A 265,653-nucleotide genomic window follows, 5' to 3' on the forward strand; every position below is an offset into this window, starting at 1 on the left:
TGAAATATATTAGAACAGCGACTGCTCAAGAGGTGGGAGGGGGAGAGAAAGTGCCATGACAGGGTAAAAGAAGCCACAGTTTTAATTTTTATCCCCATTCACCGCTTTGTAGCCTGAAGCCAACCAGGTCTGACAGAGAACGCTGAATGGGGGGAAATAGCCACCTGGGGCTGAGTGAGGCTCAAGGCATCTTTCGTGCAATCCTTGAAATGTGGCTGTACATGGCACCTTACTGACAAGAAACAGAATTGTCAGGTGGTGAGTGAGGAAGCCAGTATGGGCGGAGAGAGGGAGACCGATGTCTAAGCAGGCAGGAACTTTGACTGCTGCTTTCACACACACACACACACACACACACACAGCCAGGCTTGCTCTAAGCAGCTTCTGTGCGGCCAGCCCATGAGGTGCCGATGGGAAGAGGAACTTACATCTGCAGTGAACCGGGGTGAGTTGCCGCATAGATGCAGATAATAGATATATACAGTGCTTTTTTCTGGGGGGGACGACGCAGGGGTATGCATACTCCGAAACATTTTGTGAATCTTTGTACTTTTGTCCATTTACTGTATTTATTTTTCCTGGTTTGAACTATAAAACGGTGATTTTGAGTCGAAATGAGAGTACCCCTAAACATTTTCTAAAAGAAAAAATAGCACTGGATATATAACTGAAAAGGAAGGGGAAGGAGGAGCTCGTATTTGCTTGGCACCTGAGGATAAATCAGGGACATAAGCCTCCTTACTGGGCAAAAGTATAGTGGCTTGCGACCCCTCATCTTTTTAAAGCAGAAAGAAGCCAAATTGTTCCCTCTGATTCCATAGTAAGATCTATGGTTTTAAAGTAGAGAGTCCTATTTGGTTCACAGAGCTTACTCTTAGGTCATTGGGTATGGGTTTAGAGCCCTTCTTGAACATAGTGCAGGTAAGGTCCCAGCTGGGCATGGGCAGTGCCCACAGAAATGCTACAGCTCCTGGTGTATCAAAACTTTTGCTAAAGAGAAAAGTTGAGGAGCGGAGAAGGAGTCAGAGGAATGTACATAAGCAGTGGAGATGCCTTGCCAAAGAATCAAACAGGTGAACAAGGCATGGAAATGCTCTACTTCACGCCTTGTGTGGAAGCAGCTCTCTTAAGGGAGAACTTGTAGGAGGGAATAGAGGCCCTTTCCAAAAGCTTTCCAAATGCTTTTTTATTTAATTTAATTTTTTAATTAAGCTTGACCTGAGCCAGTACAATAAACTAATTGCACCAAGTGGATAAGCCAGGTTAAATGGTGTTGCAGTGGATTCATGTTTCAAAAATCTCTAAATGGTGTGTGTATATTTCCCCCCCCCAAAAAAAAAAATAATAAAAAAAATAGATGAAATGCAGAGACTACAAATAATGCATTGCTTTTAAAATAAAAAGTTTTGTAAACTATCAGGACACTGATGTGACAGGAGAATGATTTGGGGGGAGATGGGGGTGTTGAGCCCACTAATTTTGTCTTAAATAAATCTAAGTGGTGCAGGCATGGGGCAGAGAGGAGCTCATTATTATAGTATGATCGCTATCCAAAAAGTGCCCACCTAGTCTTCATACAGCTGGGTAACAACTGCAAAATTAATAATAAATCAGTGGAAAAGTCCCTGACAATGATGGGGAAGCTGTTCTAGGCAGGTGCTTCATGGCAAAGGACACAGTTGAAAGAGAAAGGGGCCAAGGAGAGATGAGTTTGCTGTGCAAAGCGTGGCTGCAGCAAGAAGCAGGAGATGAGAGATGATCAGCAGGACAAAGTGATTTCAAAGTGAAGACTAGAACATTAAAGCTGCTATATAAATCAGGGTATCACTCGCGTGTGTTTGTGTGTAAGACGTAGTCAAAGATTGGGGAATGTGGAAAATTACCAAGCAGATTCCGTTTTAAGAAATGTGTAGTACTGAAAAGGAATGCCTCAAATTCACTGATCCCTTTACAAAGGATTTAAGCATTTGAAAACCCCACAGCTGAATGCACATCTTCTTTGTTCTCAACTCTTCCCCTCTTTATCACAAATGTAACAATTTTAAAAATCATTTGTATGCCCACTTTCTTGTTTAATTCTCCTCTTGATGAAGTTAGTATAACTGGCACTTGCAAACAATTGTTGTTGCTCCCACAATTTTTCCTTCCGTAGCAATCCCATTTGTGAAAAGTACTTTCTTTATTTTTAGGTTTCTATATTGTTTAGAGGGTGTGGAGAGAGAGGGAAAGAGGTTACAGTCTGTGCGTAGATATATTTGAAGATCAGAGGAGCTTTATAAAGCTGCTGCCTTATATTGCCCCACAACTGGTTTCTCACTTTCCCATCCTCACTCCCCTCTAATTTTTACATTAGGAAAGGACCAGGGCCCAGTGGGACAACATCTGCCTTGCATGCAGAAAGTCCAAGGTTCAAGGTTTTGGGGTCTCCAAGTAGGGCTTGGAAAAACGCTTTCCTGAAACCCTGGACAGCAGCTTCCAGTTGATGTAGGCCAGGCATAGGCAAACTCAGCCCTCCAGATGTTCTGGGACTACAACTCCCATCATCCCTAGCTAACAGGATCAGTGGTCAGGGATGATGGGAACTGCAGTCTCAAAACACCTGGAGGGCCGAGTTTGCCTATGACTGATGTAAGCAGTACTGAACGAAATAGAGCCATAGTCTGACACGCTATAAGGCAGCTTCCTATGTTCTCATGGCATTGGTGGACTTGGAGACAGTATGGTACCCAGTAGGCTTCTGGGTATATGGTTTCAGGCAAAGGGACATATGATTCTAAAGACAGAATTCCATGAATTGGTCCCCACTGGAAGAATTCCAAAGAGGATCATTTGATATTTTCCGACTTAAACCTGTGAGGTATTTTCCCCTGCTTCCCTCAACAAACTGCCTACATTAAAAACAATTCTTGTAAAAAGGAATCACACTTCTTTCTTGTAAATGGCCTGGACTGCTCACTCATCCATTTCTGAGTGCTTGACAGAAAAAGAAACCAAAAAGAAAAGCAATTCATCTGGTTTGCTTTGTTACCTGACGTATCAACCTGAACAAGCCAGATAGCCATACACCATCTCCCAAAGAGACTGTGGGAACAAGATTTAATGAATAAATTTATATTCCTGCCTGATGGTGAAAGAAAAGGCTCAAAAAGAAGGTCCAAATTTCCTACAAACAACAATTTTCTACAGTGACTGTGGAGCTGGAAGCAGTCTGTAGTAATCCCACTAAGGCGATCATTTTATGCTGTTGTAGACTGCAGTGTAGTAATAGTGGTAGGACCAGTGATATTTGGTGTGGAGACAGAAAGGAGAACACAAGACCATCCTTATCATCATTTGGGAAATGCTGGAGGATGTGGAAATATAAAATATAGTACATTATTGAAGTACTGCTATTACAGAATACTTTTCTTGGCAAAATATCCTCCATTTCAGTGCTATTTTTCTAGAAAAACAGTTGCTGGAACTCACCACAAACGCCTCCCCTGTTCTCTTAGAATGACAATGGCACCCACTTGAGAGATGCCGGAACTGAGTTCTGGTGAGTTCCTGCTGGGGAAAAAAGCCCTGCCCTATTTGGTTGCTCCTGCCTCCCTTCCCCCCCAAAGCAGCTGTACTCAGTGACGGTATTGTCACCCACATGAGATGGCTTAGAAATTCAAAGGTGACATAATTAAACCATTTTTGTTCTTGGCACACAAGCTATTTTCCTTTCTCTCTAGCTGGGTCTTGTAATTCTGAAACGTTAACAGAAATCTGTTAAACCTGTTTGAGCAGATGTGGGGAGGGAGGGACTGATATTGTACACACAGAGACACACAAAGTGAGCGGTGTTGACTCTCTTGTCATACCAATTTAAAATCTCTGGAGAAACTATCATGTGCCCAGAATGCCAGCATAACTGAACACAACCAGTGGTGTATGGTTACATAAAAAAGAACACACTGCAGTGTAGCCAGAAGTGCCGTTTAAAGATTTTTCCAGTCACAGAAGGGATGTTTCGGACTTACAAATTAGCACTGTGTGAGAAAAGGGGAGAATCCAGAAAAGTAGGTTCTTGTTTCCCCCCTCACATTTGCACAAGTTCCAGAGTAAGGCTTCTGATAAGCCAATTCTTAATATATTCTTTTCTAAATGGTCACTTTATACTTATATTTTCCTTTTTCACAATTTTTATATTGTAACACAAAATAGTATGGGGAACCGTTGGTTCTCCAGATGTTGCCAAACTACCACTATCATCCCTGGTCATTGGCCATACTGGCTGGGGCTGATGCGAACTGTAGCCCAACAACTTCTGGAGGGCCAAATGTTCCCACCCCTATGTTAAATAGCTCATTGTCTGAAAACATTAATGGTACACATTTAGCTTTAGTACCATGTGGGTTGACTGAATTTTCCTTCTTGTTGATTCAGGTCAATTATACATTCACACTTTCACTGACAAAAAGAGATCTGTGCAAATGATGATTATAATAAATAAGAAAATCCAGTTCTTTACCGTTATTATCATTATTATTTATTAATTTTTTGAACTGCCTTTTAAATGTGACTCATTTACAAACGTACCATAAAAACAGCTATGAATCATTAAAAAAAGATAGATTTAGAAACAAAATGAACACCTAAAGGCAGAGACATTTTCATCCAGCTATAAAGGTTTTTTGAAACAAAAATGTATTCATTTTTTCCAGAAGGTATAGATAATGAACACCTGTTCTAGTTCAACATTACTAGTTAAGCTGTTACATTCTTATTGCCAATTATATTACCTATGGCACAAAGCATATGAAAGCAGAAGTAATTTTTGCAGACAAAAACAACTTTTGAGGAACTTTTCCATTTGTGCAGATTTCTGCTGACGATACTCCCCAATTAAGTATACATATGATTCCAATTGGATTCATTTGCACTTGCAATTCCTCTGAAAGATTCAAAGATCAATTCATGTATATTGTACCTTTTCTCGTAATGTGCAATCTAAGTTATTTCAGCACAGCAAACAAAACAGAATGGGATTGCTGCTCTTTGACAACCCTTCACAGTCCTAACCTGTCTCCACTATTCTTGCTCTTCCACCTCATAAGCCTGCAGAGCCTAATTTTGCCCCTTGGCAAGCAAGGGATGGCAACCATTGAAATGGTTCCACCATACTTGAATATAGACCACAAGTCAGCAAACTACAGCAACTGCATCCAATGCAGCACTGATACTTCCTTGGTGTATGGCTTAGGGGAAAGGTTTCTCACCAAACTAACAGACAACAAATTAGGAGGATCCAGTTGTGTGTGTAAGCACACTGAAGTCAGAAAGTAATTACTTTTATTTGCTTTTCAGAACAGTGGCTGTAGCTGGTCTACTGTACAAAATGAATCAGTAAATATCATTAGACAATAACCCCATTAAACCCAGTGGGGTTTATCACATAGGATTAGGGGGTTATCTGTGGTACCCATGGTGAAAATAGAAGCAAGACAGTCTGTATCTGAAATATACTCAGAGTCCTGTAGTGATTTCATACTCTTTATTGTAGCTTGTAAAACAGTGATTGAATTGCCCCCCAAACCTCAGGCTTTTATATACATTATTTACACAATGAGTCCCGTCTGATTGGCTGATTCTCCTTCCCTCCTGGACCCTGATTGGTCTTTTCCTGCAGGCCAATCAGTTGTTGCATTCTAGGATCCTACCAGCCTAACAGGCTGATTAACTTCTTCCTGGAGCCTGATTGGTCTTCTCCTGCAAGCCAATCAGTTGTTGCATTTTAGGATCCTACTTGCCTATTGTTCTAGGATCCAAGGTTAGTACATAACAATATCCTGGATTAGTTAATCCAAAACATCTTCATCTCTGGGTCTGCCCGCCACCAGCAATGTGGTTCTTGATAGAAGGAAGGTTGCCCACCGCCCTGACGCAGGCACCTTCTTTTTAGAGAGGACCTGGCAACTCTAACGCTATGAGCAGCACATTTGGGGGGGGGGAAATCAGCACTAGGATGTTTATCTGAATTGATGCAACCCAAAGGCTGCTATGACCTTTGGAATGATTCTGTTTCTCTGTTTTTGTTTAAGCACTTGTGCTTCCAGAAAAGACAGAGAAGCAGCAGCATTTGCTCATGAACCAGAAAAGAAACCCAAGAAATATTGCTAATGAAAGGCAAAATAAAAAATAAAAAAATTACAAAGAGCTGGGGAACCCCTAAAATTAGGCCCTGCTCCTAGAATGAGCTTCATGTTTTATTGTAACGGTCTGTTATTTCTTGTAAAATCCAGATGCTCAACGTTGCACTGAAAAGTCCCAGGAGCTTGGGATGTGGTGGTGGAGAAGCTCTGCCTTCCTGTTCTGAGAAGTAGAAAAGATCCCTCAACCCCATTACCTTTGATGAGTAGCTAAAGGGGTTATTCCCCCCCCCACACAGAGATTTATTTGTTTGTTTTAAAACAGGGCAAGCAAACCCCAGCAAAAACCCATGCATCAAGATGTTCTTCACAGCACATGTTCTCTTAAAGGTTTGGCTTTTAGTACACATGGGAATAGGTAAGTATTTATAATCCCAAACAAATGCAGTGGCTTCACTATTTGGGGTTGGGGGGGATCCTTGGCCCAAACACCCTCAGTAGGATTCCTAAACCTGGAAGTGTTCTGTTCTGTGCATGGCAGGCGCAAATATGAGAATCTTCTCATGAAGATGCTCCTACCAAGTAAGACGATTGGCTCCCTATGGCCCAGTACAGTCTACTCTGACCTACTGCAAGTCCCAAAGGCTTTGGGCAGAGGTCTCTCTCATCACCTGCTATCTAACGTGCTTTTAAGTTGGAGGTTTCAGAGGTTAAGCCTAGATCCTCATGAATGCAAATAACATGGCCTGCTATCGTCGTGATGCATAGTACCATCCCCAGTTGGGAGTGATGAGCATAACAACATAAGGAGTGCCTGCTAGATCAGGCCAGTGGCCCAGTTAGTCCACCATCTTGTTTTCCCAGTGGTCAACTAGACACCTATGGAAAACCCGCAAGCGAGTCCTGAGCCTTCTCGCCCCCTGCAGTTTCCAGACACTGGTATTCAAATGCATACTGTCCCCAACCAACCTTTTATCAGGCTGCCACTAAATCCCAGTCGCAGCACCCTTTGGGGACTACTCTCTTTGCCACAGTGAGTTTCCATCTGTTAAGAAACCTTGCTCATTTGGGGGGATTGCATGTTCTGGGGGAAACTCCTCCTTTTATTTGAACTGTTCTATCAGAAAGCATCACATTTTCCTTTCCTTTTCTCAATCTAGGAGTACATTTTGGGAGCTCAGTTGCTTGCAACAGTAAACAGTTGAGTAGCATTGCTATTGCTATTGCGCTCTCTCTCTCTCTCTCTCTCTCTCTCTCTCTCTCTCTCTCCCTCTCCCTCTCTCTAACAAATATTCTGTTTATGTATTAGGCTAAAAACATTGTTAAGAACCACCCATCAGAGTTCCTAATTGTATAGCACTCTGCAGAGCCGATACATAGATTTACCTACTAGGAACTGCATATTGACTGTGGGGCCTATTGCTGCAGCAATTGTAATTGCAGATAAAAGGACAGGCTGAATTATCTCTAAAGAACCTGCATTGATATTGACACAGGAACTACTTAAGCCTTAAGGGATATGATTATTTCATTTTCCATAATTGTTTCCAGCTATTTTCAGTTGTGTGCGAGAGTGCAGGAATCTGCCCTATGGCCATATATACTTTACAGTTTATTGAGAAGTCCTGCTACAATAAGATGGCTCATTTGTTGCTTTTGATTGCAAGTAGGGGCTCATCCAAACTTCTGTATGTCCCACAGCTAGGGTTGCCATATTTTGAAGAAGAAAAAAAGAGGACACATTTGCCAGAAACTGGGGCAGGGGGGAGGGGATGCGGGAACAGGGCCACGCCATGGTGGGGTGCGCATGGGAATGACATTGGTGGGCACCAGAGAGTGACACAGGAAAATTCGGTGCAAAAGGAAACTCCCCGGACATTTTGGCAAATTCAAAAGATCTACCCAAACAGAAATTTAACTCTGAAAAGGAGGACTTGTCCTGGAAAAGGAGGATGTATGGCAACCCTACACAACTTTCCCACAGGAAAACCCACTCTTTACTGCTGAACCGAAGCAAATGTCAATCAGGTTTTCCATGCATTGACATTTGCTCCGATTCAGTGCTAAAGAGCAAATTTTCCTGGGTGAAGGGGCAATGCAAACAGAAAACTGCTCAGACTCCCTACCTAGAAAGCACAGGGCAAGCCGAAAAATTAATGGACAAGCCCAAAATTAATTCATTAGGATCAAATCACTGGAAAATATAACTGTTCAAGCAAAAATGAGCACCAACTGTATTATTTCTGTATATACACTGAAAGAATTCACTTGCTCCCTACGTTGTAATTATATAATATCAGGCCTGCCAGGCACATACCGTATTTTTCCATCTATAAGACACCCCCATGTATAAGGACCCCCCCTATTTTTGGGGACTCAATTTTAAGAAAAGGAGGGGAGAAAGCACGGAACAAAGTTAAGTGTGGGCGATGGGGATCCCCTGTGATGGGGATGAAATCGATCCCACCATTCTGCAGCTGATCAGTCATTTGAGAGAGGGAGTTTTCTTCCCAATCACAGCATGGTGGACTGGCAGGTTTAAACCTTAATTCTAAAGTTTAGCAGTATATGGTGACAAAAATATCCTTTCATTTGGGGGGGGGGTAACAGCCGTCAGCATCAGGATGGTTGCTCCAGACACCCTGATTTAGAACACATTTCTCTTACCATATAAAGGCAATATGTGAAGCTATTTTCCATTGCGGTATCCAAAGTTGGTTAAGTTTCCAATAAATTATTGCAGCACATGTCATGTTTGTTTTCTGCATTATAGGGGAGGCATGAATGCTAGTGACCCAGTCGTGTCAAATGGATCAACTGTGATTCTGTCCTGCTGGCTAAACAACAGTGGGTCATCTAGCAATTTGCAGAACAAACATACAATAACTATTTTACACAACCACTCAGCAGTAAGCAGCAGCTCTGGCTTTTTGGTCAGTGCTCACATTTCACAGCACACATTTGGGAGGCAGACATTCAAATGCCAACGGAGTTCTCGGCAGGAAAGGAAAGGAGTGATCGTATGTGGAGTTTACGTCGATGTTGGAAGTAAGGAAGTGTTTTGCTGGTGTTCACAGACAATATGTGTGTGTGCAAACAAAAAATATACAACACGGCAGCAGGGATGGCAAAATCAAGAGGCTCTGGTGCCTTTCACTCAATAACTTTCATTTATTGAGGAATGGAATGTTGTGTCATAGAAACATGAGGTATTATTCTTTCCATATACTTTTTTTTTTAACTGTGTGGGGCTTTTCACAGAGACATCCCTGGACTGCGCCCAGCAGCACAATCCAGCTAGAAGTCAAGCATTTATAAATCCCATTCTCAATCAAAGAGATTTAAGCTAGTGATTTACTTTCCCATTGAAATCAATGGGACATAGCTTGGGGTAGTCATTCCATATTTTCAGACCTGTGTAAAGGGGGAGGGATCTTATTTTTTGAGCTATTTTATTCTTTAGTGATATTATATTGTGCACCAAACTCTTAGCATAAAAAGGGCATCAGACTCAGGGCATTCCTTGTCCCCCACTTTCTTTTTCTTTTTGCAATAGATTTACTGTTGTGAAGCATGACTTTCCTCAAGGCATTTTTGTTGTTGTTGCAGGGAGAGAGTGTTTTACAAGCACTTTTGCACCAGGCAAAATCTGATCATCGCTAGATATCCATCCCCCCACACCCCTCTATGCCTCTATAACCAGTCATTCATTGATGGACTCTGAATTATGCTTTAGAACTTAGAGTCAGCAGCACAATCCTATTTTGCACTTAAGTAATGAAATAAGCAAATATAAACTCTTTGCATACATGTAATCTACAGGCCTATTTAATTAAGAATAAATGGATAAATACAAGTCCTAGATGCCAAAGGAAGGATTCATATTAACAAATATTAAGCCACTTATGTTGTCTCCTTTTAAGTTCCTCCAGCCCAGCCCAAAAATATACTCTGCATTCAGCATGGAAAGGATGGAAGTACTATTTGCACTTGGGATAAAGGACACTATACCTACCTTGATACTAACTATACATTACAGTAAGTCTGTCTCAGTTTTTACTGTATTCCTGTTCACTTGCACCTGCCTGTTGTCTGAGTTCTTGCTACCTTGACCTCCTAAAGCCCCACCACCAGCAGCATATTGCACTTGTGCTGGAAACATGTCTCCTTGTGAAACCATCTTGGTTAGTCCTTCACAAATGGACTTGCATGTATTGTTTTGTACTGTTTCCTTCTAGGATTTTCTTGCTACTTTCTGAACTACTTTGTGGGTTGCTAATTGTGTCATCTGCTATGGCCCCAACTCCTGGACCTAAGCAGCTCTGGGTTCAGATCATGTAATATGCTTAACAGAAGTGTCAATTGACTGTATATAATATGGTACTGAGCAGTATTCCATTAACTGTCGCACAATGTTTTATGGGTGTGAAATTATTCTAATCTCAGCAACAAAGCAACATTCTTTGAGGGTAGAAAAGGGATGACCTATTCATCCAGGTTTATCTTTCTATTGCAGGCTAACAAATGGAACCACCAATGAAGCAACAATATGGAAAGATGAAAGGAATCAAAATAGCTCATATGGCTCAGTAGAGCTCAGAGTGAAGTTGAATTTTCAGTCCACCTATACAGTTGTCATCAATGCCACCAATGGACTGGGAATGGTTTCTTCCCAACCAATTCAATTCACATTAACTGACATAGGTAAATGTCAGGAATTTGCCTCAATTAAATTCATATTATTTGGCTGGCACTCCAAAGGCTTTCTAGAGAGTATTTGTTTGGGTGCAATTTCCTTTCACCCACCAAAAAGCCAATAAAACAAAAGAAACCTGTGCCAAAATTCACTTGGTCAGTGGCAGAGGTTCCAACTTGAATAAAATATTGGGGGCAGGGCAGATAAGCTCCACCCACATAATCAATTACAAGACACACCACAGACACACTATTTGAATGACAATGCCCATCAACTTTGGGGTGGCCTGGCCCCCTCAAATATTTTAGGGAGGGCACGAAGAGACCTTGCCCCCAAGGAGTTGGCTCCAACGGTCAGTGGTGATTGTTTGCTTTCTTGTCTAAACGGCAGGCTCCCACTCTATCACAGTATATCAGAAATAGGGGGGTTGTGTGCAGCTTCTGTGGTATAGGACACAATTGTTCAGAAATGAAAGTAAATGCTGTATACAGAGAATGACGTGTTAAACTCGGGCTACGGTTGAGTAGTTAACTTGTGAGAACAGCAGTACTATTAATCAGCACTGACTCACACACGAAACACTGAATCGCCTTTTAATTTTTTAAAAAAAGCCTTGATCGCAGAGTTCCCATATGAGTGAGTCATGTAAAGAGGGAAGACTTCACATAGTGGCCATATTGCTTAGCGTGTTTTTGAAAAAGCACATGGTGGCAAAGTCCTTTGCAATGGAACCTGCCTGCTTCCATTAAAATCTGGCGCCCATAAAGAGAAAAAGAGGTGCTGTTTATCTTTTAGATTTGTTAGCCACCTGTACTCCTAATTGTCCCAAGTAGAGAGATAGAATAATAGGTTATCTAGAACAGTGATATATATAGCAGTGGGAATAAAGAACAGTTGAAGGTGAAAATGCAGAGGGGCTAATGCATGCCAGCACATATCGGCATTTTACCAGTCAGTCATTTGTATTTGACTGGGGCATCTGTTATTTCTTTCTGTGAGGGTGTGGGGGGAAGGAGCTGGACTCTGTCCTCTTCTTTAAATGAACATGGTCAAGGCTCCCCATGTAATACAGCTCACCAGGCTGCTCCTAGCGCAGCAACAGGAATGGACTCATAAAATAGCATACGTTGCTGGACACAATATGTTTTCACGAGCAGTTCCCAATCCAGCAGAGGGGTCCGCAGCTCATTCCTCAAAAAATAAGAATCACTAGTATAAGCTTTCTGTGTATGACCACTGGCAATTTCAAGCGTAATAACTTCTGTGTTTTCATTTATTTCATTTCCTTCAAATGTATTTTTGGTCAACATAAATCAGTGAAGCCACGTGCACCTGTGAACCTCTCAGTGGCATTTGATGGTTTTGATGCAAGAAATTGCAGCATTTCGTGGCAAGATCAACAAGAGGCACAACACTTTAGATTAAGATACCAACCAATGAACAGCAATTCTTGGACCACGGTAATGTCTTCTAAATGTATTATTGTATTACTAATGTGGCAAAACAGCTTGGTTGTTTACAAATTATTTACAGTAAGGTAAATTCCTCTTTCCATACCCAAGCTAAGCAACCCATACTGAAGGAATTAAGAGCAAGTTATACAGAATTAAGTTTTGGATATTTATCTCAGGATTACTAGACTTGGAATATTTCCCTGGACAACCTGCTCATAGATGATCCTGTGTATACATACTTGTTTGAACACTGCAAGGATTAAAAAGAAGCAGCATAGAAAAATATGATTGGTGTGTACACAAAACACACACTTCGAATTCTGCAGTCATCCTAGTTTCAGATCAGGAACATGCAATTTTGCATAGACTCACAACCCAGTTACCAACTTAGCTCATACTTCTAAATGGATTTCTACTGATAGAAGCAAGGAACCTAGACGTTCCTGGGCGCTAGGCTCCTCTATATATTTATTCGCCATTTTATAGGCCTACAGATAATATGTAAATCTTGCACTCATAGAGTTCATCATAGTAAAAGCAGTACTGCATTTAGAGAAGGCCTTTGGGCTGATGTCCAGGGCCCCTGTCAGCAGAAGGAAGAGGAGATCCCCTAAACACAGAAGGGCTGTCCTAAAACACTCTTAAGGAAATGAAGTCTATTACCATCTAAAGCAGGGGTGGCTAACCTTGTTTGGACTCCAACTTCCATCAGCCCAAGCTAGCATGACCAACAGCCAGGGGCCATGGAAGCTATGTGTCTGAAGTGCCACATTCTAACCACCCCAATGCAAATAGATGCCCCCACCGGGATCATAAGGTCTAAAATTACCGTACTTAAATGTACCACCACCAAGCATAAGGTAAAAAATCATGTGATTCTCCAGGTGACAGTGAAAGAAATGACCTCACAACCTGCTGTTCTATTCAACTTTAATAGGTTAATGAGGTGCTAATGGCGCCAACACTGTTAATTACTCCTCAGTTAATTACACCTCTGAAGAGACAGGATGAGAGCTTGTGGTAAAGGAAATGCACCATTGGTTCCATTCAGCAACTAATAGTATACAGTACTATGATCCTGTATTGACCTAGCAAAGTGTTTCCCAAATTTAGGGTCTCCAGCTGTTTTTGGACTACAACTCCCATCATCCCTAGCTAGCAGGACCAGCGGTCAGGGATGATGGAAATTGTAGCCCACAGACAGCTAGAGACCCACGTCTGGGAAACACTGGTCCAGCATTTGGTTTAGAAAACAGTTTTGATGCTCACTGTATTTTCCTTTTCATTCAAGCTTGAAAATATAAACAGCAGAAGATATTATCTACATGACCTGAAGCCAGATACAGCATATGAATTTCAGGTTTCCTGCAGGTTCCTGCCCAACAAAGGATTATGGAGTGACTGGAGTATGTTGTTTCAAACAGAAGCAGGTGATACAATTTTGAAATGCCTAGCATTTATTTTTGTACCTATGTAGAAATCAGCTACGGATAACACATTCATGCTTGCAGCCAAATTATCATCTCATAGGAATTCGGTGAGGAATAGAAATAATATTCATATGGCCTGGAGACCCAAGCAACAAAACAAGACATAAGAAAGAAATATTTTTCTCTGCTCAGTGAAACAGATACACAAGACTAGGTCAGAAGAATCAAGGGTCTATAGTGAAAAGCTCTCAAGCAGTCATCACAAATCAGCAACAAGGTATACATGCAGAATACCCACTAACACAGCAAGGATGCAGAAGCAATGTTGTGTGGCCTGCACAACAGAACTTCCCCGCCTTGTCCTCTCCCTGCAGGCTCCAATGTCTGCCCTGGAGGGTCCTCCAAGCCTCTAGAGCAGATTTTGAGGGTATACGGGAGGCTGCAGGAGGGAAGTAAGAGGAGAAGGTTCCACTGCAGGAGTAACTCTGATGCATGAGCACAACAGCCTTTGGCCAGTCTGAAAGGTATTCAGATTCTAACATGCAAGACCTCCTTCAAACTTATAAAAAACATCATCCACTTTCCTTCAAACTGGACCATGGCACAGAACAATGCCACAAAGTTTTCATTTCCTCTGTGACTTAGAAAACTTTCAGCAACAATTTGTAGCTATGGCAATTTGTAGCTTATGGTCTTTGATGTCTTTGTGGGTTTCTGTCAAGCACAGAAAGACGTTACTATAAATTGTAACCCTTGCATCACTGACCACTAGTGACATAATCAGTTCCTGTCACTGACAGATGCAGCAAGAGGTGTGAACGTCTCCCTCTCACCCCTTTGTGGCAACTGACATTTTATAGTAGTACCTGCAAACCTTTTAAAAGGGCTTGGAGTAAATGGAGGATAAGGGTATCAATAGCTACTAGCCATGATAACTATTGCTGCCTTTGGAATCAGAGACAGCATGCATTTGTGTGACAATTCAACAGTGAGAGAGGGCTGTTGCTCTCATCTCAGTTTAGAGGCTTTCCAGAAAGATCTGGTTGGTTTCTGTGGTAAACAATGACATAGGTCAGCATGGATAGGTCAGCATGGAGAACTAGTGAAAAAATTGCTCTGGTTGTAGAGGAAGTAATAGCACAGTTACCCAAGAAAACAGAGTAAAGATGGCTAAATAAGGGAAGGAAGCAACAACACATGGTGATTATGCCATTCAGACAAATCGCCTTTCCACTATTCCCCCCACCCCGCTTGCTCCAACAGTGACCCAACCACCATGACATCTTTTGGATGAAAAGCTCCAATCCCATTTAGCTAGGTCATGGTTATGTGAAGTGCAGGGGGGCTTTTATAGTTGCTTGCCAGGCAACTACATCAACCTACCTCATTCTTCAGTGGGGACCCGCCACTATATAAAACAACTATTCCTTCCCATTTGTTTTCTATGTGCTGTCCAATACTTTGCAAAAACCACACCCAAATCAACTATGCAATGTGTGCTCTTCTTTCTCCTTTCATCCAGTGCCACTTCAGCCAATTGATGTCTGGTATTTAATGGAAGATGTGTCTTCTGAAATGCAGAATATTACCCTTTTTTGGAAGGTAAGAATATCTACTCACCTACGCCATTTTGAGGGTGTGGGAAATCTGTGGCTGCCCAAGTTTTGCTGGGACTACAACTGCCAAGCTGGCTGGGGTTGATGGGAGTTGGGTAATCAACCCCATTACTGCATTAGAAAAGCAACTCCTCTTCAAAGAGAAAAAGTACATAGCAGAGTTCCCAATTTCTTTGGATCAGCTGACATTCCATAGAATAGTGAGCTGCCAAAGGGTGGTGTAATAGTTGGCCTGTTAGAACTTGGCTGGGGAGACCTGGGATTGCATCCCTGATCAGCCATATGGCATGACTGCAATCCTATGAATAGCTTGCCACATTGAATTCAATGGTGCTTTTGGTGACCTAGGTGTAACTTTGGTGCTGGAGGAGACTCTTGAGAGTCCCATGGACTGCAAGAAGATCAAACGTATCCATTCTTAAGGAAATCAGCCCTGAGTGCTCACTGGAAGGACAGATCGTGAAGCTGAGGCTCCAATACTTTGGCCACCTCATGAGAAGAGAAGACTCCCTGGAAAAGACCCTGATGTTGGGAAAGATTGAGGGCACAAGAAGAAGGGGAAGACAGAGGGCAAGATGGTTGGACAGCGTTCTTGAAGCTACAAACATGAGTCTGACCAAACTGCGGGAGGCAGTGGAAGACAGGAGTGCCTGGCGTGCTCTAGTCCATGGGGTCACGAAGAGTCGGTCACGACTAAACGACTAAACAACAACAACAGCAAGGTGTAACTTGTAAAACACATCAGGTTGAATTCAAGGAAGTTGTAGCCAGAAGAGACCCATTAAAATTGATGGGCCTAAGTTAGTCATTTCCATTAATTTCAACAGGTCAACTTTGAGTTTGACTAACATGGCATACAACCCAAAAAAAACTCTTTTCCTAGTGGAAATGCAACCTTTGGTTTTTCATTGCAAATGCACAGAAGAAAGAAGTACACAGAAGTACAAAATGCAGAGAAGTACAAAGAAGTGCTACCATTTAAACTACTAACATGTGGTAAGAGAATGAGGAAAATAATCAAGGGCTAGGGACTGATTTCCTTTGATGAGGTTCCAACTCTAGGTGCCTCCAGATGAGGAGTGTTTAATTACACAAAGTTTACATGTTGGTTAGGCTAGGTCTGATCTCCATGAAGCATTCATTCTGATTTCTTTAGAAAGTGTTACACATCATCTTGTTGATAATTCATTCATCCCACATTTTCAATGCATTTCCCTGTCACTTTCCAAACTGCAAAAAGTATTTTCGCATATGTGGTTTTGCACTAGGGTAACAGAGCACCTGAATCCACTTTAAATGCTCAAACTGGAAAGTTCTGGAATGTGCTTAAATCCCCACCTCAAAATACAGGCACCCTTCCTCTAAGCCAATCTCTCCACAAAGCAAACTTAGAAACCATGCACATGCCAGACCAATGAAGGTACATCAGTTGCTCTGGCAGATAACACCATTCCTGCCCTGAGAAAAGGCCACGAGCAAAAGTTTCTCTCCCCACATACCCACTTCCTGTTCCACTGCCTTCCCCTCATTCCCCTCTGCTACTCAATTCTTGGTACAGCTTTGCTCAAACAAGCAGTTTCTTACCTTTTTTTGTTATTCACACTGAAAGCAGATTCTCATTCATACTGGCTGCTTCTTAGAAGAGAGGAAAGCCATGCTGCAGTTTCACCTGTGCTTTCTTCAGCTTGTGGTATTCTTGGTTCCACCCATTTGTCACCTTTGCCTCTGTTTGAGAGTTAGGAATCCTTAATGAGGCACACCCTACAATACTTCAATGAAATGCACTAGTAGACTATGTCATCTTTCCCTCACATTCCCTCTGAGAAGTTCAATAATACTAGCATCAAAACACACACACACAAACACAGTTTCCCCAAATAATCCTGGAATTCTAAGTAGTTTAACAATCAATCCCTCTTCCCATGGAACTCTGGGAATTGTCACTCTCTGAGGGGAGTTGGGGTCTCCTAACATCTCTCAGTACCCTTCACAAACACCAGTTCCTTGGGTTCTTTAGGGGAAGTCATGATGGTTTAAAGTGGCCTGAAACTGCTTTAAATGTGAAGGGACAAGGAGCCTCAATATAAGGGGAGTTAATAAGGAGAGTTTGTGTTTCATGTGCTCGAGTCTGCTCTTAAATGAAAGTAGCCTGTGCCAAGCTAGTGAAGTATGCTCTTGACTAATGTTTTTTTGTCAAGAGCACTTTGAGAGGGTTTTTTTTTGGGGGGGGGATATACTTGTTACAATTGGACCAGCCATGGGCCCACTTCACCTTCCATGCAATGCATTGTGGGAGGTGAAACTTCTTACACACACACACACACACACACACACACACACAGCCACTTCCCTCAAGCCAGCTTCTCATCAAATTGTAGTACAAGTAATATAAACAATGAAGGGAGTCTGAGGGAAGAAGAGATCTTTCCTTTTGCTGCGGCAGCCAAATTAATTCTCTCTCAGCTCCAACTCCCCATCTGTCAAATTGGAACAACATCAGAGGGCTTTTGTGAGGGCAGTCTGAAAGAAACCTGCGTCTTAAAATGCTGCACCGATACTGAGGGACAGCAGCTTGCTACAATATGGGAAGCCAAGTACAACATCCGCACTCACCCAAAAATACTAACAAGGATTATTTGAACAAGCCTCCTTCTCTCAGCCTGGCTTCCCTTGGAAGTTTCTTAGACTTGACACTTGTGTGTTAGAAAATGCAGTAGAAATTCCTTTTAAAATATAACAAACGGTAATCTCTCAGGAGCTTGTCATTTCTGCCCCACCTTTTCTTAAGGCGGCTTACATGACTCCCCTCCGCTCCCATTTTATCCTCACAATCCCCCTGCAAGGAAGGACAGTTATGCTTGGAAGGGGTATATGTGGCTGACCCAAGTTCATCCAGAGAGCTTGATGGCTGGGGGAGTGGGGAAGGAGAGGGAATTTGAACCCGAGTCTCTAATGGCCAACTGAATGAATGCTGGCTTCAAACTGCTGCTAAAACTTGTTTCGTGTGTGGGCGTTGGTGAAACATGCAAAGAAAAACATATGCTATTTTATTTTATTTTTTTAATAGATGAGTGTATTAGAAGTGAGAAGGAAAAGTCTTGAGTACAGAGTGACGTTTTCAGCCCTAAACCAGATGCGTCAAAGAGACACGGGAACAAATTCTACAGTGCAGACCATATTCTCACAAATCATTCCTAAAACAGACTATAACATTACAATTTGTTCTCACAACTCACGGGGAATATCCCAACCCATTTATATCACTACTAAACTAGGAATTACAGGTAAGACCCTTTCCTCCGATTCATTTGATTTCAATATGATTCTGTCTATTACAAAGCTGCACTGGAATGTTTTATACATGGCAAACCATCATTTTATTAGTTTTTTTGACTCCAGACTCCAGTTGTAAGTAATAGGTCAGCATTGTCCTGAGGGAGGCACACACACAACTTTGTTTAGTTTTGTGTTTAGTATTCGATCACAGGTACCCCTCCCATAATTTCCTAGTGGAAAGAGAAAACCCTTAACTGGCAAGGACCGTGGCATTAACTATGGTAACTATTATGTTCCTGTGTAGTGCCTACCACTTTTAAGTGCTTTATAAATAATGTATTATTGTTGTTACTGTATTTGTTATCAATGGTACACAATTACTTAGAATTACACTTGGGTCCAGGCTAAGCAAGTTCTGATTTAGTCCCACTTGAAATCAATGGGGCAAGTTAGCCATGATCAACAGACCTAAAGCATGATTTATTATAGTCTAGATTTAATCCATATTGCTTAGTTCCAGTTCTTATTCCATCTCAAGTTACTTTTACTCTTGGATAATTTTGATTTCTGATGTTGTACTCCTGTGTTCAGCTAAGGATTTAATATTTTTCCTGGTCTCTCTCTCCCTCCCCCCCAAAAAAAAACTTTTCAAAAGATCTGCCACCCCCAAACCATCTTTCTACTGTATCACTGGGGAACGGAAGAATCTCTGTTGCATGGGAAGCCCCTACTGCATCTTTCCCTTTTATCAATGGATATGTTCTACAGTGGGCAGAGCTCCATCACAGCAGTAACTTGAGAACTCCCATAACCTGGCTCAAAATCCCCGTCTCCAATCTCACAGCAACAACAGGTAAGTTGCACAGGAGAGCAGTGGGCATCCCTGTGGGCTTTATTAGGGGGAAGGCTGGCTCTGTGCACCTGGCAAAGGATGGACAATTACAGGTTTTTTGGATAGCACTCCACCCCCACACACATTAGGCTGCAGCTTTGCACTGCACAATAGTTCGTTCTGCCTTCCAATTTTTCCAGATGGCATGAGATTATCTCTTTTGAGCTGCAGCTCTCATCATAGTCACTGGAGGCAAAAGAGGAATTTGTGTCCTGTCAGTCTCAATGAGCTGAGCTCATCTAATAAAAGCAAGCTGCTCAACACCTTATTACTACCAAACTCAATGCTAGCTTTCGGTTCCCTCCATGTCCTTTTTATTATTATTGCATATTCAGGATGATTTGTGCTAATGATGCTCTCAAGGTGGGCATACATGATCCCACATTCAATACTGTTTGCAACTGGAAAAGTTTTGGGGTTTGGAAAAGCTTCCTTTCCAGTCAGTGCATAGCCCATTGCTTCCAGCTGAAAGGCCGTAACTTTTTATATCACAAAAGTTGTGGTTTATTTTTCTTTCGCTTTTGAAGTTCTGTAGCCCCTCCAGACAGCAATAATGTGATAGCATTGGGGAAGCCTCACAGGACTGGCAAAACAGAACAAATCCACCACCTTTATTGTTATTTTTCTTTGTTCCCTGTTTATTCAGGTCATTCCATTTGACTCACAGGAATAGCAGCTTTGTAAATGCAGTGCTCTAAAAACCATGCTTTATACCTATGTCCGATCTATGACTAAATATCAGGTGTTGTCCAGCCCATGCTTTCTCAAACTAGGCTTGGACTCGGTCTCACAATAGACAGATTTGCATCAAATGCCATTATTGTCCTTTCTAGAGAGCCTAAAGCCTAACACCTGTTATCAAATCAGTGTGTTTGCCCTCTACCAGAACAGAGCAGGAAGAGCCGCGTCCACAACAGAAGATGTATCAGCAAAAGGTAAGGGCAAAGGCACTCCAGACCTAAACATACCTTTGAGACCCAACATAGTCAATTCAGATTTCTCAAGATGATTTCATGTTTTGCAGCCCCATTAAAAGGACCTCAAATTAACACAACAGTAAAAGAAAGAAGCATTTTGCTCTCCTGGCAGGAAATTCCGGACAATCATCGATTGGGCTGCATTGTTCACTTCAAGTTATACTTGCAAAAGCAATTTGTCATGGTGCCCCCTAAAGTCTACGGTAGGCATCTGTTAAAAATTAGGGCTTGGATCCCTCTACTGGAGGAGGCAAATCTGTGGCCATATGGATGCTGTTGAAACTTCCAACTCCCATTGGCTCCAGCCATCATGGTCAAAGGTGATAGGTGTGGGGGCCTTGCAACATCTGGAGCTGTCCCTCTATGGAAAAAATGGGAGCAAAGTTTCTCGACAGAGGGGAGGGGTGCTCCCGCCCCACAACATGACAACAGATGCACAAATCACTTCGATACACTGTTGTCATTCTTTTGTTCCAGCTTTGATTTTGTTAATTAATGCCGGGCATTTTACTGTGAAATCACTGTGAAAGCAAATTTTGGCCAAATTGATATTGGGAGACACCCAGTGATGGTGCCTGCTTGTGTAAGGGGATTTCCAGTTTCTTTTCCCTTGATGCACCCTCAAAACACGCTCTGGAGAAGATCCCAATCCTCTGGAGCAGATTTCAGGGATGTGCAAGGAGGAGCTGCAGAGGGGACGGGAGGAAGGACAATCTCTGCTGCTGCACAAGCAGGAGCCACACTGGGTTTCACTTCAGAAACAAATTAACTGCTGAGCCCCTAGGCTGAAATGGTTGGCAGCAGATGGTGAAGCTAAGAAGTTGTAGACTATTGCAAATGCTTGGTGAAAAATGGGTGTGGATGGGAGAAAGTACTTGTGACTTGATACTAGCCGATACTCATATTTCCCTCATTCTCTTCCTTTTCAACCCTCTCCCCACTCCCAACAGATATACCTAGCACAGCCCCCCAGCCGTTCTCTGTAAGAAGTGTAGAGCCTGGTGCTGCCTATGTTTTATGGATGACAGCTTCCACAAAAGCTGGAGAGAGCCCTGAAGGAAACAAACAAGAGGTTTACATAAAAGGTCATTATTGGGGGGTGGGGATTAAAGGTTTTGGCTCCATAGTAGTACACTGAAGGCACTTCCAACTTTGCACACCACAGGATGAGCTACTGTAACTGAAGACAGGTTTGGGGAAGAGTTTGGTCACCGGTGTGGGTGGATGTATCAGCTTGGCTCAGACGTACTTCTGCACCTCAAGCATCATTAGGAATGCAAAAGCTGGCCTATACTGAATCAAGCCATTTGTCTAGCTCAGTATTGTCTGTAATGACAATGGCTCTCCAGGGTTTCAGGCAGGGGTCTCTCCCAGCCTTACCTGAAGACTGAATCTTCTGCATGCAAATAATTTGTTCTGCCACAAAGTTGTGACATTTCCTCAACATAGTGAACAGCATCATACATCTGAAATAATACTACTTCTGCATAAGAATTGCAAGAATTGCTGAATGCATCAGAGAAGCGCACCCCAGATTTTTAGCAATAGGTTAGAGAATGTTTTAAAGCTCCCTTCCCATTAGAAGAAGTTGGCATAATTATGATAAAGAAGTCTTTCTAAAGTAACAGATATCTTGCACTTACAGATGCACCCAGCTGGGGTTCTGCTCTAACAATCTGCATTATTGTGGGTCTTTCCATCTGTCTCTGCTTTGTGCCATCCATTAGGCAAATGTAAGTTAATGCTTTCTTTCTAAACATTTAACAGCATGCAAATGGTATACTGAAGAACAGTAGTATAATGATAAAAAATGCACACAGAAAATGGTGTTCAGGTTACAGTCAGGCCCTACGCTCATTAAACCCAAACTCCAAATCTCCTGATAGCTTCTCAGTAGGTTTTATACTGAAGACTCCAAAGAGAAGAAAAAACGTTGTAATTTTCACAAGTTATCAATAAATCTGATTTTGACAATTTCAGTACTTCAGTGCATCTCTGAGGAATACTCTGGAAATTTATGCTACAGGAGAGAGTTAATGAGCCAATAGTGGCTCATAGGCAGCTTATGTCAGGAGAATCAAAAGAGGATACACAGCTTCATGATGTGATCCTCCCCCAGCCAAGAGTACTAGGAGGTAGAAGGTCCAACCGAAGGGGCTCCATGGATACAGCAGTTTCTTGGAACAAGAAGAAACAGCACAGAGAATGGCTTGAGTGTGAAGGAAAGTAAGAGAAAAGGAGAAATAAAAGTGAGCGGCCACAATGTGGTTGAGGAAGCAGAATTAGTGACAGGGGTGGTGTATGTGGCAGATATAGGTAATAGGGACATTTTGGTGTAAGGTTCTTAGGTTTAGGATCATCAGTAGTCCCTAAGATAAAGGACCTTAGCTGAATGCCAACCATAATTACCACAATTTTTAACTTGATGATTATCATAAAACAAAGACATAGAGGCCGAGCCATTTAACTTCATTTGGCCCTGCAGAGACCCCATCAACATAAGGAAAAGAGTCATGTATAAAATCCCAGCATATTGTGCTAGAAATGTGTCTCCTTGCATAACTATCTGGATTAGTATTTCACAAATAGATTGGCAAGTACTGTATTGTTTTGTACTGGTTCCTTCTAGGCTTTCCTCACTGCTTTCTGTTCTGCTTTGTGGGTGGCAAGGGAAAGCTGTTCCAGATCCAGCCAACTCTTCATGTACTAAAGAGTTCACATCTGTAGAGGTAAGCTTGCCTGTCACTGGTATCACCTGTAGGAATCTCTTTGCTGATGAGCTAGTTTCTGCAAAGAGCCAAATAGCTGTCTTAAATAGCTGGCCAGCAGAGAAACAACTGCAGAAGATGCAAATAATTTTGCTACTGCCATTTGCCAGCAGGGAAAAAGAAAGGAAATTTGGTTCCTGGTAACTTTCTCTCACACAAATTTCATAGCCTGCTAAATGCTGTAGCAAGTCCCCAGCCACTGTGCACAATCACTGGCTTTTATGGAAAAGCAGTTTGCTTTTAGGGAAAGGTAGAAAATACTTGTGCATTAACTGAAATTTCTCCCCTATCTCCTCAAAAAGGGTGAACACAGCTTCTATTCTACACAGTTCCTAAAGAACCAGAACAGCGTTGAAGAGCCTGAAACTCTACCAATAGAGGAGGTCCTCATGAAGAGGCAACAGATGCCATCTGTGGATGTGTCCCTCTTCAAACCCACAGAGGAAGGAGGAGGGAGCCACAACTGGCCAACTGCTGTCAGCTTCCAGGAAGAGGATCCAATTGTGAAAAACTTGGACTATGACCCTTTGATCACCAGCAGGACAGATGATGCCAGCCAGCACCAGCTGCTGCCTTTGTACAGAAAGGTTGGACCCGAAGAACCAAGTCAAGGCCAGGAATTTTCAGTGTACCTTGCCAGTCCACATGGCAATGTAACAGTGGACTACTTACCGACTATTTCACCTGCCATTATGGACACTGGTGAAGACAACGGCGAATCTGAACTAAACCCATTATTTATTTTCCAAAGAACCTCTTTTCTACCACAGACATCCCCCTTTGGTGGAAAGCTTACTCTAGATGCTATACAAATGGACTGTGATTCTTTCACAGAGTAAGGCTGCATTCATGTAACATCTTATCCTGGGATTCTTTAAACTTAATGGGAGTAGACATGATAGGATATAGCACAACAGGCCTTCCTTAATCCCCTCACCACCTTCATGTGAAACCTAGCATGAGGAAGTTCATGAGGACAAAGTCCCTTATTTAGGTTCCAGCATAAATATGAGGTAGTAATTGCTGCACTAGCTCAGTCACACAAGAAATGAAAGTTAAAAAGTTGCCACATCTAGAATACAGTGAGAATGTATATCAAAAGTGGTTTAAGAGAACTGTGGGTTGTAGCCAAGTTAGCCCATTTAGGCAAGGAATTCTGCCTATGCAGCCAGACTTCTCCCTGTGTGCCCCCATCTGCTCCAAAGGGTTGAAGGAACCCCTAGAACAGATGTGGGGACATGTGGAGAGGAAATCCTGTTGTGCAGGTCAAAGTCCTTGTTCTAACAGGATGTCTTCATTGGATACAATCCTGAATGTGTATGAAGCTCCCAGTTAAAAAACCAAACAGGCTGCAGTGCAGAGGAGTGTGAGGGAGGTGTGTGATCCCAGTGGGACTTTCTGGCTGTTGGCTCTTCTCAAGTAGAAGCCCCCGTCTCTTCTACTCCACTGCATAGCAAGCATCCATTGTCCACAGCTCACGAACAATGTGGATGTGAGGCATTGCCCTTGCCTCTCAAGCCTAGAGGTAATTATTTTGAGACTGGAAAACCTGAAGTCCAGCACAGGCATTCAGGTCCACCATCTTACAGACACAGTTCATTGTCTGAGGATGTATCTAAATCAACATCATGATATTGTGTAATAATTTCCCTACACAGTCTAGATTATTGGGTTTAGATGCAGGAAAATTAAGGCCCCAATTCCTAAAAGAGTTGTGGTAAGAATAACACACTACCAGGATAGGATACTAAAGTGACAAAAGATACAAATATTAACAGATATCCACTGAATATCCTCAGAAAAGCATCACTTTATAGCCAATTATTATGGTAGTAGCATACCACCATAATATTTGCCTCTCATCTTCTACAGGTTATTGGGACTGCCATCATCTCTTCCTCATCTCACACATGACAAGGTAGCTCTAGACACTAAAGTGTAGTGATTATTTGCAGTTTCCATTGTAGCAATAATAAAAATCTATCCAAAACAATGTCTTCTGTGTAATAACCCCCCCCCCCAACAGTAGCAGCACTAACAAATAAACAGGGAGAATGAATCAACACTGCCAGAAATAAATTAATGAACCAATGCAGATTCAGAGTTCATTGCATTAATTAAAAAGTTAAGAGCTAAAAACATGGTTTAATTTTCAAATTCTATGCATGTATTTTCAAGTGATTCTCCATACATTTTCAATGTAGAAAACCTGAAACACAACCCCATACTTTCCAATAGACACCAGCATTGCCTAGCTTAGATCTTCCACAGTAAAATGTGTTTACTAAAACAATCTTACCTTTACAGCATGCTCTCTCAATTTTCCGCCTTCTTTAACATTTGCTATTCCTAATTTGCAATTTCTAAATGCTTGTATGAAATGCCATATGGCTAAGATCTCAATGGAACAACTCAGTCTCTGTGACAGTGGAGCAGAAACCTTTGTTTTTCGTGCAGACATGAAATGAGTTCTGCAGCTATTTAATCATAGGCACCTGGCAACTTTTGCACAACTTCAGCTGACTCCTGTTGACAGAGTATCACTGCTACTAATTCCTTGAAAGAAAATTCCAATTAATGGGTGTCCTCAGGTAAGGCAGGTGAGGCTCTTATAGTAGTAATGAGTAGTAACTTAAGGCAGGTTTGACCTGTTATGGCTGCAAAATTCTGAGATTTCTACTTTGCCTTGTTATAAAAATTGTCATTTTGACAAAGCAGCCATTCCAGGTCGCCTGCAATGCCTAAACAATACATTTTATTAAAAGAACAAGCACAAGGTCTGGCTTGAAGCTCCAAACCTGAAAACTTGTTCCACCAGAGGTCAGTTTATTGTGATATTGATGCCTACTCCCAAGACATACCTTGGTCATTGTTTCTCTAGAGCAGGGCTAGCCAACCTCTCCGGAGGTTTCAGATGAAAACTCACCATCCCCGACCCATTGGCCACACTGCTTTGGGCTGATGGGAGTTTTAAACCACATTACTTAAGGATAACAGTAATTTCATCACCACTTAGCTTGCCTCTTGTTCTTTCTAGGGTAGGAGATTAAAGCCAAACTGTGGTTTTCTTTGAGCCTTTAAATCCCTTGAAGTGAGCTCATGGGTTGCTCTCCCGGAATAACTGATCGTAAGAGCAGGTCCTTAAAAAAAGAACTTACCTCAGTTGAAGGATTTACACTTTTTGTTACACTTTGTTCCATTATCACTCCGTTTCCAATTCACATCTTTCCCAGTTGTCCAGATGTATCAAAAACTGCATGAACACACACACGCACAGAGAGACCCAGAGGTTTGCAGGAATAGGGGGGGAAATAACTAGAAAAATCCTGAGGGGGAACCCCAGAAGCAGCCCAATGAGGACTTAAGAGGGCATGGAGTCCTGTGTGTGTGAAAACAGGTTGGAGGGGGAAAGGCATGGAGTGACTGGAAAATGAAAGCTGAGGAAGAGACCTATCTCACAATGTAGACAGAATCATCTCATTGTCTGGATAGTCCTGCTTAACAATGAGAAGCTATTTTTAAATGTTCGCAAGGACAAAGTGAGAGCTATTCACTTAAATCGGTGGAGAAATAGAACATTTTAAGGTAGCTGGGATTGGATATGTGTGCTAACCTCACCCAAAAGCACCGAGGGGTGTGTGTGTTCAAAGCTGCCTAGTGAGAACAGTGCATGTTCGTGGGGAAAGGGAACTATGGACTATATAATGGAGTGACTGGAACCTTGAACAAAAGCACTTCATACTGCAACATTTTGTTACAGGGCTGCCAGTCCTTGCATAACCAAACTGACCACCAATACACAAGGGATGGGTGTAAACAGACTTGGGGGAACCTAGAATTTGGAAACACTACAAAAGGTCTTTAAGGGGGGGGAAACCCCAAGGGAGTAGAATGCAGCAGCTGGAATCCTGAACAGCAGCACCTCATGTTGCAATGTCTTGTTAGAGGCTCCACGGGTCTCTGCTAGTGCAAGATGACCAGGTTAAAATGGTAGTTCGACGACAAGCTCCTACACTGGGGGACCTTCCAGCACAACAGACGTGGTATTAGGGGAACCCGCAGAAGGAGGAATCTGCAAAAATCACACATGGCTCCAGTGGGGAGTTACAACTAGAGTGGAGCCCTTCCGTTCATGGAACTGGGCAGACTGGATCCAACATTCTGGATTTTGTACCACACAATTCCAAGACAGCAAAGATATATTGCAACAGGACACAAACATTTACATCAACAATGTCTTAACCCCTCCATACTTTGCAGTTAACAGGTGCATCAGAAGTACCATAACAATAGAAGACTGTTCTTTCTATGGCACTTAAGATGAATTACAACTCTGCCTTTACACGCGCACCTTGCAAGCTCTTCTCCAGCACCACGTACTACAGTACTTCTGAGCATTGGACACAGAGAACCTTGCTGCTATTGATTTACGCAAAGCGTAAATGCACCTAAAATGCAATTGTGTTATCCCAAAGTGATGGGTCTCACCACTTTCCCAAAGAAATTTGTATTGATCCAAGGTTGTATAGACCAAATCTAACAACTGCCATTTCCCAGGTGTTGGGAGCATTCCACCATGCAGTGCCACACTTGACAGAAGCTTGTGTCTGAAAGCAGCTTAGATTTGCAATGTTTTAACGCTGATATAACGTAAGAGGCATCAAATGCCTATTTTTGACATGCAGCATCAATCTCATCCGTATAATGGGAACGGTAGCTTTCTTTGTGGTCAATATCTCCTTACAGAAGGGTTTTGGAGCTGTCACTGACTTGTATGATGATTTATACACTTTTGAAAAAGGAAAAGCCTGAAGATTCACGTTCCAGTGGAAGCTTTCTGTTGATAATACCATGTAAATAATTCACTCTCTGGCTGGGAACCTACTGTTAAGAGCACAATGAATCAACCCCTTTTCATTACCCCTTGTGTCTCACTAAATCTAGCTCAGATTATACCTCTTTTTCAGAGGAAGCAATCCCCGCTTCTTTAGAAGTTCACAAGATGGTTCTGTCGAGGGAGACTACCAACTCCATCTGAGATCCTACCTGCCTACAGCACTGTCTTGCCAGAGTGGTGCATGCTTTGGTTATTTCCCACTTGGACTACTGCAATACGCTCAGCATGGGGCCACCTTTGAAATGATTTGGAAACTACAATTAATCCTGAATGTGGCTGCCAGGCTGGTGACTGGGAGCAGCCACCAGGACTGTAGAACACTGGTCCTTGTTGTTTTAAAAAAACTCCAATTCTCTCACCTTTGTACAAGATTACCTCAAGTAGCATGAAACATGAGAGGAAAGAAGAGCTGGAACATATACTTTCAGATAGTGCTTTTCCAAAGAACTGGCTACATATTATGAGGATTCCAACAAGAGCTGTATTTCAGCTTTCTTCATCACTTTTATACCCACAAAGTCCAATATGCTATGATCGTATCCATTCTTGAAGAGATAATCGCTACAGCCCCTAAAGTATTCAGAAAAGACATTTTATATACAGAAACCCAAACAATCCACTGCATGTGTGCTTAAAAAGAAAGCCAGTGTGAAGAAATAAATGAATTAAAATGGTAACGAGACACTTTTTTGGTGCCTACGACCCAGGTCCCAGGAGCCACATGGCTCCTACCTTTTCTATCCCAGTTTTGAACACTGCTTCAAAGCCTACAACATTGAAGTCAAGTCATTGTGACCGGCAACCAAAATGACTGTATGGCATATGAGAAATGTAGTCTGTGTATTTCCCAAATGGGAATTGTTTTCTGATGGCTAATCGTAGCAAGTTGAGGGATCCTAACTTCCAAAGTATTAGGTTCATAGCAAGGAATGTTGAAATGTGAATACATGAATAAAAATATGTGGATACAAGCAACCCAAAATCTCTACTGCAATGTATGCAAAACTGCGAACAGAATTTGATCTACGCATCCTATTTTTTGTAGAAATACATGTTCATTGATTTCCAAACAAAATACTTTATGGTGCTCTGCAGTCTTTATTCTTCTAAAAATATTTATTTGCTCATAATTGTCTCCCCTCCCATTATTTTAATATGCTAGAGCTTACTGTACAGCTTGTCTACTTTACTGTGCGCACAAGTGAAAACTATTTCAAAACCTCAGAAGCTTCACTGTATGCATTTTCATAGCAGAGGCAGGCAGATTTCAGACTTCTGTTTGTTTTTTACTAGAATTCTGGGTTCTGTCAATTAAGAGCCAAACTGGTGGCTCAGGGGGCAGAGCCAGTGACAATATGCTGCATCCTTCAAAGTGTACACTTGCGGGACCACACCTACTGGAATCAATTCACATCTGGAGCTACTGATGGAGCAATGATTCCAATTAAAAATATACCAGGGGAGCTGCACAACTTGGTCAAAGACAGGTGAGGAAAATAAAAATGAGTGAGAAGTCAAAACCAAAATGAACCAACCCAACTAAAGCTGCATGCAATTCAAAGTACTTACACAAAGCCCCATTCAACTCAGTAGGAAAATTGCTTATGAACAGATATGCATAGGCTCAGCCTGCAAATTCCAGAAAATGCAGAGTATTTCTGCACACAGCTATTCATTTAAGTCTCGGCCACCCCTATCAGCCTAGAACATAAAACACTGTCCAAGTTCAGAAAATTTTAACGACAAGCTGAAATATAGTTCATACAACCAAATGTAATAATATATAGCAATGCACAATTTACCAAGAGAGAGAGGTCGTCACTGGTTAGTGTTTAATGCATAAGTGATTTAAGGCTTTAAAAACAAACAAGTTTGTTTTTTTCTCAACCAGGACTTGAGTTCTAAAATATGGAACTAGGAAAAAAAAATACCTCTAAGCATCTGCAAAGTACTCTTTCCCTCTGCTTGCCAAGCAACCAGAGTCTGTTCCCACACATTTAAGAATCAAACATGTGGTGGCTGCAATACTATTATACTAGCTCCACTTCTGATTTTCAACCAAGGCACTTATTAAATTATGAGTCAGCTCGCTTTTAAAAAAAATTGACCTTTAACTGTTATTTGTACCATCCCAACTTTAGTTTTTTAACCCAACAAACGAGTTTTGCCTATTTAACAGCTCTCTAGAAGGCAGCAAGAGCTAACAGACTTTATTTCTAAACGGTTCTCATTCACCCCTTCTGCATTGTTTCTGAGATGTAAACAGAGCTCAAAAGTTATCCAGTATTCTTTAACTTGTTTTTGTTTACGCCTTCCCTTATGCATTGTCAAGTCTCAAGACATGCCCCCCCCCCCAGCTTACAACAAATTACAAAACTGAGCCAAGGCCAAGTGTTTACAGATGCAATTACGAAATAAAAGCCTCAACTGGTGGAAGCAGTGACAAACGCAATGAACCTGAAATCACAGGCAAGAATAATGCTTATTGTAAGAGTGAAGACAACCAATGGATCCCTTTTAGAGTTGCTGCCCCTCCCCCCAATCTACATAGCCCTTAGTGGCTTTTCTAAAGCTTCAACTGGACTGCGTAAAGAGGAAGTGCAGGACCCTGGGTAATCAACAGTTCTCTTCAGTGCACCGCAAACCTTGTGAATTAGGATAGATGTTCTGCCCATGTCTGCTGAAAAGCACCAATAAACCGTCACCATACAGTGATCTGTGCATTTTCCAAGATCACACAAACCTGCAAAAAGGCAGCTGCCTTACTACAATTTATTTTCTTATTTCAGTTCACACCCCAACTAGTATTCAGCTGAAGGTGAATGCATATCTATACTCCGAGCACTCAAGACAGCGAGAAGCATCAGTCCTGCTTTTATTAAGTCAACAGGTATGGTATGCAAATGAATCTCATCGGGCAAGATGTAATCAACCATTAGATGTAGTACCCATCCAACAGAAAGACGATGTATATTCACAACAGACATAGTTTTGATCCTTAGGGTTACCTTAGAAGGTCTTGTGCTCTTTTTCTTTTTCCCTTTTACTAATTTGGTTAACTTCTCTGCCTGTCAGTTGACACAAGATGAACTTTCATGCTCAAACATTAAAATAAGTCAATTAATTCATATTCAACTGACCCATATTTTTTAAGAGAGGCATCATCTCTAAATGCAGTGGTGCAACAGCAGGATAAGCAAGCAGGAGAAAATGAGGTCAAATTTGTTAATAGCTAATACTAGAATTAGAATATACAGGTAGGTATTTTGCCAAACCTGCTGCTGATGGATCCACAAGGGCACCATCCTGTGGGAAAAAGATTTAGGGGCTTGTAGGCCGGAAATCAAGTAAGAAGCCTGACATTAGAGGCATTCATAATGCCTACCTTCCATTACGTTTTTATAAAAGAGCATGAAAATAAACCTGTATTTAACACGCACCAATATTAAAGAGAAAAAAATTCACAGCTTGACACAAATTAAGAACACAGCTATTAAAAGAACAGCAAATGGGTCGTCTTTAAAAAGCCTTCCTATGCCTGTTCTATATTACATATATGCTATAAGATGAAGAAAGCATGTGTCAAGTATCAAATTGGCATGGCATGGGATGTGTGGCTTTCAGGAATAACATGTATAAAAGGGCTATGGTTTGGGGTGGGAAAAGTCATTATTAGCCTGGAAAGGGGAAAGGGGGGGATATAAAGAACAGCAAAAAAACTATTCAGTAAGCATGTCTTTGGGGACCAGAATACTTACACAGTGGTTATATGAAAATGCTCTTTAAGGATACAGACAACATCCACTATTTTCCAACATATTCTGAACTATGAGATGAGGAGGGGCAGGGAACAAAGAACTACTGAAAACGTATGTACCTGTTGACGCAAGAAATTTGACTACCTCCAAAATGGGATATTTCCATGCTAAGCACCAAGAAAACTTTGAAAGAATGCTTAGCATTTTTAACAACCACCCTCCTAGGGGCAAAATCGATTTCATACAGTTAAAAATGTGATTATTTCTTCTTCTTCCTGGCTGCAAGGATGATTTTGAGTGTACCAGAAGTCCGATAAAATACAGTAACCGTTGCTTATGTAAACAAATGTTCATTAAAAAATCATTCAGATAATGCAAGCCAACTGAACACTGCAATCGTTGCGTTTATATTCAGCTGTCCAATACTGTTGCCCATCCTGTAGCTTTAAAAAAAATAGGGCATCACCATTAAGCTTTCTACCTAAGAAACCCATGAATGCTACACACACTACTCAAAGTGTTGAAACCTTAAATAGATGGGTTATTTCCTGCTCTAGCCTCCTAACAAAAGTTGCAGACAAAAAGCCTAAGTAGTCCTTTTTATTATTTGCTGTTCAAGTCCTTTTGGGTTTTGAAAGTGGTAACATTCCTGTTCACAGGGATTAAGTTAAACTATTAAGAAAATTCTACAGTGGAAGGAGAACTTCTTACAATCGCCCTCTGAAAAATAAAACATTCACTTGTCAGCTAGCAGAGACCAGGAGCTGAAACAGTAGGAGCAAAAATCCACATTTCAATTAGGTGGAGAGGTTTTGGTTTCTGTCCCACGGAGACCACAGTCGTCCCACTTTGATGCTCTTTGTTCTCCAACTTACACAAGTCAAGTAATCCTCCTCCCAAGTAGCACACAGTGCCCTTTGGTTTCTTCTTTAGGCCCAGGGTTGCATCTAATGAAAGTGTTTGAATGCATCCAGCATAGGTGCATTTTTTTGTGTAGATATACTGCACTGCCAGACAAATATCAAATGTAGTTTAAACGAACTGTATTAGAAATAGATGCCGCTCCCCAACCTCCCATGTTTTGAAAAAAAAAGTTGCTCCAGTCTACAAAGTATTTTTGGTAGCAACAATATTAACAAGTTTAAACAAAGTTTACCAAACAAACAACTAGTTTTGTTGAAGAAAAAAAGGGAGTAAGATAAAAGAGGTGTATATGAGAGGTGTAACACCGAGTTTTTTTAAATGGCTTAGACCAATTATCCAAACAGAGCTGCTGGATTCATAAGAAGGTATTTGAGTAAAAACCAATGTGCTTTGACTATTTTTCAAGTATCTGATATCAATTTTGTATAAAGACTTTGAATACACAAACTACCAAAGATAGAAGAAAATTGACTTTTCCAAGTTTGAATTTAAGTATTAAAAACTTAAAATACTTCAGAAGTTAGTATTCCACACAGTACTAACAATTTTCCAAATTATTTTTGTACATATCCCAGCTGACTGTGGACTGAAAACAATCTGCTAAGCAGTATTAAAAGAGTGTGCAAGAGTTAAATTGTTTGTAGTTCGGGGAAAAACATCTAAAAACCTAACTTAAAAAAATAAAAACAAATGAAGTGAAAGCTTTAACTGGTACACACTGTTCACACCTATATTTCAAGTTTGGAAACGCATATTTTCAAGCAGCAATACAAAAAAGTATCCATGAAGAATGCATAATTTCTGAAAAAAATTATGAAAACATCCCTGCTACCATTACATTTCTAAATACAAAACTGACTACCATATTGTTGCTTCTGTGTAGCAAGAGAAGTTCATTTTCAAAACAGGTAAAATTCAGTCTTCAGGTGTGAATGGTATGAATGAGAGTCCCCTTTTTAATTTCTTAAGTTGTTTTTAGGATCCTTAAGCATGCAAGCCTTGTAGAGGAGGGCCCAACAAGGGGCAGGGTTGGCTTAGGGCATCCAGTTTAGGACAGAGCTGGGAAAGCTTCTGGGTCATCAACATCAGGAGCAGAAGCACTTGACTGAAAGAAAAACAGAATGTACGTTATCTGGAGAGTCCACATAACCATTTTTGTTTGCGGCATTCTGTAAGGTAACCAAACGTTCACATTGAATTAATACACTGAATCAGGGCCTGGCTGTAATGATGAACTGGATGAGGGTCAACAAACTGAAGCTTAATTTAGACAAGGCTCAGTCACTGCTAGTGGGTGGTTGTCTTGTCTGGCTGAGTGGTGTGCAGCCTGCTCTAGATATCCGGTGCCATCACAGGTGGCCTTGGTGGCGAGGAGTACTTTCCATCAGTTTAGGTTGGTGGCCCAACTATGACCCTATCTGGCCTGGAATAACCCAGCTACAATAATCTATGCTCTGTTAACCTCAATATTTGTTCGCTCTACATGGGGCTGCCTTTGAACACTGGAAATTACTGCTAGTGCAGAATGTAGCTACCCAATTGCTGATAGGCTCATGGCAAACTGATCATATAACACTGAACTTGGCACAACTGTACTGGCTGCCTCTAAGTTTCCAGGCCCCATTCAAAGTGCTAGTTTTGACCTACAAATCCTTATATGGCGCAGAACCTTGAAATATTTTGGAACCCCCCTCCCAATATAAACCTACCAGGCCCTGATCTTCTTGGTGCCTTCTCTGAGCTTACTTCAGATACTTTGTAGACAATTATGTGCACTCATACACAAGTCCAGTACAAGAAAATCTTGAACTGGGATTTTTAATTCTATTCTGTTGTTATGTTTAGTAGTATGGAACCATACGTAGTCCAGACTTGAAGTGTGTGCTCTAGTTATTATGTACATTTGTATCACACCTCTCTTCCATCACGGAACTCAACGTACTGTAAATAGGATTTCCAGTCAGTCTCCTGCCAGGCACTGACCAGACCCAGACTTGCTTAGCTTCAAGCAAGGTGGTTGCATCATTTACCTTCAGACCATGCCTGTACACACTGCACACACACAACTTTTCAGTTGTAGAAGGAGAAAGAGGCATGAGCGCAGGTGATTTGGTGTTAAATGGAAAATCCATCACTGGCAAGAATATTTACACCTGTGTTCATGATACCATTGAATCTATGCTTCTCTCTCAGCACAAACACTGATCTGATAGTAAGGATGCCAAGTCCTGTTTATGTGGGAGCTGTATACTTTTATTCTACACATGTATCTTTTGTCTTCAGCTCAGTAACATCTTAACATAAACCCCAAATGAAGTTGGAGAAATTGGCAATATGATACAGCTCACTTGCTTTGACGACGACTTTCAAGCTTTGATCGGCTTCACATTATAACGCTGCAACACTCCATTTATAAAATCCATTTCTGGAGATAGTGTGCAGAAAAATGGATTCTTAGAACCCATGTAACTATAGTAAATTATAGTAAATTATGAAGTCTTGCCTACTTCCACATAAGGGCAGAGTTTCATCCGGATGTTACTTCTAAGTCAACCTACATATGTAAATGCTGTTATGCTGTATGCTGATGGTAAACAGGTATCTTCATTTTAGATGACATTAAGAAACCCTAATAGCCTAGATTCCAAGAACAATTCCCAGAATGGAGGGAAACTGTTACTGTGGGTTTTGTGATCTGTCTAAATTTTAAAAACAATACCTTAATAACATCATGGTTACAGTTACAGTGTTTCTATTTTATACCCAATACAACCTCAAACAGCCCTGACATGCAAGCATTACAGAAACGAAGACATGTCAAAGCCCGGGGGAAAGTCCAGGAGGATTAAAAAATGGTTGTCATCTATAAATGCTATGGGCAAGCAAATAAAAATGTGTAAGCAGGTTGTCATTTTTAACCAAACAACAAACACAAATTAAGAGTATCAAAATGCAAGCAAAGAACACTTTAACCAGAAATTCTGATAAGTGTTACATATGATTTAATTCATCCTTAACACTGACTTTCACCAATGAAAAATGTCAGACCAGGATTAAGGCTACAATTGTATACACATCCTGAGAGATTTATAAACAAGTCACCAACCTGGCTGGGTGTGTGGATCACATCAAACTCCTTAACCAACTAGAAGGAAACACAGTCAAGACACAAGTATTAGTGTGGATCTGCACATTCATAATGAGCAAAATCACAAAACAGAAATGCTGGATTCTCAATTAGTTCTACTGGAAAAGCCTTTCAAAAAGAGAAATTCAGCAACTGAATTCATAGTGAAAATAGACTACTCTCTCTCTTTTTAAGCACATTAAAGCCAATAAAGAAAAATATTCCTGCTTATGATCGAGAATTCACTGGAGTATCAATTGCTGTTTGCAAGCTGTGGTACCCAGAACATTTGGGAACTTCGTGTTTTGCATGAGAAATAGGCATAATTAAGTTGCATCCAAAGTGTGCAAAGACAACACATGCAATATACATGGTAACATCATGAGCATGTCTACATTTTGTCAAGAAAACAATATCTTAAATCCAAATTTGTATGAGGGCGTTTCTGCTCAGTCTAGAGGGTGTTTCAGTTCCTTCCTTCTGGCTATAGCCCTTAGTATTTCACAAAGATTAAAAATTCCATGAAATAGTTTTCAGTCATGCACATGTGGGGAAAAGCTTAAGTAACACCCAAAGTACTTGCAGAAGTGTCTACTGTTCAGACAAGTGATTTGGATTCAAGCCTATGTCAACTTTCAAATTCATGGTGGCAAACTAATGTATTCTGCACACGCACACATGGATTAAAGCCACCAATATTAAAATATGTACCACCTCTTAAACTAACTTTTTGCTCCACTACAAAGGACTATTAATTAGGGCACAGGTGTAAAGGGAAAGACTAGGAGGATAGATCTATGCATAATATTATGGTAACTTGCTTGGCAGCAGCTTAGTCACTGAAACCTGCTCATGTTGTTTTTAAGTACCATCAATAGGTATACAAAAAACCTGTTCCATTTAAATACAAAGAATTGTTACCTTGTCAGTTCTGCTTCCACGATTGGCTCTTCCCCCGCGTCCACGTCCTCCTCTTCCACCTCTGCCACCACGCCCAGGACGACCAAGATCTCCAAAATTGATTTCCAGCTGAGATGTGATATCATTTGCTGGCTTGCGGAAGTGATGATCCATTGCAGAGTCTTCAGCATGAGACTAAGATGAAAATAAGAAATTCAGGACCACCACTGAAAAGGTATTTTCACTAAATACCAGATACAACCCAGAATGCAACACGGGGTGTGGGGGAGGGGGAATTACAGCACTCAAACATCACTTGCATGAAATGCTGGTCAAAAACTGCCACAAATGGCAGTTTTGACTACAGGAAGGACAGCCAAGAGCAAAAGCAGATTGTAGCACATGTACACCTGCTTTCATTTATTGTTTGCTTATTTAGCTGAATGCTGGAACTATATCAATATACAGTAAATATTTGCCAAATTCCAGGTATTGGTACTTATTCATCTCTATTTTAGCCTTCAGTATCTAATAAGAGATATGATTGTATCCAAAACATGCAGAAAAAATTGCAGAGGTGGGATGGTGGAATCCAATAGAAGCCGCCCTATTAGGTAAATCATACCCAAGCCTGCCTCACCCTCTGCAAACCACCTTGAATTTCAGAAGTGATGCAGAGAAAATTGCTCAGAAACCTCAAAATCAAAAAATTGCCTGCCACTTAATTAAAATTTCCTATTCAACGAATCTTTATTAACTGGAAAGGCTTCCACAAGCTAGAACAGGCTTCTGGGTGCCAACCATCAGGTTACAGGCAGTATGTGCTTTTTAAAGTCACTGTCTCCTGGAGCGCCCCATATCCTGCAAACATCTATGTTTAGCCTCAACCAGACCTACACTGAGCTTGCTGCTCTCAGCTTCTGCTTATCAGTTAGGCTTGTGTTACTGAAGTGTCCTCCTATGGCAGAGGTGGAGAATGCTTGGATCTTTTAATTTAATCCCTAAAATAAGATTGCATATACCTGCTAGTGTATTACTGCATCCAAACTGCGAGGCAATGAACTTTAGTATACAGATCACAGAACAGAGATCAACTGAGAGACAAAACTTACTTGACTGGACAGTAAAAGCAGTGAACACTTTCTCCTTTATGTTGGCTCCTCACTTACAACACAGCCAACAGTTACATGATGTCTCAGGCATGGAACCTGCTTCCCATGGCCATGACTGGGGAAGGTGTAATAAAAAGGTGCTGCCCTAGACCTACAGAACCAAAGTGAGGCATAGGCTGGCCTCTTGCCACTGTGGAGAGCATCAAGCGCCACTGGCAGGCTGCACCACCTGATTCCCAGGAAGAACTTCATGGCAGGAGGCAGACCAACCTGGCCCCATTCATCAGGCGGCCAAAGAGCAGCTGCTCCAAAGACCTTTCCTCTTCATTCCTTGCTCCTTTCATAAGACAGCTATTACATTAGGAACCGGTCCACAGGTTCCCTGTCCTACCTTTTATTTTATTTGTTGGCATTTACAGACTGCTCTTCACCATGCAGGAAATATTCATATATTCACTCACTCACACAACTTAGAAAAATGTAATGCTTGAGCTTTATAACTGTTTAAGAACAACATCAACACAACCACATATAAAGTGTTCGTACCTCATTGGATTCCATCTGACTCCCTTGCACCTCTGTCACCCCCTTTGTCTGATGCAAATTGTATGTCGATACAAAAGGAGAGAAAAAAGTAAATGAGAATTTGCATATTAAAATAACATGCTCTATGGTTCAAGGTAGGTGAACCCAATAGGATACAAGTGACTAAACAAGTGGACAGAGCAAAAGCAACATTTCCCCTTCCTCTCCTCCTGTACCCCGCCAATATGTTCCAGGGGTCCCCCAACCCTCCGGAGCATATTTTAGGGGCACATAGAAGCCTGTTATTAATTTCTGGCTTGCACGTTACCTTAAGGGTTATGAGCTTTTTTTGTTTTTTGCAACATCAACACCAATTAAGTGTTGAGAAATCATTAGTGGGGGGGGGGGGCTGAACAATGGATCACATTAGAATACAATGGCGTGAATAACTCAATCTGGCAAATGGGTCTGATGTTATCTCCTCTGTGGAACAAGTTTGAAAGGAGGGTGGGGCCAATCACCTGACTCAATTGCCAGAATGATGTCGGCTGACCTTTTCTGACCAGTTTGTGTAATCAAACTGCACAGCAGATGCAGCTAACAAAGCACCTTTCAAAGTGCTCCACAATACCAGACAATCAGCTGATCTGCAGTACCTACAAGCCAGATTTTTACCAGCCTCACACCTGACATCATATATGACACAAAGTGTAGGGCAAGTGGGTGTCGCTTGGCCAAATATGGAGGACTGGCAGGCTTAATCAGGTCCCTACATTGGAGGTTTCCTACCCATGGAATAAAGTAGTAATCTTTAGTTGGTCTTAAGGGAGCTGCACAACTGTAAAACACATTTAAAGGCTGCAATTCCAAGCAAACTTAACCAGGAGTAAGCCTCAACACAGTGGGGATTACTTCCAAGTAAATATGCAATGGATTTTTCAGTTAGGTGTCCATTATTTCCCATATTTATGTGCCTTAGCAAATATTCCAAAATCAGAAAGAATTGGTAGTAAAAATAAGTGTAAACTCCAAGCCATTGGAATGAAAATTCCAAGTCATTTTGCAAGTATCACCTCATCTGCACAAGCATAAAATTAATCACATTGAAATTTCTGACAGGAAGCTACTACAGTTGAATACATTTCACCAGGTACTGAGAGTTGGACAAGCAGAACCCCACTCACAACAGGACTTCGAGCCTAGGTCAACTAAAAGCGCCTTTTCCCTTGACACTGCTAGCTCTCTGTGGACTTATAAAATGGTGGAACACTGCATGCCTGAATTACTCATCAGAAGTGGTACCATAATAGAATGAAGTATCCCACTCATGAATTCTGCATTTTTGAGTGTACCCTAGGATTCAGGCTTCAATAAACTGTGGACACAAGCCATATTCTAGTGGTAAACCTCCCATTGAATTCAGCAGAGCAGGAATGCATATTTTCATCTAGACCCTGAAGGCCCACACACCAAGAACTGAAAGCTTTACTAAGCTTGACCTATGTTGGAGATTTTACCAGATAGTAGCTGTGTCTCCATGGTTTTCTCTCCAACAGCAAAGGCTAGAAATGTTTGTTTCAAAGTGATTAAAACAGGACTGGTTTCTGCACACGGTAAAGGCAAAACATCTGCTATAGAGAATGTAACTATTGATAGGATACCTTAAACTACTTACTCTTAAAGGTGTGAGTAAAATGAAAACATCAGATAGCACAGTTAGTAGAGTATGAGACTCTTAATCTCAGGGTTGCGAGTTCGAGTCCTATGTTGGGCAAGATTCCTGCACTGTGAGGCGTTGGACTGGATAACCTTTGTGGTTCCTTCCAACTCTACAATTCAGTGATTCCATGAAGACAAGATAATCCAGAAAAACCCACCTCCTCACTCTTTGACTTATGAAGAACAAAACCTTTTTTCCATTGTCCATCAGCACCTTCATTTGGTTTACGGATGTTGAATTCAACTTTTGCACGATCTTTATTTTGAATAGCTTTCCATTCATCCAGAGTCATTTCCTTAGGACCTTCTTCCTTGACTTCTTCTACTTCATTCTCTCTGAAATAAGTTTACAATGGTGGAAACTCATTTCATAGTCTTTGTCACACTCAGAATGGTGAAGTCTCAATATTGGAATGCTGGAAGCAACCAGGAAGGCCACACTTCTAGAATTTATTGTTCACACAAAAAGCTGTACTTTAATGGATGTTATTTTCAATTCAGACAAAATACTGTGCTATTGGAAATCACTTAACCACATAAACTCTGGCTTCATGACAAGTTGCTTTAATCCAAGTGTGCAACACATTGTTGACAACTAATAGCTGGCAGCTAAAGATAGTCCCCTTATATGTATTTTAGCAGACCACAGAGATAGGACAGTTCTGCTTAATACCTCCTTGCCAGCCCTTCTTCAGCAATTACAAAGCAATTGTTTCTCCCAACAGATACAATACCTTAACAGTTTTCAATGGTTTGCCTCCCACCCCCTCCAGTCATGTCATGACAGCTTGCCATATGGAGAAAGACAAGTTAAAGCACAGACTGTATGTCTTACGTACATCAGTGCTAAGGCATTCCCCCAAAGCAAGATTTTGCACAACAGCTTCAAATGCTGATTCTCCCAGAGGCATTATGACTTAACTGCTATATCAGTATACCAATTTCATTGCCATATCTATTTTGGGAGGGGGGGAAAGGAAAATGGCTTCAAAACTTCACCAGCAACAACAATGAGCAGCTTGCTATGTGCAAAACAAAATGGAAACCTGTCCAATAGTAGTTACATCAACGATCAGCTGTGAACCTCCTGACTTAAAAAATGAATCAAGTTGTTTCATTCAAGACCTCTGGTAAGGGCTCACAATTATGATGCTATGGCCTGTCGGCTACGCAAATAAAGTCTATTGGTATTTGTGGCTCACAATTAAAGTTAGAATGTTAAATGAAATCCCAGCTTATACTTAGTAACCAAGAATAAAAGACTGATTTTCCAAAGTAAGTATTGCCTGAAAGCTCCCAAAGTGCATGCATGGGCCAAGTTCACATGTAGGACATCCAAATAATGGCATTGCATGATTGTGCTGAGTTATCTACAGCACAACAGCCACTTAACCAAGGCATATACGCTTCCTATGCTGCTGAAAGAGCTTTTCCACTCTAAAAGTTCAAGTCAGTAAGTATAGTTATCTGCATCAATGCCCATCAGTCTATGATAGTCCTGCACCTAAGTACCACCTCCACTCCCCATTTTTCATCCAATTTTACGATTTTACACAGCACTTCTGTGACGTGTCAAAACGAAGTGGCAAATGCATGACAAGCCACTATGCAAGAAAGAATGTTTAGCCAGGTTATTCAGCATCATTGTGCAAGTACAAAGGCTCAAATAGGAAGGCTGAAATCCAATACTTTGTGGATTGCATGCACAACAGGGCTCCCTCGCCCTTTCATCATGCAGTTCACCAACCTGCTCTGGAAGGTCCTTTGCTGTCATTCATGGACACCATCGGATTCCATCCTACAACCTTATTTACACACACAATCCTGTAGGTTTTGAAGTAGCTACTTTTTAGCTAGTACCAACGTTGGATTTCACAGTTTTATCACTGACAATTCAAGACCAGAGCTTCCCAACTAGACTCACCATTTCACAAGTTTAGATTTATGAGGATTTTAAGCTAAAATTCCACTTAAGCATCTCAACCTGAGTTTGCCAATCATGTAACAAAGGAAACTTAAATAAGTAAACAGATTTTCCTGTTTTTAAAAGAAAAACTTTCTACAAAAAACAACCAACCACCTCCTTTCGACATGAAGGGAGCCTAGCAACCTCATAAATGATCAAACAAGGATTCTGGAAATGTAATACTTACTTATTCTCTGAGTCGGCAGGTGGATGCTCCTCCCCCTCTGGTGTTTCCTCTGTCACATTTGATTGATCCAAATCACTGGAATTAAAGATAGTTTAAAAATATCTGAGGCTTCATACGAGCACTGCCTACCCACCTGATATTCAATGACCTCAAAATTATACCAAAGCTTACAGTGGAACTTCAAAGAATATTCACTCCCCAATATAAACACTAACCCACCATCAAACCCCAAGTCTGCTTTACTAGCTGTATTGCTGACAAAAGCATGGGTGATTTTTCTATGCCAACACAACAGAGGCAAATTTGGGATCTAGAATTATAATTCCAAATTTAGAAAAATGCTTGCTATTTGCTATACTGCTGCATTATGATGCTCCTTCAGGAAAGCACACAGGCAGGATGCATATATATATACACTGATAAAGGGAAATGATCCTGCACTAAGCCAGAAAAATGGGTGAGGCATATGTTAAGGATATCCAACATTAATCATACTCACAAGACCACCTACTGAAATCAATGGACTGGCATTCCTTAACTCCATTTATTTTAAAGGGCCTATGCAGACTATGACTATTAGGTATCACCAATAATGTTTGAATCAATATGTTTCTCGTAAATCTGTTCTTCTTGGGGAACAGTAAAGAGCTACTCAGGACAATGAAATGGGAAATCCTGCTCCTTTTCACTACCTCTCCTGAATTTTTTCATTCATTATGTGATCTTGCAATCTTAAAATACCCATGGTCTTTTCTTATAATTTAGTTTATTCTGAACAAGTATTTCAAAACAAAATACTAACGTTAGTTCATCTTTGACAGTTCCCCAGTTGTGCGATCCACTTCCACCACGCTTGTCCTCATGCTTTAGACCACTGAAATGTGAATGTGAAAGAGAACTAACAAAACTGAGTTAACATAATAGTGTTGGAATACAGATTTTCAAAAGCAAATTTTCAAAGTATTATTCTGATATGAATGCACTTTAAAAAAGAACGAGTTGAAGACTTACGATCTGTCGCTTCCACTATGCCTATCAAATTCACGTTTGCCTCGGGAGTCAAAACCATCTCCTCTGCCCATTCCACGTCCTCTGCCACCACGGCCCCCTCTTCCACCTGGTCCACCACGGCCACGCATTGGACGATCAATAATGGGTCTATTGTAAAATAAAGCGAAATTAGGAATGACACTAGAAACTCTACTTCTACCTTGGCAGTGCTAGTAATCATCTTTCTTAATATTATATCAATTTCTAAAATTATGCTGCAACTATTTAAGAGCTATTAATGTTATTTGTATCTTTTTCCATTTCAGTATTCACATACTGCCCAACAACAAACGTTCTCTGGTCAATGTAACAGTAATAATTATAACCATAGATAAAATACAGCATGAAAACATGAACCAGTACAAAGCAATGAAATAAAATAAGAAGCAGAGAATATTTTAAGTACAGCTGATTTTAAATGCCTAGGAAAGTAACATTTTTACCTGACACTGAAAAGACCATAAAGTAGGTGTCAGGGAAGTCTCTCTGGTGAAAGCATCACATAGCTGTGGTATCAACAATAAAAAGGTCCTCTCTCAAGAAGCCACCCACCCCATCTCACTTGGCAGGGTACACAGAAGGCTTGAGAAGATTTTGTTTTCTTTATTTAATAAATTGTATACTAATTTTCAAGTGAAGTCCTCTAAGACTTGACTTCTATATAAAGCCAGATGATCTTAGGCTTCATGTAGGGGTGTGTGTATGAAAAGGCAATTCTTCAGGTACCCTGGCCCCAAGTCATTTATGGCTTTTATGCTTTATACAGACATTCTGAATTGGCCCCAGAAACAAAATGGTAATCAGTGTAGATGGCAAAGCACAAGTGCAGTATGATTATATCCATCAGTTCTTGTCAGTAATCTTAGTCCTATTCTGGACCAGTTGTAGTTTCCATATTGTTTTCAAAGGCAGCCATACATATACAATATTGCAGTAATCCATGAGAGACTACCCAAGTGTTAATAAGAGTGGCTAAGCTATAGGCTGAAATACAGTGTTAGAAATTCACGAGGCACAGGTACCATGCCGAGGTCTCTCAATGCTAGGTTGGCAATTGACACCTCTTTCTTAAGCAGGTAAACAGAAGAGCTTAGTTACTGCGTTTATTTCCCACCTTTTCTCCAAGCAATACATGGTTCATGCCACTCCTCAGTTAATCCCTACAACCACCCTGTGAGGTAGGTTAAGAGGCTGTGACTGGCCCAAGGTCACAGTGTGAGCTTCATGAATGAGGGGGATTTGAACCCTGATCTCCCAGGTCCTAGTCAGACACTCTAAACACTATATCACACTGGCTTCCTAGAGGACTTCTGCTATGGGGCAGCTAAAAAAAAATTAAGAAGGTAAATAAATTCAGGGAAAGCATAGAGGAGCTGAAATATTTTCCATTAAGCTTAATTTGTTTTCTTCTGGGTTGTTTCATTTGCTGTTTTAATGTGTTGCAAATTGCTTGGATTTCTTTTCTTTAAAAGATAAAGTAGTATAGAAAGGATGGTGATAACAGTAATAATAATGTTCATTGTTTGAAAAAAAAAATCATGGTGTTTAGACATCCCATTGTGGCGACCATAACCTAGGTTTAAGGTGCCATTTGACAATTAGCTTACATATCTGAGTTTCTAACAATGCTGATAAAATGCATTTTGAGCAACCAAGGCTGTCTGTTCCTCCAGTGACAGTAGATGATCCAGGAGAACGCTTATACCAAAACTTTGATCCTTTAGGGGGAACACAATATCCTAAAACAGGTTCATATTAAAATACAAAAGCATGCCACATTAAGACAAATATACCACACTACCCAATTAAAACCCATTAACAGACTAATCAGAGAACATCTTGCTATAACCAGAGGACATCCTGCATACAATTTTCTCTGCCAATCAATCTTAAAATGTTCAGTTCTTACTTATCAACAGAAAATTCTCCTCCTTCACCCTTTTCTTCAGCAGGTTTGTCAAACCTGCGTTCACGAGGAGGCCGTCTCTCTTGCCTCCTCTCAATAGGCTTGCCTTCTCCCTGAGGCTGCTGTTGATCAGGCCTTCTGCCAATTCGCCTTATCCCTAAAATAGAAAGCAATCCGCATCAGTAAGTTATTTAGCTACTTCCACAAAGCAACTGTTATTCTTGAACACACAGCAGAGGAATCCTGTAGAAGACACTAGTTGTTCTAAGGCTTGGAGGTAGCATCATAAAACTACTCCACACAACAAATAAAAGATATCCAAATTATAGCCAAGTAACACCTCTGGAAGTTTTCATTTCAAAATAACCATGTTATTTGAAATTTACACAGCAAAAAAATGTGGCAATGTGCCTTTAAAGGTGTGAATGAAGGTTGTGCCATGTAAGGGGCATGGTGGGAATACAACACCAATATAGCCAGTTGTGAGGGATGCTGAGACTTGTATTCCAACATCATCCAGAAGTCAGCTCACTGGCTACCCCTGTCCAAGCTAATCTAAATAGATATGAGATATTGGGTGAGTTTATTCCTTCCTTGGAGCAGTCAGGAGTTCTAACATTTCAGACAGATTGTTTTGTACACTGAAGCACAGCTGGAAACTAGGAAGTGTGTATAATTTTGCTTTGATAGTTTGATATCATACACAACATGATATAGACTATAATAAAGCAGAGAATTGTGTGTACCTTGTGGGAAGTAATTTTCCTATATAGAAGATTTATCAAGTTCGAAGAATTACAACACACAACTATCCTGGAAAGACGAGTGCACATCATGCACTGAAATCTGGTAAGACACCCCCCATCCCCGCCTTCAAGAAATTAGAAGTTATAATTCATTTGGAGAAACTTGAAAAAGACTACTGAAACTGATGTTTTACCAATGACCTGTAATATTTAGATATTTTTGTATGCAATTAAAACTCAATTAGTATGATTTGTGTCTGTATTTGTTATGCAGACTATTGTTATGAGACCCTCATGGGGTGTATTTTAATCATAGTATTATAGCCTCATAGTATTTTACTATCATAGTATTTTATGCTTTTGAACATAAAAATGACTGCTTACCATGGAGAATGACATCTGGTCAAACTAATTTTTCAGCTTTTTAATACTACTTCAACCTGTACTCTGGAAAAGTCAAATCTAAGCCCCTAGAAGCATACACTGCCAAACCCCTTCTTTTTGTTTTAAGGAAACCAATAAGAACATTTTCTTATTTTTAAGCTCCTCTGGTGGCGAAATTGACTAGGGGTGAAGCTGTTTCCAATCTGATCTATCAATGATACCACTCCACAGCCTTATACAAGAGTAAGGAAAGCAGCCATAGTTAGGGAAGGAGAGAACCATCACTCTCCTCATTATGTATGAAAATGTACTGAGTTTCTGTGCTCCTGTGCTCAACTTGCACGTAATGCTCAACCATGGTTCATGAAGATAGCTTAAATTACTCAGAGATTATTTCAAACCTGGATTCCTGGTTTCAATACATCTTTTAAAGCAACATTAAGTTATGCCATAGTCTTCCTCCCAGCGATGAGAGAGGGAGCTTGTGAGTCCAACACTCTTTTCAGGCTCGTTCACATAGCACTAAAATATGGCCTAACATTACAGGTGACTGCAATGAACTTTGCTGCACTCCAGACGGTTCCTGTGTACTACAGTTAAGAAATGTAGGCTACTACCAAAAGGTAGCTAGAAGAGCAGTATTGTTTATGAAAGCCAATGGTCAAATTTAATACTTCTTTTAAGCAGAGGAGAAATAAAATCTGCTCTCCCTGAACAGGTCCACTCAAGAGGTTGTCACTGGTGACTGGATCTTTTAATATCTATGTCATGATCAAGTCCACTATTGAGGCTTCCTGCTGTGGCTTCAGATTACAGGAAAGGGAATTCTGAACTACCACTGTTATTATACTCCTTCCACATGTTTAGGAATCATGGGGAAAATCCTCTTTGTCTATTCTCCCTGCTCCCTTTCAAACTCCCAAGCAGGTCAAACGTGCTCTCTTCCTAACCCCTGAACTCTGAAAAGATCCCCAGGCAGCTCATCCAATCCATGTTCTTCCAAAGTCACTGCATGCTAGAATGTGCTCATGTTGCCCTGACAACTGTTCTCTTCTATGCCACTCTGTAGCAGCTTGTCCTGGCTTGTCTATGCAGGCCTAGAACTGAGCTTCTCCTCTACAGAGTCTACTTTAAAATGTGATGGAGACATAAGCAAGAGTTTTGTCATGACAGTCACACTGGGCTTTGCAGTTGATCTTTGCTTCCAAGTACCCCCAATGAGCAGGGTGAGAAAGCTTTTATTTGTGAGAAGGGGCAGGAATGTTAGCTATCCTGAAATTAAGGCTGAAATGGTAAATTCATGGAATTCAAAGTACTATAATTTAGACATGCACTTAAAGCTGTATTTGAATAATTGAATTTTTAAATAAAAAAATAGATGTAGTACCAATTATTCAGATGAAATGCTTTCCTAAAGCAGTATATAGCTGCAGATTACAGTGTAAGTCTGTGGCACTTTTGCTGCTGTTACATACTTTGTAAAATGCCTTAGTGTGCGGGATATAAAGCTGGAGAAAACAACAGTAGCAAGACTAGTTAAAACTAGTTTAAGGCAGTTAAAAGGAGCTCTTGTGCCACTGAAGCAGCAGATTTTAAGCTGTGTTTACGGTTGAAATGCTTGTTTGCTGGTTATCCAATACTCTCCCCTCCAGTATAACATACACTGAATTACACACAACTGTCACTTAATAATTTGAATAATTTGGGACAAACTTGTGCGCATATCAACAGATCCTTGATCTCAAGATTGGTCAATGACTGAAATAAACAACTATCTGACTTTTAAAAGACATCTGAAGGCAGCCCTGTACTGGGAAATTTTAACGTCTGATGTTTTACCATTTTTTACATGTGCCGTAAGCCGCCCAGAGTGGCTGGGGAAACCCAGCCAGATGGGCGGGGTATAAATAATACAATTATTTTTAGGCCAAAATATCACATTTAAAGCAAACTTTAAAAATTGTCTTAAAGCACAGGATGAGAGTACAGCAGCAAGAGCATGTCAGCAGGATTACTTGCACTACCTAATAGTTGTCCATAGTTGTCTCATATGAGATAAACTCTTCTTCTGTCAATGCCAGTTTTGCAGAATGGCTTCAAAATTTCTGAAAAATTACAATCTGTATACAACCCTTATGTTTCACCATTCTTCAAAGGAAGTTTACTGGACGTTTTTTTAAAAATTAAGTTTCCCCCTTCAAGTGACAGTATAACAAGCGATCCATAAATTACCATTGTCACTGGCCCCAATAGTCCTCTTGTTCAAAATGAGACACAAACACATTCTTTTGTGTTAAGGAAGGAGAAATTCTCATGTTATGCCAAGCAGAGACCCCTTGCTAACAGTGGAAATCTATGCTGGACTAGATGGGCAATAGGCCTGATCCAGCAGGCTATTGTTATGTTCTTAATATTGATTTTATGTTTGTTATCAACTGCACTAATATTTTTTTTCCATTTTCAGCATTTGTACTTAGCCTCCCATTTATGGAGACTTTTTAATTGTTTTTAAAATCAGGGCTGTTTTATCCTGTTTCAATTAAAGCTTTTGCAATTTTTTGGTTATTTCATTTATTACAGATTGTCTTTTACATGGGTTGTAAGCCAACCAGGCAATATGTGCACTTAATAAATACAGGGTTTTTTAAAAAGCAGCAGCAGCAACAACAACAACCCCCTCCCATTATATTGTATCAATGCCCAAGGTAAAATGAGTTATCAGCATGAACAGATTGTTCATCTCTTTGGAAGTTTGATACTCATATGTGAAGAGGAGTGATAATATGCAGATGGGTTCCCCCCCAAAAAACACATCTTTAATTGCTAGAACAAAAAAAATAGCATGAAAATGGGAGGACGTGGCATGGCTTAGGAAAAAGAACACTGTAAAAACCTAATGGCATAGATTGTTGATAGCACACACCATAACTCTCTCAAGAGGGTAAGCAGGACTGGCCCTGGAAAGGAAATTTGCCACAAGACTTCCTGAGAACTCCACAAAGACATTTGTGAAGGGATCATTACAGAAATATGTGCCCATTAATATATGAAACTCACTTAAAACAATGGGCCTGAAACGGATTTAAGTGCCTTAAAATTTGAAATATTTTATTTCTTGCAATGAGCAGAGCACACATACCCCAGCCAGGTTGGAAATGGACAATGTTGTAAGAACTACAGTGGTACCTCAGGTTAAGAACTTAATTCGTTCTGGAGGTCCGTTCTTAACCTGAGGAACCACTTTAGCTAATGGGGACTCCCGCTGCCGCCGCCCAATTTCTGTTCTCATCCTGAAGCAAAGTTCTTAAGCCAAGGTACTATTTCTGGGCTAGCGGAGTCTGTAACCTGAAGCCTCTGTAACCCAAGGTACCACTGTAATGTCAAAAAAAAACACCACAAAAAACCTGTCCATATCTCGCAAAAAAACAAGTCACCCGAGTTTCCTTAACTAAAGCTAAACATTCCACACTCAAAGTTCATGTAAAAATGTGTTCAAGCATGACTGACTCAAAGGGCTGAATCCAGAGTGCTTGGGAATTGAACTCTACACACACGATGCTCCTCTGCTAAAGGAGGGAAAAGGCAACATTCGTCCTTATTACTTTATTTTCCAAACTTTCATAAAAATGTATCAAAGTAGTATACAACTTATAAAAATAAAATTAGCAAAAAGCATTCACAAAAATGTCACTAGGACATCAATAAATACTAATTGCTTAAAAACAGAAAATTAAGATAGCAGAGTTTATCTAAACAAGGGGTCAGCAAACTTACCACACCTCCAGCGCCAATCGCGCAGCAGGCGGAGGAGCGCATGCCCATACGTGTGTGTACACCCTACTTCCGGGTCGGAGGAGCACCAGAAATAGCTTGTGCGCATGAGCATGGGCCTCCTCCAACCCGGATGTGCACTGGAAATAATGCTTGCGCACAAGCTATTTCCACTGCTCCTCCGACCTGGAAGTGGGCAGCTGCGCAGCGCAGGTAAGAGCGGGCGGCGGCGGCGGGCTGGATAAATGAGTCCCTGGGGCCTTATCCGGCTCGCGGGCCTTAGTTTGGTGACCCCTGATCTAAACAATAGTTTTCAAAAGACATCTGAAAGAAGGGAGGGATGTTTCCTGCTGAACCTCTACTGTAGAGGTTCCCTCTGTAGCTCCCTGAAAAGCTGCTCCAGAAGACTGCAAGATCCTCTGGAACCATGAGGGAGGCTGTGGGAAGGGGTGTTTGGAGGCTCCAGTGGATCTCAGTCCCTTTTGTGAATGAAAGAGGTTCTTCCATTCAACGCACGGGAATATGCATCTAGTTACTTCCTACAAGCACTGGTGCTGTATTGACATTTAAGTTTTCAGATTCTGCCATGCTATTTTATATGTGCCTCTGACGGTCACACAAGACACTGTATCCGTATTAACACAGGGTGTAAACTTAAATATTCCAAATCTTGATTTTTAATGTGTTAATTACAAAGTCATCTCCCTTCCTGAGGAACAGCCTTACTTACCATTTGAAGCTACTTGTATACAAAAAGCCTTTACTTATAAGCACAAAAATCTAAAAGCCACAATAATTTTGAATTTCAAAATTTTACACTTTACTTTCAGAAGTGTGCAGTTTCAGAACTGCTTTAGAAGTGTTTCAAATTATTATTAAATATATATTATTTTCTTGCATTTACATCCTCTGCCTTTCTTCCACTGTGAAGCCCAAGGCATCATACACGTGCTTCCCCACAGTCAGTCATCCAGGTAGCTAATGTGCCCTCAGACCATTATCACCACCCTAAACATAAATTATTTATTGGTTAATCCACTGAACACAGCTAAGTTTTTTCTTAATTCATTGAGCCAATAAGCCGTAAGGCCATGAATATAATTGAGCCAACAAGCAGTTTAAAAAGATGCATATGACACAAGGACTAGCAGTTACTGATTACAGCTCAAATGCTTATTTCATAGCATGTAAATAATAAATGAAGTGCCTTATTTATCAGGTTCTCAAATACTTTGGACAGTAGTTATGACATTAGTACACTGTCAATTAACAGATGTCAGAAGTCTACACTATTCAAAAATCTTAGCACATTTGCTGTTGGGATACAGCAGCGTTCCCGTGATCAAGAGAATGCTTAAGTACTAAAACAATTTTTGAAAGAAGAACACACTTCATGCTTTTTGCAAATTATTTGTAAGCATAAAGCAGTGAATTAATCACACTAAGTAGCTATTCATTTGTAGCAAGTAATCTGGAAAATGCACACTAGCAGTCCAGTCTTAAGAAAAATGTTACTGCATTAAGTCCAATACACAAAAGGGTTTTTTAAAGTGTTTACTTCATCTGTAACCAACTCTTAATTGTTCACTTTACAATGTTGTATATGTCACAACTCAATTACAACTTGACAGTTAATTTTTATCATCAAGTTACAGGCCCATGGTTCTCCCTCCTAATGTAAGTACATGGGAAAACAGTGCAACACATGGTTCTTTTTGTCTTATTCAGGTTCAGAGAAATAAACCCAATTATCACCATGAAGCTGGGTACCATTTACCAAATGTTTTGAAAATTTACAAACATTTACAGCCCAAACCTTTATGTGCCTACTCAGAAATAAGTCCCACTGAATTCAGTAGGACTTATTCTGCGATAACTGTAATCTTAATCACATTAAACATGTGGGTTCTTTAATTAGTGCAGAGTGACAGAAAAATATCAATACTTTCTTAGGTTCCAACTTTAAAACAAAAAATTGGTGTGTTCTGCATACTATGCAAGTTACAAATGGGTGAGAGGTTCACACAGCAGCGCACAGTTCTTAAAATTTCATCTCAGAACATGTACACATCAGAAAAGCAGTGGAAACACTGAACTAAAGAGCAAAACTGAACTCCATGGCAAATCCTAGTCGCTCTCAATTGGAAATAACACCTACTGAAGTGAAGCTTACGTCCTAATAAGCATACCTAGCATTGGGCGGCATGCCTGCAATTAAAACTTAAGACCTATATTCAAAAAGTGCCTTTCTCACGTTAGCCTGCAAGGCCCAACTTAAAGCACATCAAGGGCTCACTCCATTTTGTCTCTTCCCTCAGCCCCTAGTAGGCGGCAGCAGCAGATAGCTGGAGCCAAGCAACACGCGGGCCACGCACGTGGCCAGGTGCAAATGGGCTAAACTTCATTAGCAGCGGCAATCCAGGACGCTGCTGCCTGCGCGCTTGCAGCTTGGCAAACCTGAGCCCCTCTCCTCGCAAAAAGCACTCTCCGCTCGCAGGCTTTTTCGCCCTCAAAGAAGAGCCACCATTACAAACATTGGCGGCCCGCCTTAACTTGCCCCCCCCTTCCCGGGCAAGGCCTAAGTATCCTGACACACACCTGTCCCGCAACCCTCACCTTCCTTGCTTCACTCCCTCTGAAGAAGTGCAGGGGCCCAGCGAGCCGCCTGTCTCTGTCCCACCCCCTCCTATGAGGCGCGCGTTCACACGGCGCCTGGTCGACACGAGGTGGTCGACCCTTGCCTGCACGCAAGGCAACGCGAGCACAGCACCCCAGGCCGCCCTAATAAAGCATGGAGGAAAGGGATCGGGTCCTTTCTAGGAAATCTATCTAGGAAGGGACGGGGGGGGAATCCTACTCCAGCACCACGTGCTGCGTCAAAGGCGGGCCGGGGGCTCTTACTGCGGGCCGGACTCGCTGGGTGACGGGGGGGGGAGGCTGCCTCCGCCCGCGCAAGGGAGACGCTGCCCTGGTTTCTGGGGAGGGAGGCCCTGGCTTCCCTCCTAAAAGGAGGCACCCCTCCCACCACTTACCTTCCTTCCTGAGGGGCGCGGAGCCAGGCTGCCCGCCGCCGCCGCCATCCTCTCTTCGGTCGCCGGCACCGCCAGGCCCAGAGGAGGAGGAGGCGAAGGGCGGCAGAGGGTTTTTGCGCTCCTTCTGCGACTCCCTGCGCAGCTGCTTCGCCGCGCTGCCGCTCCCGCCGCCGGAGCCGGGCTGGCCCGACCCGCCGCTTGAGGAGGAGTTGGCCTGGGCCGCCTGCCCGCCGCCACCGCCGCGGCCGCCCTGATGGCCCCCTCCGCCGCCTCCCCCTCCGCCGCCGCTCTCTTTCTTGCGGCTCTCGGCCGCCTGGATCACCTCGAAGGGGTCGGATTCGTCGTCCAAGAGCTGGTCAAAGCGGTTGGTGACGACGCAACCGAAGCCTTCCTGCAGGTGTCCGGGCATGATGGGCCCCTCTCGGTGGGATCCTCCTCCGATGCTGCCCAGGCCCCTGGCCCACCCCCTCCGCGCTCGCTTGCTGCCCACACAAGATGGCCGGCCCCCTAAGAAACTCGCTTCTCTTCCGGCGAGAGCGACATCCGGGAAACAGGCGGCAGGAGGCCGCGGGCGCCCGCAAAGGGTCTCGGGAAGCGGAGGCCTGGCCCTCCGACTGCTGGAGTAATCGGCACGCCTCGAGGAGCGGGACCACAATTCCCGGCAGGCACCGCGGCAACGAGAGACAAGGAGGCAGAGGCGAACATCCCAATGCCTTCCCGCCTCCCCCAGCCTCAGACTATCCTCTTGGGAGGGGAGCGGGAAAGAGAGCGGCAGGCAGTTCCCCCTTTCTTAGAAGGAAGCGACAGTGTTTTTAAACAAAAAGCAAAATGTGGGGTGCTCTTCTCTACAAATCAGGCTGAAAACCTGAAAGGTCAATAAGGCTCTTTCTGGCTAACTCAAAAGACTAGTGAGGGGGGGATTATTTTTTGATAGCTTCGGCTATTTTGTTTTTGTGGATATATGTAACACCGATATAGATATAGACGGTATAGATAGCGTCCGCTGTAATGTGCATGCAGTACAGTAAATGTTTGTGCAAGTGAAGAAGGCAGTGTGCAGATTGCCAGTTTCACTTGCTAGTTTCTGTGCAGAATTCGATCAAGGCTGCAATCCTATAAAACCTTACTTCCAAATACGCATTAATAGGATTGCAACTACAAATGGCAGCTTTCAGGTTCCTGGAAAGAAAGAAAATCAAGCTACGAACTAAAAAAATGGTAAAATTGTGGTCTCTTCTGTATTCAACATGATGCTTGTCACAGGATCTGAAATCAGTATTAAACTGTTCTAGAATTAACAACCATGCTTTGATTCCACGTTTACACATAATCAGGTCACCCATAAGCATGAAAGAAAAAGGCGGACAAGGTTAGCCTCAATATCCCATTGGGCAAACAAATTATTTGTTTCTTTAGAGCATTTGTATCCACCCTCATCAGCCCCAAAAGCTGCCAGAGGGGCTTAATCACTGTGTCTCTTAAACAATGCTGCCCTTCTATTAGAGATCATGCACATCTAAGTATTTGTGGAAGCAACAAATTGACCATGGCAAAAGAAGGTTGCTGCATCATGACAGATTCATCTAGATATATAATGAACTAGTTATTAAAGTTTTGTTCCACATGATCTTCCCACATTAGGAAAGGAGGAATGGGAAGCCACATGTACGTGTTAAAAAAGGTAAAGATAAAGAACCCCTGACAGTTAAGTCCAGTCGCGAACAAGTCTGGAGTTGCGGTGCTTATCTTGCTTTACTGGCCAAGGGAGCCGTTTGTTCGCAGTTTTTCCAGGTCACGTGGCCAGCATGACTAAGCTGCTTCTGGCGAACCAGAGCAGTGCACGGAAACGCCGTTTGCCTTCCCCGCCACAGTGGTATCTATTTATCTACTTGCACTTTGACGAGCTTTCGAACTGCTAGGTTGGCAGGTGCTGGGACCAAGCAACGGGAGCTCACCCCATCACGGGGATTTGAACCGCCGACCTTCTGATCAGCAAGTCCATTTTAGCAGGAGGCAAAGAGTACAGGGAAGGTGCCTGCCTGATGCCCACAGGCAGGGAGTCCCAAAGTTTTAGGCAAATCTTCTTCCTCAGTAGCCCCCCCCCCCCTCACTAAAGTTCAAGAGAGCTTTAGGCTGTAGACAGGAGCAGGGTAACAAGAAACACTCACTTCTTTATTTCTTTATTAAATTTGTATACTGCTCTACATTCATAAATCTCAGGGCGGTTCGCAACATAAAATTACAATACAAGAAACAAAATACATAATAAAAATGAGATTCTAAGTTGATGCTCTCGTGCAAAAACACTCAGCTGTAGATAAAAAAAATTATTAGTCACTCTTCTTCAAAAAAATAAATTTTAAGAGCAGTTTCACACAATTTTTTGGTGTTCACTTTCAAAAAATATAATGAAGGCAGGCAGGTGCATAATTACAGGTATGGCAGTCAGAGAAGTGTGGTTGCTATTATGGGATTAATCATGCACCCTAAATGTAAGCAAAGGCTAAACAATAGGCGTGTTTGTAGCTATGCAACATAACGTTTTCTCCATTCATACCTAAAGCAGAGCTTGGTCAGAGAGGGTAATCTGACAGGAAACTCTTGCAAAATCCTTCTTTCCAGTTCATAGGAATAATTCAGATCAAGTTTTCTCAATTTTTTAGCCTTGTCTGACAAGCTGTAAAGAGCAGAGCTAGAGATGTTGGTTCCAATTGTTTATGTGTATAATTAGATATTATAACGTACATGTTTTTTAAAAGGAATTCCAGAGACATATGCAAAGCCAGTTGCACATTTGTAAGTTTTGCAGGTATATCTTCAGCTCACAAGCAGGGGGAGAACTAATAATCGAATAAAATGCCACTCCCTTGTTTTGTATAACGGTATCTGTCGCTTTCTTTGTAAAACGCACACAAGCACACAATCCAGACGCAATGGACACACATTTTCCAGTCTTGTGACCTAAACCAATGTGATCTGAAATTTAGAAAGCAACTAATGGAACAAAGCAAGACTTTATTCTTAAATCTAATTCTCTCCAAGCTAGAAAGGAAAGAGGAAAAGAAATAAAGAATGCTTAGTTTTGGTTACCCATCACTGGCCTTTGGCTTAAACTGCAGCAGTCAAGGAAAGCAACCATATTAGCATCACTTATATTTAAGATTTCATTTTGTAACTTTTCCCACTTTAGCCACCTAAACTGTGCCCTGGTACTTGTTTGCCTCTGGGGCATATTTCTGAATAGACATTTATTGGATAGGACTCTTAAGCACTGTAATAAATTTATCTAGAAAGTTCTGCATTTTCAGTCCATTTCTTTGAGCCCTGAGGTATTGTTGAGTGGCTGAGTCCAATAGCAATCCATACACACCAAGTATTTTGGCTTACTCTGCATAATGGTATTCACTCTTCAGAGCCAAAGTCCATCAACGGAAAGATGGAACATTCTGAAGCCTGCAATTCACATTCAGGGCTGACTTAAATTGGTGCGGTGAGCAAGCAAGATGAATGGCTCCATGTAGAACTCTGAAAATGTAAAGTCGTCATGCAACTGCTATGCGGTATCATTGCATGTCAAGTTGTAAGCTGGGCACATGGTAAAGCAAGCATATGACTGCTTGCTTAATACTACAATCCAAGATCTGTGTAAGAGCCAACCCAACCCACACTCTTAATTTACTAATCAGCTCTACAAATGATTCCTGAATTACAGCCATCAGGCCAAAGTAAATAAAATGTTTAAAGGCAAGATGTCTGGATAGTGTGGGAGGAATTAAGAGAACAGGAAAGGAGGAAGAGGCAGGAAATAGTGGGAATTCAACGTATTGGAGTTGTTGCTCAGAAAGTTAACTGAAAACATGGTACAGTTCTCCATAGTCTTTCCCAGCCTAGTGTCCTCCTGGTTTTTTAGACTACAACTCTCAGTCCCAGCTAGCACAGCTGAGGTTGATGGGAATTGTAGTCCAAATCAACCAGAGGGCACCAGCTTGCAGAAGCTTGCCATAGACTGTACTTGCATTTATCTCCATCTTTGAATTATGTGCATGGATTACTTGTATGGGGGGAGGGGGCGCCAACAGCAGTAAAACCTACTTTATTGAAAGTTCTCCTTGCATGTGAAAAGGCAATGCATCATTGAGTAAGGTAAAGGTAAAGGGACCCCTGACCATTAGGTCCAGTCATTATCGACTCTGGGGTTGCGGCACTCATCTTGCTTTATTGGCCAAGGGAGCAGCGTACAGCTTCCGGGTCATGTGGCCAGCATGACTAAGCCGCTTCTGGCGAACCAGAGCAGTGCACGGAAACGCCGTTTACCTTCCCACTGGAGCGGTACCTATTTATCTACTTGCACTTTGATGTGCTTTCAAACTGCTAGGTTGGCAGGAGCAGGGACTGAGCAACAGGAGTTCACCCCGTTGCTGGGATTCAAACCACCGATCTTCTGATTGGCAAGTCCTAGGCTCTGTGGTTTAAACCACAGCGCCACCCGCGTCCTGCATCATTGAGTAGTCTTGCCTAAATGCTTGAATTAGCCACAGGCTAAAGAGTAGGGTTGTGGTTTTTTTAAAAAAGACGTTTCATTGCATGCATTCATGGAACCGCTTTCAACACTGAGATAGGATATTCATTGCCTATGGCACACATCCTCATCTCCCTGTAATCCTTGGTCAAATTTGGTTTTACAACTCTTTCCTGCCACTTTAAACTCCTCGAATCTTGTTTGATCAAAGGCAACAGCAGGGCAAAAGAAATTAGTACCCATGTGATAGAAAGCAAGGCTTCCAAAATACCACCCTCTAAGTACTGTATACCTGGTGGAGATCATCCCTCATGATCCCAGTTTTTTCTTCTCCACAAGCCTTCCTTCATTCTCTCTAGCTGGTTACTCAAGAACCTCCTTTGAACAGCTGTCACTGTCTGTCCATCTGGAGCAACTCACTGCATACTACATATGTCAAGTCATGGATTGCGTCACTCCAATCACCTTTTTTTTTAAATTGTTGTCCATCAAAGGAAACAATTTAGGAAAGCGCATGGAAAATTGAGCCAAGTTTCCTCAAGACTCCATTGCTAACAATTATCTATCTTGAGGGCAATTGCATTGCTTTCTTTGAACTCTCTTGTATATTTTCACTATGAAGTGTTAACTTGTATCTGAATAACATGTCATTATTATTTCTGTGTTAACATCGTCCTTTAGTGTTAAAAAAGTAATAATCGCCATCCAGGATTCCAGAATGTCACAAAACATACAAATAAAACATAAAATCAAATACATAGAACATACAGCAAAAGTACAAAGCAGATTGAAAAGCCTAGGACTAAAGGGAAGACATATGCAGATGTTGCTCTGATGCAATAAAGCTGAGTCAGAATCTGGTCATTTTTTATATATATATCATAAAAAGTAGATTACATTTGCCGTTTATTCCTTGTTACTTTCCAGGCATTCTCAGAATTCTGAAGCTTTTGCTACCTGTAACATTTGTTTTTGAACAGTGTTCACTAGGGTGGGTGGGTTTGAAAACCAGCGCCTCATTCTTCAAATTAGCTGTGCACCCAGAAGCATTAACAAACTTAAACAAGTCATTTTCATACAAGCTGGAGATTGACGATTTCTACGAATTCAATCAATTTCTGAAGCACTGAGCTTCTGCAGAAGAAGCTTATTCTATTAGTCACTATTTAGCCCTGGAGTAAAGCCAGCACTTCCAGCAGCTACAGAAACAAGAAGCTGGAGCTATTTATGGCTACAGAATGAAAGCAGCATAACTTGGCTCACACAGACGTCCATAACCTACCTAAGGAACTGACCCTGCACTCCTTTACCAAAAGTGGAGCCCAGTGCTTTGTGACACACTGTGCTGCCTGTGCTATTTTCAAGCAGGGAGCCAACAGCTGTTGTCAGACTCCTTATTAAAGCAGCACCAAGCAGGCAGCAGCCAATGCAACAAATTGATCCTGGAGACCCAGGGCCTCTCTAGGCAGGAGTTTTATTGCACGTGAATTTGGCAACATATTCTTGGCACAATAGTAGTGAATTTGTTATTTTATTTTACTTATTTACTTCATTATTGTAGTAAAACCTCAGAACAGTCTACAAAAAGACCGAAAAAACCTGCATCATCCATTTAAAAAGCTAAAAACTATTTTAAACCTTTGGATTTTTTTTTAAAGGGGGGGAAATAAGCTAAGAACCAAATTAAAATACCTGTCGACATTTGATATGTCTGAATAGGTTTGCCTAAACAAAAATGATTTTAGCAGGAGGCAAAAAGAGTACAGGGAAGGTGCCTGCCTGATGCCCACAGGCAGGGAGTCCCAAAGTTCAGATGCTACCACACTGAAGGATCAACTTCTTACCAATGTGGTATGAGTATTATGTGGCAACTGGAAAAAATGGCAGTTCTGCCGACCAAATCAGTCAAGTCGTCATATATGAGGTAAAGCAATCCAGCAAGTACACTAGTTCCAAGCTGTTAAGGGCTTTCATCTACTAATAGTAGCTATGGGAGGAAATCAGAATCCCTGTGACTCGTGTGTGGGGTAAATAACAAAAGAATCAGCTGGGTGCCTGGATTCAAAATGCAGGGCTAAATTCACTCTCCAGTAGGAGACAGTCCTAAGTAGCAGAGTTTAAACTCACAAAAGTCAAGCATCAGTAAAGTGGTAGGAATATAAGTTGTTAGATGCTTTAATCCTGTTTAGTCCACTTGCAAACGGTGCTCCTCTCTTTCTATCTCTCTTGCAGTGAACAGACCACACACTGTTAAGTAAGTTTAAAAAGCTGTACTTACAAAACGTTCCAAGGGTCAGATTCATGCATTTAGCCAAGCAGCAGCAAGGAGATCACAGTCAGAATATTCTTGGGTAGAAAATTCAAAAGCATACTAGCTAGTGCAAGTAGATAAATCGGTACCACTGTGGCAGAAAGGTAAACGACATTCCCGTGCACTCTGGCTTCTGTCTTGGTGTTCCATTGTGCCAGATGTGGTTTAGCCATGCTGGCCACATGACCTGGAAAACTATCTGTGGCTTCCTCCGCCTGAAGCAAGATGAGAGCCACACCCCATAGTCGCCTTTGACTGGACTTAACTGTCCAGGGGTCCTTTATCTTTTACCTTTATAACTTCAAACATGTGCTCTAATCTTGGGGCTTGCTTAGGCATGTCTTCCTTGGTCAACACAGAGAAGGAACAGAAAGAGTACTTCTGCAAGTACTAGGTAAAACCCCTACAAAGCAAACTGTAGCACCACTTTCAGCAAAATTCAATGGTCAGTGCCATTTCTTCCACTTTCAACATACACTTCTCTTCCTCTTAGCATTACCAAGCAAAGGCTTTGCTGAATCCTATTCAGCTTCTATAAGCATATATACCGTATTTTTCGCTCTATAACACGCACCCGACCATAACACGCACGTAGTTTTTAGAGGAGGAAAATCCGTAGGCATGCCACCCGTAGGCATTTCCTCCATAACACGCACAGACATTTTCCCTTACTTTCTAGGAGGAAAAAAGTGAGTGTTATGGTGCAAAAAATACGGTATGTTATACAAAGTCACAACAATGCATCAGGTCTCTAGCAATGCAATCTCATGTATGTCTAACTCAGAGGTAAGACCTACTGAGTCCAGTAGGGCTTCTTCCTGGTAAGTGGGTATAAAATGACAGTTTAATTGACTTTACTCCTTTCTCTTAAAAGAACCCGTAGAGCAGGTCATGTTACTTACTCCTCTATTAGAGGGACAAGCAAAACAACTTAAGTAAATGAAAGATATGAGCAGACAGAGACACTCCCCATTACCTTTCCAGCTGTGTCTGAAACATCATCACCTGCTTCTTCCATCAAGTGCTTTAGCAGAACTCCCTCATACATTCTCATGGTTTAAAGTGGGCATGCTCAGTTACACTGAAAATTTTACCGCTGCAGGAAGTTCAGCTGAGAATCCTAATCCTAAACAGACTGACAGCTGGATCAAAATCTCACCAAATTAAACAGGATTTTGGGTTTCTAGTGTGGTTAGGACTAAGGATGCACAGATTGTTCCGTTTCATTTTCTCATTTTTTCCAATCAGAAGTTCAGTTCCCTACATTTCCACATATCAGCAATTTGCTGCAATTTTTTCCTGATATACACACGCTCCTTTTTTAAAGCGATTTCCCCTAATATAATGCATTTTTGTGTGTTTATTTTCACTAACACAATTTCTCCAGCTATATGCCTTTTTTGCACACGTTTATTGGTTGGAGAATTGCGCTGTGAAATTCACATGACTCTGAATTTTGAAAGGTAGCTGTGTTTTGGCTCCAGTTTTACACAGTGTGAATTAGGTAGGTTCGCCTTTAAATGTGAACTGAATCAAACTTATCCCCCATCTCAATTTAAATTCCACTTATTTCAATGTATATTATTGCACACCATCCCAGTCTCCAAGTAGCAGAAGATCCCAGGGGTTCCAGGGGTTTACTCAGGGTTCATGTTTCCTTTGGAATGAGGGACAGCAGAGACTGTTATGTCTTTAGGATATATGGTTTATTTACACACACACATATATCTACAACCTGAGCCTACAATGGAGCGGTTCACAGATTAACACCCCAAGAGGGTCTCGCTTCTTCCATATCCACAGTCTTTGATTCCAGCAAAAATCAGGCATTGCTCTGTTTCCTGTCTGCCCAGCCTATCTACCCACTCATTTGTTATCTGGCACAGAGGCACTTCCTTTGTTGCCTTAATGGCCTATACTTAGAGGACCATTACCTCACCAGGAAGCTAGCCTGGCTATTCTAGGAGTTGAATCTGTGTTGGATCCAGGAATTAGAAGTGGCCTCAGGCACACAGCCTACCCCCCCCCCCCCCGCTCCAAACTTTTAACCATATGTTTAGCCTGCTTTTAGGATATGGTTGCAATTTTTTCCTAGAAGGATTCTGTGCTCTGAGTACCACTGTGACAGGCAGAAATCCATCAGATGAAGCTTTTCATATCACTTCATCTGCAAATCAAGAAACGCCTACGAGCTTTTCTATTTTAATGTAATGGCTGGGGCTCCTCATTTGCTGCTTGGCAGCAAACATAATGTATAAAATGTCCCTGGACAACTAAAAAAAATAAAAATAAGCAATAATCACTGTTTTGCTGTAACTTAATCAATGAACACTATTTGTATGCTTTTTTAATTTATAGCTGCTTCATAGCTGTCAACTTTTCCATTTTCTTGCGAGGAATCCCATTCGGAATAAGGGAATTTCCCTTAAAAAAAAGGAAAATGTTGACAGCTATGAGCTGCTTCTACATGGTGCCAGTATGAAGCATATATTAAAAAATGGGCCATTTTCTTCAGCAAAACATCATAGACTTTGATAGACTGTGCAGCATCATTATTTTACTGAATGATGCCAATGTAGACATTTTATTCATGTCCTTCTGCTAAAGTATCATTTGACACTAGCTCAGAGTTCTCCAGCAAACTGTAACAACAGTTCATGCTACTTTGCCTCCTTTCTCAAAGAATGTGTGCTTAAAAAAAGGGAATGATCTAGTTACTTTTCATTGACATTCTTCCTTTTTTCCCTGCTCTGCCCATTCTTGCAAAAGTGCTAATTTATACAAATGTAACTAGGTGCAACCTGCATATTTATTGGGGACATCCCCTTGTTACACTCTTGAAATGTTGCAATCTTGAAACGGATTAACCTTTTGCCCTTGTATATAAGCATAAGACATGCTTCTGTTTGCTGTCTCTCTTTTTATAATATACATGGTTTTTTCCTTTCAGATAACTTAAGCTATAAATTATATCTGGCTTATTACCTTAGAGTTTTTCAGTTAGAATGTTAAGGGAACACTAGATCTTTCTAGCAAGCTGCTTCAGAACTTATTGAAAACACATCACTACGTAAACTGATTTAATATTTAGTTTCCAATAATCTTGGGAGTAGAATTTTAAAAAGAGAATAATGATTTTCAGTATTTTGGGGTGGGATTTAATTACATGCATACATATTATTTATAAACATTATTATTATTATTATTATTATTATTATTATTATTATTATTATTATTATTTATTATTATTCACAGTGCTGCCTTCTCTGTGGAACGCCCTCCCTTCAGATTCAAGGAGGTAAATAACACTACAACTTTTAGTAGACATCTGAAGGCAACCCTGGAACGCGAGATTTTATTATGTTTTTCTATGTGTTGGAAGCAGCCCAGAGTGGCAGGGTATAAATAATAAAATGATTATTATTTTATTATTATTTTATTATTATTATACCAGCAAATTCAGGTTGTGCTGTTGCTCAACAAACCCTCCCCCACCACAAAAAAGAGGGGAACCCTCCAATGTTACTGCATTATTGCTGTCTGAACTCTTGTGCTGTAGCAGAATAAAAGTGGAATATTTGTGATGTCAACAGTTACAGGATTTTAGCAGGGAAATATTGTAAACAAAGCGGTCTCATATTATTTGGAGGTGCAAATGGTGTTGAAAGCACAATTGTGGGGGTAATGGGGTTGGTTTTGTTTCGATTATGTATGTTGTGTTTTTATATTTTTATTTTATCTTGTGAACCGCTTTGAGACCTGTGGGTATAGGGCGGCATACAAATTTAATTTATTATTATTATTATTAATAATAATAATAATAATAATAATAATAATAATAATAATAATGCTTAGCTGCCCCAATAGCATATGAGCACAAATTATTATAAATGCTCAGTGTCATCAAAGTTGTATGGAGGCGTTTATTGTCTAACATTGCTGCAAGTAAATTGGGATGGATGCTCAACAAACAGGTCACCTGGAAGCAACCTTACAGATTCTCGGCACTCTTCAAAATGATTCCCTGGGGGCCATGAAGGTGATGGCTATGATCCAGCAAAGTGCCTTACATATGTGCAAATAATTATTTGCAGGCATTGGGGTTTATCTGGTGCTTTCTTCTTTTGCAGCTCTCCCTTCTTAAACCACAATCTACCTTTTAAGCTTAGACTTGCAGAAAAGCAATATTCTAATAAGCCTTGTCACATGCCATTGGATTGCAGCCAGCATCTCTGATTATGTCTAGTTCTGCAGAACCTGCAAACTTTATCAGCCATTTGCCGATTATTTGTCAGGTTTGTGAGCAAAAGTAAAAAATAAAAGGGCATTATGGGCTTACAGCCTTCTTTCATAATTCAAAATACCCTCTAAGCATTTTCTAGTTAAAATTGAACTTTGACAAAGTTCTCCAGATAGAATATGTATGGGGAAAGGTGGTGTTGCTGCTTATAGCAAGAGACGTCACAGCTACTAGCCAATAGGCGATGGTAACCCTCTAAAGATTTGACTCTCTATGCACTTTATGTGGGGCTGCCCTTGGGTCTGGTCTGGAAGCTCCAGCTGGCGCAAAGTTATACAGCCAGGTTGCTGATGGGAGCTTCAGGTCGATAACATGTGACACCATTGTTATAATAGCTGCATTAGTTGACCATCTACTACTGAGCCAGGTTCAAAATTAGTTTAGGAACCCCTGGACAGTTTGGGTCCAGAGTACCTAAGGGACTGCCTAAAACGCTTCCTCACTCTCAGTCACTGAGATTATTTGTAGCAGTGCAATTGGTTGTCTCCTGTGTTGGCAAGGCTTGCTTGACACCAACACGAAGTAGAGCTTTTAGTGTCACTGGCCCAGACCTGTGGAGCACCTTGCCAACAAGAGATCCAGTGGGTCTGAAGCCTCTTACTGCAGAGACAGCTCATTTCCATCGTGCCATCCCTAGCACATTGCTGAGAGGTGTTCTTGTGAAAATTGCTCCTCCACACTATGAGCAGCTACACATGGAGAGCTCAGCTGGTTAGAGCATGGTGCTGATAACACCGAGGTCGCAGGTTCAGTCCCTGTATGGGACAGCTGCAAATTCCTGCATGGCAGGGAGTTGGACTAGATAATCCTCAACTCTACAGTTCTGACTGACTCACCATGCTGAGGCCACCATGCAGCTATTGGTGGGAACTGGGCCTAAGAAGCCATTGCTCTTGGCCCTTGAAGTTACCACAGACAGCACATCTCCTGTACGTTCTTTGGAGTGCCTCCGTGCTGCTGCAGCTACACTTTGGGGTCACACCCATTCTTCCCGAACCTGTCTCTCTCACCACACCCAAGTATTTAATTGCCCAAAGCTGGCTTTTTTCTGCTGAGCACTACTCACACTGCTCCCCTCCCTTCAACTCAGATACTCTCCACAAGGGCATGCCACAACTAATAAGCTTCACTGTTATCCTCATATGCAGTTTAACTGTGACTCACTTTAGAGTGGGCAGCACAGCTTTCCTTCTAAGCCTCCACACAATGTATTCATGCTAATATTCTGGCTGCGGCATTTGTTTTCTTATTGTCAAAGGCACAGGCGTTTAACAGAGAGGAGAGGACACTGTTGGGTTTTCAAATGTGCTGTGTGGAAACTGAAAGCAGCAGTCAAGGCAAGGAAGGCTCTGTTGTATACCCCCAATGTTGAAATCCTATGTTTACGCAGAAGTAAGCACCACTCCCAAATATGTGTGTATATAATTGCACCCTAAATGCTGTTGCTTCCAATGCCTTTGCCAGGAACAATAGTGTTTGTTTTACTTTAGTTTGAGTTATATACCACCCTATTTTAGAGACTAACAGTGCAAACCATGTATAGTCAACAATAAGTCCTATTGGGGCTTACTCCCAGGTAAGTAGGGTTAGGATTACAAAATGAGGGATTGGGGGTTTGGTGACCCAAATCGTTGCATTCTTGTGCTATACCATCGCTTGTCCATACCGGAGTTTACTGTGTGTTGGCAGCAATTTGAGTTCCCGTTTAATTTGGACAGCCCACATGATGTTACGCTCCAACGACACCTGTCTTGATGCAGACCAATACATCTACTCTCCTGGAAAAATTATTTCCTTCTGAGTTTAGTGTGCTGCATACACACACACACCTATAGCAAGAGCAATTTTAATGGACATAAAGCAGCATTTATTTATTATTATACCTCCCCATTCTCCAAGGAGCTCAAGGTGGCATCCGTTCTTCTCCCTCTCCCCATTTTGTCCTCACAACAACCCTGGGCGGTAGGTTACCCTGAGAGACAGTGACTGGCCCAAAGTTACCCGGTGAGCTTCAGGGCTGAGTGGGGATTGAACTCTGGTCTCCCAGGTCCTAGTCCGACACTTTAACCACTACACCACACTGGCTCTTTCCAAGTGGAACTAGGGTGGTCAGATACAAAAGAGGCCATAGCTGCTGCACTTTGAATTCCCTCTTCTAAACCATGACTGAAGATGAAGGAACCCTGGCCTCTTTTGTATCTGTCCATTCAGTGAGAATCTTGAAACCGAAATTGAACTATAAACAATGATGTTACATTCTGAGTCTGGTTAAAGAAGAATGTCCCGTGGTATCAAAACTAGCTAAATCATTGCAGCATGAACTTTTGCAGATAATAGCCTGTATTACCACATGGGGACAGTGCAGCTGATATTTCTTTAAAGTATAGGAAGATTTCAACCATTACTGCACTACCTGAATTACAACCCATTTGGATTTGTGAGAGAGATCAAATTACCCCGCTTTCTAAAACCAAGGAAACAAAATAATCTCAGCAAGGTTTAGGGGAAATCCAGATTTAAATGGAGAGTGGGGAGTCGTTTGCCACGTGGCTAACTGAGCCCCCAAATTATACAAAACTAGAGAACTTTTGCCTGAAAAGAAAACGATTCCATACATGATTAGACACAAATGATGCTGTTGAGTCACAGGCAAGACTTGCTGTGTTTGGCTGAACAGCAAATTACATGCTTTCCTTCCCAACTAAAAACACCTGTCCAACTAGATCACCAGGTTACTTCTGCAGGAAAAAAACAAACAAACCAAAAAATGATTCTCTTGGAGCTATCCTTGTGGCACCACGGCAATGTACTATAAGAGAAACTGGTGGCCACATCCTGTGCTTTGCCATCTGCATTGTACATGATTTAAGAGAAAACTCTCCATTTGATCTCTTGGTCACACCCAAATCCTATTTTGGAGGGCGGACTTTCTTTCTCCAATTTCGCTCCACAATGCCCCACACATGCTAAGGGGCAGCAGACCAACTGAAGATCAGTTGCTGGAGAGGAATAGCAGGAAAGGGCTATTGTCTTAAGACAGGGAGCATCTTAATTTTCCAGAGATTTGTGTAGTAGCTGGATGTGGGGTGTGTGTGTGTAAAAAGGAGATCAGGATCCCATACATGCACCATCACAAAAAGGATAAGGCACAGACCTGCATGCAATTGCATAAGCTTATTTATATGCACGGATACAAATTTAGAAATACAGTCATACCTCGGAAGTCAAACGGAATCTGTCCCAGAAGGCTGTTCAACTTCCAAAATGTTCGGAAACGAAGGCACAGCTTCCAATTGGCTGCAAGAAGCTCCTGCAGCCAATTGGAAGTCGCATCGGACGTTCAGGTCCCAAATAACATTCACAAACCAGAATACTCACGTCTGGGTTTGCGGCGTTCAGGAGCCAAAATGTTTGACTCACAAGGCATTTGGGATCCAAGGTACAACTGCAATTGCTATCATTTGCATAGAAATACATCTCGCCCTATTGGGGAAGACAGTGACCTGTGTGCTTGCTCTGTCTACTGTCCAAATACTGGCTGCTGACAGGTGGGTTCCAGACCCCATTTCCCCTTCTGAGAGTCCTTTTCTTTAATCTGAGCTTGGGACTGGATAGCCCTTCTGGTAGAGGACACCTTCAAAGAAAGGCGTTTCCTCTGACAGCCCTTCAAAAAGTGGATTATTATTCTCTGTGAAGTATGAAACATGACCACCCTAAAGGAGATGGAGGTAAGGGTGTGCGGGCGCAGGAAAGAGACAAAGTACCTAGCAGGGTCCTTGCCTTCAGGCCCTCCAAGCAGCCTCCTTCTGTGAAACATCTGGCCAACCATTGTGGGAAGCTAAACGCTGGATGAGGGGGGCTTTAGGACTGATCCCAGCAGGCCTCTTCGTAGGACTTCCAATTCTAGAACGTAAAGCAGTACAATGGAGTATGCAATAGAGTATATAAGTACATAAGTGATACAATTAATACATGTAAAAATTATTAATGAGACTATATTGTACTGTATTTTATTGGTTAATTTATCTCTTTCTTTCCTTTCAAATTATCCACATTCCTTTCCTTTGACATTATTTTTTTCCACTGAAAACTTTTGAGATATGCTTCTCGTCTTTATTATTTGCTTTCGGGGAAAAGAACAAAACAATGCAACGCTCATGAAAAGAGGCAGTGACTCTCATAAGGCAGGCTATTGAAACAGGGGGATTCAAACACTTGATTATACCTACAGAAGAATGGTGCTGCCATTTGGCCCCCTAGGGACTTTTGCATTTAGAGTAAAAATGTTGAATGCTCTGCACAGCAGACCCCTTTTCGGCTTTGCGAAGCAAGCGCTTAATATCTCTGAGTCATGGAACACTTAAAAAGGTATGAAGCAATTAGCCAAGCATTATGTTAAAAAGAAAATCAAGTCAAACCAGTAATATTTTTGCATGGTTGCCAGGTTTTCCTTTTTCTTTATTAGCAGAGCTGGCAGTTGCCCATCTGCAGGACAGCAGCCAAATGATCTGACAAGATGGAAGGCAAAACCAGCCATGGCAGCAGAACATCATGTATGCAAAACAGAGGTTGCCACCAAATCCCTGTAAAGTGTGTGCATGTGAGTGAGTGAGTGAGTGAGTGAGAGATTCAAAGTGGAACATGGGTAGATAGGCTGATAAAATACAGCAGAAAGCCTTAAGCTCACTCTGTACGTGAACCCTAGAATATACAGCACAGAGGGGCCCCCTCCGGAGGGTTTTTTCCTCCAGGCTGCAGCAGGGAAGGAGGAGAGGGTAACTTTTCTTCCTGCAACATGTGGTGGGATTCTAGTAATTATCACATATGCACACCCACTGGATGCAAATGGAATAATAATAATACCACCAGCACAACTGCAGGCACCTTTAAACTCAATTTCCCAAGGTGCCAAGGCAAGGAAACTCAGCAAAGGAGCAACAGGGTGGGAAGCAGAGAGACTGCCATTTTTATTTTATTTTTGGGGGTAGTTGTTGCGCATACAATGATAGCGTGTTAGTGGCAGATTTATATGTGTGGACTTGACTGTCCACACATTGTTTCCTTCATTGGTTGTTCTACAGTCCCTCCAAAATCTTGCAAAGCAAACAACTCCTCCAAGGCTGCGCCTGATGTCTGTCACTGGACCGAGACATTGCACATGCATCTGACATCTCCACCCTGGAGCAGCCCCCGCCCTGCCAGGCAGTATCAGCCCTGCGTGCTGCAGATAAGGCTGAAAGAGCATGGTGGGTGGATCTTATCATTTCTATAACCTTCATGACGTGCCAAGCATTTCACAGACTTTACTGTGTCGCACTCGCAACAAGCCTGTGTGACTGTTACTACCATTTTGAAAAAGGAGAGAGGGAGAGCAGTTTGGCCAAGGCCAGGCAGCAAAATGCTAGCTTTGAACCCGGATCCATGTCCACAAAACTCAATCTGCCAGCCCAGGCTCAGCTCTCAGGCAAGGTCCAGCAACCTTTTAGCCTGGGTATGTCTCTCTCAGTTCTCAGGCCAGCTCTCACCCCTTATATGGCCTGTGACCCACTGTAATCATGTGACCATTTCTGCCCTGCCCCTTTTCTTTAAAGGGCTATGTGCAACACAATAAGCACAGGGGTCCCTTAGAACTTCAGAGGAGACAGCCAAATTACCTCAGAATCTCTCTTATTCTGAGTAAAACATTCCCATTTCTGTTCAAAGCTTAAATTTTTCTAAGCCCTTGGCTTCACAAGTTAATTTTAGCATGTTCAGAATCCCCCACGTGTTAAGCATCCATCCCATCTCATTGTTAAATTTCCAATACATCAGCTGTTTAAAGAGCTACTTTCAACTGCTGCCTGTAATGTCTCATTGAAGTTACGAATGCATTTTTTAAATTTGCTTCTGTTATTTGCTTGATTGTGCTTCAGACTCCATCCCAGAATGTGTGTGTGTGTGTTCTTTCCATCTTCTAATTTTTATACTTTTGCAGATCTAAGATGCTCTCTTTTCTCTTCAAGATTGCCAGATGTATTTATAATAGTGGTTACTTCAGAGGATAGCAGAACTATTCACATTTTTCTAAAAAAAGAGGCGCGTTCACCATGAACACCTCCCTCATTCTCTTATACAGTAATGGCAATGGCGCCCACCTGACAGGTGCTGGAACTGGGTTCCGGTGAGTTCCGGATGAAAAAAGCCTGGCACATGACCAAGTTTGACATCATTCTCATCAGCTTGGGATGGTGAGGAGGAGGAAATAAGTAGGCATGTAGATTAGAGGCTTTATGGTGCAGTGAAAAGTAGGACACATTGTGCCAGACAATGGAATGGCTCCTTTGAAATTTGACCAGAACACTGCATTCTACTGATTTCATGGTGGCTCAAGACCTTGGCAGTTGAGAATGCAAATTTATTTATCAAGACTTGGTGGGTAGCCACTGGCTAGTAAAGGCTGAAAATATGGTGCTCTGGCTAAGTCATTCTGTTATCTGGGGCATGATAACAGGGGACTAGAAAAGAAGATGGAACTTAAAAGTAATCAACTGTAGACATGTTTACAGAATTAACCACTATTATAAATATACGGACCCATTAAAAAGTTGAGTAGCAGCTACTTCCCTCCCAAATATCCCACCTGAAACAAATCCATATAGAATTTATGGTGGGCGTACCTGAAAGTAATTAGGCACTGGGCTCAGATTGTACAATATATAAAGTATAAACTCTGCATACATCACATGTATAATAGAGTAAATGTGACTACTTTGATTGCAGTTACAGTCTTACAAGGAGAACAAATCCCAATAATACAAAGGGACCCTGCTGGTCTTTTATCAACAGCAGCAAAATTTCAATTACATGATTGCTGGAAATGCAGCCGGACACCTTCCATGGAGGAATGGTTTGATGAAGTATTGAAAATACTTGATACAAGAGAATTCTTGAAAAGTGTTTCCCCTTCCTAACACATATGGACAAGAAGAAGAAAAAAATCAGAGATGTTAAGTCCCATCCTTATTCTGTAACACGAGCACCAAAGTTTCAGAATGATTTGGGGGACAGACTGAGAGACTGGTGTTCTGATATGGAGTTTGGATTTTGATATCGCGCTTTATCACTACCCGAAGGAGTCTCAAAGCGGCTAACATTCTCCTTTCCCTTCCTCCCCCACAACAAACACTCTGTGAGGTGAGTGGGGCTGAGAGACTTCAGAGAAGTGTGACTAGCCCAAGGTCACCCAGCAGCTGCATGTGGAGGAGCAGAGACAAATCTACCACTCTTAACCACTACACCACACTGGCCCAGGTGGTGAGAGAATTTGACCAGAACATTGCATTCTACTGAATGCTGAACCCTGAGAGTTAATTCTTCCAAGATGGCTCATGTCATACTAATACATAAATAATTATATAAGATAAACACGAGAACTTGGGGGAAACGCTGCTAGAGCAGACCAGTGTCCCATCTAGTCGAGCACCCTGTTCTCACAAATCAGATGCCTATGGGAAGCCTGAAAGCAGGACATGAGCACAACAGCACTCTCCCCTCTTTTGTCATAAAACATGCAGTGCCAGCCCAAGGTATTTTGCTGCCTGAAGCGGAATCTACCGTAAGCAGTCCCCCAGAACCAACACTTCACAAAGTTTCCCTGCACTATTCAGATTTCAATTCCTCCTGCCTTCATCTACAGCTATTCCAGTGTGCCTCCTCCCACCATTACCACCTGAAGCAGGTCGTTTCCTCTTGCCAATGTGGCAAGGCTGCCTTCATTAAAGTGAAATTTCCCTCAGGTTTCGACTTTCTTTCTTCTGGAACTTTCTCTTTGCCGTGAAAATACAAAGCGTCACTCTAGCGACTTGAGGCTTTCCTGTCAACAACACCTGCGATGATTCAACTTCTTCCACCCATTTCACCTCCTCTTGGGAATTTCACACCAATAAGCTTTAACTGTTAGAATTTTTCTGCAAATCATGCAGTGAAATATGAAATCTACATTGATTTGGGTGGTGCTGGTGGGGGGTGGATCTCTACACGTTAGAGGTTCATTGATAAGACTGATGATATTAGGAATCTAACTATTGCAGGTGTAATTTTTCTTTGCTTTATAGCAGGGATGGGGATCCTTTGCCCCCCCCCCGATGTTCTGGACCTGCAACTCCTACCAGTCTCACCCAACATGGCATGTGGTCAAGGATGATAGGCATTGTAGTCTAGTACCTCAGGTTGTCCACCCCTGCTTTAAAGAATTTAAAGAAGGCTGAGAATGATTTAATGTAGAACTATTTCTCGTTGGGTTGATAAACAGCTTTTGTCGGGATGTTTTTAATGTCTGATGTTTTGTTATGTTTTTATATATATTTCGTTCTGTGTATATGCTGTAAGCTGCCCAGAGTGGTTAGGGAAACCCAGCCACATGGGTGGGGTATAATTAGACGAAGAAGAAGAAGAAGAAGAAGAAGAAGAAGAAGAAGAAGAAGAAGAAGAAGAAGGATGGTGAGAGTTAGTTTTATAATTAAAGAAGGTTACAAACTAGGAGGGCCAAAAGCCCTGCATCTATGAGCTTCCTGGCTGAAACAGCATCTCTTAACCTGAAATAGTTTCGGAGACTATTTCTGATGAGAGATATGCAAAAAGTGTCATTATTTAATTTAAACACTAGGCGGCACTGGGCTTATTTGTAGCTAGATGGAGGCCCACAGTTCTTATGGCTGTTCTGTTTTTGTCTAGAAATTCTGACTAGTGTGCTCTCTAAGACTATTATTATTATTATTATTATTATTATTATTATTATTATTATCATCATCATCATCACCACCACCACCACCGTTATAGCATTAATTTCCTCCCTTTGTTTCTAAGGCGCTCAGTGTAGTATACATGGTTCTCCTCTTCATTTTTTATCCTCACAACCAGGGGGGAGGGAGGCGACTGCACCCCCATCAAGTAAATCAATAAAAAAACTTAACTAACTGAGGTTCGTCCGTCCCCCGTAAAGCCTGCCCCCCTAACATAAATCCTGGCTGTACCAGACAGACAACCACCATGTGATGTAAGCTAGGCTGAGTGAGAGACTGTGACTGGCCCAAGGTCACCCAGCGACCTTCATGGCTGAGTGGGGATTTGAACCCTGTGGTCTCCCAGGTTCCAGTCCAATACTCTAACCACTACACCAGGGTGCATCTGCTTCAACCTCTGAGTGCTGCAAAGCACATTGGAAAGGGGGGGGGGTTCAAAGGGAAGGCTGAGATGAGCCTGTCACCTTCAGATGCCTGCTCCTCCCAACACACACATCATGGTATAAAGTATCAATGTGACAAAATAGGCATCTGGAATCACATATATCATACAGGTTAAAAGGTGTATGATAAGTTGCGTCTCCTTTTGGAGTGGCTGGTGGCACTGTTTTTCTCCATCTCTTCGTTCAGTTTAATTAGTTGTACCTTACAGTGCAATCCTAAATGGGGCTGGACTGGGTGCAAAGAGGTAGATCTTCTGTCATTCCTAAAGCCCTGGACTAGCGGGAGCCAGAGTAGGTGATATTGGGAGATCTACCTTGATTTTTAACTCCAAGCAGGTTTCTTTTGCATCTCCCCAGCTGATTCCACTAGGGGATGAATCAATAATTTACACCCACTCTAGGTTGGTGTGGATTGATTCTGGGACCTCTTCAGGTCATAATTCAGCAGATTCCAGTCAACCTCACCTGCCCCTGCAGAATGCACATTTCAGAGCCCCACAATATCGCTTGTGGTTGATCTAGGCTGGCCCTATTTCCCATGGTGTCTGAGTGCTCTGTGAGAGGAGCAGCCTCCCTGTCAACAAGACAGGGCTGCTGTTCCTAACTCTGTCCATCCAGCAGATCATTTTAATATTGCTCAACGTTTGGAACTGGATTTCTCCTATTGATGTTGCAAATCCCTTCCCTAGAATGAAGTGTCCATTAGGGACAAATCTTAAGTAACTAGGTAGGGGTGTGTGTGGGTGTGCGCAGTAATTAGCATAATGTTTCAACAGATCAATCTGGAAAGACAAAAACTAGGGTTGGAATTAATGTTCAAGACAATAATTATTAGTCTGCGAATGAAAAAAATAGCCACAAGATGGCACTAGAGATGTAGGGGAAGCACTGCAAATGTTTTGCTTTAATAATATGATGGCCCGTTTTAGCTTTTCATTTGTTTGTAACATTTTATTTTGCAGGATTTTCATGTGTGCAAAATAGGTGCACAAACAGTTTAAGTACCTAAGGTTGCCACTCTTGAAAAAAATGGAGCTGTACCACAGAGTGTTTATCTTTATGCTTTGAAAAATCACATACAGTACCGGTACTTATTGCTCTTAGGTTTGAGTTTCTGTTTTTTTACCTTTTAGTGTTGGTTGTGTTATTTGTCCTGTGATATGCTTTTCAGAAATTGGTTGCACTTGAATTCTATTATCTAGAAGTGAAGTGTGTACAGGCAACAGCAGAGAGAGCAGAACCGTGCAGCGATTAAATTTCCAATAGTGCCGGGCACTAATCCTTGGTGTTAGAACACAAGTGTTGCAACTACACAAGAATGTCTTCCTGTCGTTTGGGAAAACGTTGAAGCTGTTTGTAAATCCACAACTGGTTTTCTATCCTGTAGGAATGAAGCCCTTAAAAAACACACTGGGCCTTTTTTTTTTTAAATCAATATGCTCCCACCCCACCCCAATAATTTAGCTATCTTGTTGGCTTGTCTGAATGCCTTGCAAGTTTCTTTAGGCTGCAGTCCTATGAGTGAGCTCTGTTGACTTACTTCTGAGTAGACATGTATACTGAGATTGTGCTGTTTGTCCCACAGGCACCAACCCTGCGCCAGCCTCAGCCTCAGCCCTTGCCCTTTGCACACTTGACTGACTTTTACCCAGCTGCAGAGTGCTTAGCACTTAGTAAGCTCAACTGTCTGACCAGCCAAGGGATAAAATACAAACATGTTTGCTCTGAAAACAAGAATATGCACATCCATACCCTTACAGATTTTTTGGACAGATGACTTGTGCCATCTGCTCATCCACACCTTTATTTAAATCAGTACAAGGGTCTGTCTTTCCTATATTCCCATCCACCTTCAGGGATCACTTTATTTTTGAAATCCCTTCCACAATCTGTGACATCTTTGCAAATCACACCTTCCTTGCAGAGGTGCCAACTTTTCAGCTGACCCCTGTAGCCCTCCCTTCAACAAATATTTTTATCAACAGCAGTTAGCAGGTGATGATGTTTACTTCCACACCAGGGCAAGAGACAGGAGAAGGACAGGCCTCTTCCTTCTTGATGCCATTACCTGATCTGCTGTGATGTCACAGCAATGTCAGAGGTCCTCTGGTCCCCATTGCCTTGACTGCTCTCTTCTCGTGTGCTGCTTCCACTTCAGCTCTACGAAGGCATTGCTTTTCTGCAATAATCTGAAAACCAAATCAAAACCATTGTTCCATATGACTCAACACAGAAAGAGTAGAAGTTCTATTGCTTGATTTTATATTGCTCTAATGTTTCCATATGAATTGTTGCATGATTAGTTTGATTTCATGGCCCATCTGCACTGTATATTTATAGCAGCATCATACCCCTTTAAGCATGGCTTCCTGGGAGCTGTGGTTTGTTAAGGGTGCTGAGAGTTTCCTTCAAAGAGCAACAGTTCTCAAGAGTTCCCTGGAAAGAGGGACTGACTGCTAAATAACTCACCAGTACTATATCTCTGTGGGGGGAAATGGAGGTTACCTAACATCTCTCCACTTCCAAAAGCTCAATAACAGATTTATACTTTGGGAATATGTTCCATGTAGGTGGGGACTTTTAATTTCTGGCTTTCTCTTGTTCTACCACTGCCTTTTTAAACTGTAAAATGGTGCTGCTTGGATGCTAGCCAATTAAGATAAGCTTTGCTGGGTTGCCATCATTATGGTTCAATTAAATAAATCTTAGTCAGTACATCACCAAATTGATTGATTAAATTCCCACTAATTGTGCATCTGCAGAAAAATCAATAATCCTCATTTAAAATGCGACGGTCCCCCCCCCTTGACAAAAAAGGGCTTTTACAGGCTTCCCCAAAGTGAGGGATCTAGGAATAAGGTGCGATTACTACCACCCCAATTGTTTCATTATAGCAACCTATGTTCACACAATAATAAGCCTAAGTGATAGACTACAGTCCAGCCCGGGCTGTAATATACAATAAATCATGAGCAAACCACATGGAAGAGGTATGTCTTTAGGGCCTTCCAAAAGGCTTGAAGCATGGGAAACCACCACTGATCCAGCGCAGGAAGTCCCAAGGCTATGAGGCCACCACAGAAAAGGCCCTCTCCCTTTTTCCACCAGGAGACCTATCTTCATCATCAGAGCGAAGGAAGCCTGGATCCTTGATGGGCCCAGCATGCTATTTCCACGCCTCTGTGGCTCTGATAGCAAGGTAGTTGAGTTCATGCCTGAGGATCCTTTCACCTTGCTCAAACCTGCTTGTCCCCACATGGAGTGGCTTTACCCTGCTGGACCACAGCCTAAACTCCCGTGTTGCCTACTGGGCCAGGGGTCGAGGCCATGAAGAGCTGGGAATTCGTTTGGCTGGCTTAGGGAGGGGAAGCCACATATAACCGGGGTGGAGGAATGTTTCATTTGACTGAGAGAATTTTAGTACAGTATATTGATTGCAGCCCTATAACTATTTATTGATCACACTTGAGCCTATTCTTGCTTTAGAAATTTGAACGGCTTCCTAGCAGATCTCCCACCCATTAGCTGGATCCAGTCCAGACCTCCTTAGCTTCACCACACTACTATAGGATTGGTGTTCCCAGACCAGGCACTTGGCTCAAACCCCGGCAAAACATCTGCTGCCATAGGTAATCTGACCCCAAAGATCAGACATTTTTGACGCTGTATTAAGTAGCAGTGATAAGAGGAAGGCAGCAGCTAAGGCCGGGGAGGGGGGCCTGAGCAGTGCTGGTGCCATCTACTAGAATTCCCAACTTTAGAGCTCTTGTGCTTTTCAGAGCAGGCAAAAATTCAACAGGTGTAGCAGGCTTTCACAGTAGGCAGAGGAAGCAACAAGGGCAACATTTCTGGCTGTTGTGAAGCTGCAAACCTTGAGTATATGGGTTTCATTTAACTAGTGCTCCTTGCCAGAGCTCATGAAAGCAAATCCTCTGGCCAAGGAGATTAGCTATGGCAAGCAGTCCTGGCTTAAGTTAAGCCCTGGACATGAGTTGGGGGCAGAAAGGTGAATATGGCTTCTAGCAATCTCCCCCCACTCAAATGAGCAGCTGCAAGGTCTCTCTATCTTTCTCTGTCTCTCCCCCACACAGAGAGACACAGAAAAAGGAAAGTGTGTCTTATCTCCAAAGTAGAAGCCATGCTTGTGTTTTATTGTGGGTGTATTCTTCAACTCTTCTTGACACAACAACAGTGCATTAGTGGCAAATTTATTCTGCTTTATCACTTGTTATGCGACGCTTCCCCAATCCTACCACATTTTGCTGTCTGGAGGAGTTGCAGCACAATAAATGTAGGACGACAAAGAGAAAAACAAAAGCCCCTCAGCCTCAGAACATTGTGGCAAGAAAAGTTATGGAACTTCTGAAGGAAGTTGCAGGGTCTGCACTGATTGGAAATGAAGTCGTATGATCACCCCAAAACGTCGGCAGGCACAAACAATATTGAAAGAAGATCATAAGCACAAATAATCATAATTTTAAAAAGGATGCTTGGAGGACTCCTGTTCTGTTTCTGGGTAGAGGCCAGTTCAGGTGAAATTCTGTCTTAAAACAGTTAGGTTACTTGCATACGATGCATATAATCCTGGGAACCGTATTATGTTGAGAGTGTTGGTTGTGGTAGCTCTATGAGAGGCAAACTCTAGCTCCTGGGGGGTCTCTGGAGAAAGTCATGTGCTTTAATTGTATGACGTGGGTGTGATCTTAAAGGCACAGCATCTGCTTCCAGCCCTTCAGCAACATCCTAGCACACCTCATGGGGCGATGGAAGGGGAATCAGCCCTAGGAGGTCTCACTTGAGCCAGAGATCCCAGTCCTCGACTAGGGTGGGCAGGTGAAAAAGAGGACAGGGCAGCGCAAAAGAGGGAATTGCACCTGGTGAAATTCCCTCTTCTACACAACTACCAAAGGTGCAGGGAGCCCAGCTCTCTTTTTCACTCGGCTACCTTACCCAGGACATAGGTTTAGAGGGATGGGGGTTCACGGCAGCATAGTGGGGGTCCTGAGCAAGTGATTTTCCATTTCAGTTCCCATCTGTGAAATGAGAGCAACGATTTTTACCTAATGTAGGAGGCTATTAGGAGGAGGGAAAACACAAGCAGGATAATAAAGCACTTTGCAAAAATCAACGCTTCAATCCTATGCACACCAACCCGGGAGGAAGTCTTGTTGAGCTCAGCAGGAACTTGCACCTGAGCAAACATACTTTGGGCCTTGCTGCACTTTACAGTATCTCTCTAGGTTTCCCTGCCGTTTCTCTTCTGAAAACTTTAAAGCTTCATCCAGACGTCAGGAAGTTGCTTTGGCAGGAGTGAGCAACACACTCTTTGTCCTGCACGACTCAACGGTGTCCTCATTCCACACAGGCAAAAAAAAATGCTCTGGCCTCCCTTTCCCATCCCAGCAGGCCTTTTGAGCAGCAGTTTCCCATGTTGTTTTGTTTGCCTTGATAATCTAGCTGGACGTGGGGGCTGACACAGACAAACAGCACCCAGCCCTTTTCAAAACACGCTGGTAGGTGGCTGCAGTTCACGAGAAACATTTTGTGTCAAGATCACCACAGGGGAAAAATATCAAATGGCAGAGGACAAGGATATTCTTGCAAAACTGTGTTACTTTTTCCCAAGGCTTCAGCAGCTAAAAAGGGTGGACCAGCAAGCAGCATGAGAGGAATGCCTTGTCTCCAATGGGTGCCACTTGTGGGATGTGGAAGGATATTGTTCAATGGGCCAAGAGCTCTACTTGAAACACTGTACCAGATGACCTTTCAGGAGCATGAATAAACATTCTGCTTAAAAAAGAAGGAGAAAAACTTTGCAAGCTACAACTTGGAATTAAATCATATAATCCAGGCTCCACTCCAGATTGTGGATAGTGGAGAACAAAATATCACTGCAAGCAGCAGTGCCATTTTTAGTTCCTTTCTCTTTAACGGCGGACACTTTGGGTGCCACAGGAATTAAGGAAGTGGCAATAACTAACTGCCTGTTATAGTTTAACTTTCTTTCCTTTTTTTGCCTGCCTGATCAGGACAACCAAAATACCCAGCCGTTTTTTGTCCTTGAAAAACGTACCAGGAAGTGCAGGTTTGCTTCAGCTTTGTACAGTCACTCCCTTCCAGGAAAAGCAGAGACTCTGCTTCTGCCAAGTCAGTCTTGCTCTTGCCTCATTAAGTTCCTGAGCAACCTTTTCCGAGTATCTGCTGTGGTTTCTCCCCTCTCTCTTTCTGCAGAGGCCAATTATAAGCAAAGGCTTTAATGGCAATAGGAGGTTGCAGAGCAGTGCAGATCGCAGAGGCCAAAATACTGCAAGCACTTATGTAAGCTTTGTTCTGTCGAAAGCTGTCAGTTTATGCTCCTCACCAACCTTCCATAAGGAGCAAATTAGATATGGCAGGGGTCAGCAACCTTTTTCAGCCAGGGGCAGGTCCCTCAGACCACGTGGTGGGCCAGACTATATTTTTTTGAGGGGGGATGAATGAATTCCTATGCCCCACAAAGAACCCAGAGATGCATTTTAAATAAAAGGACTCATTCTACTCATGTAAAAACATGCTGATTCCCGGACTGTTTGCAGGCCAGATTGAGAAGGCAAATGGGCCGGATCCGGCCACCGGGCATACCCCTGAGATATGGCATTTACCTTGCATCTATGCAAAGATGCACTTGGGTTGCAATCCTAACTCTGCCTGCTCAGAATTCAACTGCTACTGAATTCAGTGGGACTTATTCCCAGGTAAGCGGAGTTAGAATTGCAGCCTTAATGCCGCTTATGCAATGGCCCTGTGTGCGCGCGCTGTTGTCCAACATTTTGTCAGTAAAATTATTCGCATCCACCCTGGTAGCTCTTGTCTTATATTCTGCTGCATTAAAGGTGCAGATTTAGGACGGCCATGTGAATGAAGACGACACCCATCTGCTGAAATCCCTTCTGGATAACTATTAAAGGTGCAGAAGCTTTGTCCTGTTTTCCATCTAGCTCCCTCCCCCTCCAATTTTGGGGGTCCCAGCACTGGTGGGAGGAGACAGCTCTCCCTATGTTTCAGCACTGGGCCAAACCTCTCCCAGATCGAAGGATTCATCCTTCTGAGAATTTTACAGAATGACAAATTCCACCCAGTTCAATTTTTCATGTCTTTGATGCACTCTAATGAGAACAACCGGAGAGAGGGAGTTCAGTCAGCCCAAAGCATTTCACTGCCTGAACTGAAGGACAAGACGTCTCTCCCACTCCCAATTCATGTGCAGAATCCAGCCATCCTGGCAGGTGAATCTCATTTCAAAACTTATTTCAGCATCTTATTTCAACATCCACAGATATTGCAGCCATGTGCAGACCAAAACAAGATTAACACATTCTTTTGCCTTGCTCTTTCAATAGACACGACACCGTTCATCACCACTCAGCTATGTATGTAACTTGCTGGGCCAGACGCACTCTCAGCCTGACCTATTTCACAGGGTTCTTGTGTGGATAAAATGGGGGAACACAGGGAAATGCCTTTCACCAAGTCAGACCAGTGCTCAATACCGTCAGACGGGCAGTGGCTGGTTCGAGGCAGGAGTCCTCCCCAGCCGTATTGGGAGTGAGGATTGATTTTGAGACCTTTTTGCGCGCAAAGTAGCTGCTCTGTCCCTGAACTATGGCCCTTTGGAACCTTGCCTTGAGTTTCTAGGGGGATATAAGTAAGATACTTGCAATGCTAAGTGACTAGTAAGGGGAAGTATCCAGTGACCGAGGGGTCGAGTTGTAGGGTCTGAGTTGCCTTGCACAAAAATGCTGCTTTAGTTGCCGCAGCACAAGCCTTTGTTTACACCACAGCCACTGAAGCAACACTATACAACTGGCCTGTTGAGATGCCACTCAGTTAAGGGAGGACAGAGCAAACTGTGCAGGCCTAAACAGGTCAAACCCTTTGGATTCCCAGCCTTGCAGGGCCCCTCCCAGCCCCTCATATGCCGTGACCTTTTCCAGCCCTTGCTCTGCAGGTTCTTGCATGCATGCTGACCACAGGGCTTAGTCGCCAAGCTCAGTGCGGTGGTCCTCCCTCATAAGCAGCGCAGAGGGTAAACAAACAAGCGGCAGAAATTATACTGCGGAGCGCCCTGGACTGGTTGCTCCCCAGCACTCTGCACGGAGCAGAGCTTTGCAAGCGACGGCAGTTGACGGCGTAAACAAGCCTCCCCAGTGGACTGCCTTGACCCAGACTTTGAGGAAAGCAGCTGGCCAACTGCCCGTGCTCTCATGTTCAGCCACATGGCTCAGGAGCAGCCAAACAGGCGGAGAGGGTTGCATTTTCCCAGCTGTGTGATCCACTCGCTACGCTTGGCCAAGAATCCGCATGCAAGCCCAGTGAGGAGAAGAAAGAAAGCAGCAGCTCCAGCTCCATTGTGCTCCCCCTGCAATAGAAACCAAGACTCTGCAGGTTGCCAGATGTCTCTTTATTTTAATAGGCATTTGTAATGCTTGAGAGCTGGTTTCTCTTCCAGAATATTACAGCAATTATTGCTGCAAGATCTTTCTGGTTCAGTCAGTCTGCCAGTCTGCAGAGAGAAGGATAATATCAGTCTGGGGGCTTGGGTCTAGCCTGTTGGCCTCAGTTGCTCACCCCAACCCCCCTGTCATAAACCTTAGCGCCTATCTGGGTATCCTTTATATTGCACATGTATGATTATTTATGCTCATGATGGCTATAGGAAACCCCACTTTCAACACCATTTGAGCCTGCTAAAGTTTCAAGATAGACATACTGCTTCATTTCCATCAGCACCTGTTGCGTAGCTGCTTGCTGAAATTCTAGGGCCTCTGAAGACATATTTTTTTATTCCTGATTATATGTGCTCATGATGGTATCAGGCCAGTCAAATGCAATCCCAGTTTCAATGCTGTTTGCATCTGAAACTGTTTTGGAGTAATCACATGGCTTCCGTTCCAGTCAGTGCATATCCCGTAACTTGTCGCCGAAATTCTGTAACTTTTTGTTACCACACATGTTTTGGTTTTGTGTTTTGTTTTGTTTTTAAACTTTTTGGCTTGCTTTTCATAGAACGGTAGTATTGTAGAGTTGGAAGGGACCCAGAGGATCATCTAATCCGACCCCATGCATTGCAGGAATCTCAACATGCGGTTCCCCATCCAACTGGAAACCATACTGGACCCTGCTCAGCTTTGCAAGCTATGCTAGTTACTGCTGTGCCACTAGGAGGACATAGCGCTATAGTTCAAGACTGCACCTCCAGACAGCAACAATGCAGTAACATCGTGGAAGCATCGCAGAACAAATTATGAAGAGAAATGATGTGTGGACAGTCCAGTATAAACCCACTGCTGATGCACTATTATTGCATCAACTACATTGTGCAAAATGCACCTGCCAAAAAACAACATTCTGGAGTGGCCCGTTATGCACACCCCTTAATTACCCCCTTGGCTTTCTACTTCTCACCCTGTGCACAGCCAATTATGTTCTAAGAGGGTCCAACTCATTCTCGCCCTGACAGCTCCCCATTGCTCAATATGCCCTTTGAGTAAAGGCAGCATTCCCCCTCTAGCAAGACTTCCTTCCTGGGCAGTGAAGCTCCTGGCAGCAGCTCCCGTGCATTGCCAAGCAAACAAAATGTCCTTGGGGCATTTTATTCAAGCTATGCCATGACGATGCTTATTCCTTGGAAATCCAGTGAGGTCATAGCCGCTGGAAATGTCCAGCAACAACTTGGTTACGGATTATTTATTTACCATCAAGCTGTAGTTATTGATTTCAGGATTTTGCATGAGCCAGGGTTACTGTGAGCAATGTGAGAATGGAGGGGAAAGTGTAATAAATTCCTATGTTTTCCTGACTTCTGTTTCTTGTGAACCGCAGGGCTACTGGGCAGGGATTGGGCTGCTAACATGCCTAGGACACTGCAGGAAAGATACAAATGCTAATAGCCAGTAGTGTGGTAACTGGACAGTGTAGTGTACTGGTTAGAGTGTTGGGTTAGGACCCGGGAGATCAGGGTTTGAATCCTCACTAAGCCTTGAAGCTCACTTACTGAGTGACTTTGGGCCAGCCCCTGCTATCCTACCTCACAGGGTGGTTGTGATGGTAAAATGGGGAGAGTGAGAGTTGTGTACACCAGTTTGAGCTTTTTGGAGGAAAAGATAGGTTATATAATTGCATGGCATAGTGTAACTTTACTTTTTTATTATTAAAATCAATAAAATAACCACCCTGGGTTGCTTTGTGAGGCTGAGATGTAAAAATAAATAAAAACAACTGTGCTGTTGAAAATATTTTGTATTGGTTGAATTCGGAAAAAAATAATATTGCAACCTAGACGCTAAAAAAAATAGAACAAGCCCCAACATTGGAGGACGGGGTGGGCTGTATTTAATTTCCTCTCTGGGACCCTGCAGAAAATATCCATTCTTTCCTCTTTTGTATGGACATGTTTATATAGGAGTGGAGCACAAGGCTTTTACGCTGCTGTGACGTGTCTAAAAGAGGGAAACTGTGCGGTTGGGGCAAAGCTGTAGAGTCAACAACAGGAAGGATGCAGTACGGTGACTGCAACACGGGATATAGTCGAGAACTCATGGCGTGGAAGAAACTGGGCTGGCAGCAATTGCATCAGTAAGGAGGGTTTTTTTTGCAGGTAGGTGGGGAGGAATAACCCATGAAACAGGAAGAGAAACAGACAGAACTCATTGTCCCCAGTAAAGAAAATAAATAACAGCTCCCTTGTACTCTGTAGGTATCTAATGCGTCAAGACTTCAAGAGTGAGCTTTCAGAGACGCATCTTGCTTCAAAACCAAGTTGCACCTTTGCATCTTGTATGTTTAATATCACTTTTCTGTTAGTCAAATAGTTCATTTCTAATTGCTTGCTCGATTCATTAGGCAAGCCAGGACATAACCTAAGAAAGGGGTCGCCCAAATAGCACGGAAACTTCACATACATTTCCTCAGACATGATTTTCTTCTGGCAGTTTCTCTCTACCCCAACCCCCCACAAGCGTCATTTCTCACAGACCAAAAGAGGGTTTCCAGGCCTCATGAAGAAGGGAGCTGTTGCTGCTGCTTCCACTAGTGCACACTGCTCTCAGGGAAAACCCACACTAGTTGAAAAATTTCCTTCCTGCAAAATGACAGGCCTGCAGTTTACTGACTGTGGAAATCTAAGATCAATGAAGGAAAGAAGATAGCAAGTTCCTGTTGGCCAGAATGGATAGTGTCATCAACAGCCCAACTGGGACATCCCATTTCTTTTTAGCTCTCCCACACTGACCGCCCATTTCTCTGGTAAACTGTCTAAGAATACCAAGGTTGCAGATTTTTGGGGGGTGGTTTTTTTTTCTTAAAAAATGTTGAGAGGTACTCTCATTTTCCTACTCATATTGAAATACTGCCCCTCAATGAGGCCAAACTTAGAGTCACAAAATGCTCAGGGGTATGCGGACCCCTGTGTCCCCCCAGAAAAAAAGCACTGGTTGCAGGTTTGATCCCCGTTTGGGACAGCTGCATATTCCTGCATTGCAGGAAGTTGGACTAGATGAGCCTCAGGATTCCTTCCGACTCTACAATACTATGGTTCTATGATTCTAAGAAATGGAGCCTTCCCATTAACATCTGCATAGCAGCATACAGGTGTGTGTGTGTGTGTGTGTGTGTGTGTGTGTGTGTGTGTGTGTGTGAATGAACTCTTGTTCACCTCTGTACAGTACAAGACACTTCTGAAGACTCTCATGCCAGTGTTTGATCTACAAATCTAAAATATGCTTCATGCTTTTTATAGGTATCTAGGAATGCAACAATTGCTTGTTCAAATGCTTCTGGAAACAGAACAGGCGTGAAGTCTGAATGAATTTGGCTCACAATGAAAATAGGAAAAAGAAACACTGGTTTGCAGTCATCACTGTTACTAAACTGGTTTCCATTATCGGCTCCTCTGCCAACGTGACTGTTATGTACAGTCATACCTCAGGATGAATACGCTTCGGGTTAAGCATTTTCGGGTTGCGCTCTGTGGCGACCCAGAAGTAACGGAGTGCGTTACTTCCAGGTTTCCCCACACGCGCATGTGCAGACTGTTAAAATGACGTCATGCACATGCACAGAAGTGCCGAAATGTGACCCATGCACACGCACACGTGCAGACACGGGTTACGTTTGCTTCGGGATGCGAACGGGCTCCGGAACAGATCCCGTTCGCATCCCGAGGTACCACTGTACTAAGCTTGGATCCTAGAACAATAGGCAAGTAGGATCCTAGAATGCATCAACTGATTGGCCTGCAGGAAAAGACCAATCAGGCTCCAGGAGGGAAGCAGAATCAGCCAATCAGCCAGGACTCATTGTGTAAATAATGTATATAAAAGCCTGAGGTTTGGGGGGCAATTGATTCACTTTTTTACAAGCTGCAATAAAGAGCATGAAATCACTACAGGACTCCGAGTGTATTTCAGTGACATTCCCTCTTGGAGTAGATAGTGGTTTGGGGGCACAGTTTAATGGGGGCATGAAGCAAGGCTTAAAGATTCAAGCCATAGTTTCCTCACCCCTGAATTAGCCTGATTCACAAAAGCCCTGAAGAATATAATATGATGGACCAGATCCTCTTGGCCATGGTGATTAAGGTTTGGCCAGCTTGACGTTCTAGTTTCTATTTTTAACTCTTATGTTGAGCAGTCCACAAAAGTGGGAGATGGCTGGGTTGTATCTGTGTATGCTGTGTTGTGTCTTGCTAGTTAGCATGAGAAGGGTCTAAGTCCACAGAGCTGTATTGCTGATAGGCAGCTAGTCAAACCACAGAAATACAACTGGTAGAGAGGGCTCTGTGCGATGTCATTTTCCCTCCTCTCCTAGGATGGAAGGAGCGTATAATACTTCCTGTTCCCCTCTCTCTTCCTTTGACCAGCATTGGATACAGACATGCCTCCGCCTGCTCCAGTTTTAGGCCCATGCCTGAAGCTGGTTATACTGTAAATATAAATATTTTGCCTGCGTAGTTTTTACTGCTGCCATTGTTGTGAGCCAATGCATACAGTAATTATAATGTAAGTAAATCTTATTTTTAAACTTACTTTACAAGCTCTTGCCTGATTCTTTGTTAAGCGGGGTAAGAAGGGGGGGGAAACCAGCTTACTTCATTAGCTGGACTTGCTCAAAGCAAGGCTTTACAGCCTAATTCCTTTTAATTCTGCTGCCAACAAGGATGGAATTTTGAAACTGTTCAACCCACACACGTGGGAGCCTGGAGGGATAAGTTGCAATTAATATATCCTCTCCTACCCATTGAAACCCATGCCATAATTGACACATTGCTAGTGAATAAGTATGTTGACATGCTTTTGTTTTTAGGAGGCCACAGTGGAGCTAGAGGTCTAGTGCTCTTCTCATACATTGAATGTCTAGGATGGTATGAACTGATCCAGTTTAGTAAGAACATACTACTAACTATGGTCTACCTAAAAGCTTCCCAAGTTCCTGACTGAGTGCCTTTAGCACACACCAAGATGACGCAACCCGGAAGGAAAGGTATCCTCTTGCTCAGGATCATTGCATCTTTCTGCTGCCTGTAAATAAGCCTGCAATTCCACCAATCTGCAGTGCCAAAAGTGCAAGGGCCACTAGGAACGAGCCAGGTCGCTTTGGTGACACGGAGCAACGACACGGATGAGAATGCGTTTGCCCACATGCTGAATTGACGTGTGTCTGTTTTATTTCTAAAATATAGCAACTGTTTCACCATGACTTCAGTGTACACAGCAAGAAACAACAACCCACCAACCCTAAATGGCAGATAGTCATAAAGATGCTAAAATCAATCAATCAATCAATCAATCATAATACAGCAGAATGGCATATCATAATTCACAGTCAGAGCCCTTTCACTACTACAAATCAACCACAGTTAGGCATCATACCTGAGATTTGCTGAAGGGGCAACTTCCAAGCTTGGTTGCTCACTCTAATTTTTGGAAATGAAGCACAGGATGTGAACACCAGACGACTTTTCTTCCCCATCCTTGAAACTCAAAGCAGATGCCTTTAGCCTATGGGAATAGAGGTTATATTACGCAGGGCTGCTATGCACTCCGCAATTCTGCAGGAGTGCAGAAGAAGTGTTTTTGTTTTTTCTTCTTTTCTATCCTGCCTTTCGTCCAAAGAGTTTAGGAAAGTGTACATGGTTCCCCACAACTTTATATTCACAATAACCCTGCAGGGTAGGTCAGGCTGAGAGATAGTGATTTGTTGAAGGTCACCCAGTGAGGTTTATGGCTTTATGGAATTTGAAAGCTGGATCTGCTTGGTTTCTGATTTGACACTCGCCTTCTGCGCCACACTGCAGGCTGATAAACCTCAACTTGCATTTAAAACTGAAACAAAACCCTAGCCCTGATGGCTGTGAAGATAAGGTATGCTTGGAAGTGTGTAAACAGAGGTGGCTGAACAAGATTCCCAGGAGCTGGGGCAGGGCTTCAGTGCCATGAACAGCTCCTTGTCTGTTCTGCAACTAGAAAAACCAGAATAAGTTATGCACAACAGTCAAAATTTTAGAAAAAGTTCTGAAAAATAAGATAAACAATGCAAATTCTGAACTTGCATAATTTATACGGATAAGAGAATCCTCATGTTCTTGGTGCAACATTTGGATTGCCCATTAATAGAATTCTACAAGTTTTTGGACAGGGGAACTATCCTTGGAATTGCTGATGGCTTCACCTTTCTTGAGTTAGAAGTAAGAGGAACATCAGAAAGCATGAGATTTATTATCACAGCATATTTGTTTTACGCAAACCACACACAATTTGCATAAATTTCAAGAGCATTTTGAGGCTCTCCCATCGAGCGGATGCAAACAACTTCCCAAAATAGCTTGGAAAACCAGTTTAGTTTTCTTTCTTTCTCTTTCTTTCTTTCATTTCTATACCGCCTTTCATCCAAGGATCCCAGGGCAGTTTACATTATAAAAGCACAAAAATACATAATATAGTAACAAACAAACAATACTGTTCCCTCCCGAGCAATAGTTGGGGTTTTTTTTAGAAGCCCAGTTTATAAATGACAAGGAACTTTGCTCAATTTATTCTTGACATGGTTACTGTTCAAACAGCTTCCCTTACACAATTTACTATTTCCCCCTCCACCCCGCCCACAGAGCTCAAACAGATGGCTCTTGCTTTGACACGCAAGAAGCTTTTTCACTTTTAATGCACCTCTTCTGTTAGTCTACCTAGCTTAATGAAGCATGTGTGATTCTTACGGTTATACAAAGGGTGGCATAAGCCATCTAAGGACTCAGGTTTTGTACCTGTGCATGCCCCCTCTTTTTCACTTCCCACAAAAATCTGTAATTGCTAATCACTCTCTTAAAATTTCTTTCTGAAAATACATATACCTCTTCTCATATATATAAAATGTAACACCTCTGCCTGACCTCAGTTTTGTAAATACATGGGGGTTTTCCTCCCCCCATCAGGACTGCAAAGCCGTCAGTAAATTATCCAGACAAAATTACCTCAGCAAGCACTCCGCTTGCGGGGGAATTGGTGTTTGCCCATACTTGAAACCACTAAGTCAAGTTGCTGGTCAATTGCTACTCTTCATTCAGCAAGTGCAGCTCTCATGGCTGTTTTGCTCTGGAGATGGCAGTTGTGCTAGTATAATTAGCGATAATGCCCATAATATAACAGGGGACGTCAACAGTTCCATTTCTGCCTCCTGCAGCATTTTGAAATCCATTCCTGTCAACAGTCTCGATTTGACTGGGACACCCTGGAATGACAGAAGCTACCCTGGCTTCGACTTGGATGTCCCATTTTCAGTGCTGAGCTCTTGCATGAGTCAGCTGGCTCCCATGTGAGTTCGGCACTAAAAGATGTGTCTTTCGCACTAAAGAAGGCACCCGAGCTGGAACCCCTGGAGGGGGAGCTGCTGCTGGTGCAGGCCAGGCCCAGAGGCTACGCTGCCTCCTCCTGACACCACCCCTGCTGAAGGAGGAGAAAAAAGCCAATGAAAATGAGGATGATGATGGGGACGGGGAAGAGGAAGAGGAAGAGGAGGAGGTGTGGTGCTTGCTGAGGGAGCTGCTTCCAGTAATGGAGGAAGGGGCTGGGGTAGGGCAGCCTCAGCTGGCTCACACAGGAGCGTGGTAGCGAAAGATGCAAGTCCCGATTTTGATTGGCAGAATGCTGGAGGATACAGAAATCCCCACCAGTTTTGATCTTCTCCTCTGCTTTTTATTTCTCCTTGTCAAATTTATTCCCTAGAGGCCTTGAATGTATTCTCTCCAATGCATGCTTCCTACAATTAAAACTGAAGCACTCACAGGTCTCCCACACACTTCCATTATGTGAACGCTGCATGATACAACAGGCACAAACAGCTTCACAAGTAACCAGGGTTCTTTTTATTTAATTTATGCAACTTCCCTCTTATAGCAGCTCCACCATTTCCAGGCTCAGTTCAAAAGGCTGCTTACCTTCAAAGATCCAAACTGCTTGGACCCACAATACTTCTGTTGGTGGCAAGGGGAAAAATAGGTATAAAAATGAGAATTCCTGGATGCCAAGATCTTAGTTTGGGGCAAGTAATCTTTGGTGAGAGAATCACAACATAAGCAACAAAGTAAAGCATGGAAATATAGGTAGTTAGTCCTTTAAAATATGCCATTGTGAGTTCCAAAACTTCCCTCTTCCCTTAGCATAAAAAAAATATCACACATTTGGTAAGTTTAAAATGGTTTACTTACGAACTCCCCAAAGGTCAGATTTATGTGCTTTTCCATACAGCATTCATAAAAAGTTGCACAGGCAGTAAAACATGGCCTAGTTACAGTGGTGAAAGTTCCTAAATTATTGATATAGGAACACCTCAATGGCTTGTGAAAGCCATGCGGCTAAGCTGGAGCAACCTGTTTAGCCTCTTCACCCACTGAGCTTCTAAGGGAGACTGGAGGGGAACAGTGGCTTGATTACCTAGTCCCTCCCAAGGTGAGCTAAGCCTGGCAGGACAGCTTATTCAATTGTCTTAAGTCCTTCATGCACTAATTAGACTTAAGCGGGTTAGTTATGAGGTTGCTTATCCTGCAATTGAAAGGGCTATGTCCTCTCCATATTATTGCCTGCTCATTTAGTCTCCGAAATCCTTCTCAGTGTCCCACTGCCACTTTCAGAGGTGCCCATTTTGCACAGTTGAATGTGCAGAAAGGTGTCCTCTGTTGTGGTACCCAGGATGTGAAGCTCCCTGCTGCAGATGATCAATCATGTCCCTCCCTGTTTATGTTTTGATGACAGCTAAAGACGCCTCTGTTCTGACAAGTCTTTCAGCCAGGTGAGTCTTCTTTGAATTTATAGTTCTTGCTTTCCCAATTTTCTTTGCTGCTCCCTTTGTGTGGGTTAAGTTTTGAGTGGAATTTTGATATTTGTGGCCTTGGGCACTGCAATTTGAAATAGAAAGGCAGGATAGGAACATATGAATGAGCAAGTTGCAGAAAGCAGCATTGCTCCCGCGGGAAAGAATCTTGGGTTGGAACATCCGAAAGTCAAGGTTAGGTTGCCTCTTTATGCCTTCATTGCATTAGCACATGTCCATGATTGGTCCCTCCATGGATATAACCTGCACAGTTGGCAACCCACTACCATCCCAGCATGACCCAGCTCCACTCTGCACTGTGAATACCTGCACTGTAAACTCTAGGCCAAACAAAACATTGCACCCAAATGCATGTCTATTTTTTTAATAGGAAAAGCAGCTTTCGGAGGGGGGAATTTAGAGTGCAAAAGCAGTGTAGGGCCTTTAACCCTTTCCTTGCCCACCACAACTTCTCTCCAGCCTCTTCCATCCCCCACCGTTGATAGGATTCCACACTTTTGCAGATATGTTTTTAGAACCCCATTGGAGGAGAACAGCTTGGGGGGGGGATGGATTTCAGAATAAAAGCAGCTGACTAAGGTAATATTAACCTCAGCAACCCACACCCACCAACAGGCTACTTCCCCGCTTCAAATCACTCCCTTTGCCAAGCAGCTGTTGGGAGTTTCGCTGTACACATTTCTGTATAAAGTGTCGTTTGGCCCGGAATCTGAATAACTGGATGAAACCTCCCCTCAATTATATTACATTACATAAGGCATGCTCCAATTTCCTCCAGTTGTATTGTTATTTATAGGTGTTGCACTGCATGACAAGGAACTAAGACGGGTCTGCAGAAACTGAGTAGTTAAGGCTGCTTTGATTGTCAACTCTTCTTCTTTTTTGTCAGAAGCTTCGATTGAGCCATTTTGGTGGCTTATCTGGTTAGGAGAATCTGGAACTTCTGACTCCCATGTAGACTCTGTTCTTTGGGTAAATGAAAGACTTCAGCTTATCCAGTCATGCAAACACATACCACCCATATTCTTCACTCCTCCACATACTCTCAGTTGGACCATTAAGGAAGTCATTCTCTGCGGTTTGCCAGGAAAGTGTCAATGGCTTTTGCTTTGGCATGGGCATCATTAAGGGAAATGAGAGAACAAGCACTACCATCCTGATGGTTTGGATCACATGTGATTTCACATAAGGTGTTTTTTTAAAAAAACCTAACCACTACAAATGCAACCGCACTGCTTTTGAGGCAATTTAATATTGAATATATCTGAGATCAGGGCTCTTGAAATTTGCCCTGCTCTGCTGAAATTCATCTCTCTTTTGGATTCTAAAATCTGAAATAGTAATTTGGATCTCATTTAAACTATTCTATGTTGGTTGGTGTGGGGTAGCAGAACTTGGTATACCAGAACAAGCCACACCACAAGAGATACCTGTGATAAAGAAGAGTTCACTCATTGCTTACTCGGACCAGAGTTGTTGCACCCGGACTTAGCTCCTACACTTCCTGTAAGCTGTTTTTACGTGTGGCAAAAGAATCAGGGGAGGACATTCTGACATGGCCCCCTTCACGAGCCCAAAACACAGAAATTTGTGACTTATGGGTTGCCATCTCTAAGTACAAGGACATGGAGTGGCTTTCTGAGACTTTGGGTGGCTTTCAGAACCACAGGATGGGCAAGTAGAAGCTGCTAGAGTGTGGCCACTAATGTTTGCCAAAAGAGAGGTGTGTGTGGAAAAGAAGCTCATGACTGCACCGCCACATGATGAATGCAGCACATATCCAAGCAAAAATCTTACCTGCAAAGCCAACTTGGAGAGACTCCACCAACCGATAAACCAGAAACACCCTTTGTGAAGGATATCCTGAGAAGCAAACCTCAACACCCAAGGCAAACATGTTGCTTCATGATGCCAAGGAATCCAAAGAACGTAAGTGACCTTTGGTTCAGGTCAAGGATCCATCTAGTCTTCACTAGTGGCCAGAAAGATAACCTCTGGAAAATCTATAGAGAATGTAAGCCTAAGGTTGCTGGTATTCAGAGAGAGACTGCCTAGGGACAGGGAGCATTTAGAAATTAGATCTATCCCCCAGAAACCAGCAGCCAAGGCTGAGCATACTATATTTTGCTGCCTGAAGGAAAGGAATAGATGGCAACTTCTCCGCAACCTGGAAACTAACCAGATTGGCAGCTGAACATTACCTCACCAATGGCAATGGGGCAGAGTCCTCCACAGCACATGAGGGCAGCAGGCCAGCCTTAAGGCATGCAGAGTGACTGCTACAGTGGCACAGTCTAAGAGTTAATGCATATGTGATTTTCTGCACCCTTTCCAGCTCCTACCATACCTCATTTGCGATTGGCTGATTGGTATTGTGCGCCATATTTATGGAGCCAAATGAGCTCCATAAAAAGGGAGTTCCAGCCAGGAGCCTGGCAAATTATGAAAGTAAAGATTAAAGCACAAAGGTCCATATGGGGAAGAAACACCCTTTGCAGTTTCTTGGCAGGTGATCTGAAGTACTTTTAGTGACAGCTGCCAGATGGAAACTGATGTGCGAGTATGAATTCATGCTGGACATAAGCTTGTTGGAAAGCTCTTGGACTCCTCTTCTGGGCAGGCTAAGGGGGGAAGTTTCGTTTTTGGGCAGGATCTCCTCGTTGTTGTTTAGTCGTTTAGTCGTGTCTGACTCTTCGTGACCCCATGGACCACAGCACGCCAGGCACTCCTGTCTTCCACTACCTCCCGCAGTTTGGTCAGACTCATGTTTGTAGCTTCGAGAACACTGTCCAACTATCTCGTCCTCTGTCATCCCCTTCTCCTTGTGTCCTCCATCTTTCCCAGCATCAGGGTCTTTTCCAGGGAGTCTTCTCTTCTCATGAGGTGGCCAAAGTATTGGAGCCTCAGCTTCACGATCTGTCCTTCCAGTGAGCACTCAGGGCTGATTTCCTTAAGAATGGATACGTTTGATCTTCTTGCAGTCCATGGGACTCTCAAGAGTCTCCTCCAGCACCATAATTCAAAAGCATCAATTCTTCGGCGATCAGCCTTCTTTATGGTCCAGCTCTCACTTCCATACATCACTACTGGGAAAACCATGGCTTTAACTACACAGACCTTTGTTGGTAAGGTGATGTCTCTGCTTTTAATGATCCTGTCTAGGTTTGCCATTGCCTTTCTCCCAAGAACAGGTGTCTTTTAATTTCGTGACTGCTGTCACCACCTGCAGTGATCATGGAGCCCAAGAAAGTAAAATCTCTCACTGCCTCAATTTCTTCCCCTTCTATTTGCCAGGAGGTGATGGGGCCAGTGGCCATGATCTTCGTTTTTTTGATGTTGAGCTTCAGACCATATTTTGCATTCTCCTCTTTCACCCTCATTAAAAGGTTCTTTAATTCCTCCTCACTTTCTGCCATCAAGGTTCTGTCATCTGCATATCTGAGGTTGTTGATATTTCTGAGGATTTCCTCAGGTTTACCCAAATAAACATTTATGGCCGTGGAGCGCCTCCTTGTTATATAAGATAAAACTTCGCATTAGCCAATGGCCATAGCAACAGTAAAACATTACAGTATACAGTGGTACCTCAGATTAAGTACTTAATTTGTTCCGGAGGTCTGTTCTTAACCTGAAACTGTTCTTAACCTGAAGCACCACTTTAGCTAATGGGGCCTCCTGCTGCCGCTGCGCCACTGGAGCACGATTTCTGTTCTCATGCTAAAGCAAAGTTCTTTACCCAAGGTACTATTTCTGGGTTGGCGGAGTCTGTAACCTGAAGCGTATGTAACCTGAAGCGTATGTAACCCGAGGTACCACTGTATGCAGAAAAGGAAATTTGATATAAGAGCACAATTTAAAGTCCTGAATCAGCCATCAGTTAGTGGCCCTTATTCTGATTGCCCCTGCTATGAACCTAGCAACCTTTGCTGTTATCTGCTCATTTTGATCTGATAGAAGAAAGGACATTGTGGCAGCGGTTGAGCGCCCTGGGATGGTTAGTATGAGTGGAGCACCTCATTAAGTATTTAAAACACCACCCATACCAGCTACTTATTCATTCCCTTTTTCCTTGCTTCAGATGCACAACCTACCTCTGAGAGTCTGCCTCCCTAGTCGCTTCCTTCCTCAGCCCAGCTCCAATACACCGGTACTTGGCTGGCACAAAGTGTTATGGGAGAAGGCCTGAGGGGGCATAAGCTGCCGACAGAGGAGACTTCTGTCTGCCACACCTCCCCTTTTGCTGTTAAATTCAGACCCATCACTGCTTGCTTTCTGTATCTGGGTACACACTTGCTTTTACTCTGCATCCAGAGTGTTCCCACCACAATCAGTCTCCATGGGTGTAGCCAGTAGGCAGGAGGGCAGCTGCCCCCCCCCTCCAATCAAGTAAATAAATAAAATTGCTTAACTAAAAGTAGAAATAATCAGAATATTCCAAATTGAAATGCTCCCTGCGGTCACTTGGATGACAATGTGGTGCATTCTAGCAACGCAACTGGCAACCTGACGGGAGCAATAGAGAGAGCTAGACAGAGTGTGAAGACAGGTGGGTGTCCTCCCCCCCCCCAACATAAATCCTAGCTACACCTATGTCAGTCACTATCATCAGCCTGGATAGCTCGCTTAGTTAGAGCATGGTGCTGATAACACCAAGGTTGCACCTTTGATCCACGTATGGGACAGCTGTGTATTCCTGTATTGCTGGGGGGTTGGACCAGATAATCCTCAGGGTCCCTTCCAACTCTACAATTCTATCCTGTTGTTTCTGATGAAAATACTGCTTTTTTACAAATTTACCCTCCGAAACCAGCTTCAGTCTGTATTGAGGAAAAGAACAACCTTGTCTGCATTTCAAGCCGGTCATGTGTAGCACACAGCTGATGAAACCGAGCCAGATCTGTGTTTACACACCCAGGTTTAATTTGGCCCTAAGGGTGAGGTTTTAATGTACATTGGGCTGGCTGACCTAGCCTGCCTTTCTCCCACAGCACTTTCCAGAGTCTATTTCTGGCTCACACCTACAACCGTTTTTGATATGCTGGCACAGTGCCTCTCAGCATGCGCAGAGTTCCTTTTCCTAAAGGTGAAATACGAGGGTTGTGTTTTTTTTAAGGGCCAAAGGGTGCCGTGGTGCTGCAGAGTGTGAATAAAATGCTCCCTTGCCTGTCTGGAGGGTAAACAGGCGTGTTTGGGGATCTGGAGTCCTGGATCAGCTTGCTTGCCTACGCAAGAGAAGCACAGTGTACTGACTGAGAACAAACGACCTGAAATGTGGCATCAGGCAGTCAAGCGACTCTTCGGAAAAAGTTTAGGCACTACTCTGGGTGGATGGGATACAGTCATACCTCAGAAGTCAAATGGAAGTCCATTCGATTTCCAAAACATTTGGAAACCAAGGTGCGGCTTCCAATGGGCTGCAGGAAACTCCTGCAGCCCATCGGTAGCCATGGAAGCCCCATCAGACATTCGGGTTGCAAAGAATGTTTGCAAACCATAACACTCACTTCTGGGTTTGCGGCATTCAGGAGCCAAAACATTTGAGTCACAAGGCGTTCGATTTCCGAGGTACTTACACACACACACACACACACACACACACACACACACACCCAATCCACCCTGATACATGGTCCAACAGTCTATGCAGGTCCACTCAGAGCACAAAATTTTCACAACATAATTGCAGCGGGTTGGAGTAGATGACCCTCAGGGTCCCTTCCAACTCTAGGATTAATATCATTTATTTATTTACTTCATTCATTCATTCATTCATTCATTCATGTAAACAATTTATGTACCGCCGAATTGCAATAGTACCCACACATACCCTCCAACACTTTGAAGCCAAAATCTGGGATGCCATCTTCCCAGACAACATCTCCCCCCCCCCCCGTGAGAGCATAGCAGCCATGATCTCACATGATTTTGCCTTGTGGTCCACCCCAAAAAAAACACTTTGGGAGAGCATGGTGCCCCAAAATGTGCATTTTGGGTCACCGTGCGAGATTGTGCAGGAGACATATGCAGGATTGCAGCAACCAAAATGGCTGCAAAGTGCTCATGATAACCGTCCCCCTCCCCCGAAATTTCCCAGTTTTTCCATGATGCTTGTGGGATATGCCCAAGTGGTTTACAAAGAAATAGTACAAAAAAAAATAAAAACCGGGGGGGAGATATTAAATTGCCTGCTGGAATAAAACTCTTCAGTAGGTTCTGGAAGTTAAGTAGAGAAGGAGGCCTGTCTGACCTGAATTGGAAGGGAGTTCCTAAAAACTGGGCCCATAATACTAAAAAGGATGGCTTCTGGTGCATCTGAACCATGGAGGACCACTAACAGTGACTCCCCCAAAGACAAGTGTGGGGATGCACACATTTGAGATGGGCAAACAGGTGCTGTAGTCTTGTGTGGAGCCTTGCTTCCAAAGAATCCTCCTCTTTTGCTCCTGGCTATTGGCAAAAGCACCATCAAAGGAAACATCTCTTGATATCCTGGTGGAAGAGGTGGAAGGGGAGGGCAGAAAGAGCTTGTAATTGTGGCCCCAAAGTTTAAGACAGAATTGCCCATGCCAAGGAGAACACAAAGGTTCATTTCAGCTCCTTTGTATTGCTACTCCAGCTCTATCGAGTGTGGGAGTGTCTTGAAGCTGATTCCCACATCAAGGCTGCAATCTCAGCAACCTCGGAGGCCCTTGTTTTGGAAAATGCTTTTCTCCTTTTGGAAGAGGGCCCCAGTAGAAAGGCAAACTCTGTGACTGTCAGAGGTCTCTTTTGCACTTCAGCCAAGTGAGAAGAGAAGGGAGTTACCCTCCAGCTGAAAATACTCCCAGGAAAATAAACATTTTTCCAAGCTCTGCAGCGTATTTTCTCATGCCCTGGTGTCAGGGGCTGTTCTCACCTAGAACGAGCGAGAGGGAAGACATTTGTTTGGTGGCTAGCTTTAAAGAAGATTTAGCACAATAAGTGATTACAGATGGTCTAGTTCTGACTGCTTGCCCGCTGGATAAACCTGATGCTGCGCAAGAGACAATCGTTGCTGGGATTTAGCAGAGATCCAACAAATTAAGCAAGCTTAATTCAGGCTATCTTCAAACAATGCCTCCACCTGTTTTACTGCTGCCTTACCATCTGCTGCTCCCTTTCTACCTGCTGCAAGAGCAGCTTTCCCAGGCATCAGGCTTGACGATGTGTCACATCACATCTTGTCACAAAATACGGCGGCGGCGTAGTCTGAGCTAACCTAGCGAGATCAAAAGTTGAAGTGTGGCCCTCAGTTTGCAGATCTGTGTTTTGCCCTGGGATAAGCGGCTGCCTTATAATCACTGATTCGCCCAGGATTACAGGAAATAAAGTTATCACGATCTACTAGTAACAAAACGGACATTGTGGTTTTAAGGGAGCTTATCAGTGCATAAGAACTACATTATAAAGATATTCTGGTTAAGAGCGTGGTGCTGATAATGCCAAGGTTGCAGGTTCAATCCCTGTATGGGACAGCTGCATATCCCTGCATTGCAGAGGATTGGACCAAATGATCCTCAGGGTCCCTTCCAACTCTACAAGTCTATGATTCCATAAATCTGATTTATGTTAGACTACACTGAATGTTCCAGATCCAAAACTGCAGCAGAAGGAGGGTGGAATGATGGCATTCACCCGGCCTCCCCAAAACCAAGGTGCTGCTGCTTATTGGGAAGGAAAGGGGGGCAAAGGGGCAGGGAGGTTGGTGGCAGCACACTGGCAGCAGCCCTGGACTGGCACCATGCCAACCTTTGCCCTCTCTTTCCCATTAAGCAGTGGCGACTCAGCTATCAGGAGGTCAGGTTAAGTGCCATTGCCCCACTATGCCACCCACTTCTGGCCTAAAGACATTCCTCTAGCAAAATATGCCTTTGTGGTGTAATGGTTAGCGTGTCGGACTAGGACCTGGGAGACCAGGGTTCGAATCCCCACTCAGTCGTGAAGCTCGCTGGGTGACTTTGTGCCAGTCACTGTCTCTCAGCCTAACGTGCCTCTCAGGGTTATTGTGAGGATGAAATGGAGAGGAAAAGAACCATGCACACCGCCTTGAGCTCCTTGGAAGATAAAGGCAGCATATAAATGTAATAAATAATGATCAAACGAAGTGGGATAGCATTAGGCAGGGATGGGAACCTGTGGCCCTCCAAACGTTTCTGGATCCCAACTCCCATCAACCCCAGTCGACATGGACTGATATAATGTGGATAGTATTTTTGTTGGGATTATTGTTTCTCGAGTTTTTGCAGTTGTGATATTATGGCGGTGGATTCGGGGAGCCCTGAAACAGGAAATCAATAGTCTCGCTAGCATCACTCTGGCCAGTGATGGCAAACTTGCCAGGATGGGCAGTGATCAGGGATGATGGGAGCTGTAGTCCTTCGGAGTTCCCTACCCTTGTTCCAAGTCCGCAGAAATATTCATAGAATTAAAAATATTCAAAACAGAGAGGAATGCTAGAACTGATTAGAATGTCTTGATGGTACAGCTTGTTCAACAGCAGAACAGGCTGCCTTATCAGAAGGGGGTAGACTCTCCTTTGCTAGAGGTTTTATGATGAGGTAATTGGTTTCCTACACTGGCAGCGAATTGGACTAAACGACCTTTGACTTTAAGTACCCATAACCTTCATGTAAAGTTCTGGCACAGGATGAACTGCTTTCTTCTGACCAGCAGCCCAGTGATACTAAGAAGACAGCTGAATTTGGTAACCAGTAATTTCAGGAGTTCCGATATCTGCACATCTCACTGACGCAGAAACCAGACGTGCTGCTTTATCTCCGCCGCTTGAGAAAACCCCTTCCACTTCCCCATCATACTTCCTGTCCAAATGCCCCAAATGCGGTCAAAAGATCTCACTCTAGATTTTGCCATTGGGACTTTGAAGAAAATTTGCGGGTAGTGTATCCTCCCTCTTAATAATTATTCCTTTATTCTTATTTATTCCATAATCTTTTTTTTAATGCTTTCTTGTTCTTTGCCTTGTAATGTTTGCATGAAAGGTTGTATAGAAATAGCTTGAATAAAGAATGGCAAGAGTCTTTTTCTTTAAATTTTCATTCCAGTCAAACAGAACAATCACTCTCCCCTTGGTTTGTCTACTCCAAACACCCACCCCTGCAACTCTCAGCATTTCATGGCTCTTTAGAATGATCAGTCCTCACAGAGCTGGTTTGGAGATACTCCTCCAGAGTGGTTTTTTAAATGGACTTCTGCAAACTTCCACTCCCCCTTGCCTTCAGCAGATGGCCTCATATTTTCAACTCCTTTGAAATCTCTTTTTTTTTTTTAAAGTTGACAAATATTTCAATGACTAAAAGTATTTGAGCACAGCTGAAGCATAGCAGAAGACGCAAAACCGACTGACCCAGTACTCTTATCAACCCAGTTTTGTACCTCTGTAATCTGCATTCTAGCTATAGAAGGAAGTTGGTTTCCCTCCTATAACTCCTCTGTGCTAATGTTCTTTGTCGTGGCCAAGGGAAGGAAATGCTGACTCATGGAGGTGAGCATATCAAGAACTTTGCATCTCCTCTAACATGTAGCTAAGGAATGTCAATGTCACTGGACAACCAGGGCTAAATCTGCAAGTAAAGGAGGGTTGCCCATAAATTGCATCATTCGTTTGAGTTTCGATTAGTTATCAAGTTCCCACAGAAAAGGGTTTGTTGCAGTGTTGCACAGGTCAGTGGGTGGTATAAAACAAATCATTTAAAGAAAAATAGGTAGTAAACCTAATCATTCTTCCCTTCCCAGTGCCAGCCCTACCATTAGACAACGTGAGACAAGGGCAGATGCTGGACAGCAGCAGCAGATGCTGGCTGTCCCTCCTAAAAGCCCTAACTATTCCCGTCTGAATATACTAAATGACATGCTCTGCTTCCCCTACTCTGCAAACTAGACTCCTGCCTCAGGTGCACTGGGGGATGCAATCCCATCATCATTGCATTGCAGGGGATTGGACTAGACAAGACACCCCCCCGCCTCAGCCTCAGCTGATGTGAAAAGCAGAGCAATACATTTGGTACCACCTTGGCTGCAGGAGTTGGTGGAAGGAGGTATACAAGGCACCGTCCAACTGTCTTAGAGACTCCACCCCAGATTTGTGTAGCCTTTTCTTCTCCCAAAGATATCCCACAAGGCTTAGGGTCAGAGTTTTCTTTCTCCTAGATAGGCTACTTTCCCAGGTTGACAAACCTCATCTGCCCCTCACTTCCCTCTACAGCATGTGCGGAAACCACCTAACTCACTGAGGGTTTGAGACATATCAGCTACCCTCATGTGGTTTAGCTGGCCAGTAAAAGCCATTTCCCAGCCGCTGTTACATACTGACAGCTTCTAGGAGACGAGTGCAGGGTGGGGACCAAAGATGGACAAACTACCCCAGAAGGAACATGACATGTTCCCCACGAGAAGTACTACCCCTCTCCTAACACCCCATACACCCCAAAGTTGAAAGTAGAACTTATATAAAAATAATTCCCTTTGTACACAAACCCTTGGATATCTAAAAACCTGTCTTACATGTAGTTTTCCCCCTCGCCCCCCAGTAAAGGTATTGAACAAAATGCACCCCTTTGTATTGTTTGCTAACAATCTTATGTGCTTCTCTCGGGCAGAAAATAGGATACCCATTTATATACCTAATCCTTTTTTCCAGGACCCGGCTTCTCAAAGCAACCCTTGTGACATTAATAGCTTGAGGGCTCAACTCTTCCTGTTTCGACAGAGGTACAAAGTTTCTCACCATATCTTCTGCCTCAGCTCTTACGTCAATAATTTACTGGAAAAAAGAAGGGAGTGAGAAAATCAAGATGTTGACTGCATTTTCAAAAGGAAGGCAGTGCGGCAGGCTATGTGGCCCATTCCCTAATGCTGAGATGTGGGCGCTTGTCTACGCATGCCAAGTTGGGGAAATTCAACAAAAGAGGTATGGCTGGCCCAAGGCATTTTGTTATCTGAGACGAAACAACAAATAGTGCCCCCGCCAACCATGTCAAGGTGGATAGTTAAGAACATAAGAAGAATTGGCTGAATCAGGCCTGTTCACCTGCGCTCTGCTCACTTGCAATTCCGAGCAGCTTGTATTCAAAGTCATACTGCCTGTGATAGTGCTGGTGGAACATATTGGTCAACAGCCGTTGATATCTAAAGCAGCCATATAACATATTTTCCAAGTGCCCTGGAAAAAACAGACCATCCTGTTTTTTCTTGCAAGATCTCGACAGCCATTTTGGGTGCCATGATCTTGCTGAAAAACGTTTTTGGGTGCCGTGTAAGATCTTGCACCCCACAAACGTGTGTTTTTTGGGGGCAAGGGTGAGGCACGGGAAGTGCGTCCCGGAAGACACGCATCCCAGTTTTGCATTGGAAGGTATGAAGCCAAGGCTGGCCCAGTTATCTTGTCACTTGAAGCAGAAGTTCCCATAAATGTCTCTCATGGAGAGCAAAAATAATAAGTTAAATACCTAAGAATGTGCAGCCCTTTCGTGACACCACCTTACTCCCTAAACCTGCTCCTGAAAAGAGGGCTGTCTCCTCACCTGCTTGTTTCTTCCTGGAATGGCAAGGAATATGCACCTTTGCAAATGTTCTTCCTGGCCCCAGTGAGTTATTGGGGCACCCTTTGTGAATGCAGAGTCCGCACTTGTAAAGACAAACCCAAGGATTATTTGTATGTATGAAGCTCACTAGCACACTTTTCAAAACCTTGCTCCGTTTGGCTGCAGATCTTCTTTACAAATGGAAAGGAGCCAAGATAGAGCCCTTCTGCACCAGAAGGTCTGCTCCCTCTTAGCAGATCCCATTTGTGGGGAGCAGCTGCACCCGGACGTACAAAGCAGTGGGCTAGAAACCTCCTGGCTACAGGATGTGGATAAAGGCTCCAGCTTGCCATTTGCAAGCAGATCCACTTGCAGAGAGCATTGTTTGATGGGCTGGAGAAGATGGTTTCATAGTGTTGTTGTTCATTCTACCAATACTACTGTCCTTCATTCTACCAATAGGAATAGCCCAGAAGCCTGCACCCTAATTTGGGACACTACTGGATTGAGTAGTGTTCCACAACAACTTTTTGTGGGTCACATCGTGCAGGATGCCGGTTAAGACAAATTGAATCGTGACCCTCTATATAAGCATGCACTGAAAAGTTGGTTAAAATATCTCTCACTACCACAAAGATAAAAACACAAAAACGGCAGATATATCGCTTCCAAACTCCAGCAGAGCTAGGCTGCAGAACTGAAACCAGTTTTTAAAAAGCATGCAGAAATGTCTCCATTATTCCCCTCTTCCAATTTATTCCACCTCCCTTCCTCTACTTGCAAAGAAAATTCACACACACCATGTAACCATACTTCCTTATTACTCCTTAAAAATCTGCATTGCAATCACCTTTCCTCTGTGCTCTGTCTCTCATCCATTAAGCCTTGTAATGCTAATGCACATTTAACAGTACACAGTATACACAGTACAATCCTACACATTTCTACTTCAACACAAATCTCACTGAGTTCTATGGGACTTGCTCCCAAGTCAGGCTATAGGATCACAGCCTAAATCAGCTATATCCACCTGCTTCCTTCTTCTATGGTTCTCAAAATCTGTCCTTTGCTCTAAACGCACACGTGCCCTATTTTTATTTTATTTTATTTTTTATTTATTTTGTTCCCTCTCTCCATTCATCTTGGGGTAATTAGAAGAGGCAGAACTTTATCCTGCAAATGCAGTTATGGGTCTGGAAAACAGAAATGAGATGCCAGATGGAGGGCAGAAAGGAAGCAGACGGCTTTGGTTAGAAGGGATTTCCTAACATGGAATGCATCAGTGAATCGTGGGAACCTTCCAACAGCAGGTGAAAGCATAGCAGCACCATTAAAAAAAAAAAGGTTTTCTCATTCCAGTCAATGATGTGGTAAAAACGGATGTTTCACATTTGTGTTCCAAATCAAAGCTGAACACACTTACTAAGGCATATGCCTTGCTGAACTGCATAGGGTTGACTTCTGAGTAAACATGCACAGAATTGCATTGTCTGGTTGCAATCCTGTGCACTTACTTGGGAGAAAGCCTTATTCAATAATTACTTCTCAATAGGCATATATTGAATTGGGCCACACACACACACACACAGAGAGAGAGAGAGAGGATTGAGTGTCTACCAGTTTGAAACCAACCAAGATAGCATTGTAGTTTCTCCATACTTACATAGGGGTGGGAAACCTTTTTTAAAGAATTCCTCCCACCCCTTTTATTTTCACTGCTTAGTGGCTCCTCACCTTCCTCAAGCTAGCCAAAGGGCCCTCTGGTAGTTTTCAGCTGTTTTCTCTCAACTGGTTCTTGTGCAAACACTCCAAAACATCTTCTGTGTTTCCTTCATTAACACTTCCCAGTGTACTAATGAAAGGCTGGATAAGAAATTATATATATATATATATATATGTTTTCGTAGATTTTCACGGGTACAGGAATGCAGGTTTTGGTGTCCTCGGGTGTCTTCCCGTGTAAAAGTTGGGGTGTCTAGGCGACGTTTCGACGAGGTCTCACTCGTCATCTTCAGGCTGGTGCTTTCGGCTTCTTGTTACTGGAACAGAGCGGGATCTCAGTGTTTGAGTTCCTATAAATACTGTAGAGGGGTGTGGTGTATTGCCTCAAAAGTTCTGGGCAGAGGGGAAGTTCCCAGGCTAGTGTTCTTTTCTTCTTTTGTTCCTTAATTACTTGAGGGATATCTTGAGTGATTTCTTGAGTGATATTCTGAGTACCACTTAGGTGGGTCATTAGGTGTGGATTAGTTGCTAAAGCCTTCGTGTCTTGACCTCTTGAATTTGTGAAGAGTTTTTCTGGGAAGATGGCTGTACTGCACTTAGTTGTGCTCTGGCTTGGCTTCGTGTATAGGGGCGAGCTGTGGTTTTGTGCCCTGTGCTAGCCAGATCTGTGTAGGGATTGCAGGGGGGTGCAGCATCCGGAGGTGCCACTATGGTTTGGTTACTGGATGGTGTGTGTAATTTATCTGTGGAGAGGGTCTGGGTTTGGGTCTGGTGTGGTTGATTGGTGGTGGCGTTCTGTGTGCCTCTGGATCTGGTGTCGGTTTTTGTGGGGAGGGCTAATTTCCAGATGTCTGGCAGGCGGGACGTGTCGTCACGCTTGTTCATGTTGTGAGTGGTACTCAGAATATCACTCAAGAAATCACTCAAGATATCCCTCAAGTAATTAAGGAACAAAAGAAGAAAAGAACACTAGCCTGGGAACTTCCCCTCTGCCCAGAACTTTTGAGGCAATACACCACACCCCTCTACAGTATTTATAGGAACTCAAACACTGAGATCCCGCTCTGTTCCAGTAACAAGAAGCCGAAAGCACCAGCCTGAAGATGACGAGTGAGACCTCGTCGAAACGTCGCCTAGACACCCCAACTTTTACACGGGAAGACACCCGAGGACACCAAAACCATATATATATATATATATATATATATATATGCTTTCGTAGATTTTCACGGGTACAGGAATGCAGGTTTTGGTGTCTTCGACCTCGTCGAAACGTCGCCTAGACACCCCAACTCTTACACGGGAAGACACCCGAAGACACCAAAACCTGCATATATATATATATATATATATGAGAATGATTAGGCTGCATATATAGAATAATATATCATTTGTGTGGGTTTTTAATCTCTATAGTGTGAAAGTGTGAGCTTATGTATCTGCGGTGCTGATTTTTAATATAGGACCCCAGGCAGAAATTAATATTTGGGAAGTGGGTACTGTGGCCTTGAAGAGGAAATAAAAAACTAGTATGGAATAGAAAGCAACCAGATTGGGGGGCGGGGGCGAAAAGAAAAGATAAAGAGTTTTGAGACTGGCTCCTGGATCTTCTGACTAGAGGCATATTAAAGTCATTACATCCTTTATGTTTATATGCTTTCATTTGGAAGTTATATTTTCTTACTTGGTTGCATTTGCAAAGGAGGAAGGAGCACATGCAGCATTGAGCCTGCCTTGCTCCCCTGTCACCAGTCTTGGAGATTTGCAGAAAGACACACTATAGTGATCAGGGCAGTGCACACTGCACATGCTCAGGGGCACCTTTTTATCACTTCATGAATGCCGAAGCTTAGCCCTGACATTCAGAACCGGATCCAAGAAATAAAACTTGGCACAAACAACACTCTATGTGGCTCCCCCCGCTCCCCAGTAACTACTGTATAGTCCAACTGCTCCAACCGGACATGACATTTCAGCACATTTAGGTTGTTCTTGCTATGAATAGTCTTGCTCTCTGTCAGGCCTCCTAATGACCACTTTAATACAGTGGTGTGGTTGCCACTTAAAAGGGAATTGCGTAAATTTAATAAAACAATTGGAGTGAACCAGGTAGTTGTGACTTGTGACACTCTTTTAAAAAAAATGGGGGGGGGATTCAATTGGTGTGGCTGAAACTGTCACAACCACGTGAGGAGCTAATTCACACAAACAATGTTCTACATGGAACCATCTCCTCGGATACAGCTCCTTTTTGAAATGAACTGGGCCTAACAGCCGCCTCAGACCTCAAGGCCTCCATGAGGGATTTACCAACAAGAACAAAAGTCACGTTAGCTTGTTCTCAACATGGAAGTTGTAATGTTTGAAATGTGTTTTACTCTTGGTTTCACCTAGTCACATGGAAATGCTCTGTGCCTGCGTTAGGCACCTCATGGAATGGGTGCCTTCAAAAAACAATCACCTGTGACCTCCATGTGAGGTGATTAGATTCTGGCCAACAACAGTAATATCATTAGGAAGAAAATAGGAAGCAGAGAACTCCTCCCCTTTATAGGCCTTTCAATTGGAGAGGAGGGCTCTTCAATGCTTCACTTGATTGTCAATCAGACCAGAAGCTTCCTCATTGGCCTGAATGCGAAAGGGATGGGACAGGAGAATTCTTTTACACCAAGCCAACTTGCATATTTTGCCCGGAAATGACAGGTTTAAAAATGTCATTAATGTGCAAAATTATCAGTTGAAACCACGTGCATTTATGCATACAGATCCACACCAACCCCAGTGAACAGTTAACAGTGTGAAGTGTGAAGAATGTAAATTAGGGAAGGGAAAGAAGAATGACTATTTTGTCTTGTTTGGTTCTTATTCTCCACTTCTCCTGCACTGAATGATTGAATAAAACGTATTTTTCACATAGTTTGTGTAAAAACAAACAAAAACAACAACAATTGCTTGGCATTACTAGAGAACTGTTGGGTTTTCGTTCTGCTTCAGAGTGCTTGCTGGGGAGAATAAGGGAGCATGCTTTTGCCTTATCAGTCTTTTGAAGATATGCTGACAGATCTTCAATAGCTGCTCTCATCCCGCCCACCCACCCCCCGACCCCACTGTACAGAACTATAATATTCTGTTTAGTGGTTAGAGCATTGGACTAGTACCTGGGAGGCCAGAGTTCAAAATCCCGCTCAGTCATGAAACTTGTTGGGTGACCTTGCACCGGTCACAGTCTGTCAGCCAGACCTACCCCACAGGGTGGCTGTGAGGGTAGAATGTGGAGGGAGAGAACCTTGAGCTCCTTGCAGGAAATATGGGGTAGAAATGCAACAAATAAAGAAAAATGTTATTTGTACAATCAGGATTGGTTCATGCATGCATGTATTTAACTTAAGGTGTTCACAAACCTTTCCATGTAGCGAAATTGGGGGGGGGGCATCTAGGGGCTGCACTGGTGCTTCACTGCTGGGTTGTCCCTCCGCTGCCTACACATTCAAACAGTGTGGGAAAAGGCTCTCCCTAGATACTGGTGTGTGCAGGTAAAACTCCTCCACCCAGAGTTGGACTCTGGCCCAATCTGGCCCCTCGCTGCTTGCAGCTCCACCCACATATACCAGTATCCAGGGGAGAGCCCTTTTACACACATTGCTAACAGCAAAGGTGTGGGGAGGTGGGGCAAGAGGAATTCTGCCAAGTGGGGCTGGCCGACAGGGCCCTGCAACCTCTCTCACTGACTGAAGTGGTGCATGTTGTTCATGCTCCCTTTTATCAGGCAGCTGAAAAAGCTAAAGGGATAGACTGAACTGCATTGGGTTGTCCCCAACATAGGGGTTATCCACACTCACCTTTTCTCTGGTCTTTTCAGGCATCATGGGAGCCAACTCCTAGGGGCTGCGGTCCAATTAAAATATCTGAGGGGGTGCCCTCCCAAAGTTGATGGGCATTGACATTTAAATGGTGTGTATGTGCCACATTTTGTGATTATGCAGGATGGGGTTGAACTCCCTGCCCCCCCCCCATATTTTATTCAAGTTGGCACCCTTGTCAGGCATGGTCCATCGGAGCAAGAAAGCTTGGGGAGGTTGGGGTGGGGAAGTGCAGACATCATCCTGGAAACAGCAGTACAAAAGTTAAGTGTGGAGAAGCCCTCAGAGCAGACCTACGGCTACCAATGCCCTTTAGTCTCTGGAAGGTGTGGTTGAAATGCTTTATCTTTGATGGCTCACTCTTCACACATGCAATACCTCACTTGAGGCAGCTGTCATCGAGTGATAGTGCAAAGGCCTCAGCTGACCCAGACAAAGCTGAGGCAGGAGGAGGCCGCCCTGCCTCTTCCAAAGCTTGGTTACCTCAATGTCACTTGCCTCACACACACTTGGAAAACTGCAGCATAAGCACAATTCTCCATCGGCTAAAGTGGTTTGCTTCCCTGACATTCACCTCTACAGTAGGTAGGCGCACTGGAGTGTAAGTGGGTGTCTGGGTAACCCTGGGCGATTTGCTCAGCTCCCAACACCCCGGAGCTGGGAGAGGCGGGAGCGGGAGCCCAACACCACCTGAGGGCAAGTTCCCCATCCCGGATCTTGAGCAAGCAGCCAGCTCCTCCCCATTTAAATCAAGCTGCATCTTAAGACCCAAAGGTCACACAGATCACAGCCCGCTTAAGAAGCAAGAGCCCGAAACTCAAATCCCCGCAACCTGTCTAATTAAACGCGCTCATAAAATTCTGCCGTGCGTGCCATCCTAACAACCCACAGTGTCCTGAGGAGCTGGAAAACAGCAGCGGCAAGCGGGGGAACAGGACTCATCCCGAGGTGGCGATTCCCATATCTACACGAGCACCAGGCGCCGATCGAGTTAAAACAGCCGCTGCTGCGAGCCCGCTCCCTCCTGACTTTTGCAACTTTGCTTACTAACAACTATTTATTGTCAGGGGTGATCTGCAGAGCATTAAGCCCACAAACAGAAGCTCGCGCGCAATCCCCCCTCCCCTTTCTCAAAACAAAGAGAGATAGGCAGCGAGGGGAGGGGGGGCGGAATATGCAACCAGCAAAGAAAAAACAGCTGAGGCGGGAGAGCAACCAGGCACCCGCAGCAAACTCCGCCCCCCAAAACTTCTCCCTCTGCCAATCAGCGCCGGGCGAGGGCAGGGAAAGTTACTGACCCAGCTTTCCCAGCCTGGATCTCTCTCTCTCTTTTACCCCCCCCCCAGGGTGGCCCCAAGTCGAACGCCCCGGCTCATTTGCATGCCCCAATAGGGTGGCCGTATGCAAACGAGCCGGGAGACGGTTGGCTGGGGGTTGGCAGGATAACTCCGGCCCGGGGAGCCCTTTGTCCCTCAGAGTGGCAGCGCCGTGTGGGGAGAGGGAGGAGCGGGGAAGTGCGCGAAGGGATCGGCCTGAGCAGCGGGGCTGCAAGTGCCCGGGTGGGCGAGGAAGGCGAAGGGCAGGAGCGAAGCAGCGCCGCCGCCCCCCTGAGGATTTGACTTACTGGAGGGACACTTACCGCGGATTCCCCTGAGGGCAGCCGGAGGAGCCGAGAAGCAAGGCAGAGGGCGCAGGGCGAGGAGGAGGATTGAAGGCTGCCTCTCCCGTTCCCCCCGTTGGATTGGTTTCTTTGCAGGGATCTGCAGCTGCAATATGACTCTGGAGGAGCTCGCTGGGGAGCACCAGACTTTCGGAAGGTACGCGATGGCAGCAGCTGCAGCTCGGCTTTGCGATGCGTGGCGGTGTGGAGGTTGGAGGGACGGGAGTTTGCCTGCTGCAGATTTCGCGAAGCTCTCCGGATCCAGGCAGCACAGGGTCGCCCAGCTCGCCGCCGCGACCGCAGTCGCCTCACAACTGGGACCGGTGGCGGGGAGGGAGAAAAAAATGCTTTGGTGCAAAAAAATAAAATTGCCTGGAGGGGATCTGCGGAAGAAAGTAGATCCGCGCGTAAGGAAGAAAACCGGGAGTCGATTGCAGAGTGTGCGTGTGTCAGAGAGAGAGAGAGAGGCGTGGCGGGTTGTAGCTTTTCCCCTTCTTTTCTTTTTCCTGACAGGATAAGCAAGCGCACCTTTAACTCCAAATAACCTGCGCTTGGAAGCGATTTTCCTGTGGGAGAACTTGGCTCCCGCTTATTTCTGAACAGATCCCATTCAGGAGAGTTTCCAGCTCAGCTTCCCCTCAGTTTTGCAGGGCATGAGGGCGCCAGGAGGGAATGTGGGCTGGGGGGGGGCGCTACTTAAGGCAAGGTGATCCTTCCCCCCCCCCAACTTTTGGATTTGTTTGGTGTGTTTTATTTAAATAAAAACGCTAATTAGAGCTTCTCGCTGCTTCCCCACCCCCCTCTTATTTTTTCTTCGGATGCCATCAGCATGGAGAAGGTAGGGGATGCCCTGGAGGAAGTCCTGAGCAAAGCCCTGACTCAGAGAAGCATCACCATCGGAGTGTATGAGGCTGCCAAGCTGCTCAACGTGTAAGTGAGAAACTGGCTTTCTGGTGCCCTTTTGTATAGATGAGTAACAAGAAACAGGTCCTCCCACCTCTCTTCGGGCAGCTGTGCCTGAGGACTTTTCTGAGGAAACACTAGGTCAGTCAAGAGGCAAACTTGCACTGTGCAGATAGGAAAACCTCCAGGCAGCTGTGTGGACATTGAATGCTTGATCACCCATCATGCATAACTGCACCCACTTAGGCACAGTTTTTCTTCTGTGGGGCAGATTTCAGAAAAAAAACCCTCTCCCTTTTACCCACAATGCCAGAGTTCCAAGCACCCAGTTGACAGTTGACACAATGGGAACTGCTGAACAGCGGTTTTGAAAATGTGCCCGTCCCCTTTAGTTTGGTGCTGAAATGTAATCGGGTCCCTCTCCCCCTTTGTGTGTGTGTGGGGGGGAGAGAAAGTGCAACAAAAACCCTCCCCCTTGCTCCACAGGCCTTAGTTGTAGATACATAGCCTTTGAAAATTCAGTTCTAAAAATCCAGGGTGTGAAAGGTCAACCACATCGGGTAACAGTCAGTGAATTTTGACTCGAAATAGATATAATAATCATGTTCATTGATTTCAGTGGTGAGTGAAATTTATCTGAATATAGTCCATACAAAATGACATAATAGGACTGCCCGTCTCTCCCCCCCCCCCCGTGTATAGTATATACAGTCGCATTACCATGTGTTCATATGCCCTGTGACTTTGGTTCCTGTTTTGTCTCCCTTATGTCGTTGAAAAATGCATCATTGTTTGTTGGGGCTGTGACTAACTTAGCTGGCATTGTTTTATCCCTCCAGGGATCCAGATAATGTGGTGCTTTGTCTGCTGGCAGCCGATGAGGAAGACAACCAGGATGTTGCGCTACAAATTCACTTCACCCTGATCCAAGCTTTCTGTTGCGAGAATGACATTAACATACTCCGAGTGAGCAACCCAAGCCGGCTTGCGGAGCTGCTGCTCTTGGGAGCGAGTGGAGGAGGCGAGCAGCCTGCAGACCTGCACTGTGTGCTTGTGACAGTAAGTGCTGTTTCATTAACATGTTGGGCATAGAGGGCAGCCAGCATGACCTCACTGTTGCTTCAGAGTCTCCTTCTGGACTGTACAGCATTTCTTTGAAAGAAGCTGAATTGCAAATTGTAAAAATCTGTCTAAATACTCTAATCTCACTCTGGCTTAAAACAAAAACTGTAGTGGTTTCTTGAGTGTCCTTGCACTGGTGCACCTCTGCCTCTGTGGTTTGAAGGAAAGATCAGCATGACCTCCTTCACTAACCTTTTCCCCTGCACAAATCATACCACGCTTCCTACTTTGCTCATAGGGATTTTCGAGGCAAAGACATGTTCAAGCATGTTTCATCCTGCTGTCAGCAGGAGAAAACAACCCCATGAGTCACTTTCTACAGTAACTCCCTGTCTATATTTGTCTTTCCTTATTACTAATTGGCTCAGAGGTCATTATTAGATAACTCAGTTGAACTGTGATGAAAATACTCCGTCACTGTTACTCAAGTCACCCAATTGAATGGGAATTGTGGACTTGTTAACCATAGCACATGAACATTGGTTTGTTTTTGAAAAATGATGTTTCTTTTACTGGTTTTAAAGAAAATAATTAATTCCAAAATACCCTGTTGAATGTGCTACAAACTCAAAATTTACACAGATCATTTATATTCAGTCTCTTTTACTGTTAGCAGTATCATTTACTTTTATTTCATGCTGACAATGATCCTTTTCCCTTTTCTCCCCCTTTCAGAATCCACATGCCTCTCAATGGAAGGATCCAGCCTTAAGTCAGCTGATTTGCTTTTGCCGGGAAAGCCGCTACATGGACCAGTGGGTTCCAGTGATTAACCTTCCCGAACGATGACAGCATATGGATGAAGCTGAATTGAACAGAAAAATTGCACTGAAGTTTCAAAATACTTTAGTAGCTTGCTCAGGAAGCAATTTCCCAGCCTGACACAAGGATTACAGTAACTGATGTCAAGTTGAGGTTGAACTACATGTTGTGAGAAACGGAGAGACATTTGACTTTGCTGTTGGAAGATGATGGACCCGAAGCAGAGCTATGTTGGGGGAGCAATAGGAAGTCCTTGTGGAGGAAGTCTGAGTTCTGCAAGAAGGTTGCAAAAACAGTGTGCCGATTTCCTTTCAGAACACACCAAATGTGCTTTGTTGGAGTTGTAGAAGAGCAACTTTTAGTTTCTGTTTTTAAATACCTTTCACTTGTAAGAGCTAAAAGGGTTAATTATTCTTAAATCTTTTGTTCCAACATGCTTGATTTCTTAAGTTTTTATTCTAAGAAATATTAACTTATTTTATGATACCGATGAAAGATTTATTTAAGCTTGGGATTTTCAAGAGCAATCCTGCTTGCACCCCTTGTATTAAAAATGTTTGAACTGCTATATTTTAATAAATTGTTTGAAACTGGACTGTGTTCGCTGAAATAAAATTTTCAAAGCTATGGCAAATCAGTGTTTTTGCTTTTGTAAGAGAGCAGAAGGAGTTGGTTTTGGCAAAGCAGTTCTTGGAAAGCTGATAACTGCAAATGCCAGGATCATGCTGATCTAGGACCATGCCTCTAGGACATTGCACACAGAGCGCAGGGTGTACAAAACTTGGCTGGAAAGGTCCTAGATGTTCATTATCATGAACTGGATGGCCACTCCTGCACAAAAGATGAACAATTCACAAACAAAATGAAGGAATTTGTGTGGACATTGGGGGAAGAAGTTGTTGCTACCTGCCTCCCAGGAAGTAGCTAAATGGTCCCTCTTGACACTCTTCAACTGTATACAGTCAGAGCAAATGGATTATTTTAAGGAAATGTATTTTCCCAGATAACAAATCTTTACACAGCGTATCTGGAAAAAATAAAAATGTGGCATCACTGGAATGCTGGGAAAACATACGTTGTGTGCAATAAAGGCACATTTCTGATAAAAGGACCTAAGCATCTATGAAGGGCCAATTATTATTTAAGATCTGCAAGTTGAATAAGCAACAAATCAAATTGCAAATGTTCTCTGAAAGTCTCCTAGGATGGATGATATTTGAAAGAGAAATGCCACTTGATAAATGTCTTAAAAGGATTACCGTAGCTAGCTGAATCAGGAAAGATATTTTCAAAATTGAGTGGAATCTAGGGAATGGCATGCACCAAACTCAGTAAGCTACATCACATAACTTTTTCATAGAGATCAGGCCAGTTGAAAACCATCCCAATAGCTACATACATTATGATTTCATTTTTACAGGTTGTTAGGAAAGACCCATTGAGCTGCTTGTATTATGCACAAGAGATATGTTTTGAAGAGGACACTGCCTAAGTATATACACATGAGAAGCAAATGAAAGGCAAACACTTTGCAGAAGCTTTTGAAAGTAAAGGGAAATATTCTGGAACAAGGCAAAAAGATCAACAACACTAGGGTTGTAAACAAAGAGGTCAGGGCATATTGTGAAGGTCAGTGAGCAGGAAATCAAATTTACAATTTTCTGGGTATGAGCACTCACCGGGGACTTTAAAGGCTAAACCATCACATTTATAAAAGCAGCAGGTGCTCTTTGTATTCAATACAAGACCAGATACAGCCCAATGCATTTTCATATATGAGGTAGAAACTCTCTTAATGGCATCCCATAATCCAGTATCTGCTGCAGACTACTTACATCCTGAGTAAAGGTACAGCTGCCCCATAGCAGATGCCTTATGCTGCTCTCATAAATTGCAGTATATACTCCAGAGAACACGTCCGGATCTTAGCTTTTTCCTAGGCTGTGGCAACTACATTTAAAGGGCAACTTGTAATCCTGCAGATGTTGGGACTTCCATTTCTCATCAGTCTCAGCCAACGCGGCTGTGGGTCAGTATGATGGGAGTGGCAGCCTAGTAACCGTTGCTCTTGTTATTTAATACTCACAATTTTTTTTTTGCACCCCAGTGGCTCAAAGTGACTTACACAATAAAAATAGAAATAACAAAGACATTAAAATAAGGTATAAATGAACAAAAATGAAAACACGCATCCAAAAATATATTTAAAAGAACGTGAGCTACCCGCCCCACTTAAAAGATGGGCACCCTCCCCAAAAACCAAAAGCCCGGGTAAAGAAGGTTTTGCCTTGTGCCCAAGGCCAGATATGGATGGTGCCAGGTGTGCTTTCCTGGGAAGAGCGTTCCACAAGCAAGGGGCCACCACTTAAAAGGCCTGCTCCCATGTCGCCACTCTCAGCACTTGCCTTGGATAGAGTACACAACAGTGTGTCTGGGTTGGTTCATGTGGATAGAGGCAGTCCTTGAGGTATTGGGAGTCCTGGCCTGCGGAAGGCGTCATAGGTCAAAACCAGGACTTTGGAGTGAGCCTGGAAACTAATTAGCATCCAGTGCAATTTGAGGCAGGAGACAGTCTTGCCCCAGTCAGCAATCTGGTTGCTCAGTTCTGCATCAGCTGCAGTTTCCAAGCTGTTTTCGAAGGCGGCCCCTTGGACAATGCATTGCAGTAATACAACTTAGAGCAGACAACTGAAACTAGGCTATTTCTGTCCCATCTGGAGGGCACACAGGTTCCCCACCCTTTGCAAATGGGACATGCGGAAGCAGCCTAATTGTGCAAATCTTTCCTCAGGCAACGTGTTTCATAAAGGAGTATCTCACATGAGTGTCCCATACAATGATACAATAGAGCTGGTTATCATACCACTCTTGCACAGGTTCCGATGCTGCACCGAACAAGGAAGTTATGCTGCACAAAGGCCAGACTTAGGTGCAAGGCATGTTGTTGTGAACCTGGTCAATACTCAAGGCCCAGAAAGCATTAGTGATATGTCAAAAATAATGTTATTGGGAGCTAGAAAAGAGGGATAAAAAAAGCACACATCACTCATCAGCTTACCCTAAGATATTGAGCCTTGAAGGAAAGAAGCAGCAAAAGCACAAACTGCAGCACAAAGAACAACAAAAAATTAGCAATTAAAGAAAGCATGCAATTATTTGAAACATGACACTGTCCCTTGAAACCTTGAATTGCTGCTTTGCATGCAGTTTTAAGTATCAGTTTGACACTGAAATATATACAATTAAAGCATACTGGGCTTCCAAAAATATTTTTCCACTGTATTTTAATCGTGAAAATTTAGAGGCAGAAATGCTGCTCATTAAAATAATTATGTGAAACTTTATTTATTTATTCTTTAAAGCTGGTAGTAAGCAAGAGAGCCATCATTCAAGGATTGCTGGTATGGAATGCTGCATGCCTGAATGAAAGGAATGGAATGGAGACTGCTCAGCAGCATATGCCAGATGGATGGAACCAGATGGCCGAGAATCCTGCACGCAGTTAAAGAACTATGACTAACTGCTGATGAAACTGCAGCTAAAGTATGTGTGTAGCTGCAAAAACTTGAAAACTAGTTTGCTAAGTCATCACTTGAAACTGCCGAAACAAAAACCTGAAAGGTATCAACCCCATCTTATCCTCTGTGCACACACAACTGGAGCTCTGTACACATTAGGAATGCTGCAGGTGGAAGAATGCCCTTGGATCTTTCTGCAGGCGTGTCTAATTGTGCCACACAGTGTCACTTGAAACATGTTAAAGCAGCATGCACAAAACATACGCGAGTGGTATATGGCATGCATTCTCTGGATGAAATTTACAAATATGCCTTAACCAGGGAGGCAAAAAAAAAAAAAAGGAAAAAAAGATAGGAAGGGTAAATGAACACCTTGCTTTTTCAGAAGACTGCAGCTCCGTCATTCATCCCAACTCTCCCCATGCACAGTGATGAGCAAGCAGATTATTCAGTCAGAGAAAATTGCCTCCTACTGCACTGAGAGCAGGGAAAAGGGTGTGCTAGCTTAACAAGCCTTTTTTACACAACAGGCTGCAGCAGGAGCCTTCACACAGAAATATATGCAATGTAAGAAGGGACCTCTATAGGCTGCAGACTGCCAAAATCCAGGTGAGCTCCCTTCGTGCACTGGTGAAAGCAATGGAATGTCCACAACTTTTGCTAGCCGATGGCATGTATTCCACTCCACCGATTACCACGACTCATTGTTTCTTGCTGGACCAGAGGCAGGCACACCGAGCAGAACAGCAACCACAGGCAAACTCTCTAGGTTGAATGAGAAACTACTGAATGCCCATACCAGCCTGCTCAACAAGTAGCACTTCAATGTTGACCCCAGGAGGCTATCGACAGGAGTAAGAAGTGGATCTGGGGCAAGTGGGATGGCACCTGTGTGTGGTCATGGGCATTTAACCAGACATCAGAAAACGGATTTGTTGCAGTTTCTACCTGCTGGTCATTATTAACCCTGAAGGATTTTGTTTCCCCACAAACTAGGTGGACAACCAACACACACAGATGGAAGGAAATTCCACATCCACAGTTTCATGCAGCCTGAGCGTGAAGCTTTCAGCAGCAGCAACCGCCAGTGGGGAAGCAAATGCTCCCTTGCGTGGGGGTGGTGTTTATCTTCTCAGGGCTCAGTGACTTTCTAGAGAGCTTGACAGGCAGCAGTGTGCCAGGTACATTGGGACCCAGCACAAGAAGACAGTGAATGGGAAAGATGAACCTGTTGCTCCTCTGGCAAGCGGCTTTCTCAGGCACAGACGCCCTGCAGAAACAGCAAGGTGGCAATCCCATTCCCCATGTGGTGCTGCCAGCACTCACTCCATCACTGATGCTGTTCAATAAAAACTGTCTGCATCAGTTGCACTTCTGTTCTTTGGATGGCGAGCATCCCCCCTCTCCTCCCACTTGTTAGTCACCATGTCTTCATGTTGAGCACACAGAACTGGAGGAGGCGCACTGAGTTTACTGCCACCAGGTGTAAATCTGACGGTATGTATGTTACCTAAGGCAGTCCCATTGGAACATTCAGAAAGAATGACTATGTGGAGGCCCAAGCAACTCAAAAGTCTCCCTGAATCAAGCAGTCCTGCTGCAAAACATGGAAGTGAAATCCAGGTACCGGCATGTACTGATGAATGCATGGGACATAATCACAAAATCTATTAACACGAGAGAGTGAGTTAAGTTAATGGGATGAAGATGGCTGGAGCAAAATGAGCCACCTTGAAGAATAGGTCAGTTACCTGAGTGAGGACACAATAACCTCATACAGGCAACTGCTCCTTCCTGTGCATGACACTCATTTTGCTCTAGGCCTTTTTATGTCACTCAGCCATTTTTCCCTCTTGTTCACAGCACTTTCAGGAACACAGATTGCAAATGTGGCTCTTTCTTCTGGGAGTCTGCATAAAGGGGCTGAACTTGGAAGGATGTACTCTGAGGAACAGAAACCAGCTTCCCTTTAGCCAGAAGGGACTCATTTGAGATTTGAATCTCATTGATTCAAAGCAAACAACAGGTCAAATTTGTAGAAGTCCAGTGGAACACAGGATTCTGAACTCACAACTCCACTGGCCTTATTTGGCCTTCATGAACAACACAGAAAGCCACACTCCCCAGCCCTCTCAACTGATAAAGTTGCAGCACAATGCCACAACACGGTGTTGATCAGCAGTCTTAGAAAATGATGCTACCTTCACAGGCAGGTCACCAGCATAACTGAAGTCAACTGAACTACAATGAAAAGCAGAGAACCATATGAAAAGAAGTGATGTTTAATTAAAGTGTTTCATATCCATGGTACTATATTAATTGTGAACAAGTATCTTAATTACAGGGTTGTTTGTTTTTTTTAACCCCTCTAATAATGGCAACCGGAAGCCATCTTTTAAGAAAAGATCAGGTTGTATGCAGATGCACAAGGTATGCAATCTTATTAGAGAACGATTGCTTGTGAAAGGCAAAAAAACAAAACAAATTAGCTCTATTAAAATAATTTCACAAATCCTTTTCCATCCCCCACCCCAAAGGCAAATCATGGTATTATTCTTGTCAATCTAGGATTACAAAGATAATACAAGCAATATTTTGTGAAAGCAATTCAAAGAAAAACCAGAGAAGTGTGCCTGTAAGAAGTAAGCAGATTACAATTTTTTAAAATAAAAAAGACCAAAAAAGAAAACAAAGCGTTTACTGGAGTAATATTTTACTTCTGAGGCATTTCTAATCAAAGCATGAAGACGCAGTGTAGTGGTACAGTTGTTGAAAACTCTTGTTTAAGTATCATAGTCTTTAATTTCAAAACCTCACAGTGGTCTAGCAGTAATTATTTTGGTTGGTTCAGTTTTCCCTGTTGAATTCTAGTAGGTGCAATTATCTAAGCACCATTGTGGTCTATGGGAGCCTCATACAAGCCCCACAGAAATAAATGGAAAATGAGAAGTGGGATTGCATATGACGGCAGTATTTTCTACGCTTTGCATTATGATTATAACCATCACCGCAAAGTTTGCTTTACACACAAAAAAGGCAATGTATGCATGTTTTGACTCTTCAATATGCCATTATTGGAAGGCTGGAAAAATGTGACAATGCATTTAGCAGTTATCTAAAATCTGATAGAAGTGTCCCGAAGCAGCTAGCTGTATTTTGGTGTTGTGTTTACAGCTGTTCTGTGACTAAAAACTATGAATGGTCCAAAACTTAAAAAGAAACCAATACTGGGGTGAAAATTTTCAAACCATGTGTTTTAAAGAGAACGTCAAAAGGCATTTCTGAATGCAAAGTTGGCACAATTTTTACTTAATTAAAATTGTGTTCCCACACCTTACAACATGACATTTTTAATACTCTCCTTCAGTTAGTAAAATACATTATGTATAGTACAGTTCTAAAGCACTGCTGGTGAAAATATTGGTTTGGATCCAAAGCACCGTGAGCAGAAGTAAAATAGCTACTAGCTCTGTGCTGTAAGAGCTGGCAGGTCACAGAGTGTTCAAACAGATAAGTTCTAGAACAGTTCTCATGCAATCACTAGTCCAAACAGAACCATCAGCTTTAGGTATGCCCTGCAATCCTATGTACTTACTCAAAAGTAAGTCCTATTATGATTCAGTGGTGCTTACTCCACAGTAAGTGTGTCTAGGATTGCAGCCTCACGGCACAATCCTATACCTGTCTACTCAGAAGAAAGTCTCAATGAGTTCAGTGGGGCTTATTTTCAGGTAAGCAGGTACAGGATTGAAGCCATAATTTCACTTTTCTTGCGCAACTCTTTAGCATGAGGTATAAAACAGTGCCCATCTAGGAGCACAAAACACCTTCTGTCATGTGCGAAAGAGCACCTTTGGATCCAAGCTATTTTGTCCTGGTGCTGCAACACATGAGCATGCCAAATACGTGAAAAGGGTTTTAAAATACTCTTAGATTATGATAGCATTGGTATCGAGGAAAAAACAATAAACCCAGAAAATGGGTCTGGCATCTAGGGGTACGCACCTCTAGGCATACATAAGGAAAACTAGGGCGTGGGAGTGGAGATGAGAGATTAGAAAATAGGAAAGGCATTGGACAGTGGCAATGCAGCCTCCGTAGACTTCTTTTCCATTTTTCCTGCAAATCTTACTCTATCCAGCCTGAGAATTTTCTGACAGAGAGAATGGTTGTCCAGCTGGAACCAGGCCAGCTGCCTAGGTCAGCAAGTGCCGGCGCTGGCTTTGACAACAGGTATGCAATACTGACGCAGCATTTAAGCTTTACATATTTGGGAACTGAATAATTTGAAGATATTTTAAACGGGTTCTATCGGCACTGTGCCACGTTTAATTCTTTGATTTTAAGGTTTAAGGACATGGCTTATCTCAAGCAAAATGGAGTGTAAATGGAAGGCAGGGAGCAATGCACGGAACATAAATTTCTCGCCTGCAACAATGGAATGTGTCCAAATTTATTGTCCAATAAAGCATACACAGCAGCAGTTGCTGGTGACAGTGTAGTTGTGTATGCAGTACTGGGGGGGGGGAACACTTTGTGGAATTAGAACACCTAAACTTAATATGCAAGCAATTAAAAATGATTGCAAATGATGACATAGCATCTTCATTTTAATATGAAAGTACCAAACTGATTAATGCATCAAAAATTATCTTTTTGTTTTTTCTATTTTAACAATAACAACAACCCTCCATTAATTTAATGAGTTAAAAACTGCAACAGCTTGGCTTCTGGAGTAAGGAGAATAACATTCCTAGGATTAATTCCATTTTTTAGGGAGCTAGCATCATTTTAAGACATTGAGACAGGATTTTTTTTCAGCTTTTGGTCCAGGATAAGACACAAACACTCTGAGGGAACAGTTACATAACAATTGTGTCCATGCACTTCTCCACATTTAGACCACAACCCTATATGCACTTATCTGTAGCAAGGTCCACAGGAGTTACCGTATTTTTCGCTCTATAGGACACACTTTTTCCCCTCCAAAAATTAAGGGGAAATGTGTGTGCGTCCTATAGAGCGAATGCAGGCTGCGCGGCTAAGCCCAAAGCCAGAACAGGGAGACGGAGCGCTGCGCAGCGCTGTTCTAGCTTGGGCTTAGCTGCGCAAAGCCTCCGCAGGGCGGCGGGGTGCCTTCACCCCGCTGCTCTGCGGAGGCTTCAAAGGATGCGCTCCGGGGGCTTCAGGCAGCTATCCACAAGCCTTCGGAGCGCAGCAGGAGTTCCCGCTGTGCTCCGATGGCTTGTGGATAGCCGCCTGAAGCCTGGAGAGCGAGAGGGGTCGGTGCACACCGATCCCTCTTGCTCTCCAGGCTTCACTTCGCTGGAGAGGTGCTGCAGAGTTTTCCCTCTCTGCGCAGCGCCCCTTCAGCGAAGCAGCAGGAGAAATAGAAGGGGCTCCGTTTCTCCTACTGCTTCGCTGAAGGGGCACTGAGCAGAGAGGGGGAGAATTCCCCCCCCCGTTCTCCCCCTCCTATGGTCCGGTGCGTCCTATGGTCTGGTGCGTCCTATAGAGTGAAAAATACGGTATGTCTGAATAGACATGGATTTGCCACTAGAGTCTTACTTGGAATAAATGCCAGACAGACACAATACTCAGATTACATGGTAGTGGAGACACAGCTTCTGTGCCTGCCACGTCTCAGCACAGCCATACAAATCAGTATGTTTTAAAAATTGGTAAAGACCACAACTTATGGCTTCCCCCACTGATTTGTGGGTGGTGAACTAGTTCTATGAATGGGTATTAAGATGGCAAGACACCGCATCCTCATTTGACACACTTTTTAAAGATCTTCGTATGTAGTAAAGTCATGACCCAGACCCATGCTTGTACTGGCATGACTGATTCAATGCGAACAAGCCTACAGAAAATGCGAGACTGCCCGTGTAATAATATGGATGTGTGAATCAGCCTTTAGAAAGACAGATCTGGGTATCTCACAAATCAAAAGCTGCCCTATATTTTGAAATAAACCATCAGAGAAAGGAATGCTGCTATTTCAAAATGTGTAACCGGGAGTATTTGTTTCGTAGGACCTGTTATCCTGGTTCTTGATGAAGTAGCCATTAACTACGTTTCGGGTAGCAAGTGAAATGGCTGCAATGGGTAGCACAAATACAGATTATTTGCAGTCAAATTAATTAATATTATCAACAAACATACCTTCCTTTTGAGAGGGCAGACTGAAGTATATGGCAAGCAAAATCAGTGTGAAAGTTTATAGAGCAGTACTAAAAGAAAGAAAGGCCAAATCTGCCTTTAGACAGAAATCTGCAAGACCTTGCTCCTGCAATTTCAAGTTAATATATTGCAGAGCATTATGGAGTGGAATAGGCACCTTGCTTTACTGGCTCTGCAGCCAGCTTCTCAGGATCCAGTCACAGTGAAGTCAGGTCTTTTGGGGTCCAGCGAACCAGCTATTACTCCTGTTAGTTTAAAGTGAGAATTCTAGTTCTTTGCAACTAGGGAGGTTTTTCTTTAGTTTGGCTAAAGATGGAAACCTTTGGGCCTTGCTGTAAAAACAACGTTGAGTGGCTTTGCTTTCTGTGCTACTTGAGAACTGCTAAGGTTGTATCTAGCCATGCATCTCAAGTCTCCTTGCACATGGAACAACCCTGAACCCCAAATGTTTAACACATTCTGCAAATATACAGCTATGGCAGACCACAAAGTTAAAAACATGAAAGGACTGGCAGCGCACAGAATACTGATACATACCTGGGTTTAGAAGTTGATATTGATTCATTCCACTCAGTATTCCATCAACACACGAAGGCTACACAAACATTTTAATACCATTTACATTCATCAGAGATTTAGTACTGTGCATTGCTGCAACCTTTCAAGCATTTCCTCAGAACAACCACCAGTGTTTTCCATAGGCCTTGTGCAGAAGCAATAGCACCACGGATTGCACCCAGAGTCTCCCACTCCTCTGTAGATATTATTTGGCATTTGATAGACGTGAATTTAGCAATGAGAGAGAGAAAATAGCCTGGATGCTTACCGAAAAATTAACACAACAGGGAAGTGCATAGGAAAGTTAGGCGGCAGATTCCCCCTTAAAGCACAACGAAAAAGGAGAAACTTATCTAGACTCCATTTTCAGAATCCATGTATGACAGTCTAAATTTCAGAGGAAATGCGAGAAGGCAGAAGAACCAAAGGCTATAAATGTCACCTTTCAAAATCATTTTGAGAACAAGAATTTATACTAAGTACAAGTCTACAAGTCCTTAAGACATTGTGAAAAAGCTTAAGACATACTTGATGATAAAAGGCATGAACTGCAGGAGTTATTGATAAATGGAGCAATAAACTTTGAAGGGCGTACTTAAAGAATGCACTTGGTAATGCGTGTATATATCTAAACAAACATACGCACGGACCATAGATACAGACACCAATTACATATACAAGGCTATACGCTGGTATAAAATCAAAATGTTAAAAGTAAGCTTGATTAGGACTCTACGCTGGTCTGCCTCACTAGTCAGAAAATGAAGCTCAGGCAACTTTGGTCTTGATTGTTCAACCTCACACCTGGAATTGTGAACACTCATTGCACTTTTAAGTAAAACCCAACCCAACCCAACCCTCTCTTTATAACCCCCAAAGCCAACATAATCCAATTCCCAACTATGCTCTTAGAACCATTCCACTGACAAGAAGTAACTTTATAAACCTTGCATCCCCATTTAGAATGCGATAAAGAAAAGAGACCTTTTTAGAAAACTTAAAAGTTCATTTTAACACAAAATGTAAATGAGTTGCTGTTTTATGCGGTTGATACCAGGTAACCTTCGGGTTACTTCTCTAAGGATCTGCTCGGTTGCAGGGGAGGGTCTTGAAGGCATTTTGCTGCTTAGCCTATAGGATAGTGCAGGTCTTTTTATCCTTGAAGGGGTTTTCCGAAGCAGGTATTCCCATTAGTAAAGGATCCTTCCTGGCATGCTCCTCACAGTAGCACATTAGATCTGCTGATGCCTTCGACACCTGAGGAATGTGTGAGAAGGGGCACAGTAAATATGGAGCAGGTTGCCAACAACAGCCAACAAGCAAAATCTTACGAGATTTTGAAGTGATATTTTTACGTTTTGTGTGGGGAAAAAATCCCGAGGCAGAAAAAAGTTCATGTTGATTGAGCCTTACATGGATTTAGAATAATACTGCATGCCTTTGTAAAATAATTAAAAGCAGCAGAAACCAGCAAATAAAAAAATATGTGAAAGAATGAATCGATGGTCAGATGTTTTGTATATTCCCCACTGTATTGCTGGAAATTATGTGCACTGACTGGGCGATAAACAAAATCTCTTCCTCGTGTTCTTAATTGGTGTACATTTCTTCTCAGTATGTACATCAATTTTCACACAGTGGCATTCTTTTTTAAGTACAATTCTCCACTAAATTCACACTGATGGCACACATACTGTACATATGTGAACACAATCCCAATATATATGAAGAGAAAGATATCGCTTCTCTCTGGGACTGCCTAGACTAAAGGAACGTGTTCTTAACAGTAGATGGTGATGCGATGATCCTGGTCCGACTGCACTGGCTACTAATTAAGTTTCCGGACCCACTTCAAAGTGCTGGTTTTGATCTGTAAAGCCTTAAACGGCTCAGGACTGCAATACCTCAAGGATCGCCTCTTTCCATATGAACCTACCTGGACCCTGAGATCATCTTCTGAGGCCCTCTTTTGTGTGCCCCCTCCTCAAGAGGTTCAGAGGGTGGCAAGACGAGAATGGGCCTTCTCTGCAGTGGCTCCCTGTCTGTGGAATGCTCTCCCCAGGGAAGTTCACCTAGCACCTTTATTATACACCTTTAGGGGCCAAGCAAAAACGTTCCTTTTTAACTTGGCCTTTGGTTGATCTTATTGACATCCAACACCCTTTTAGAAATGTGTTTTTTGTGGGTGGGTGGGTGGGGCTATGGGGTTGTTGTTTTGATTTTTATTAGGTTTTTTGTGGTTTTATATCTTGATTTTATTCTGTGAACCGCCCTGAGACCCCCGGGTATAGGGCAATATATAAATTCAATTATTGTTGTTGATGATGATGATGATGATGATGATGATAATAATGTGCTCTGGAAAAGCGGGGGAAAGGATTTTTTGCTTTATAAGGCAGATTTAAATAAACTAATAATAATAAGTTCTTCTTACCTTTATTCTTTCTATAGAAGCTTCTATTCTCAACTGCTGAACAGTTCTTCTGGCCTGAGCTATGTTGTTTGTTGTGCCGGATGTTTTGCTAGACATTTTCACTGAGCTCTTTCAAGCACTGTAAAGAAAAGCCAACTGGTTATTTTTCTACATATCAACAATGGTTTCTGATTAACACTGGCGATGGTTGTTTAGAAAATCCATCTGTTCAAATGGTCTTTGATCTGTGGTTGCTACTAAGCTGGAAAGAAATAATGAGTTCAGAGTACAGTAATAAAGCAGCAAAAACTATTGGGAATGTTGGGTTTATAGACATAAATTTTCAGTTTAACAGCTATTCCAGTTCATAACCACAGACATTTTCATTTTCAAATGTGTTACAGAGGGAAACTACCAAGGGAATTTGACTTCTGTTTAAGATCTACTTGTTCCACTACCTTAAAAAATAAGAAGGGACAATATGTCATCATTATCATCAATAGCAATAGTTCTACAACATGAATGTACAAAGCGTTTTATTCTTCAGTTGCTCCCCTGTGAAATTAGGGTTGGGATCCCCATGATTTCATCTGCCCACATCTGCTTGTGCCAATATCAATTAAGAGGAATAGAACAATTTCATCTTTAAAAAAATAGTTTACAGTCATACCTTGGTTGCTGAATGCCTTGGAACTCATACGTTTTGGCTCCTGAATGATCGAAAACCAGAAGTGAATGTTCCGGTTTTCAAACGATTTTTGGAAGCTGAACGTCCAGCGTGGCTTCTGCGGCTTCCGATGGAAGCTACCAGTGGTGTAGCGTGGGGGGTGCAGGGGGGCCGGCCGCACCGGGCGCAACATCTGGGGGTTAGGGTTAGGGGGCGCAAATCCATGGGTTAGGGGGCGCAAATTCCTTGCCTTGCCCCGGGTGCTGACAACCCACGCTACGCCACTGGAAGCTACACTTCGGTTTTGGAAGTCGAACGGACTTTTGGAACGGATTCCATTCAACTTCCAAGGTATGACTTTATATCCTATCTTTTCTCCAAGGAGCTCAAAGTGGAATACACACTTCTCCCCTTCTCCAGTTTCTCTGTCACAACAACCCTGTGAGGCAGGTTAAGCTGAGAGACTGTGACTGGCCCAAGGTCACCCAGTGAGCGTTAAGGCTGAGTGGGGATCTGAACCCAGGTCTCCAAAGTCGTAGTCCAGCACTCCCCCCCCCCCACCTCTCATCAGGGAGCAGGGGATGTGCTATGTGGAGTGAGTTCCTGCATCTCTACTTGCTCTCCAAACAAATGGTAGCATTAAAGTCCCAGGTACATTTCTATATACAGTGGTACCTCGGGTTACAGACGCTTCAGGTTACAGATGCTTCAGCTTACAGAATCCGCTAACCTGGAAGTAGTACCTCAGGTTAAGAACTTTACTTCAGGATGAGAACAGAAATTGTGCGCTGGCAGCGCGGCGGCAGCAGGAGGCCCCATTAGCTAAAGTGGTGCCTCAGGTTAAGAACAGTTTCAGGTTAAGAATGGACCTCCAGAACAAATTAAGTTCTTAACCTGAGGTACCACTGTACGCTGAATTCCTCACCTTTTCCTCCCCTTCACAATCCAAAGCAGAAATATTACTTCCTTTCCTTTTTAAGGTTTGGGGTGAATGTGGCAGATCACGCTAACAGCACTTTATTATCTTAATCATTTGCTCAAATGCACAACTTTGTTTCTACTTATCTTTTCAATATTCAAGTTCTAATAGACCCACTTCCCCCCATTTAAATCTGTGTTCCTTCAGAAAATGACGGTGCTAAAATTGATTCAAAGTAATGCTCATCAGTGTTTATTCCAGGGATGGGAAAGATGTGTGGCCCTCTAGATGTTGGACTCTTTAACTTTTGTCAACCCCAGACAGGGTGGCCAATGGTCATGGGAGTTGTATTTCCAACATCACCTGGCGGTTCCACCACTAATTACTATCCCTAGGTTATTCTCTGGTCCCATGCTGCAAAGGACCTTTTCAGAACTCAAATATTTCAAAGGCATTTTTCAAAATACCATGTAATTTCTTCTAAATTCTAAGCTCTAAATACAGCTACAGAAGGTGTCTCTGTGTTGGAAATCTGCAGTGATGTGAGAATATAAGTGATTCAAAAGCAGAAGAAAGATACTATGGTGCTTTTTTTTTAAAAAAAATCAAATCCCTTTTCTTTAGCCAATCCAAACAGTATTGTTCCTCACTTTTGGACTTGACTGCATAGCCGAGAACAAGAGTTCAAAGCAGCAACTGAGTCACAGGGTTTTAACAATCCTACGACTGGCTGCCTTCCAATGAATCGTCAAGACTTTGATCATCGTGTTTAGCCAAAGCCTGACCACAGTAGCACATGACAGCCTCTGCAATGGCATATGAGTGGCTAAAATGCAATTCCTGAACAGATTTCAAGGTTATATCTGAAATGGTGCCAAATACTAAAATGTTTACTGATAGTTACGTGCGTAGATGCTCTGTTACAGCCAAACTCTATGAAGTAATAAACAAGATTCTTGCATCTTGTGTAAGCAAACAGAAAAAACACAGAAAAACAATAACAATACCAAGTCTGGCTCTGACTGGCAAAGACAAAAAATCTCAACTCCTAAAACCAAACTGCAGCACAAAGACATTATCAGTCTGAGCTCAGGCTGGTACTTTCACCCTTTTGCAGTTTGCAGTAAGGTGTAAATCACTCAAGGCTTTGAAAATATTTTTTCATCACTATATTCCCAATAGTGCATTCTGTTACAGCTCCCCCCCCCCCAGTAATACTAACACTTTGTATGTTGTAAACCTACTGAATTACAGAGCTGTCTTCAAAAGCCATAGCCTTATTGAGATGTCCAACTCAGTCAAGGGGGAGATTCTTAATGGGCATCCAAGATTAGTAATGGATTGGATGTGGGCTAACAAACTGAAGTTTTGTCTAAGCGGCAGAAGATCAGCTAATCCAGCAATAAGATTTTGGCCCTCTAAAAACCATGTTGACTTTTAATTAGGCAGTAAACGGGTGGCGCTGTGGGTTAAACCACAGAGCCTAGGGCTTGCCGATAGGAAGGTCGGTGGTTCGAATCCCCGCAACGGGGTGAGCTCCCGTTGCTCGGTCCCTGCTCCTGCCAACCTAGCAGTTCAAAAGCCCGCCTCCAGCGGGAAGGAAAACAGCATTTCCATGTGTTGCTCTGGTTCGCCAGAAGTGGCTTAGTCATACTGGCCACATGACCCAGAAGCTGTACGCCAGCTCCCTCGGCCAATAAAGCGAGATAAGTGCCGCAACCCCAGAGTGGTCCGTGACTAGACCTAACGGTCCGGGGTCCCATTACCTTTACTATCACCCAGCCCCTTTTTCTGTCTTGCTTGTTTTTAGTTGTTTCATTACTTATTAGATGCATTTACCCCTTTTGATCATTATGAGACACTGACACTCTAAAAGCCACCTACAATGGCACAGCTAGTTTTTCTTGTGAACACATGCCAATTCTGTGCATATGACACCTATAGAAAAAGAGCAGGGGCTCCATAACAAAACATGTACACAAGTACACAGTCAGTATAATCCATGAGAAATAGTGTCCAGAAGGGAGGGAGGACTGTAATCCAAAGTCCTGCAGTAAGAACATGTATTAACGGGATCAGCTGCAGTGTAGGTGGCTATTAGAGTATCAGATCTCAGCAACGGCTTGTGCCAGACTGCACGAATGTGTCATCGTCCAAGATTCCTGGCAGCAAATTCAGTTCCTACCCCTTCCTAGCAAAGTAATCTCTCTGTGGGTTGGAGGTGAGAGGGAATGCAGCATAGGACATGCTGTTATTTATAAGGGAAGGGAGGGCCACTTTCAATTTGTTTTTGGTTTTTGTTAGGAAATCTCATCTGATGAACTTGGTTCACTTTAGAAAGCCAGAGAAGAGCGCTCACTACTGCAAGCAAACACCCCAGCCTTAATGGTGACATACACGAGGGTCACTAATTGTGCAGTGCAATAGCTTTTGCGTAGCTTGCATGCCAGGCCAATGCCGCAAGTTGCGATGGCAGCTCGCCACACCCGAAGTTTCAGCTCCGACTGAGTCACTGGCTGCCTCCATAATCCTGAACAGCAAAGGATAGGCATGTTAGGTTAAAGGTCTTCTGATAAAAACTCATTTCATAAAAAATGTGGGGAACTAGAACAAAAAGCCTTGTGGCACCATAAAGCCTATCACATTTATTTTGTTTGCTTTCTATGATTAGTTTTTTTATGGTGCCACAAGACTCATTCGTTCTTTTTGCTAGAGCAGCCTAACATGGCTACCCCTCTCAAAACGGGGAACCAGGACTGTATGCATACCAGATATTTAAAGCCCCTCTCCCCTGGGAACTGTAGTTTACCTCTCAAATAGCTATGGTTCCCAGCACTCTTAGCAAACTACACTTCCCAAGATTCTGTGGGGGTGGGGGTGTCTTCCAAAGCATTCCAATCCATTTTTTCTCTCTGCCCAGTTTGCCTCTCTCCAAACAGACTTTCACCATTTCAAGCTGTTCCTCCTTTGGCTTGGGGTGGGGGTTGGGATTTTTTTTTAAAAAAAGTATTTGCTTGTAATTCCACAAAACATGGAGTTCCCTCAAACCTACCAATATATGCTGCTGCCATGTTGGCTACATAAAGCTCAGCATTTGGACAATGAGATCATTGTTAGATTTGGGATCTAAGGGGTACTCTTGCCGCTGAAACTTACTATAAAACTGGAGGCATAGAAAACGGCTATACAATACATTTATTGCCAAAGCAGTCCTGTTCTGCAGAGCTGATTGGGATCCCATACAGAGCTAATGCTATTGCAGTGGTATGAGTGATGGAGTGGAGGAAGGGGTGGTGTCAAATTATGCCAAGTACTGCAGCTCTACCATTTGACCTAATGAACTGCTTTTACCACTGGAATTTGGACAATTAATCAGAAATTGCTCATTTCCAGATATATGGATGATAAGGCTGCTCAGAGCAACCGTTTTGTTATGTTTTTCCAAAAACAAAAACTTTAGTCACTGAAGAATGCATAATACCATGTACATTTTTTGTGTGTGGAAAGGATAAAACGTTAAAATCTTACTGACTCGCTTTAGAGGTTCTGCTAGCTATGCATGTAAAACGCTTGAGTACCACAGAATCAGGAGTGCATGCAGTTCACAGACAAAAAAAAAACAAAAACAACTCCTGTAACAAGATCACATTTCCTGTTGTGAAACTAAGTAAATAGAAGTCTGAATGCCGGCTGCTCCAGTGTGCGTAATCAGGACGGTCTTCAAAAGACTCCTTACCAGAATTTTGACTGCCCACTGCCAAAGTTCTCTTGCCACTGTCCCAAGGGCAGCACCTGAACCAGTAAGTTTATAATTCTACTACCAGTTACTACCAGTAACACAGTCAGTATAAGTATACTACTCTCTGGCCAGTTGAGTCAGGGGGATGAACATTACCAGACAGTGACTTGTCACTATTAAAAACAACAACAACTTAGAAGGAGACATTGCTTTCACAGGGCAGAAAATCTGGCTGTGTGCCCATTCACGACTTCTCCAGTACTCTAAAACCACAGGGCATAATGCACCCCAAGCTCATCACTTTAACATTCCAATGAATTCAATGGAAGAAACTGAAATGCATGCTATACTCTCTAGTTGGAATCTTAAACAAACAGATGTCTCCAATGCCCTGCTTCTAAGGAATTTTACAAAATTTAAGAGTGCAATCCCAAGCACATTCATGTAGGAACAAGTTCCACTGGACTTAAAACAGGATGAATAAGAATCTATATAGGATTGCACTGTAAAGCTAGTAAGGCTTAAAAGGGCATTGCTTCACTGTATTGTATCTAGCTTTTCAAATACCGTATTTTTTGCTCTATTAGATGCACTGGACGATTGAACGCACCTAGTTTTTAGGGGAGGAAAACAAGAAATAAGAAAGGAATGCAAAGCATCCTGACCTAAGAGGGAGTGCTCCTCCATCTTCACTCAGGAGGCTTTGCGGGGCTACCCCTGAAGCCAGGAGAGCAAGCGGGATCAGTGCGCACTGATCCCTCTTGCCCTCCGGGCTTCAGCGAAAGCAAGCCTACTGGCTTTCCTCCCACAAGAGCCGCGCGCTCTTTAAAGGGAGCGCGGCTCTTGGGGGCTTTTCTGGGAGGTGGGGCTATGGATCCCACTCTCTGTCCTGGCTTCTTCTTTAGCCGCGCACAGCCTCTCCCGGGTAAGGGGAGCCTTCATCCCCTGCCCAGGAGAGGCTGTGCGCGGCTAAGGCTCCCCCAAGAGCCGCGCTCCCTTTAAAGAGCGTGCGGAGTGTGTGTGTGTGTGGCTCTTTAAAGGGAGCACTGACAGAGCTTCCCGCCTGCATTCGCTCCATAAGACACACACACATTTCCCCTTACTTTTTAGGAGCGAAAAATACGGTACATATTAAACAATTTAAGATAGAATAGTCTAACACCCATACAAACCCCTACCTCTTTACACCTCTTCAATTTACGAAATATTAAACTCTAGTCAATGTGGCCAGAATTTTAAAAAGCACACCAAACTAAACATTTTAAACATCCAAAGCCAGATACTTCCATTATAGTTTAATTATAGTTTTTTGTAACAAACACTTTTCGGGATTATCACTATTACAAAATATATCTCCTAAGAATTTTTAAACACTAGCTGCCAACAATCTAGTCCACAACCTAAACAAAACAAAACAGTTCTGACTTATTTGTGAACATTTTTTCAAGCCAGTTTTTGAAGATCCAATTCAGTTTCCGAAGCCATTTTATTTTCCATTATATGGGTTCAATCCACGGGTGGGGATACGGGTGGCGCTGTGGTCTATACCACTGAGCCTCTTGGGCTTGCTGATCAGAAGGTTGGCAGTTTGAATCCCCATTACAGGATGAGCTCCTGTTACTCTGTCCTAGATCCTGCCAACTTTGCAGTTCAAAAGCACGCCAGTGAAAGTAGATAAATAGGCACTGCTGCGGGGGGAAGGTAAACAGTGTTTTGGTGCGCTCTGGTTTCCATCATGGTGTTCCGTCACACCAGAAACAGTTTAGTCATGCTGGCCACATGCCCCAGAAAGCTGTCTGCGGACAAACGCCGGTTCCCTCGGCCTGAAAGCGAGATGAGCACCACAACCCCATAGTCGCATTTGACTGGACTTAACCGTCCAGGGGTCCTTTACCTTTTTACCCTACCTAGGCAAACTGAATACAGCGGTACCTCGGATTAAGAACTTAATTCGTTCTGGAGGTCCGTTCTTAACCTCAAACTGTTCTTAACCTGAGGTACCACTTTAGCTAATGGGGCCTCCTGCTGCCGCCACGCCGCCGGAGCATGATTTCTGTTCTCATTCTGAAGCAAAGTTCTTAACCCGAGGTACTATTTCTGGGTTAGCGGAGTCTGTAACCTGAAGCCTATGTAACCCAAGGTCCCCATTGCAGGGGATTGGATTAGATGATCCTTGGGGTCTCTTCCAACTGTATAATTCTATGGTGTGGGAAATGGGAGCTGAAGGGTGGGGCGGGAGAAGAGTCAAGGACTAGCTGTAGCCCTACTGGCAGGAAGGAAGGAAGCAGGCTTGGCTATGTGGGCCATAGGGCACAAGTTGCTAGGTATAGAGTTTATATTCTAATTACAGAATTCTGTACCTGTGGCTTCTATTGCCATTGCAAGAGGTATGACTCATGAACCCCAAGAAAACAAAAGGAGCAAGTGGAAGATTAATCCAACCAACTCTTCAGCTACAGCCTTCTTCTACTACTATTTATAAATGATATACTTCCTAGGAGATTTTATAGAGTAGATACTCAAAGTACATATGACTTCACCTTTCAAAGGAAGGGGAAAGAAGCACGAGAGCAAAAGATATGACTCAATTACTGTGGAAATTAGATCAGTTTTCAGCAGGAAGAAATGCAAGTGTACTTTCAGATAAATATTTGGCTCTGAGCCAATTGCAATGTAATTACATTAGTCAGAACTCAAGAACAGGAATTCAATCTAACAACCCATACTATCTGCTACCTACCCACCAATTGAAATTATGATATACAGTAATAAATTCTCATCAGTCAACTTGCCCAGAAAGCTATAACTACCAAATAGTGCATTTTAAACACCCAGTAGCAGATATTTTAATTATAGTTTAACGCAGTGCTTCCCCCCCTAAAAAAACACGTTTAGGGGTACTCTCATTTTGGCTCAAGAAAATCATCATGTTATAGTTCAAATCGGGGGAAATAAATACAGTAGATGGACAAAAGTACAGAGATTAACAAAATGTTTAGGGGTATGCGTACCCCCAGAAAAAAGCACTAGTTTAATGGTATGTTTTTGTACCCAACATTAGTTAACTTCACTGTGCCCATTGGAAGTGTTTTGCTAATTTCACTATACAGTCCAACTGGAGGAAAACTGACCAGACAAGCTTTGTGGAAATGACAAACTAGAGGCTGATATTATGATTTTATAGCATAAGAGCTGAATAGTCATATGCATCATAAACTATTGCTCATTATAATTGTTCCTCCTCTTCTTCTCTTAAAAATAATAATCAAAGAGCAAAAAAGCAAGTGCTGGAAGCCTGGATTGTGAAACTCTAAACACTAAAACACCACAAAATTACTTGCTCTTCCCAGAAATTCAAAGCAATTCCAGATCATTTCAAACTCACTCACACATTAAAACTTTTTCTTTTTCTTTTCATATACAGTGGTACCTCGGGATGCGAACGGGATCCGTTCCAGAGCCCCATTCGCATCCCGAACGGAACGCAAGATGCGGTGGCGTGTCTGCGCGTGCACGGGTCGCGTTTTGCCACTTCCGCGCATGGCGTCATTTTGAGCATCTGTGCATGCGCGAGCGGTCGAAACCCAGAAGTAACGCGCTCCATTACCCCCGGGTTGCCGCAGAGCGCAACTTGAACGTGCTCAATCCAAAGCGCATTCAACTCAAGGTATGACTGTACTCTATCAACTAAGAAACCTTAAGAGAAAGATTTTCTATACATGAAGAATTCGAGTTTCCATTCCATATTTTTCTTTATTTACCTGTCAGAACAGCTAACAAACATTACATACTAAACTGCACTGTGTTCAGCAAGACACATACACAGGGATGTGCATTTGGTGTATTTTTCTCTTAAGAAGAATCATATGCACTAATTTTAGAATACTGTTCTGGTTTTGTTTACAAACTATGTGAAATTTGCCCAAAGCCACAGTGCAAATGTTTAAAACACTCACAGTAGGTTTAAATTTCAAAATTTAAAAGGTAAGCTCCAAATGAGGTAATTAAAGGTCAACCTAGCTTATTTTACTGACTCTCTTAGACCATGAATGTACAAGCTACCTGCTGAGTGAAATGCAATTAACTCACAATGACAAAGCATGCAGGAGATTGTGCCTGTGTCGCTTTGTGGGCAGCCTTGCTTTTCACTACAATTACAAACGTTTAGCTCATACAACTTTTCTAAAATCAAATAACTAGAAACTGGGTTCTAACAAAAGACAAATATAGAAGACTACAGTTAGTTACCATTAATTGCAAGCTTTCACTTTGGTCTGATTTGAAGCCAACTTGCAATGATAACAGTGGTGCCCCGCAAGACGAATGCCTTGCAAGACAGAAAACCTGCTAGACGAAAGGGTTTTCCGTTTTGGAGGTGCTTCGCAAAACGAATTTCCTATGGGCTTGCTTCGCAAGACGAAAATGTCTTGCGAGTTCCTGCGGGGGTTTTTTCCCTCCCCCCCTTTTTCCCAAGCCGCTAATCAGCTGATCCGCTAAGGCCGCTAAGCCGCTAATAGCGCTAAGCCGCTAAGGGGCTTGCTTCGCAAGACGAAAAAACCGCAAGACGAAGAGACTCGCAGAACGGATTCTTTTCGTCTTGGGAGGCACCACTGCTTGGTAACTATGGAAAAACAAGATCCAGTATCTCTGCTGTAAGTGGCTCAATGGAACAAGGCATGAGAATGGGGTTCTGCTCCCAGTTCAGATTTGGTGCTGGGTTCTCTTTCCCAGCCATAGTTATTTCAGAGAGCAGGATGGTGCTACAGGAAGGTAAAGCAGCTGTGACGTTCACTATCCAATGCATCCTCACTAACTTTTCCACTGAGGATTAACAGTGTCTCAAAATGCGAATAGCAACAATATTCTATAATTGTGAGAAACAGTCATGCGGTAGATTTCACAAAAACAGGGAAACTCCAACAGCGCACTATGTTCAAAAACATCTCTGTCTTCTCTGGGTTTTTTCAAAGGTGAACTGCTCTCTGCACACTCAGAATGAACCTTGGTCCATATTCCTGATCTAGCCTGAGTTGAATATTTTTAGGTTCAGTATATGCCACCTTCGTTGAACTCAGCAGATCTGAAAGTGCTTAACTCTGGCTGGATTATGACCCCTGTGTTTAAACTTTATGGAAAGATTATCAGCCAAGCCCCAACGAAAAATAAATAAAATCAAAACCTCTGGATGACATTGCTTTATGATTGCAGCATAAGCCTTTCCATATAAGGCAATTCACACGCTCCATTTCTGGTCTTGCATTACTCAGCATGATTTGGTCATTCTAGGCTTACTCATTGAGGCAATACTGAAGTGACGAAACCACAGACTGACAGAGCAGAAGTGATTCTTTCTCCAAAAAATAGGATCGTGTACTCTTCAAAATGTTACTGTTCATGCTATTAATACTTACTCCTCCTTCTTACAGACCAATATTTCAGACTGCAAGAACAGAACAAAGCAATTTAGTGATCAGCGTTTAAACACCATCTTTCAGTGTCTATTCACTTCACCACCACCGTAAAAACTTAAAGCTCTCACTCATTTAAAGATCACTTGATTCTGTCTGAAAGCAAAAAGCTTAGAAGAAACCAACGATCTGTGGATTCAGTGTCAGACTTAAAAACTTGTATGAACCTGGTGCTGATTCTTTCAAAGCAGGGGTCTTTACACAACCCTCAGCCAGGAAGGAGGTGGCCCCACCAGTCAAAAGTTGTCACAGCGCCCAGTGAGTATCCCTGAATTAACCCTTGACCAAGTTTCTGGCAAGCAGGCAGGAACCACCCAGTTAAAGAAGAGATTTAGTGACTCATTTTATTCCACAGGAAACCTCTGAAGTCAAGAATAAGTCTATGAACTCCCACTTTCCCCTTCTGTCTTATAATTCACAAGCCATCCTTCCTCCCCATCTGTTCACTAAATGAAACACCTAAAGAAAGGGAAGTTCAGAAAAGAGAGTATCCAGCTGCAAAGGAAGACAGGGTTCCCGAACTCATGCAGATGAGGAATCTTGGCAGGTGCAGACAAACAAAAAACTGCAGTACTGCTCCATATAAAGCTGCGTTTATTTATGAATTGCTTCCCATGAAGCATCACAAAGTGACTGAATGACACACACACATTGTTTACATATATAATCTAATGCAGGTAAAAACTGGGATGACAACCTCCATTTTAAAAGCATGTTGAAAGGTCTTCAGTAGGTGCCAAAAAGACTGTAAAAAGATGGCAGGTGCCACCACATTAAGCCAAGAGGGCCAATGGTTGAGGGAGAAGATGGTTAGGTGCACAGATGCAAACACTTTGTCTATGACATCAGGCTGCATCAAATGAAACCAGTCGCACAGTGTCACTTGCAAACCTTGTGGTAGGCACCTCTCTGGAGGCTGCAGTAAATTCTCTCTTGTACTAAAAGTATGAAGATGCTTCTCTGGTCATCTCAACAGGAAAATGGCTGCAACTAGCTGTAAGCCCCATCTGATTCACAATCCCTTTGTGAATGTTGTCCAGTCATTTGGAATCACAAGAAATGATCCTTTTTGAAGAACATGCACACACACAAAAAAAAGCTACAGGAAGGACTCCTAAGTGGAGATTGTGAGGAGATACATTACAGTCGTACCTTGGAAGTTGAATGGAATCCGTTCTGGAAGTCCATTCGACTTCCAAAATGTTCGGAAACCAAGGTGCGGCTTCTGATTGGCTGCAGGGTTCCAAAATTGGACGTTCGGGTTCCAAAAGAACATTTGCAAACTGGAACTCACTTCTGGGTTTGCGGCATTCGGCAGCCAAAACGTTCCGAGTGCCAAGGCGTTCGGCTTCCAAGGTATGACAGTACTTGTGTGCATATGTTACATGTGTGTATACACACCCACACTTGCTACATTGAATTCAGAAGAATTAAATGCTGTTCAACACTTTATGTAACAAACAATTGGGGGGGGGGTGAGGGCTCAAACAAAATTCCACGTTTCTTGGAGATATAGTCAACTGATGCTCTCTGTTGTGCATCCTTTACCTTTTAGGGATGTGCATCTAGCCTTCATGTGTTTACTAAAGAAACACTGAGAGAACACCATTGTAGTTGTGACAAGTCATGACTGTTGCATGAAGTGTGAAGAAGCCCTTATAAACTGGCTGATGTGTCTTGTTTACAGGGCTTGTAATCTGCAAGCTACCTCTCAATTTCAAACAAAAATCTCTCTTCCACTTTTAAGTATTATTCAGTAAATCGGCCACATTCATTCTGTTATGAAACAATTAAAGGTTTGAATAGAACCTTTGGAGGTTATGAATATCTTTGTTTAATGCCTGCATTCATTTGCTGTAAACTTCCGTGCCCCTTTCCTGCTTCATTAATACTCCCTGCACTACTTCCAAGTTTCTCTTTCCTGGCTCCAAATCGACCTTTGAGCAAAAGTTAATAGCCCCATAGCCAGGCTCAGCTCACATTCTTTTACAAATGAATTTGGACTACTGAACAGCTGTCACTAAGAGTGGAATGCAGAGGACTGAAGGAAACCATAAAGTATGGCTAACTATCTTTACTGGTAGATTAAAATATAACTTCTTCCACTTTAACATCAAATTCCAGACATATATTGGCTCAGTTCTGATGTTCTTCATTGGCCAGCTGCCAAACCATTTATTTTTGAAGTGTGTACCCCAGTTTTCCTAAGAAAAAAATTCAAAGCAGCTTACAAAATAAATCATAAAAAGCAATTACATAAAAGAAAAAAAAAACAAATTTAAAACTGCCAATCTAGCAATAAGAAGTCACAAAAAGGCGGATGTGGTAAAAAGTGGAAGACCTCTCAACTGTGACATGTGAACCGGCATTTGCAATCCCATCCAATGTGGGCTGCACACTTCTTTTCAGACCAACAGTTCCCCCAAACCAAGGTGTGGCAAAAAGGAGTCCTCGGCAGACTATCACACTCCCATCTCTCCTCATAAACCCAAATCTCCTCCTTTGAGGAGAACTAGTGTAGAGCTTCGCCCCAAGGAAATGTAGCTCTTTATGGGGCTTGGAGACCTGAAGCACAGAAGTTCCAGCACTCTCATGGCATCAATACCTTTGGCTACTGGGGTGGAGGAAGCATGGCATTGTTGAAAAACTGTTTAATTTATGTATGTCACATAGACGCCCCTGAATTCAAGATGGCAACAACTGAACACTGGATTTGTTTTTTGTTTTTTTAGTATGCCAAAGACAACTAACAAATGTGCAGCAGAAACAATGGACCCAGAGAAGATATTCAACATATTCCCACTGATAGTGAAATCCTAGTCTGGTAACTACTTTATAAAGAATACATCTAAGTTTAAGGCTACAATGCTCAGCGATATTCTCATAATTCTAAATTATTTTTCAAAAACAAAGTTCTTGTATATTAAATACAGGGCGAACAGGGTGCCAGCCAATGTGAGTCATACTCAAGAGTAAACTTGTCCATTTATTTAAATAGCCTCTGAGTGTGACTAACACAGTGGCTGTCACCGTACTGTCTAATAGTAGTTGTTTGCTATTTTCTTAACTAAATGCTGGCATTTCAAACTATCTGCCTATCCACTTATTGTACCTAAATTCATGCACCCCAAGGATACACGCAATATTTAAAAAAGAACTTAATAGCTCTACTTTAACAAAACCTTTCACTAATGAGCTTATTATGCTAGTTACTGTATATTTTCCATGTTTAATTGCCAGCTACAGAGTCTTACTAATGACTAATTTGTTTATCCTTAGAAAGTTGCAGTCTATTGTTTGCAAGGACTACATACTTCATTGCTCATAGAAGACTGAGCTCGTGATCTATGACTAACCAGAGCTCAAGCCAAATTAAAATGTAACTGGACCCTACAATTAAGAATACCAATATTGTGCCCATGCCCATTTTGTCCTAGACAATCCCAAAATTCATTTGTGTTCCCAAAGGGCAACTGCCACCGTAACAGTTTATCTTCCCATTCCATGGATCCCTGAATCCATTACACAATCCATTATCATAGATCCCTGAAGCATTTGTATGTTTCTTGAAACAATTTCCAGTGAAGCTCTGAGCTTCAAAAGGCTATCTGGACCAAACTCTGGTATGGAGCCTAAGTCCTCTATATGCAAATGTCTCTAACAAACTAGGCAACATCTCCCAGAATTTATTTGCCAGAAACAGATGGGGCCAAGATACACTACAGAAAAAGTATCTCTAAGACAGAAAATATGTGGCATAAAACACATGCAGAAAGCAAAAACTCTTTGTGAGCTAAACCACAATGACCAGAGCAAAATGGCTTCTCAATTCCAAATCAGACAATTAGTTCTCTGAAGACTGCCATAGGAAACATTCATCCTGGTGTCATAAAATTGGAGGCCCACAGTGCCTAGAAAATGTATGGCACTTTAAACATCATAAATATTAATAAATAATCTTTCCAGAATAAAAAAGGAGGATGCAACACACACACACACACACACACACACACACACACACACACCCCTCAGCCTTTTCCTCAGAAATACTAAAATAGTCTACAGCAAGGAGATTATATAGGGCAGTATTTGATGTTAGACCTACTCAGAGTAGACCCACTGAAGTTAATAATCACAACTAACTTACGTTCATTTATTTCAATGACTCTACTCTGAGTGGGACTTAGCAGAGTTGCGGGACCCCAAGAGGAAAAAGGCAGCCTGAAGTCTATAAAAATCATGTTTCAAGAGGCAAAAAATTCTGCTAGATATATTATCCCTGTCTAACCATCTTGCCATGCCCATGATCTCTCTCTCTCTGCACCTCACCCCCTTTTCATTGAAATCAACTTTTAACTACAGTGGTATGTCAGTTTTCGAATGTCTCAAAAGTCGAAAGTTTTCCAATGCCAAAAACTCGGAAGTAACTGCTTCGGTTTTCGAACGCTTTTCAGAAGTTGAATAGTCTTCCGGAATGGATTATGTTTGAAAACCGAGGTACCACTGTATTTCCCTTTAACTAGAAGGACAAGACATACGGTACTCCAATAACTGATCACAAACTAGTCTAGGTCTCCAATTCACAGTGAAGAACCTTTTCCAGATACTGTATAAAGTAAGAATGGGAAAAGATCATTTCCCCCGCACAATTAAAGACAGCTTATTCACAAACTGGCATGCAGGGTAAGTTTAAGAGTGTGTTTTTTAAAGGGGGGGTAGGGAAAGGCAAGCCACACAAGCTTTCTAGTCTAGACTAAACTCTTGTTCTCTCATTCTTTCCCCATAAATGTTCTGCAGGCAAACTAATTCCTTCAGTGGCATTTTGTGGTCTTTCAGTTATGAATGCAGACACCTGTGCAGTGCTATTACTAAACTCCTGGATCGGGTAAACAGTTCTGCTGACAATAACAGAAAGGAATGGAATCTAGTTCAGTCTGCTTTAGCAGTTGTTGTTGTTATTACCATATAAGATTGGCAGTTTTCACTCTTAAGGTGTTCCAAGACATTAAGGTAAAGGTAAAAGGTAAGGAGATTCTGAGTTTAGTTACTTTCCAAAAACTCTATTTAAGGAGCGGGTTTGATGTGTACATTTGCCTTCTCTTAGAAATAGTAAAATTTCTACTCCTTTCTAAGTATTTGTGAAAGCCGTTCTGGTAATGTCCTCTTTTGAAGGTCCCTCTTTACATGAAACTTTTTTTTTACATGTTACAAGTTTCGTTCATTGCTATTTGCATAGCGCTTTCGCAACCATTTCCTGTTCATACTCACTAGTCTTGTCATCCACAATCCATGATTTAGTGTAGGTGGAAAGTTCAGGTTTCAAAATTTTTATTTTACACAATGTTGGTTAATAGAAGAAAATGTGTCACGCGTCACGGGATGTCATCTCCTCATCAAAAATACATTTTGCAAAATCCCAGGATTTTTAAAGTTTGCTGCTTGTCTCACTGATTGCAATGAACAAACGCCCTTTAGCAACGAAACTATAATACTGCACCAGACCATGGCAGATTGTATATGTAGTTTTCTCTGGTCTGGCTCCCTTCTAAGTGTTGCTATCACTACAGAGGGAAGCCGAGGGGCTTTATCAGATAATAGGGGACTGGCTGCTCCTTCTATTATTAGTTGCAAAGCTGCGTTAACAGGCAGATTTTATATGAGCTGGTAAAAACTGAATTTGGGAATACCAAAAATGGCATGCAGAGAGATTAAGGAGATCAGGCAGCAGGACAAAGACAGGCACTCCAGGAAAATTCTCTGCGGAGTATAATCTTGTCATTCCCTGGACATTTGGCCAATTGACCAGCAGCCTCTCTCCCTTAAGTAAAAACTTCTAGAAAACTGTGTCCAATGAGCAGCTAGGCCAGGGGTAGGCAACGTAAGGCCCAGGGGCCAAATGCGGCCCAATCCTGCCTGCAGTCGGTTCAGGAATCAGCGTGTTTTTACATGAGTAGAATGTGTGCTTTTATTTAAAATGCATCTCTGGGTTATTTGTGGAGCATAGGAATTCATTCACTTTTTTCTCTCCAAAATATAGTCCGGCCCCCCACACGATCTGAGGGATGGTGGACCAGCCCAGGGCTGAAAAAGGTTGCTGACCCCTGAGCTAGACTATAGCACCCTGAATCAAAAGGTTCAAGCCCCAACCCTGTTAGGCTCCATATAACATTCTGCCATTTTAAACTTAAATGAGACTCATGTCTCATCAAATAATTTTTAGAGAAAACTGATGTGGCACAATACTGAAAGGCCAGAGACACAGATTAAACTCCCATGCGTTGCTTTCAGAAACGCCTGTAAATTGTGGAACTTGACAAACTTGTTATAAGTCTATCTTGTTTATTCCATTGAGATCCCCTAAGGGAAGTACTAGTCAAAGGAAGAATACTGGGGAAATGCCTGCCCTGAGAAAAAGCTGGTTCTCTGCACTTGAAGGGTAAGAGCATAAGAACATAAGAAGAAAGCTGCTGGATCAGACCAAAGGCCCATACTATCCAGCATCCTGTTCTCTCAGTGGCCAACCAGATGCCCATAAACCCAGAAGCAGAACCTGAGTGCAACTGTACCCTCTTCAGTTGTGATTCCCAGCCATTGGTACTCAAGAGTGGAAAAGAAAGAGTGGAAAGGAAAAAAAACCCTGCAGGAACTCGCAAGACATTGTCGTAGGAGATTCGTTTTGCGAAGCACCTCCAAAACGGAAAACTCTTTCGTCTAGCGAGTTTTGCGTCTTGCGAGGCATTCGTCTTGCGGGGCACCACTGTACTGTTGGTATAACATACCCATCATGGCTAGGAGCCACTGGCAGCCTTAACCTACATAAATTTGTCCAATTCTCTTTTAGGTTGGATTTTTAAAATTCCAAATATAGCCCCCCCCCCCCCCCCGTGGACAGGTAGTATGAATCAGCATCAAGCATTCTGTAGTTCCGCAATGGACATACAGGCTAGAAAGCAAGCCATCCAATGCAATTGCACCTGACCTTTCCGTAACAAGGAATGATACATTATACATAAGAGTCAAAGGTAATTAAGCTTTCGAAAGCTCGCCCTTCTTTTTTCTTGGTGGGGATCATTCAATTATTCAAGATGTCAAGAAATACTGTGAAACATTTTGTCTTATTCCCAGAACAACGGGCACAAAGTCCAGAGTTTTTTAGTTTGGTTATTTGTACAAACTATAATGGCCAAGCAGAAAAACTCTGGGTTGTGCATTCTGCAAAAAACAAACAAACAAACAAAAAAACCATACACTCCTAGAACAAGGTGTGCTGGTACACTTAAAGGTATAATTTGTGTCTCCTATGTTTTGAAATAAATATTGCACCTAACATCTCTGGAGCTATGTGTAGTTATATTCTATACTAGTTCTCAAATTTTGTGGGTAGATTATAAAAGAGAAAGCTTTGTTTACAGCAGTTGTAGCCAAAGAATATCAGACAAGTTATTTTTAAAACTATCAAATTTCTAGCTGTACACTGAAAAATTCCAAAATCATGAAAGGTGCCTAGATTTAATGAAACGGGGTGTAGAAAAAGCAATTAATGGATACAAGAACGGTTCAAAACTAAAATACATAATATAACAAAAATCTGAGTCAGACTAAAAAAAAACCTCTTCTAAAGGCTATCTTATGATTTTCAAACTTTTGGGACTGGTAGCCCCGAGATTATTCTATGCTAACTCCACAAATCTTTCATGAACTATAATCTTCTTCATCAGAATAAAAACAATAAGCACTGATTTCAGACAAATGATCACATTTCAGATGATGAAATGTTAAACAGGATGGATTATCAAGTAGTATTTTATATGAATAAACATTTTATCAGAATATATATATATAATTTGCAGGAAATGTTTTAATCAGAATATTATAATTCCAGCTCAGGAGTCTTAGTGGCAAAATCTATGTGCTCTTCTATTCTGACGTATGATTATGCAGCTATGTCCCTCTGCATTTGGACGCTGGTTGCAGAACTGTTTAATGTTGGATTTAGTATCAGCAGAGGACTGACCTCTAGTGGACAAATGGAAGAGCCAACTCAGCAGAGTTGACAATGAACAGAAAACTACCAGTAATTCCATTTTACATTAAACTAGAATAGATGAGAATAAAACAGAGCTGAAATTGTGTGGTGAAAAAGTCAAACACATTTTAAAATCAGTATTTAACTACTGCACAGCTAATAAAAATATTTGATGGATAAACATAACGTAAATTATTGAAGGGAGAGGGGAACCCCCTAGGCTTAATTCAGAAGTCACAGAGCAGATTGCCAGCAGAACAGGGGACAAGCAGAGGAGCTCAAGGATGGTCTTTCATGAACCCAACTACAAGCAGCAACCAGCAGGGCCAGCTATGTCTGAAGGACCAATGACAGAAGTTGCAGGGGTGATGTCCCTGGGCCCCAACACTATCCCCTGAGCTTGGCCTGGTGGAGAAAGTAACCCCTGGTACCCCAGAGCTCTTGCTACCAAGAGTGTAACTCGCTGCAATGCCTGCTTCCCAACACACATAGAATGAAATTATTAGAGACTGCCCTTTTAAAGCTTTCCACTCCTCAGGAAGGAGATTGACCGTAGGCTACATAGTGAACATAACAGACTGAGTATGTAAGTGCTTGCCTGGAACTAGGAACCCATCAGAACAAGTTGTTTGGTCTCTAAGAATTGTCCAAGGTTCTGGAGGATGTCTGACCACTCAGCTTTGGTGCGATACGCAGCCTCCACAAAGGTACTCAATACTTATTGCCATCAGCTGAAGACCAATTGCTAGTTCTACCTTCACCCAACCACCCAATGGGATCAATCTTGTCAGGAATACGCACTATCTGAATTAAATATTACTGTCCTCTCTGCAGTTGTAAAGTGAAAACTGAGCAGCAAAACATTTTTTTTGTCTTTCGAAACAGGTGAAAAGTTATATAAACTTTAGTCGAGGGATGAGAGTGTGGGCACGTATTCCATATGCATCTACACAGTCCTATTTGTAGTACTGTGCAAAGTAAAGGTAAAGGGACCCTTGACTGTTAGGTCCAGTCGTGGCCGACTCTGGGGGTTGCGGCACTCATTTTGCTTTACTGGCCGAGGGAGCCAGCGTACAGCTCCCGGGTCATGTGGCCAGCATGACTAAGCCACTTTCTGGCAAACCAGAGCAGCGCACAGAAACACCGTTTACCTTCCCACCAGAGCAGTACATATTTATCTACCGTATTTTTCGCCCTATAGGACGCACCGTCCCATAAGGCGCACCTAGTTTTTTGGGGGGGAAATAAAAGGGGAAAATTATTTCCCCCCCAGGCGCAGGGCTGGGGCGGGAGAAGCCTGAGCTTCCCCCGACCCCAGCCCCCAAACAGGCAGCTCTCTGCAAGCCGTGGGAGCCCAGCGCTGGCTCCTGCTGCTTGCTGAGAGGTCCGCGAAGCCTGGACGCGCTGAGCTCAGCGCGCGCAGGCTTCAGCATGCAGGCACCTCTCCGCAAGCAGCGGGAGCCCAGTGCTGGGCTCCCGCTGCTTGCGGAGAGGTGCGCGAAGCCTGGAGAGCGAGAGGAGTCGGTAGGATGCACACACATTTCCCCTTCATTTTTGGAGAGGAAAAAGTGCGTCCTATAGGGCGAAAAATACGGTGCTTGCACTTTGATGTGCTTTCAAACTGCTAGGTTGGCAGGAGCAGGGACCGAGCAACAGGAGCTCACCCCGTTGCGGGGATTCGAACTGCCAACCTTCTGCTCGGCAAGCCCTAGTCTAGTATGGTATTAGTTAAAGGCAAATTTAGAATTCATCACAGAATTGCACTAAATATTTCTATGGAAGATTTGCTTGTTAAACCTCCAGGTGGCACTATAAACCTCATCTCTGAATTTAAAAAAATGTTAATTATCTATAAAGATACAAGGAACATCTGAATTAAAAAATAAGGTTTCTGCTTTGGTATAATATTTACCTTCTAGTGTGAATGACAGGAACAGTCTGGCTATTAAAGCACCAACAAGGACTCAGGTGATTAGCTTCCAGTTCTTGCTCTGCGACAAATCTTGCACTTGGCCTTTGGAAAAATCTGGAAAACAGATATTAAGTGGAATGATGAGAAAAGAAGACAGTAGCATCTGGAAAGGAGAGAGTGTGTTTTCCTACTGCAACAGTATAAAATTACTTCTTAGGATGTACAAATTTACCAGTATTATTAGCACTAAACATGACCTGATGAAAAGATCTGGTGCTTTTTTAAAAAAGGGTTTATGAACTGCCATCCTAACACAAAGTTAAACAAAGCAAAGGATGGGATTCAGCTAACCAGTTCTGTCAACAGAAGCCCTGTGAAAGGACTTCTACATGCACAATGGGGCTTTCCCCCCCTTCCCTCCAAAATTGACTCTGGGTTGGGGCATGACCCATAACATTGCACAGGGGAAAGGGGCATTGCTGCATCTAGCAAGCTATAATGCTTGCGCAGGCAGAACGAATGGAAGAGTGTGCCATTGAATTCCGCCAAATATCAGAAAAGCAGCCTTCCGTTAACTCCAAATGAACAGAATGTTTAAGAAATATATAGGCAAAAAGAAAGTGTCTGCAGCAGAATAATGAAGATGTGTTCCATTCATTAGTTTTATACATGATCTCTGTAACCCACACCCGGTTTCAAAATATCCCAAATCCCATGTCTCTTCTCCTGACCCCAAATATTTATCTTCCTAGAAATAACTGCAATCTTAACTCTTTTCTCTTTCTGCTGCTAGAAATCCTCACAGCTTCAGAATGTCAGTGACTAGGCAGCACTTTTGTACCAGGAGCCAGAGAACAAGAGTTCTGGTTCACACATTACAATAAGCCAAATGATGGTTTAGTGAGAACCTGCAGGCTCCTGGGAAGGAGATTGTGGCTGTTTTGCTCCTCCCTGGTTAGTTTGCTCCCTTGCTTTACTGAGATAAGCCAGGAACTGACTTAGCATATTGTCGAAATCCAGGGCTCAAAATTTAACTTTCTCTGAACTAACCACAAGCAGTAACCAAGGTCCACAATTTTGCAAGCCACACTCACCATAGGAAGAAGTCACATGGTCTCTGGCAAGTATGATGAGCCCCAGACTCCCTTCATATTTGGAGCTGAGTGGATGATCCCAGATTTCTACCCACCCACAAGATTCAGAGGAAACACTGGATTTAGTTTACTCTCAAGAGCACCTGGCAAAGCCAAAGCCCCACTTCCATAGTTTAGAGCAGGTCTCGTTAATTAATGGATACTGTTTTGACCAAGACAGATAAAGTATACAAGAAAAAGTATTGAAAAATCATAAAGGTAGTCATGGGAATGAGAAAGCAGAAACAATGAAGTTTGGAAAATGTGAGATTTTTCTTCCTGATGTTTAATATGTCCCAGGATGTATGTTTAACTTAAGATAAACTGAAAGCCCAGCACATACTGTAAGCTAAAACATGGCACTCAGGATCAAGCTAGACGCCAAACCCATGCGGTTTTCTTGCTGAATGGGAGGCCACTCTTACAAACAGGTGATCACAATCACTGATCACAATTCCCCAGTCAAATGCAGCATCCAGGGCTCTGTCAAAGAATCAGTGACAAACAATCAGGGTTGACAAGAGCTGCAGTTCAACATCTGGAGGGCACCATGCTGGGTACCCCTGCCCCCTGCCATAAACGGCCTATGAATCTTAACATACAAGCAGTATACACCACCAATGTAAGAATGAAATTCTCAATCATCTTTGAAGTCCAGGTTTTGATTAATCTGATTTCTCCGGTTATCTTCCATCTTGTTTTCTTGTCAATTCTACTTAAATTCCTTTAATGTAAGCTTTGGAATTTTGCATTCAGAATTTATATTTTTAAACAAAAACAAGGAGAAAGAGGACCCATTGGTCAGTGATTGAGTAAGTGCCTCATATGCAAAATGTCCCAGGGCACAGCAGCTGAAATAATCTAAGGCAGCAGAACTGGGAAAGACTCCCGTTTGGTACTCTGGAGAGTCTTCACCAGTCAGAGATTCAGGCTAGATCAGGGGTAGGCAACCTAAGGCCCGGGGGCCAGATGCGGCCCAATCGCCTTCTCAATCCGACCCGCGGACAGTACGGGAATCAGCGTGTTTTTACATGAGTAGAATGTGTCCTTTTATTTTAACTGCATCTCTGGGTTATTTGTGGGGCATAGGAATTCGTTCATTTCCCCCCAAAAAATATAGTCCGGCCCACCACATGGTCTGAGGGGTGGTGGACTGGCCTACGACTGAAGAAAGTTGCTGACCCCTGGGCTAGTTGGTCTGACTCAGTAGGAGGCAGTTTCATACATCCCACCCCCAATGATTAATAATAATAATAATAATAATAATAATAATAATTTATTTATACCCCGCCCATCTGGCTGAGTTTCCCCAGCCACTCTGGGCGGCTTCCAATCGAGTGTTTAAAACAAGACAGCCTCAGTATCATTTAAATATACATCATCTGAATCTCCCACTGTCCAGTTATTTAATGAAAGTATATTATATCCTGTCATTCAGTTTCACAATGTGCAGGGTGTCTTACAATTAAAACAATCAAGGATATTTAAAAAATACTAAAAACAGCAGAGTGAGAGCAAGAAAAAACAACAACATTAAAACAGATCTTAAAAATTGTAATTGTTATAAGTGGTAGATGAGCTAACAGTCCCACAACTCAGATTAAACTGGTAATTTCTCCTTTACTTGGAGCAAATACTGCCAAACCAGAGGAGACTTCTTGATTTACTTCGCCCTACTGCAAGTGCAGCCATTTTTATGAATGAAACTCCCACTGTGGGGAATATTCCCAGAATAGGTTACTAGTCACCAGTACTGGCATAAAACAAATTATTTTGTGGATCAAAGGCTTTTTGGCAATTTAAATTGAACTTAATTCTATCTGACTTTTGAGGATGCTTCGATCATTAATCTCCAAAATCTAGTTGGGCAATCTCTTCTCTCTTTCTCTCTCTGGCTGAGTAAGATTGTCTTCCATGAACACAGTCTTAGTGGTGTGTCCATAAACGACTGTGGAGGCCAATTCTGGATCCACACATCCTTCCATAGAGGGGACGTAGGTTTCTGGGTGGGAGTTGATCACGGTGAGAATTTGCCTAATGTGCCTTCCTCTTAGCTCATTTCTCCCTTTTGTCCTGAATTCGTGCTTCTTCAAAATCCACAATGCCTTTTGTAGAGGCTGTTCTCCAACTGGAGCACTTGCAGGCCAGTGTTTCCTATTATCGGTGCTTATATTGCATTTTTTTCCGATTTGCCTGGAGAGCATCTTTAAACCTCTTTTGTTGTCCTCCAGTATTTCGTTTTCCTTTCTTAAGCTAGAAATAGAGTAGTTGTTTTGGAAGACGATAATCAGGCATCCAAACAACATGACCAGTCCAAGGACGTTGGTGTTGAAGAATCATTACAATGCAATTATTGAGACTAGCCAAAGTGTCCACAAGAGTGGCAAGCTTTAGAGTTCTCTAGAACTCTTAATCAAGCAAGACACAACAACAAAACCGGGGGCAAGGGAGATGAGGATAATTTTTTAAAGTACAAAAATTAGGTTGATGTTGTAGCCAGGAGGTCAGGTTGACTTCATGATGGAGACTGCAGGCTGAGTCCATTCCTGTTACCAGGTTACAGGTATCAGGTTACACACCGAGGATGCACACCATACAAACAATGCTGATTACTGGGCTGCTGTTAGGGCAAATTATATTTTAACTACTCGCTTTAAGTATATTGTGATATCTCAAACTTAAATGAAACACACTAGTTCCTGAGCTACACAGACAACAGAAATAAAGAGAAACATGAGAGTCTTTCATTTACCAAAGTAAGGGATTAATTTTGGGTGGTGCACTTGACAACCATCCAAAGTTCATATTAAAATTATTTTCATATGAAAATTAAAATTAGTACCTAGAACACCATCCAAAGGTAATCCCTGATTTTGCTAAATTAAAGAGTGCCAAGTTTCTCTTTACTTCTGCACTGTGCCTATGCCAGTAACCTCTGCATTTTGTTTAAGACAATGATGGCTAAATCTTTTACAGGCCTTGGGCCAACATTCTGGGGCCAACTCTTAAGGACCAACATGACTACCTTTGCTTATTATTGCTCATTAAAATATTTTAAAGTTCTAGAGCCTTTGGGCCTGGACAGACTGACAGCATCCATTTAAAAATGTCAAAGGGCAATAAAACATGTATTGTTGTTAACCTTAGATGCTATTATAATGCATTACAAATACTTCTCATGAAGTCACATTAAAGGAATAGAGGTAGAAGAAAAGTATACAAGCTTTAAAAACCCCAAAAGTGTTTGTGTTCCCATGCCATTACTAAAAAGAATATGGTTAAGGTCAAAAGGATATTGCAGCAGAAAAGTGGTATGTAATTAATTTAAATTGGGGCAGAAATGGGATAGGAAAACAGCTCTCTCTCATGAACAATAGTACTCAAGTTATTTTGTAGACTAATGAGGACAAATACATTTATACGATATACTAGAATAGACTAATAAGAGATCAGCTAATGCATCTCATTGCCAATGGTTGATTTATTCCTACAGAAACATTATCAATGTTTCATACAATTTAGATTTTAAAATGCAGAATATATTATTTCCTTAGGAATATGCTGTTAAAAATGTAAGCCTCACATTTACCTTTTGAATAATATCTACTAGATGTAGGAATGTGAAGCAATTATTTAATACAGTTCAAGATGCTATCATCAATATTCATGCAAACACTTCTTTTGATTTTCCAGTATTCCCACGAATTTCAAACACAGACCTGGAACTGATTCAAACAAGCATCCACTAAAAAAAACCAAAACCCACAGTGCAGTCTTTCTAAATTAATAACATAAAAAAATCTGCATTGCAAAGTTAGTATACTGTATTAGGGATATGCGGGTGGCACTGTGGTCTAAACCACTGAGCCCCCTGGGCTTGCTGACTGGAAGGTTGGCAGTTTGAATCTGCAAAACAGGGTGAGCTCCCATTGCTCTCTCACAGGTTCTGCTAACATAGCAGTTCGAAAGCATACCAGTGCAAGTAGATAAATAGGTAAGGTAAAAAGGTAATGGTAAAAGATAAATAGGTACCACTGCGGTGGGAAGGCAAACGGTGTTTCCGTGTGCTCTGGCACTCATCACGGTCCTCCGCGCACCAGTAGCAGTTTAGTCATGCTGGCCACATGACCCAGAAAGCTGACTGTGGGCAAACAACAGCTCCCTCGGCCTGAAAACCGAGATAAGCACAGCACCCCTTAGTCGCCTGTGACTGGACTTAACCGTCCAGGGGTCCTTTACCTTTTAACTTATTAGGGATAATGAGTTTAGACTGATCTGCACCCTGACACATGGACGTTGTTGTATACATTCAAGCCTGTCTTTCCCCAACTTACCACTATTTTTCTGCATATCTGAACTTTAAGTGACTTGACCAAGAACAGAAAGGAACCTTAATGACTACGCATGGCTCTGAGCCTGGATATTTCTACATCCAAGTATGTCAGTGGCTCGTTTAGTTTATTTGCCTACATACAATGCATCCTATTATTCCTCCAGGTGAGGTGGAATGGGATCAAAGGAAAAGGAAGTTATAGGCACAATATGTATCTGTTTGGATATAAAAACATTCACAGATTACTGCCGATTAGAAATGCAAGATTATGCATGGTCTTTTTTTGTTGCAACTCTGGTTTAGCAAGGGTGCATCATGAAATGGGAGAACAGTTAAGCACATTAACTGACTCTACCTGTCTTTTGAGCCTTGGAATACATTGTTTAGCCAACATATCAGCCACTTGTTTATTTTCTGACTGCTAATACAAGATCAAAATGATACTTGCTTCTTCCAGACCTACACTGAAAGCATAAACTTTTACCAGTGCCTAAATCTCTAACACAACAAGAACAGGAACGAGGAAAAAAGAGCAACTGAAACTACTTGCTTTTATATGGCTAAAAGTGAAAGTAAGATGTGGCAAACAAATTGTAGTACTCTTAAACTGCCAAAAAGGAATCTGATTAAAGTAGGCACAAATCAAAAAATATTACGTGTTTTATTTCTGTTGTACAGAACCCCAGCTGAAATTTAAACACTTGGGACAAGACTTCCCGGTACATAATCCTCATGTAAGCATCACATCAAGGCAGCTGTATCGTGTTCAGATCAACATCTACAAGGCTTTTCCAGAGGAGAGAGGCTCTTGCATAGTTTCATGTCCCAGAGACATAATGAAATTCTACAGGTGAAGCATAATGAGACCTTTAGAAGATGGGAACATAAAAACAGAAGAGCGTGTTCCTCAGTAATGGTGGCACCCAAAGTTGAAATCCCAAAACAAGCACTGCCTTCTGGGTGCTAGCACAATATATGGCAGTTTTATTAGTCTTAGTTACGGATTTTTCAGCTTGGAGATGCGCCTCTTTATCTCGAAACCTAAGTACAGTGTGGCGTGAAGATTTGTGATGTGGCATTTAAGGAGTGCTGGATTTAAGATGAAAACCAGGATTCAAATCCCTGTTTAACCACAAAATGCAATGGACAGCCTGATCAAGTTATTGCCTCTCCCCAACTGTACTTCACAGGGTTGTTGGGCAAATATAAACAGCATGATCCCAAGTATGTTACCTTTGGAGGAACTCAAGAATACCCATGTGACAAATAAAATTAAAATTCTTGGGTGGTGGGCTATCTTCAAATGCTTCCCTTCACTATAATACATTTTATTGAGCTGTAATTATTTTTTACTGTCTGGAAGTCAGACAAAAATGCTACTGATGTTCTCAAGCAATGGGGGCAACATAAATGAATAACTGTCTGATTCCACAATTTTCAAGAACACAGGACAAACTTTAGTACACAGAAGCCCCATGTTAAGCTGAAGACAGCTGCTTTTGTGCGGCGTGTATTTCCATGGACCCCCCCCCCTCAAGCCTCCTGACATGGAAACAAATTGTAGTAAATTTAAAATAGGATGAGCACTGAAAATTGTTCAATAGCCCTGTCCTTCATACTATTAAGTACTATTGTGTCCCATGGCCACAGATACTGAACTGCATACCAGTTTATGTGTAAGCAAGAGCTTGTCTAGAACAGGCAAGAAATAATAGGCTTGGGAAATATATTGAGTGTATAATTAGTTATCATAATATAGCAAAACTTAGCATGAGTACTAAGTTTTCAGGCGGCAAGTCTAAACACTTTCCCAGAAGTAAGCCTCACTGGGACTTACTTCTGAGTAAACATGCACAGGATTGGACTGTAATGAAACAGCCAACATAGCCCTAATTACCGCATCAGACACATTAGATAAGACAAAAATTGCTTTCTCCCAGTGCTGACATGAGCGAAGATGTTTGAATCGTGTACAAAAACAACTAAGCAATTACTTCACAGACACGAAGAATAGGTCCCTAATGCTGTAAAGAATGTGGTTGCAGAAGTATTAAAGAGCAGTGCTGATAATGAGCAACACTGGTTTGCCACCCATAACTAAACTATTTTGTAAATATTTTCACAAACCTAAGAAGCTATTTTTATCCAAACAAGAACACTGATAACAATTCAGCCATTGCTTTACGAAAGTAATCATGTAACAATGGTAATTTTCGACAGAATAATCTCCAATTTAACAAATTCTCCCCTTCTGTTCTCCACCCACTCAACCCACAGGAACTATTATTATTCATGTTCCTACTGTGAATCACAAGTTCCTAAAAAGGAAAAAGGAAAAAAAGAGCCTTCCAGAGATTTACACCGATTATGCGGAATCAGATCATTAGCCCACCTAGACTGGGGTTATGTACATCAGCGAGCAGCAACTCCCCAAGTTACACTCAGAATAATCCCACTGAAATAAACAGACTTAAATTAGTCACGATTAATTTTAGTCCATTATTTCAACAGATTTGCTCAGAGTGCAGCTTTGCTTTAAACCAGAGCCTAGGAATGGCACAGTCTCTTTAAAACCAGGTACGTAGTTTGTGGTTGCTCCTGAATCTGACACTGTCCCTGGGTGCTGAGTAAAGGAGGGGCACCTCTACTCGATCCAAACACCCCACAGCCCAGAACTGCAGGGTGGGGTAGGGGCTGGAATGCTCTGCCCAGACGGGCACAATAGCCATAGCTTTTTCTGAATAAAACAGACCTGGCCACTGCCATTCGTGGCTTAGTATCATCCAGATTAGGGTACAATAACACACTTTTATGTGGAGCTGCCATTTGCAGAATTTTCATGAAGTACAATGGATTCAAAACACAGTGGTCACAGTATAAACTGGGGCTCATCGTGGACAGCATATAACAACTTTGATATCTGTAATTTCCTGGAACTGCAGCCCAGACATTTATTGAAATATTAATTGCACAATTGTAGAAACTGTGTTATTGTTTTTAGGGACTGTATCATTTTCAAATCTCATTTATTTTATTGTTCATTGCTTCTAGATGTGAAGTGGTTTATAAATATTGTAAATTGTAATTGTAAATTGTAATTGTATTGTATTGTAAATTGTATTGTAAATATTGTAAAATATTGAAACATTCAGAAAAATGTCTCTGGGTGCTGATTTTCTGCATTGAGCTGACGTATCTTTAGGACACCTACCTTAAGAGTTTACCCCAGATCTCAGATTAACATCAGAGGCTTTGCTCTGACTCATCTGAGACTCAGCCTGCTTTTGAACAAATGTAAGCTTAGTATTGTGATGAATTTCCCTTGACATGGTAGGGCAACTGATTTGGTTATTCATTATTATTGAATTTGTAATATGTGCCTATTTTACGGCTTTAAGTACAATTTTCCAATAGACCATACTCCTTTGGTTTGTTTAATTTGCTCTATTCAAAGATTCAGTTATTATATATTTTGCAGTTTGTTTTCAAATACAATGACTGCTTGATAATATACTGTAACTAAACTTTAAAAAAGTAAAAAGCTGTTTTGGGTGGGATATTGGGACAAATGTTGTATATAACTCTATTCTTTTACTGAGTTATCTTGTCATCTGCCTTGATGGCCTTGATGGAAAATAAAAAACATGTGCACTGCCACTGAGCTATGGATCTTCCTCTATTTGCAACATATTTAACTCTGTTCCTAAGCAAGAACTTGCGCGTGTTGCTTAAGACACAATACAGTTCTGGATAACTGACAGGATTTATGTTTTCAGAAACGGGGATCACCCATTGCTTCTTTATCACAGAACCCTAGACATAACCCAATATTTGCAGAACCTAGCAGACAGCAATTTATTCTGCAATCTCCATTTTGGAAGAGAGTCTAAACACAGACTTCATGGCTACAACATCTCCCTACTTTTTTGTATTGTTTTGTTTCATTTCACACACACACACACACACACACACACACACACACCCTTCTGCTTTGCTTAAGAACTAGTCTGATAAAGAGTTCTGGAGAACTTGCTCTCTATTTTGTGAATCATTTGTTATGATTTTAACATTATTATCTAGAGGAGACAGGCATTTATTTGGAATCTCACCATGTTTAAGGGCACAAATTTTGCTATCCAAAACCGAGACAAACTTCATTTGGTACTTGCATAAATCTTTCCGTTTCTGGAACTTTAACAACAGTTAATAAAAATATAAAAGCTGCAGTTTAAGTAGCAATTGGGAACATCAGGCCTGGGTGGGGAGAACCACATTGCAGCTTCTCTACTGGGCTTTCAAAACTCTTCCCAGTCCATGCCCCCTATCCCAGGACCCTGCTTCTTAACAGCCCTGTTCTGCACTCTCCTCAAGTGCTTCTGCCAACTGAAATGTGTCCTTGAACTGTGATTCTGCCTCTTCCTTGACTGGAGAATCAAAAAAATATTATTAATAATATTTATTAAAATTCTATGCCGCCTGTCATTTCAGGTTTACAGGGCAGTTTACAGTATAAAATATACATAACAAAATAATGAACAAAAACAATGCATGCAGAGTGTTTATGCAAAAACCTTGGGGGGGAGGTTGTAGCTAAAAATACAGGTTACTGTAAGAGTCACACCTATTGCTCTGCTCACTTTTCTTTGTCTCTGATCCTGCCCACAGCTAGCAGGTGAGCCCATGAGGAAATGTGACCCTTAGGCTGAAAAGGGTTCCCCCAGCCTGAGAGAAAGCTTTAATGGGGGGGGGGTTCCAAGCGGAAAGAGGTAAAAATGAGTTGACGATTACAAGTATACGAAGCAAATGTGTACAAAATGGAAGATTCCAGCATTAAAAATGTTGGGTCTGAAACAGCGAAAGTGTAAGAAGAAGCAAAGTTTAATCCCACTCTGCAAGGTTTCACTATCCAGTAAGCTTTATGTTTCACCTCCATAGCAAGCAAGACTATCATTAAACATGACAGAACTTGTTAAATAAACTCCCTGATGTTCTCGCTGTGAGATTTTTCTTGTGACTAGGCTTTCCGATCAGTAGGTGTCCATAAATCCACCTGCGCTGCAGCTTGCTGGGTCAAGGGCCCCTACTCAGTGTAACCTGAGAAACCCTCTCCTGCCTCTCACCTTGAGAGGGAAGAAGGGGGCCTTCGCACTGTGCAGTGCTTGTGGGGAGAGTTAAGAGACACTCCCGCCTCCCCCGCGACAATACACACACACTACAGTCAGGAAGGGGTGTTTCTTTTAAATTACACCGAACAGAAGCATACTGTGCATGCAAGATTAAAGCCCACTCCCAGTGTGATATGAGATGCCCCCTTCTTTTCCCAAGCTCTCTAGCAGACGCAGAAGGCTATGGGGATGGAGAGAGTCAGTGGCAACTATGGAGTACGGCTGGGTAGTAAGTCAAGCCAACATTTTGTAGACTTCCCTTTCATGCTGTTTCCTTCGGGAGAAAAGTGCACTTAATATCCAGCAGACACCAGCTATATGATGCTTATTATTGTTCTAGCAGCTCACAGTCAAGAGTTACACTAAGTTCAGGCTAGAACAACCACCAATCTTTTCCTTTTACTTGCAACAGCATCAAGATGACATACGGGAGCAGTTTTATCAGGTTCTCCTTCATAAAAGCATGGGAGTTTGGTAGAAACTAAACACAAGCAGCTTCAAGGAGCAGGAGAATACGGAAAACCTCACCACAGACCCCATAGCTTGCTTTGTTTTCCTTGTATTTTATTTCCACGGAAGCAGAGGTGGCTCACTGCGTGGGGCAGAGTTGCTGCACTAGCTTCCCTGTAGGCTGGATGCTGTTGCTTACTGGGAGGGAGGCAGGCATGGCACACCAAACTCTTTGCCACCTTGTCCTCCCCCCGCCCCTCTTGGTAAGCAACAGCGACCCACATGCTGGAAAGCCCAGCAGCTCTGCCACACATGGTGAGCCACTTCTGCACAACTGTGCATTAATTTCTTGCTTTCGTTTACAAATTCTACCCTTCTGAAACTCCCAACAGAAGAATGGAGTGTTTCTTACGGAAATGCAGAGTTCAAACACCACTAGGTAAATGCTGACTACGTGTCTTTGGTGCAGCGGTGGGGATCCGCTGGCCTTCCAGATGTTATTGGGTGACAGCTACCATCATCTTTGACCACTGCCCACGGCGGCTGGGGCTGATAGGAACTGGAGTCCAACATATTGGAGGGCCCCCTGCTTTGGTGACCCTTTCTCCACAGCAGTCACCACAATGTAGCTCAGCACCAACCATCAGCAAAAATGAGCTGGGAGTGTTGCAGGCCAGCACCATTCATCGTCTTTTGGACACACTGGAAACCAGGAGCAGCCACACTATACTAAGGAAGCCACAAAACTAAAAGGGAATAATTAGCATCATTAAGCCATAATGGTTGGCAAGGCGCACCAGCGATGCAGTATGGTTATGTAGGTAACCACCATTTTATTAAACATTACAGCCAGCCACATTATCTTCTAGCCAATAAATATATATCAGTGCCGAATATCCATCATCAAGCAAAAGCCAATCTGCAGCATAATAGGATAGCAGCCTTGTATGCAGTGCTTGCCTGCTGTCTGAGGCACTGATACTGTTTCTGACCCTACTGTGAGGTCTCATTGGTAACTGAAACTCAGCAATGAAAGCAGATAACGCACATGATGTGAGAACTCAACAATGCTTTGCTGGTACTCTATTCCAGCTGATGGGAGTTGTAGTCCAAAACATCTGGAAGGCACCAGGTTGGAGAAGGCTGGACTAGTCTATACCTGTCCATTGTATCTACTTTGGCCTCTGTGCAATTCTGGAAGACAGACCCATCCAGCAACCCAAGGGACCTCAGGTAGCAACCTCACAATAGTCCTGCTTCTTCCCATCAGAGCCAACAAGATGTGGCAACAGCCGATAACTCAAGATGGTTTTAAATGGGGATTCTAGAAATGCACCATAGGCAGTTCAACACTAGTCATAATAGCTAAATGGAAGCTCCAGGTTTAGGTCCTGAAACAAGTTTTACTGTTATGATAGGTATGTTGATGCAATTCTTATCAATATTGTGGTGTTGTTGTTGTTGTTGTGCACCACCCTAGAATCAACCAGAATCTATAGGCAAGTTACTAGATTAGCACTCTGGTCCTTGCTTGGGGGCTTCCCAGAAACATCTGGCTAGCCATTTTGGAAACAAGCCACTTTGGAAACAAGACGGACCTTCAGCCCGAAAACTCTTCCGACGTTCACACATACACAGAATCACCCTCCATGTTCTCTAACACGGGGCAAGAGCCACCCTAGCACACCTCGTTTCGAGAAAAAGGAGCCGACCCACCCTCTCCCCACGACCCGGCGCTGGTGGCGTGGAAACAGTGGCCTAGCGAGCCCGGGAGGCGCCCGCCCGCCCGCCTGCCCGCGGCAGCCACGCCTCGCTCAGCGCCCCGCACCGCGGCCAGGAAGAGGCGGCGGGGGCAGCAAGCCGAAGGCTCTCCCGCTCCCCGCGACGACGGCTCTGCGCGCCTCGAGCGGCCGAGGAAAGGCAGCGGGCGGCCGCGGAGGGGGCAGTCCTCGGCCCGGCGGCTGCAATGGCGGGAGGCGGGGACAGCGCCCGGGCGGAGAAAGAAGCAGGAAAGAGCAGCGCTGCCTGTGGCCCGGGGAGGCCCTCCTCCCTCGCTCCCGCTCCCTCCGGCGGCGGCGACGCCGCGCCCGCCCTCCTTACCGTGCGCCTCGCCGCCTCAGCCCCTTCTCCGGCCGCCGCCGCCCTCGCAACTCGGGACTCCGCCGTCTCTATGGGCGACCGGAGCTAGCCGACCTCTCACCCGCTGCTCCTCCTCCTCCTGCTGCTGCTGCTGCCTCCGCTGCTGGCTCCGCCTGGCCCCGGGCGGGGAAGGGACGAGGCTCCTTCCTGGGCCAGGACTGCGCGCTGCTCTCGTCCGCCCAGCAGCGCCTCTGCCAGCGGGGAGCGGATCCGGGGGCGGGAAGGAGCGCCCTCTCCTTCCTTCCTCCCTTGCTCGGCTCCTCGGAGGCAGCAGGAAGCCGCTCTCCCGGGCAGGGTCCGCGGCGCCTCCGTCCCAGGCGGGGTTGGGGAGCGGCGGGAGCCCTGAGTTACCCCGCGGCCCTAAAGCACCTCTGCAGAGTTTCGTTTTAAGGCAGGAACAGGATTGAGCCCGCGGCCACCGCCAAGGGCGGGCGGGAAGTGGCTGCTGGTCGTTTTCCCTCCCTCAGAATTGTAGACTTGGAAGGGTCATCTAGTCCAACCCTCTGCAGCGCGGGAATCTCAACTAAAGCATCCATGGCAGATGACAACAACAACACTTTTATCATTTGTATGCCGCCCCTCAGACTGGGTTGCCAAAGCCTCTCTGGGCGGCTCCCAACAAAATGTTGAAAACACAATAAAACATCATTAAATACTCCCCTAAACAGGGGCTGCCATCCAACCTCTGCTTTAAAACCCTTCGAGTCTGAGGGAGCCCATCCCACTGTCAAAAAGTTAGTTGGAATCTCCTTTCTTGTAACTTGAAGCCAGTTGGTTTGGGTCCTACACTCAGGAGCAGAAGAAACCAAGCGTGCTTCCATCTTCCATGTGATAGATATTTGAAAATGTCATATGATACCTTCTCTCAAGCAGGCTTCTCCTTTCAAGGCGAAAGGCAGGCCTCTCCTGCGTTCATTCTCAAATTTGGGGTAAAACTAGGAGGCGATGTTTGTGTAAGAAGCTGTGTGAGCTCCATTCTGGTATTGAAAAGAAATTACTGGGCTGAGCATGTGCTGGATTTCAGATGCGTAAAATTGCCTTGAGACAATTGTGTATAAGGCAATTAATAAATTAACAATTATAAAAATAAAATAATAACGTTTTGCACCTGTTGGTGGACTTCAGGGTTCTATAAACACAGACACACACAGTAGATCCCACCAGCCTGAAGTCTGCCCACTCCTGGTAGGCCTGCATGTTGACTGTATCCAGTTCTTAGACATACACCAGAAAAGTCCTAATAGGTCGGACCAAAGATCTCTTTAGGCTATCTAACCAGATGCCCCCAGGAACCCCACATGCAAAGCATGAGGGCAACAACCTTCCCTATCTATTCATTCCACCAAACACCCCACTGCATTTGATTGTTCCATTTACCCATCATAGCTAATAGTTGGAAGGAATACTTACCAGGAAATTGGGCTTCTTTTAATATTGTTGTGATTTGCTTGAAAAAAGCCCAACTGGCTTAACATGGTTCTGTAGTTCTGGCTATTGACATATGTTAAAATCCATGCCCGGCCATGGACTTCCGGGTGAGCGCCTCTGGCAATGGCGGATTTCCTCTGATCAGGAGGAATCCGCTTCGTGGAAATTAGGGTCTGGACCGCCACGGCGAGGTGGAGACCCATCAAAAACCACAGGCGGGAGAAGCCTGTGGACGTGGGATTCGGCAGGCACCTTTTGCGCCTCCCCTACTCGCGGGGAAACCCGGTTTGGGGGATCCGGAGCGACGTGGGGTGAGCGGCGCGGTGCTTCGAATCGACTGCTCTTTTCATGGAGTGAAGCCACATTGCTGTTGCCGGAGAGTGCTGACTTTTTCCTGTGGACAATTGGACTTTAAACAACTACCCGTGAGTAGAACGGAAAATTGGACTATGAAATATCTTAATTTGGCACCAAAGCAGGAAGGTTCTAAACAGGAAGTCCGTCTTCCGCTTTTGTAAATAGTTTGAAGCAAAGACATTGCAAGCTAAAGTCTGGAAAGTCTTTTGTAAAGGACTAAATCTCCATTGGCTAAAACTACTAAACCCCCCTTGGAAGCAGGAGAAGAGGGGGGAAATCTTAGATTGTTCAGGCCTGCAGGAGAGAGAGTAAAGAAAGATAAATTTCCACCGCCTTGAACCTGGGAACGGGTTGCTAGGAAGACAGACGTTTTGGGAAAGTTCATTGACTGTGAATAAAACGTTTGTTGATAGATAGTTAAAAAAGAGAAACATATTGATTCCAATGTTTCATTTTGCATTTAAAAGGAACAAAATGTTTGAAAAATGAAAGTAATTTTGTTGCTGGATCTGCTTTTAAAAGGACGGATACAAATAGAAATTGTTTCCCCTAGAGGGAGCTTTTGAAACTGTTGTTGGAGTCGATCTTGGGGAATTCTCCAGCTGCAGAGATTAAAGATCGTGAGAACCAGACATTGACCTTGAACAAGAATGTGCCCAGAAGAAGCCTTAGTAATTGCTTTTTGCAAGACAAGCGCTTTATTGGAACAGCTACACCAGGAGATGGATTTGATGACTGTTGCAGTTAATAATTTTGGACAAACAGTGAATACATATATAGAAACCACTCAGGAACCGACCCAGGAATCTGCTTTGACAGGGCAAGTTGTGCAGAAGACAAAGGAGGAGGTTGCTGTTGAACCTCAAGTAATGCAAGTGGAGAAAGCCACGGCCTTGCAGGAACATAAGCTGTTGTTTTTGATGACCGAACCTGGAGAAAGTCAGATTTGGAGAGATGGAGTCTCCTTTGGATTGGAGATGGGAAATTGGATAGATCCTCCTATGCAGGGCTGTTCTGGCTTCTGGGATCTGGTTCTGTGCCAGGGGGAGTTTGGCGTTGTCGGGGCCTTTAACTTTGGAGGGACTTTGAAACATGCCTTGAAATACCTTTTGGATTTTAGTGCTGACTATGTAGAATGGGCTGACCTGTCGAGAAGGGATAAAGACATTGTTAGGTTGGAGTCTCCCCGAGATCTACTCCTCAGTGATAAAGGAAGGAAATTAAGAACAAGATCAGCAGAAGACAAAGTAAAGTGCAGGTATAAATATGAAGAAGATCTGCAGAAGGGACATGGAAAAGAGTTAAGAGCCTCGGATAGAAGATCACCAGGTGGATGGACTAAATGGAATGGATAGAAAGGACTGACAGAACCCGAGACTAGGAAGAAGAGAGGGTGGATGAAGATTGGAAGAAAGTTTAAAAATTCATTTAGAGAAATATTGTAAAATTAATGAGTGTTAGAAAAAATGTTGGAATGAAACTATTTGGCTTTAGTAGAAATGCTATAAGGAGTTATGTACAAATAAGTTTTAAGTTTTAGGGCTTTTTATGGTAAGATAAGGTTAAAATAAATTAAGACAACTTAATGACAGAACATAGTGAAAGATGGAAAGGATTTGCTGAGATAATTAATAACTAGAATACAAAAAGGAGGTGTGAGGAGGTCGATGAAACAAGTTAACGAAAGATAAAGATTTGGGAATATTGGATTTGTTTTAAATTTTTTGTTTGCTTTTGTTTTTGGTTTTGATGTATTGTGTGTTTTGTTCTCTTCTTTCTTTTTATTGATTTGTATTGTTTAATTTCTTTCTTTCTTTCTTTCTTTTTTTCCCTCTGTAATTTTAAATTCTCAATAAATATCATTTTTTAAAAAAAATAAAAAATCCATGCCCGGCCATAACTCAATGACCTTGAACAAACTGCTGTATTTATTTTTATTACATGTACTTGTTAAATTTATACTGTCTCATTTAGTCCAAAAAGAGTCTCCCCCATTTCCCTGTCAGCCCAATTCCACAACTGTATATAATAAATAAAAATAACCTCATGTGGAAGTATGAACTAAACCCAGTGAAGAGTCGAAAATTATAATCAACACAGAGGAAAGGAGCTGACATGAAGCTTCAAAATCTTAACATAACTGAACCGAGACATATTCATTAGGCTAGATCATGTTGAAGTCTTAATTATGTATTTGAACGTCTTCAAGAACAAAGCAGAAAACATAATCTGCTGCTGAATATATTATATTATTGAAAATGATTTGCAATGATTTTGCTTTAAAAACAAACAAGCAGGTATTTATAGCCTATGTTCTTCTCAGAACACTTACTAGTTGTGAACTGTAGCTGAGTAGTATATTAAGAGTTCAGGGTCGTGTAGATTCAAAATACTGTAAAACCTCTCTCTTAAATGTGAGTCAAAATGGTTGAGGATGATAATAATGGAACAGTTCCTCAGAACATGTCTCATGTTTGTCTCCATTTACTTCCATCCAGTCATGCTGACATACTAAAGAGGAAAGGTGAAATGCTTTTCTCAATTGATATTATTTATTTAATCTATTTATATCCCACCTTTCTCCCAGGTTGGAATTCAAGGTGACTTACAACGTTTTAAAAGCATTGGTATAAAATGCAGAGTAATAAAAACAAGCTAGTTCAAAACAATAGTTGAAATACAAGAGAATACATTTTGAAGCAGCATTAAAGTACTGATTGCCCTGATAGCAGCTCAATAAAGATTGTCTGCATCTATTGCAATATAGGAAGCTGTGGAAAGAGGACGAAAAGGGAGCCAATCTAACCTCTCTTGGAGGCAGTTCCACCATGTGGGAGCAGCCACAGAAAAAGCCCTCTCGTTACATCACCAACTGGGCCTCTGGCGGTGATGGGATGGAAGAAAGGTGTTCACCCAAGGATCTTTAGCACCTGGGCAAGGTTCGTAAAGGGAGATAAATTGCTCGGGTTACCTGGCCCCAAGCCATATAGGGCTTTATATGTCATAACCAGTGCTTTGAATTGTGTCAGGAAATAGACCTGTTGTAGGCAGTGTAGTTTTAACTGGAGGAACGTGCTCCCTGTAACCTGCCCCGGTCAGCCGTCCGGACCAGCTGAAGCTTCTGAACACTTTTCAAATGCAGCCAAGAAAAGTGCATTATGTTAGTCCCACTGGGATGTCACTCAGACATGTGCCACCATGGCCAAACCTGACATTTCAAGCAACAGGCCAGCAAAGACAAAAGAGTATATGATGAATCCTAAGATGGTAACATTTGTACAGAACAACTATGCTAGTGGAAGGCTCATCTAATCTAACCTAACTTAGAAATAATGTCAATGTTCACCATAATATATATATTTTTAAGGGTAGCCTTGTTAGTGTGGTTTTTTTAAGTGCTTAATTTAAACTTCTGGAAGGGATTGTTCAAATGGTGCAAATATTCTCTCATTTGATTACAGATGGTACTACTGGAGATCCATCTCAACCCAAAATTCTCCCATTGTTCTGTTGCATCCATGATATCTATTTGCCATGTGTTGCTTTAAGTGGTTAATCTACACATAAAGGCATTTAAATTAGAGCATTAAATTTTAGATCCCTCAGACAATGCACATACTTTTGTAAACCAATAAAATCTTTAATAATTTTATATTTAAAAAAATAAAATAAAAGTTTTTGATGTGTTTAAACTGCTATAATTTAAACATTCTCAAAGGGTTGCAGTCAACTAACTTTTACTCAGAGTAGTCCCACTGAAATGAATGGACCTAAGTTAGTTGCGGTCGCTCTTACATTTATTCCTAGGTGGTCCTAGGTGATAATCACATTTGGCCAGGAGATGGCACTATCTTGTTTGAAAAGTTACCATTAGGCCCACTAGTGGACTATCCTGAAAAGGCAAGAATGTAGGCACTACCTTTTTATTAATGTGTGGGCAGATGAGCCCTAACCATGTAGGACTTTCTTGGAAGGTGGTGCTGGACTCTGTGGTTTGGTCCATTGAACTTCAGGGTCTCTCACGGTTTCATGCTTCTCCCATGCTATTTAGCATCTACAGGAAACAGCTGGAAAAGGTCATCCAGAGTTGGGAGTTGGGTGGCATCAGGGTCAGCCCACACATGAGGCCTGGTGAGGTGAACACATCTGGCCGCAGGATCCACAGAGGTAGCAGACCTCAAAGTCAATCTTTATTCCCCCCCTTATTCCCAGTGTAGATCTTCGCTTCCTCCTGATTTCTGATGTAGATCCTTGTTCACCCTTTCCTCCATGGTGGGTGGGGGGCACAATTTTGTGGTTATCTCAGGCTAGCCCTGGGTACCACCGATATAAAATGATCCTGAACTACGCATGTCGTATATAACAAGTCAACAACTCCTGTGCCACCCTGCAAGTGAATCCGAATGTTGCACTCAAAATAGACTACCCAAAATTACGAAGATTGCAGATAAGTATATTATTTGCATAAATTATTCTAACGGGGGAAATGTTTTCGCAGAATGGATTTTTTTTTAAGTATGAGTCATAGAAGGCAATAAATGCATGTGCAAGGACAGCAAATATGAGGGACAAGATTTAGGAGCTAAAGGTGCAATGCTCTACAAGTATAGGGTTGCCTATATGTGTCAGAAGTAATTCCCATTTTGTACCATAGGTCTTGCTTCCAGGTAAGTGGATACAGGATTGCAGCCTGAAGGAATGAGAAATGTGGGGGGAACATGGTCTCCCATTTCCTTACCACTGTCCATTCCAAATGCTTCTTTAAGTTAGTGAGTTTTTAGCCAAGCATTGCCTTCATATATTCCATCTGTTCTCAGCAATCATGAGGACTAGACACTTTAAAGAAAAAACAGGGGGAAAACTGGAATTCACAACTGGCTATGCTGTAAGACTTAGAATTCTGTTTTGCATGTTTAGTAATAATAGAAGTAGTAGAAGATTATCAGAACTCCAGAAATACTTTTGAAACATTTGCTAGATGTCACTCAAACAGAATGGTAATCTAGAAAACGTTCTTCAGCAAAAGTACATAAACAGTTGTTTTTATTCTTATAGCAAAGATGAAAGCACTACAGATTCTGCATTTCACTTTTGTCATCCCCAATAAAGTTTCATGGCAGTTTTTTTTTACAAAGATACAGTAATTGGATACTGACTGTGAAATGGAAGTGGAATGCATGTTCTTCTTAAACATTAGTGTGGATTATTTGTTTTAGAGATAAAATACTTTCCCTAAACTCTTTAAATGGCTATCCACTCTCACAGATAGCCACTGGTTATTTTCCCAACACCATGACTATACATAGGATCCAGACAGATCCCATTGGTGGGTTTGGGAGTGCCATTTTTCCTCCTTACAGTGGCAGCCCCTCAGTGCCCCATAGAATACTTCCCTAGAGAATCTGCTACCTTGGGTGTGGCATTTGGGAAATAGAAACCGTTGCTTAAAGGAAGAGACTTGAAAAGCCTCTGTGTACACACACAGAATCACATGCAGCAATTGGATGTCAGCCCGAACCCACAAGCCTAGACAACGAAATCCTGCTTGATGCAATGGGATCTAAACACTGTACATGTCTTGAATACAAATAAGCTTATCTGTGACATTAAAATAAATAAATTGATTGGATATTTTTGTACGTGTGCATGTGCAATTAAACATGCAAAGGCCACATGAAATCCTGGAACTATTTTTTGTAGTCTTACTTCACCGGCAGGATAGATTGTGATCTCCTGTTTATATTATGTTCTTTCCCCCTTTCCTTTTGACTTCTATTAGTTTTCAAATAAATAAACGTGAAAAACATTTGAAAAGTTGAATGGTATTTTTAAAATGTATTTTTTAAAAAATATTTTTTACAGTTTCGTGCTTGCAGACCTCTTAGATCCAACAATGAAAATGGCAGATATATTTGGTGTTACTGATGGCTAATCTACTGAGGCAAAAAGATAACCTCTGAATAGATCGGGTAGTCTATCTTCAGATAGTGGAGACTATGGGAAATATCACATAGATTATTGGCATTATTGTATCAACAAGTCAATCCAACTCTAGAGTTCCCTCTCAGAAGATGCCTTCCTTGGGAAGAGCAATCCTACGGTATATTCGCGTTAGACCAGATTTCTGCCGGTAGAAAGACTGCCATGTCATGTTCAGCCCAGGAAAGGAGAGGGGAAACAGCCGGAAAGTACAAAAACGTGCAATGATCACAGACACACATCCCCCACAGTGACCTTGAAACACCATCAGTGACAACCAATCAGGACTACTTGTGACCACACCCAGGTCATTCTTGCACATGGAGCCAATGAATTTACCTGTGGCGATCACACAGGGTCCCTGGACATTTCACTGTCTATTGATCCCTGTGCCACCACTTTATTTCTCGCTGCCACCACCCAGGCCCTTACCTGGTACAATACTGAGTCCAGTCAGGGTTAAATTGGAACATAAACATCTGTTTATTTATTGCAGTTTAACAAGCGTGTGGTTTCATAAATGGTATCGGTCAATTACAATCATGGGGTGCCTATCCAGACCTATAACTTCCGCTACCTGCTCTCACTTACTAAACCACCTCTCAGATATTTACTTGTCTTCCTAGCTCCTAACGGTTTCTGACTCAGCTTATTTCACTACACTAACTCAACCTACCCACAGACTCTATTCCAATTCACTCCCACTCCAACCAACCACCCAACTCCCAACAAACTCCCTCAGAGCTGGTTTTATAGTCCCTCTGACTCCACCCCCCGGGTTCTGATTGGGTAACCTGTTTAACTATTTCACCTCCAGCACTCTCATATGTTAATGTCACATAACCATGAAAGGGATACAGCCCCACCATATCACCCCTGCATTACCACACACAAAAAGCAACACAACTCCTCCATAGCCAGAAACTACTACTAGTGACCACTAGTGCCCCAGGCAGCCATCCAGGCAGGGAGTTGAATTTCCGTATATGCAGCCTACAACGGAATGTTCTGTTTAGCTTAAAAGATTGCAAACTCTTTTACCAATTGCTTTGGGCTTTTGGAGGCCAGCAGAAACACAGTGGCCAGAGATACTCTCCACTCCAAGTAACAGTTCTGCTGCTGGGCTGTTCAGAGTTTCTCAGTGCCTAAATTGTATGTGATTCTCCCTTCCAGATAGCTCTCACACTGGTAACTCGGTTGCTGTGTGTTCATGACCTATTGGACAGTGTCTGTGCCACCGATGAGTGACAGGCTTTTCCCTCCCCTTATAAGGCAGCCAAATACCTCTTGCAGGAAGCCCGTGAAATGTTTCCCATGGTTTGCTGTGTTAAAACAGACATGGTGCTTTAATGCAGGCAGTTCTAAATCACTTAACTTTCTCTGCGATAGGGGAACAAAATGAAGTGGATGTTAGACCATCCTCTTACGTAATGCCGGATGCGTGCATTCAGAGAGCTCAGATCTGTCTAGGATACCTTTCCAAGTTCTTCAGGGCTCACCTCTATCTGGAATCGCTTGGGACGGGAGGGACAGGGCCACCAGGGATTCTGTGGACGGCATGAGATATAGCCACAGGCCACCAGTTTCGTCTAAAAATTAGTTCCAAGGGAAACACATTGGCAGGCTGCTGAAACTCTTTTGCAAGGTGGTGCCTCCAGGCAATCCAAAACTGTGTACAGTATAGAAAGGGGGTGCATGGGTATGTGTGTAGGTGGCAGAATAAACATTGGCGCCAAATAGCTACGAAATGCAAGACTCAGTGGCAGCTCTGTGGCAGATTCATGATAATGCACATTTTCATGAACTCTGTTATGTACTGAAGTTCTCACCCTGGGCCAGCAGGGGGATACTGTAGATTGTTTTCACTCAGGTCCACATATGCAAATAGGGGATTGAAAGTGACATTCAGTGATTGGATAGTTACAGGAAATGGTTACAGTTGTGTTGTAGTGGAGCTCTATATAAGCAGGCTGGCTGAACCCTTCAGTTCAGTTCTGTTCTGGCCTGTGAATAAACAAGAGCTGTTTGAAGAATCGCTGTGTCGTCTGATATGTTCACCCACAACTTAACAAACTCCAGCCTGTATCTCTTGCCCTCTGAGGAGCGGCTGCAGGTGTTCTGCAAGGCTGCTGTGACGTGCAAAGTGGCCTGCCTGATTGCGCGGAGGGTTTCCATGGCACTGCCAGCCGTGAGAGTCTCCACACAGCAGGCTGCACATTACAGCAATCGCTTGGAGCAATAATCACACGCTGCTTCAAGCGGCCACCACCACATGGCTATGATAACATGTAAACTAGCCCTAAGTAAGTAAATGAATAGATCAAACGTGTCTTTAATTATATCTCTTCTTGAGCCGCTGCAGAACCTTTAGGCTGCTACAGGATTCTGCCTGGCCCCCCTCTAATCTTCTCTTGTTTGCCCATGAGGGAGACAGAGCCTAAAATCAGTTTTGAGCGTGAGTCACTCTCCCTCGGGATTTGGTGCCCCCCCAGAAGTGCATCTCGGCCTCCTCCATTTTGTGCTGCAATTACTCACCTTCACAGAACCCTTATTATTTCATATGTAACAGGGGGTTGAGTTCAGCCAAAGGACATGTTGGCATAATAAACCTTGAAAACGGAAGAACTGGCCTCAGCTGTACATTGGTTCAGACTAATTCTATGGATGGCCCTTCACCTTGGTTTTCAATAGCGATTTTCTGCCAAGTGCACTTTCAGTCATACAAATATAAAAGCTACTTCCTAGGGATGGTACATCTAGTTAATAAAGAAGCTGAGATGTAGTACATGTTTTTGAGCTTTGTGCTACTGTCTCGTGAATATGAGGAGAAACAATATTTACCTCCCAAAGATGACGAATTCGAATCAGGTTGTGCAATTTGCTGTGGGATCTCAGATTTTAAGAACTCAGGAAGAGCTTGGCACTTCGTTACAGGAGTGGGGCTAGTAAAATGAGTATCAAATCTGAGGGCCTTTCCCCCAGACACAGGGGTGGGAAATGCAAAATATACACTTTAGTGGTAATGTAGCAGTAACAGGAATCCACTGGCAGGGGCACAATATCCAACTTGCCTTTAAAACATGGGTAGAAGGAGACGATTACTTCAGGGGACAGAGTTTTGCTACAAGAGGTTCCCTTTGCATACCCGAACGTGTGCAAAGCTCACCCACCTCCCCCTAAATCCCTCCTTGCATTATGAGGGAGGATTATGTTTTTATTTTGCCACTAATCTATGTGAAGATTGGCATGGGGCATGTTGTACCATTGACACACCAGCTGAGACGGAGACGTGGAGGGGAGGGTGTGTGACACATGTGTGCCAGTTTCACAAGCAATGTCCAGCAGTTTTTCTACGAAAAAAGCTCACAGGTGGATATTAATCCCTTCCCAGAGGTTCCGATGCCAAAAATAGAGCTTCCTTTGTCACTCTCTGTTCCCAGACTTTGACTCACCCTATGACTGGAGTTTAATGGCTAGATCTCATTATTCCAGTTGTCTCTCTCACCTCCCTAGCGCTTGATCATAAAAATGTACAGCTGAAGGTGACATGATGGTCCTCTAGTTTATTTCCTTGTATTATAGCAAGGTTCCTCTTATCCAAATATAGCTTGCAGGTATATATAATGGCATCAGATGCGCTGAATAAGTACCCCTGGCTGGCACCCAATAAAATCCTCTGGAAGTAGCTGTAAATAGATTCCCTATACAGCAGGAGAACCTGTGACCACTCTGGGTGGATATTGCTAGACTACATCTCCCATCATCCCGGACTATTGAGCATGCTGACTAGGGCTGACTGGAATTTGAGTCCAACGGCCTCAGAAGGACCACAAATTCTCTGTTCCTGTTTTACACAGGAATGAGAAAGACAAGAGAATTTTTCCATGTTCTTGAGGCACCGAATACTGACCGCTTCTCATCTGCGCTGCTTCCTTTCTCAGAGCTAGGAAAGTTTTAGGAATGAAGTTCATGCATGTTTATTAAATTTCCCACCTCCTGTTCTGAAAACCCACTCACTTCTCTTCCCTGCCAACTCCTTGTGCTCAGAACGTCACCTGCAAATTCACAACACACTCCTATGTGAAGATGATGACTAAATGACAGCTACGCAATCCCAAGCCAAGTATTCAAGGTTATGCCTGAAGGTGCAATCTGAAAATAGACAAGGGGGCGGTATAACCTTGTCCAGTTTCTTGATAGCATTTCACTCGCTGTTGTCATCAGTGGCTCTCAGCACAGAAAGTGTATGAAGATTAGTAACAGGACAATGGTGGAAAATTGGAGATAAATGTCATCAGGGAGTCTGCGTGGTTCTACTATGGGAAAGAAAAGAAAGCAACAAACATCCTGTTTTTGCCTAATTGAAGCTTGCTTTCAAATTTTGTTCATTCTGCTGCATCAGTGAGAGAAACAGAATCTGGGAATGGACGGGAGAGACAGGCTTATGACTTCAAAAGCATCCAAACTCATAGACAATATAAAATGTACAGGGGCTGTGATTCTATGCGAGTAATCTCCATTGAACACAATGGGATTGACCTCTGAGCAGACACGTATAGAATTGTGCTGTAAGCACATAATAGCATCAGACAATGTGAATCAAATTACCAATTGGTACAGGTAGTGGGAAATTGCTGCATCATTTCTTAAATGCAGTAGGACTACATTTATTTTTTTTTTAAAGAGAGAGACAGAGAAAGAAGCCATGGGCCTATCATCTTCTGATTTTCCTAGGGCCCACCTTTGAGCCATTATCCACATTTTTTGAGAGTTTGGGGATGAAGCACAGTTATGATTTGCAGTCCTCAAACTTCAGTTTTCACAATGTTTCCTTTGCTTTCTCTCTGAGGCTGAAGAATCTGTATTCATGACAAGCCTCTAGGGCTGGGATCACACTACTGTTAGAAAGAACTTACGCAAGGAGGAAACATGGCAGGCGTCAGAAAGGAGCCAGTCCTCTGGAGAAAACCTGTCTGATTCATGTTTATGAGCTGCAGTGTATCAAAGGGAGCCAGCCCTGTGAATAATAGCAAAGCATGCGCACGATGCTGAAATATGACTCAGACAGTGCCTCATCATTAAATCGTGCTGTCAGAAATATTGATTTACTGCTGGGTGCAATTGCTTAAAAACAATAAATAGGTCCTGGTGGGAAATTTCTCCAACTTGGTTATACAGTTTTAAAACCCTACTTTTAAAAACAGGTTAGCTGCATTTTAAATATGCTCCCCAATTTGCATTTATATGAGTAATTACTTTATAGCAGTCTATATATTTTGTAATGTTCCTGAGTCTGGATGCTTCTTAAGTCATAAGATTAAGCAAAGAGCTAAAGGACCCCTAGAGAGAGAGAGAGAGAGAGGAGTGATTAAATATTACTAATTAAGTAGTTGCACATTCCATAGCCGTGTGTTGCAAATGAGGTCTATAAGATTAGCAATTTGACCTGTATTTGATTCCCCTAGAACCCTTCACTCCAGCATTGTGCCTCCCATCCCATAAATTAAGGGTGGGCAGAAGGTAGATAAGGATCTATGTAGATCTCTGGACCATAGGAAGCTGCCTTATCCCACGTCAGACATTTACTGCATCTCGTTCAATATTGTCTATGCACAGCAGCACAGGTCCTCCAGTAGTTCAGAAAGGGGTCTCTTCTAGTCTTCCCCTGAAGCTCAGAATGTGTGTTTTATCTCTGGAAATGGATTTTGGCATTAGAAGCAGTTCAACCGAGACTTCCGGGTTGGTGCCTCCGGCCATGGCGGAATTCCTCTGATCGGGAGGAATTTGCCCCGTGGGAATTTGGGTCTGTACCGCCACGGCGAAGGCGGAGACCGGTAAAAATCACAGGCGGGAGAAGCCTGTGAATGTGGGATTCGGTGGGCACCTTTTGCGCCTCCCCTACTCGCGGGGAAACCCGGTTTCGGGGATCCGGAGCGATGTGGGGTGAGTGGCACGGTGCTTCGAATCGTCTGCTTCTTCCACGGAGCGAAGCTGCATAGCTGCTGTCGGAGAGCACTGACTTTTTCCTGTGGACAATTTGACTCTAAAGTAATTACCCGCGAGTAGAGCTGAATTGGGAAGATTGGATTTTTAAACATTTAATCTGGCATCAAAATGGGGAGGTTCAATACAGGAAGTCTGCCTCCCCCTTTTTAGATAAACTGAAGCAAGGAGGCTGCAAGCTAAAGTCTTGGAAAGCCTTTTGTAAAAGACTAAATTTCCATCGGTAAAGAACTAAACCCCCCCCCTTTTTTGGAGACAGGAGAAGGGGGGGGGTGGACTGAATATGCCTGTAGGAGAGAGTTAAAATACCACCGCTCAGACCCTGGAAATGGGCTGCTAGCAGGATTGATGTTTTTTGGAACGTCCATTGACAGCGTTTAGAACGTTCATTGACAGGTAGCTAAACAAGAGAATACATTGTTTCTACTGTCTCCGGTTGTTTTCAAAAAAAAAGGAGGAAAGTAACTGAAAATTGAAACTAACTTTGGATTATTGAAACTGTGCTTAAAAGAGGACATACTGACCGATACAAATAGAAACTGCTTTCCCCTAGTGGAAGCTTTTGAAATTGGTTACTTTACAGGAGCCGGGCTAGGGGAATTTCCAGCTGCAAGATAAAAAAGTGTGAGACTTTGGAATTGACCTTGAATCTCTTAAGTGTTATGGCAAATGGAAAGTAAAAAACAGACGGGATGTCGACAGAAGAGGCCTTAGTGGCTGCATTACTGAAAATAAACAATTCGCTGGAACAACTTCACAAGAAAACAGACGTGATAAATGTGAAAATGGATGCTGCAAATATTTAAATTGACTTAATCATAGAAAGTTTAAATAACTTGGGAGAAAAGGTGAATACCAATTCAGAAACCACCCAGAAACTGACACAGGAATCTACTCTGATACGGCAAACTGCAGATGAAGTCAGGGGAAAAACCCTTGCTGCTGAATCTAAAGCAATACAACTGGAGAGGAGAGTCCATCCATACAAAGACAACCTGATGAACATAAGCTGACATTCGTTATGATTGAACTTAAAGAAGAACAGATGAATTTGAGGACCAGAGCCCTATCTGAACTGGAAAAGGAAAGCTTGACAGAGTTTCAGGAGGCGACAGGACTAACATTGGTTGAGAAAGAGAGGTATTTGGGGGTTAGTATGACCGCCAAAAATGTGAATCTGTTTAAGGATAACTGTGAAGGATGTTGGATTGAAGAGAAGGGGGATTTGGAAATATGGACAAATCAGAAGTTGTTACTGTTGGGCCGAGTTACTGTGGTGGGGATGAGGGCTGCTGTGTTGCTGGGGATGTTGCTTTTGTTTCAAACATTGCAAGCTTTGGATGGGATGGAGTGTTTCAGGAGGTGGCAGAGGGATGTTTCTAGAGTTGTTTGGCAGGGCGGGAAGACTCGAGTAAAACTTAAGATATTGATGGATGCCAAAGAAGGAGGTGGACCTGCCCTGCCAGACCTTTAAATTTCGTTGTGGACCATCTGCTTTTTGCTGGTTGAGAGAATGGTTGCTTATTGAAAGAACTGAAGTGTTGGACAATGGCAGACGAAGTTGATGGACTATATGGAATTGGCGGAAATGACTGGCAAGATCCGAGACCAGGGAGAAGAGTCGGTGGAAGAAGATTGGAAAAAGTTTAAAGACTATTTATAGAAATATTGTAAAATTAAGGAATGTTAGAAAAATGTTGGAATGAAGTTATATGGCTTTAGTAGAAATGTCATAAGGAATTAAGTAGAAATAGATTAATAGAAAATTAAAGGAAAAATAAGGCAAGAATGTGTTAAGATAATTATAGGATAGAAAACAGAGTAAGATGGAAAGGAATTGCTGAAACAATTAATAGAAGTGGAATACAAAAAGGGAGGTGTGAGGAGGTCGCTGGAAATAAGTTAATGAAATATAAGATTTTGAAAATGTTTGAGGTGTTTTTAAATTGTTTTTGTTTGTTTTTGCTTTGTTTTGTTAGTCCATGTAGCGTTTTTGTATTGTATTTGTATTGTTTTTTCTCTTTTCTTTTTTGTTTGTAGTGTTGTGTTGGAAATGTTGAAAAAGTAATAAATATCATTTAAAAAAAAAAATAGAAGCAGTTCAACCAAGGCTTTTCTCTCTCTCTCTGCCCGAGCAGTTCCTTTCTCTCTATACTATATTTGTACTAGTCTGTCATCAGGCTGTTGATGGTCTGTGCATGCTCCAGAGTGAGGGGGGCATCTGAGACAGGAAAGTGACAGGGCGATGGACGAGCAAGCTGGTCTTGCAGCAGGGGGTTGAAGTGGGTGAGTGGGGTTGTCTTGCGGCAAGGGAGTGAGTTGAGTGAGAGGAATGGTGTGGCAGTGTGGGAGAGCAAGGAGGCAGGTGGGACAGGTGAGCTAACTGGGCATGCAGCTGTGGGCAGGTCAAGCAGGAAGATGCATGGAGATGTAAATGGGGTTGGAGAGGGTGCATGAGCGAACTGGACTTGCAGTGGCTGGGCGGTCTGAGCAAGGTGGCACAGTGGAGTGACTGACCTGCAGAGGGGAGGGGCCTAGGGAAGGGATTACTTGGACAAGGAGTAAGGGGGCGGGGCCTGCGGCAAGCAGTAACGGGTAAGGAGAATGTAAGGGGGGCTTCAGAGGAGAGGGGCTTTGGTGGCAAGCAAAGTGAACAGGGATGTCATCCCCTATTCCTTTTATTGCTTCCTACCAAACTGCAGGCTCCTCATAGAGCCTAGAGGCCAATTCTCATATAGATTTTGTATTCATGTAGCCCCCTAGCAAAATGTAAGTCTACCACATTGTGTGAGACGTGTATGTATTTGGGGTGCTTGTTCCTTTCAGAATACTCATGATGTGCAGACAGAGGGTCTGCTCAGTCCTTTTGCCAATTTGGCCACTGCATTCTGGATTATTAAACTGAAGTTTTCCTGACACTTTTCAAAAGCATGTAGGCAGGAACATATTACAGTGGGTGATTCCAGATTCCTCATGCAGGCAAAGTGTTCTGTCCACATGATCTCAGCATCAAAATGCCAGACTATACCCCTCCCCCATTTAACTCAGATTTACTCTTTCTGGGCGAAATCCAAGTCATTTACAGAATTAAGCCCCATCTGGAAGCACCCACTGACATTTCCTTTCCATCAAAAGTTCTAACAAGTGTGTGTGTGTGGAGCAGGAGGGAGAGCGTTAGTCAGTAAACATGAGCTGGAAACTATAGAGTACCAAATAAATGAGTTTTCAAAGCTGTACTCCCATTTTAGTAGAAATGGTCATAAAACACAATGTTAAGCATTGATTCAGGCTTCTTTTTTGTGGCTCTTATGACAAACTTTCAAATCCATTGTAAATACTGTGTCATATTTGAGGCAATTTCATTGCCAATGTTACCCCGTTGTCTCCCCTCCTTGTGATACAGCAGTGAATCAGAGTCACTTCACACATTACACGTCAGAGGCGGTATGAGAGGGTGTTTGTTTTCATGCTCTGCTTCAGGCATTTCCAGAGGCATCTGGCTGGAGTCTGGACACTGGATAAAAGCAGAAGGCTGAACCGGGTGGGCCTTTGGTGTGATCCTGCAGGGTAGGTTTACACCCAAAAATGCAAAGTGTGACTGCAACAAACACAACCTTTCAAACACAGCTGGGGCCATGTTGAGCATAAGCTGAGTTGCAAACTCAAGCCTGCCTCTGTGTGAGAAAGCATCCCATCAGCGGAGATTGTGAGCACAGCTGGAAAGTCAGTATAACATTGAAGTGGAATTGAAGTAGCTCGAGTGTGATCTGAGAATAGACTATGGGTCCCTGCAGACTGGTGTTTTATCTACAGGAACATATTCTGCAATGTGTTCCTGACACAATAGTAGTGGAGTTTCTCTGCTTTACTTTGCTCCGTGATGCTTCTCCCATGTTGCCACACTCTTGCTGTCTGGAGGGGCTATAGCGCAACAAAAACAGGGGGGAAACTAAACCGAAACATTTATCAGATTTCAGCAGGAAGTGCACTGCTTGGAAATGAAGCAGGTGCAAGCGGTATGCAAAGTGGGATCGAGTGTGACTGTCCCGAAACCGCCAAGAGCAAAACCAACCATGAATGCCCCATAAAACGGAATCTGTAGGGGCCCTATGTTCTTTGGGGCTCCCTCCTCTGTGTTCACAAAATCACATGATTGTTATAGGCCAGAGGTGGGGGAACCTTTTTAACCCTAAGGTGAAGCTGGGAAGCCACATTCCAGCAGTGGATGGTGTCACACCATCAAATTACACACCCAAAACATAATACCACGCACTCCTTAACACAAAACACCATCACACACAAATTTAACACACAGAGAGGGTATAGGCCAAGGGTTTGTTCTATTATTCGTTATCTGCTACTACTCAGAAATGAAGCATCCTCACAGATCACTCTCCTTTCGAATCTACTTACATGCTGCAGACCTCACACTACAGCAGGCCCTTCCTCCTTTTTTCCACTTAGGACTCCCACACATAGTCACAGCCAGGAAAACCAAGCGTGCTGGGTGCATCCTAGCCCACAGTCCATCAAACAAGGTCTCTATAATTGAACCAGAGAAGCTCAGGGAGAAACTAGATGTGACATTAAAAGTTGTGAAACTACAGGTGTAATTTTTGTTTTTGTTTTTTTGCAATCTGTGTGAAGGCAATGAGATCTGGAGGTATATTAGCCAAAGTGATCAAAGAAACACATTAAGTGGGCAAGCAAATTCAATGTAATCCAGCCACAGCAAAGTGCTCTTAAATCCCACTGGTTCCTGCAGAAGAATGAAGCATGTACGTCTGGGTGTCCCACTGAAATCAATTATAGGGCCCCATCTGCACTATACATTTAAGGCAGTTTCATACCACTTTAAAATGACATGGCTTCCCCCAAAGAGTCATGGGAAGTGTAGTTTGTTAAGGGTACTCTTTTCCCAGGGAACACTGGGTATTGTAGCCCTGTAAAAACCGAGCAGTCTTTACTGTGGAAGAAGGAGAAAGTGTACCTGTCTGTCCTATGAAACAATAATAATACTTTCATTTTGCTACAGCCCTGTTATAAGAATTCTAAGGTCTCAAATATAAATTAAATGCTCATAAATACATAAGTATATAAACCATGTGTCTGAAATAGCACAGAAGAACAATCCTAAAGTCATTTTGACTCTCCCAAATTGACCTCAAATATTTCTCAGCAAGGAGAAAGGAAATGGGAAAGCCTCCCCCATTGTCTTTTGCTTACAAATCCTGTCTTAAGGGTGTATTTGTGTATGAATAGGGTGAGCCTGTGACCTGGATTCAGGAACCATCACAAAAAAATGGCCAGGCTGCCCAGGTAAAGCAATCAGTGACCATTATCAGGTAACCTGGCAAACAGGATTTCTACTGTAGACTGCTTCCTTCTCTGATGTATGTATGATGTTTTTTTTTGGGGGGTGGTCTTGAGCTACAGGGTGAGCAACTTCAAAAGTCTTTATAAGGACTTGCACACAATTGTGCTGGGCTCTCTCCTTCCTCCTGTGTGTGGTGAGTGAGAACCCTGTTACAACAGTCTAATAAAGATCAAGCTTACTAGCTGCTTTGCTTCTCAATATTCTCTGGTCAGCCTCTGTTATTTTCTCCTACTGATAGGGAACCCACTTAAGGACTCTATAAGGGCTCTTGGATACCCCATAAGGGAAAAGGAGCAGTTTTTTCTCTTATAACAACCCCAAGAGTTATTGCCAAAGATTCCCTCACACCCGGCCCATCAGATGACTTCTAGGGCTTATCCAGAGAGTTTAATTCATAGCAGGGCTCACTAGGAATCACTAGCAACAAATGTCCTTTCCTGGGCTCAGTCCTGCAAAATGTGAAATATTAACAAAGGCTTCCTTTGGATAAGGCACAGATTGATTTTCTCTTACTGCTGAGAGCCAAACTAGACTTTCGCTTAATATGCAGCAGGCAGCTCCTTAATGGAGAAGGCTCCCCATGCAGCCAGGAGGCTTTGTGGGGAAAATCCCCATCAATGCCAATTGACTTTTCCTTAAAATCTCCATTCCAATCCCAGCAGGGGAAGGAAGAGATTAGCCTCTCTGCTCTGCATACTGCCTTCCTTGTAAAAGGACCCTGTAAAGAACTGGTTAAGCAAGAATCCCCCATGCCTCCAATTGTTTTAGGAAAAACAAGGTAAGTAGCTGCCTGCAACACGTTAAATAAACATTTAATTGGGCTGCATCTAGTTAGCAGAAAGGGGCATAGATCAAAAAGAGATTTCAATAGGAGGCTGCTATTGACTGGGTCTGGCCAACGGTCCACCTTGGTCTGTACCGTCTAGGATGTGGAACATTTTTCAGCCCATGGACTGCAGTCCCTCATAAGCAACTTTCCAGGGACTGAATATTAGTGGTGGATGGGGCCAAAGATGTTGACTCTTCACTTTCATTTCACTTTTAATTTGTATACCGCCTTTCTACGTTACTATACGCAAGGTGGTCTACGAGCTGAAGAAACAACCACACACCTTACAACAATCTGGTCCAATACAAAACAAGTCATAATAAAAAACATAACTTCAAGATAAACCACTTACCGTATATCAAATAAAGTAACATTCAAGAACCCATTAGAATGTAACAGTGCACAATAAAATTACTGGTAAATATCAGCAAACAATAATTAAACAGAAATCCACTCTTAACAATTACAGTGGTACCTCGGTTTTCAAATGTCTCAGAAGTTGAACGTTTCGGTTTTTGAACACCATAAACCCGTAAGTAAATGCTTCAGTTTTTGAACATACCTCGGAAGTCGAACATGTTTCACAGCTTCCGCTGAGTGCAAGATCCTGAGGCCTAGCTGTCGGCTATTGAGGTTTCGGTTTTCGAACGTTTCAGAACTCAAACGGTCTGCCGGAAAGGATTACATTCAAAAACCAAGGTACCACTGTACTGTATAGTAAAATAACTGCTAAACTATAACCAATAAAAATAACAGCAAGTCACAATGCATAAAATACCTCAATGCACACAAAACCATGTAAAATGATCAAAGTGAGAAACAAAGGCACACAACTTATAAAATAATTTTTTTATTATTAAAAAAATTATCCCTGAACTCCTCTCCTCTCTTCCCAGCTACCTTCTGCTGTTTGTAAAGTCATGGACTGGGAAAGGCTCCTAGGTTGGAGGGTGGGGCAAGGCAGGTGAAAAAAGCAGTTGCCTGATGGCCAGCCACAGACTTTCTTCCTTTCGTACTGTAGGTTACATTCCAGTCACTCCTAAGGCGTTTTCCCCCTCTTTCTATTCTGCAGGAAGCAGCAGCAGCAGCAACAGCAGCAGCACCATTCAAGGGCACTTCTCAACTCAGCAAAGTTCTTAAGTAGGGCATGGAGCAGGACTGGTGAGGGCTGGGGCCTGTAGAAGCTGCCCAAAGGGATGGTTAGAGAGGCCTGGTGGACTGCATTTGACCCCTGGCCTGAAGTTTCCCACCACCCCTGATATACCCTGACTGTCAGTGGCTCTCTAGGTATCCGAGAGGGGTCTTTCTTAACCCCACCAAGTTTGTGCAAAAGAATTAGCAAGGAAATGTGGGTGTCAGGAACGGGCCAACAGTAAATCACACTGTGTAAGTTGGAGTTAACACTTTATTAGCAAGAATGCAATCTGCACAGGAGTGGCAGGCCTAATGAGAACAGCAACTCATCTCCAGGAAGTCTTGCCCCCATGAAGCAGTTGGTGAGATGGATGGTCCCCACCTCCCCACAGCTGCCTAAGTCCCCTCCTCTCCATGGGTTTCCCCCAAGCAATCAGAGACTGCGTCTGCGTGTTACCAATCTCTCCTCTGTCCTTTTCATGCCGGTTCTGGTTCTTGGAGATGTGGGGGAGGAGAACTTGTCGCAGCAGGAGGGGGAGGACACCCGTGACTCTTTCACCAGCTTGACTCTACCTCTTGGTCTCCATCTTCTCTGACCTCCTCCAAGCTCCTCTTCAGACTCTGGTTCTGGACTGCTCTCTGCCACTGACTCTCCCAGCTCACTAAGACCTGTCACCTCTTCAGCTTCTGACCCCTCCTCCTCCCAGTCTTCTCCCTCTGACCACTCATCATTGTCCCAGCCCGACTTCCCGAGCTCTGAGCTGCCTTTTTCTCTTGGTGGTTTCCCAGGTGGTTCCTCTGCATCCAAGCAGTCCATGACACCAGGCTGCTGTGAAACACTGAGGGGTCCAAAAATTTGGATCAGTTCAAAATACTGCTGTAAGATTGTTTGTGCTTTACAGTGTGCCTGCAGCCTGGCACTGAGCAACATGAGCATATTTATGTAGGTGCAGGCTGCCAACTTTATTGCAGATTAAATAAGCACAACATACTGCAAGGAGAGAGGGGAGTCCTAAAGTAACGTATTGCAGAGGAAGGGAACAAGGTAGCGTTCCTTAGCATGAGTGTTGCAAGATTGCCTCTGCCAGGCTCAGATCCTGGATTCTTGGCCTAAGCCAAGATTAAACCACAGTTTCCCATATATAACCCAGAAACTGTAGCTTTAAGAAACAAGAAACTGAAACCAGACACATTAGTGGAGAAGAGGGAGCACATGGCTGGTGCTCAGGCCAATAAACCATGATTTAATCACCCTGACATTGTTTTGTCTGTACAGGGCAGGCATAGCCAAACTCGGCCCTCCAGATGTTTTTTGGCCTACAACTCCCATGATCCCTAGCTAACAGGGCCAGTGGTCAGGGGTGATGGGAATTGTAGTCCCAAAACATCTGGAGGCCCAAGTTTGCCTATGCCTGGTACAGGGCCTTTGAGAGATAAAATATTTGAGGCAAAGCTTGTTGAAAAGACTGTATGTTGAGCTGGTGCAAAGGGTTAGGGCTCCTGTACATTTACCAGTTGTGGAGGGGGAAATGGAAGATTTTTCAGCTCTCCTTTACAAACCACACCTGCCAAAATTCCTTCATCTGCACCACTTTTTTAAAAATGCACTGCACTTTTCATTTACAAAGCCAAGAAAATTAAACTGCTTTAAAGCCAGTTTGGCTGTGGGGAGCTGTGCTTTTGGATGCTGACATATTTGTTATTTAGCATTTATATTACTGCAGAATCAGGCCTTTCAGCAGCTGAAGTCATAAGACTTCAAAAGTATTTTACTGCACATCAGAGTTCTAATTTCTGCTTACTATATTCTGCCAATATATTATGTTTTCTGCACTGCAAAATATTTTTGGGGGAAAAAATTACATCTCCCTCTACCGTAATGTATTACTGCTTAGTATTGGTATTTGTTGAAATTTTGGTGTGTGTGTGTGTGTTGTTGTTTTTTACTTTCTTGGCTGCAAAAAGATTCCAGCTGTCAGAGTCAGCAGTGGCTACACTTCCTCCACACATTTCGTAAGAAATGAAATGACAGTACATTGTACCCCAAAATGGAATGGACTTGCTTCACTGCATTGGGCATTTATTTTTGGTGCCTCAAAATTATAGGCATACCGTATTTTTTGCACCATAACACTCACTTTTTTCCTCCTAGAAAGTAAGGGGAAATGTCTGTGCGTGTTATGGAGCGAATGCCTGCGGGTGGCAGGGGGGATCTGCTGCAGTCATGAGCAGAGGATCCATGGTTCCCCTTCCTTCCCTCCTCCGTGGTTACAAAGCATGGATCCACATGGATCCTCAGGATTTTTGCATTGGGCTACTCCAAACTCACTGTCAGATTATATGTCTGTGGCCACAGCATGAACCACAAAAATCATATATCCACTATTTTGTTTAGAATATTTTTTTTCTTGTTTTCCTCCTCTAAAAACTATGTGCGTTTTATGGTCTGGTGCGTGTTATAGAGCGAAAAATACGGTATATTTTATTTATTTAACCAGACGGCAGATCATCAACCTCAGAAGGGGATTAGGAGATACATTTGTTTTAAGTTGCTGGTCATAGAGAATTAAGGTGTTCTAGCTATTGAGTACTCTCCCTAGATTTGACATACTTTATTGCCCCAGTCAGGCATTGAGCCAGACCATCCCCTCTACTCCCAGCCTTCAGGGGTGCACGTTGGTCTTTCAAACGTCAACAACTCCCTGTCCGAGCCTAAAATTCGGTGCCTGTTGCCTCATGTCTTCTGTTCTGCTCAATTCACTACGTCATAACCCTGCAGCGCCCCCTAGGCTCAGCGCCCAGCACAGCAGAGCCAGTTGTATTGCCCTAAGTCCGCCTCTGCCAGCCTTTGCAAAGGTTCCTAACTGCAGAGACGCTTCCCTTCAGACCTTCATGTTAAATGCATAATCTCTAGTGGGGACATCATTCCTGGCTGCGGGCTTGCATGGATGATACCCCCCCCCGCACTGCCCTATTCACATATGTTCAAACTAAATGTCCTTTTAATATGGAATCTTTGTCGTTCAGATATATTTGAAGGTCTAACTGCAGCAGGTCTACTGCAATGAATGAAATATTTAAAATGATAACTAGAAGCCGAAACGTCAACTGTGACGTATAAAAAGTTTTCTTGTGATTTTCCATTCCGTTTGTTTGTTATCGGTGGTTATGCATTTACCAGTTCTGATGGATTTATTATAACTGTATGGCAGAACGTTAGTAACAAGAAGGAGCCTCAACTATGCCAGAAATAAACTGTCCACTTCATCTCATCAGATGGCTGGACAGACTTGAGCTGCTAAACACCAATGAACCCTCTTGCTCATGAGACTCCTTAGGAGATGCTAGCTCTGGGTGTTAGCCTCCCACCACCAACCAACCAACCATCCACCACCTTTGAACAAACACCAGACCTTCTGAGGTGAGAAAATAGGTAGAAGTAGCACTTGGGAAACACAGGAGGATTACAAATGGACAGCACAACATAGGCGCCCTGTAAAATGTGAGCAAAGGAGGCACAGCCATCCAACCTTAAACCTCTTGTGTGGAAGCTTTTCTGAGCCACATCTTCATTCTACAACTTAGCCATTGCTCCATTAATCTTACTTGGCTATGAGTGGTTGCCAAAGAAGAAGAAGAAAAGAAGGCGACGACAGTGGAATACGTTTGCAGCCAGTTGTAGCAAAATGGAGAATGTTTAATGTGCAGCATGACTCAAGACCAGGTATGGTGGATCTGTAGCCTTCCAGATACTGGTTGGTGGGTCATGGAGGCCGAGGCTGATGTGAGTTGGAGTCCATGCCTAGAGGGACACACTTTCCCCATCCCTGCCCAAGGTACACCAAAGTTCACCTCTTGGCCATCCTCAATTTGAAAAGCACACTGAGTATTTTTGACCCCAGATTCTACCTTTTAGGGGAAGAGAACCTTGGATCTGCTTACGGTTAAGAAGTCAACAGATGCACACTAGGTACTCAAATCACTTTAATCGTTCACATAAAATCCTCGCCAATATACAAACACCACAAATGAAGTTTTAACATGTAATAGGAAACAACAAGCACTTCTTTGGTGAGGAATGCAGCTCCTCCTTCCCTACAAGCGTGCAGATTCAAAGACCTACGGTAAATGATCAAAAGTCATCATTTACCGCAATCAGCATTTGATTTCACCCTGGTGATGCATCCATCTGAAGAGGTCCCTTTGAAGTAAATACAAAACATCAGACACAGTACTATTTTTGTTTGTTTCTGGCTTACTGACCGGAGCCCTAGTGAGAATTGCTTGGTTCCTTGAGCATTTGCATAAGGGCAGGAGGGGAGGAGCTATGATAACTCGGAGATGGTGTCAGAAGCAGTGGCAAAATGCAGGACAAGAGTACCCTCTGTTGCTTTTCCTCAACGCATGTGACCCTAGCGGCTTGTCCTGTGACATAAATGGCTAATACTGGTTGCTGCAGGGACAGGAGGGCATGGAGAGCGATGGTGGCTGTTTTGGAAAAGCCTGCTAGTGCAGAACAAGCATGCAAACCCCAACTTCCATCAAGGGCATATTCAAACAGCCTAAACGAAATTTAGACTATAAAGCAAAAACATCCTGGGTCAGCTCCTCGGGAAATCGCTACTCCAGGCACACCCCAGGACAGGCGAGACAGTTTTCAATGCAAGAAGAAGTCCTCTTTCAACCGCAAAGGCGGCGCAGAACCCAGGCATCTCACATGACTGAGCATTTGCCTTTCAGTTTATCCTTCTTGCGCTGCTGCTTGGATTTCTTACCGTCCACCTGGAGGCTGACGCTTCTCCTCTTCTCCAAATTCAAGAGCTCCTGGAAAAGCTCCTGCACGTTGTAGTTCATTTTGGCCGACGTCTCCATGAAGGAGCATTTCCACTTGGTGGCCAGGACCTCCCCTTCGCTGGCCTGCACTTCCCTCTGCGAGTCGTCGCTCTTGTTCCCCACCAACATGATCGGGACCTTCTGGATGTCTCCTTTGATCTGGCAGATCTGCTCATAGATGGGCTGAAGCTCTTCGATGGACTGCCGGCTGGTCACGGAGTAGACCAACATGAAGGCATGGCCTTTGGAGATGGACAGTCTCTGCATGGCAGGGAACTGGTGGCTCCCGGTGGTATCTGTGATCTGAAGGGTGCAGATGCTCTTGTCGCAGCTGATCACCTGGCGGTAGGTGTCCTCGACGGTGGGAATGTACGTCTCCCGGAAGGTTCCCCTCACAAAGCGGAGAACCAGAGAACTCTTGCCAACTCCTGCAGCTCCAAACACGACCACTCGGTAATCATTACTTTGTTCGGGCATATTGCTCGCTCAGCTGGAAACCAAGGAGGAGTTCTGTGTGTTTACATAGCCCCTTGGGGAGCAGGTCTGGAGAGAGAGAGAGAAGAGGGAAGGCAGAAACTTAGGCATAACAAGAGGTTCCACAACGTTGCTGAATTCAACAACGCCCCCTCCCAAACCCTCCAGATTTCAAGGAAGCAACAGAGCCAAGCCAACCTCACACTTTCCATAGGCAGCCCTCCTATTAGCTGTGCCTGCAGCTGTAAGGCGAAATACGGTTATAATTGCCTATGCGAGTGGAGATCAATCGGCCCTCCTCATTAATGCTCTTCAGTCCCCAAGCAACAGAACGCCCTGCAGCTGGCGCAAAACCTTCAGGATCGCCCTTCCCCATTAAGCTAGCCTCAGCACACAGCTATTTTCATTTTCTGCTGCGGTGGGGGATGTTGTTAGCTGCGAATCCCAGGGGTTTGTCGCTTCCATTTCTCCTGTTTTCTGCACACGCCCACACTGGCTCTCAAGAAGCAACAGGCTCAGCAATCCAGCTGCATTACTCAGAAGGACCGATGCAAATGAATACAGACAAGCCCAGCATGTTGCCTCCTGGAGTAATCACAGCTGCCGACAGGCAGGCAGGACAGCCCCCTTGTCAGTTTGACCCACCAACTCTGTCAGAGAAAGGCAACACCAGCACAAGCCTGCTGTACCGCAGAGTTACAGACCTGCATGGCCAGACAGGAAGACCGTGGAATTTTAACTATTATTTCACCTTCCCTCTGCAGTACATCCATGCATGTATACCAAGGATCACAATTTTCCTGTGCTGTAAGTACTTAAGTTGGGAATATGCCCCAGGATTTTCAGCAGCATGGGATGTAAAACCACTAAAAATAATAATAATAATGAATTGGAAGCAGTCACACCTCATCTTGTTGACATTCATTTTAACTAATTACAAGGAATTCTGGGACTACTGGAATAACAGTGCAATCCTAGCCATGTCTATTCAGAAGTAAGTCCTGTTGAATTCAGTGAGGTTGCTCCCAGACAAGTAGGGTTAGGATTGCAGACTAATCCATTATCACAGGGTCAGGGAACTGGGTCTCTCCAGATGATGCTGGACTACAACTCCCATCATCCCTGATCATCGGACACACTGGCCAGAGCTGATGGGAGTTGGAGTCTAAAGTATCTGAAGGGCTGTGGGTTCCCCACACCTGGGCTATCAGTTTCCTCACGGTCTAGACGAGACGTTCATGGAAACATTCCATTCAGCCCAGCCAATATTCTCAGCATCCTGCAGACCTGCCATAATGTTAAGCATAATTTGTGGGTAAACACTGCTGAACACACAGGATTGGGTTGTCTCAAGTGTATCGGAACCAGGTCTTTTAATGACAGTTTTCACTAGTACAGAGGAGCAGCACCTCTCTCTCTCTCTCTCTCTTTCTCTCTCTCTCTTTGCTCCCCACGACAGCCATTTTGTGCTGTGCTGGCACCCACAGCACTTTTATCAATATGTGAATAACACCAACACCTCATTTTTAAAACAAGAACAACAAAAATAGACTGATCAAAATATTTTTTTCCACAGGAGATATTGGCTACGCTGTTTGCCAAGATGACAGACTCAAACTGTTGCTCGGGTTGGGGAAAATATTTCTACTTCAGGAAGTTTAGGCATCTGGGATTTTCCCTTCAGTCCTGATTCTACCAGCCAAAAATCCAAGCAAAGAAGTCGCAGATTTTCAAGCCTTCAGGGTGAATCGTCTTATGGTTCCTTTCCAGTGAGAAAATTCTGAAGGTAAAGTTATCAGAATGTTTTTCAATTAATTCATTTATTACATTTATTACCCAGTGCTGCTCTGCCCCAGATATTCCCCCCCTGGCCAACTTCCTCCCCATGCTCTAGCAGCTGCCCATTGGGAAGATCCATGTCTGCCATTAAGCAAGCCCAACAGAGTCAGAAGATTTCGGACTTGGATCTGTAAGACCAGAATTCAAATCCTAGGGTGCAGTCAAGTTTCTGCTGCTTTGGTGTGCTTCACACTTCCCCACCCTTCATCTGCTCATATCAGCAGGGCTTAAATTCATTTCTGTTTGTGTACACACCCAGGAAGTGTGGAAGTGGGTGTGGATGTCTTTCCCCTATGTAACGGTGTTCACACCTTGGCTAGAGAGAAGAAGGAACTGGTGGCTTAAGGAGTTTGAAGAACAACAAGCATCAAACAGTAGCATCTTGCAACAAAGTACAAGAGATATATGCATTTTGGAGAATGTTGCCTGAAAACAGATTAAAAACTCAGCACTGCAAACACAGTGAGTGCACACCATAAACAAGAGTAGGGGCACAGCCCTAATTTAGTACAATAGCCAAATAGCATGTTGGACAGCACTCTCTAGAAACCTAGGAAGTTGCCTAATACTAGCTTGTATATTTGTCCAGAACCTAAGTCAGAGGTCTTCTCCATCACTTGCTATCTGATCCTGATAACTTGAGACATCTAGGATTGAACAAGGGACATTGTGCATGCAATTCATGTACTCTAGTCCTGAGCTATGATCCCTCCCCGCAATCTCTCTCTCCCTCTCTCTCTGTTCCTCCAGCTGAAGGAACAGGAGTAACAGCAACCTACCTCACTACGTTGTCCTGTTGCAAGCAGGTTCACAGCATCTGCAAGGAACGCCCCCACTCTTTAAACCTCTCAAGTTTCATTGGAATGGAGGCTTTTCTTCCAAGCAACTGTTGCGCAGGGCCGAGGTGACAAGGCGCTGCTCCGCCTAAGCACACATATATTCCCGCACACTTTACAATATCGCAGCGGTGAGAATCCCCCAAAGCGGGGACGTTGCCATGCGGCAGCCCCAGACCCTATCCCAAGAGGGTCGGAGGGGAGAGTGGATGATGACCCCACTACGCTGGCGAAGGCAAGTCTCGGCACGATCAGCCAAGATAGAAGCGTCACGGTGGGACTCGGATTTGGGGAAACCAAACAGGCGCGGATGCCTTCCAGAAAGCACTCCCTCTCCACCAGCCAGGAGGGAAGAATATCCCCCCGAGGGCTCCCTCTCCCAGCCCCCAGGAAGCCAACGAGCAGGCCAGGCCTCCCGGCAGCTCAGTAGCCCACAGGGGCGAGGCAGCATCCGAGGAGGAAGCCCAGCAACACGCAAACAAAAACACACAGAGGAGCAAAGCTCCCCAGGACTGTCAGGAGACGCAGATTTTGTCATCCACCGACATCACACACCCACCCCTCCCCCAAGTGAGGACCCCCCTCCACGCTCTCGGCGCTCTCTTTACCTGGGTCTCTGGCTCTTCCAGAAGCCTGGGCGGCCAGCCTCTCTCGCTGCCTGCCGGGCGTCACCAGGGGAGGCACTCCCGGGAAACGCGCTCCCCTGCGCCCCGGCGGGGTAGCCCAGGCAGGGCGGCGCCATCGCGCCCAGGGAACCAGGCGGCCTGCTTCTCCCCTACTGCTGCTGGCTGGTGCTGCCCTGGAGCTCCCCAGCCGAGTCCGCCCTCGATGGCGGCGGAGGCAGCAAAGCGTCGCCGCGGTGGAGCTTTGCTCAGCCTAATAACCCTTCTCCAGAAACAGCAGCCCGGCCACTCTCACGTTCCAGCTGCGCGGAGCATCCCCAGGCAAGCGTCACCGTGGAGCGTGGAGGACAATGGCTGAAAGGCACCCAACGCGGGGGAGGAGGAGGCTTTCCCTTTCCATCGAAAGAGAAAGAGCGCGCCCCAGTCTGTTGGGCGGGTGGGGGCTTGTTTTTGTCTCTTTTTTGGCCGAGGAGTTTTCGGGGGCTGGCTGTTTCTCAGGGAAATAAACAAGCACCACCACCATGGAAAGGAATTGCTCTTAAGATCTCCAGGGCTGCTCCGAGTGAAAAACATTAATCTAGCATCTCCACACAAGTGGCAGCCCCCCCCCCCCGTTTTTCCGTGCGGCATCTCTTGTGCTGCACCTGTTGAATTTCCGCTTTGTCGTTAAAGATATTTAGAGTCACGGCCGGAAAGAAAGGAAAGGGGTGGGGGAGAGCAACCTCTTTGTTTCAGAGCTCTCCCACCACCTGCAACTTTTAGGTAAAGGCACACACGTTTAAAAGCACTTCCATACGATACGTGCTGCCCTGAGTCCTTGCAAGCGCAGCTGCACATTCGCCAATGGTGGACGGTGGGGGAAGAAATCGGGCACCTTCTTAGCATTAGCAAAGTTTAAAACACAAACGTGCCCACACGCGATAAATAACAACAGACTTCTGTGGTGGAGTCTTAGTGATGCATGGAGAGTGTTTGTGTTTAAAATATTGATAAATCCCATTTGGGTAGCTGACTGCCATTCATTCATTCATTCATTTTATCTTGTCAATGACATGCCACTAGTGAGACAGCTCCATTTCCCTTGCCACATCTCCATCAATGATATACCATTAGTGGGAAATCCCAATCTCCCTTCTGTCCCACATTGACTATGAACTTGATTTTTCCTGCCTTCCTTCTTCTCCTTTGAGTTTTACAGCGCTGCACTCTCAGGGCACACTCTCCGGATTTTACAGAATTGCATGGGCAAAAACAAGATGGGACCCTGCCCTCAAGGAACTTACAATCTCATTATCCCAGAGATCAGGTGTGGATAGGCTTGAGGCTTGCAATACCTACTTTCTGCAGGATCCAGCAGAACCCCAAGATCCCCAGACAAAAGCTTGGAGCCAAAGACATGCACTTAGAATTAAAGAATGTTGAACCCAGGAATAGAATGTTGAGGAATAGGAAAAGAATGTTGAGCCCAGGTTTGAGTACCAGAACTGAATGGAGTTATTACACACACACACACACACACACACACACACACACACACACACACTCCTCAACTCCTGGATTTATTCCAAAGTTCTTCCTTTCAGCAGTGAAATTTAGGAGTAATCTTATTGCTGCTGTTGTCAAACAATTGGGAGTCAGAATTCTCTGCCAGTCTTCTGCAAATTGCCCACGTCTCTACCGTTAGGTACAGATCTAGCTTCTTCCCACTCCTGCATGGATCATAGAATTGTAAAGTTGGGTGGGGCCATGAGGGTCATCTAGTCCAACCCCCTGCAATGCAGGAATCTTTAGCCCAATGTGGGGCTTGAACCCACAACCCTGAGATGAAGTTGTGGGTTCAACTCTACCAATGGAGCTATCCCAGCACTACTTATGGCAGAAAGTAAGGAGAGACAGAAAACAGGCGGGGTGGGCAGGGAGGCGAGAGGAGGGGGGAAATGTGTCTTTGAGTATGTACAGCTTGGGAACAGGTGGAAACGAGGTTTTAGTGGAGAAGCCCAAGGCCAGACACAAAAAGGTTGGTGCTTGCAAAGTGTTGTGCATGGCATAGGGTTTTGGAGGGGCTGGTGATTGGTCCCAGCAATGTCTTTACTCCCCCCCCCCGATATTATATGTGATGTCATCTGTAAGCTGTGGGCATGGCTTGGCCAAATGGCCTTGTGGGCCACATGGGGAGACCTGGCAAAATTAATTAGGGGTGGAGATTCCCCTTTCCACTGATTTAGGAATTTGAATCCCATCATGCTGAAATGGAGGCGCCTCTCTTTCATTAGCAGCAATATGCCTCCTAATAAAAAAGGCAAGGAAGGAGGCTTTTGACACTTTTTAGTATTTAGATTATCTATGCCTATAAAAGCTGCATGATGGCCAAAAGAATCCCCCAAACCAGGGTGCAGCTTTTCCCAGTATGAGGACGCCTTGATGAAGTGTACTGCCCCCTGGCATTTCTCCTTGCCACTCAGCTGTTACAGACAACCCTAGATACTACCACAAATAAAAGCAAGATTTTTCTCCCCCGCCTGAGCTTGTGGGAGTCCAGTGCTGCTGTCAAGCAGTTTATTTCCCCTTGACTCATACTCATGGTTATTTATTTGCATCTAAAAAGCAGACCAATTAATTACAGTCTGTATCTTGGCTTTTATGCTGTTTCCCAGCATTTATTCTTTAGGGCAGCTGCAGTTTTGAAGTTGTTGTTTCCCCCAGAGAGTGGAGATGCTGCATACATAAGCCTCTCCCCCGCCCCACAAAGATAGAAAGAGGAATTCTTTCTAATTCTACTTTCATATGAAGCTACTTGTGGAATGCTGAGATCTAGGCGCCGCTGCATCATCATCATCATCATCATCATTATAACAAGACTTCTATAGCATTTCATTTATAAAATCTCTAAGTGTTATACATTAAGTGGTACCAAAAATATCATTAAAAATAGCAATAAAAGCAGACTTTTAAACAGTAGGCGCAACAAAATGATAGAAATGATGATAAAATCCATGTACATAACAAAATTACATGTCTGGTTAGGCTTTAAGAAGCACAGCTGCCTTTGTGGTTGAAGTCCTTCTTTTTAAACATTGTACCACCCCACGTTGGGTGTTGGGATTGCTTCTTACCAGCCCTTCTCCTATGCCTTTAACCATGGGTAGGCAAACTAAGGCCCGGGGCCAGATCCGGCCCAATCACCTTCTAAATCTGGCCCGCGAACGGTCCTGGAATCAGCGTGTTTTTACATGAGTAGAATGTGTGCTTTTATTTAAAATGTATCTCTGGGTTATTTGTGGGGCCTGCCTGGTGTTTTTACATGAGTAGAATGTGAACTTTTATTTAAAATGCATCTCTGGGTTATTTGTGGGGTATAGGAATTCGTTCATTCCCCCCCCCCCCAAATCTGGTCCTGCCCCCACAAAGTCTGAGGGACAGTGGACCGGACCCCTGCTGAAAAAGTTTGCTGACCCCTGCTTAACACTAGATGAAGAACTACACACATGAAATGGATTACAGTGGTACCTCGGGTTACAGACGCCTCAGGTTACAGACTCCGCTAACCCAGAAATAGTACTTCGGGTTAAGAACTTTGCTTCAGGATGAGAACAGAAATCGCGCTGCATTGGCGTGGCGACAGCGGGAGGCCCTATTAGCTAAAGTGGTGCTTCAGGTTAAGAACAGTTTCAGGTTAAGAATGGACCTCCAGAACAAATTAAGTTCTTAACCCGAGGTACCACTGTATATACATATAAGATGAAACCATGGTAGGTATTTGTTAGGTGAAAAAGCAGACAGCTGGAAGAATGGCTTAATGGCAAGTGAAGGATGTCAACTGGAGACCAAATAAGAAAGGAAGCAGCTATGGGGAACTATCTTGGACATATGATTGCAATGGGAGCAGGAAACCTGATTTTAAGAAATTGTATTAAATTAAAGTAATTTGGTTTGATTTGTAATAATTTTGAATCATCATCATCATCATCTTAGATACAGAGAAGAAGCAGGACCAGGTAAAACAAAACAAAACAAAACAAAACAAAACAAAACAAAACAAAACAAAACAAAACAAATGGTTTTCACTGGTTGCCAGTGTAATTGGAAAGAAACCTCTGACTTTTGCATGGCTCAAATATACCTAAGAACCACATCTGTGACTCTGTTTGCTTTTGCTTCTGGTCTCCCCCATCACTGGCATGTGGCCCTCAGAGTTTTACTCATTAGAGAATGCAGCCCTTGAGATAGAAAATGACCCTTCTCCCCTGGTTTCTTCCCATTCAACTTGTGAACACTGGGCTCTCAATCCTTGCTTTGTCTGTGATCCTTGTGGTATATTGCAGAGACTTCAAGAACATAGGCATTGCTGCGTCTGAAACATGCTCTGTGGATTGACTCATACCTTTCAAGCATGTGCGACACTGCGAGTTTGAGTCTTTCTCCTGCCGCCCCTTATTGACACAGGAAGCTCTTTACCAGGTGTGTTCTTGGATCTGCCCACCTCTTCTTCTGAATTTCACCAGCTCTGCTGGTGGTGATAGTCTCTAAGAGTTGTCTCTCAGGACAAAACTGAATTTCTATAGGGAAGAGCTTTCAATGCAACTCTGGTTGGGTAGCAACCAGTTTTCTGCAGAGAGAGGGAAAAGTTCTTGGAAATAATATTGAAAAGACAACCCAAGTGATGGGTAGAAAATTGAAACTGGAAACTAGAGAAGAGTCCCCTTTAACAGATGGGATACAAGAGAAATTGTGTAACTGGAATCTCACCAGCATTTTATTTTGAAGTATGAGCCAGCCTGGCCCAGTTAAATTTCCACGACATATAAAAGGAATAGACAACAACCACAGGAAAATGGCCCTAAGAGAGTTTTCATTTTTATAATGCAGTTTTGAAAGCATTCAAGAGCTGGCATTCAAGAGCTTGTTCGCCATGCCTGCCCCCCTCTCCACTCACCCAAAGCCATCAAGCAGATTAAATTAAAGTCCAACTTCATCCAAAGATTAATCTTTTGAGAGAGATTTCTCAGCATGATGAATGGAAAAAAACATGGGTTTAAGAATCCACTCTCTCCACATGATGAGCTAAAATTAAGAAGTCCAAGACCAGCTGCTGGACAGGTAGATGAGATGAAGAAAGTTGTAACTCCTTTTGCAAAAACAGAGAGTGACCAAAACTGAAGAATATTAGGGGGAAATCTTATAGAGCAATGGATATGTCCTCAGGGATGGAGGATAAATTTGGTTTTTGTTTGCATTTTAAGGAGAAACTACTTAATTTGCACTTCTCAAACCAATCCGCAAACTGAAACACAATTATTCTTTGAAACTTACATTTCCTCAAATTTTGTGGCGCAGTTGTCCAACCAAACAACATGCGCAAAATTGCATATATATTAGGGGGAAAGTGTGCACAAAATACATGCCTTAGTGAAATTAACATACACAAAAATGCATTCAGTTAGAAGAAATTGTTTGCAAAATGTGTAAATTAGTCAAAACTGCACCTAAAAATGTGTATATTGGGGAAAATCTGCAGTAAAATGTCGATAAAATTTAATGAGGTTTTTTTATTTAAATTGCAAAAACATGTTATCCTTCTCTACAACAAAATGGAGTTTGTTATCAAGTAAATGTGTTTAACATCAGGTCAGCAGAAGCCAGGACTACTTTTTCCCCTGTAATGAAGATGGTGCAGCCATTTAAGTAAGTTTTTTAAAGGGGAAACTGTGCATGCTAAGAGTATATTTTCCTTGGGGGGGGGAGCAATCAGGGTTGGCCATTTGTTTGTGGGGAATATTTGCCCACGTGGATACAGTTTTCATTGTAAATAATGGAATGGGTGTGGGTGTGTGAGAAATAAAGAAATGTTACTTGTGTGCTTCACAACATGGCTGTCTAAGGCAGATCCCCATATGTCTGTTTTAAGTCCAGCATCTAAAATAATCCAGCTGCACCACTGGGAGATGCCAGCATGGCTAATGTGCAGGTGTGGTGGATCTGTCGTCTAGCAACCTGAGTCTAGAGAGTCACAGATTCCTCATAAAGCAGCATATCTGAAGCCCAAACACTTCCATGACAAAGGAGCCCAAAGTTTGCAGTAATTTCAGAGAAGAAGCTACGACTCAATCTAGCAGTGGGGCAAAAGGAGAGAGGGAGGGATAGAAAGATGGGAGCCAAATCACCTCTCTGATTCTGAAAAGCCCATCAGAGCTGGGTTATGAAGGGTGTCGTGAAACCAAGCTAGACAGCTTCATCTCTGTCTGGTTTAACATTTAAAAAAGGAGGAGATAGGAGGACAGGCAAACAGCCAATATGAAACCCTTTCCTGGAAAGGCCTGCTCAGGGGAAACTGTATGCTAGGCCTAGTCCAGGGGTCTGCAACCTTTAAGACAAAAAGAGCCACTTGGACCCGTTTCCGAAGAAAAAAAACCCTGGGAGCCGCAAAACCATTGCGACATTTAAAGCATGCGCGCCGCTGCCCTCCGATCTGACAGTGGGTGGGAAGGTGACGTCGGGACGGTGCGTGACTAATGCACACACTGCCCCCATGCGACATCACAGCCAGTACAGCGCCTGCCACAGTGGGGAGTGTCGGGGCGCACAATGCGCCTCCTCCCCTCGCTAGTATCCGAGCCGCGGCAAAGGTGTAAAAGAGCCACATGCGGCTCCGGAGCCGCGGGTTGCTGACCCCTGGCCTAGTCAGAACGCAGGCAAAAGACTGATTCTCAAGCATGCACCCCTCTGATAAGCGAGCCATAAAGCCAGGCTGGCAAAATACGTCACTGCAACAGCTAATATATGCTCAATAAGTACTCCCACAGCACAGGGTGAGTATCTGGGATTTCCTTAACTACAGAGAGGAAGCAGTACTTTTTACTTTTTGTTATTTTTTGTGAGGGGGAACAGGATAGTTGAGATGATCTTATGAAAGGCTTCGGTTGAAATTGTTCAGTATCCATCATCTGTCTCAAAAAATAAACTAAACAGGGAATGGAAATGGGGATTGGCCTCTCCCATTTCAGCAGGCAGGGCCTTCCACAACACCGAGGCCTCCAGGGAAAAAGCTTGCCTTTGCGTTACCACATCGTTCTTGAACAGGCGCCATGAATTGCCAACCCTCCGGAACCTGTGACTGGTTACCATGAGTTCCTTTCTCTCTCACTCACCAGGGTCTGCGTGCTGCAGTCATAGGTAGGCAGGAGAGAAAATATCCTCATTAATTATCTCTTTTATATAACGTCCCGGAAGAACCGATTTGCATACGGGACCGAAGGCGTAGGCACTGTTCCATATTTAATAGAACTTTAACTTTTAGGAAAAAGAAACGAAACCACGTCATAACATGGGCAAAGAGGCTCCCACATGCTGCTTTGGAATATATTTCCTGGTTCCTCTCCAAATGTCGCAGAAGCCCAGCAGCAGAGAGCTAATTCATCAAAGGCAACGTGATCGTCAGAGAGAGGCAATCCCCTACTAATGTTGGAGCAAGGAAAGGAAGCTGTCATCAGGGACTGATTTTAGTAGGCGGCTTGTGCCAGAGGTGTTACATTCGGAGCTATTAAAGCCAGTGGGATTTGCTGCCAACTCCAGTGGGCTGTAGAGTGAAGCTAGTTATCTTGCCAGCCATCAGCCACAGACACCTCTGCCTAATGGTGTGAATTGCGGAGTTTACCTCCTTGTCTACGTCTGCACAGTAGCAGCTCAGCCTGTTCCTCTTTGCAACTTATCCCAACGCAGCACAAATCTGAAAGGAGGATTTTGCAGCGGGTATATAGCGGTCCATGTCCTTATGCAGGGGGAACAAATTTAGGGAGCCTGACCTGACCCTGTTTCGTGGCCTCCCTTCTTTTTAATTGAAAGGGGATATACTAAGAGGAAGGCTTGTCCTCGTCTGTGAGGTATAATTTAGTCAGTGTAGATGTGGGAAGGGGTCAGCCCCAGGTCATAATCTGTGGCAGGGTGTGGCTGAGCCTGAGCCACTTACCTCCCCAGCAGGTCCAAGGGGAATCAGGGTCAGGAATTACCTGTGCGAAGCAAAACAGTTTAGCATAGTTATCTGGACAGAGTTCAGATAAGGCCTAACAAGAAATGTAATCTTTGAAAACACATCCTTCTAATGTGTCTCCCCCCCCCCCCAGTAGGATAAACACAGATGTTACCAATCTTTTATAGTCAGCACATATTTTAACTGCAATCCTTATGAGATCTAAAAGCCATTTAACTCAGTGGCACTTACGGTACTTCTGAGTAAAACAAAAAGCATAGGCTCAGGTTGCAAGCATATCTTTACAGCTGGAGCCTATGCCTTTTTTGTTCAGAAGCAAGTGTGCATGAGACTGTAGGCTTAGATTTTCTTCTCAGGGTCAAAGTTAATTGTAGTAGATTGCATTATGTGTGCATGCATTTTCTTATCTATTTACCTTTCTTGTGTCATGGATCCCAAAGTGGCCCGCAGGTGTTTCCCCAAGCCCTGACCATATGCAGACCAGATGAGCTTGAGCATGATGGTGGCTTGGCTTGCTTTACTTTAAAAATAATCATAGAATCATAAAATTGTAGATCTGCAAAAGCACTCTGAGACTCATCTAGTTCTTGCAGTTCAGGAATCACAGATGCCCAGCATGTTTGCACTTCTGTTTTAGCTGGCTTGGTCGTTGTCCACAGAATGGAAGATGGTAGGATCCCCAAGGGAACAGGCTTCAGGAACCAGACAAACTCCGCCACTCAAAGATGTCTGCAAATGTGACATGAAGCTTGGCAATTTTAAACTTGCCATGTGAGAATCCCTGGAAGATGATCACAGTGTTTGGAGACAGACAGTCACGTTGTGCATCTATAGCAGTGACCAGAGGAGGAATGACCACTGGGAGGAGCGCGGTGAGAAGAAACGCCATGGTGCATCTGCAGCAGCACAACTCGACACCTTTCATCTGCCCCAGCTGCAACAAAACATGTCTCTCCCATATTGGTCTCTAAAGCCACAGCAGGTGCTGTAACTCTCCAGCATTTTGAGTTCAACCCCAAAGGTGCACTAATCCATTGTCTCCCGAGACAGACGGATTCCAACAACAACTACTGGAATTAGAATCCATGTGCCATGAATATGTTAGGGTACAGCAATGGATAAGTTGCTGAACTCCTGACTCCCATCATCCTCGGCCAGCATGGCTAATAGGGATGACAGAAGTTGTAGTCCCACAACAGCTGGAGAGCCACAGGTTCCCCCGCTGCTCTATTGGGGTTAGACAAATGCCAGTGCCTGGCTGTGGGTTGAAGGGGCCTGTATTCCCAGCTCCTTTCCTGCTCTTCTCTGGACCATGATCAAAAGCACCTGCGATCTGCCGGCTCAAGGAGCGTGCAGGCTCTGTGAGTCTGGTCACGATCAATGCTGATTAATGCTCCCGCTGGCTTTCTCCCCAGAGAGCGGGAGTACATAACCATGGTGACTGAAAGCCTCTCTCGTCTGCCCTTTGAACAGAGATTGTTTCCACTTATTGGCAGAAGGCTGCTGCAGGCGAATTCTACCTGTTTTTGGTGAGCACACATGTGCCTCAAACACGGAGCCACTGGCTCGCTGTTTTCTCTCTCCACACAATTCTGCCTTGCTGTACTGTATATGTAATTAGAGGAAGATCACTAACGGCTTTCTCCCTTTTTTCCATCCAAAGCATATAAACTCCAGTGACATCACCGATTCACTGTGACTATTTTGTAAGTGAAGGCTGGGTAAGCCACAACTTGCCTCCCTCTGAAAGAACTAATCCACTTTGATTTTGCAGCACAAGGGGCCTGTGTGTCTGGCTGTTAACTGGAAGGCTGGTGGTTCAAGCCCATCCAGTGACTTCTGTGGGTTGGACTAGATGACTCTCAGGTTCCCTTCCAACTCTGATTCTTAGTCAAGTTGCAGTGCCATCCTTCATAGGATACCCTTGTATATTTTATTAAACCCTTAGCAACGCAGAGCATCTAGAACCACAGAATCAAAATTAATTCGAAATTCATTGCAGGGGTTCTGCAGCCACATTTTCAGATGGAAGCTTTCTGTGAATGAAATATTCTCTGCCGGAGAGTGTATTATTAACTCAACGTGCATTGGGTTTCACAATATACTTTGCGCACCTATCGCTTCCTTCCTTTTTAGATCAGGTTGCTAGGTTGCATTCTGGAGACTGACACTGCGTATCTACATCTCCCAGAGAAGCTGGACCTGCAGCAGCTGCAATTTCACTAACTTCCTTCATCCGTTCCCTGCCCTTCTCCGATTGATGCAAACAATACAACTCCTTGGAGAAAGCCGGTTTTTGTTTTTCTAAAGGACAGGCCATTTTATGGCTACTGAGGCTGCAATTCTCTGCCAACTTCCCAGGAGTCAATTCCACTGAATACCTCTGACTAGGCATACAGAGACTTAACTAAGGAATTCAAACTTGTAGACTCAGTATGTAACCTGGCAACTCTGCCACAAGATGCTGAGAAGAAAACAAGCACATATCAGGCAGCTGTACCCATCATTCTCCCATCTCACCACTAGATGGTCTACTCTGTTAAAATATTTCTGATTCCAACAAAGGTTTCTGAATCAGGGCATCAAATAATTACTCAGAAGACTGGCTTCTATGCCCAAAAGCCTTGCAGGGGCTGATGGTGCTTAGCTAGAGGTGGCCTCTTTTATAATTGGTGGGAGTTTTTTGTATGTAAAATGGTTTTAAAATATTCATTTGGCTTCATAACACTTCCTATCCCTTGGGCTCAGTAGCAATAATACCGCCCCTCGACACTAATGCAGGCACATTAAGTCCCATCGATGGAAAATGTGGAGAGCACTCAGAGGTTTTGCAGCTGCAACAACAAAAAAAGCCCAAAGCACTTCTGTCAGGCAAGAGGCCTTTCTAATGAACGAACAGTTTTAAAAATAATTATTTCGGGAAAGGAAGTGACATCCAGCATAGCTGGGAATCCAAGGTGATGCAATGGATAGTGGTGGTTTTTGAGCAGGGGATGCCAACTAGTTTGAAGCTCTACTCAGTGTTGGGAACTCAGTAACCTTTAGCTCAAGCTACTTTAGAGCTGTTGCGCTGATACACATAATGCAATATACGGCTCAGGATCGCGATACCTCAAGGACTGCCTCTTTCCATATGAACTTACCCAGACCCTGAGATCATCTTCTGGGGCCCTTCTTCGTGTGCCCCCTCCTCAAGAGGTCTGAAAGGTGGCAACATGAGAACAGGCCTTCTCTGCAGTGGCTCCCCGTCCGTGGAATGCTCTCCCCAGGGAAGTTCACCTAGTACCTTCATTATACACCTTTAGGCACCAGGCAAAAACATTCCTTTTTAACCAGGCATTTGGTTAATCTTATTGACATCCAACACCCTTTTAAAATGTGGTTCTTTGGGGTTTTTTATTGGGTTGTTTTTATTTTATATATTTTGTGATTTTATATCTTGATTTTATTCTGTGAACCGCCTTGAGATCCCCGGGTATAGGGCGGTATATAAATTCAAATTATTATCATTATTATTAATAAGAATATTGTGACCACTCATAAAACCACGGAGTTGGGACGGACCCTCAAGGTCATCTAGCCTAACCCCCAATGAACTGGTGGAACTCACTGCCACAAGAGAAGTGACGATAGATTCTCAAGCTGGGTAACAAACTGATCCACAGACTGCTACTAGTACATTATGGCTGCATGGGAGATCCAGGCTTTGTTTTCTTCCTGTAACTCTTCTAAAATTGAGTTCACTCATGAGATACAAACACAAATCAATACAAAAAGAAATAAATGAATTGGCTTAAATTAGTAACAGGCTCATGTTTTGAGGCCAAAAGAAGAGGAAACAGTGGAAGGCAGCTACTGCTTCCAAGCCCTGCTTGTGGACTCCTTGAAGGCCACTGGTTGGGCAAGAGTGGGCAGCAAGATGCTGGACCTTTTGTCTGATCCAGCAGGGCCAGTGTGGTGTAGTGGTCAAGAGCGGTAGACTCATAATCTGGGAAACCGGGTTCGTGTCTCCGCTTCTTCACATGCAGCTGCTGGGTGACCTTGGGCCAGGCACACTTCTCTGAAGTCTCTCAGCCCCACTCACCTCACAGAGTGTTTGTTGTGGGGGAGGAAGGGAAAGGAGAATGTTAGCCGCTTTGAGACTCCTTCGGGTAGTGATAAAGCGGGATATCAAATCCAAACTCTTACATTCACAAAAACAACCGGAAACCAAAACCAGATGCCCAATGCAGGGTTCCACCCAGCAGGCTATGGCTTCCCTCTTCCATTTCCCCAGCTCAACAGTTGTATGCAGGGACTACCTAAGGATCCACATTTGGAGAAGGGAGTTCCACATTAACACTCCAAATTAAACCACATGTTCTTCCTGCACTATAGAAGTGACCCTTAAACTGTGGGAGCACTGAGCAATGGAGAAGATCCTACAGCACATGGGAACTTTCTAAACCCAACCATCACAACAACAGACCCTTCCAAGTGTTTCTATTTTCCTGGGATGTCCCTGGTTTAGGGACGCCATCCTGGTTTCTTATTTGATCCCAGAATGTCCTGCTTTTCCTTAGGATGCCCCTACTTTCACTGCAGAAATGTTGGAGGATATGGAGTTATCCAACTCCCGAGCCGTCTGAAGGCAATCCTGTATAGGGAAGGTTTTTGTTTTTTTTAATGTCTTAACACTTTATTTTGCTTTTATATATGCTGGAAGCTGCCCAGAGTGGCTGGGACTACCCAGCAAGATGTGTGGGGTATAAATAGTAAAGTTATCATTATGGAATGGGGCGTCCCTATTATCATCAGGGAAAGTATTTTTGCCTGACGGTATAAAACTCCCTTTTGTGTTGGTTTCATTTTAAATCCCAGGTTACACTACCCTGCTGCCAGCAGATGGCAGCAAACAGCTTCGACATGCAGGATGAGTCACTAATTTTTAAATCAGGTTTCCCAAATCAAGATAGGCAGCTAGAAGACATAAAGTTCTTTGGAACAGAGACGCATCTATTTGGTTTGATTTCCAGGAGTCTTTTTTTCCTTGGGGAAAAAACCAAACTCATTTAGACATAGGGATTTAGCTGGAGGATGGGTTGGAAACTGGATAAAATAGGCAGGTGCTTCAGAATACCCCAAACATAAATGCGTATTTTGGAGTCTGCAAATTTGGGGGGAGATGATGCCTCTTGGAAATATATGCCTTTACTGCGGAATAGTGAAAAGTAGCAGCCGTCCTCAAACTCTTGCTTCATTGCCCCCCCAAATTTCCAGTGACTATTGAAGAAGGAAGATGTAGAGCTTCCCTCTCAAAAAGGGAAATGTTGGAGATAAATGCTGCTGTGCTGTGCTCAGAGAATAGCACTCTGCACATGCTTGAAAGTGCTCTTATGTTCTGTATGTGTGCCAGGGCTGGGCTCTGGCACCAAAACCTAGCGTTTCCTGGGAAGAGGGAATGGTGATTACACCAGTCTGGGAATTGTTGTTTGGGGGGAGGAGGGGGAGGAATAGCAACACGCAGAACTATACTTCCCATGATTTATTCGGGGGTGGGGTCGTGGCTGTTTAGAGGTAATGCTACTGCTTCGAAGCAGCATGGTCCAGCTTTAAATGCACAAGGATTTGCAAGAACGATAATCAGCCTACACTTCAAAATTTGGATATGTTCAGGTTTTCAGAAAGACTGCTAGCAAACCCTGGACGTTTACGTGCTCAGGATAGGGCCCCCTGCTAGGCTCTGGTGCAGCAAAATCCAAGACATCAGACCTCTGCCGTGTGAGCCTTCTTGTTCATTGCCACTTTCCCCCATCTTGCTTCTTATCCTTAACCCATACCTTTTGGTTATTGCCTAGCAACCACAAAATGCAGTCATGTTTCTCCATGGATATAGCAGAACAACCTTCCTGGTGAGGTGTGATATTGGCAGAAAGTAGCCGACTTATGATTCCACGTGACAGGGCAGTCCCTGAACCTTGGAGAGCTGTGCAGAAGCGATTTCAGCAGGCGTTGCTTGCCAGAATTCAGACATTAAGATATTTTGTGTGTGTGTGTGTGTGTGTGTGTGTGTGAGAGAGAGAGAGAGAGAGAGAGAGAGAGAGAGAGAGAGAGAGAGAGAGAGAGAGATCTAAAGAGAGCAAAGCTTGGGCCAGTCAGTCTCTAACTAGCCCACTTCACAGGGTTGCTGCAAGGATGAAAACACAGAGAGGGAGAACCATGAAACCCTGAGCTCCTTGAAGGCAAGGCAGGCTATAAATTTAATACATCCTCCACAACATCATAAACATGGAGAGCAAAGCCACATGTGCTATTCCCCTCTGGGAGAGGGCTTATCTTGGGTGGGGGTGGAGGTAGTGACTGTCCCCTGTTTATTATTTGACTATCCTCTACAGACCTACAATTGTGCAGAAGATAATGCCTGCAGAGGGCTTGGGTTGTAGCCTTTCTCTTTGTCTTTGGCACGGTGTTGGTTAAACTGAATTACATCACTAAGAGCTGGAGGGAAAGTTGAGACTTGGCTTCTTGTACAAGTTGTCCTGCAGAGTTTGCACAACTTCCCGCTCCTTGATGATAAAGGGATCCCCTTCTTTCTTCTCTAGAAACCGTGAGTCCAGCTCTGTGCGATTGACAAAAAAGGGGAAAGCTGCTTGGCCCAATGAAAGATCACACACACACACACGCTCATCACCATCCATTTACCTGACTTAAGTTTACAGTTCTGAACCTATGCGGGGGCCATGGTCCACTGGAATGCACCCAATTTCCAGCAGATGTCAGCATTCTCTTTTCCACTCCTTTCCACAGGTAGTTTTAAGGAGACAGCTTAAAACAGAGCAGCAACATTTACTAATATGTTTCCCGACCAAAAAATAAATAAGCAAAAGCCATAATTATTTGTATATTTTATTCATAGTATAAAAGAAAAAAAAAGATCTACAGTATTCCCCAAGTTACATTATTTAAAAAAGAAAAGAAATAGAAACAGAACAAAAGAATTAAACAGTGCACACGAACAGCCCTTTCACCTCCGTGGGTTATGTATCATACAAGTAAACAGGGATTCTTGGGGCATATAAAAAGATATCTACACCAGATAGACTTGTTAGTATTCACAGCACGCACACACGCACACCCACACTTGCACACAAATAGCCCGACTTAAAGCTGAAATGACCTTATTTGTACCAAAACTTTACAAAAAGTAGTTTTATACTAGACTAGAAAAGAAGTCATGAATGTGCTTATTAAAGCATGTAAATATTAACTATTACGTGTGATATAAATAAAGAACAAAAAATGGTTCTAAACGTAGGTTTTGGGAGTGTGGAATAAAAAAACCTTGACTTGGGGACGCACAAAAGTATTCCAACTCTGTTTCCCAATAATGTCCCTATATCAGAAGGAGCAGCAGGTGTGTGGGTAATGAGTAAGGTATTAAACCAAAGGTCCTACATGGAAATGGGCACCTCTCCTTTTCATACATCAATTCTCACTCTCAATCACCCCCCCACCCCACCTTCTGCAGTTAACACCCAAGACAAACTAAAGAGTGTCGTGGGGGGGGGGGGAGTCAAAAGAAAGATACACTACTATCAAAGCAGCATTTCCACCAGGTTGCCACCGTTCCGTGAAAATGCCCCGTCAGTGCCAGGCACTTTGGGGATGATTTTAGACACAGATCATCACCCTTTCCATGTGCCACCCACAGTTTGTGCCTGATGAGTCCTGCTTTAGTGGTTACTCTTGGGCTTCCTTGCGAGCCAGTTTGTAAACCTCTGTCGGTCCGTCCACGTGGGTTATGGTGGTAGTGAGCTGAAGCTCTTCTCCGCTGTTTACTCCCAGGTCTCCTGGAAAAAAATAAAATAAAGCCATGTTTCAGACAAAAGCTGAGTCTTGACATGAGGAGAGTCACGGAACAGGCCTCCATGTGGCCTTTGGAAGAGAATATTCTTTTTGAAAAGTTGGTAGTAAGGGAACGCCTTTTTAAAAGTCTGCATCAAACTTTAAAGCAGAGATTTAATTCAGGAATTGCCTTTGAGAGTTCTGTCTGTGGCAGGATTTGGTACATAAGAACACATCCTTAAACTGATCAGTCCACACGATCAGTACAAGCCAAAAGAGGTGATTCCACATGCCATTTCTGGGTCACAATGATCTAGCCACAACTGGGCACAGGCAGACTTTAGGTTAAAGGGATCTACTATTTTAACTATAACTTTTGAGGTGAAATAGAGCCAGTTGTGAAATAGCATACCTCAAATACCAAACCAGCATGGACTTAATCACGGCTTGTAGCCCTGAGTGCTTTTGGCAACTAACTTTTTAGGACAGGCCTACATGTCACTAAAGGAAAAGTGGGTTTCTGTCTGAATACATGCTCAGCTCAGGATTTTGTTTTCTGTACAGGGACTTAACAGTTCTGTTACAAAAATATCAACTCTTGGTTTCCCCCCACCATCTCAGCAGCCTCCTTTAGAAGGAGTGGGACAAGGGAGAGAAAGCCTTTTTGCCATTGCCTTGGTGGCGACACTGCCCATCACCTGGAGATCGACCAGTAATTACAAAACAACTTCCACACACCTTACATTCAAAGAAACATAGGAGAGAGCCTGCTTTATCAGGTCACTGGCTCATCTAAGTCTAGCATCCTGTTCTCACCCAATGCCAATGGGAAACCCTTCATGATTAGAACAGGAGGCAGAATGATCCCCAAAACCGCAATACAGGTTTTCCTTGGCTACCCTCAACATAGGAACATCCATTAGCAGTCACAACTCCATGCTACCAATACAACTAGGCTACCAATGAGAGGATACCCAGACTTAAAACATACAAAAGCCCCCGTCTTCTAAAAAAAAATACTGGGGTGACTTCAACCCAAGCCACTGTTGCATCAGCCCACCGTTCGATTGCTCTTCGACGTAGTTTTTGTGTGAGGGAGCATACAAGAACATCAGAGCAAAGACGTAAAGATTCCACATCCCGTAGATCCCTGTGAAAAAGGCACTGTTCACTTGGACGGTGTAGTCGCCCCATTTCCAGCTGCCTTCAGTCACCTACGCAGGAGAAAGAGAAGGCAAAACCAAGTGAGGAACAGAGCAAGCAGGAAAAACAACCGAATCCCAACCACACCCTCAAGAGAAACGGCCCTTTCTGTGTTGGAAATCGCAACTCCCATTCCTTTTCCAGAGTCCTCATTCCTAGGCATGACCTTACTGGTTTGCTTTCTCTACATACAATGACTAGAAGAAAAGGAAACAGGGCCAATCCTCTCTTGAACCACGATGGGCCACGTGGCTCAGGTGGTGGAATTGTATGCACCGTTTGACACCTGCAGAGCTGGCCACGCACTACAGCCACACTCACATGATAGTTAGTTGTTAGGAGACTTCAATTCCCCTCACAGAACTACACTTCTTAAGAGAGTCTTAACCATGGGTAGGCAAACTAAGGCCCGGGGGCCGGATCCGGCCCAACTGCCTTCTAAGTCTGGCCTGCGGACAGTCCGGGAATCAGCGTGTTTTTACATGAGTAGAATGTGTGCTTTTATTTAAAATGCATCTCTAGGTTATTTGTGGGGCACAGGAATTCGTTCATTTTTATTTATTTTTTTCAAAATATAGTCTGGCCCCCTGCAAGGTCTGAGGGGCAGTGGACCAGACCCCTGCTGAAAAAGTTTGCTGACGCCTGGTCTTAATGGTCAATCCTTCTTCCCAGGGAATTCTGGGAATTGTAGCTGTGCGAAGGGAAAAGGAAAGGTCTTCAAACAACTTTCAGCACCCTTCACAAATGGCAGGTGACGTCATCTGCAGCACAGCCAATGGCATGTTACAGTTTAAAATTCCCTTAACGGCATTTCAAACTGTAATTTATCGCCACTGCAGCAAAGGCGCTGGTGCTTTCTGGGTGACATTGGCTGCAGTGTGTCACCTGGAAGAAGGAGCTGTTTCTTAGTAAAGGAGCATCTGTGCTTTGTCAGCAGCAAGCAAGCAGGTGGAGAAGAGTGGAGTACCCCCAGTTTTGCCAGTTGGGGGCAGGAGGAGATGGAAGGGCCCCGTCTCAGGTGGCACAATGCGTTGTGCTGCCCCTGGAAGCAATGCAGTGTGGGTAAATGTTTTGTAGGTGATCATTTCCAGGCCCCATTCACCCATGCTCTCCAACATCTCCGCTACATGGTTAAAGCTTCAAATGGGGGGGGGGAGAGAAATGCACACGGTCTTGTCTCGGAATAATAGGCGCCCCCAATTCTGAATGCAAAGGTTATTTGTTGATTCCAACAGGTCATTAGTGAAGGACCAGATGAAAGCTCTCACCCAAAACAACATAAAGTTTCTCCAGCATGTTTTAAAAGGCCACAGCCCAACCACCACGTAGATACAATTTGGGCGGGGGGGGGGGACCTCTGTGAAAAGTCATTTTTAGGACACTCACCTGACTGACAATGAAAAATATGATGGTCATGGCTGCACAAGCTAATGTGATTAGCATCAAGAACTTGAATCTGAAAATCAGCCCCTAGGGAGACACAGAAACGTAACAAGTGTGTGTTTAGGGGGAATGTAGCTTCAAATATTTCAAAGATTACTGGGAAAGCAAGCAAGAGGGAGACAGTCAGGTCAGCACCTTTAGCCTCAAAGAACTTTGCTGTCAATATCCCGATCTCTTCTGATGGGATAAGCCTTTGTTTTGCTTGCCACCCTTAAAGCTTGGTGAGCATTCAACATACAGCATGTTTAACCCTTGCTGCCTGGCAGCATCTCGATGGAAGGTAAGAAGAGAGGGATTATAAGTGCTGGACCTTTCACCCAGCACAGGGCAGGGCGGTGTGGCTTCCCTGGCTTCTCAATGCTGCTGCCCGCTACCAATAAAGGAGGGCAGGTGAGCTAGTGGGGAGCAGCCAAATGGTTCTGCTGTGTCTGCACTGCGCTACCTGCTGCCTCCCTGCTCCACAACAGGCAGCGGCACACACACTGGGAAAGCATCACACTGAGCTCCCACACTGCCCTACCAGCCGCTACCAATGCAAAGCATGGCCAAGGAATGAAGGAAGGGGAAGGGGCTTCTGGGACAACTGCTTGAGCAGCGGCTGCAGCACAATGGAAATCACTCACTGGGAAAGCTTATTCGCCACTGCAGCTCTTCTCTTTGTGAAATTCTGCTTTGCGAAATCCCAGGATTGTATTTTCTATGTAATCAGGTGGTTTTTTGGGGGAGTGGGGAGAATAATGCCTTCAGTAATGTCCAGCACAGTGGTTTTTCAACCAGGTCCAGACTTGGCACTGTTAAAACCACCCTGTATCTTCTCTCCGTGAAGCCCTTGTTAGTGACAAAACAAGCTCCACTCTTTGGTTACAATTCACTAGTAACCTGATCAGAATATTGATGCAAAGTGGCCTTTTAAAAAGAAGACATTACTGCTCAGGCTCCTTACCTCATAGTGAAGCCTGCGCACTTTGCTCATTGCTGGGAGGCTGGATTGCTTGCCGCTGATGTTTCTGAACACTTGAAACACCATGAAACACAGGAACAAGAAGTAGAGGCAGAGGCATATTCCGGCAACGATAATAAATGCCATCTGAGCAGTAAAGCTAAGTTACTTGATATACACACAGTAAAACACGAGGCGGAGACAGCAACAACAGGCAATTCAGTTGGCTTTGCGAAGTTAACACAACATGTCTCTGTTCTTAAGGATAACCTGGGGGGGGGGCGTGCTCCATTTACTACGTGTGTAAAAATGAGGCAGAGCATACAGGAAGTCCCAGACCTGATGCGTTTTTATTGTTCCCCCTTGGCTCCTGACAAGGCATTAGTGTGGGATAAAATATTGAAAACGTCAGGAGGCTAAAACAACCTCAGTTGGAATTGTCAGCTCTATTCTGCTGGAACACAGAGAAGATGCTCAGAAGCAGCAGCCACCTTGCAATCTTAAGGAAAGGCCTGCAGCCTGGAGGGGTGCAATGTAGCCAGAGCAGAACATTAGCCTAGTAAGAATTTGGAGACCGTTTGAAAGTGCTTCTGGCTCAGGCACGTGGTTTCCAAAAACGAGTAAGCTCAGCAGAAATGTTTTTAGGTTCACAGGCATGCCAGAAAAACCAAATATTTGAAAATGTAAAAACAGGAGGGGAGGTACACAAAGGCAAGTTTACAGCAGGATGAGGACGAAAGGAGATCCAGAAGAACTCCGGGAAATTTCCAGCAGATTGGCCCCGACTCCCAATTGCTTAGTAACAACAAGCCTGCTGCACAAAAAGTTTGGCTGCAGAAACAAAAGGCATGGTAGGGAAAACCAGGAGTCGATTTCTGCTGTTGTGCTACAACAGGTAAAGGTAAATGACCCCTAGACAGTTAAGTCCAGTCAAAGGTGACTATGGGTTGCGGTGCTCAGCTTTCCGGTTCATGTGGCCAGCATGGCTAAACTGCTTCTGGAACAACGGGGCACTGTGACAGAAGCCAGAACACATGGAAATGTCCTTTACCTTCCCACAGTAGTGGTACCTATTTATCTACTTGCGCTAGTATGCTTTCAAACTGCTAGGTGGGAGAAGCCAGGACAGAGCAATGGGAGCTGACCCTGTCCTGCGGATTCGAACTGCCAACCTTCTGATCAGCAAGCCCAAGGTGCTCAGCGGTTTAGACCCCAGTGCCACCTTGTTGTGCTAGAAACAAGATTGCTGGGCTGAGAATGTGACCTGGCCCTTAACTCTCAGTATATGTTTGCTCTCTTGAGCAGGTATGGTTGGCAAACCTTAAGGTTCAAGCAAAAATAACCCAAACAAGAATACCGTGGTACCTCGGGTTACATAAGCTTCAGGTTACAGACTCCTCTAACCCAGAAATAGTACCTTGGGTTAAGAACTTTGCTTCAGGATGAGAACAGAACTCGTGCTCCGGCGGTGCAGTGGCAGTGGGAGGCTCCATTAGCTAAAGTGGTACCTTCAGGTTAAGAACAGTTTCAGTTTAAGAATGGACCTCCAGAACGAATTAAGTTCTTAACCCGAGGTACCACTGTACCCCCACCCCAAAAGCAAGTGGATTCCACAAGCCTGACGTTTACCTGTTCCTGATTCAGTCTGCAAGCTTAAAAGCACAGCAAAGCCGTTCAACTTTTATCACCGCCCTTGTAGCTTGATAAGTGTAGTCACTTTAGTGTCCTCCAACTAGCTACCTGGGTAGACAACCAACAACATGCTTGTTTCTTGTTCTAGTAACATCCCCACAGAAAGGAGCCTCTACAGGAGAATCATCATCAAATCAATTGCCAAATTCATGAAATACATTCAAAGGATACCAGAGGTGGTCCATAATATTTATGTGAAAAGTTCCTATCAGTTTGGCCATGTCAACAGGTTTTTCAGTATGTTCAGAAAGTCCCTGAAGAAAATGCAGCCCCTTTCCCAACACCCTATGACAAGCAAAACACACAGCTTTTGTTGATGCGAACAGCGAAAGGATACAGCCAGTTCAGTGCCAACATCTGTGGTCCAGATACTGTAGAATGGATTTTTTAATTGTACCCCTCTGGAAATTGAAAGGAACAAGCGGATTAAATTACACACGGCAAAGTATACAATAATGCAGCAATCCCCCTTGAGAACTGGAAGGACCAGAGGCAGAGAAACGCTCAAGGAGAGCTCTGTTGGTTTCATGCAAGCAAAGCGTGACTCTATATATTGGAAGATTTCAAAGAACATTTGCAGCTGGAAAAGTGTTCTGGCATTAATAATTTTCTTATTATCATAAGCCACTTTTTAGAGCTAAAAAAAACTAAAACCAAACACATTAAGATTATGTGAGCCCTCTTAAAAATAAAAAGTCTCCAGTTACCTCTCACACATGTCAAAGACAAAGAGGCAGAAGGCGCCCACAGCTATTGGTCCAACTTGTTTCCAGTAAGCGGAGAAATGATTTCGTTCACTCTGATCCTAAAAATAAAATTAGGAGACAACAGAATGATTTGCAAATGGGTAGTAGGAATAATAATAATTTATTATTTACACTCTGCCCATCTGGCTGGGTTTCCCCAGCTACTCTGGGCGGCTACCAACAGAATATTACTAATAATAATAATACAGTAAGAAGCAGCAGCAGCAGCAGCAGCAATAAAACACCAAACATTAAAAACTTCCCTAAACAGGGCTGCCTTCAGATGTCGTCTAAAAGTCATATAGTTGTTTATTTCCTTGACATCTGATGGGAGGGCGTTCCACAGGGCAGGCGCCACTACCGAGAAGGCCCTCTGCCTGGTTCCCTGTAACCTCACTTCTCACAGGGAGGAAACGGCCCTCAGCACTGGATCTCAGTGTCCGGGCTGAACGATGGGGGAGGAGAAGCTTGTTCAGGTATACTGAGCGAAAGCCGTTTAGGGCTTTAAAGGTCAGCACCAACACTTTGAATTGTGCTCGGAAACGTACTGGGAGCTAACGTAGGTCTTTCAGGACTGGTATTATGTGGTCTCAGCGGCCACTCCCAGTCACCAGTCTAGCTGCCACATTCTGGATTTAATTGTAGCTTCTGTGTCACCTTCAAAGGTAGCCCCATGTAGAGCGCATTGAAGTAGTCGAAGTGGGAGATAACCAGTAGGAAAGAAACAATAATAATGATTTAACCTGTGTAACCAATGTGCCACTCAAGCAGGTGAAGAGTAAGTATTACTGAAGGACACTTTGAAATAGTGCTAGTTCCTCAACACCATCTCTGAGGGTGAAGCGGGACTGAGATGACCCGGGATCCAGTTGTGATGGCATCTGGCACAATTTGGTTCCCGATTGCCACCCCAGTTCCAGGATAGTGCAGAATGAAGCAGGGTTTCTACCAGCCCCTTATCCCAGACATCATTAGCAGTGGGGCTTTGGATGTGGTGGAAGCCATGTGGCTCCATCATGCCCTAACCCCGGCCAGGGTTAGGATTGCTCTGCCCACCTGATACGACTTACAGAATTACCTTCTCATTGCTTCAAATCCATGGACTAAAAAAACCCTCTTACATTCATCCTATGTTTCTGATTGCCCCCCTACTAAAAAAACCCTCTTACATTCATCCTATGTTTCTGATTGCCCCCCTACAAAAAGGGGGAAGAAAACCCTCTTAAATATTTTCTCCATGGCCAATAAAAAATACACACACACATACACAGTATTATGCCCAGAAACGATCATACCCACCATCATATGCTCTCCACAGAAGATGATCCAAAAGGACAAAAGCGTAGCGTAGAAGATTCCTTGGCGAATGTCTCCAAATAGCAACATCCACGTCCAGTCAAATCCAATAGAAAACCACTCTACTGGAATATTTATGAAGGTCATAGAGATCCCAAGAGCAAAGATAACTCTGGAAAACAACAACAACAACAACGGTGCTTTCAGTGCTCCTTTCAGAGAAATTGCTGCATTCACCCCAATGAAAAATTTGTGAGGAATTTAATAATGTAGTGTTGGGGATGGGGAAGGAGAAATGCCAGAGGGGGGATGCTCAGAGCTCTGAGCAGAGACAACATTCCACACACTCTCTCCAATTATACACTGGCCACCTGACTTCTTTTCAAATAAACTATAACTTAATGCACTCTTTGTAGAGAGCAAAGGATTCGTAGCTTTGGTAATAGGATTCCTCCTTAAAGCAAGACTCAAGAGGCTACACCTGTGTTATCTATCTTTACTCACTTTTCCAGGAGTACAGGTGGTCGCGTCATCATCATGATCCGCCTCCAGTACCAAATCATGATGATGAAGATGCTCGGAGTAAGGAAGGTTTTCATTGCAAACCACACCTTCGTAAAGCCTCCGTTCTGATGGATACCCTGGAGAAGAGAGAGCAAATGGAATACGCTGCCTTTCTTCACTTTCCCAACGTTAAGATCCATCTGACATTAACCACAACGCCTTGCAACAAACATCGTGAAGCTCAAGTAACAACTATATTTGGGGAGGGAAGAAAGCCCTGTGAAGAAGCCGAGCGCATGAAGCAAGTTCTTCAATTAGCCGCTTAATCATGAAAATATTGTAACAAACAGATTAACTTCGTCCTGGAGTGAATACTTTGAATAATCTTTTTATATGTAACTGACAAAGAATCAGAAGTAGTTTTAATTTCTCTCTCTTTGTTTTCTTCTTTCATTCTTTCATTGTTTTTATCTTCTTTCTTCTCTTTTCAGTGTGTGTGTGTGTGTGTGTGTGTGTGTGTCTACTCTGAGGGTCACTGAGGGAATTGTACACTCAAGAAGATAATGGCTGGCTGGTGAAAGACCCTGTGTGTGAGAGGCAGGAAAGGGAAGATATTGGGGTGGGAGAAGAGAGGCTGGGAGAAGAAAAGAAAGCTCCCAGGTGGAGCTTGGAGAGCCCACCCCTTTCTGTGTGAGACAAGAGTTCAAGATCTACCTTTGAGAGAAGACTTTGCACTTTGTTTTTCTTTCTTTCAATTTAGATTAGCTTTTTATTGTATTGTATTATGAAAAACATCAATAATTTTTTATGGGGGGAATATTAACTTCCATATCAGATAGTCCTAACAAGAGGATCAAAATGAGACCAATACTTAAGTCCCTCAGCTGTAATCCAGTCCCGGTATACCTATTTTTCTCAATATCCCTTCCCCGCCCCCGCTTTAGCTCCTTCAGAGACCTGTTTCTCCAGTGGAATTCGCACACTTTCACCCAAAGGCAGACAGCATGTGACAGGCAAAGGCTGGTGGCCAGGCGGAATTGCTGGCAATCGTTTTGAAGAAGCTGTTAACTTCATGCACTCCTTGTAGAGAGCAAAGGATTCATATTTTTGGTAATCCGGTTCTTTCTTAAAGCAAGATTCAGGAAGCCCCATCTGTGCTTATTTCATTCATACTATAAAACTGTGGCTTAGTTATCTTGAATGCCCATTTTAACATGAAAAAGAATCTTTAAGCAGAATCTTAAGCTGTTAACTTACCCAAAATTCCCTAGAACAGAGCAGTGTGCATGACTGATTTACACACTTTTTTAAAAAAAAACAAAGCAGGCACGAAAATTCTTGGGAGGTATCTTGGCAGGGTTGCCCATTATGATGGGTGTGGCATGCCACCAGCACCCATCTTTCTAATGTTCCTATCTTATTCCATTCAACAAACAAATCAGAAGTTAAGAGTGTCCACCTTCCAAAGGCTATCCCGTACAAAATGTTTTGACACCCTAGCAATTACAGTTGCTTTTAAGTTTGAAGGGAACACTTACCACTAGACTGATATCTTTGATTTCTCCAATTCCCACATTGATGCGTTCCCTTTCATTCACAGGTAGACGGATATTGATAAGGTAGAATTTGTGAGCAACTGTTCCAATCTCCATGAATGGAAGCACCTCACAGTCATAGAACTTGCCTTCATTCTCTATAGTCTATTGGAACACCAGGAGAGGAAACGAGACAATCGTCAGCATTGGTTTTTCAATTGCTCTTAAAAATGCCTACGTTTTGTAAAATGGCAGGTTATTTTGGCTCAGGAGGGCAACGAGAGATGGAGATGTTTCTTTAAAAAAAACACACAACCCACCCCCTGCTCTTCCCATATCAGTAGCTTAGGCTTAGGATGCGTGAAACATAACAGAAATACATTTAACTAATACTTTCCCCTCAATAATTTTGCCTTCCACAAATGGTAACTAAAGATTCAAAAATCAGCTGGTACAACTATTGATGGCGAAAATATCCTTGCCGTTCCCACTTGGGGGGGGGGATCATGAAGATCTGTGAAAACAATACATTCAATACATGGGAAGTCCAATGCCACATCCAAAAGGAGTGTAGGATGTTGTAAGCCATGGTTGGAAAAAAAAGCATAATGCAAACAGTTAATAATAAATAATAATAATAATAATAATAATCATCCTTTGTTGATTTTGCTGCAAACTGTTCTGCTATTTACTTTGTAAACCATGACGTAGCAGGAGAACTTGTTCATAACTTATGGACAGAGTAAAGTCTCCCAGGCAATAAGGGTACACTTTGTGTGCTCACAAGAGATGTTCTCCAAACCCCATTTTGTCTGAGATGGGAGACCTAAAGATCATACTGGAAAGCCAAATTACAATCCCATGGGGACAGCAGTTATCTTTAGCAAATATCCTATTTTACAGCCTGATGAACACATATCTTGACATCAAGGGAATACCTGCTTTTCCAAAGCTCTTACACTAGCAGGTTCAAGAAGATTTTCTCTAACAGATACTGTGCAGGCAGGCTCTTGGAACAGTTTATCGCTGACTTTAAATTGTTTTTTTTTTTTTGAACATTTTAAATAGCTCTTTGTTTTTACAGATATTTTTATTGTTTCATTCTTTCTTTGTAAACCAATTTGAGGTTTTATTACAACCAAGTGTTATACAGAACTTATGTAAAAATGGGAGAAAGGAACCTAAGTGTTGCATGTTTTTCAAAGCAAAAGTTACATAAAGTCTTTTGGGAACAATACTTTTTTAAAAAAAACAACCCAAAAATCCTAGTGACATCCAACAAGAACCAGAAGGAACCTACTTTTGGAGCTCCAAATTTACATTTTAGCTTTCGGGTCTCAACTTCATGTGCCATTTCTACCCACTCCTCGCTCATGTCGTCACGGTACGCTAAGGACACATCAAGCATAATTTCTGCATTTTCTTCTGTAAGAACAAAGCAATCAAAACTTGTTACAGAAAGAAGCAGGTAGAGCATGAAAAGCAGGATAAAATTATTATTAAAATCTGCTAAGTCACTTTATCTTGCCCAAGGCAACCCAAAGCGACATACAAAATCGCTCATTGGGGCGATTAGATTATACATAAAGATTACTTGTTTCTCATTTGAAAGAAAAAAAATCCAGGCTGTTAGATCCATGATGCTCTGGGATAAAGTCTAATCCTTGCTGTGTACACGATTTAGAATGGAGCCCTTTTTCACAGGTCTACACATTGGCCTAGATTCTTACAACAATGTAAGCTTCCTGGGAGCATGTGGGACTCCCAGGGGAGGCTGCAGCCTCTGTGCTCCTTCCCTGGTCCTGTGGTCACTGCCACACTCAGCAAAGCCAAGGTTTCACTTGGCGTGCTGTTCAAACCTGGGTTTGCTGTTTAGCTGCAAAGTGGTCTCCAAGCTTTTCTGGGCCCTGTAAAGCCGTAGTTTGGCTTCCCAAGTCATGAAAACCAAGTAATAAATCCTCAGGCTCTTAGAAACATTCCATTTGTTCTTGCTATTGTTTAGTCGGTCCAACTCGTCGTGACCCCATGGACCAGAGCACACCAGGCACTCCTGTCTTCCACGGCCTCCCACAGTTTGGTCAAACTCATGTTGGTAGCTTCGAGAACACTGTCCATCTCTATAGTTCCAGCCATGACTCTTAGAAGTGGAATGAGTTTGTTTTAAATGTATGGCGTGGGTGTGGTCAAAATGTTCTACTGATTCTGACAGAATTAGAAACCCAATCAAGCGACTTTGGCACCCCGTAATTCTTAGCTGCCAGCAGGGACAAAATTCCTTCCTCCCCACTACCCCCAAAGCAGGAGGGTACATACATCCTTGGGAATTCCTTCTGAGCTCTTTAATGCAGATTCAATCCTAGCTACCCCCATTCTTCAGATTTCTACAGGAATCCTAGATGGCACATGTTTACAAACACCTGCGCCTGGTTTAAATTACAGCCAGCCGACTACAACCTTCGCTGTCATTCTTATACAAGACCACAAATACCACTTGGATTTGGCATAAATATAATCCATCTGCAAGCTCAACCTTGTTACATATCGCCAAGAGACACTCGACATGCAAGAAGCTGCAGCCGATTAAGACTTCTAGTCCCAAGAGCCAGTGCCAAGCAGAAGACAATTGTTCCTCATGCTTCACGAACGCATCTTTCCAGCCTGCAGTTGAGAAAGAAATGTCTTTGAAGCTCTGCCGGCCTAGACATCTGTTACCGGTTTCAAAGTTATAATTTATTGGGATTACGTGGAGGGACGCTCATCTAGCGTGCTGGGAACGGGTGTGGAAGTGCTTTGTGGTTCAGACCATCTATTTATACAGTGCTTGGAGGTGGTTCTCTACTGCATGGGAGCAATGACATTTTTTTCAGGGATTTTTGGTTCGCTCCCTCCATAAAAACAAAATAAAGAAACAAAAAAAGAAAACCCCAACCAAAACCTTCTAGATTATCTACAACCTGCACATTCCAGATTTAAAATGAGAATCTTAATGTCGAAGATCACTACATGAGTAATAGCTGAATACATTAAGTTTACTCTGATCTCTTCGCATGGCAAGATATAAGGGACAACTCTAAATGCAGGCCACACATACAGCATATATTTATTATTATTTTTTGTAAATCTTAATAGAGGACAGTACTGGAGTACTGAAAGTTTTGCTGTTGTTTGGGCAAAAAGATCCTCAACACAAAACAAGACCTCCTCCTTGTGGGCAGAGATTATTTGTCCACCCTAGTCTTTGCTCAGTAACTAGATTGCTGCAACACGCCCCACCTGGGACAGCCCTTGGAGATTTAAAACGCAGCAGCCAAATTACTCACCTAGCCCCCATTTTAGAACAGCGCCATTGGTTGCCAGTTCATTTCTGAGGCCAGTTCAAGGTGCTTAAAACCTTAAATGGTCCCCAATATCTCAAAGACTGTTCCAATCCCCTCTGGTGTGAAGACAAGCAGAGGAGGTCTTAACGGACGTTCATGAGGCAGCACCCTGCGAGAGGGCAACCCCTAAGTTGCAGAATTCACTTCCCGTAGAGGCACATCTGACTGCATTTTGACTGTATAACTTGGCCTTTGACATCTGATACATACATATGTGCGTGCATGCGTGCTTTAGGACCCACTCTATTCTTCTGGTGGAAAATTCTTTTAACCGATTTTAATCCTATATTGTTGAGACCTCCTGGTGAAGGACGGAGAAGAAATCAAACGAATAAATAAGTTAATGCCACTGGTTTAGAGCAGGACACCGTTTCTAAAATGGGAAGCACTAAGACAGGGGTAGGCAACCTAAGGCCCGTCCAGGAATCAGCATGTTTTTACACAAGTAGAATGTGTCCTTTTGTTTAAAATGCATCTCAGGGCTTTTGGGGGGCATAGGAATTTGTTCATTGCCCCCCCCAAAAAAATATAGTCCGGCCCCCTACAAAGTCTGAGGGACTGCTTCCCGCTCTCCTGGAAAAGCTCTTCCTTAACTCCATGGTGCTAAAAAGTCCTCAAATGGAAGCTCCTCATCTCCTACCAACGTGAAGCTGTCCTTTGTCGCATTCTTCAGTCTCAGTCCTCAAGAGGAGGGAGAAAGGGTGGCTGTAGGGAGTGTTTAAAAAGCAACAGCAGCTTGCTGGTGGGTACCGTGGATCTTGTTGTCTGCTAAACCTTCTCAGTTCAGCAACTCAAAAGTAAAACTGTAACAGTACGTGTATTACAAAACTTTTACCTCAGAACCACTCATGTGTGGTCAGACAGCTTTAAATGCTGGAACATCTAACTGCACTACACTTGCCTGTGAAACAAGAGTAAAGACCAGCATTGCCTTTTTATACGAGACACTCATAAACATCCTTGATACATTTTCTGACACTCGCCCTTTTTAAAAAATATATACGTATACAAAAGTCTTGCCTCTGAATTCAACTTAACATTTCACAAAGCTTTCCTCCTTTTGCAGGTGAAGATGTAGTTTCAAACACTTCCCATTCCCTTTCTAACTTTACACATTCAAAAATCTTTTGTTCACACCACATAGATCTAAAAATAGAGATGCCAAACAATGACAGGACTTGCAGCTAGTACATCCTAATCACATCATTTGGAAGTTGGAGAGAGCCAGGCCATTTCTGGACCCCAAATCATTCTGCTCACCACAAAGAGTGATCAGTCTTCCTACCAACTTCAAAGCTGCACAGGTGGAAAGTTTTGAATGGGGATACCTGCCACCTCACCACCTCCACAATCAGAAGAAAGGCCAAGAGCTGTTTGGCAGCCACACAGGCAAGGCCGCTGGGCTGCTTTGGCCATGCAGAGCGAAAAACGCTACCCTCCCTCTGTGTCTTTACTGTTCTGAAACAGGAAAAGCAGGTAGGATATGACTGCAGTTCCCTGGAGGTGCACCATACTCCTTCAGGCACCCATGTCCAACTCTCCTCAGCTCCTTTCCCTGACAAAAGGAAGCAGGCAGCACAGAAGTGGCTTGGCATCTACAATTTCTTTAGCTTGGCCAGCAATAGCAGCCAAAAACTTTAGACTCCCCAGTCATTTTGCTGCATGTGAAGAGAATCCACGTGACATAATATATCAAATAAAGTATTTTTCAAGGAAAAAAGTGCCCCACCAGATCATGGATCATGTGGTGTTGAGATCTGACCTGTGAGACATTGTTCATGTTACCATGTATCAGACTGGCAGCACCATCATTTAAGTACATGGATGATAACTAAAGCTAGTAAATGGTTTAGGATACCTACTGTATATACAAACTTAAGTCCTGCACAGGGGGAGATGGAGGAACATGAGGCCATTTCCACCTTCCACTAGTAGCTTTGGGGTGGCCCAATTACAGAAGCGAAGATGAAAGCACCCTTGTTTGCAAGGATATATAATCCATGATGATATTCTGTAAGTGGACATAAGCAAATGCTTGTATGGGTTTTGCTTGCTGAAGATGGTAGCACATTCAATAGGATGGTGGAGAACCAAGAATACTCTCCAGTTCTCATTGAACAAGAAAGTGGTGGGATATCAGATACAGTGGTGCCCCGCAAGACGAATGCCTCGCAAGACGGAAAACTCGCTAGACGAAAGAGTTTTCCGTTTTGGAGGTGCTTCGCAAAACAAATTTCCTATGGGCTTGCTTCGCAAGACGACAATGTCTTGCGAGTTCCTGCTGGTTCCCCCCCCCTTTTTCTAAGCCGCTTATCAGCTGATCCGATCAGCAGATAAGCCGCTAAAAGCCGCTAATAGCGCTAATCCGTCAATGGGCTTGCTTCGCAAGACGAAAAAAACACTAGACGAAGAGAATCACAGAACGGATTCTTTTTGTCTTGCGAGGCACCACTGTACAGCCCAATTTATTGAGTGCTAGATGTATGGTGCAATGCCGTGCACCATAGGGTGGGGGTGGCACAGCCCAATAACAGAGCAAATGTTTTGCAAGCAGAAAGTCCCTAGTTTGATTCCTGACAACTCCAGTTAAAAGTTCAAGAGCAGGTAATGAGAGAAACAAATGCATGAGATATTGGGAAAGCCACTGATAGAATAGTCAGTTGTACAACACAATACAACAAAGCTTTATATGTTTGTCTTGCTAAGGGTCCTTCCTTTTCCTTGGTCAAATTTTTAGTGACCTCTTCTTAGTTTGTTGTGGCTACTGTATTGTAGAAGCACCCCCTCAACTATTTTGTCAGGCGAGAGAGATGGGTTGACCTCATTCAAGCTGGGTACAGTAAGAACTTTGTAACGTTAATAACCAGTGCTCAAGTTTGCCCGTTTCCTTGTTCCTTTCTCACTGCCTCACTTTTTCCTTTTGTGTCGTGTCCTTTGTAGATTATAAGACTGTAAACAGCACCAGTCTTGCTAATCAAGGATTATTATTTTTTGCAAGCCACTCTGGGAGGTCTTCTTGGCCTGAAGAGCAGGGTAAATGCAGCCAAGATGGGGATAACTATTCCCAGGCAGCATAGTAGAACGTCTGTTTGGGACTGTGTGTTCTCCCTCCCAAAACGTGTGCATCCCCTCTCATTGTCAAACTTGGGGAACAGCCCATAATAGGAGCACATTAGCAGGACATTAACAGTAGGGAACTAGTTTACCTTGTAGTTGATCTAACCAAGCTGCTGGTCTAAAAGCAACAGCACCCAAAGAGTGGCAGGTGTTATTTCACAGAAGGTACAAGGCAAGGAGAAAAATGAAGCAGAAGGCCTTTTTCAATGGTTCTGATGTTGCTCACCCATGGAAAAACCCCCACCATCAATCAGCAGAGAAGGTGGCTAATGCCCCTCACACTTAGGATTAAGGATTATTCAGATCCACCCTTCTGCCCTCTGCCGTTTATTTGCAAAGTTTCAAATGCACACACATATATATATATATACAAGGACACATATACACCTAAAGCCCAATTCTGAATCAATGCAACCCTACTCCTCAAGTTTCCTTCGATACATCAACCTACCCAATCTCCATCCCCAGGTGCAGGGTACAAGGCCACAACAAAAAGGAAAATACCACTGCTGCTTAAAAGCCAATTTTTCTTTTGGTCACACTTGTGAAGGCTCATCAGTGTTGGGGACACCTCCCGTCCCGATGGAAAAGCTGAAGGAAGGGTTTATGTGCCCCAGACATGTGACACCTGCTAGTTGCACAGGAACACTGCCAGTTCCTCAGGCTGATCCCTGGCTAATGGAAGTGGCAAGGTGGTATCTGGGTTGTGCCAAAGTCCATGGGAGAATTACAGCAGAAGCTGTTTGGAAATAACCAGGGAAACAGCGAGGGGCAGAGGGATGAAGTGCTAATGGGGAGGTGGAGAGAGCTGGAGTTCTGACTCGTTGAGAGGAATAAGATTGCTTACAAAACACTGGAGTGGCCTTCCTTGTTTCAGAATGAGCCTTTTATGCCAGGCCTCAAACAGTGATCTCTTCTGGCTAGAGAACGAGAGAGCCTCTCTTTCTCTCGCCTGTGTTCCACCCCTTCCGATTCAAGGTCCCATCTAGTCAAATGTCAGGTTACTGCATACAAACATTCCCCTTTCAGAAATGCCTCCATTGCCTGGGTGACTAAGCCCTTTCAACAGCTGTGTTATTACTGGAAGATGGTCAATGTTATTCACACAGAGCACTTGTTTCATACGCCTTGTGAGAAAGGAGGCTTTGCTGCTGCAACAGAACAGGACTGGAGATCAGTTTGGAGATTTTTGATCGATCTCTCTCTCTTTTAAAATCACTATCAAGTTGCACAAATAGTTTGACATATTTCACTAGTTAAAAGCATTTGAGAGAGCTGGTAGCCACTTCCAAGAGGATACCAAGCGATTTCTTCCACCTGTTTGGCAAAGAGCATTAGTCTACTCTAAAACAAAAAGGTTATCTGTTTTCAGGTTCTGCCTGGGAAGGAATATGAGTTATTATAACGACATAGGAATTGATTGTTGCCCATTTTTGTACACTTTCTGGCAGGCAAGACAACACTTCAAAATCAATGGAAATTTGGAGGTTGCTATTAAAGTAGCAATCAATTATAGTCATTTAGGATTAACCAATTGGATATTGATGCTGCTTTAGCAGTTGAGGTGCCATATATGAAATGCATATTCTGTGCAGACTTGGGCAACTTGTGGCCCTTCAGAATTTATTGGCCTGCAACTCCCATCAACCTCAGCAAAACGGTCAATGGGAAGGGATTTCAGAGCTGCAGTCTAGCATCATCTGCAGGGCTATGGGTTCCCCACCCCCAATGTAGTATATACAACTGCCACTGGGATACTTGCTGTTTAATTCCAGAACAGGGATAATCAATATAAGCAACTCATGCCCTTTCAAGAGCAGGGGGTTGGACTAAATGTCCCTTGGGGTCCCTCTTCCTAATCTACAATTCTATGATCAAGGTAGAGGAGACAGTGAGGAAGAGAAGATTCAGAGGTAAATGTGGCCAGAGGAAAATACAAAAGAGAGGCATGGCGGATTTATGGGACCGCAACCTGTTCACCCGTACTAGACACCGAGTCAAGAGGGTGTCGCAACAATGACTTAGAATGGAAGGCAAGAGGCAATTAATTTTGGCACTGCACAGGGCGCCGCTGAAATCTGAAAGCCCTAAAGTCTGCTACTGGTGTGCATGTCTGGAAGAAGAAGAAGAAGAAGAAGAAGAAGAAGAAGAAGAAGAAGAAGAAGAAGAAGAGTTTGGATTTGATATCCCGCTTTATCACTACCCGAAGGAGTCTCAAAGCGGCTAACCTTCTCCTTTCCCTTCCTCCCCCACAACAAACACTCGGTGAGGTGAGTGGGGCTGAGAGACTTCAGAGAAGTGCAACTAGCCCAAGGTCACCCAGCAGCTGCATGCAGAGGAGCGGAGACGGAAACCCGGTTCACCGGACTACCGCTCTCAAGCACTACACCACACTGGCTCTCTGTGTGGTGGGTTTGGGGCTTTATGTGAGAAAGACTTGGGGTAAGGTGATGATCTCAAGTTAAGGCAGGTGTGGGGATGTGTGACCCTACAGATGCTGTTGGATTCCATGTCCCATCAGCAACCAGCCCTGTTAGTAGAGCATGAGACTCTTAATCTCAGTGTTGTGGGTTCGAATCCCCCACTGGGCAAAAGTTTCCTGTACTGCACAGGTTTGCACTAGACAATCATTATACCTGTGGTCCTTTGCAATCCTATGATTCTATGATTCAATGGCCAGGAACAATAGGAGTTCAGTTTAACCACATTGGGAGGGTCATAGATTCCCCAGCGCTGCACTAAGTTCACCATCAATCCTCCCCTCTCTTGCTCAATATTCTTATGGAAATGGGAGTGGCCCTGCCTACTGCCTGTCCATGTGAGTGCCAAGCTATTTCTCCTGAGGGAGTGTGGTTGGGGGGGGGGTCTCACTTTTGAACGAGGACAAAGACCAGAAGCTGCTGACTCCCATACACCTCAATCAATCACAAATACACAACAGCCCCCAAACAATAGATTGTCTTGTCACAATCTGTCACTTCCACAAGAGCAGCTTATCCCCACATTTAAATACTAGCCATTAATTTGTTCACAGCAATTGTTGCAATAAACAGCATAAATATTTAGTCAGTGGAAGGACCTAATTTCCATAAGCATGCAAAACAAACATATCCCTCAGAAAGAAAAGCACAGCATCCTTCAAGGGCACCAATGTCAGCCTCCAAGATGTTTCAGTTACAGCATCATAATCAATCTGCATTATCTTGAAGTTAAAATGAAACCACTACAAAGATCTATTCAAGGCATCCTGCCAAGACTGGGGTTTTATTCCACTGCCAGAAAATCTTTTGCTCGTTAAATGATGAATTTGTAAGGACTCAACAATGCTAGTGCCTGGTTCCCGGGTTTCTGTGCACAGTAAACAAAGAAACAATAATTAAACTGTGGTAAAACGGTGGCTTTTAAGGCACCAATCATCTTCATTTGGTGGTTCAAGCAGCCGAGGGATACTGGTTGAAAGAAGTGACTGGACTGAGTCACACAATGAGTCATTGCAGCCATTTTTATTCCTCCGGTGTCCCCCCATTCCAAGCATTCTATATATGCCTGTACACACCCTCTCTGAATCCGAATGTCAAACACCAAAATAACTCTGCCCACCAGGAAACAATTGGAAGCAAAGAATTGCAGCAGACATCTTGGGTCTAGCTTTCTGGACTGCATATTGGGATTGCCCTGCCTCTCCTGAGAGGGAGAAAAGGATGGATGTTCAAAAGAAGTCAAAAGCCAAGTCAGTAAATTACTATTGAGGCAACATGGAGACACCAGAGAGCAAAAAATGTTTGCAGACCATTACAGGTATCCCAGTGAGTTCAAAGAAGGCATCCTGTGGGTGCCGTAGCCCTTCTTGTGGCATGTAAAAACAAGGGGCCACTGAATTAGTTATGAAATTCATGAGCACAATTTTCGGTGCAGAGCAGCAAAAGTGTTCAAAGGTAGAATTTGAAGGAGCCAGCACTTCAGACCATATAGGCAAAGCATTAGTGGCTAGGGAAATGCAGCCAGATGGGCAGGGTATAAATAATACAATTGTTGTTGTTGTCGTCGTCTGTGCAATGGAGCACATGTCTGCACAGCTAAGTTAAAACGGCTTAACCAACACAGCTGCCCCGCACTGAACACATCCGGGAACTGTAAGGAGCCAATATTTTACATAGCACTCATTTTCTAATCGCAGCCCACAAAGCCAGTCAGTCTCGCCCCCCAGTTACAGATGGCAGAGCTGAGGCCGAAACACACTGGCAAACCCAAGGCCAATCGGCAAAGCTCATTACAGAGTTGAGATGTGAACGACAGAGGTGGGTATGTGCGTGTGCACAGAAAGAACGGGAACAATTCCAGATCAGATCACTGCTGAGACCTCTTCTGTCTACACACTGAGCTTACAGTCCTCCATGTCTCCAGTAGCTTTACTCTCTCAACCTTTCTGCATTGGGAAGCTCTGAAAGAAGAGCCAACATGTGCACAGACCCCCTTCTCCTGCACAATATGTGGAGGTCAGGCAAATGAAGGCGGACAATGACGTTGGGGAGGAACCAGCGTCAGAGAAGATCCCATTCTCCCCTCCATGCATTCTTGGAGTGGTGCAAATGTATGAGGGGGGGCTCCAAAGCTTTTAAAAATGCCATGCTACACAGTTCCAATGATCTAAGAAAGGTCTCTGCTCTGACATGGACCAGTGTTTGAAGCGTGGGAAGAAAGAAAGGCAAGGAACCAACTGCTGTCAATACATTCACTTGTATTATACTCAAAGGGACACTTTGACAAATTGATGCCCAAAGCAGCTCACTGGGCAAGACTTTAGGCAGGTCAACCTCTCACAGCCTCATTCTGTATCATGGGGCTTCTGAGACAACAACCTGATAGCCTCATGTGTCCAGGGGCGCCGACTTATAAAAAATATTGGGGGAGCCCGCGAAAGCTCATGAATAATAAATAAGCTCATGAATATGCAGATAAAGTGGCGCCGCCTCCTCGTGAGCGAATAGGGGAGAGCGTGCTGCGCCTATTAATCAGCTCCGAAGGAAATTGGGTGGAGCTTTTGCTCGGGGGGGAGGGCAGGAGGCATGCAGCCCGACCCTGTGCATTTTGGGCTGGGGGAGGGGCGGCGGTGGCGCTCTGCTGGAGGGGCGCCCGAGATTATTGGGGGGGCAGAGCCCCCCCAAACGAATTTTTGAGGGGGCTCGGGCCCCCTCAGGCCCCATGGAGTCGGCGCCTATGCATGTGTCCTGCCTCTTGGAGGAAGAGCAGGATACAAAATAAAGTGTCACCTGCCCACTGATGAGGAACAACAGAGGCAAATGGTTGCAGGTTGCAGTGGCTCGAGGTGAAACAGCTGGGGATGGTTTTATACAGTTAAAGGCATGACCAAGTATCACCCAATGACAGTACAGTAGTTTAGTAGGGGTTGGGAAAAGGGGAGCATTTGGAAGAATGAATTCTATAGAAATCAGGAAATCTGCTAGAGTGAATTCTGACCTGGAATCAGGCCAGTCTGTATACTCCTCCTCTGTCTAGAAATGGCAAAGCCAGGGCAGAGCTACAGTCACTCAAATTAGAGCAGGAAAACCAAGCCAAGAATGATCTCACAATGAATTTCACCTTCACGCTTCTCCTTGATTACAGGAGAAAACTACACTTGTATTATTTTTTTCTTGGTCACCAACACAGAAAAGAAAAAGCTATTTGGGGCTGGTGAGGTCAGATCAGTGTGAATAAGCTCTTCCTCCCCCCGCCCCCCAACATTAGCAGCCAACTCCAATCCAGTGATTTAAAAAAAGGGAGGAAAGACATCAATCATCCTAAGACTCTATCTCCTTTGCTTCCACACATTTCTTGCCAATGCAGAAAGGAAATCTCTCAGGATCGCTGTGCTTGTCAAACTGAATGAAGTCTTTACAAACTGAGTGGAAACGCTGCTCGTGGAATTATAACTCGACTGGAATGCGTGATTCCAGCAACTTCCACATGTTATGCACAATGTTTAGAACTAAAATAGGCCAGCCTTAAGATCTGCGACACCACCACTTATATATTAAGGAAAATGTAAACTTGATTGCTGCAAGTCACAAAAGCGGCATGACAATCTACTATATGATGTTGTCACATATGCCAGGACAACAGTTCAAAACCACACAATTAACACATCTATCACGACAGCTTCCACAAGCACAGACTTCACAGTAATTTTCACAACAGCGTATTATAATGCAATCATATTAAACATGTGTGCCATGGCACATTCCTAATTTCATAGGAAGCAGCCTGAACCCAATCACGTTGCTAGATTAAATTTTGTTTTTAAACAATCCCATCATACAATGATAAGTGGCACAACATCTGAAGGGAGCATCTTCTGCTTGATTTTGCCCTTGCAGCAGTCACTGTTGTGGTGGAGAATCAATGCCTCTCTGGATGTCACTCAACTCCAGCTCCCATCAGCCCCAGGTAGCATGGCTAATGATCAAGAATTAGGACAGTTGTAGCAACAACTGGAGGGCCACAGACTCCCCATCCCTCTTACTGCTTCAAAGCAAAAGATGAGGAGGACTTTGATCACTTCATACTGCTACCCATAAACCTTCCCATTGGCATGAGCATATTCTGGAGAGGAGATGAGCTCTCTCCTTGTCCACTGCAGGACTTTTTAAAAGGGAAATTGAGAACCGCCCAGTGGTACATGATTGTAATCTGCGTGCCTCGTGTGTGTGAATACAATACTTTCTTGCTTGGAGTCACATTCCATGACATTTAGAAGACAACACAGATTTTCCAGTTCTGAGGATTTTCTCATACTCTTACCACCACTACCACAGAAGTGTGTTATCATCAAGCTTCACGCAAGACATGTCATGAACTCCCAAGAGCAGCTGCAGAGTCTGTGAAAAGTGTTCTTGGCAAGGGAAGGAGAAACTCATTTGCTTTCACCTTGTTCTCAGTCACTTTTTACATCACCCAGCATAATACAACTTTTGCATCACTTGAATTTCTGAACTGCTTAAATCTTTTCGCAGGGGGGGGGGGTGATCACAAACAAATGTTGTTTTCTGAGCTATTTTAAAGGAAAATAGGCAAAAATGACACTGCTGCCATGGGTTGCCATACATCCAGATTTTCCCGGACATTTCACCAATTTCCACACAGACACTGCTTCTGACTACAATATTCCAGGTATGTCCAGGAAATTCTGGGTGTATGGCAACCTTATCTTTTCAGAACTGTCTTTCCCCCTCACTGGAACTAATCCATTTTGAGTCTGGCTGCCCATTAAAATAAGCCCTGGTTCACTGCAATCGACGAGTCAGAAGGGAGCACATGTGGAAATGGGTGAGTGAAGTTGTCCTAGATAACCTTCTGTCTTGCCTTAATACAAGGAGCAGAGGACAGGCCTTCGTTCTCCTTTACCACTTTCTTTTAAAACACACACAACGTACCCACTCAGTTCAACTTATATCAATACTCTTTTTCAAGTTACTACATTAACTATGTAAACAACAATTCTTCCAGGTACTTACTAATTTGGTTGTCAATCTTGAAAGCAATGTCCATGTGCAAAATGTAGACCATAAACTGGAACCAGGGGCTCATCTCCCTGTGGGGGAGCGGCATGTGAATTGAGAACACAATATCGTTGGCTTCGATTTGCCTGCTCATCGCTTCATCAAAGTCTCTGATTTTTTCACACTGGTCAGGTCCCCAGGGCATAAGCCATTTGCTCCTGTGGTGGTTTTTCCGGACATCTATGCACTTTATTGCCACATAGGGCACAGCTGCAGTGGGACCTGGAGCTGAGGAGAAGGGGGAAAAAGAAACACAAAAGAACAGTTTATAAACTGTATTACTAAATAGTGGCCAGCAGCATCTGAAGCTGAAAATTTAGTTACTCAAACTCATGTGAACACCTGCAGAAGATCTAGAGGAATGGAAGGTGAGGATGCAATTATGTGCCAGAGGAATGAAGACAATACTGAACCCCATTCTTGTTTTCCCTCTCCTTAAATTATGGTGCATGTGGCCCTCCAGGCCCCTATCTGGCCCTCACAACTTTCCCCAGCCCTCACTTCTTACTGGCTCTGCTTTGCCCCTCAAGTGTTTTTGCCTGGCTGGAATGCTTTCTTTGATGTCTCTTGCCTGAATGGAAAATCCAGAGGGTGGGGGGGCATGTTGAAACCAGCCTGCTGTACAAAGGCAAGATTTATACCCATTTCTCTGCCCATTTTTGCCTCTGGCCCCTTCTCAGATGAGTGTGGCCCTTGGGCTCAAAGAAGGTTCCCACTCCTGCCTTAAATCAAGATAGCAAAGCAAAGCAAAGCAAAACACACACACACACACACACAGAGAGAGAGAGAGAGAGAGAGAGAGCGCGCACAATACTGTGTCACTTCAACACTGCCATTTTGGTTGTTTCGTTTGGATGGTGTCAGGTCCAAGGAGAACAATGGTCTAGAGAAGGGTCTTTCCAAACTTGGGTCTCCAGCTGTTTTTGGACTACAATTCCCATCACCCATGACCACTTATCCTACTAGCCAGGATTGACAGGAGTTGTAGTCCAAAAACAGCTGGAGGCCCAAGCTTGGGAAACCCTGACCTAGACTGAGATGCAACATGGGAATGCAGGAAACTGCCTTATAGCAAATCAGACCATTGGTTCATCTGTACTGTCTACACTGATAACACCTATCAAGAGAATCTTTCCTAGCCCTACCTTGAGATTCCAAAGACTAGCCTGGGACCTTCTGCATGCAAAGCACGTGCCCTTCCATGGCTGTAGCTTGTGTCCCAGCTATGTGGTATAGGCTGCAGCTGGAAAGCAGCACTCCTAGCTACTGGGTGATGGCACTAACAGTACTTCTTCTGGGAGAATGCAACCCCATCAAGAATAGTCAACTGGTCAATTTACCAAACTTAGCAATTGCTCACTCACAAAGCTTCTGTTGTCTTGTCAGGATTCAGCTTCAGTTTACTAGTCCTCGTCCAGCCCTTCATCTACTCCACAAATCAGTCCGTGAATTGCATGGTCTCACCAGGTTCAGATGTTATAGAGAAGTGAGTGCCATCAGTGAACTGGTGACACCTTGCTCCAAATCGCCTAATGCCACTCCCAATGGTGTTAAAGAGTGTCTGGCACACATGCAAAAGATCCATTCAGTCACATGTAACAGCTTTAAGTGGGTTTTAAAAAGAATTTGGGACAATATGGGACCCTGAGGCCACACTGCAAATGGTCCTGAAGGTAGGAACAGAACCACTGAAGGACAATGCCAGCAAATTCCATCTGACAGAGCTGGTCTCGGAGGATATGGTGGTTGATGGTATCAAAAGCTACTAAGAGAAAAAGTAGCAGGGTCACAACTCCTCCTGCCCCAATAAAGACCATCCATCAGATCAACCAAGGCCAATTCCATCCCAAAACCAGTTCTGAAGCCAGAATCAAGTTAGTCAACAAAACCTGCATCTTCCAACAATGTCTGTACTTGTGCTGCCACAGTACTCTTTCAGTCACCTTGACCAAGAAAAGAATATTGGCATTTTATTGTAGTTTTATATAGGCAATGACTGTTTTGTGCAGGAGTTGCATTCCTGACCCCCATGCACATTGGTGGAGCATGCATAATCCCACCCCCTTTTCCAGCCACATCTGGGTTACGGTAATATGCACGTGAAAGGGCACACGTTCTCGGAACGCATGCAAAATGGGAGTTGCCTGTATTTCGTAATCAGGTCTGATTCGGTGAAGAATGGAATAGAATAATATAAATAAAACAGGGTGCAGCAGAAGGGGAGAAACAACATGGGAAAAGGAGCGGGAAATCAACAAAAATAAGAGAAAAGTTGAAACTGTGTTATGACTGTATATGTTAAAAATGTTGTATTTTGGAATCCATGCATGGAGTAGCCAGCATCAATGCTTTTGGTCAGTCTCCTCCAAAAAAGCTCAACAACTCTTGCTTAACAAACAGCTCCATATCCTAAACCAGTGGTTTTCAACCAGTGTGCTCTCCAAAGAAAGTTCAACAACTCTGGTCAATCCAATGGGTAGATCATTGTCGGTTTATTTATAGTGGGAGTAGATTGCAGTCTCTAGGCCATGCCATGCTCCCAATAGGCCATGGTGAAAGAATGGCCATGAAAAGAAACTCAAAATACTGCTGAATCTATGCCAGTAATAGACCTTTCAGGATGGGATTAGAGGGATTCTGCTATAGTTGTGTACAGAAGATAGCTGCATAGCTCTCAAAAAGTCGGCGGCAGTGAATGGCTCCACACATCCTGCCTTTTGTTTTGCCCCATGGAGCACACACTTGTATCAGTAACTCTGGTCAATTAGCTGGTCATATGAGCTTCCTAATCCTGCGCATCAAGCAATGACTTGCTCCAATGAACCAGACCAGAGCATATTCTTGTGCTTCTGGCCCACCAGAGAGAGGGCTATTCCCTTTTGATGCTGGATCACATAAAATTCTTTCCAAAGCAGGATGTGCAAACCACTGAGCAGCTGGTGCTTCACTGGATCAGATATGCTGTAATACAGACACGTTTCCATGGTCAAGGGTCCATCGATTTTGGCTCGGCTCTGTAGTCAGCCCTTATTAATGGCTCCCAACGGTCCTTACCGCCTACCAAGCCTCTGGCATGCAGGGGGCTCGGGGAAGAGGCCAGGATCCTGTGTCATGCAGAGCTGCTCAGCAGACAGTAGAGGGACGAGGCCAAAAGCCCAGAGGGCAGCGCAATGTGTGAGACCTCCCCAGAGTCATCTGAAACTGGGAGAAGACTCCAGGGAGGGAATCCGCCACTGAGCATGCTGGCAACCACAGATTTGTGGACACCTGTACAAGGTTGCTGCCTTTAAAAAAAACAAAAAAAACCCTACATTTTATTTTGTTCATAAAGATCAATGGCAGGCAGGGAAAGGATAAGCAAAGTCTCCCAGTATTTAAGCCACAAGCCCATAGGTCATTCAACTACTTCAGAAGCAAAGGAAGTCTGCAGGCTGTTAGCCGACCATTCCTAAAGCCACACACATGGCATTGCAGATTATGCTAAATGTCACAAGCAAATTAAACCATAGCACAAGAGTATTCTGGTAAGGTTCCTATTACTGTGTGTATGAATCTCCAGGCTTAATTTTTAATATGCAGGGATGGGGGATTAAAAGCACATCCCCCCCCCCGCACTTTCCCCAAAAAGCATCCTCTCAGGCGGGGGGGGCGGGGGGGGGAGAGAATGCCCAGTAATTGCTTTTTAAAGAACAAAGGACTAGAAAAGTGAAACAAAACCAGATTCCAGTCCTCACCCGCCTCTTCTCTCAGCCCATTCGTCCGTCCCCTGCAATGAAATCAGTCCTTTAAAGCAGTGTTCCCCAACCTTGGGCCTCCAGCTGTTTTTGGACTACAACTCCCATCATCCCTCGCTAGCAAAACCAGTGGTCAAGGATGATGGGAATTGTAGTCCAAAAACAGCTGGAGGCCCAAGGTTGGGGAACACTGCTTTAAAGGACAGGTCTGATTATTTGTAATGGGTTTCCTTACGTTCCTGCTTTCTTTGCTATATGTCCAACTGCAGCAAATACCTAGCATACAACCACAATGCAAAAAATATTGCGTAAAGAAATATCTGTGTCCTGCCTGGCACAAAACCGAAGCACAGCACTCTCTTCTCCCGAGCTTTGTTCCGCATCATGCTTTGCAATCCCGTTCACCGACTCTGCTGCCATTCCAAAGACATCCACCACCACCACCTTTTGGCTCAACACTTCTTTCCTATTGTACGGCGCTGAAGCCAGCTCTGTCATACATGCCAAATGGTGATGATGCTTGTCTACTGTACCACCTCCAACAAGTCAAGAAAATATGCGAGTTACCTCTTCTTCACAGTTGTTTAACTTTATTTGGAAAGGCACCTTTTAAAGTCCACAGCTCCCTTGGCCAACTACATTCTTTCTGCAGCACCCCTGAGAGGCTCAGGAGCCCCGTTATGCCACCCCTTTCCTGCAGAGCTGGCAGCTTCTCACCCTTTTTCAAACACCCTTCCTTTTGGAGTGTTCCCTCAGCCTCCTCCCCTCTCCCCTCTTCTTGGGAGTCCTCTGGGCAGCAGCCGCAGCTTAGCTGCCCCCCTACCCCAAAGACAGGTGCCTCCTCACACAGCCCCACAGTAGCCTGGGAAGCCCCCCCTGGCCAGCCCCAGAGGCACCATTTGCCTGGGGAATAGCCAGGACTGCTGCAACAAACAGCAGTGCAAGTCTTTGGGAGGCAGAGACGCAAGAGGGCATCAGAGGAGGGAGGGAAGGAAAGAGGGACAGAGGCCAGTGTTGCCCAGGCACCCCAATCATTCAAGGCACCTCAGGGTGCCACGGCCCCCAGTTGAAAACCACTGCTATGGGCCACAAGTTTAAAACAGTGTTAAAGTTATGGCAGGGTATCTAAAGTCCTGCTGAGTTCATGGGTAAGAAGGAGGGGAGGCAGAAGGAGGTTTTTTTTTTTTTTGCAGAACAGCATTTGTTTAATTGAGAACTGTCTACTTCAAATACAAAGACCTCACAGAGTATTTTATCTGAAGAGCTGTGTCTGGAATGTCTGGCTCTTCTCAAAGAGTATTGCTTGAATTCAAGCCATTCATGCAGAATGGTGGCTGTAATGTTCCCCTTTAGATGTTGGGGGATTTGTTGGGCAATACAAAAAATAAAAATAAAAGCAAAGTGGGTGGAACAAAAGACCTCGGGGGCGAAAAAAAGAGTCTGTTGAAGTTTGGACCAGATGTCCTTTAAAACACAGCACGATGACAGATAAAATCTGGGTGACAGTCAACTTGAGCATCCAACTGAGAGAGGTGCACTGTTTAGTTCAACCTAGTTTCTGGCATTTTATATGTTTGGCACTATCGGTTGAACAAAACATAACATTTACTGAAGTATTTGATTTGTTTACAAAATTATTAACTTGGGTACTTTTGTAAATAAATACTTAAGAACAAAAACTTACAAGTGAGAAGCTACAATGTCAGAGAGCACTAAACAATACAGCCTCTCCAATTCAATTATATTCCCATCCATTCTGTTCAGCAGTTAGCAAACAAGTATTCATCACATGTGCTCCCACCCCACCCCCTCCACTTGGGAAGGAATGAGAAGCATAGCTACCCCTCTTCCTCAAGAAGGTCCTCTGACCTGGGGTCTGCCTTTCCTCACTGGAATTATCAATCTGAATTGAATAGTTTGTGTTTCCAGAAGAAAGTGTCCTAATTTCTAAAGGGATAGCAGTGCTAGTGTTAGCAACACTCTTGTGTGGCATCTTCAAGACTAAGAAATGTTACCATGGCACAAGCTTTTCCAGACTACAATACTCTTCAGATATGGTGATGGGGAAGATAAAGTTGGAAGCCTGGGGTCAGAGGGAAAGTACAGATACTGACAACTCAATCAGAAGCAGAATGCATGCAAAGTAACCGCAGTGATTGCTTTATCACCCATCAACTTACCATGCTAATTAACATCTGTAGAGGAAAGGGAACCCACTGTCCCTACTGAGACCTGAGAGAGGAGTTGAACTTCTATCACTTGTTTAAGAATACTGCCATTTCTCATATGGGATTTGCGTCCACCAACACAATTGCTTAGGGATTGGCTTGATGGACCTACACAGAATGCAGAAGGGCATTGTATGCAGATGATGGCATACATGGAAGATGAGCAAGGGGGAAGAAAATGCTGACATTATTAGCTCCTATAATGGTACTGACAGAGAAAATGTGGGGACAAATTTGCCACCTGGCTTTTGCAGGGTCTCATTATTGTGCTGATGTGCAGCTGGAAAGATGATTTAGGTCAAAGGTTTTCAACCTTTTTGAGTCCACGGTTCCCTTGACCAACTACATTCTTTCTGCGGCACCCCTGTGGGGCTCAGGAGTCCAGTCGTCTCACCCCTTTCCTGCAGAGCTGGCAGCCTCTCACCCTTTTTTCAACATCCTCCCTTGTGGAGTGTTCCCTCAGATTCATGCAGCTGCTGGGTGACCTTGGGCTAGTGACACTTCTGTGAAGTCTCTCAGCCCCACTCACCTCACAGAGTGTTTGTTGTGGGGGAGGAAGGGAAAGGAGAATGTTAGCCACTTGAGACTCCTTCGGGTAGTGATAAAGTGGGATATCAAATCCAAACTCTTCTTCTTCTCCTTGGGAGTCCTCTGGGCAGTCCCGTTGCTGCCATCCCAGGTCTCTGAGCTGCCCCCACCCCAAAAAGGTACCTCCTCACACAGCCCCACAGGGGCCTGGGACTTGTCTGTCCATTCCCAACAGCAAGGGCTGGCAGACTGACTGGCTGGGCTTCCTTGCCTGCTTGCTTGCTTACTCAGAGGCCACCTCAGCTTCTGGCAACCAGCACTCCCTGGCCAGCCCCAGAGGCACCATTCGCCTGCAGAGCTTGTAGCCAGGGCTGCGCACATCGGGAGGCAGAGACACGAGAGGGCATCAGAGGAGGGAGGGAAAAGGGGCAGAGGCCAGCGTTGCCTGCGACACCCCTGACCATCATTCAAGGCACCCCAGGGTGCCATTGCACACCAGTTGAAAACCACTGGTTTAGGTTACGGAGCTGTTTATTAAGCAAGTATAAGCCTACAACCCAAGGCCTGAGAGAGGAAAGTATAATTCTACAAATCTGGTTTTAGATCTATGATACATTGGGCTAGTTTTAGTTGAGAGCAGTAGCTGGCAACAAGTAGTACCCTGCCACCTTATCTTCTGGGTCTGTCTTATAGGAGGCTATTCCTGGAAATCAATTCACCCTTGTTAGTCTTCGTTAGATGGGTATTGTACTATCAGATGTGCCCGGTGTCAAGTTGTGAGTCTATTTGATGGGTCAGAACAAATGTGGTTTTATTGCAGGGTTTGGCTATTCTACACAATAGGCTGCCCACGTTGTACACTTTCTGGAGAAGGAACCCAGGGCTTTGGTCCTTAAAGTACTTCTTTGTTACTGACCATTTTTTGTCAGTAACACTCTGGTGATGATGGTACCCACAAAGTCATAAAAAGTGTTTGCTAGCAGCTTGCCAGAGACACAGTCTGAATGTTTGTAGACATGTGCAACAAAATTCTTCTTCCCCCTAATAATGGCATTTATCATGTGATTTCCTGAAATGGAATTTAGAAGGGCTCCAAATTAAACACACACATGCCCTGGCATGCAAAAATGCATTTAGGGTACTGCAGCCAGTTGTTCCACTGCACTAGCTCTAACACTTTAGCCCCCTCAACCAATCTTTGCTGCAGTGATTCCTGGTCCGCAGTCCACAGCTCTTGAAGGAAACTTTCCTTGAGAAAGCTGTGCTAAGAACAGCGGCTTCTCAACTGCTTTCCAAATCTATGTTTTTATGAGGTCTGACTGGGAGTGAAGTGTTTGGCATTCCACACCTACTCCCCACAGCATTATGCAGACAGTTTACAATGAGCTATATGTGATTCAGACCCTACTCCACCCTAGTTTTGTCTTTAAATGTGGGTTGTGATAGCAAGGGGAGGGGGCAGTTCTTGCGACCAGAAGTCCATAGCCTCCCAAGATGGAAGCTCAGGAAGATTCTTCTGACTAGGCCCCTTAAACCTTTGCTAGAGTCCCACCACATGTCTGCAGCCAATTTCTTGGTTTTAGCTCAAGACACCTTTCTGGAAACTTCCAACCATGGGGGGGGGGGGAATGTTTGCTCTAATAGTGAAACACAAACTGCTATGGCCTGCGTAAGTACTGTTTAATCTAAATACACCACAGGCTCCCAGATCAACATTTAAAATGTATCTGCAGCTGGAATTTTGCCCCTCTTTTATTTTTTTACAGCTCCTTTCTGCGTTTCAGATTATTTACCGATCTTTGTTTCACACCCCAATGGATCGTTCAGAAAAATCTGAATCGCAGGGTGTCCACACTGATTAAAACTTGAAGCCTAGTGACCTCGTGTGATGTTAACTACTCCCATGCTCCAAGAGCTCTCTGCTTTTCTCTTCAATTACCCCCTTCTGTGCAGAGCTATCGCTCCCAAATGAGTGCATACAATGGGCTTCTGCTTCATTACACTAACCAACAGGAGGGCAGGAATAAACAAGCTAATTTATCATCCTCAACTCTCACATCGCTAGCCTGCATTGCAAATCTGTTTCTGTGGAAAGAATTTTTAAAAAACCCCACTGACTTGCAACTCGCTCAGATCATAGCACTTTACAACCCAGTCAGACTTTTAGCAGAAGCTCTTCCCTTTTGGTAGTTTTTGCACAGTTTGGCTACACTTCTACACATCCTTACATGTGAGACTGTCCCACTGAAATCAGAAGACCTTGCTTCCCAGTAAAGAGGTTTAGGATTGTGCTTATGTATGTTGTGTTTTTCATGAGTGCGACTTAATCGGTATAAGGTACACTGAAGTTAAGGGAGAGTGGCCTACTTACTTTTTACTGGAGTCAGCAATAGGATTTTTTCTGCTGCCTCTCTCTCCCAATTCTCAACCAGTGCTGCCATAGTTCAGTTATTTCCCCAGGTTTGTGCCTTTCCTATAAAAGTATCAAAAGGCAGCAATTTTCTACACCCTTTTCTCCTGGAACATGCTGCCCCCAACCAGAAGCACAAGGCAAGGTTGTTTCTCCAGAGAAATCATTATAACCAAGTTGATTTTGAAAATTTTCCAAAGAAGCACTGTTGACCATGAATGATGTCATAAATTGTTGTTGTTGCTGCTGCTAAGAATTACATTTGTATACTGCCCTTCATCTGTAGAACTCAGGGCTGTTCACAAAATAACGAATAAAAACAACAACAAACCAATAATCTCCCCTCCCACAACACATTTAAAAGGGCATTAGATGTCAATCAGCCAAAGGCCTGGTTGAAAAGGAACAGTTTTTGCCTGGCACCTAAAGGTGTACAATGAAGGTGCCGAACAAATCTCCATGAGGAGAGCATTAAGTCGGATTAGATAGCAAGTTTACTACTATATACTTCTTGAAGCAGCCAATGACTACAGCAGTTTGAATTCTGTAGCATGTATATTTTCACTGTGACCCTCCAAGCCAATTCAACACACACACACACACACACACACACACACACGGGAAACATTTGCTAATTGCAGCATCGCATACCTGGGCCTCGTCCAAGCCCTCCTTTTGTCGATTTTTACTCTGGATAAAAACACATTTCCTGCTCCTTCAGCCAGACTATTAAATCTCTCACAACACAAGTCTAAATAGCAGTGATGACCCAACATTATTCACAGCAGAGGCGAGAGCACAGCTCTGAGAGGAAAAACAGTGTCTTTCAAGCTGAAACATTTCAATTCTACAGTGCCTAATCCGCAGGTAACTACTGGTACCTCATAAAACAGTTTATTTAGACTAGCCTGTCCCCCCTAGACATAACTCTGCATCTACCACATACATGCCTGAAGGAATACTAAAGTATCCTTGGTATGTGCAGAGAGCCTTTTCATCTCAAGGGAAGCATTCCTAGCTTACAGAAAGAGTTTGAATTTTAGCTTCAGGCAAAACAGAAGCCTTCTTCGCTGGAGGAGAAACCATTTCCCTTCCCAAACACGCCAAGATCCTTAAAGCAGGGGAAAATCTTCATTTTTAAAATGAGATTAGGGTTTCTGACACTATCATAGCACTTTTAGTCTTGTTTTATCTTCTCAACCACTCCCATGATAAGAGGTTAAGCTACAAAACAGCGACTTTTTGTGATGGGCTTTTAATCAGGATCTTCTATATACCAAACCCCAAATCAGATTCACTAATAGCTTCAGAAGGTGAGGGGGGTTATTGAGAAAGAAACCAGCAGTAGCATTTTACTTTGGTGTCTAGTAATAGCTCTGACAATCCTTCTTAGTATCTGGAAAGAACTACAGCGGAGTATTGTATCACATAAAACTAAGCAAAGACACTATTATAGCTATAAAGCCGTTTACTGTAAGTTATGCCTTTACAAGAGATAAAGGCAAGGCAATGCAGTTTTGGTAGGATCTAAAGTATTCCCCCTCAAGTCCTTAATCTCTATTCTTCACCACTCTTAAAAACAAACAGATTTGTGCCAAATAGTTTCATTTTCCAGTGCATTTTCCCATTCAGCTGCAATTAACAGATATTCACTGAAGAAGGGAGTAGACATGACCTTTCTTGTCTATTTCCTATCTCAAGAATCTATGCTACGACTGCAGGCTGAATATTTCCAAACAGAAGGGCCCCCATGCAGTATTCATGCCCTGAGTACAGCATGTACCTATTCTGCAGAGCAGCCCTAGCCACAGATGTGGCAAGGGGTCCCAGTGTTTAAAACTGCATGACGGAATTAAATAAGCAAAACTAATCTTGAATAAAGATAGGCAATCTGATATGGGGTCATCCATGAAGCACAGAACTTGTTAAGTGTTGACCAAGGTAAACACCACCTTGTTAACTTCTAGGGACTTTCTTTTAAGGATCAAAGAACAAGCCAGCCCCACCTCAGCCAAGAGTTCACCCTTGGCCATGAGAATCATAGAATTGTAGAATGAAGAGGGACCCTGAGGATCATGCAGTCCAACCCCAAAATTCAGGAATATGCAGCTGTTCCATATGGGGAATCGAACCTGCAACCTTGGCATTCTCAACACCATGCTGTAACCAGCTGAGCTATCTAGGATTTTGTCACGAACATGGATCTTCTATGGGAGATTGCCAACACACTATAAACCACGACCAGTTGACTGAAAAAATGATGAATGGAAATTACTATTAAGGGAGTGAAGTGCAAGGTTACCATTATGAATTCATTAAGCCACAATCTTAAGTATCCTCACATAGACTGGGATCAGAAATCACACTCATTGAACTAACCATATTTTGTTGGATTCGGAATGAGCAAACTCCCATCCCTCCTTATATACCCTCTGTAAAACAAAACTTCCAAGTTTGCAAATGATGTCCAAACCAGTAACTTGTGGTTTGAAACCTCCCTGAACACAAGCGTCACTCAGTAGTAAAACAACAACAACCCCAAACCTCCAACGTAACAGCGCGCAGAATTTTTTCTGGAAATTTAGTATTCAAAAGTATTCCACAGTCTTGTTATTTGAATTGGAAGCTATGCTTCTGACGGATGTATTCATGGCTCAAACATACCGAACCAGAAAACCTGAGTTACGTAATGGCATACAACAGCAGAATCATGTAGCTGCTATTCTACAATTTGATCTAAAGCAGGCATGGCCAATCTTGGTCCTCCAGCTGTTTTGGGACTACAACTCCCATCATCCCTAGCTAACAGGACCAGTGGTCAGGGGTGATGGGAACTGTAGTCCCAAAACAGCTGGAGGGCCAAGTTTGGCCATGATCTAAAGCAATCTGTGGCCCTCCAGATGTTACTCCCATCACCCCTGGCTATTGACCATGGTTGTTGGGACATATGGGCGTTCAAAATCTGGAGTCCAGCAACTTCTGGAGGACCACAGGTCTCTTACCCTCATCTAAATGTTCTATCATGGTGCCTTAAAATATTTTCCAGGCTTTCAGAATTTGAAGGTGGAAGGCATTTTATGCAAGCACTGTGCATTAGGACACACTAAATCACCTTTCAAAAATAAAAATATAACCCCAGCACATGATGTGGTTAAGATGAGGTGGGATAACCAACTGGCACGATCCTCGAAATAAAAACCTCTGTGAAGTTTGTTGCAACATGCCTCAGATTTGCCTGTAACAACCCATTAGTGGTGTCTTGCAGACTCACGTTGGGGAAAGCCTTTGTGCTATGAGATGAACCTTAAAATTGAGAATTAAAACAAAGGATTTGGGGTATGCCTGTTCCAGAGCCAGAACAAATTAAAGGTTACGTCACTGCTTAAGAAACTGCCTGGAGCAAGAGTTTTCAGAGTGCTGAGCACACTGGAAGGAGAGCAAGATTTTAAGTAGTCTCTCTCCCTCTAAGCATTTGCTCCACTAACATTTCCCATAAAGGTCACTCCATATTCATTTTTCTTAAGACATAAGCAGATTTGCCCGGAAAGGGGATTTTTTCTTCTGCATCTTAAGACAGATACAGTGTGTGCAGGTTAACTAGCAACTTGGATTGTGCTTCTTAATTTAAAACAAAAAACAAAGCAAGCCCTAAACAGAAATATTTATTTGTGAAGCAAAGCAAGGGCACTGGGTTACTAGACTATTCACCATATCATTTCCCTGTACCGTGCGACAGATGTCAGAATAAAGGTGCAAGTTTTGGGGCACAGATAATGAAAAATAGTGAGTACCTGTCTGAGCTAGAAACAAGGAGTAGCACCCAGATCGGGGATCTGAAAAGAAAAAGCTCTCAAATAGAATGGAACATGCTTTCCACTTTTGTTTGCCATTTCATGCTCCCAAGTTGTTTTTAACACAGCTTGTTGAATTAAGCATTTCCTCAGTTCCTACCATTTAGTTATCTGTAAACGTAGGAATTTCGACTTGGGAGAGCAGCAACCCCATAAGTTTCAGACAGTCAAAGACAACAGAGGGAAGCTTTTTTGGGGAATCCCTGGCTGAAGCCAATCTTCCTCTATCCCAGGAATGGGAGGGTTACGAGGGAGACAGTTGAATTGTGCATCCATGCAGCACAACTTTTACTTCGCCCGGAGGGAGGGCGCGAGGAGGGGGGAAACAAAAAAAAACTTTTGTCCACCCAATATGTTTAAAGAAAGGTGCGCCCCCCCCAAGCAAGATCTCAGGTAAGTGATTAAGTTGCCTCCATCGAGACAGGAGCAAAGAATCGAAGGGAGTGTGTGCAAATAATAATAATAACCCTTCACCCTCCGTGTTTGTCTGTGTGTGAGGGGGGTGTCACTTCCTTCTTCTCCCCCCGAGGGAGCGTCCTTACCCCCCCCCCCTTTCAGCCTTAAATCCAAACTTAGAGACTGCCTAAGCAAATGTAAGCCTGGCTCGAGAAAGAAAGAAACACAAGAGAAAGGCAGATCCCCGTCAAGGAGGCACAATGCGCGAACATTCCTTTCGAGGGCTCGAGCAGCTCCTCTTCTCATTGCAATTGAAAGAGATTAGCTCTCTCCCTGCAGCCCAGTCGGAGAGGAAGGGGAAGGGAGGGAGATCGTCGGGACGAGGCTGAAGTAATAGGGAATATCAACTTCGCGTTTCATACAATCTCTCCCCCCCCCCCCGCCGGCTTTCTTGAAGAAACCAAGTCGCCATGCTTAAGAGGTTTCGCCTTTCCACTCGCTTCCTTGGTGCAGATCCTGGAAGCGAGGCCGAAACACACACACCCAAACACACACCCCGAACAAACTTTTTTCTGCCCCGAGCCTGTGCGCGCGCCCCTCCCTCCCTCCTTCCTTCCCTCCCTTCTTTCTCCTTCCTTTGCAGCCACTCGAGTGCAGGGGGCACAAAGAGGCCCGTGGCGCGGTGTTTTCTTAACTACAATAGCCCGGTTAATTAGATCACAGAAGCAAAGTCTCGAAAACAGGGAAGAGAGAAGCCAGAAAGAGAGAGAGAGAGAGAGAGAGAGAGAGAGAGAGAGAGAGAGGCGAAGGAAAAGAAGGATAAAGTTTGCCCCTGCGACGCACTTACCGATCAGACCTCCCACCAGAAAGGCGATGATTTGGAAAATCAGCAAGATCACGCCAACAATGCACAGCTTCTTAGTGCTCATGTTCTCGATAATTGCCCCTGCCATTTTTTGCAGCTTGCTCCCTTTGCACAAGCTACTGCGGCAAAAGTTAAGGCTGTCAGGGATGGGGAGGGAGAGCGGCGGCCGCCTCGGCACTGATTGCCCGGGCAAGTCCGGATCCGAATCCCGCTCTGCCGGGAGCTGTGATTGTGGCCGGCGCTCGGCTGCATGTGGCTGCTTTAAAGGAGCAGGAAAGCGGATCACATGATACCCACCTCCCTCCGTCGCCGCCTCCTCCTCCCGCCTTCCTCTGCTATTCAGCAGCAATTGGTGTCAAGTCTCGCAGAGCGGTGGGGGGCAAGGCGGAGGAAGGGGGCTTGGAATTAACAAGTGGAAAGAGGACCAGGCGGATTCCCCCAACTCCAGAAAGGGTTCTCTGGGTCTCTCCCGAGGCCTAGCCCGGCGAGAACAAAAAGCCCCCAGAAAGTTCACCAGACTTGGGGATGGATGTTAAGGAAGGATAACACGAAGATGCTATTAAGATGTGTCCTTTAAAAACGATTTTATCACAGGTTCAGCGGGGGCGGGGAGAAAACTTTGCTCTTTCTGTTTCAGAATTAGCTACCCCTCCGTTTTGTGTGGTTGGTGACTTCTGTCTTACCTCCGAAGCTGGTTGAAAGGCAGAAAAACCACAACCCTGTCATATTCTTCTGCCACATAACCACATGGATGTACAATCCAGCAACAATAGTCACTACAGGTGACAGAACAGGAAATGGTAGTGGTGACAAAGGATATCCACTCTAGACATCACACTAATGTCCAAAAATAATCTGCCATGAACTTGGCTTAATAAGTGACACCATCAAATTTCAAATGCTGCGGTTACATTTCCAAATGTTCACCACCACCACCTATAAGAAGTTCACTAATTGCAAAAAATAAATAAATAGAAAGTTCCAGTGTAAGTTCCTTCTTTTATCTTTAGAAGTGCATTATATACAAACTTAAGAAAGGGCCCTCTCTGTGGTAGCCTCTAGAAGGAGGTACATCTGATGCTGATGATGTGTTGAAACCATTTTACTAGGTTAAAACCATTTTACCTGCCATTGTCGAAGGGAAACTCCCCACAGGAGTAGAAATCATATATCGAACAGATGGAAAGCTCTTCAATCTGAGCAGGCTGAAAGCAAAGAGTAAGGTTACCAAAATGTCCATCATAGACCTATCTTGGCCTATCACTCAACATCCAAAAAACCAAAGTGCTGCACCAACACGTACAAAATAACCCCTCTGCAGCGCCACAAATCCAACTTAATGGTGTAACGTTGGAAAATGTCAATCACTTCTCCTATCTAGGACAGTTATCTTTCCACAAGGGCCAACATTGAGGCCAAAATCCAGCATCACCCGAGTTCTGTGAGAGCGGCTTTCTCCCAATTGAAGTGCAGAGTATTTGAGGACCGGGACATTCACAGGGAAACCAAAATGCTTGTTTACAAAGCTATTGTACCACCAGCCTTACTATATGCTTGTGAAACACGGACCACTTATAAACGCCATCTCCAACTCCTCGAAAGATGCCATCAACGGTGTCTCCGAAAAATTTTACACATCACTTGGGAAGACAGGTGAACTAATATCAGTGTACTGAATGAAGGAATGATCACCAGTGTTGAAGCAAAGATTCTTCAACATCAACTTCGTCGGATTGGTAATGTTGTTCAGATGCCTGATGATCATCTTCCAAAGCAACTATATTCCGAACTTACAAATGGAAAGCGTAATGCTGGTGGTCAACAAAAGAGGTTTAAAGACAGTCTCAAGGCAAATCTAAAAAAATGTAGTATAAACACTGACAACTGGGAAACACTGGCCTGCGAGCGCTCCAGTTGGAGAATAGCCTTTACCAAAGGTGTCATGGGCATTGAAGACACTCGAACTCAGGACGCAAGGAAGAAACATGCTAAGAGGAAGGCACGCTTTGCAAATCCACACTGTGACCAACTCCCGCCCAGAAGCCAATGTCCCCACTGTGGAAGGACGTGGATCCAGAATTGGCCTCCACAGTCACTTACAGACTCATTGTTAAAACCGTATTTATGGAAGACAATCTTACTCGGCTACGAATGATCGCCAAAGAATAAGAAACAAACCTGCCATTATTCTAGATACTGGTAGTTTTGGAGGGCTGAATAGTTTTATTTCTCTTAAATTTATTGTTGATTATGTTTTATAATTTTCCTTTTTTTTTTTTACATCACCCTGTGATCCATGTATGGATGTAAGGTGGTTATATGTTTTTAACATGTCAAACACACTATCTTAGTCACAGTCACTGCTGTGTGTAGTAGATTAGAAGAATCACAATTCCTACAGCTAAGAAACTGAGGCAGCAAATGATTGGCCAAAGCTCCCCCACCAGATTTCAGAGCTGGTATCCCTAGTCTAAGATTCCATCTGCTACATCAGACTGGTTTTATGCTAAGGAGATGACATTATTTGCCTTGGGGAATTTTTTGGTTTCTTGTTCCATAGAATGTTTTTAAGGCAAAAGACGGGCAATGCAAAATAATCTTACTATTCTAGCTAGCTCAATGCCAAGAACAATTATCTAGGATTGAGCACATTGGAGCTTACTTTTGAGTATACATGCACAGGATTGTACATTAAAAAAATATTGTTAGAAAACAATGCTGTTAAAGGGATTACTGAATACAGGAAGAATTGCAAGCACTCGAGAATAATATTATCTTTCACAGAAGTTTTGGTCCTAGACAAATATTAAAGAGAATTTCTTCTTTTTCCTGCTGTGGAGTTTCCATTTGGGCAGCAATGGAGAAAAGTAGTCACTTCAGGAGGAAGGATATCTGAGACACAACCCTCTGTCAAAACATCACTAAATAAAAAAGGTGGATTAAATCAGCAGCAAGTCTTCCACTCCCACCTTTCTATGTGCCCTATTCTTTTCCACTCAAATTGGTTTATGTCCTTCTAAATTCAGTGGCACTTACTCCCAGGGAAATGTACACAAGACTGCAGCCTTACACTTTGCCTGTTTTTTTCAGGTGTACGTCTAACTTTTTTCAGTAAGAGTGATCCCCAAGTATGTGTGGGTAGGATTGCAGCTTAAAATTTGTAAAAGATTTCCCAACAGAAGAAGAAAATTTCCACTCTTGTGGACCTTTCCGAAAACTGCTCAAAATGAAGGCAAAAATTAATCAATATTTCCATTTTACACATTATTTTAAAAAGGGCAAAAGTGTGCGGCAATGTTGCTCAGACGATTTTATTTGGTCATGCATTTATATGATTCATTTGTAAACCAACTCTAATTGGGATCACAGTGTGATTCACAACACAACAGCAAAACAACAAAAATATGAGGTTTTAAGGGGAGGGGAGGGAGACATGTTGTGCTCCTTCTGGAGTAGTTTGTCTACCTTTGGTCCCCACCCAGCACTCAGCTCTCATCTGTGGCTCCTAGAAGCTGTCAGCATGTATCAGCAGCAACACCCCGGGAATGGTTTCCATTGGCCTGCTAAATCACATGAGGGTAGCTGATGGGTCTCAAACCTTCAGTGAGTTAGGGACTTCCCCTGTAGGCAAAGACAGGCTCTGGCAGATTGAGCAGATGAAACCAATAGTGGGTCCAAGGGTCAAGAAGGCGGTTTCTGCCCATGCTGTAGAGGGAAGTAAGGGGCAGATGGGGCTTGTCAACCCTGAAAGCTAGCCCATATAGGACTTCCACTGCCTTGTGAGATATCTTCAGGAGAAGAAAGGGCTAAGAAAAACCCCATCACATATTCAGAGTGAAGTCTCTTAAGAGAGTTGGAGGGCATGTTGTACGCCTCCTTCTGGCAACTTCTGCAGCCAAGCTGGTGCCAAATGTATTACTCTGCTTTTCTCTGGTCCCACATCAGCATGACTAAGAGGAGGTCTTGTCGTCTGGGCAGCCCAGGACCTCCATACACCCTGTCCTTCCTTGCTTCAGGGAGGTCACTTCAGGGCTGCTAATGCAGCAGTTTGACTTCACCTCGGAGGCACACTCCATTGTCTCTCGAGACAGACAGATGCCCACAACAATCCATAAAACCATTAGCCATTGAACATTAGATAAAATCAGGAGTTTAGAAGTGCTTATGCCAATACAGCAGATAACAAGAACAATGCAGATAACTTGACTTCAATATAGCCCAAAGGCCTAAGTGATGCAACATCAACCATGAAAACAGTTTGCATGCATATAGCACCAACACAGTACAAAACCAATATCTTGACTGATAAACCCTGTGCTATTAAGTTACTGGCTAAAGCTCGCCTCTTCATAGATCTGACTTTTAATAGGATTGCACTAGCTAGCAGAACACTTTGGAAACTAAGCTATACACCTAACATTTTTATTGCCTTTTTCTGGTTCATTTGAAGGATTCTATTCTGCATTGACACCTTTGTACCTATCCAAGAAGTCAAAGGATATTGATGTACTTGATACTCCAATATTCACTGTTTGTTTACTGTTTGTGTTGCTTATGTTGTTTTTGTCATCATTTTTCCAGCCCCTGTTTGTCCTGGGTTTGAAATTATTTTTATAAATGTTTTTTATTGTTAATTGCTTCCAGATGTTTCATGGGAAAGGGATTCATAGATGAAATGAAATACATAAAATGATAACTGATACCTCAATAAAAATAGTCATTTTAAAGAAATACTGTATTCTTTTCCCAAACCCTTATAGTTGCCAACTAGAAACTAGAGAATGGGGGCGGGGACAGGGGCTGGTCTGCTTTGGTGCCTTTAACTGCAGCAGGGAAGTAAACTCTGTCACTTACTAATGTTTGGGCGTTTAGATACACTGAAACACTAATAAAAAAATTCCTTCCAGTAGCACCTTAAAGACCAACTAAGTTAGTTCTTGGTATGAGCTTTCGTGTGCATGCACACTTCTTCAGATACACTGCATGCACACGAAAGCTCATACCAAGAACTAACTTAGTTGGTCTTTAAGGTGCTACTGGAAGGAATTTTTTTATTTTGACTATGGCAGACCAACACGGCTACCTATCTGTAACTGAAACACTAAGGACAACTTATCTCATACAGGTGAAAACTTGCACTCTTTTGTCTTTAGAATTCACTATTTAATGTTGAGCGATTGCTTGCCGCTTCACACTGGTTGCATTCCAGAGTCTCAGGATAAAACACCTACCGTAAGTATTCATGAGCTTCAGGTGCCCAAACGAATCCACTTCTCTCCTCCCTCTACAGGAGTGGCAAAACAAACCAGAAGCTGCAAAGCTGCATTTCCCCTGGCTTCCCATTACCTCCAAACTAGGAACAAAAGTGGATGGCTTCCAAATGACAATTTGAAACCATTGCTTCATGCATTCGCTTGTCTAGAAGCCATGAACTATAGTTCCCCAGTTCAGATACAGTGGGAAGCTATAGTTAACGGTGGTCTCCCAACTTGTTTTGCTATTTGTGCAAAGGAAGCATCTATATGCGGTGGGTACCTGAAGTTTGCGCACATTTGGGCTTATTACATCATGGCCAATGTGTGTCTAAGACACTGAAACCACCATTGTGCCTCATTTCTAAGATTTCTAAAAGCCACTTGGCTGGTAATTGTTGGGAGACTGGGCAACAGGGACCATGGACCTGACCTAGCAAAGCAATTATTGCTTTGTAATTATGTTTATGCATCATATCTATGGATTCCTTAGTAGTTTCACCATTGCTTTTGGAAACACCTGAACTTTATTTCAACCGTCAGGAAATGCGAGATTCTTTGCAATGCTTGGCAGCGTTGAAGCTCAAGTAGGACTGCTGTTTCCACACCACTTTAGGAAAGCTATCGTTCCTGCTTTAAGGTTTTCGGCAGTATCTGTCTAAAGCAAGGTCTAGATTAGAGTGGCCCAGTGGATAATGAACAACAACAACAGATCTGAGATGCCCCAAAGATAAATAAGGTGAAGCTCAAAGAGGACTGCTGGTGCTCATTCATATCCCCCACACTTGACACATTAAAAGCTCTAAGACGCAAGAAGGAATGCAGTCACTGTGTGCTCCTCGCCCACTTTTCTTGACCATCTGCTCTGGGACTACATCAGAGTCTTGCTTCTCCACAGCGGAGAGAAAGAGAGAGATAAAAGGGACCAGCGACATGGAAGCCATGGTAGCTGTATCCTCTCTCAGTGCCTCTTTCCCCCTCTTCAAAAAAAAGGATGGGCATGCTAAGGAAGGACATGAGTAAGGACCTTCCATGAATACTTCGTAAGCAACTCCACACAGAGCAAAATATTTAGGTTCCACCTCTGCTTTTGAAATTCTCATGTTTTGTCCCTCAGCTCCTACACAAGCTATGATGAAAGCAAATGCCAAAATCCAACAAGTATAATAAATGTCCTTCCCCCCCTAGGAATCACAATACTAAAATTCTCTTTTAAACAGACAAAACTTACTATAGCTAATAGTGAAGCTCACCTTGCAGCCCCAAATAAGCCCATTAGGAATATTTCAACATAAGAAAGGAGTAGGCCAGCATTTCCCAACCCGATGCCCTGTGAGGTTGTCTTCATTGAGGTCAAATCATTTCATTTTAATTTTACAGGGGGAGGAATTGCATCTCAACAGTGAATTAAATGGTAAAGCTTTGGTTGTAAGTTGCTTTGGTTAAAAACAACCACTGGAAGCAGAACTGGCATCTTAAATCCCTCCATTACACAGGATGAATAAAACATGCATGGCGAAAATTAATTGCAATTTTCTTCCTTTAAATTATCTGTCATTTTCTGGTACAGTAAAAGGGGGGGGGGAGGAAGGGCTGAAATGGGCTTTCAAACTCCACTGCCTGGTTTGAACTGATTTTTTTTTCATAATAATATAGCTTTAAGAGAACTCACATTAGCAAGTGTTACAGGATTTCACAGTGTGGGGATGCAGTTGTTTGGGAAGGTGCAGGCAGTTAAAATGCATTTCTCTGCTGGCAGAAATAATAAATGCCCTGTGAAGAAAAAGAGGTGGTCTCGATGGATAATGATGTGAACACCCCCTGCTGCTAAGAATATTAACACTCCATTCCAAGCCTTTGTGCATTTCCCTCCATCAGAGCTGCCAATATGAATTTTGCTCTTTACCTCTCTTAGCAGATTCCTCCAACACACCAACCGTTATCTCCTTCTTGCCTCAATTAAGCCACAGACAGTTATCTCTCACCCAAGCTCCAAATGCAGAGACATGCTGGATTATTTTGTGCCACTGCTTCAGCTGAGCCTGACCGAATGGAAATGTAATGCAGACTGAACTGACAGAAACCAATGCTGAAAGGAAGAAAGCATTATAGGGCAGACACACACACACACACACACACACACACACACACACACACAATTCCTTTCCCAAAGTGACAAGAAGTTTTTAAGGGGCGGGGGACTCAATTTGCCTCCAGTTGCCCCAATATATAGGATATGAGTTAGACTCGTTCCTTCACAAGTCTGATAAAAAATGAAGGGACTCACTTCTAAATTCATGGGCTTAGGTTTGCTCTATAAAGCAGGCCAGTCATATAGGAGGCATGGATAATTGTTACGGAAATTACGGGGGGTGGGGGGGAGGGACATCTTTAAAGTTGTTAAATGTTACAAATATTATGCATAAATGTATCCTTTCGACTTGACAGCTCAGGGAAGTTACCTAGCTTCAACAATCATATAAAATCATCTCCTTTGCCAGTTTCCTCCATTTCAACACCACAGGCCCCACAAATAACCCAGAGATGCTTTTAAAATAAAAGGACACATTCTACTCATGTAAAAACACACTGTTTCCCGGAACGTCCGCAGGCCGGATTTAGAATGTGATTGGGCTGAATCCGGCCCCCAGGCCTTAGTTTGCCTATCCATGGTGTAGACGCTCCTTCAGGTATACTGGACCGAGGATATTTCAAGAAAAACAAATGCAATGTTTTTACCATTCTCCTCTGCTGTCAAAAGCCAATGTGAACAACTACGGAATTTCTGGGCCACAATGCTGTAGGTAACTGCTTTTTATCAGTGCATAGCAGGGTAGCAATGGTGGTAGTAATTTAGGGAGCTACATGGCTCTCTCTGTGTTCCAATAGGATTCCATTGCATACTGGAAACTCACTTCCCCAAAAGATCATACATTTGTGATAAGGAAAATGATGGGGGGAATACACTGGAAAGGGTGTGAGTAGCTGCCCCCCAATCAGTAAAAATCAATACAAATCTTAGGTTCTGCCCCCCAGCAAAAGCCTGCCCCCCCAAACAAAAATCCTGGGTACGCCCATGACACCATCTAACCTCCCTGCAAATAAATCTGAATGAATACTCAATTAAAAAGGTCATGTAGAAGCTCACGCAGATTTCTGGATCTGTGGAGCAATACTAGTAAATATGTCTTCCCCTCCCAAAATACTGGAACTCAGGGCCATTATTTGAAGCTGGTTGGATGGAGCAATTCAGAACCAAAGGAAGTAGTTCTATCATGCAGTGCTTGAAATTTGTTCCCATTCAGTGTGGCAGTGGCCACCAATTTGTACGACATTAAAAAGAAATTAGATATACTCACAGATGATAAGTTATCAACAACTATTGGACATAATGGCTACCTATTGCCTCAAGTATCAAAGCCAGCAGGTTTCTGAATCCTGGGGAGCATGATCAAGGGAGTGTTGTTGTGTTCATGTCATGCCTGTGGCCCTACTATAGGTATTGGGTTGGCCACAATGGGCACAGGATGCTGGACTAGATTAACTTTTGGTCTGATCCAGCAGTGGCCCCTCTTAGCATAGAATCCTAGAGTTGTAGCATTGTAAGGGTCATCTAGTCACTTAGTCCAACCGCCTGCAATGCAGGAATCTCAACATGTGGTCTCCCACCCAGTTTGAAACCGCATCGGACCCTGCTTAGCTTTGCAAATGTGCTAGCAGTTTTGTGTGCACTGAAGACATAGAGATTAGCAAATCAATATCCTTTGGTATTACTAAGCAGAGACAGCCTCTGTGTAGTCCCCCCCCCCAAGATATTGTTTGATAGAGCTAACACCACCTACTATGGGATGCAATCTTTCCCCTACACATACATAGTGTCTCTCTCTTCTCTCCCTGTCTCCTCCTAGGTGACAGTACAGTTGCAATTGTACAGAATCTAGGTGACAGTACAGTTGCAATTGTACAGAATCTATTTGTGTAGGCTGCACATGGGCTCAGGCTGATGGAAGCAAAGGTGGCAGTGCTTTTCCTTGCTAAGCCATGGTCTCCTTTGCAGAAGTGGGGCTGTCAGGGCTGCACGGTGGCAGGGACAGAACTTAGTCATCTTGTTGAAATTTCTCTTGCCGCTGATGAGACACTCATGAAACTAGGATTTCTTATTCAACAGACTTCAACTCTCTCTTGCCAGGCCCCTGGAGCACCCACAAAATCTGCTATATTTATACTGAGCAGAAGATCAGGTTCCATGCTTGTAATCAGCAGTTGGAAAGAGCAACAAATTAAGTTACATTTTGCCAAATAATGGAGACAATCTAGTGGATGACGCCAGAAACCATTGTTTTGCTTATTGGGAGGGGTTTCATTAAACACAGAAGGAAATGACTGTTTAATAATTGCCTCGAGTGCCTTCAGTCCAAAATGCTTTAAACAGCAGAGCCAAATCATAAATCTTGATGTCTTGGCAAAGTCAAGCCCACCAAAAATATTAGCCTCCCAACAGTTCTCATAACAAAATCCTCTGCTCCTCCTTATGTTGCGTGTGTGCAAGGGTAGGTTGGTGGGACTGTGCAAGACACTGCTTAATTTGAAAAACAAAAATTATTAGCAGTGGGCCGTGGAAGGTGCCAAAATGTACCTCATTGTCCTTAGGACGTGTAAGTCTAGTCATGTCTTGCTTCATGTGATAGTGAAGCACAGAACAGTTGTCAGATTCTGAACTCACAAAGGATGAAACATATTGTCTGCATGGCCCCAATCAAATAAGCAGGGATAACTGTGCCATATTGGGTGGAGTTCAGAAAGCTCTGTGACTCATGAGTAGCCTTCGGTCAGACTGTTTCCTCTCCTCTTCCTAACGAGGACAAATTACTGCCAGCATTATTAAATTGGCAACTGTGTGTGAGATCTTGGTTTATTAGTTTTAAAAAACTTAACTTCTAAAGTTTTTCTATTAAAAGGTCTTTCAAACATGTTCTCAAAATTTACTAACCTACCTGCTCATTCATCCTTATGTTAGTCATTTCTAGTACACAAATAACTTAGAGAGAAAAATAAACAAAAAAGGGCCAACTCTTCTTTGCCTGCTAATTTCACTGGCTATTTACAAACCTCATTTGGAATTAATAATTACTTTGCTGGAATAGAGACCTATGGATCAGGTTGCAAGTTAGAAACTGGTATTCCCCTTAAGCCCTGTTCTCATCTGATGTCCATGAGGAAACTGCTGATGATATCAAAACAACAGCCTGTCCTTGTTGTTTTTACTCTCATTTAATCCTGATTTACTCTTTGGGGGGGGAGCCAAAAAGTCATTAAAAAAAACCTGTGGTCAACATGGTTGTGATATCTGAACTACCTGTTCTGCAATATTACACCACTGTCTGCATGCATCTGAGGAAATGCAACAAAATTCTTAGTTGCTGTCCTACATGAATACGGCATATGATCACAAAATAAATTTGGGGTTACAGTCATGTAGAATGCATACGACCATGAAATAAGCTAATGCTTAAAGGAAAAACATACAGTCCCAACAGAGTTCAAAGATACAGCAAAATGTTGGGTTTATGGAGTTTGGTTTTGGGGAAATAACATGAGTGTAATACTAGTAATTTATGCGCACTTGATCTCTGTGGTTTTAAATATATATACTGGTTTTAAAGGCATGATTATTTGGGATTGGTCCTCAGTTAAATAACAAAAATATATTTTACAAAACACAATTGGAGGCACACAGGGAAAAACAGGCAGGACATGTTTAAATAAAGATCTTAGGTAGATCCTACCCAGGCCTGAACAAAAGCTTTATACTTTTACTCTCAATACAGCAACTCTTTGCTAATTATTATCATTTAAATGGAAGGAATATGATGCATGAGAACACACAGATCACTGCTGCAAGCATGTGAAGATAACTTCAACTATAGGAAATGAATGAGGTAGCAGTTTTAGAAGTTATCATCTTATGGACTGTTATTTGTCTTTTAGCCATTCTGAGAACCCCTATTCAGCATTGCAACCACGTTAAGTTACCAGATGAGGCCAATTCATTGACTGGAATGTAACAGCACCAAGTAACAAGGATTGATACTGACAGGGCTGCTTTCATGCTGCAACTTCCCCGGACACCAGCTGTGCAGCAGAAAGAAAGAAGTCTCCAGAATCCACAACATCCCCTCTCCAATTAATCCACAGTTTTCATGCTGTGCAGGAATGAATAGTGCTAGGTATTGATAGCTGCATGCAGGAGGTTTCCTGATTTTCTTGGGGGTTTCCTGAGGGGGAAGCTATACAGAGAGCAAATAGCCAACCTGTTAAAATTATGTCATGAACCTAATTTTAAGCAAAAATGTCGACTGTGCACTGTTTATATACCAGCAGACTTGTGTGTATGGGAGAACACAATCTTCGACATTTTGCTTTGGGATACACCTCACAGGATGGGTCACGGAGGTGCCTTTTCTGTTTTAGACTGAAGATGCACATTTGCTAAAGGCTCTGGAAGGTTAGAGAGAACAGCTTGGATGGTTTGAGGTATTTAACAGAGCCTGGGTCATATGGGAAGGACAAGTTGTGCTGGAATACCATCCCTAGAAACACAGTCTGTGCTTGGAACTCCCACTGTCCATGCCCACAAGTTCCTCAACTTTGCTTGTCTTCCTGCATAGTGTCATCTGTGCCTGGAAACTCTTTCAAACAAAACTCATGCGACTACAATCAATCCCCCTTCAAACTCTGTCTCATAAATCAGTTCTGGAATAAAACTCTTCTCACTCTAGCCCACAAACTTGTTGCACTGCTTTTGCATATCGCTGAATTTAATTATATTTTGGATGGTTTAAATAGCTGCTTTTAACTATTTTTACAGGTTGTTTATTTTATTGTTTCATTCTCTTTGTAAACCACTTTGAGGTTCTTTTTACAATCAAGCGGCATATAAATTTTACAAAATAAATTGTTAGGAAATCATTAACTCTCGCTTGTAAACTTCTCGAAACAGGAAGTCACACTAATTTTATTTGTTAAAGATTGCACATTGATGGCAGAATGCTAATGACAAAACATTCACACCGAAGTCTGAATAACTCTGTTACCTCAACATTCAAAACAGGCTTCAGTAAGCCTCAATAAAATTAAACTCTATGTCCTCGTTACAAAACCTTCCATTTATCCAAATCCATAGTGTGTCTCTATAGTGTTCTCAATTAAGTCCACAATCCTATGCAATCCCAATGAGTTCCATTTGGAACTTACTCCCAGGTAAGTATATGATATCTTAAGAGAGCCATAAGGATGATTCTCCTATTCTGGCAAGCTATCAGGACCAGTGGCTGACTTGGCTTTTATTTCTACCTGTAGATTAGTCTTAGTTCCTTCTGTTTAATCCAGTTTTAATGGGTTTTAGCCATTTCTACTTAATACTTGTATTATCAGTGTGGATTAAAAGAAAGAAAAAAAGCACTTGGATGAGTCATATTGCAGGGGGGAAATGTTGAAGCCTGTCAATATCGCCATTAACAAGACTCCCATTGTTACAAAACAGAGTATTTGACAGTTACCAGACATTTGGAGGTACAGCTGAACAAGACCGTTTTGCTAACCTAAAACTGCTGGCTAAGGGCAAAGGTTAAAACTGTATAGATGGTTTCATTCTATCTCAGTACAGTCATTTGTTCGCAGAAGCAAAAATTTTCTTTTAGCAAACTGGAGGCTCTCTGCTGGACATCTTGAAAGATAACAAAACCATACAGAAAGATTACAAAACCATCCGGAAAGAGAAGGCAGAGAAGGAAGAATCTTCAGTGTTACATTGAGGGAAAACCTTGCGACCCACTTTACTGAACAAAGATTTCTAAGTGCTGCAAAGAAACCACAGGTGACCCTTGTTCAAAAATAGTTCAAACCCACATCTCTATATAATGTATCTTATGTAGTGCATTAAAGCCATAGCTACGTTTTAAGAACCATCATGCACGGTTCTTGCAGTTCTTGTATTTCATTACATTCCAGTTCAATTGGCAAGATCCCTGCAGAATTTCCTCTGGCAATTACCGATGGACAAATGCTTCCCTAGCTCCACTTCCATTGTATCAAGCTTACCAGAACAGGATGATCCAAATAATGCACAAAAGGATCATCTAGTCCAATCCCCTGCACTGCAGGAATAATAGATAGAGGAACCCTGACAAATGGCCATCCAACTTCTGCTTAAAAACCTCAAATGTAAGAGAGTCCACTTGGAAGGTTGTGGACTCTCCTTCCTTGGAGGTTTTTAAGCACAGGTTGGATGGTTATTTGTCATGGATGCTTTAGTTGAGATTCCTCCACTAAAGTCTATCACAAGAACATCCCCTAACCTCTCATTGATGAGACATCAACCAATCTTTTTGGACTATTAGGGAGCAATCCACCTAACAAGGAACTATTGGCCAGCAGCTGTCATGACATATACATGACAGGCTCTGAAACATCCATAAAAATGAAGATTATTGTCGAATAAATATGTTTGTATTAGCATTAAAAATGTGTAGAACGTTTCCCTTCTATGGCTGAATTGTTCATCCATTGGCTCCCAGCAACATCAGAGGTAGCAGCATTTATGGAACTCATTTTCCATCTGCATACAATTATTAGAAAATATTAAGTGATGCTATTAGGTGAAAAGGTAAATTATCCAGTTATTGCTACATTGCCAAATAGCTGGTTGCCCTATTAAAAACATACCAAGATAGCACACCTCAGCCGACTATTTTGAAATATTTATAATGAAAATTAGTTTCTGCTTGGCTAGATCTTCATTTTGACCGATGGTTCTAGCGAGTGCCCTCAAGCTATTCTGTGACATGACCAGCTCCCAAGACTCAACCTTTGGGTAATACAAGGTAACAGTAGAGTCTTAAAAAAATAATATAGGATACCAGGCATTTCATACCAGTGAAATTACAACTGCGACAGTGGTATCCATTAAACTATTTAAGTTTGCAAAACAATTTGCTTTAATTTTAAAAATTATTCTCCATGAAAGATTAACAATCTGTGACCATAACTAATCATTTAGTCTGGTAGTGACAGGAAGAGGTACAGTGGTACCTCGGGTTAAGTACTTAATTCGTTCCAGAGGTCCGTTCTTAACCTGAAACTGTTCTTAACCAGAAGCACCACTTTAGCTAATGGGGGCTCCTGCTGCCGCCGCGCTGCCGGAGCATGATTTCTGTTCTCATCCTGCAGCAAAGTTCTTAACCTGCAGCACTATTTCTGGGTTAGCGGAGTCTGTAACCTGAAGCGTATGTAACCCAAGGTACCACTGTACTGTATTATGTTAAAGGGGTGGGGGTGGGGAATGAGAGAAGCCACATAACTCTCTGACCAGAACTAATGGCTCTCCTGTTAGATGCCTCTAAGCCAGAGATGTTTTAGCCATGAAATGAGAACAAGAAAAGTCCATTAGTGCCATGGTTTCATTTCTTCAAATATTAAGCAAGGTTGTAGCTTTGGGAGTCAGAGGCCAGCTGCCTTTTCATCCCAAGTCCACTGTCACTCTGCTCTTCAGAGCGAAAGGGGGGAAAGCAAAGAACAATGTACCGTATTTTTTGCTCTATAACACGCACCCGACCATAACACGCACATAGTTTTTAGAGGAGGAAAATCCGTAGGCATGCCACCCGTAGGCATTCCCTCCATAACACGCACAGACATTTCCCCTTACTTTTTAGGAGGAAAAAAGTGAGTGTTATGGTGCAAAAAATACGGTATTTGGAAGCCTGCAAGAAGGTATTCAACACTGCATGGAAACTATAGATATTTTCTAAACATCAACTAAAACTTAAAGAGCTGTTCATAATAGCCCCCGTTAAGCTTTTCTGAGCAAAGATATCAATTTTTTTATTGTTATTATTCATTTCATTTCTATACCGCTTTATATTTTTATAATCTACATTAAAGCATCTAATAAAACAATTCAGAATAAAACATTGCTGAAGAAAGGCAAGTATAAAGTATGCATTCAAAGCAACATAATTAACAGGAAATGAAAATATTACCCTAAAGATTTCAAAATAAAACACTACAAAGGAAGTCAACAGCAGAATGCACATTTAACACAGCACTGTTAACCATTTTTTTTAAAAATCTAAAACACCACTAAAGTGAAATATAAAATGCACATTTAAAACAGCATAACCAAAAAGAGAATAAAATATGATCATAAGCACAGAACATATTTGCCGCTGTTGCTGCCTATCCTGCCAATGGTGGTTCATGGCAAGCGGCAGCTGTGGAAGCTCAGGCGTAATGACATGGGTCTTTGCACTAAGAGACAGCCAAGGCAGCCTGAGAATGGCAAGGCTAACAAGGGATGAATGCAAGCCAGGGAAGTTACAGGTAAATAGATTTTCGTCGTAGCTCAGGAAGAAGACTAGCTGCTGAAGGAAAGGTGAGTTGAGGTTTGAAGAAAGAGGTGGTTCAACCATAGAAGTCTTTTGGGAAGGAATTCCAGGCAGATGAAGTAGATGGTTTGAGGAGAAAAGGATTGCCCAGGATGGTGGTAGTTTTGCTTCTTTTATTATTTATGGACATGGTTGAGAACCTCTCTTTAATTTTTTATTAAAATTGTTTTATACAAATCATAGAGGGTCTATGAGAAGCATTTAGTCAAACCCTGTGCAATGCAAAATAAAAAAATTCCTCCCAGTAGCACCTTAAGGTGCTACTGGAAGGAATTTTTTTATTTTGACTATGGCAGACCAACACGGCTACCTATCTGTAACCTATACAATGCATGAATCTTTTGCCCAATGTGGGGCTTGAACCCCACAATAAAGACTCCCTCAGAAGTTTTAAGACTCCCTCCGGGTATAGAACTGGTACGCTGAACAAATATGAAGGAATGACTGAATAATTCCACTGCCTGCTTAGACATCATATCTTCCAACCGGGATATGGACTGCTAAGAATTGCTGAACAATGGCTCTGCAGAATTCAAGTAATTGCACGTGATATATGCTACGTATTTTCAAAAATGATTGCTGCTTACATGGAGCAATATATGAAAGATTAGAGTCCTTAGCCACATCTTTTTCACTTCTTCATTACTGCATTCATGTACAATCAGTTGAGTGGACTGCTTGGTAGAGTTAAAGGAGCCAAAATTGCTGTGGGTTTGGGGTTTCTCTTGGTAAACAAACAAAACTCTTCTCTAATTTAGACACAATTTCTAAGCAATTATTGTCAGAGGGGACTGAAAGGCCTTTGGTGTTTTGTTTTTTTAAATTTAAACACTCTAAATAAGCAACTTGGAGTAGATTTTGGCAGGAATACGCTTAACTTTATAAGAACATTGCAAGAGATTGCAATGTCCTTTTCCACTATAGCAGCCAGGGCCCGTACGTGTGTTGGTTACTAAATAGAAGTGAAGCAATGGTTACACTAACTATACCTTGCAAATATGGAGAACCTATTAGTGTCTCTCATTTGCTATCTCCACACCTCCTATTCTATATGCAGAATACTGTATACAATACTGTATAAAGAAGGGGGAAAAGGTTTACAAGCAAGCACATTCCAACTTGTTATTCAGCGTTCCAAATGTAAACTCCACATGCTTTCAGAAATTCCATAAAACTGTGTAAATTACATGACCAGCTCAAGACGTTTGATTCATAAGTGGAATATTTGTGTTTAATACAGTATATTTTCTGCCCACATCTTCCTCCCAACTGAAAGAGCAGATTTGCAGACCACCCCCCTTTTGACAACTCTTAACAATAATCAACAATAATCAAACAACCAACAAAACTCTAATCCATAAATGAATATTTGCTTCTCATCGTTATAGTACACAATTAAATTAAACTTAAAGCTCTGTGGAAGCCTATAATAAATTGAGTACTAGCAGCTAAAAGTAATTTTCTGGTATTCATTTGGTTAAAAAAAATGGAATCAATATAAATGATTAATAAGCCCAACTATCTGCCCTTTCTGGCTGGCATTAGATGAAATCAAGCAGGATCGTGGTTTTAGCATTTGGGGAAAAAATGATGTATATAGTTACAGAGAACTGATTAAAGATGGAACATTGATTCAATTTCCAGCAGTCAAAAAGCCAACAAAGAATGACTAGCTGCACTGGTATGAATGTCTACAAGTACAAAATACAGAACAAAAATTTATAAGAGAGTATAAGGTACTGAGGGAGGTAACAGAATTTATAAATATAATAAACAGAAAGATAAACATCCATTATCTAAGCTCTGTTGTTACAATATGATGAACAGGAATGAGTAAAGGAATATGGGATAAAGTGGGATCAGGATATGGGAAATAACATAGCCATGGGGGTATGGGAGAAAATATGGAGAAAGGATCATAAATTTTCGCTAAATGCAAATGTGAGAGAAAATTGTTTCAAGGTAATGGCAAGACTCCAGTAACCATTCAGGCAATAAACAGAACATATTCAAAAAATCTGGTTAGAGTAAAAAAAGAAAATGGAACCTATTATCGTATATGGTAGACATGTATATACGACAAAAATACTTTAAGAGGATTATTAAAATAACAACTAAATTTTGAAATATGAAGTTCATTTAGATCCAGTATTGATTTTGTTGAACCATGTCACCCAGTATAAGGAAAGAGCTTAGGGAAATTATTTCCTACTTGTTAACAGCTGCACAGATATTATTGGCTCAACAATGGATAATTACATTATGCCATCATTGCAAAGAATGGTTTAAGTAATAAAAGTAATAATAATAATAATAATAATAATAAATGACTTCTTATTTGAGAAGACAAAAGGAAAGTGAATATAGGAACGAATTTTAGAAAAACCGGTTGTGCTTTATGCAGCATTGCCAAAAAAATCATTGCTTCCTGCAACAGCATATTCACATAGATTTTGAATGTTTTCAAGAAGAAAATTTGTGGCCTTGTGCTAATTTATATTTATTTAAAGATTTTATTAGAAGAATATCCTTACACAGTATTTTCTGTTTTCAACTTGTATGTAGACAATTGTATGTAGCTTATTGATAACAGTGTTGCCTCCAGGATGAAAGAGTAGCACAACTGACGCTTTTAATTAAACTGAAATATGTTAATGGGAAATACAACATTAAGAAGAACTCCGATGTAAAACTTGTAAGCATCAAAAAGAAGAGAAATATTTACAGAAAATATCCACATGTCAGTGGGTTGGTTATTCATATGAAAAGAGATGGTGTTATTTTAGTTGACTCTCAGGGGGTCTTGAGAATTGTGTGGTATTTGCCGCCAAATACAGGAACTGCTGCTATTCAAAGGATGTAGTATATCTAATGCCTAACGTCTTCCAGCTGTGGCAAGAAAACAAAACAAAAGCTGACAGAAGAGAGACTTATTCCTCTTTAACGCACCCCATATTTGCTTTGCCTCTCCTGTTTGAAAAAAACTTGACTCTGTCAGCCCTAACCCCAGACAACTAAGCACTCTTCATACTTCATGTCTGGACAAGACAGCACCCAAACGGTACAAAATAAAAGGCCTTTAATATCATTCTAATAACTCACTATCAAAGACTATCAACCATTAGTCACTGCTCAGTTAGCCTTAGGAATTTTAAAGTAACTTCTCATTGCTATATTATTTAATTTTCAGAAAAGCTCTTTAGTGACTAAGCTACTGCACATTCACTTCTGGGTCTATTTAAAGGGGCAAAAAGGATTCCAGAGGAAATAATTAAGCTCCTGTGCTATTCGTTAATCAGATAAGCCATCTTCCCTACATAGCTAATGAGTTATGAGTCTGTAGTATTTCAGACAGTATTCCTATTAATGTGTGCTTCTCCCTTGTACATATTTTTACAAGTTATACTGACAGTAAGAATGAACAGTCTGTTCATTCATTTTATCCAGCATAATACTGTTGTGCAATGAAGGTACCAATCATGCCTTTTCTCTGCTGAGTTCACAAAAACTTTTTGCTAATATGCAGTTGAATCTCACTCACAAAACAGCAACAATATAGAAGCAAAGAAGTAAAATTGTAAGAAATAGAAGTAAAATTGTAAGAAATTCTATGCCAATTACTTAGCAAGTCATGGAGACCTCTACAGGACAATTAATGAAATGCAAGTTGGGTTGAAAAATTATGCCATAATGTCTCTTTTTGCTTTGGGAGTATGAAATTTTCATCTGGCCAAACCTCAGGCATCCAAAGCTGAATCTTGTATACAACTTTAGTATGTTGTATTCTAACACCTGCAAATTCAACTCATTTGTAGGTATGTTCTTTTGCTGTAATTATAATCCTCTAATAGTAAACTCAAGGGACGTGGGTGGCGCTGTGGGTAAAACCACAGTGCCTAGGACTTGCCGATCGTATGGTCGGCGGTTCAAATCCCCGCGGCAGGGTGAGCTCCCGTCTTTCGGTCCCAGCGCCTGCCCACCTAGCAGTTCGAAAGCACCTCTAAAAGTGCAAGTAGATAAATAGGTACCGCTTTATAGCGGGAAGGTATACGGCGTTCCGTGTGTTGCTCTGGTGCAGGCTTGCCAGAGCAGCGATGTCACACTGGCCACGTGACCCGGAAGCGTCTGCAGACGGCGCCGGCTCCCGGCCTCTAGAGTGAGATGAGTGCACAACCCTAGAGTCTGTTAAGACTGGACCGTATGGGCAGGGGTACCTTTACCTTTACCTAATAGTAAACTCAGCTGGAGAGCACAGAGAATATTGTAAAAAACAAAACAAAAACCTGAACCACTAAGAAAGAGGGAGGTATCAGTGTGCTATGGGAACTCCAAGGTTTGCTGTTTTGTTTTTTAAAAACTTTATTATTACTTTATTAAATCTGTATACTGCCCTTCACCCATAGATCTCAAGGGGGCGGGGAATAGGAGAGAGGCAAAGCTTAAGTTCTTTTATTTCGTGTATGCTTGGGGTTTTTCTGTCAGTGTCACTTGGAGAAGTTCTCTTTCTATTCGCTTGTTATGTTTCCTTGGTGGTGAGAGAGGTTCGGGTGTTCTAGGGTGTGGTTGATCATCTTTGGCTGGCCGCAGTGGGATTTGTTTGTGCGTGGGTGAGGGGGGTTGTCAGTTAGCCATATTGACTCGTATGCTGTCAGTGGGTTATGAGCTCTTTCTAGTGTGGGCATTGTTATCTTGGAAGATGTTCGGTAGGGCCAGTTCTGGGGTGACTTCCAGTACCTGTTTAGTTATTTTGCTTATTTCTAGTATGACTGCGCACACTCCTTTTCTGACTGGGTCCTCGATTACTTGGTTTGGTGAGATCTGCTGGTTCAGACACAGCATATGTCTGAGGAAGCCCCACATGGGATCATGGGGAGGAGGTGCGAGGAAAAAACTGTTGTGACATTGATTTCTTTGGCAACATGGAAGGGCTGTGGTGGGATTCAGAAACGGCAGCCCCCGACCACTTAACTGCTCTCTTCTCCATCAGCTTGGGAGCTTTTTCTGAGACGCTTGCGGGGTATGATAGCATCCTTTGTTGTATGAGCATCTTTCTCAAGATGCTAACAGATCTGCCTGCCTCTGCTCAGTTGTGCTTCAAGGGAAGCTCACTAGTCCTGATTCTTTAATATTTTCCAACCCAGATAGATGTTAACCAAAGGATCTCACAAGAGTCATCTCCTTGCGGGAGCAAGGAAGCATAGGAGAATCAGATACACCACAAGGGCATCTTGGGTGGGATGGCTTTCAAAGAGGGCTAGACAATTGCATGGAAGAGAGGCCTATCAAAGGCAACTAGCCGTGATGGCTATGCTCAGCCTCCCCTGTTTTAGGGAGCAATGCTTTTGAAAAGCACTTGCTGGAAGCCACAGACTCCCCAAAAGTGTTTCACTAGGACCCCTTCCTTCCCTCTGCCCCAGTACCTGAGGGTCATCCCGTCTCTCCAGGGATTTGGCCAGAACAAAGTATATGTTGGGGAAAGGCTCCCTCTCTGCAAAGAAAATGGAGGAATCAGCAGGCGCCTGGCTCCCAGCCATGCTAGCACCAGTCTGGCGCATGAGGGTGGAGGACACAGGAAGGAAGCATTCATATGGCATAGGACACTCAATTGGCATTTCCACCTACCTGAACTCTGAGCCTTTCCTCACTTGTTCTGGACTGCCTCTCTCCTAAGGAAGATGCAAGCTCTTGCTGGAAGCCACTGGTGGGGAGAGTGTTCCTATGATTCCCAAATGTTTCAGATGCATCCTTTTGTTCCTTTAGCAGTTTAGGTGCTTGATATAATCACAGCATGGCAGAGTTGGAAGGGATCCCAAGGGTCATCTAGTCAAACCCCCAGCAATGCAAGGATCCTGCCCATAGCCTCCAAACTCCAGCCTTCTGGTTACCATTGCAATTCTGCATGGTATGGAGAAAGGGGAGAGAGAAATGTGTTGCTTACACTCTCATAACACTGATCCACACCATGCAGCCCTTTCAATAACTAAAGTCTAAAGGGCTGTCACATGGAGGATGAAGCAAACTTGTTTTCTCCTGCTCCAGAGGCCCTTAGGGCCTGAAGCAATGACTCTCCTTCCTTGGAGGTTTTCAAGCAGCGCTTGGATGGCCATCAGCCACGGGTCATCTAGTTGAGATTCCTTCATTGCAGGGGGTTGGACTAGATGACTTGCGGGGTCCCTTCCAACTCTACTAGTCTATGATACTATGTTTTAAAGAGCATCCAACGCGCTTTAAAGCACATGACTTCCCCCAAAATGATTCGTGCCATTGTGGCTTCCCTCTCACAGACCTTTAATCCCTAGAACCCCTAAGAAACTGCAATTCCCAGAAACATTTGGGGGAAGACACCTGGTTTTTGGAACAGGGATGGAGAACCTGCAGTTCTCATCTGCATTACCTAGGAACCGGGAATGGGAAATTCAAGTGCTTCTAACAGTACAGTGGTACCTCAGGTTACATACGCTTCAGGTTACATACATTTCAGGTTACAGACTCCACTAACCCAGAAATAGTACCTCGGGTTAAGAACTTTGCTTCAGGATGAGAACAGAAATCGCGCTCCGGCGGCGTGGCAGCAGCAGGAGGCCCCATTAGCTAAAGTGGTGCTTCAGGTTAAGAACAGTTTCAGGTTAAGAACGGACCTCCAGAACGAATTAAGTACTTAACCCGAGGTACCACTGTATGGTTATAGGGAGCAGTGTGTATATAATATTGAATGTAGTAGGGTTATTAAGGTAATTGTATCAGAATCATTATGGGAATGTTAAGGAGGGAGGGAGGGGGAAAGAGATTTTGGAATTCTGGTGGTGAGTGATGATTGGATGAGGATTTCAAAGGGAGTTTGAATGTGAGGCAGTTGAGAGCAGTGGGTTCTGGAGGGGGTGGTTGGGCAACTAACTATTCAGTTTAGGATCAGTAGTCTGGTCGACATTTTTGTAATAAAGCAGAATATAAGATACAGAGAATTTAAAGCCATAAGCTCAGGTACACACATCATCCTACAATCATTTAGTGAATCATCCATACAGTCTCCTTTAGTGAGGGTGCGGTATCTAGGATCTGGACCAAACATTGACATTTTAGCTCTTTTCTAGTTTCATAGGTTTGTTCTGGTTCTAATGATGTAATAGGGGTGGGGGCTCTTTTAATACTGGGGGCTGCCACACACTCCTTTTCTTCTTTAAAAAAATAATAATTTCCCCTCGTTTTCAAAAGCACATGCATTATCTCTTTCTTCAGTTACATTTGTTGTGAGACATTGGTGTTATATGCATTATAGGGTTGGGAGGATTCTCAGAGCAGTTCACTATATGAAAATACAAGATGAAAAAACACAAAATTCATAATAAAACCAAGAACAAAACAGTAGGTCAGTAACGTAAGTATAACATGATTGCAGACTCTGTGACCTTAGTCACATCTGTGTGCTGGAAGTCTAGAACCAAGGAGATCTAACTTCAAATGTCTATACAGCTATAAAACTCAGTCACCATCCCTCAGCTTAACATTCCTCACAATTATGCTGTGAAGATAAGAGAGGAGCCATGAATGCCACCCTGAGCTGCTGAAAATAAAGATTTATTTGGACTAATTAATAAGTCTGCAAAAGATCTGGCAACCTAACTTACACACCCAAACTCCCTCAGTAGTTACTGAGCTTCTCCTTGGGCTGTTTTATTCTTTAGTGGTTTCACAAGCTTATTCATGGTGTACTAAGAGTTTCCTGATCTTTCTTTCTTTGGCAGAATTTTTAAATTCTATTTCCAAATAGAATGCTACCGGGGGGGGGGGGGGAGTAAGACTGGAAGGAAATGAATAAACATATAAAAGATGAGGCTCTTGCATCACTTCAGATATACCAG

At 43.2% G+C, this 265,653-nt stretch overlaps 6 protein-coding genes and 1 long non-coding RNA gene across 12 annotated transcripts; 2 read left to right on the forward strand and 5 right to left on the reverse strand.

Moving 5' to 3' along the window:
* Positions 1–382: 382 nt before the first annotated feature.
* On the forward strand, positions 383–27,574 carry IL12RB2 (interleukin 12 receptor subunit beta 2). Its single transcript, XM_083510496.1, has 16 exons — positions 383–445; positions 7,277–7,316; positions 8,890–9,164; positions 10,040–10,154; positions 10,633–10,820; positions 12,130–12,272; positions 13,558–13,696; positions 15,219–15,298; positions 18,380–18,596; positions 19,244–19,441; positions 20,314–20,415; positions 20,505–20,660; positions 21,408–21,542; positions 22,103–22,190; positions 23,087–23,186; positions 23,528–27,574. The coding sequence occupies exons 1-16, from the start codon at positions 400–402 to the stop codon at positions 24,062–24,064; spliced, it is 2,559 nt and encodes an 852-aa protein (XP_083366622.1). The 5' UTR covers positions 383–399; the 3' UTR covers positions 24,065–27,574.
* Positions 27,575–30,980: 3,406 nt separating this feature from the next.
* Positions 30,981–55,210, reverse strand: SERBP1 (SERPINE1 mRNA binding protein 1). 2 transcript variants are annotated; one of them, XM_083510573.1, is made up of 10 exons: positions 53,230–55,210; positions 45,300–45,453; positions 43,352–43,498; positions 43,143–43,214; positions 42,341–42,415; positions 40,346–40,523; positions 38,490–38,537; positions 36,853–37,026; positions 35,911–35,949; positions 30,981–33,909 (listed from the first exon to the last, which is right to left on the reverse strand). In XM_083510573.1, exons 1-10 carry the CDS (start codon positions 53,636–53,638, stop codon positions 33,853–33,855), a joined length of 1,353 nt encoding a protein of 450 aa, XP_083366699.1. In that variant the 5' UTR covers positions 53,639–55,210; the 3' UTR covers positions 30,981–33,852. The 2 variants fall into 2 exon arrangements, with proteins under 2 accessions (XP_083366699.1, XP_083366698.1); XM_083510572.1 differs by having other exon boundaries at positions 43,143–43,238.
* An 11,760-nt stretch (positions 55,211–66,970) lies between these two features.
* On the reverse strand, positions 66,971–106,809 carry LOC310710114. The gene is made up of 5 exons (XR_014527813.1): positions 106,682–106,809; positions 104,233–104,361; positions 87,490–87,618; positions 75,651–75,771; positions 66,971–68,262 (listed from the first exon to the last, which is right to left on the reverse strand). It is a non-coding gene; the product is annotated as an uncharacterized lncRNA (long non-coding RNA).
* A 2,617-nt stretch (positions 106,810–109,426) lies between these two features.
* GADD45A (growth arrest and DNA damage inducible alpha) lies at positions 109,427–113,161 on the forward strand. Its single transcript, XM_083510599.1, has 4 exons — positions 109,427–109,897; positions 110,569–110,670; positions 111,483–111,702; positions 112,441–113,161. The coding sequence occupies exons 1-4, from the start codon at positions 109,854–109,856 to the stop codon at positions 112,552–112,554; spliced, it is 480 nt and encodes a 159-aa protein (XP_083366725.1). The 5' UTR covers positions 109,427–109,853; the 3' UTR covers positions 112,555–113,161.
* A 5,150-nt stretch (positions 113,162–118,311) lies between these two features.
* On the reverse strand, positions 118,312–159,561 carry GNG12 (G protein subunit gamma 12). 3 transcript variants are annotated; one of them, XR_014527791.1, is made up of 5 exons: positions 159,115–159,535; positions 145,934–146,047; positions 125,224–125,341; positions 123,232–124,046; positions 118,312–123,147 (listed from the first exon to the last, which is right to left on the reverse strand). XR_014527791.1 is itself a non-coding variant. In XM_083510601.1 (4 exons), the coding sequence occupies exons 3-4, from the start codon at positions 125,317–125,319 to the stop codon at positions 123,921–123,923; spliced, it is 222 nt and encodes a 73-aa protein (XP_083366727.1). In that variant the 5' UTR covers positions 125,320–125,341; positions 145,934–146,047; positions 159,115–159,525; the 3' UTR covers positions 118,312–123,920. The 3 variants fall into 3 exon arrangements, 2 of the variants coding, with proteins under 2 accessions (XP_083366727.1, XP_083366728.1); XM_083510601.1 differs by having other exon boundaries at positions 118,312–124,046; positions 159,115–159,525; XM_083510602.1 differs by lacking the exon at positions 145,934–146,047 and having other exon boundaries at positions 118,312–124,046; positions 159,115–159,561.
* Positions 159,562–184,231: 24,670 nt separating this feature from the next.
* DIRAS3 (DIRAS family GTPase 3) lies at positions 184,232–189,342 on the reverse strand. Of its 3 annotated transcripts, none has more exons than XM_083510595.1 (2): positions 188,851–189,342; positions 184,232–185,636 (listed from the first exon to the last, which is right to left on the reverse strand). In XM_083510595.1, the coding sequence occupies exon 2, from the start codon at positions 185,568–185,570 to the stop codon at positions 184,974–184,976; it is 597 nt and encodes a 198-aa protein (XP_083366721.1). In that variant the 5' UTR covers positions 185,571–185,636; positions 188,851–189,342; the 3' UTR covers positions 184,232–184,973. The 3 variants fall into 3 exon arrangements, with proteins under 3 accessions (XP_083366721.1, XP_083366722.1, XP_083366723.1); XM_083510596.1 differs by lacking the exon at positions 188,851–189,342 and adding an exon at positions 188,186–188,742; XM_083510597.1 differs by lacking the exon at positions 188,851–189,342 and adding an exon at positions 185,766–186,098.
* A 14,379-nt stretch (positions 189,343–203,721) lies between these two features.
* On the reverse strand, positions 203,722–242,371 carry WLS (Wnt ligand secretion mediator). The gene is made up of 12 exons (XM_083510556.1): positions 242,080–242,371; positions 228,041–228,313; positions 215,333–215,457; positions 214,036–214,197; positions 212,498–212,634; positions 211,997–212,165; positions 210,659–210,756; positions 210,289–210,352; positions 208,263–208,406; positions 207,263–207,346; positions 205,734–205,887; positions 203,722–204,678 (listed from the first exon to the last, which is right to left on the reverse strand). The coding sequence occupies exons 1-12, from the start codon at positions 242,183–242,185 to the stop codon at positions 204,569–204,571; spliced, it is 1,626 nt and encodes a 541-aa protein (XP_083366682.1). The 5' UTR covers positions 242,186–242,371; the 3' UTR covers positions 203,722–204,568.
* Positions 242,372–265,653: the final 23,282 nt, after the last annotated feature.

The sequence above is a fragment of the Podarcis liolepis genome, assembly GCF_965112155.1.
Source record: "Podarcis liolepis genome assembly, chromosome: 6".
Classification (NCBI taxonomy): Eukaryota; Metazoa; Chordata; class Lepidosauria; order Squamata; family Lacertidae; genus Podarcis; species Podarcis liolepis.

Excerpts from the sequence above, each read along its gene's own strand:
- IL12RB2 (XM_083510496.1), top strand. The coding sequence starts at position 400 with ATGAGGTGCCGATGGGAAGAGGAACTTACATCTGCAGTGAACCGGG. Across the intron at positions 10,821-12,129 it reads ATTCACATTAACTGACATAG|TGAAGCCACGTGCACCTGTG; the intron begins GTAAATGTCAGG and ends AACATAAATCAG. Across the intron at positions 18,597-19,243 it reads TACTAAACTAGGAATTACAG|ATCTGCCACCCCCAAACCAT; the intron begins GTAAGACCCTTT and ends ACTTTTCAAAAG.
- SERBP1 (XM_083510572.1), bottom strand. The coding sequence starts at position 53,638 with ATGCCCGGACACCTGCAGGAAGGCTTCGGTTGCGTCGTCACCAACCGC. Across the intron at positions 43,499-45,299 it reads GGAGAATTTTCTGTTGATAA|ACCCATTATTGATCGTCCAA; the intron begins GTAAGAACTGAA and ends ATTTTACAATAG. Across the intron at positions 33,910-35,910 it reads TGATCCACACACCCAGCCAG|TCAAGTGCTTCTGCTCCTGA; the intron begins GTTGGTGACTTG and ends TTTTTCTTTCAG.
- GADD45A (XM_083510599.1), top strand. The coding sequence starts at position 109,854 with ATGACTCTGGAGGAGCTCGCTGGGGAGCACCAGACTTTCGGAAG. Across the intron at positions 109,898-110,568 it reads GAGCACCAGACTTTCGGAAG|CATGGAGAAGGTAGGGGATG; the intron begins GTACGCGATGGC and ends GGATGCCATCAG. Across the intron at positions 111,703-112,440 it reads TGCACTGTGTGCTTGTGACA|AATCCACATGCCTCTCAATG; the intron begins GTAAGTGCTGTT and ends TCCCCCTTTCAG.
- GNG12 (XM_083510602.1), bottom strand. The coding sequence starts at position 125,319 with ATGTCTAGCAAAACATCCGGCACAACAAACAACATAGCTCAGGCCAGA. Across the intron at positions 124,047-125,223 it reads CTTCTATAGAAAGAATAAAG|GTGTCGAAGGCATCAGCAGA; the intron begins GTAAGAAGAACT and ends CACATTCCTCAG.
- DIRAS3 (XM_083510595.1), bottom strand. The coding sequence starts at position 185,570 with ATGCCCGAACAAAGTAATGATTACCGAGTGGTCGTGTTTGGAGCTGCA.
- WLS (XM_083510556.1), bottom strand. The coding sequence starts at position 242,185 with ATGGCAGGGGCAATTATCGAGAACATGAGCACTAAGAAGCTGTGCATT. Across the intron at positions 215,458-228,040 it reads CAAGATTGACAACCAAATTA|AAGAAAATGCAGAAATTATG; the intron begins GTAAGTACCTGG and ends TTGTTCTTACAG. Across the intron at positions 210,353-210,658 it reads GTCTTTGACATGTGTGAGAG|AGGGGTACAATTAAAAAATC; the intron begins GTAACTGGAGAC and ends TTCAATTTCCAG.